This window comes from Vidua chalybeata, chromosome 13, assembly GCF_026979565.1.
Source record: "Vidua chalybeata isolate OUT-0048 chromosome 13, bVidCha1 merged haplotype, whole genome shotgun sequence".
Classification (NCBI taxonomy): domain Eukaryota; kingdom Metazoa; phylum Chordata; class Aves; order Passeriformes; family Viduidae; genus Vidua; species Vidua chalybeata.
The window spans coordinates 9,977,213-10,265,570 of NC_071542.1; the positions used below are offsets into that span (position 1 = coordinate 9,977,213).

The 288,358-nt window shown below is 39.7% G+C and overlaps 7 protein-coding genes and 2 long non-coding RNA genes across 16 annotated transcripts; 5 read left to right on the forward strand and 4 right to left on the reverse strand.

The window, feature by feature from the left end:
• Positions 1-12,188: 12,188 nt before the first annotated feature.
• SLC24A5 (solute carrier family 24 member 5) lies at positions 12,189-26,675 on the forward strand. Of its 4 annotated transcripts, XM_053954480.1 has the most exons (10): positions 12,903-13,281; positions 14,583-14,666; positions 14,756-14,859; positions 15,164-15,264; positions 16,016-16,299; positions 17,253-17,459; positions 20,207-20,308; positions 22,219-22,348; positions 26,479-26,523; positions 26,603-26,675. In XM_053954480.1, exons 1-10 carry the CDS (start codon positions 13,215-13,217, stop codon positions 26,631-26,633), a joined length of 1,155 nt encoding a protein of 384 aa, XP_053810455.1. In that variant the 5' UTR covers positions 12,903-13,214; the 3' UTR covers positions 26,634-26,675. The 4 variants fall into 4 exon arrangements, with proteins under 4 accessions (XP_053810457.1, XP_053810454.1, XP_053810455.1 ...); XM_053954482.1 differs by lacking the exons at positions 22,219-22,348; positions 26,479-26,523; positions 26,603-26,675 and adding exons at positions 12,189-12,401; positions 20,856-21,269 and having other exon boundaries at positions 13,102-13,281; XM_053954479.1 differs by lacking the exons at positions 22,219-22,348; positions 26,479-26,523; positions 26,603-26,675 and adding exons at positions 12,763-12,856; positions 20,856-21,269 and having other exon boundaries at positions 13,102-13,281.
• MYEF2 (myelin expression factor 2) lies at positions 21,533-42,839 on the reverse strand. Of its 2 annotated transcripts, XM_053954486.1 has the most exons (17): positions 38,664-42,839; positions 33,910-34,139; positions 32,648-32,700; positions 31,372-31,379; positions 31,167-31,260; positions 30,111-30,302; positions 29,317-29,470; positions 28,861-28,910; positions 28,711-28,774; positions 28,459-28,560; positions 28,204-28,254; positions 28,061-28,129; positions 27,664-27,762; positions 25,394-25,465; positions 23,970-24,172; positions 23,805-23,856; positions 21,533-22,065 (listed from the first exon to the last, which is right to left on the reverse strand). In XM_053954486.1, exons 1-17 carry the CDS (start codon positions 39,011-39,013, stop codon positions 21,902-21,904), a joined length of 2,007 nt encoding a protein of 668 aa, XP_053810461.1. In that variant the 5' UTR covers positions 39,014-42,839; the 3' UTR covers positions 21,533-21,901. The 2 variants fall into 2 exon arrangements, with proteins under 2 accessions (XP_053810461.1, XP_053810462.1); XM_053954487.1 differs by lacking the exon at positions 25,394-25,465.
• Positions 42,840-47,056: 4,217 nt separating this feature from the next.
• CTXN2 (cortexin 2) lies at positions 47,057-52,335 on the forward strand. Of its 2 annotated transcripts, XM_053954484.1 has the most exons (3): positions 47,057-47,289; positions 50,051-50,106; positions 51,910-52,335. In XM_053954484.1, exon 3 carries the CDS (start codon positions 51,964-51,966, stop codon positions 52,210-52,212), a length of 249 nt encoding a protein of 82 aa, XP_053810459.1. In that variant the 5' UTR covers positions 47,057-47,289; positions 50,051-50,106; positions 51,910-51,963; the 3' UTR covers positions 52,213-52,335. The 2 variants fall into 2 exon arrangements, with proteins under 2 accessions (XP_053810459.1, XP_053810458.1); XM_053954483.1 differs by lacking the exon at positions 50,051-50,106 and having other exon boundaries at positions 47,060-47,289.
• LOC128794522 (uncharacterized) lies at positions 50,651-64,351 on the reverse strand. 2 transcript variants are annotated; one of them, XR_008433163.1, is made up of 8 exons: positions 64,202-64,351; positions 61,077-61,284; positions 59,293-59,373; positions 57,587-57,703; positions 56,964-57,006; positions 52,834-52,980; positions 50,837-50,902; positions 50,651-50,737 (listed from the first exon to the last, which is right to left on the reverse strand). It is a non-coding gene; the product is annotated as an uncharacterized LOC128794522 (long non-coding RNA). The 2 variants fall into 2 exon arrangements; XR_008433164.1 differs by lacking the exons at positions 50,651-50,737; positions 50,837-50,902 and adding an exon at positions 52,453-52,530.
• On the forward strand, positions 56,425-101,522 carry SLC12A1 (solute carrier family 12 member 1). 2 transcript variants are annotated; one of them, XM_053954477.1, is made up of 26 exons: positions 56,425-56,835; positions 61,230-61,364; positions 61,562-61,637; positions 66,128-66,223; positions 67,544-67,683; positions 68,138-68,248; positions 69,193-69,304; positions 69,793-69,920; positions 72,437-72,521; positions 74,485-74,636; positions 76,197-76,304; positions 77,064-77,187; positions 78,097-78,198; positions 80,053-80,208; positions 81,895-81,994; positions 82,079-82,190; positions 84,563-84,703; positions 86,543-86,649; positions 87,490-87,572; positions 89,994-90,137; positions 92,035-92,166; positions 92,399-92,510; positions 94,886-94,972; positions 97,140-97,275; positions 99,225-99,292; positions 100,041-101,522. In XM_053954477.1, exons 1-26 carry the CDS (start codon positions 56,425-56,427, stop codon positions 100,174-100,176), a joined length of 3,294 nt encoding a protein of 1,097 aa, XP_053810452.1. In that variant the 3' UTR covers positions 100,177-101,522. The 2 variants fall into 2 exon arrangements, with proteins under 2 accessions (XP_053810452.1, XP_053810453.1); XM_053954478.1 differs by lacking the exon at positions 66,128-66,223 and adding an exon at positions 66,860-66,955.
• Positions 66,518-73,683, reverse strand: LOC128794524 (uncharacterized). The gene is made up of 5 exons (XR_008433168.1): positions 73,614-73,683; positions 70,319-70,393; positions 69,728-69,914; positions 68,070-68,225; positions 66,518-66,769 (listed from the first exon to the last, which is right to left on the reverse strand). It is a non-coding gene; the product is annotated as an uncharacterized LOC128794524 (long non-coding RNA).
• Positions 101,523-106,299: 4,777 nt separating the features above from the next.
• Positions 106,300-112,051, forward strand: DUT (deoxyuridine triphosphatase). The gene is made up of 7 exons (XM_053954485.1): positions 106,300-106,414; positions 106,984-107,146; positions 107,623-107,714; positions 108,780-108,824; positions 110,212-110,286; positions 111,212-111,282; positions 111,707-112,051. The coding sequence occupies exons 2-7, from the start codon at positions 106,986-106,988 to the stop codon at positions 111,761-111,763; spliced, it is 501 nt and encodes a 166-aa protein (XP_053810460.1). The 5' UTR covers positions 106,300-106,414; positions 106,984-106,985; the 3' UTR covers positions 111,764-112,051.
• Positions 112,052-137,083: 25,032 nt separating this feature from the next.
• FBN1 (fibrillin 1) lies at positions 137,084-282,837 on the reverse strand. Its single transcript, XM_053954527.1, has 65 exons — positions 282,671-282,837; positions 269,105-269,187; positions 268,104-268,202; positions 261,424-261,519; positions 259,820-259,915; positions 231,768-231,965; positions 228,402-228,527; positions 223,857-223,982; positions 219,965-220,123; positions 216,933-217,091; positions 215,456-215,596; positions 214,566-214,685; positions 211,032-211,157; positions 208,778-208,900; positions 202,312-202,434; positions 201,260-201,412; positions 199,985-200,038; positions 198,995-199,120; positions 197,047-197,172; positions 196,391-196,510; positions 195,321-195,458; positions 194,275-194,325; positions 191,629-191,754; positions 190,585-190,809; positions 189,299-189,424; positions 189,078-189,206; positions 188,522-188,647; positions 188,268-188,393; positions 187,404-187,526; positions 183,587-183,712; positions 182,659-182,784; positions 174,360-174,482; positions 173,692-173,814; positions 171,792-171,917; positions 170,048-170,170; positions 169,367-169,489; positions 168,328-168,492; positions 167,867-167,935; positions 167,625-167,750; positions 166,225-166,347; positions 165,956-166,114; positions 165,010-165,081; positions 162,630-162,755; positions 161,748-161,870; positions 158,817-158,942; positions 157,983-158,099; positions 157,511-157,639; positions 157,124-157,243; positions 156,549-156,674; positions 154,417-154,566; positions 152,963-153,028; positions 152,142-152,258; positions 151,663-151,782; positions 149,687-149,809; positions 149,131-149,262; positions 148,402-148,527; positions 147,623-147,829; positions 146,916-147,041; positions 146,581-146,703; positions 145,549-145,665; positions 144,698-144,826; positions 143,760-143,879; positions 140,281-140,512; positions 139,084-139,258; positions 137,084-138,362 (listed from the first exon to the last, which is right to left on the reverse strand). Exons 1-65 carry the CDS (start codon positions 282,835-282,837, stop codon positions 137,973-137,975), a joined length of 8,595 nt encoding a protein of 2,864 aa, XP_053810502.1. The 3' UTR covers positions 137,084-137,972.
• Positions 282,838-282,935: 98 nt separating this feature from the next.
• LOC128794770 (putative HTLV-1-related endogenous sequence) lies at positions 282,936-283,424 on the forward strand. The gene has a single exon (XM_053954971.1). It carries the CDS (start codon positions 282,936-282,938, stop codon positions 283,422-283,424), a length of 489 nt encoding a protein of 162 aa, XP_053810946.1.
• Positions 283,425-288,358: the final 4,934 nt, after the last annotated feature.

Below are 288,358 nucleotides of genomic sequence, written 5' to 3' on the forward strand. Positions count from 1 at the left end.
GTTTCACATGGGTCCAACACTTCACAAGATGTGACAAAGTGGGAAATAGCTTCATCACTTCATGAACATTTTGCATAGCTCAGCTTAACTGTTTGAGACAGATAGGTTTCTGTAGGCAAAAATCAAAGAGGAGTGTAGGAGGAATCTGACAGGAAAGAAAAACTATGAGCTAAAGCAGGAGCAACCCAACAAACATTCAAACTACGAGAGAGAAGCTATTAGCTGTGAAGAGACAATCTGCCTGCAGCCAGCAGTTACGTGCTTTTCCCAGGGCTAAGGGAAGAGATACAAGATAAATAAGTAAACAAACACATTGGTCCACTGAAGAAAGGGATGAGCAGGGCCAAGACATTGACACTTTCAGAGGATGCTGCCGTCAGCAACCAATCCAACATGTCAGACCTGGAGTCAGCTAGCAAGAGGCACCACAAAGAACGGTCAACAAAGCAGTAAATGCAGAAAGGCCCTTCTTCTTTACTATTGGGTGAAGAAATAAATTAACATTCTAGGCGCTGCATAGATAAATCCTACTGGGCAAAACTGCTCCATCCACCTAGGCAGATGAGAGAGATAGTCTGAGACATGCAAGAGCATATCAGCACTACAGGCAGCATCATAACAGAACATCAGCAAGCAGGCTTGAGAGCCAGAGGCAGCCCAGCCATGCAGAGCAGAGTTCAGGTACAGCCAGCCCATGTGAAATATCACCCTCCTGCCAGCCCAAGCCACAGTACATCTCATGAGCTGGTCAGGAAACAAACCAGGGTCAGAGGCACACAGCTGTGTAGCTCTCTCCATATGGCCCATGAGAAACATTAATCTCATTTCTCACTGATTTCCAAGGAGGTACAAGAAGAAGCATACAGGTGTAAACTACACTCTTCCCTGCTTGCCTTAAACAATGAAAATCACTTAATGCAACAACCACTTCATGCCTCCCTTAGCACAAAAGCAACATGATGATTTCTACCTTACACACAGGATCAGCCAAACCCATTTTAGAAACCCCTGCAATTCTTCTCAGTGCAATGCAGGTTAATGATGTTCAGGGTGGTCAAATATTTAGCCAATTTTATTTGTATTCAAGCTTTCATAATACAAATTTTGTAAAATAAAGTGTTATTTTCTCACAAAATATATAAAGTTCTATTGGAATACACTTCCTTGCCATGTGCCTCATTTACCATGCTCTTTGCTGCTGGGCCAAATGCCAGAATTGTTCTGTTTTCCAGATTCCAATCTTGGTTTTCTCTGGATGAATACTGGAAGGATCAGACTGACAAAGGACAATGAAGTTAAACCCTCTTTAAAAGAAACAAAGGTCAAAACATGGCATGGCAGCAGGTTTCCTGCTCCACCAGCAGTAGTAGGAAGTCTATAACATGTTCTGCATAGGTAGCAGTTGCAGTTTATATCCACACACACATTTGCAACCACTGTCCCAGTAATATGATGAACAGGACATGCAGTTCCTCTCAGTGAGCTACGCTTTGCAAGTTGTCTTCTCTGAACAGCTGGAGGAATGCTGCTCTCCCATTCCTCAAACAGGCCATGAAACAAAAGACTTACTGACAGCCTGGAAGAAGCTCTGTTGCAGTACTACACAACAGAGCCAGTTTCTTACAAGCCATTTCCAGTTCCATGTTGCAGGAGATTTTTATGCTGTCAACTTAATAATGCAATAAAAGGCAGAGGAGAGCTTTAGTTATAAGACCCAAAATATAAAATTCTACCACAGATAGTGCTGGGAAGATAAAGTCTCTTCTCACAGACTAGAAGTGACAGCTTTGCATTAGAAAGCAGCAGTAGATATTCAAAAGCTCCAGGAAAACCTGTAGTAAAGGCACCAAAAATCAAAGTGCAGCTGCTCTTTTTACTGTTTAAATCATTATATATTAGCAACAAATCTTGTTGTTGGCCAACACTCAGAAATGGCATATGGCCAATAAAAGGTTCAGTGGAGTTTTCCATCTGTCACTGGAATCAGCTATGGCTCCAGCTCATACATAGTAAGTTTAGTGTCATAATTATTTGTGTACTAGATGTCAGCCACTCAGTCTAACATAATCATTTGACTACACAATTTGCTAAATATACTGCCCGAGCAAAACACGCCACAACCACGGAACTGCAGCCCAAGAGAGTCATTTACAGGGTGTAAGGCCAGAACTAACCAGAAATAAGCCTGCATGCAGGGGGGGGTTGGCCTGTCACAATGGGCTATGCAAATCCAAACACACCAATGGATCCTCTTGTTGCGTATCAGAGACAGTAAGAAGCACCATGCTATTACTAAAATCAAAAGTCAAACACCAGAAAGCTACCAAATCAGTGAGTGGATGAGTGAAAGTGGACACTACATGCTTTTTTGTAGCTCTGCTTGCTCCTTACAGATTCTAAACATATGGATTTACTTTGCTCTCTTCACAGTCCTGCCAGCACAAGAAGGCTGACAGACTAAGCTTTAAACTATTTTGTTTCAGTGTAGGTTCAGGAAATACCTTAGTAAGAGTATTGTCTGAGGTTTTTTAAATTCCTTTTACAGCATTTTCCATTCGTTTTCAACAGCTATGGAATGACATTTTTTTCTCCCTCCCCCCACAGCACTCCAATGCTATGGATCCTGCATTGATAGGTCTTTAGGGTTGTATTTAGAGCTGGATTTTCCAGACACTGGGATTTGTATTTCCATCAGCCAAGAGTCACAGTCTGCTTGTTCCCAGATCTGGGTGCAGGCACAGGCAGATTTCTATTTTTTCAGTTCAGACAGAAAAATCTGTAGTACTCCCAAATGCAAAGCTTTAACAAAGTGGGGGATGTGGGAGCAGGGAGAGAGGGGGAAGTGTTCTAAGCTGTGCTGGAAGTCAAATGCAAGAACATTTTTGTTTGTGCAAGTTTGCAACTGTACTCTCTCTTCCCTAAGCTCTACATCTGCTCCAAGAGGACTGCCAAAGTACTTTAGAGCTACTGGATCTGACCTGTGGCTGGCTTTTAACATTTAGAATCTGGGAAGGTGGGGGCATGGTAAAGAGAGATTCACTGAAACCATTTAGAATATTTAATAATCCCTTTGCAGGTTGGTCAGAATTGGCACAACTTCACAGCAGTAAGCTGATTGCACAGACATGGCCTCATGGATCTAACAGATGCTAACAGCTCACAAGAACAATTTTCTGCTGCAAACAAGGTCCTATCCATAGTGTTGTTTTGCTCTAAATAGGGTGGAAAGTAGAAACAGATTATTAAAAAAAACCCAAAACACCTCAAATAATGAGAATAACTTAAATGCTCAACTCAGTTGCTGAAACATTAGTTACCTTCATCAGAAGGGGAACCTTAGAGTAACCAAGACACTCGGTGAAGCCAGCAGCCATAGCAGGACCTATTTCAGAGCAGCAGGGGGAAAGCTGAGGATACTCTTGACCATCCAAAGGTCAAATACTCACAATTATGGAACCAGACTGGCGTTTATAACATTTTCAAATTCTTGGACAGTAGAAAATCCCACTAAGCAGATTCAGTATTCAATATCTCAGGGATGATTAAATGGAATATTTTAAAAGACTGTTTATGTTTGCATCATTTTCTTTATTGCTTCAACATTGAAAGAATATTTAAATTAGAAAGCGCTTGAAAAAATGTTTTCAAGAAGAGATTTTAAAAGCCTTAAGTCCTCTATTGCCAATTGTTTCTCCTGTCTTAAAGTTTACAGATTGTGCTAGGTATCTTACCAAGAGCATCAACTCATTAGACAGGACATAAATAAATGAGAATTTGGAAAAAAAAAATCAGTTTCCTCTAACTAGAAAATGACCAGTTTTGATTCCAAGACCAGTTCACAGGAAAATCCAAGAGTCCATCTAAAGCCATTCCTTGTCCCAAGTGATTTTGACCTGGCTTCAGTGGGCATAAACACCAGAAAAGTACAATGAGAGGCTTCACACAGTCTTAACCCAACCCACGTTTGTCAAAAACTAAAACAATCAAGATGTATTTCCAACCGAAAGTGTGGAGACAGTTCACAAAGCTGAAGCTCTCATGACTGCTCCTCTTCAAAGAAATAAAAAAAAAAGGGAAAAAATCGTCCATTTACCTACAAATTTCTCAGCATGGCAGGTGAAATCCAGCAGCAACAGACTCAAGAAAGCAAAGTATTAACTCAACATTTATGAAAACCTCTGAGCCAGCTGTTCTCATTCAAATTGAGAGTGAAGAGGGTCAAAGGTGGGCATAATGGATAAGAGCCAAAGCATAGGTCCACTGGATTCACCATTCTGCAGTTGTAACCATTCTGCAGAGTAACAACGGAGTATTCCATTTCTAGCCGATTTGCTTATATCCCCACTATTTTTTAATCCCAGTTGGTGGCTTTCAGCCTGTTATGCTGAATCAGCTATTCATTCAGGCAAACTCTAGCTGAGAAATCTTTGCAATGGATGGGAACATCCAAAAATCAGCCAGGAAAAGGTAAGTCATAGTTGTTTGTAAAAACTTACTATGAGTAAACTAGTCAGTACTGAAACAGCTTACTTGGAGAGCAGAAAGAGAACACCAGCAGGAGACCTGGCTGCCATTTCCATCCCTTGCTTACAGGAAAAATGGTCCATGAAAGAAGTTATATAAACTTGCATATACTATGCACATTGTTTCCATGGTCACTGATTATGTTTATCAGTGACAAATTACTACAATGAAATAATGCTTCTAGTGGCCAGGGAACAGATGCATAAGCTAGAAGCTTTTAGATTTTGTGATATGTGAGACTATGAGATTTCCGTTTTAGCAACAGAAGGATATAATAATTGTTGTATCCTGAGGGAAAAAGTTTCAGCTCTATCACATCAGTTCTTCTGTCAGAAGAACATGATTCTTGTGAAAGATACAGTATTATCTATATATTCTGTGCTAGCAATTAAGGCATCAATATGTTCATTTTTTAAGGTCTGATAGAAACTTAAAAGTTGCCTTAGAATACTGAAAACATTATGTTCCAACATATACAGCAATGACAGAATTACTATTAAATGCATGAGGTTTTAAATATTCTCCATTTCATAGTGGAGCTTTTTAAAGCTAGCATTGTGAAGGAATCAGTAGTAACTCAGAAGTAGTTCATGTCAGGTTTAGAGACACTCAGTCCTTTGACAAAACACAAACTGCATTTCTGGTGATATCTCCTAAGGAAGCAGAATAGGGGTTGCACCAAAGCTCTCTAAAGAGACACACTGAGAGATTGCAATTATTCTATCTTTTAGTTGTCTGCACTGCTCAGTTTGAGCAGTAATAGTTCTGTAATCTCCTCTGCATAAGCACAGAATTGATTTTGTTCCTTTGTCCTCATGTAAAGATTACAGTATTTCCAGAGGAAAGGCAGACATCTGCACATATGCAAAACTTTATATTAGTCAGGATATAATTTGCATGAACCTTACCCAAAATATAAACTGGGAGAACTGATTTACCAAGAAGTTCCAGGTGAATTTCAGCCAGTTTTCAAAAACTCCAGGTTCACAGAGCTATCTATCTAGACTACCTTTTTGCCATACAGCTGTTCATTTATGTTTTAGCAGAAGGTTGTTCTCTTCAGTTTGATGCCCCAAACACCCCCCTTCATTGCAGAATGGGCTCATGCTCCGCTGTCCAGCCAGGTTGCAAAGACCTCTGCCCTGAGAAAACTGCTCTCCACTCTTATTTTCTCCTCCTCAGCAAAAGCACATCCAAAAAGCAACCAAGCTGATTTTTTCTCTGTCAGCCTCACCCCTAAGGCTGCACAGGAGTGAAGGGAGGAAGAAAAAATTTACATGAACATCTCACAACACACACAAAATAACAAAGCTTTAGCACCACAGTTACTGCACCAAAAACTGAAGGTGCTTTACAAGGAAAGAAGTCTCTTTTAGACTGAGACAGTAACATAACCCAACACACGCAAGTAGAATTTTGCAACACACTGCCTTGTAGCAATCCATTTCTAAACAGAGAAACAGCCTCAAATCAACAACATCTATTACATTGTAAATAATGTTAGTACATGCTGATGTTACCTGGTGAAACAACTTGGTAGCCTATAAGATAGAATTGAATGTGTCCCCTTCCTAGTATGTCAATAATAATTATTTTTCTAATGCTTGTTCAGTTATAGGAATACATGAAAAGAAGCAATTGTGTTGAAGAAAACATGATTTGATGTTGTTTATACAGACACTTATGTACTGAGAGTTTATTTTATCTCCTGAGATATCACTGAGATTACAGAACTTGCAGGCAATAACCATAAGAATGATATTTTTAATCATAAGAATAATAATTTCCATTTTATATATGTAGAATATAAATTCCTAAGTATTTGCAAATTCAAGGTCAGCTGAAAGTTGCCAGAGCAGCTAGATTATTTCATTAGAAGTGCCATAAAAACCAGCAAAACTTCAACAAACTCAGCAGATGCACTGAGACCACAGAGGCTGTGAGACACAGCCTTCAACACACATCTTGCTCTCCAAAATGCTTCAAGAGAGGTACACTGAAAGGACAGCAGGTAGCAGATGAAGCCAAGCCTCAAGACAGCCAGAGCAAGAACTGAATTAAAAAAAAATTTCAGAGCAAACACAGGCTTCAAAGAGTGGAAAAAACAAGCTTATACTCCAGTGTATGTAGAAGCACAACAACTGGTTGAAGTGTTTGTGCCAACAGGAAGAGGAAAGAAAGCAAGTAGAAGCAAAGTCACTGAGAGACCAGAACTCCTTGGTACACACAACTGGCAGAAAACAGAAGCTTAGAAATTGCAGGCAAGGAAGGAGTTTTCTGCTCTGTTTTTCTTTTGTCCACAGAAACAAGACTTTGAATAGTTGAGGGAAGGGAGGAAAATAAAACACCAATCAAGAAAAAACCCACCCAAGATGTTAGCAAAGAAATCCATCACTCACTCATTGCCAGTATCTACTCCCATTTACGTGTTGTGGTGTATTTACCTGACCCCCTGGCATAACAGTGTAGAAATAGAAGTGAATGCGTATTTGGGCTGTTCATAAATTCCTGGAGGGATAGAACAGAGCAACCTGAAGTGATCATGGTGCAATATTACTATTAATCATAGGATGCCCCTCACAAGCCTCATCGTTTTGCTCCATTCTTTGGCCATCCTGCGTTCAAACACCTGACTTAAGTGCTTGAAGCAGGCTGGCTCTATTTGAAATCTTTTTAGACTGTGTGCAATCTTTCGAGCCTCACAGCCTTAAGATGTTCTAAAGGCACTATTGAGACACAAACCGAGAGCTATATAAAGAAGCTTCTCTACAGCATTATTACTGGCTAGCAATACCCCTACTCTCTTGGCAAACATAGGTATTTATATATAAGTGTAGCAATTCTTTGTGGCAAGATTTTCTGTTGTGATCAAGCTAGTTAACCATCATCAATTTCATGATGAAACCATTCAGTTTCATGATATCACAAACACTGACAGTCACAATACATTCCAATTGTCTTAATAAGAACTTGTAACCAAAGGAAAACAGTTAACATGGAGGAGCACTCAAATAATACTGGAGAAATTCTAACATAAATCTCAAAAACATTTAATCTGAGACATGTTTCCTTTTCGGTTTGAGAGATTCCTTCCATGTCCTAAATGGATGAACAAACCACCTGGTGAGGAAGCTAAGACCATGAGAACTGCTGTAGAACTTTACCACACCAGCAGCAGATGGAGTGATAGAGGTCTTTGGGCCTCAAGATGGAAGGTGCAATTTTGTACACTTGAATTGCTGGAAAAAATAGAAATCCCCAGGCACTAAAATGAACAGATTCAATTTTCAACTAAAAATAGTACACCCTCCTTTAAGCAGGCATTCCCTTGAACTTGAATTCACTTGAGAACCAACAAGCAAAAACATTCTGCTAAGGAGTTTTTAGCTTTTTTGACATTGTGGGTACCCATAAAATACACCTTTATCTGGCTATGAGCCACACTGTCCCAGGTGATGCCTGTGTACTCCACAGCACGCATGAAAAATACTCCACAACTGCAATCCCCACAGAAAAACAGTCTCAACAGCTCCCCACCCTCACCTACCTCCCTTAATTATGTCATCTGAATGCTTCCATGGGCCACATGCCAAAAATATCCATGTTGCTCACATTCTTCAGAAAGCAGGTAGACAGCACTACTGGAAAGCTGGAAGCTCCCTGCATTTAGCTCACATATAATTAACACAGTAGTCTAATTATGGACCATCTAAAAACATGCAGTGTCCACAACTTCACAGCTTAGAGTCAACAAAAACTATTCATCACATGTACAAGGTCAGAACACAAAGGCAAGGAGACCTAGAATAAATTTGATGCACACCAGCCACCACAACACATTCCTCAGCTCAGCAGCTTTCCTGGTTGTCACCAGGGATTGCAGTTGAGTTGTATCTTCCAGTGGTCTTGAGATATTCCCAGCAAGAGCATTTGGATCTCGGAGCTAAGGGTCAGAAATCAAATCCTTCCCTTGGACGTTGTTCTAAAACCATGAATGAACCTATCACCCTTTTCTTAAGTCATGAGATTAGCTTGAAAATAGTTATTGTCATGTGCTGATTTGCCTCCAGCATTAGATGCTCAGATTCCCATTTTCAAGCTTTCTTTACAACTACTCGTTTGAAAAAAAGAGAAAGGAATGATTCTTTTGTGGCTAATGTACATCAAGCTGATGCTTTAAGAAAAACAGCAACCATCATGAGAGTTGGCAACTCTCAAATTGGTGGTTATGAAGGAAAGAATATTAAACAGCTATCATCAATCTATCTAGACCCAGGAAGTGAGCCATGAAATGCTGACAAAGGGGGATATCTGATCTGACAATGACGGTATATTTATCTTTTAAATGAAGAGTAATGGAGTTACACTGAAGAGACTCATTTTAACTTTGCAATAGTATTTATCTTATCACCTTAGGGCGGTATCTGAGTACCTCAGGGTCAGAGAATTTATTCTATCAGCTCTTTTAAAGGACACCATTTTATACTCCAGAGATGCCAGAGGAGCTACACAAACAGAAGAAAGGAGTGTAGAAACTGACCTTCTGAACAGCCCTAGTGCAGCCTCCCATCAGCAGCAGTGGGCCAGGCAGTCAGTGCCCTGCTCATCCTCAACTTCTTTTCTGCCAAATGGGGATACCACCAGTTTCTCACAACCATACTGGGGTTTGGGGTATGTTTTGAGGATGAAAACATCTTCACTTACTTTGTTTCCCAGCACATTAGGCTTTGTGACTGGGAGCATAGGTGGTGTGTACATGCACAGGCTGTCACACAAGAAAAGCACAGCTGTGCACAGGCTCTACATCCTGGGGCAGAAGCCAGAACACTGAGGGACAGCTAACATCAAGCTGCCTTCATATCAGCCCTGGGGCTGTCTGAGCACCCTCATCCAAACTCAGACCAGAGTATTCTTATACAGACTTCTACCAAAAAAAAAAAAAAAAAAAAAAAAAAAAAAAACACAACCCCAAACAAATCTCAAAAACCAAACAAGGCAAGGATGATAAGGATGATGCAGACACTGATCTGTTTAAATCACTGTGATTAAAACAGTAGGTTGCAGCTTGAGTTACAGGAAACACGAAAAGACTGGAAGTGTGTTTATAATTAAGGAAGCCAGAGAAACTCAGGATTCCTACACAGGTATGATCCCCTATACCTAAGTTAACCACAGATTCCTTACAAGGATCTATACCACCCTTTCCTTCTCCCAAAAAGACTGGACCCCACACCACACAATAATACCTTTTTGTTGTTATTTTAAGCTAGCCATGAATTCATCATGCCATCCCTTATCCCTTTTATCTAAGGACTGATCCTACCAACAAGGACTAATGCTTTCCTTAAGTTCTGAGAAACTCACCTGCTTTTTTCCCCTCACTATCCATAGTCTGTCTGCTCAAATTGGGAAAAAAAGTAGAAGAAAAAACTTCCAAACAATCCTAAGCAAGCTCCCTGCTTATAGAAAAGCTCCTTAGTCCCATTCTCCTCATAAGAAAATGAGCACCTGTTCTGTGGAGCTGTAACAGCTGATCCCAATTAACATTTTCACAGGTGGGAACCTGTGCCCTAAATTGCACCATAATAACATTTGTGACTCAGCTGAAGTCACAGCTCTAGACAGCCCAGCCTCCTTTTGCTTTGTTGGGCAGCAAACCAGCTCCCTGTCCTCAGCTGTGTGGGACGTTCAGATGCATTGTAGCCAGTTCACATCAGATTATGATCACTGGGAAAGGAGCTGCAGCTGCTGTAGTTTGATGCTCCCTTACCCTTTCTGAGGCCTGTGCTCAGGCAGCCATAGAAGTCTTTCAGCACGTCTCTGGTGGAGCATTACTCTGTGTTCAAGCTCTAGCAGTCACCCATCTCTCTCCTTCAGAAGCTCTGAAAAATTTATTCATTATTTTTACTACCAGAGAGTAAAAATATACCTTAATAGCAGCCAAAAAATGCAGAAGCACACATCAAACCTGCACTAATATCTGACCAACCTCAGCTTCACAGAATGCTCTCTCACACTGCAATAGCTGTGACCTGGCAGCCAGCAATGCTGAGCCAAAGCCTCCTCTGGCTGCCTCTGTTTCTGTGCTGGGTCAAGCACGCAGACAGGCAGCACGTGGTTCCTCACGCTGGGACAGCGGGGCGGGGGGTTCTGTTTGTTGCTCTCTCCAGGGGCGTTCTTGGCAAGGAGGGTGCGAGTGCAGCACCCTCACTCAATAACTTCTCTAGCAAAGTAAAGTAAAATCAAAGTAAAATCAAAGCTCCATCTTTGCTTCAGCTATGCATGGAGAAGGGGTGACTATAGAAAGGAATTAGAGCTTGAACACAGAGTAAAAGCAGAGCAGAGCAAAACCTTCAAATCCTGAAATCGCATGACTGAGCTTTCCTAACCATGCAGCAAACGTGTTGCTGCACCACAGATCTCATTCCCATCAGAATGGCAGGCTTATAAGTACTCTAAAGCAATTTAAAAAAAAAAAAAAAAAGAAAAAAAAAAAGGCACACCAGCAAAAAATAACTACTTTGAAATGAAGCAGCTGATATTAAAAAAGTGTGCTGGAGTTTTAAGAGTAAGCCAATGATACATTTCAAGGATGAGAAGCAGTGGCAAGGAAGCCACTTACCTTGATAACAAAACCCTTTCTATTGACCTGCGTAAGGAAAGAGCCACCAGTAATTTAGACAGGGAATTTTGTACTGTTTTCTCTGGTGGAAAGTGGGGTTCAGAAGAAAATCCTGAAATCTTTCCAGACCAAAATGATCTATTTTTTCCTGTACAGCAGGAGAAGCAGCATCTTCTCTGCAGCAGTCTGATTTTCAGAGAGCACACAGAACCCATTTGTGAAAGTCAGGTGACACCCCTAAAAATCTTGACTATTAAAATCATTCTTGGCTGCAGAGGGATCAGAAATGGGCAACAGCAATTGCTGCAGAATTTGTTGTTCTAGGCAATTATTTTCATTGTTCATGCTATAATAGTGGTTGTATGATTATGTTTGATTCAATACAAAGGGAAAATACACATTTTTTCACCTTATCTCTGGTATCGTATAGTGGAGTTGATCACATATTAGCCAAACCATGGATGCAAGGAACTTGAGGAGTTTAAAGGGATTAGATGCAATGAAGCAAAACGATCTGTTCCCGTTTGCACTTCTTGCTCACAAATGTGAGCATCAGCCCTGCATCAGCACCTCACAAATAAGTAATAAAACAGACATCCCAGAACTCCATTTGGTATCACGAGGTTGCGGACGTTTCTGGGGACATGTCTGCAAGTGATACAAGGGAAACAGCTCTCTTCCTGAGAAACCAGTGACTGCAGAAGGGGGCAGGGGTGATGACTTTACTAAACTTAAAGACTGCATTTTACTCTTTAATCTTCGGTTATACACATGACTTCATTGTGGAAAGGTCACCAAACAAAGGAGTTCAGTGAACTTGGTCTGAAGGGAGGAACTGTGTGTGGATCTCAGCTTTGCTCTTGCAAACCATTCATGTAACTGGCATGGCCATCTGCCCCGGTGAAGGGCGAGCCCGGTGCTCACACAGCCTGGCACAGAAATCCTGGGAATCAGTGGGAATAAGCAGAAATTGTCACAGCAGAAAAAAAAAGGTATTGAGGAGTAAGCTTAAATTCACCTTCTGCGTCCCCAGACATCACAAAGCACCTGGGTATCGCAGTCAGCACCTTGCACCAAGGCCGAACACGCCATGGCCAAAACCTTCGCTCTCCCCCAAACACGAGGCAGGACGGGGCGAGGGCTGGAGCGCGGCTCCCTGTGGGCCCCGCGGACGCGGCTCGGGCTCGGAGGCGCTGCCCGCAGACCCCCGGGCCCCTCGCCGCCGGCGGCGAGCGGCGCAGCGCGGAGAGGGGCGGTGGGAGCTCTGCGGGACGGGGCGAGCCCCTGAGGGGGGCGGTGGAATTTGGGGGGCGGTGGGACCTCTGCGGGACGGGGCGAGCCCCTGAGGGGGGCGGTGGAATCTGGGGGGCGGTGGGACCTCTGCGGGACGGGGCGAGCCCCTGAGGGGGGCGGTGGAATCTGGGGGGCGGTGGGACCTCTGCGGGACGGGGCGAGCCCCTGAGGGGGGCGGTGGAATTTGGGGGGCGGTGGGACCTCTGCGGGACGGGGCGAGCCCCTGAGGGGCGGGGGGGGGCGCGGCCCCACGTGACGCTCGCGCCCGGGCCGGCGCTCGCGCTGGAGCCGCTCGCGCTGGAGCGGCCCGCGCAGTCCGGGCGATGCGGGCGGGCGCGCGGCGGCGCGCGGCGCTGGTGCTGCTGGCGGCGCTCGCGGCCTGGGGAGCGCGGGCGCAGCGCCCCGGGGACCCCGCGGGTACGGGGGGACCGTGAGGGGACCGCGGGGGGGCCGGGGACACCGGGATCCGCTCGAGCGCTGCACAGCCCGTCCCGCGGGCGCCTCTGCCCCGCCGCAGGTGTTTGGCGCTCTGGTGCCATCGCTGCAGCGGTCCTTGCTGTGCTAAAGAGAGAAATCCACCGGAGCTCGAATCCGCAGACGTCCCGGGGCCCGAAGAATGGGAAGATATCAGGATGTGTAACACTTTTGCACTCAATTTTCAGAGAACGGGACGCGTTGCATCCTCTCGTCTTCATCGGAGTTTCCTGAAGGATTTTTCACACCGCAGGAGAGGAAGGATGGAGGAATCGTTATCTACTTCATAATTATACTGTACATGTTTTTGGCCGTGTCCATTGTATGCGATGATTACTTCCTACCTTCCCTAGAGATCATCAGTGAATGTAAGTCACATCCTGATCTTTTTCCTGTAAAACTGAGAAGCCTGGCATAAAACTTTCTCTTTTAAAAAGCTTCTAAGTTAGAGTGCTCTGAAAGAAAACTGAACAAGTTTCACTTTCCATGCACAGATGTGTCCATACAATATTTAATTTGATACACAGGATCAATATTTTACTGAAAAAATCTAGTGATTACACTGCACATGTATTCATTTAATATTTGCTTTCTTTCTACCTGGAGGAAAATCTTAAGATTCCTCAGTATTAACTAAACTGACAATTTAACTTTGAGTTGCACAGTACTATGTCCAGATAACTACTAGTAAAAAAAAAAAAAATTAAGAGGGATGGTGATGTGTGAAACCAAAACTCTTCCTAGGGTTTGTTTCTCTTTAAAAGTAGTGATGAGCTACTGCTAACATATTAAAGGTATGACACAGGAGGGACAGGAATTCTATGGTTACCACGGTCCTAAGAAATCTAATCAACCTGCAACAATTCCCCTGGCTTCAGCAGACCACTGAAGTAAAGAGATGGTCTTGGCAGGGAGTTCAAATTTTTGCTGCCAAGAATTAACAAAATTCCCTAGGGAAACTCATCTCTGAACTAGAAAACCCCCTCCAAATCAGAACACTTACAGCAAATGTAAGCTTATACACTGCCATAAGAGCTGGTGTTTTATTTATTGATTATAAACAAGCATTTGTCAGACTTTTGCCGTGGTCAGTCATACATCCCTGTACTTGGTGTCCAGGACTCGATCCACAGAGTGAATTACATTCCAGAAAGTCCATTTGCGAGAACAAAAATCTCATTTCTCTTAAGCAACACACAGGCTCTTATACTGTCCATACAAAATGAAAATTTTGTATGCAAAAGATCACAGCACTGGTCTGAATCTAACTAATGTTTCTGGTATGTGAAGACACAGTAGTACAGATTTCCCTGGAAGATAGACAGATTTGATATGGATCATATAACAATATCACACTACAGTCCATGGAATTTCCCCACAATTATTACCAATAGGAAATACAGTTAAATCCTGCATACAAATGCTGATTTTACAAGAGATTTAAACTTATAATTTCTGTAATGAAATTAGAAATAAACTAGCCCAACAGATCAGGCTAATTTTCAATATATTACTTTATGAATCTCATATAAATGCATTGACTGTATGAAAATAAACTTTAATCTACTAAATTGTAGTAGTAGCTAACATTATGTACTAGTGAGAGTAAAGGGTATAGGCTACTGAAGTATCAATTTTTTTAAAGCAATTATTTTTGTTCTGTCCTCAGGCCTTGGCCTCTCACAGGATGTAGCTGGAGCAACTTTTATGGCTGCTGGAAGCTCTGCTCCAGAGCTTGTCACTGCTTTTCTAGGTAAGAGATGTGTTTTGACTCCTTATAACTTAGAATTTTTTTACTTGCATGCCAAACTGAAACATACCAGAGAGTCATTTTCCTTACAGGAGCTTTTGTGACAAAGGGAGATATTGGCGTCAGCACCATCCTTGGATCAGCAATATATAATCTTCTTGGTATTTCTGCAGCTTGTGGGCTGTTTTCCAGTGTGGTATGTATCAGCTTTGATAGTTCTGCTCCTAAGAGCCAAATGGTTATCCAACAAAAGCCAAGAGAGACTTACTATGACAACTGCCAAGTTTATTATTTAGTAGCAAAACCAGCATGTAATCAGTTTTAAGATAAGTTGCTATGAAAGTTTTTAAAAACACTAACTTGTTAAATATCATACTTAAGTCATTCCTAAGAATCTTTAATTTTTACATAATATAGAAACGACATATTGATGCAGCATTTACAGCACTTAGTGAAAGTATTACAGAGAGGTTTAAGAAAAGTACATGACTGATCTGCAGGTTTCGAGGCTATCCTGTTGGCCGCTGTTCAGAGACTGTCTGGCATATACCATCAGTGCAGCAGCGGTCCTTGCGATGATATCTGACAACAGAATTTACTGGTAAGAGCACAAGTAGTGTTGAATTCCTGTTGACTGGAGATTTGTGAGACAGTGTTTTGAAAAACAAATGAAAATCCCCAAGCCCCAAACTTCAAGTAGCCTGACAGAAATATACATCCTGTTTGCTTTAAAAAACTTAAAAAGTCACAATGCTTGTAAAGATTATTACCTAAACATTCAAACTCTGCATATTTATGAAGTTTGACCTGCATAGGTTCGTCTGTACAGACTTCACAATTTCTATCACAACTGTTCTGACACAGCAATTAGTGTTCAGCATTTATTCCTTTTGAGCTTTTCCTTTCATAGCAGCATTGTTCAGAAGAACATTTGTCTGCTAGAAGGAGATAATGAGTTTCTGATGTTTTAACTCTTCCATCAACACTGAAACTCCTGTTACCTCAACAAGACAGTCAGGTCCAGCATTAAGTCTCTTGAAGTTTATAATTTAAGCATCACGTGAAGACTCAATTTTGCAAATATCAGGAAAATGTTCGATCAGTAAGATGTCCTGAAAAAACATGCAGCTATACAATATACAAAGAAGATTCTGCAGGGGAGGGGAGTTAATCAAACTGCTGAAAGACATAGGGACACTCACAAACGTCCATGACATTAGCCATACAATTGCAAATAGATGCTTTTGTGTGTTCTCCTTTTGCTATTCATGCAAATTTTCTCTCTCTCTTCTTATGCCAACAATTGGGTTCTTTTATACTACATGTTATATAAAACTTGTTTTTCATTCTAGGTATGAAAGTGCATCCCTATTACTGATATATGGGTGTTATGTTCTAGTACTGTGTTTTGACATTAAAATCAACCAATACCTCATGAAAAAGTTCAGTCCCTGCTGTACGTGTTTTACAAAAGCTATGGAAGAGAATGTGGAGCAGCAGCCACTGGTTGGATGGAGGGATGAGAGTGGACCTCTAATTCGTCAACAGTCAAGAACAGACAGTGGAATTTTTCAAGATGAGCTGGACTACTCTCAGCTTTCAACAAGCTTACACGGGCTCAATGAAATCTCTGAAGGTACAGGTATTACTACAGGTGTCTCTAGCACTCCACATGCCTGTCTACATCAGTTCTGATCAAAAGCAAATTCTCAGATAGTATTAAGATTTTGCTCACGAAAGAACTCCAGCCTAGTATTTAAGTAGATCATTATTCTAACTTGGAATATAACATTGAGCAAAATCAGAGTGATGGTTTTCACATGAAGTTAGTTGCTAGAGGAATGGAAGGATAGTTGCTCATTTGTGTCATAGCAAAACTTTTGTCTTTGCTGTGTGTATTTGAGACTTCTCAGCAACACTGCTTGTAAAATGCACTATCACCTGAAAGCCACACAGATACTGTAGCAATACACACTGTTTCCTTATGATGGTGTCAGGTTCATAGCCCAAAATATGCATAATATCAAAAGTAAAGGGATAGCTGTGATGTGGTCACAGGTCATTTTTCCTATTAGGCAAAAAACAACAGTTGGTACTTACTTCATTGGTAAATGCTATGAGCAAACCCTTATAAAGAAATTCATTTTTCATCCACCTTAGTTCTCCCCGGTGATGTAATTAAAAACATTTTAATCACAGAATACTAGGTTAGAAAGGGATCTCAAGTACCATCTGGTCCAACCTTTCCTGGCAAAAGCATTGTCTCAGATGGGCCAGCACCAATTCAGGTGAATCTTAGAACTGTCCAACACTGGGGAATCATCACTTCCTGGGGAGATTATTTTCTGGTGATTATTCTCATTGTGAAAAAATGTTTTTCTTGTGTACGAGCAGAATCTCCCCAGAAATAACTTGATTTCAGAATTTTGTCCAGGGAGATGTAGGTACTGGGTAATACTACAGCTGAAATTTGAGGAAGAAGTATTTTTCACCTTTTTTCATATTCTCACAAGTAGAGGACAGTTATATACAGTATGCTATGGATTCAAATGTAATGCTACAATTTAAAAGTTACTTTTTCTTCAACAGATCATCCAAATGTCTTCACCATGCCTGAAGCAGATATGAAGAGAATTTTGTGGGTGTTATCCCTTCCTATCATCACACTACTCTATTTAACTATACCAGATTGCAGAAAACAGTTTTGGAGAAACTGGTTCATGGTGACATTTTTAATTTCAGCAGCATGGATTTCTGCAATAACTTATGTTCTTGTATGGATGGTAACAATAGCAGGTAGGTACCTAAAGTGGTGTTACTATACCAGTCAAGAATCACTGAAAAAGTTGTATGGTTTCCCTGTGAGGTTTCCCTTTAATAGACTGTGCTGTAAAAAAAACACAAGAAAAACAACAGAAAATTTTATTTGACTGCTTAGTTTGCCACACTCTTCTATTTAATGATGGAATATTTTAGAGTTTAGCTGCTTCCCACTGCTTACCATTACATGAATGAGAACTCGATGCAGCTACAAAAACCCTGTCTACTTTTAGAAACAGAGTTTCACTAAACTGCTTCATTAAGCAAAACAATTAGACACACAGCAATAAACTTGTCATGCTGAAGGCTGACAAACATGAAATCCCCTAAGACTGGAATTAGAGGTCAAAGTTTTTGGAAAAAAATCTGTAATTTTTATACCTGTTTTTCATAAACGTTATAGTAAGAGATTTGGCACTAAATTAACTGCCAAAAAGGTCTCAAATATGTTTATTTAACATTCTCAGAGTGTGTATATGTGGACCTCTTACAAATCTGCATCATAAAGTGGGGCAGTACAAGGATTGCTTTAAAGTGAGAGAAGGGATACAAACTTATATGTAAAAACCATCTCCTAAAAGTACTTCGAGGTATTGAAGGTCTCCTCATTTCATTGTTTCTTTCACCAGTCAGCTTGAAAGACATCCAGTTTTAATATTTAAGAACAAGCAGAAAACCAAACTAAAACTCTATAGAAATTTTTCAAAGCTTGCCATTTTCACATTATAGCTCACTAATCCTACTCAAGCATTCTACTAGTTCAGTTATTAATAACTCCTTGTTCAGTGCAGAAGCAGACCTACACATTCAGTAAACCTCTGAAAAATTACTAGTAGATCGCTGGACATTATACCCACCACGTTAACCCCTTGGTTAAATAATTTTCCACTTGTACCCAAAGAGCAAGGTTTCACTGTCTGGATGCTAGAAGCCTTTGAAACAGGATTCAAGTCAACATTATTGCTGTTCTACAAGACAAAGCATTAATTTATATCAAAGTAGGTATGGTGGAGATTCAGAGAGTGTATTAGTTCATTTTTGAGAGTCATCACAAGTAGTACTGGGGTCTTTGGCCCACTACTTCTAGGTAAATTATATTCTATTTACATGTTAAAACACTACAAGTTAAACACACAATATATTCAAGTCCAGGCTCTCATGAAGGTTTAGAACTCAAAGGTTCTATCATTGCATAATCGGCCTATCAGAATGTCACAAAAGTATCATAGCTGGGCACTAAACTGGGATGGTCAAGAACAAACCTAATTTAGTATATCTTTCTGTTGCTGGCAAAGAAAATTCAACTACTTATAGCAACACATTGCTACTGATACACAAAATTAACAAAAGCCTAGAAAAATAAGACTTTTCTGTCATAATGGTCAGTTGCCAGAAAATAAACCACTACACATTAAATAGAAGATAAATGTATTTAATAAAATGAAAAATTAGCTTCTCCTGAGTTTATATTCTGCCTTATAACCTTCAGAGGGATAGAAACTGTTGGGTACATAAGGCTGGTTCATTCATGTCACCTTGGTTTGAACCATTATCTTCCAGCCTGGAGGGTTTATAAAAGCTGATTTGTTGGTCCCTCATCCTACAAATCTATTAGAAGTGATGGAAGGATAAAGAGAGTACAAATTCTACAGTAGGATCATGTTAGTTCCTCTGAAATCAACACTTTCAAACATAAATGTACTGGGCTGCTCTAGACTAAGCTGGTAAGTAATAGACAAGCATAGTCAATAAGCACTTACCTAGCTTAGTGTACTGCCTCTTATTTAAATAAAACTGCTCTTATTAAATATGTCAAAATATTTCATGTAAGAACTCAGATTTCAACAATAAAAATATTAAGATACTTTTTAGTGAACAAAAATGTTTAAGAAAAATTAATTACTTCGTAGCTTTACTACAGCTATCAAATACTTCAGCATATTGATGCTTCTGAGTGGTACAACTGCTAAAACAGTTTTGAAGAATCCTTGTATTTTAAGTTAGAAATTAATATGGTTACAGGACATTTGGGGCTAAGAAAACCAGAGATTAGGGAAAAACAAGCTGCCCTTCTAATAAGAGTTTAAAACTTTTCTTTTAATTTAAACGACTATTTCCCTTAAGGAACTCACTCTTCTAAGGGGTTACTTGTACTTACAAGTCATATAAAAATTCTGCACTTTGATTCTTCCAAATCACTTTCTAATTGGAGTGAAATGGTAAAGGCATGTAGTTGAGACAGTATTCTCATAATATCTTAATGACTATCCTCCCCAGGAAAATTCATGTGCTTTTTCCCCACCCCCTGAGGGGATTAAAAAGAATAAGAGTTATTGCTTCATGAGACTTTTGAACACTAACAAGGAGATGTCCAAAATTGTAATAGACTATAGTATTTTCTAGAAGTGGAGGGGGGAAAAAAAGGAGTAGTAATTTGTCAGATATTTAAACTTCTACTTTATCTGTAAGAAAAAATCATAATTGCTACTGTTTTGACCACTGCAGACCAGAAGAACAAGGAAAGGATATTTGTTGTTACTCTTTGTTTTAACTGCTTTGTGGTTCAGTCACCTCACATGTAGTTAAGCTAGCTGATACATTCCATATGAAATTACTGTATGATTACTGATTCTTTCTCCAGCAAATAAAGTGCAAAGCACTTTCAGTGGATGAACCCTAACTAAAACCGCACTTGCATTTCTACCCTTATTTCTCAACTGCAGGTGAAACGCTGGGAATCCCAGAGTCAGTCATGGGTCTCACATTACTTGCAGCAGGAACAAGTGTACCAGATACAGTTGCAAGTGTGCTGGTGGCTCGAAAAGGTAATGATTTCAGTATTTAGGCTCATGCCAATGGATGTGTTTAAAGGTACTACAAAAAGAAAGGATTCTAGTCAACATTTTGATAAATTCTAGGAGTAACCTCAAAATCTGTGCTCCAGATTCCAGAGCTTAAGTTTACTAAAAATAAATAAATAGCTTACCTGAAAAAGCTGTGTCTCAGACATTTAAAGACTTCTCAGAGTATCTCAGAGAAGTATTCTAGATTGGTTTATTTGTTGTTGATTACGTATTACAGTTTTACTGCAGAACACAACTGTAGGTCTCAGCATTTTAAACATAACTGGACTTTCTAATAGCCTGTCTAGCTTGATTTTAAGTGCAACTGTGCAGATGCTGGTGATTTAGGGAGACTTTTTATGGTTGTGGTATCCATGTTCTGTAGAATCATGACTATAGTTCTTCCAATGCAAAATCTGAAAAGGGTGCTCTGTGAGAAACTGAGGGCTGGCAGTCTGTTCCTCCAAAACAGTTTGGCAATTTCATGCAATACAATTAAGACAACTTATTTGTATTTCTTCTTTTACAGGAAATGGAGATATGGCTATGTCTAACATTGTAGGATCCAATGTATTTGACATGCTCTGTTTGGGAATACCCTGGTTTATAAAAACTGCCTTCATAAATACACCAGGACCCATAGAAGTGAACAGCAGTGGTCTGACATACACAGCCATTTCTCTTATCTGTTCTGTTGGTTTTATTTTTCTGGCAGTTCACCTGAATGGCTGGAAAATAGATAAAAAATTGGGAATAATTTGTCTTGTCCTGTACTTAGTATTTACTGTATTATCAATTTTATATGAACTTGGCATCATAGGAAACAATCCTACAAGGGTCTGTGGTAACTAGTTTTAATCAGTGATTATGCTGATGAAAAAAATAAAAGCAGGAGAAAAAGATCAGTTTCTTCATTTAGTCAAAATAAAATTTAAAAAACCAACTCCAAACTCCCACTGGGCTCTAAATCTTATATACAGAACTAAGTCATGTCATTAAAGTAATATTAAGTAGAACAAAAACATCACAGCCTAATTGGAGCCCTTTCTTTTAGAGTCAAGAATTACAGTATGACTACAACGCACATATAAAACCAAAATTCTGAAAAAGACATCTACTTCTTACATTACGATGTTGATACACACATTTGGCGGGGAAAAAAAAGATCAGAAAACACTAAATAAATCCCACTATGCAATCTGGAGATTAACAGAGAAAATGGCTTATTTTATTAAAAACAGTATAACCATTCATTTAAACTGAATGACTAGAGACACTTGGCCTAATTTTCCAAAGGCACTGAGCATCCAAAGCATCCCTAGTCTATAGGGACCTGCAGGTGCTCAGCGCCTCTAAAAAAACAACAAAAATCAGGCGAATTGTCTTTAAAAACCAAACATAGTAAGATTCAGTTAACAAGTATCACAGTATATTAAACACTATACTGTTAAAGGCTGGTGGGATTTAAAAGTTCCTTTTTACAGCTTTTGTAAGCATACAATGTTACTAAAAATGACTTACTAAGACAGAGAAGCTAAACAGACATAGGAATGTTCCTGAACACAAAGTTTTAAATTATGCATTGCGATCCAAGCGGACATCAATTTCTCTGCCACTGATTTTTATGCCGTTCATTATCCTACAGGCCTTTTCAGCAGATTCTGGTGAGTCAAATCTGACTGTTCCACAGCCCTTGGATTTTCCATTCTCCATTTTTATTTCTGCAAACATTACATGACCTGAATAAATAAGTTAAACAGCAGTTATTTCAAGTCCTCAGTGTACTAACAACTTAAAGAACTCAGAAGTAATAAAAAAAACAGTTTTAAGTATAATTTAGGGGAACATATGGAATTAGCGCTTTCAGACTAATGGCACATTCACTCATTCAGGCAAGGTGACACAGGACAAAAGAACAGGAAAGAATCCAAATCCAGATCTGCTATCTCCAGTCTTTCCTCAAGTATGCCTGTATTTGACCTCAAGTTTTGAAACCAAGTGCCCTACAAGACTCAGGGAAAGGTTTGTGTTTCATACTGACAGAAGTGTGAGTATTGATATGCATTAACCGAACTGTAGCTTAATCCAGTCCACCATGTTCATCACAAAAACATACCAAGCAATAGTCACAACCAAGCCATTTTGGTAAGAAGCTGCAGAGCAAAATTAAAGCCTTTAAAGCAATAAAGTCACCAGGCTGGGAGAGGTGGAAAAGTAGCATGCACTATCCAATTCCTGCTGAGTTTCCTTGAGGTTGGACACTCAACTCATAGGGAAATATTTTTATAAAGATGTACCTCTGAGAGTGTTCAGTTCCCTGGAGCTAATGAGTTTTTGCTTATGGTATGTTGTAGCACATCCCTCCTGAGCCCCTGAATGTCACTAGGAGGAAAAACTTTTCCCTGAAATATAAAGCCTTTTATTTTTAAATATCATGTAAGACTGTCCTTCCGCTGAAAGAAATCGAACACTGGGGAACAGTCTTTGCATTTCCTTATGATACTGACATGAACACAACCTGTTGCTTTTAATTCTTAAAAGCAACTGAACATAATTACTACATCTATTAGCTGACAGAGATAATGAAAAAAAAAAAAATTCTGAACTATCTGAAAGTTGCCCAGGAGGTTAAGACTTAAAAAAAAGAAAGAACCTGTTGTGCTATATCCTCCATCTACAAAGAAAACATCAACACCTTGTAATTTTTCATAATTAAACTGCAAGGTCTTATTTATATCACATCTGTAAACAGCTGTATGATGGCTTTCTTAGGCGTCAGTAGTATGTTTTAAATTATTTATCTTTTCTGTCTATCCAAAATCAGAAGTCATCCTGTAACTAAAGCTCTCCATTCTGAAAATGTGTTTTCAAAACATGTCATGTATTTTGACACCCAAGCTTTATTTTTCACTTATTTCTGTGAAAAGACCAACTTTTCTGAATTAGATAAAATCAATTATTGAATATTTGCAGCAAACCTTTATTTCTTCAGATAAAGGGGAAATATGCAAATATGTTAATCAGGATGATCTATATGTATAAAACCTGTAATGCTACACTGGCAAAATTACTAACTCTGATTTGATGCAGCACCATTTCTAAAGTAATGCATGACCTGGACAGATCCAGGATCCTGCACATTTAACTCATAGGAAACACTACATTATATACTTTTACTGGCCAGGGAATATGTCAGAAAAAGAAAAAATTCAAAGAGTAATTTTATTAAAGGAGTAGGTTAAAGTTTATAGCAAGTGAGCACTCAGAGCCAACACAGCCCATACTGTATCTTGGTCTTGTGTTCTGTCAAGCCTAAAAATTATTTATATAACTCAAGAAAGCTGGTTGAAACAAGAAAAATTAAGCCAGCCAGACTCTTCTTCGGAGTCAGACAACAGTCTTCCTGTTGTTATCTAATAAACACCACATAACACATGAAGTCCATAGAGATGAACAGGGGTAAGGTTCATATACATACCACATTGACTGAATTTCTCCTTTAGCTTCTGCCAGGTCAAGTCAAACGGAAGCTAAAATAAAAAAAAAGTATTATTGATAACAAAATATTACAATGAGAATAAGAGCATGCAATCAAATATACACACAAAATAAGCTTGTGGTTTCTATATATTTAATTGCTTACATTTCTCACAAATATCTGGTTGCCTTTAGAGCCTAATCTCTCTCTCATGCCACCTCCCATGGGGCCAGGCACAAATCCTCGATCGATGTCCATGTTCCTGTCCAGGCCTCCACCCATGGCTGGTCCCATTCGATCAAAACCAGAACCCATCCGATCCATTCCCATTCCTCCTGCCATATTGTTCATACCACCCATTCCACCACCTACACAGAGAAAGAAATGGAGGATAAAATAAAATCTCCTTTTAGTAATAAACACACAAGTATTTGGTATAAAATAAAGCTGTTGTGTCAGGAGAAGAATAACTTTATTAAAACTGCTGTAATATAAACCATAACTTTTATACATGCACAGTGATTTACTGAAGAGCATGGCTAGTATTTCAAGACAAAGTATTACACAAGATATAGAGTGTCAGTTCTAAAATAGTAAAACCAAACCTGCATCAAGCTATTAGTCACACCATCAATGTAGCAAAATGTTGAACACAAGAATTCAAAGTCTGTCTTGTTTACTTTAAAAAAATGATACCCATTACCAAAAAGATCAAATAAATAACTGTGGTAATACTTAGATACAGATAATTTGACCAGCTATACTATCGTTTATTTGGCTTCCTGCACTTATATTCAGTTTAACTTAATGCAGCCATACCCACACCTAATTACAAAATCTAGAGAAAGTTTTTTTTTTGCCTAGAACAGAACTTACTGCAAGTACTGTAAAGAGCATTAACTTTATTATGTGTCATGGTTTAAACCCCAATAAAAAGTATATACATGGAATAAAATGTATTAATTTATTTATATAAGTAACTAAGAGCAATAGCATTCAAATACTATAATATTTCTGGATTCATAATTAAAAATAAATGTACAGTAAAATGATCAAGATCATTCATGAGGGACCCTCTCTTTAAGCCTTACATCTTCCAAGATTGGCACTAACAAGATTTTAGTTTCTCATCTGCTCTAGACTGAGGAACTCAGAGTTGCTGCAATACAAACTCAGTACTGGAGCTTTGCACAAAATTAAAATGGGGGATAATCTGAAATTCAAGGCTGATTTTTTATTTCAATGGTGACAAATTACTGAGGTCCAGCTTCACAAAGTTTACTCAAATAACTCTGCCTATCTTTTTTTCTGAAACACAAGTTTACTTTAATCACTTCTCCCTCCAAACTAGAAGTTGAAACCATTCCAAATCTAAGATTAAGGTAAAGACTGTTTTAGCTAGTTTTCCTCTGAACTTTTACCTCAACAAAACAGCTTTGAAAATTGTTAGACTTGTCACATGCAACAGAGTTCTACTTCCCTCAACAGCAAGAGACTATGCTACAGCAAATTCCTCTGATACAAGTATGTGTACACTGTATTGTTACATTGCCTATGCATTTATGTTCTATTGAAACAAGTTAACCTACTCATTCCAGATCTTACTGGGCCCATGCTAGGTGCTCCCATTCCTCCTGCAAAAACACCAATCATTGCACCACCTAAACAGAGAAAAATAATGAAGTGACATACACTGAAACCACCAGTTAGTGAAAAAAACAAAGTACACACTAATGAAGTGCACTGTTCTCAATGTTACATGGCAATATTTTTCTATAAGGGCACTTTAACGTGTGCCTTTACTATACAAACTGAATAGGAACACCTTTAAGTAAAGTTAGTTTCTCCCTTTCTACTACAGGATTTAAGCTGCTCTTATTTCTTTCTAGCTTCTCTCCCCTCTAACAGCCTGCCAGCAGCACAAACATGGTAAAACTAAATGGGCCATTTCCCACATCAGGAAAAACAACCTCAAAATTCAAGGCTTCATCTTATATGAACTTGATAGTATAAAAAATCAACAATTCTGCTGCAAATTAAACATCCTCAATTCCACTCTGATACTATAGCCCAGTCAAAGACGCCTTCCTTGATTTCAAGGTTACTAAAAGCAAATGCCTTCACAGTATTTGTTTTTAAGATACCATTAACCTAAATACTCTAACAGGAGTACATCAGAGCCTTCTCTGATCAAACACAGCATCTATTAAAAGTCCCTACAGTTTCCTTCCATTATTTAAGGTTAAGCTGGCAATCTCTAATCTTGGTTCTCAGGACACTATTCAAATGGGCAGATCTGATAGACTGTAAATTGAAGCTTGCTGGATCTACTGAATGAAAGACACCCACATCAGTTTCTCACAGTTGTTCATAAATTATTAAACCAACATGTTACCAGAAGACTCAGAAGCCTACTGCTTGCAGAAACATTTATAACTAAGTGGCCTTGCATTTTCACTCAGGAAACAGATGTTTATGCAAGTAGCCAGAGCAAAAGCATACACTTGATTTCTAAGACATTCATTCCAAGGCATTAAGACTAGCTCAAAGGACAAGCTTATTATGTTCTTACCACTTCTACACAATTATCAGTATTGAAGAGAAGCACACAACAGTTACCTTTTGCTATGACTTGCCTCTACTAATATTTTTTTTTTTTTAAATCAACTTTTAGACCAGATGAACCTTATGCTCTTAGGAGTTCTTCTCTTTCAAGAAGGTGAATTAAGGGAAGGGAAAAGTACAAGAAATAGGGAAGAGGAAGAACAGCTGTCTCCTATAATGCAATTTGTGTTCAGTTTCAGGCCCCTTACAACAAGAAAGACATAGAGGTGCTGGAATGTGTCCAGAAAGGGCAACACTGCTGATCAAGGCTCTGGAGCACAAGCCTTTTGAAGAATGGCTGAGGGAGCTAGGGTGCTCAGCCTGGAGAGGAAGAGACTCAGGGAGGACCTTTCTGCTCTCTGTAACTATCTGAAAGGAGGTTGCAGAGACATGGAGTCAGTCTCTTCTACCAAGTAATAAAGCAATAGAACAAGAGGAAACAGCCTCAAGTTAAACCAGGGAGGTTTAGATTGGATACTGGGAAAACATGCTTCACAGGAAGAATTGTCAATCATACAAACAGGCTGACCAATGAAGTGGTGGTGTCACCATCCCTGAAGGGATTTAAAAGACGTGTACATGTGGCTCTTGGTAAGCTGGTTTAGTGGTGGACTTGTCAGTGCTGGGTTAAAGGTGATCTTTTCCAGCCTAAGAGATTCTGTGATTCATCCAGGTAACAGAATAGTAACAAAGGACAAGAAGGCTCTATTTTTGAGCTCTTCCACACCTCTGAAGATGGAAGGAGGGAGCCCCACTGCCAACAAGACATCATCTATAAACAAAATAATGCTGGCTCAGAAGAGACCAATACCATTCTGAGCTATAGGAGCTCAGAAGGCAGGACAAAAACTGAGGACACCCAAATTCAACACTCCTGTCCAATACTACCTGATCTGCAGTAGAGACAATATTAGACCATGCATTTGCCAAACAGGCTCATGAAAGCTACAAAGGCTGTACGTGGACACCTTGTCAGGATTATCAGAAGCATATACTTCAACACCCCAAAGATTTAATACCCTACAAAATATACAGTATGAAGGTAAATGCTTTCCTCAAACAGCTTTCCATTCATATTTTACAGAGGGGAAAAAACCCTCTAAACCTGAACCCCTGTAATGAACATTCAGATTACATCCTTACAGTAATGACTGGGGGAGAAGAAATAGAAGATGACCAGATGAAACCTCTTCTCCTCTTCTTCTAGCAAAATTCTTCCAATACTATGTCACAGAAAATTTAACAGTTACCATACCCATTCTTCCAAAAGACTCTCCAAAACCACGGTTCAATGCCATGTCACCACGACCAAATTCTCTTTCCATGTTTGCTCCCATTCCACCACGGAACATTTCTGTAAAGAACAAAGCAAAAACCAGGAATATTCTGTTATTTACAGAATATTTCTCACATTTGATGCTCCTACAACACTTGTTTCACAGCTGCTTGTTTACATAGAAGTGAGTCTAATGCACAAGTCAGAGGCACCTATTACACACTCAACTCTCCTGCCAGTTCCTAGGCCTCCACTCATGCAACTACTTCCTTTGAACTCATGTATACTACCCCTAGATAGAGAGCTTTTAATAAATACATATTTTAATAAATAATATCAGCAAACTAGTAGGTGTACAGGAACGGTGTTCAACTACCTCCCATTCGGTTGACTCCAAATCCTCCCATGTTAGGCATTCCTTCCATTCCACGAAATCCAGGAAGTCCTGCAAAATAAGGAAAAGTGTTTTCTATACAGTATTAAAGAAATATTTAATGCAAAAAACTTCATTGCACGTACCGCCTCCCATTCTACTCATTCCACCAAATCCTGGGCCGTCTATTCCCATACCTTTAAATCAAAAAGATAAACAACACTTAGTACGCCCTAATGGATTTTTAAAAAGTCAGACAGAGTTAAAATCTCTAAAGCACATTACACAAAGCTTGCTTTGTCAAAAGTCTGTCATTTTTGCAAAAATAGAAATGACAATTTTAAACTTTAAAAATGTTAAACTATCTCTGTATAACTTAAAAATAAAGAATATGGATTTACCTCCTGGACCCATGCTCCCCATTCCACCACCCATGCTCAGCTGTGTTGCACTGATGGGCTGTCCACCTGGTCCAAGTCCCATACCAATGCCACCAAGACCACCTCAAAAACAAAAAAAAGTAAGTATGATCAGAAGAGAGACTTTCCTCTGTATCACAGAGACCATAGTAAGCAAAAGTATTACTAAACTGTGTGAGAACATTGATCACCATATACTAAGTGCAAGGAGTAGAAAACTGAGCAGGCACTCACGAGGCAATTGTGAGCTTTTGCTGTCCACAACACGGAAGTCTTCATGAGGAACTGATTTGTCATCCTGATAAAAAACAAGGATGTTATGCTATGATCCTTTTAGTGTTTTGGCAGAGACATATAAAATAGAAAGAAATGAAAGCAACTTACCATTTTTACATGCATGGGTCTATCAAACAGGAATTGTCCATTGAACATAGCTGAAGAAATTTAAGTCAAGGAATCTTAAGGCAATTTAACTGTTTCTGAAGAATCAATGTAATAACTTACTATATTTCTGTACAATTACTGTGAGTCTTGTCTTTCTCTACCTTATCTTTAGAAACCCAATTCAAGGGCCAGAAGATGCAATACAAGCTGTTCAGTACATTAAAGTTAGTTTCACAACTGTCACGCTGCCAGGTATTTTAATTTTGTTCAACATCATGAGGAACTTTTAGAACTTAGTAGTAAATTCAGGCATTACAAATGTAATCCGCACAGTATTACACTCTAGTCCCCATATCGTAGCTACAAGGCAAATAAGCCCCATTTGTAAAACTATGCTGTCAGAACCATTAAAGACTAATCAATATATGATTAATTATTTTTCAAAACCAAGGATACATATTGCTTGAACAGCTTCAATTGCTTGTTCAAAGGTAACTGTCCCCATTCCTCGACTCTTGCCATCTTTATCTTCTTTGATGTCTGCACGCTTCACAGTTCCAGCAATGCTGAATACCTCCTTCAGTTTCTTCCAGCCAACTTTGAAGTCAAGCTTAAACACAGAAATACATCCGTGACTTCAGTGCACATCTCTGTTCTGCTATTACATTTGGAAGAGATTTTCTGCATTACTCATTGACAAAATGCTTGATAATTTTAAGTAGCTGAGATTTTGTAATATACACACACAGTGTCGAAGTCCAAAAAGTCACCAATTGTACATGTATGTAGAATACGTACACATATTTTACTTTAATGAATACACTACCATTGGGCTGGTTCTTGAGAAGAGCAGCTGTAATTCTGCAAGACCTCAAATAAATACAGTAGTCTTTTGTGCTAATAAAGAACTTGAACCACTGCATTTGTTGGAACTTTATTGTGTTAGTCTAAAGTAACTAGCAGGATAAACTGAAGTAAACTGATGTATATATTTAATAAAAAAGAAATGCAATTGTAAATAGTGAAAAGATGCATAAAATATTTTTGAATCAACAGACGACTGCAATAATTAGAAGTGCACGTCAGTCTCAAAAGTTCAATGTATCTTTCCATGTCCAAAATCTGAACACAAACCAAACATTTCCAACTGAATATTCTAACTGTGAACTATTTGCAACCTCCTCTTTATATGAAATCTCAACTACACGAAGATCAAACATTAAAGTTATAAAATTCTGTTTTAAGCTTACATTGGCAACAAAAATCGTGGATCCAAGCCTGCCTGCTTGCAAATTACTGATAACCTCAGGAGGAATGTTTGGATTATTGAGAATAGAAGGTGGTAAATTCATCATTCCAGGTGCCGCATCAGGTCCATGTCCTCCTGGAAACTGCCCTCCTCCCCGCTGCAGTGCCCTACGAGCATGTTCCCCCTCAGGATCCTGAAACATGGGCACAAACAAAGCCACTTAACCATCAACAACTGGACTGGTAACAAACAAAATGGTACTACTTGAAATTCTGCATAAACCCATGAAAATTATCAACTAACAAATACGCTTGTCCATGTCAGAGGGATCATGAACCGAATTAGCATGGAGACCTAATTCCCTCACCTCTAGAGGTGGGTCCTTTCAGATGAGGGTTGAGGCATATTGGCAAAGCACTTGTTGAGGAAGCGTGCACTGCCACTTCACATGCTGTACCTAGCCTATGGACAAGTAGAAAAGATTTCAAGCTAAAGGACTGTCAGTCTAGGACTTTCTTCCAAGAACTGGATGAATTTAATTAGGTGGTGGTTTTGTATTATTTACTAATGCCATTATTAAAATTGTAACAGGACAGGAAGAACTGCATCAGATACCATCATATACTACAGTACTACAATAGAAGTGTTGACATTATTTCACTTTCCAGACATCATAACTTCTCTATTTCCAGCCCCATTTTTGCACATATGTAGTGGCCTAATAATTAGCTCATTCTGTGTCATATTTTGAAGCAGATAAACAGTGTAAACATAGATTACCTAGGTTGGAAAAAACCTAAGGTAAGAATATGAAGTAAAGTTGTTTTAACAAAAAACAGCATTAGATTATTTTGATTTTAGGACATGCTTTTTGTCAGTTTACTCGGCATTGTATCCAACCTTTTGCAAGCCAACAGGCAGTTCAGCCCATTAAGAAAAGTTCACATAAAATGAAACTGGAAATTGCACATCTAAGATTCTCAAAACCCTGTATGGTCATCTCAGTAGCTTTAGTATCTTCATTATTTCAAATTGAAAACAGCAGCAATAAACATACCTCTTTAATATTCAGGGGTCTTCCACTAAGATCATATTTGTTCATAGTGTCTAATGCCTTCTTAACAAATTCTTCATCTTTGAATTCAACCACACTTAGAAAGAGATCAAAATATTTAGAGTATTAAAATAAAGTTTAACATGCCAAAACTAATAGAATGTTTGGATAGCAGTGTGCTTCTACACACATAAAAAAAGAAACTTACCCACAACCCTATATCCAGGAGATTTGTCATCATATGTAAAGAGAAAACAAGCAAGAAAAAAAAGAAGTCAGTCAGCACATATGACAGAGCAATGAAGATTCCAGTTAAAGATCCCAGTTCACTGTTAAGTAACTATACAAGTTATTTTCAGCTTCAAAATCCATAATATATGCTCTTTAGTGGTAGCCAATCTGAATTTCTCCTACTTTCTCAGCATACATACCGTTCAAATGCAAGAGAATACATTGAGTATGCTCTTTGAGTCAAACCAGAATTGGAAAAATGCCACACAGATCCATATAAGGACAACTGGGAAGAGGAGGTGGGAGGAAAGGGTGGAAAGAAAATAACCCCAAAACATAACCAAAAACCAATCAAGACACTCATCATTAAAAGTTGTCCACTAACTACAAAATTAAAATCTACCTACATCAAGTACACCACTAACTACAATGAAAAAGCAGTCTGCATACCTCTTCAGTACTACAACATAATTGAGAAATTACCTTATAAGAAAATACCCTTATTGACTGCACCAGCATCCTTCTAATCAAGCAAAGAGATGAGGATTTCTTAAAGCATAGCAAAGCTGACAGTATGTTTTAGTTTTAGCAAGTATTAAAGAAAGTAATTTACAACAATTGATACAACCTCAGTTAAGACTCAAACCTGCATTTCTCACGCTCTCACTGCAGGCTTGGAGCTGCTATTGGCCAAACTTTTGACTATTATTAACATGACAGAGGAGCTTTAACAATCACTATTAGTGCCTCATTGCAGGCACTCTGTTGGCTACCAACCATCTCCATCCATTTAGTTTTAAAAAAGTAAATACATTAAGCCAGTGTTTAAAAGTACCAATCCTGTAAAGCTGTGAAATCAGGCACTTCACACAGTATATTCTTAGCTAACATTTTATACTTATTGGCCCCAAGAAGAGCATACTACACTAAAAAAATTTAAATAAAATTATTGGTTTATTGAACATCCTTAATATGAAACAGATTTGTACCAAAACAAAGGTGTTGGCTAAAAAGAAGAATTAAGTAAAAGCCATTTGTTAATTTTTACAGAAATACTTTGTCCCTTACAACCAACTAGTGTGAGTTGCATGAAGGTGTCAGACTACTTCTAATACAGAATCCTCAAGGCTACCTTAATGAAAATCAGTGTAAAAATGAAACTTACTTTCCAATAACTGGTACAGGTATTATACAAAAATAAAACTGCTGAGGAACTTTTAAACCTCTAGCAGATTGTTGCCCACGGCACTTACCCTTGATTTTCCTTCAGCATCCTTAAACAGCTCCACGTATGTAACCTCACCAACTACATAAGACATACAAAGGGAAAATACCAAGAGACAATGCATTTAAACACCAGTATCTTTCTTTACTGTGCCCCTGTGCACAAGTCTACAGAGAATCACCTATTATTCACCAACAATCAAAACCAGACCAACCATACCTCCTGTCAATGGCTATATAATTTAGCTAGTTTTCAGAAATATGCAGCAGCCACATTCTCAAAAGCTAAAAACAAACAACTATATTTAACCTAATTCATACTGCAGATCACATTTTGGCCAGTATGATATAGTTGGTGAACAAATTCAGATATACACAGTCCCTTAACCTAACAAATGAAACGTCAACGTTCACTGAAAAGTGTTACATTTATCATCCTACTCACAACACCTGTTTTAAGGTGACTTTCTACCTGAATATCTTCAATCAAAAGTTTGCCTTCAATAATAACCAAATTTACACATCAAATATTTCACAGCAAGCGACTCACTTTCTAAAGTAGGAAGTTTAAGTAAATAAACCAATCAAATAGTCACGTCACCTTACAACAGATAAGCCAGCAGTTACAGAAGGGGGGTCTGGCATTTTTCACAGCCTAAAAGCCAAGTGTGCTTTGCATTACTTTTGAAGAATCAATTTTTCAAGGAAAACACAGAACTAACTTTTTACAAAATCCATATATTATCATTATTTTACCCCAAATGTAAAACAAAACTTTTGGGGTAGTCAGGTTTCTCTATCAGAACTGCAACAATAGGAACAAGCTTTTAATACAAAGCTCCAGACAAACAGTCATGGCAGTAATGACAATGCAGACAAAGTTAATGCCACAGCCAGATTCCACCAAAGAAATACAAAACAACTTTTGAAAGACATCCCTTATTATTCAGGTTAACACACTTCATGTGTTGCTTAAATACAAAAGCCCTTAGAGAAAAATAAATCTACAAGAACTACAACTAGACAAACACAATCTCTTTAAGAACTCATGAGGTCATGCATATACTCTCTACTATCACACCAGAATGGCAGAAGATTGTGAGCACTTCATTTACCCAGCCTACCCTGCAATGCAATTGTCTCGGATGAAAGAGGGGGAAGGGAGATAGATGTACCAAGTACAGGCCAGAACAAAAAAAGTCAAATCAAATCTGTGTGGCTCAAAGGACACATCAGTTGCATTTAAGCCGTACTGGTTTCTGTGTGAAGTGTATTACAAGGAGTGAGTTACCTTTCTCTCTCATCAGGTCTTTAATAGCTTGCCATTTCATGTCATATGGGATGTTGCTAATAAAAACTCTGTTGCGATTAACAGCCTTCTTGTCTCCAGAGCCTGCATTCTTCTCCTTCACATAGGGATGGAATTTATTCTTGTTTCCAAGAGAAGGGATTGCCTTTGCTTTTGCAACAAACTTTTCTTTCACAGGTGCTTTCCCTTCTTTTGCTGTCTCATCATTATCCCTACATTAAAAAACAAAAATCCAAACAAAAACACTGTTAGTCTTGTGTTGGATCATTAGACTACCCACTTCCAACCTATATAACTGAATATTTCCTATGCTCCTATATGTTCCTGTTGGAACTCCCAGGATGTCAAATGCTGCTTTTCAAATTAGGGAAAATAAATTCATGCTATCAGAGTAATTCCAAAATACACTGCTTTATCAAGAACAAAAAATTGTTCCAATACTAAGTAAAGAAAGTACATCTTACTAATTCACTTACATTCTGTTTCACAGAATCACAGCATCCTAAAATGGTTTGGGTGGCAAGGGACCTTAAAGATCATTTAGTGCCATGGGCAGGGACACCTTTTACTAGATCACCTTACTCAGGGCTCCATCCAACTTTTAACACTTCCAGGGATGGGGCATCCACAACTCTGGGCAACATGTGCCAGCACATCCTCTCTGTCCAGCCTCAGAAAGATGGAACTATGAAACTACTACAAAGACCAAAACAGAAAGAGTAAAAAATGACCTCTAGTACCCATGCCTTGGTGCTTTGGTAATTTTCACACCTCACTTGAACAAGTTACAGTATATTGAGTAGAAACAGTCTAAGCTTGAGAGTTGAAACAGCTCAGGATGCTTAATTAAATGGAATCACAATATATCAAAATCAATTCCAATAGGTTTTATATCAAATTATGTTTTATCTACCCCATAAATTATCTTTATTCACCATTTGTGCCAGACTACTCTTAGACAGAAATTAAAATTCAACTAAGAACAAGAAATATTTTTTCAGTTTCACTGCTTAACACTACTAGAATTTGAAAACTTGCTAAATGCATAGGAAACAGCTGTATTAAGCCATGCCATGAATCTAAGACCAATTAAGTAACTAGGTATTATCCACTAAAAACAACAAAGCAGACACCTGGCCCTCAGTCTTTCAAAACTTCACCAATAGCACTGAAATCCTCCTTTTAAAATATTTTTATTTTTAGATGAAAATGCAAGAAAATTGGCTGCTTTTCTTTTACAGCAGTCCAAATCTCAACTTCAGTAAGACCATACATTTTCAACAGAATTAGAAGTATCTGTAACTCTTCAGCACTCCTGATATTGTTATTATCACAAGGTCATTTAGCATGCTAACAGAGGCTCAAAGAGCCTTAATTGTTACTTTTAAAAAGGAGAACTGCTGAACTGAAAGAATCCACTGAATGAAGCCACACAAATGTGATCCACTAAACAGATGCTACTTAGCATCTTTAACTACACATCACTATCTATTTAAAGAGAAACTTTAAAAGTACTTCTACAGAAACACGTATTTTAAAAAGCCAGAATTAGCATCTTGAGTTAGAACAATTAGAAGGTGATGTCCTACAGGACTGACAGAAGTGAATGATCGTGAACACTCCTTCTTAAATTACATCACTATCTTTACTGTATTTCCCACATTTCAGAAGGTTTAGTTTTTATCTCACTGAGACACTTTGGAAGGTTTCAAGCATTTCAGTTTTACAACCACAACATATGGCAAAACCAGTGATTTTGATTAACTGACAAATTTTCAGCTCTCTGCACAGTTAACAAACAGTGAGTAAGTGGCAGTCCTGCACTCAAAAGCACATGCAAGGAGCTTTTCATGATGCTAAATGTATTATCCACTCAAGCCAGGGCACTTTTCAGGGAGGAGTACATTCAAATACATCTATATTTCTCCCCTGACTTTTTCCCCAATTTTGAAATACTCACATGGTATTAACTTCACAGCCCTTGTGTTTATATATGGATTAAGAGTGGATTAGCAACTGGGAAATGCATGGATACTCCCCTGGGGCAAGTATTTGTAAAATTTAAAACATCTCAAGTCAACAATACGTTATCTGGTTCAAGCTTTCTCCAACGTCCCTCTGCATCATCCCTCCTCCACACCATCCTGTCTGTGTGACAACATAATTCTTGTGTGGCTGTGTAGTGAAGTGAAATGAAGGGAACAATGCAGGAACTGGAGGGATTCAAGGGAGGAGGCAAAGAGCACAGTATCAAGTCTTCAGTCAGATCAGTTCCTTCCAATCCAACCCCACCTGCAAATGCAAAACTCTTGCCCAACAAGACTCCTAGTAAAAATCTGAGTTCTTCCTTAAGTTTTAGGATTAGAGCAATGGATTCTCTTCAGCCTTTTAAGCTCTTTCCTGCTTAAAGGATTATGAAACAGCCCCTTGGTGCTCAGTGTAGTGCACAGGATGAGACAGGTCTCCAAATATGGAATCCAGAGGCTCTGCAAGACCTGGCTGTACAAATCAGTAGAGAGCACAGAAAATATAAACCTGGCATAAACTCCTAAATCTGGGAAACAAAGTGACACTGCACTTGGTCTGGGAATCACAGTCAGGCTGCTGAAAATAGAGGATTAATTAAAGAAACAATCCTTCTTGCAAAACCCATCTGCCAAAACCAACACAGGCCAGTGACCAGGCCAGAGACAGAAATCCTTTTACAATTCTTACCCTCCTCCTTGAATATTAACAATAATTTCAATCATAAATACATTCAACACAATATCACATTACTCACCTACAGACCACAGAAAAGACTCAGAAATTATAAACTGACATTTTCATGGGGGAAAAACAATAATAATTTCTCATCTTTACCTTTTGTATGAGCTACATATTTCATACATTAAATTAATATTTGCCTGTGAAATCACAGACCATCACCGTTCCTAGGACTGGAAAAAAGATGTCTACAATTAGTTCTTAAAAAAAAAAAAGTGCATATTCTCATTGATTTGAAAGACCAATTATATCTTTTGGGAAAAAAAAAAGCTTTTGAACATTCCATAAAGTTCTGAAGACAAAAGACAAGCTTTCCATATGCAAGACTAGAAGCCTATAAATAAAAAGAACAAGATACATCAACATAAAACTTGAATTTTTAAAAGAAACTTCTATTCCTCCTCACAAGTGTCCATAACAAGATAAGCAGACAGAAATGGAAGAAGTTCACAACATGTGATTTCAAACCACATGGATCACTTTAGCTTTGTTATGCTGAACAGTTCCACTGCCCATGATAAAAAACTTAGGGAAGTGTGCAAACTGAGTCAGGATTCCTCTCCAGTTTAATGAATGCTAAGCAAACCAGGTTACTAAAATCCTTTTTTTTTAAGTAATACATTTCACCCACAGACTGACAGCTTAATCCTTCTGTACACCCGTTTGGGGGAAGATTAGAAACTATATGTGAAAGAATAAGATTTGAATCTCTGCTACCAAGAACCCTCCATTACTTTCAAACTTCAAGTTGTGACTTCTACCAGGCAGAATGACTGGGATTTTTCATTTGCTTGTGAGGTTTTGGAGGGAAAAGAAGATACTGTTGACAGGAGGGATACAGAGAAAATACTTCATTTCAACAGTAGAAACCTCAAAAGGCAATAAAATTTATACGCTTAAAAAGGGCAAAAAGGGTGACAATCATCCTGTGAAAATTCAATTCCAGTCTTTGCAGTTTGGAAGCTGAGGACCAGATTAGGAAAAAAAAAAAAAATCCAAAAATTCCATGTTACAGTAAAGTGGAATTTATAGCTTGTAAACTGAACTAAATTTCACAGGGAGTCAAGTAAAGGCATGAAGTACATATTTATTCCTCCAGCTTTATACTGAAGATGATCCCACATGCATTTTTTTAAATACAACAGTATCAGAGCAGGGCTGCTTAGAACATGTCAAAACTTCACAGATGCCAGCAGCTTTGATGTACTGTAAAAGTAAGTCTACTGTAAATGTACTTTCCCTCCAAGATCTGAATGAGATTGGAAGAGATATTGAAATTCCAACCATCTGAGGCCAAAATCTAGTTCAGGAGAAGAGTGACAACCCTCCAAGCCTGACATCAAGAACGACCACGCACACAAAGTTATTAATGGTATTGTTCCAGAGAGCTGGTATTTCCAGCTCCCTTATACTAAGTTCCTTTCAGACCTACTATACAAGGCACAATTTTACATACTCCGTGCATGAAAATGTTACCGTTTCCAAGAAAGCTCCATGTATGCATGTGCGGGGGTTGCTTTTAGAAAGTAAATTACTATAGGGCTGTCATACCATTCTCACGTAAACAAAGACTAGTTCAACGGCTTTACAAATAAAATCGTTTTGGCAAGAAGTGGAAACGTAAACGGCACCAGAAGCGATGCGGAACACTCCTGGACGGGTATCCCGTGGGAACCGGTCCGCCAGGTACCAGAGCCCGGGGCTCGGAGCCCAGCCCTGCCCTGCCCTGCCCTGCGGGGCGGCCTCGCACCGCCCAGCCCTCAGCGGCCGCTGACCAGAGCCGCCACCTGCCCCGTGCCCAGGCCGCGGCCTCCCCGAGCTCCCGGGGCGGGAGGGCCCCGGCCCCGGCCCCAGCCGTGCCCCGACTCTGCGGAGGAGGAGCCATGGGGACGGGGGGGTCCGACCACCTCCTCCCGCCGCCCGCCCGGCCGCGCTGCCCCCGCCGCCCTCCCGGCCCTGCCCTCACACACATTTTGACGCCATTTGCGCTGCCCGCGCCGCCAACGGGTGCCGCGGCCGCCGCCGCCGCCTCCTCATCCTGCGGCGGCTGTTGCGGCGTCTGTTGTTGCGGTGCCGGCTGCTGCTGTTGCTGCGGCGGTGGCTGTGGCGCCTGGCCGGCCGTCTCCTCGGCTCGGCGCGGCGCGGCCGCCTCCGCCTTGTCGCTCTCCGCCATCTCGCGCCGGGCCGCGGCCCAGCGACCGCCGGTTTGAAACGGGCCCCGACCGCCTCGGCCTCGCCGCGCCGCGCCGCACCAAGTCTCGCGAGAGCGCCGCGCGCGGCCGGGGGAGGGCACGCGCGCCGAGGCTTTGTGCGTTGCCATGGCGACGCGCGGTCGGGCTGCGCCTCACGCCAGCCTCCCTCACTGAGTCACTGAATCACTCCGCCGCAGAAACAATTCGGTGGGGAAAGACCTCTGAGATCTTCAAGTCCACCCTTTAATATAGCACTGCTAAGTACACCACTAAGCCAAGTACCCAAGTGGCACATCTTAACGTCTTTTAAATCCCTCCTGCAATGGTGACTCCACCACTTCCCCGTGCAGCCTGTGCCAGTGATGGACAACCCGTTCCGTGAAGAAATTTTTCCTAATATCCAACCTAAACTTCCTCTGGTGCAAGTTCAGGCCATTTCCTATCACCCTATCACTTGTTTCATGGAAGAAGAGACCAACTCCCACCTGGCTACATCCTCCATTCAGGCAGTCGAAAGCAATAATGTCCCTCCTGAGCCTCCTTTTCTGAGCCTCCTTTTCTCCAGGCTGAACACTCCTTCAAATGCTCCTTACAAGATTTATGCTCCAGACCCTTGATCAGCTGCCCTTCTCTGGACACGCTTCTGCACCTCAATGTCCTTCTCGCTGTGAAGGGCCCAAATCTGAACACAGGATTCATTGTGCAACCTCACCAGTGTGAGTAGAGGGGGAAGATCACTATTCTAGTCCTGCTGGCCACACCATTTCTGATTTAAAATATCTTGCGTGGTCTTTTTCCAAACACTTCAGTACCCCTCTACATTAATAAGATCCCCACATTCATCATGAACTGAAGGCTCCCAAATTCTGAAGGATTTGGACACAAATCAACCCTAAATCTGTGTTGAGACAGCTCAGCCCAAATATAGACTCACAGAATACGCTGAGTGGGAAGGGACTTACCAGGATCATCCAGTCCAACTCCTGGCCCTGCACAAAACACCCCAAGAGTCACACCGTGTGCCCAAGAACATTGTCCAAACACTTCTGGAACTTTTTCAGGCTTGGTGCTGTGACCACTTCCCCAGGGAGGGTGTTTCAGTGCTTAATCACCCTCTGGGTGAAAAACCTTCTCCTGATCCAACCTAAAGCTCTCCTGACTCAGCTTTGTGTTGTTTCCTCCAGTCCTGTCACTGGTCACCAGAGAGAAGAGATCAGTAGCTGTGCTTCTGCCTCCCCTTGTGACAATGTTGAATATCCCAATGAGGTGTCCCCTCTGTCTCCTCCAGGCTGGCCAAGTGACCTCAGTCACTTCTCCAGACACTCCACCATCTTTGTTGCCTCCTTTGGACACTCTCTAATAAGCAATATTATTAAAAGAAGAAAAAAGCATTTATCATTTGGACAAAGTTTAATAATTTTACTAACAACAAGTACAAAAGCCTTTCTAAAGAGGTAACTAAATATTATATAAATATCTATTATATAAGGAAAGCCATTCAGTCCTCTGCAATGAATTCACATCGGTGGCTTATGGTTGCTAACCCACAGACCTGTACTAATGTGGCTTTTGGAAGTAATCTCCTTATGAGCTGCTGGGACGCTCTTTTTATCTGTCCTCATGACTGTCATAGCAGGTGTTGGTAACGTGAGATTTTGGAGGAAGCACTCAAAGCTACTGCAAAATACCCCAGTAACCTCCATTCCAGATGAAGGTAGAAAAGCATGTCCAGAGGTCTGATAAGGGATGTAATTCTGTTCACACATTAACCATAATTAGATAAATATCTTGGTGTTTGCGATAATAATCACTGCTAGAATAGTTAATGTTTACTTGATATTGCTGTCATTACATTTTACAGCTCTCACTTCTTCAGGATGAAGGGGAGTAATTCCCATGTTCAGGTTACCAGACCCTCTGTTTGATTGTGCTTTGCACAGAGCATCTCAAGTGTTGGAATCCTGTACTCCCTAAAGCAGTATTATGGCACCAAGCAGCTGACACTGAATTCCTGTGCTGATGGGCCTGTGGATAAAACAGGAGTTGCTGACTTTCTTACACACAGTTTGCCTACTTGTTCTGAGTAATCTACTGGCTGTGTCAATTGCTGCCTCCCCATGTTTGTGTGCCTTTAGGGCCCGTGGGTCTGGCTGAGGTGAAGTCAGTTTTCCCCAGAGCAGCCCTCAGTGCTGTGCTCTGTACTGGTAGCTGGAAAGGAGTTGGTAACACGTTGGTGTTTGCTGGGACAGCATCACAGCTGTATCTCCAACATTCCCCTCTCACCAGTAGGCTGAAGGTGGGCAAGATCTTGGGACAGGACATAGCCAGGGCAGCTGACCCCAACTACCCAAAGGGATATTCCACATCATATGACATCTGCACAGCAATAAAAGCCAAGAAAAAGGAGAGGAAAAGGTGAGGAGAGAGGGCATTTGTTATTACATTTGTCTTGCAGAGCAACTGCTATGTGCACTGCTTCCCAGGAAGTGCCTGGACATTGCCTACTGATGGGAAACAGAGAGTAAATCTGTTTTCCTTGGCTTCCATACACAGTCTTTGCTTTATTCAACTGACTTTATGTTGATCCATGAATTTTTTCCATCTTGTTTTCTCCCACCCCATTCTGCTGAAGAGTGCTAGAGCAACTTGGTGGGTACCTGATGGCCAGCCAAGATCCACCCACCACAGTCCAGTGTACACAGTTTTATACCACTAAACTCCGCTGTCACAGGATGGGTTTTGCAATAAATACTCAGAACTGCACAATCCATACACATCCAAAGATGAAAAGGTGTTTCGTATTAAAGCTGCACTGGGGCATAATCTGGCTAAAAGCCCGGAGGAGTTACGGTAGCTTTGCCCTGTCTCCCTCACACCACAACTCCAATTTAGAGCATTCTGTTCAGCTCAGTTGCCCGTGTCAGGATTTTTATGGGAGTCTTGCCTCCTATTCTCTAAGTCTCATATACAACCACTCAGTATTTCTGTCTTCAAAGAACAATAATAAAAATGGGAGAGTAATGCCACAAAGAGCTGTTAGGGACCTGACAGGGGTGAATTGGAATTAAAAAGTAGAATATCTTTGGTGTACAAAACTGTGTTGAAAAATGTTTAAGTTTTTCCCTAGGAAGACTCTTGAGTATAAAATGATTGATTTTTTTTTTTCTTAAATCTACTTACTACAGTTAAGTGAAAAAAAGGAAACCATTGTCTTTCCATGCCATTTCCTGTGCTGGGAAAGTCTCCTTTGTTACACACTACTGGGCCCTCCTGAGAATATTTGAAAATTATATTTTGATATACGGGCTTCCAACATCTCTTCTGCCTCTGTTCATATTCTTACAGAAGACAGAAAAGATTTCTGAGGAATGTTCCTTTTAAAAGGGGGATCCTTCATTTAGTACAATACTGTTACAAGTGTTCTTGATCTGCTGTCCTAACAAATTCCTCTTATTATTCTCTAACATAAATAGTGTTTCACAGTTATAGGTAGAGTGTATGGCATAATGACTGTACAGTCTAGGCAAGCACAGAGTTGACAGCACTAATTTACACGCAGAGTTGAGGATAATGGAATATTATTAATGTTCTTGCATATATGTGTAAACATAAGCAACTGTAAAGGAACTACTATTGAAAGTGTCTTGTACAAGTATTTTACTGAGGTAAAATAATTATGTCTATTTGAAGTATCAGCATTCTTTTCAAAACAGTAACTCTCCAGTAAATTCAAGTCTCAAGTCCTCAGTGACAAACAAGGTATAGCTCCCAATATGCTAATGAACAGATATGCATCATCATCCTTTTAGAAGGGACCACTTTAATTCATCTTTTGTTTGTCTCAATATTTTTTTTAATTTTGTGTCTGGTGAAGTCATGATCAAAAGCAGTTCATCAATACTTTTATCAGGTGGAACTTGTGAAAAAAATTCTGTGTTCCTGAAAGTCAGTTTGTACGGAACTTCATAAAATGGAAACTTTGATCCTCATTGCTTTTAAATCCATTTGACCTTTCTTTTGTAAATGACTGGTTTCAGTTCTCACCTGTATGATGCCTGCATGGTGGATGTGTCACATATAATTCTTCTTCTTTTGTTTGCCATGGTACCTAAATGTGCTTAGCATTTTTAGACCCTGTCCCTTCTCCAGGAAGGCCTAAGTACAGCTGGAGAAGGGTTCCTTTAGCAATATATTTGCTTTGTAAATATTTTGTACTTTCATACCTTATTTAAAGATTCCTTTTTGCACAGACACAAGTATTTTCAGACCAGTCTGCACTGTCAAAGCCTGGACCCAACCTGCACTGCTTTACTTTGTGCTAAAAACAATTAAATTAACTCTATTCTGCAACTCTTTTGCATGCTTAGAGTGGACCTATAGTAAAGCAAATACTATCTTCCCCAAAGGGTCTCTTTGCATTTAAGCATTATCTTACTGGGCTGAGAAACAACATGGTATCAGTCAAATAGGAGACCTGCTCTACTCGATCTGCAGGGACCTACTTCTTTGTCCCCCATGGCAGGCTTACATCTCCCTGAGTCTCATAAAATTTGTTTTCATTGTTGTGCAACCCTTGACCAGAGCTTGAGTCTCAGTCTTAATCACCTATACCCCTAAAAGGCTGCGTAAGACCAGACTTTTGGTAGCACTTTTACTGGTCCTAGATGGGAACAATTCACATTATCCCTCTTCCCCCAGACATTACTCTAGCTGCTGAATTACAAAGGAAAAAACTGAGCAACCTGCTTTTTTGTTGGTCCTTCTTCCATTGTCAGGCTGAGTGCCCCTACCGTACCCACCACCTCTGCCTTTCAAGTGAGGCAGCAAACACCTCCCTCCTGCAGGTCTAAGGGGAGCTCATCCTTCCCTTTGCCCTCTCACTAGCTGGCCGAGGGCTCGCCCCAATGCTGGGGTGGAAGAGCTGGAGATGCACCGGGCTCCATTTGCCTCCTCATGGACGAACTCTCCCGTCCCACCCACACAAGGTGGCACTGTTGGTTTTCACTGTATTCATGCACTCTTCCACCTTCCCCAACACTGACACTGATTGAACTTAAATGGGGTGATTTTCAACCTTCTTCAGTCTCTGAATCCCTACACTTTTCCTAATTGAAGAGTGGGACTAGTCAGACATTTAACACGGGGAGACTGCTTTGTAGGTCTTGTTTTTCTACCTCATTCCCAAAGTTACCAAAGCAGTGCCCTACAGACCCACAGGGCTGTAGACTCTATGATGCTGGTAAAGTCAGTGTCTACTAAAAGCACAGCCTTTGAACAAGCACAAATAGAACTGCAGATATTTTAAGACTATGTAAAAAAAAACATGGTAGAATAGAAATATTTATTCTTTTAAAAATGCTAAATACCTTGAATCAAATTACATAAAATAATTCCAAGTTGCAACTGTGATCAATACATAAATTTATATATAATCCACCCCCTTTTGCGATGCGCCTCTGTTACTGCTTTTATCTTCCCTATATACTATTGCTTTCTGATTATGCATATTCTCAAAAAACTTGCTTAAATTTGCTTAGGAGGGGAGTTTCAACTTGATCTGTTTCTTCTGTGCACAATATTCTTCACTGACTCTCACACTTCAGCCCATTTAAAATTTCTAGCAATTGAAGGGAGAGTTTGCTTGCAAAGGAACATGCAAAGAGCTGTTTAAAGCTAAGCTGAAAAGCAAGTTACAAGGGAGCTAATTATCCCTCAAAACAGTTACATTTTCTTGACACCTATACCACTCAAGTGATCTTTAAACATTAAAAGTATTGACCAGCTAATAGTTCTAAGACTTCCACATTGCCTTTCACTCACTGGCACCCACTTGGCTTTAAGTGTCTTGTCCAACCTTAAATTAGGCCAGTTGAATTTGCCAACTCAACATAACAAATTACTAGATGATTCTAAAATCTCTATTTGTGATCAAGGGCTCTCCTTTGAGGAAACACAGCACTCCCTAAATAAGGATCAAATCAACAGCAAATATGATTGAAGTCAGATGAAAGTGATAGTAACTGTTAATTGAACACAAAAGATGGATCCTGATAAAGAAATTGAAAGCAAAGAGTAGCGAATGCTCCCTTGGTCCATATATCCAGAATGAGTCACATACACTGCTTCTTATTTGCCTTACCAAAAAATCACTTTTCCCATGCAAAAGAAAAACTTGTGAATTTCAAGAGAAAAAAAAACAAAATGCAGAAAAATATTGTTATTCCGTCACTTTTCCATTTTAAAATATACCATCTTGACCAGAAAAACATTGCTACTTGTCTGCTGACAAGTGGTAGATGAAGAAGGAGACTCATTCCCTATTACAGGCTGTCAGTTTCTTTTCCAGTTTCAATTCCAGAAAAATGGATCTTCAATACATAAAGTCAGAAGTCTTCGGAATAGAATATGAGTGTCAGATTCTTAGAAATAAACACACAATTTCAGCAACTTCTACCATGCCAGAGTACAAGACGAACAATTATTTCAGTGTTAAAAAAAAATTCTTTCAGTTCAATCCTCTAAGAATAAAAAGACAAAAAGATAACGTATCTATAAGGAGTAATATCCCACAAGTAAACCTTTTCCAGGAAAATGGTAGTGAAAGGCCCCGCATCCATGCCTAGAATCTGGCAGAAGAGGAAAGATGCATCCCCTCAGAATGTGTTTCTATTGTCAGGGCTGTCCCTCGCTCCCAGCCACAGCAGTCAGAGTGGTCCTGGCTACTTCCCAAGTCATATTTCCAATAAGGTTCTCCAAGTATCGCAATGCTCAGCAATTATTAGAAATCCCTGGATTTCTGTCACTCTCCCTTAACAATTATGCTAGGTTGATGAGGCACTCTGAAATTCTGAGAACTCCCAAAATTTCAAACTACAGCTTTCTGTCTAGTGAGAGACCTTCATGGGGCCCCCAAGTAAATCAGGAACAGGGCTAAAAAAGAAAACTAGGGCTCCTTAGGAACAGTAGGGGTTCTATATACATATTCTGAAAACACAGTCTTATACTATTTAAAACTATCTATTTATAAAGTCTTCATGGATCTTTAAATATGAGAGGCACTTCAAAAATTAGCTTGATTTACAGACATTGTTTGTCACATGACTAATCAGGCAGCATTAGGAAATCAAACCAATAACCATTAGCAAGTACATAGTTAACCATCAGTTTAACCATTAGTTTTAACAGCGGGAGAAAGCTGTATTTTGACTCAGTGCTTGGAAGTTCACTGCAGTCACAGCAGAGGAATCAGGCATTAAAATGGCAGGCAAGACAAAACCCTTTTTTTCCCCAGATCATTTCAGGAAGGGTTAACCTATCATAGTGTTATTGCATGTAGCAAGAAACATGAGAACAAAATCTGTTAGTAGGTCTACAGCAGTCTCATAAGTCTCGTGATGCATGACAGTGTGATACAGTCCTGTTCCACTGACCCACGTCCATCCCTGCAGATGATTTACAAATATGGAATCACTATCATTTGAAACAGATCTGTGATTTATTAATGCAATATATACAGATCCAGCTTTGGGAAAATGAATCTTCTTTCCTAATCCAACTTAAACACCTGCTGTTGTGGCAAATAGAAACCTCACTAATATACAACCAGCATCAGCTAAACGCAGCTAATGAAAGGATATAAAGCGAGGTCTATGCTTTAATCGTTATTACTATTAGAGCTGCTGGGAGGACCCGAGGCCACTCTGCGGGCACAGCCTAAGAGGCTTTCGTCTCAGCACGCCCCACTGAGACGAGCGTGTGAAACCCTGCCCGCTGTTTCACGGCGAGCAGCGGCCCCGCCGCACCCAGCGCGGCTCCACAGGTCCTGCTCGGCGCCGGCGGCGGGGTCGCGCCTCTCGGCGGTACCGAGGCCCGGGAGGGATGCAGCCCCTCCTGCGGGTACCGCAGCCCCGTCCTCCATCACTGCAGAGACCACCCGGCCTTCGAGGCCCCGGTACCCGGCCTGGGCAGCGGTAGCGGACCGGAGGAGGGAGGGCTGCTCCCGCCCCGCTCCGCAGCGGCCCCGGCCCGGCCCTTACCGATGCACCGCACGTAGTGTTTTGCAGGAAGTTTCCACGCTCCTGGGTTTAATCCGCGAAAAGCGGGGCTGGAGAAGAGCGCGGCTGAATAGTGATGGAAAGGGGCGGGCGAAGAGGTGGAGGAGGAGGCGGTAGCAGCAGCGGCCGTGTTTAATTTTTTAATTAGGGCGGTTTGAGCATCTCCCGGCGGGGTTGCATCGCCGGGCGGCGAGGGGAGCCCGGGCGAGCTGCCCCCGCCGCCCGGGACCACCCCGTGCCCCGAGCCGTCAGGACTCCAACCTGGCCTTTCGACAGCTGGCGCGGCGGGCCGGAGGCACGGAGAGCTCCGCGCTCCGCCACCATGGGCAGCGCGGACGCGGAGGACAAGGGTTCGTAGCGCGGGCGGCGCGGCGGGGCCGGCGGGCGGGGCGCGGGGCTGACCTTGCGGCGCCGCCCGGCCCGGCCCGGCCGCACTCCGGCGAGGGCAGGGAGGGACGGAGGCACCCGGGGCGGCGGAGGGAGCAGGGCAGGGTAAGCGCCTAAATCTGCCTTCCCCGGGATAGCGGGGCCGGTGAAAGCGAAGGCTGGGCGCGCCATCCTACAGCAACAATTGCTTTGCAGGTGCTCGGTCTCTCTCAGCCTCCATACCCTGGGAAGCAGGCAACACTTTTCCACATTGCCAAGTTAAGGATGATGCTAGTAAACGTTTTATTTTCCTGCATCCCTATATCATCCAAATCTAGACCACGTATATGAATTCACAACACAGAAGCTCTTGTACTCCAGGCTCATATATTTGCTACAGATAAAATCTTATTTTGCAATTCATTCCCTGTTGGAGGGCTGGAAGTGTCACAGCTCGGCTGCTGCTTCTTTGCAGGGGAATGCTGTTTATGTGGAAAAGTGTTGCTTGCATCCTGAGTTACCATGCTGCAAAAACATTGTGTGGGGCTCTCTTTGCAGAGCTGTAAGCCATGCCTTCATTTGCTGAGCATCCATGTCCTGGCCATCCTACCTTCATCTCCCTAAATGTCTTAGAACCCATACCCTAAAGATACAGTGTTCTCCCCAGCAATTTAGAGAATACAGGCACGCAGTGAACACATGAGTATGACAAGTCGGCTGTGTGGTCACAGTGCTCCTTTTGCAGCATTTCTGGCCCTGTGTTACTAACTCAGGTAGCTCAGACTCTTCAGAGAATTCCATATTCATGCTGATTTCTATTTCTAGTCTATTTTATAGGACTTCTCCATTGTTAATCTTTTCATCTTGCCACCTTCTATTACCAATTTCTATAACAGCATTTCTGGAATACAGTTTTGTTTCCCTGAACAGATTGTTAAGGGCAAATGAGGTGCTTCCAATGCTCCCAGAGGATGCCTGTTTATATGTCCCTTTCCAAGTCAGGTTCGCTGTTACTCAAGCACAAGCTCTGGACTGAAGCTATTCAAAGTACTTTCAGAATAACCACATCCATGAACCAGCAGCTGGGCTGTAGACATCCAAGAAGAGAACAGATGGCCACTAACATGGTCAATTTTGTTACAAACTCTCATTTAGGAAGTGAGTTTTTATGCATCTGAGGCTTAGTCATGCCAAGAGGATGAATGCTCCCAGCTTGAGATCCTGTAAAGATACTAGTTTCCTGAGTACTGAGCCACTAGAAAAAAAATCCTGTAGGGGGTTCTGTGAGAGAAGGACTGAAAGCCAGAACCCCAGGAAGATCCTGCTTACTTTCTTGACCTTCTTAAATCTCTGTAAACCTGAGAATAAAGGCTAGGTCCAAAAAAAAAAAAAAAAAAAAAGACACCCTGTCACCCCAAACCACCAAATAGCTGAGGCTGGGATCTTCAATCCACACCAAACACTGGCAGAGTTGCGCTGGTGATTCTGCTAGAGAATAAGAATCTTGACATCTTCCTTCCAGCTGCCTCACTATACCTAGTGCCCATGGTGTTCCCCTTCATCCTCCCATAGGTGCAGCCAGCATCCCCAGCTCATACCTCCATTTTTCTTAGCTCAGAATTAAGCTGTTTTCCTCATTCCTATTTTCTTGAGGACTCTGATTGTTTCTTCTGGCCTCAGAAGGACTTCCAGTGGCCTTCTTTTATTTCATAACAAGATGTTAAGGAGCCTTTCTTTTTGCCAGTGTTTATATGGGTAATGAGTCAAAGGAGGAGAAGAATCCTCACCTGTAAAAAAAAGATCGAGCTCTGTCTGGGGCTAGCCCCCACAAAATGGCTCTGCAGATTATAAATTATACAATGCCTGTCCCATGATGCTGTCCTAAAGGCTATCTTTGAGGATTTTGGGATCCAGGCCAGGTTAGTTAGCATTCAGAGTCTTCTGACTCAGGACGTTGATAGATACACTGCAGCAAATGAAAAGGTGTCTGACTAAAAGGGAGAGGACATCCAACCTGTGAGCAGCACTAAAATGTGAAACCAATAAAAGGTACTCAAAATACCATGGGTTTGGGGATACATAATTAGAACAAAATTTCCTGTGAACTTTAAGGCTTCAATTACAGCTTCTAAAATTCAGGACAAGGAACAGAAGAACACAAAGCTGCACATTAGAATTTCCCAGAACCAATCCCACCCCAGGCAAAATACAGTTTTCTCCTGCAGTTTTTTCAGGCAAACTTTTGTTAAGTAAGTCTAAGATATCAATTTCTCCACGTTTCAGCATCAATCAAGCTTTGCACAGAGATTTGTCCCATAATGTCTCCTGACAAGCACATAATGTACAAACAAATCTCATCTAATTCCAGTGTGTAAGCTGCAAAATTACCAAGACTGGAAGTCATATTCTTGGAAAATTACTCTGTGGTGAAGAAATGTTATGTCAAACACAAACCTATTTGTCTGGACTCAGCTCAAATTCAGGGTTCTCTATGGCCAGCCTACCCCTAACATTCTTATCAATGTCTTTCAAGAGAGCAACTTTTGGGATTTTTGGGTCTGGTTTTTCCAGGTAGTGACTATGTGTCATTTTCCTGTATAAGCCTTGCTTTTAATTTTTATAACCCAGTATCCTAGGACTTTTTGAAAGTACTTTTTTTTTCCTTGACTGGCTTTTGCTCAAATCAACTGACTTTTAACAGAAATTTGTGATATTGAACTTTCTGTAATTTTTTTTTTCCTACAGAAGGTAAAACTTAATAGAAAAATTGGAAGTATGCCCAATGAAAATCCATATAGCAGGTGGGCTTTACTTATGATGTCTTTTCAGAAAATAAATATGGCTTGTTGTTGACATTATTTCTAATTCCTATAGGCTGTATCTGGATCTTTCTTCCAGCTTAGAAGGAATTAAAACAGCATGACCCAAAGAGCAGAATATATTTCAAAACAAGGAAAGATCTCATACACAGGTCTATAGAATAAACAGAAGATTGGTTGCTATGCTCTGGTTAAGGTGTAAAGACTAACAGGAAACATTATATAATATCTACTGTACTGAGCTTTATTGCAAAAAAAAGGACATGCTTGTGTTTTGCCCTTTTGCTCCTTGCTCTAAAATTTTTGTTCTTTAGGATAATAGTCAAAAACACCACAAATTTTGAAGCGAGAAAGGAGATACCAAACAAGATAAAAGTTCTGTCCATTTCTGTCAGCTTGGGAATACCAAAAGTTATTTCTACTTTTTCTGCTGTTTTTACTTGTAGGCCGACTCAGAGTGTGGCTCCTCTCAGCCATGGCTGCAGTAGAGATACTGGAACTCCCTTTAACCTGGCTGAGCAGTGCAGGTACCTGAAGCAGTGTAGCCATGGCAGCACAGAGCTCTGAGCGGCCTAATTACTCTGCCAAGAAATAAATGGATACTGGCAATTCCCTGGGGAAAAAGAGGTTGAATTGTTAACAAAAAGAGTTTCCCCTGAGGCACATTCATTAAATAGGTGTTAGCAAGAGCCAGAAAACCTCAAGTTCTAACCTTAGAATAAAAATGTCCTTGTCCTTTGGCACTTTTGATGTCCCAGCCTTCCAATTCTCCCACTGTCTATAGATACAAAAGAAAGATGTGATTCCAATATTTGATGGAAAACCTAACATAAAGCAAATGATCCCCACCCCCAACTAAAATCTATAGGTAAGATCTCCTTAAAAAGACAAATACAAGAAGTTTCTCCTTTCTGGAAGCATGCAGAGCTCTCCTGGTGGCAGCAGTGAGGTGGAGCTGCTTGAGCATCCTGCTTCCCTAGGCCACACGTCAGGGTCAGTCCCCGAGCAACGTGAGGAGCACGGGCAGATCTCCTGTTTACTGTGCCTGTGAAAATGGCAGGGTTTGTATGGGGAAGACCAAAGAGAAGAAAGAAATGAGAGCAAGATTTATGGGAAAGGAATTTAATTCTGTTATCTCTTCGTCCACCAATCTTTGCTCATACACAAGGGTGGACGAGTACAGAGCAAGGTGAAGGGTTTTTAGCAATCTGCTCACTTTCTTACAAGCTCAAAATGCACCCAACATTTTTTTCTGAAAATGGAGCCCAAGACTTCAGTAAAATTGCACACAGAGTCTTTTATTTTACAGGTTGGATCTATTTATGTAGACTCTGAGCTAAATCAAATTAGTAAAATCCACATTATTTAGCTGAAATTGCCTTTGAGGTCAATGCAAGTTTAACTAGTTTAAGCACAGAGATGTAAAGCCATTTCAGGAAACATACCAGGTTTCTGCATGTTAAGAACATAGAGAGTATTGCCAAATCACAGTCTGTAGACTTGTGCCCAGTTTGACAAAATGCTGTTTGTAACAACTGAAATTTCTGTTTTGAAAAGACAGAAAGCCAGAAAATTGTGAGTCTGCTGTCTCAAAACAGAGGCCAGTAAGTGAATGGCGCATAGAGGCTAATAGTTGCAATTTTATCACATTAATTTAAATGTGAAAAAACAACAGGACACTTCTAAAATCCAAGCTGGTTTTCATTTTCAAATGTTCATATGTTGCAGCTCAGATATATGCACCCCATTTAGAGCTAACCACACTGATTTGACATTTCTATGCAGGCAAAGAAGCAACAGAGGTGAAAATCCCTCAGAGCCACCAGGATGTGATGCCCAATGATGAGCAGTAATTACTGCAGCAACACTTCAGCCAGTATGAGTGTCAACGAAATGTCTGCCTTCCCTCTGACTTTAGAGCAAAAAACTGGCTTTGCCTTTGTGGGGATTTTGTGTGTTTTCTTGGGACTTCTAATTATCAGATGCTTCAAAATCTTGCTAGACCCCTACAGCAGTATGCCTTCTTCCACGTGGGAAGATGAAGTTGAGGGGTTGGATAAAGGAACATTTGAATATGCTCTTGCATGAAAACTCACAGAATATCCTGCCTTAAATTTGATGTTGATTTCATTTTGGAAACCAACTGTTGTTACATTTGTTATACATACCTGCATTTTGGAGATATGTTGGTGGCATCCATTTTGTTAAATACATATTTATTGCAAACTCAAAAGGTACTTCGTGTTGCTTTTATTTGATGAACAGCAGAATGGTAGATAAGAAATGGCTAACAGCAAACAAATACACAAAAAATCACTAGAAAGTTACCATGGCCAGTATTTTAAGGATCAGATGATATCTGGCTCTTCAGAGGAGGATCTCGTGTCTACTGTGTCTCATGACAGGCTGAAGAAAAAGACAGGCTCATGATGGTGAATGTTTAAGTGGTAGCCCCCTGCCCTCCTCATCCAACACAATTTTCTGAAACTCAGTGTCTGTACTTGTACACTGAGGATAAAAAAGTGGAGGACAACAAATGGTTGTGGCTTAGAGGAGGTGCCTGCAGGAGGTGTGTGTCCATGTTTTTATTCCACTTGGTTACAGGAGATGATTCACTTTGAAGTGGAACTTAAACCGTCTGGTTAACAGCTCCCATCAGTAATTACACCAGCCTGGCAAGGCCACAGCAGACACAATCATGCTGCTTACCCATTTTTACCCAGCCCTCAAGGAGGGATGGGGTCCAGAGCTCTGTACACTCCAGCACGCTCCACAGCTGGTTCTTCTGCTTGTGCTCCTGCAGTTGTGCACAGTGTATGATCTGGACTGTCACTGATGAACTGGTCATGGGAGATCCTATCAAAGCAGAAGTGGAAGAGCAAAAGCAGAGATTCAAGTCTGGATATTCAAGGTCACCCTCATACACACAGCTGTTTAGCAAGTGTGACAGTACTTGACAGAAATTCAATTCCATTTTTAAGAAGGCTGGCATTAGAATTTTAGGCACTGTCACTTTTGCTAAACAGATCTGTTTGCAGTGAGGAGCTAAGACAAGGAGATCAGTTACAGCAGTTGTTTTCTTTTTCCTGTATTCTGAAAAATACATGTTATTCCTTTTGCCCTATATACTAGGCAGAGGCAGACAGTGGAACAGCAGACCACAAGTAAAATACTCAATTGTACAGAGAAGAACATTAATCTCCTGTCTGAAAAATACAAGAGATGAACAGCCAATATTAATCTACACTGGTCCATTTAAATTATAAAACATAAAAAATGTTGTGAATGTAAGGGCTTTCAACTGCTTCAGATTATACATAAGAAAAAAATTCCAGACCCTCAGTGATTCAGTATATTGCATTTATCCTAGTTAATTTAGCCATAAAATACAAGATAGATATCAGTACAATGATTCATGTGATCTGTTATTGCTGGATGGGATCATCCACTGCAGAGACCCGACACTGCCATTTTTTTTAATGTACATCTAATCAGCACAGCTGAGCTCTGCGCTGTCAAGTTAGAGTGCTGAAGGTACTTATGTTATCTGGGTTAAATATAGTTATCTCTAAACTACACTGCAAACATATCCAAAGAATCCCAATATTGTCTTATTATTTTTGGTTTTGACCTAATCTATTGCTGGAAGCAAATGATCTAATTCTCTTCTAATTACAAAGCTTCATCATTTCCGGCCTGCTCTTTTCTTCATCACAAAAAGACTAGGAAGTCAGCCTTCCCAGAAACAATACAGAGAACATAAGTTTTCAAAGGCTTCTTAAATATACAGAGTAAAACTTTAAATAGGGTCAGGAGTAAATGGTTTAAAACTGCATGTAGGACAAGAGGACCCCCCAAAGAATGATCCCACTGACTTCACTGAATCTTCCGCATAAAATGCACTGAGCAGATCCTGTCCTGAACTCTTGTTATCTGCATGACTATATAGGCAGAACTGAAAGATAGAGAGAGTATGATCTGTGCAGAATCAGGCATAGCAGGGAGGGAAATGGAGATAACAAAAGTATTTTCAGGCCCCCTTAGAAATTTCGCAATGCCATAAACCCAGTAATTGTAATGGATAGGTACATTTGCTGGTTAAAAGTTAACGAGCTAGAATGCCTTTCTAAATCACCATCTAGAAATGTTTTGAAAGAGAGGGATTGGATGGTCTACTCAGTATATTAAACAGGAGAAAAATCTGGCCAATAAGGCAAAGTCTGTAATGCCTCAAAGAGAGGGTCACACTAAATGCGTGAATAAAAGAGGCAGATTGTCCTTCCCTAAAAACACAGGATTGAATGGTAAGTTAAATTACCCTGAATAAGGTAGACTTGATTATATATGCATAATGCTGGAAAACTAAATACAAAGTTAATGGCAAATAACAGAGATCTCTGGAAATAAATACACTATGAAAACCTAAGTATTATTTTCAAGAACAGCAGAAAGGTAAGAGATTTTACTTTTCCTAGCAAAACACTAATATGGAAATAAGACAGTGAAACGACAGAATCATTTTACTTGGCAGCAAACATTTCATTGTCATTAAAGAATCAGGATTTCATTCAGTCATGGAGGTGGAAACAAACATAGTTTCACTGACCTCAATGACAGAAGATTTGTCTTTGCTCCTTCATGCCTGAAGATGAAACAACTTTAAAAGGCTGAAGGAAGCAGAATACTATGATCATAAATGTGTAATAATAATAATAACAATAATAATAACAATACAAAGCCAGTAGAAGTAAAATAAACTAAATAAATGTAATATGTTGCTGTGAGGCTTATATAACATTAAGCAAGAAAACTAACATAAATATGCAGAGTGATAAAGAGGTGTCTTAGCAGAGAGGTGACAGCAGAATATTACCTATAGCTGATGGAAGAAATAAGAAAATATGCTTCAGCTTCATACTGAAGATTGAAGGTATCTGATTACCAGCTCTTCAAGTTATAATTTGGATATGTGATTTTAGAGAAAATTTACATTGCTGAGCTATAAATATTGATGCCATATTTTATCTTTCAGTGCCAAAGGGACGAAGAATTGAGAAATTTAAATTGAAAAAATCTTAGGGGTTCATTTAGTCCAACCTCTTGCAAAAATATGGAACTTTAAAAAAATGTCTGTAATGGGCTTATTTTTCCAAATTTTCAGGTCATATATTTGTTTATAAGATACGTTTTGTTTCTAAAGCTTTCTGCTTTTACAAATGCTTGCAGAGTTTCAATGTCTAAGCATGCTCTGGTTTAGTGCCTTTGAACAAGTTGGGCTCCTACTGAATTATACAAGTCTATAAACCACACTCCCTAATCTCCTTAGAAATATGTTTCAAGAGAAAAGATTGCCATCATTTCAATAGCTCATTTCAGGGCTTTCTAAGCCATACTTTAAATTGCTGCAGAGGTACTTAGCCTACTAAAGGCCTTAAATAAACATACCCCTCTTCTCTTGGCATTTTTGTTTGCTTGTGTGTTTTCTTTGAGGAGATCAGTGTGGAAAAGAGGAGGTGAGAAGCAGATTATACAGCTGAGTGTTCACCTCTCTATGGGCTGCCACTCAGGGGGACCTAGACAGGCCAGAGGAACGGGCCAGCAGGAATCTCATTACATTCAACAAGGACAAATACAAATCCTGTACCTCAAACAGATTTAACATCTGCACTGTACAGGGAGCAACTCTCCTGGAAGGGATTGGAGGAGCAGGCTACAGAGGAGTGAGCTCCATGCTATCCATGTGTTAATTGCACGATCATGTTCCAAGCTTGTGTACATGGATGCTCACCACGTCGCCCTGATCTTCTGGGGGTTTTCATAAAACAGATTGAAACTAGAGGAGTTCTTGGCCCATTTAACAGCTCAGGCCTTAACTTCCTCTGGAGCTTGTACCAAAATACTGCTGCTTTGGTTAGAGGGTCAAGTGCCTCAATCACAGATGGAACATCTCCACAAGCTCTTGTCTTTTCTTCAACTATGTTTTTACTCAACAAGTCATAGGATGACAGTCTCATGGATACTTGGCGAGGCAGGGGAGAGGGGAGAGCTTGTGGTGGAAAACTTATCTAACCATGCAAGATAATAGAAGTAGTTTAATTATATCTTTTATAGCAGTAAACCAGCAGCCAACATCAGGAAGACTGCTTAGAGATTCAAGAGAAAATTATCAGCCCTTCGTTACTTGAGAAGCAAAGATCTGATATGCAACAGCACTAAACCCTTTGCTGTATCTGCAAGTGTGTGGCTGCAGCCACAGAAGAGTACACGGATCAGTGACCTAAGTCTGTAGCATCCCTGAAGATGTCAATGAACAATGCACCAAATGTATTCTTGGATCCAAATGCAAATCGGTTTCAAGTTAACATAATTAATGAAGACCATGACAACAATGAAACAACCCAAGAGGATGTGGGCTCTGACCCACCACATTATGAAGAAACATCTTTCACTGATGAAACACATAACAGACTACGAATCAGTTATAGACCGGGAAAAAGAGAATTATATGACAATTTCCGGCAAAATGGGGAGAAAACAGAAGCTAGCTTACATCCCTATGATACTCACAGTAAAATGTATTATCTACAAACTTTTGGCCACAACACAATGGACCCAGTTCCCAAAATTGATTATTATAGAAACACTGGCAGCGTCAGTGGGAATAAGCTCAGCAGACCAAGCTTATTAGAAATTCATGAACAACTGGCAAAGGTAAGTGAAAAAGAAAGATATAATTTTTCTCTATTCCATTTCCAGACTGTTAATTCTGTTTATTAATAAGAGAAAGTCCTTAAGTTCACGGACCTTGCCCAAGAGAAGAAGTACAAGTAACTACTTACCATATTTCCTTTGGTAGCTGCAGTTTGTTCTCTGCTCTGTACCCTGCTCAAAGAAAATATTTTTATTAAAAGGTAATTTCAATGTACTTGATAAGCAGAAAAGCATAGCTTAATCTTGTCTAAAAGTATGGATCTACCAAATCTCTTCTGTTTCACATAAGAGTTGGGATGGCAGATGGTGAATGTCAATTCATACTTTAACCAAGCTACACAGTTCACACTTATTCTGAACTTGAATTTTACATCAATGCATACTAATTTTGACAGATTCCTCCATTCTACTCATTAACCAATATAAGTATTATAAAAAAAATTATGTGAAACAAATGCAATTTCAGTTAATCAGATATCCAGAGCACTACCTGTTTATTGCTGTAACAAACCCAAACAGCAAGAAAGAATCAAGAAAGAGGGTGTTGAGGGATAGCAGACAGCACTTCGCAGGTGCTGATTCAGTGAACAAATTTGAGGTTAATATGCACTTATCAGGGCAGGGCTGGAAAGAGAAATATCATTGCTATAGTTAAATTGAGACTAAAAGTGTCAATATCCAGCAAAACATGTTATTTTGTTGAGTTAGTCAATTGTGAAATGAGAAAACTTGAGAGAAAACAAGCTCTCACCTCCATTCTGCTCAGTTCTTCCTACTTCTGAGGCCTGAATAATTTGGACAAGCTTCTGATTTTTGAATGCTTGTCCAGATCTTGTTCAGACTTCTGTTCTCTGGCAATTCCTCTTTCCTATGGAGGGTTAATATAAAGTAATGAAATCAAGAAAAAATATAGCCATTAGTAAATTAGGACCTGATTCTTTAGGATCCTATTAGGGCAGCTTCCTAGTTTTGGCCTTTTATTAAGCTTTATTTAAATTAAGCTTTCCATACGCCTGTGTAAAATGGCTTAAAAGGACAAACATTTCCAAAGATGAAAACAAAGCAGATACGAAAAGGGAAACATACTAATTTTGTATCCCTACTCATTTGTAGATGTACAAACTGCCACTCAAAGGACTAAACACATTTCCATGCTCAGAAAAAATATCATCTTATAGAAATAATTTACTTCAGTAGTGGCCAGAAAGGAGTAAAACTGTATCTTGGCTTTGAACATAATGCTGAATGAACATGTACTGAACATCAGCACATTAAAGGATTTTCAGTTTTGATGGTAACCAGAAAATTCTGGGTTTTTTACTGTTGTATCTCTCAATGGTTTGTATATTTTAAACAAAATAAAATTTTTTAGGTTGCTTTTTTAAGGCTTTCACTTAAAGCTGATTAAAAAGGCAGATTATATCACAGAGTAAAATGAAGAGAAAATTGTTTCACATGTTGGGACCGTTAGAAAAAAGAGAAAAAAGCATAATCTAACCTAGAGATTTCCAGACTTTTTCCTGTATCCATCTTATAGAAAGATAATCTTATGCCTTTCAAAATAGGAAGGTGAATGTCATAGGTAATGGGATTTTTGTTACACTGGCAACCTGCTGTGCCCTTTTGTGGGTTGTGGCCCTGGTCTGGGAGCACAACCACAGCTCTGGAACAAATGATGCCCCATTAGCATGGCTGGAGCCCATTCCTGCCTGTCCCATGATCTCACTTGCTGACCTTGGACAAATCACTTCTGTCTGCAGAGCTTTTGCTGAAGAATAAATAAACACGAGGTCACCAAATAGGAGCTTAGTAGGAAAGGGAATGGAGATGTCTGAGAAGGCAGAGCTCTCTCAGGAGGCACAGGCTGTGCGTGCGCTGGATGGGGCCCCAGCCCCTGGCAAAGAGGGGGGGAGAAGCCACACTGAGCGTGGACAGGAGTCACAGTAACAGCCCAAGGTGCACTTGTGAAGCAGATGCTTTATTCTTTTTTTACTTAACCACTAAAATCTGGGTTTACCACACCATACCCCAAGGCAATCCCACCCCCCCTTGCCCCGGCTTTGAAACTCAAGTTTCTGTTCTGTCAGAGCCCATTGCAAGATTCTGATAAGAAGTGGCATTATGTTTGACTTCAGATTGCTAAACATCACATAAGCACATTCCCATTGTGCTTTGATGCTGGGCTTAACATCAGAAGATTAATATTAATATTTAATAAATTTTTTAATATGTAATTTTTCAAATGTCAGAATGTAAGACAGGCTGAAAGGAACTTCAAATATCTAGTTTCCACACTGCTGGAGTCAAACGTGTGTCATCTTTTAGCAAGACGTGTCAGTTTTTGCACACATTAAGCCAATTAAATCCCTAAAAAATAGTCTAAGTGCTATTTCACAGCTGATGGCTGGTGATAATTACTTGGGCTTAATATTTACCCTACATAAGAAATAATCTAACCTTTCTTCCTCTTGGCTATTCTCCACACTTGTTATGAAGATCTGATGAGCTCATCATCTTTAGCCCCAGGAGAGATGAAGACTAAGCCATCCAACAAGAAAATGAAAATGTTTGGGTTAGGTTTTTGGGGGGGTTTTAAAGCAGCTAAGTTTTTATTTTAGTAGCTTTTCAAAATGTTCTGTCACTTTTATTCCACATCCTTAATGCATGAGTAGCACAGGTATAGCTGCTTGGTAAATAACCAATCATTCACTAAAGCACACCAATTTAAAATGCATTTATGGAAGGTTTAAGGCCATAATTTATGATAATGGCATAGAGAGGACAAATTAATTCAAACTACAGAGGAAACAACTTGTTTCAAGTACAAAGACCAAGCCCTTTTAATTTTTTGTCTTTGAAATTCTAACTACTGTAGCAAAAGCCTGTCATATTATTCTGCTAATCTTCCTTCATTGACTTCAATCATTTACTGTATTTTGAGCAAACACAGACATTATTATTTCAGGGCCAGAATTATCAAAATTATCTAAGTATCTCAAAGGAGCTCAAAGTCACAGGCTTTCAACAGATCTTGTATTCCCACTTTTATTAGGGCCAGCAGGGAAATAGGCACCAAGTTTAGCCCATGTTAAAACATATTATCCAGTCATTTATTTTTCAATTGTGAGCACAGTCCGGGATTTACCGTGTCAAAGGCATTCTAAAACCTTACATCATTTTGGCTAGAGCCCCCATCCTTGAGGGACAACTCCAAACAGTTGTATAAGAGGCATATACACCTGGTCTTTATGTCTGTTTTGGGTTTGTGTGTTGGCTGTTTTTAAATTTATGGACAAAATATAGAAACAACCTTAAAGTTAACCAAGACTTAAAATCTCATGTTTCACAGAATCACAGATGTCTTTCCTCTTTGACCTGCGAAATTAATCTGGAAATATCTTCATCACCTTCTAAAGCCTAAAAGCATCTTGATTCCTCTCCAGGAGTGGTACCCACTCCTGACTCTCTGCCAGACTATGGCAACGTGCAGGGTCCTTCCTGAAGGCCTTTGAGAAGGACCCAGAAAAAACAGGCAATTGCTAACCTAATGCCAATTCCTCACAGAAACAGTGAGAGCTCCAAATGAAGAAAAATTACAATTAAAAGACAATTACAATGAGTACAAATCTCAGCACCATGAGTAATTCCTATTCAAGCCACAAGAAACACATCATGGGGCTAAATTGCCTCAAAGATTCTGGGACAAGAGAGCTGAAGAGATAAAATACACATTTATGTCTGTAACTGATGTGAACAATCTAAAATTCTGGGCTACTTATTCTGGCTGCACCATAAATATGGCAATTCCTAATCCTATCTACTATGGTAACACCAGTTGTGCCTAAGCCACAGAAAAGATTATTAAATTTCTACATTTCACTGGTGTTTCTCTAATTGTTTTCAGGACTATGTTACCCATCTGCTGCTGCAGTTATGTTTGTACTTCATTCAATAGGAAACACTAGATTTCATCACAGAATTTAACCATGCTGCACTCAGTTAGGTCTCTTTTCATTGTTTGTAATTATCCCCATTTCTACACTTAATGTTATTCATAAATTGTTGCAAGAGCATGCAGAGGCCAACCACAAGACCCTCATTATATCAGACGCTCTACTAACATGTCAAAACAACATATATGTGGAATAGCTGACAATAAAAACAGGGTAGTGTCAGATCAGGTAATTTATTTACTCTGCTTAAGTGATTCTTTCATCTCCTCCCCTTGTTAGCAAGCCCACCTGCTGATGTCTGATGTGAGCAGAATATTGCTCTCTACTCCAGTGACTGTAAAACATGATCTTTGCAATTCTTTTCTATTATGTCTCCCTTATGCAGCCAGGTGTCCTCTGCCTGGCCCACAAAATGTATTTGTTTTCTGTGTGATCCTCCAGAACATTGCTGTGAGCACCGGCTCAGTCGAGAGGGTGGCAAATGGAGAAAGCACGGCTGGAGATGAGACAGCGGGCAGCAAGGACGAAGAGAACAAAACAGGATTTGTCAAGTTCGGATGGGTGAAGGGTGTGCTGGTGAGAAACCTACCTGCATTTCTAAAAAAATAATTAAAAGAAAATAAAATCAGTTCTGTTACATTTAAGTCTTTGAAGAATTAAGAGAGGGACCAGAATTCAGGGATGTTTGGGGTGAAATGCATTTTATCACCCTTCTGGTTTTAAATATTACTTTCCACCTTGAACTAATGCAGTAATTTTTCTTTAAAACCTAGGTAAGATGCATGCTTAATATTTGGGGAGTGATGCTCTTTATTCGACTTTCCTGGATTGTAGGTCAAGCAGGAATCGGTATGTATCTTATTCAATATCATTTTCAACAGTGAAAGGGATAAAGAGGATAAACTATACATGATCATGATTAATATATAATCTTAGATGTGCATTTGCATGTTGAACTAAATAATGTTTTCAAACGCTTGCCAGGGTAAAAGACATTAATCCTCCAAACTATTGGAATTTTCCAGACTCACAGCCAAATTACTGCTTAGAGGCATAGATCTGTTAACTATGCATATGATCATCACATTTGAATATTTCTGAGCTTTAGTGAAATTTGTATTTAGATCCTGTAACAGATGTAAACTTTATGACTCGGGCCAATATCTAGTATGTGCATACAGAGTTAACCTTTAAGAGTTCACACTTTGCTTATCTGTGAAACCAAAACCTTGTATCTACATATTATAAACAACACTTCTTCACACTTCTCTGCTAAGATGAAAACAGAACTGGAAGGAGGTCTCATCTCATCAGGATTTCGTTATTTTTAACAGCGCTTGATACTAGGGTGCTACGAAATACTAAGTTTTAAAAACTCTGCTACAGCTTTCATATAAGTGAAATAAGTACATTTCATTGTGTGCTGTATCTTTGCTTCGTCATTGTGCAATTTAATTAATCCAAATTCCAGATCCCAGATCCCTGGGAGACTGGGCTCCGAGGCCTCCATCCAGTATACTGCAGAGTGTTCAGTGAAACCCGTGAGAGAGGGAAATGCTGCAAGAGCAGCTCAGGTGCAGTGTCCCACAGCCAGGTGCTACAACTCCCTTTTCAGAGCTACTGCTCTGGGGAAGCACAGAAACCTGAGCTGCCATGGCAGTGTCCCTCTGTGATTCCTGATCATACAATTAGACCAATGGGACCCTGATCTTTGACTGGCACCCAGATGTTATAAAAAACAGCAAAGGCAGGATGGCAAGTAGTCCAGTTTGGATGTTCACAGAATGGAAATATTCAGTTATATTAAGGGGTGTCAGCTCTGATGGACTTGAATAAAAGTCAGTGCTCAAAATCAGATTGAATATAGCTATCATTTATGTCCTTGTCAATTGAAGTGAAATGAAACCTCTCCAAAATTTTGCATGGTTGAAGTCTCATTTCCAATAAAAAGTAGTAACCTCATAGAAGTTCACTTAAGCAAAACTGAGCTTTTAATAAAAAATAACAAATGGAACACTTATTAAGAAAATATCACAAACTTACAGAGACACAAATAGGAAAAGAAAAAACAGCCCAACAATAAAAGATCTAGAACTAAGCGGAAGAACTTAACTACTTCTGCAGTGCTCCATGCATGGCTCCAGCACTGTGCCTGACAAAAGGGTGCTTTCTGATTTTATGATGCATACCAAATGAGCACATACAGCCCAGGGCACTCATAACTATATGCCTTGCCATGAAAATTCTGCATCTTAATATTGCCAAGACTTTGCTCTAGGGTTTCATGCAAAATTAGTTTTTAAGGGCAGTTTAGTAACTTATTGAGATCATCAAGAAGTATTACTTTGTTTTGAGGTGTGAGAATAGCCATAGGCAAGAGTAATTCATTTTGGAACAACTTACTTAGGAGCCATATGCCTGGTTTTCAATCTAAACTTTAATCAGATTTTAACATTAATTTGCACAAACATCAGTTACAACTTTTCTGCTTTCAGTTTTAATTTTACCATTTTAACTCATTGATAAGAAGGCTCTTCTTTCTTACAGTTTATTGCTCTGCTCTCGCTTTTTAAAATTGCATGTGCTATGCAAGGGGGTTACTTTTACTTTTGAAAATGAGACGTCAAATTCCATTTGAATAATTTCTCAATGCATTTTTGGAATGCCTTATAAGCAATAAGCTTTAAGTCCCCAGCCAAGCTGCTTAAGGAGAACAGTGATGGAAGCTCATCATCACCAAGGCTCAGGGATTTCACCGGGTACTGCTCCTAACATGGAAATTAAATGAGACAGTTAAACCACCATCTGGGCACCATTTACATCCCCATCATTAGAGGGCCAAAGAGAGATAACCCAATTATTTCCATACTCTGATAGGCTGTCTTGGGCAAAAGCTCCTACAGGGGAAAAAATAGGATTCTGCAAGGTTCTCTGGCTATCATCAGCTAGGAAAAAAAAAGGGACAGTATGGTTCTGACAAGATTCCAGGTCCAAAACTAGTCTGCTATTTCCACCTAATATCTTGGGACTCTCTGAAATCTGTATTTGTGCCTGTACATGGAATGGTTAAACAAAGGCAGGGAAAACCAACTTTATGCTACCTGCAAATCTGGCCCCAAATATTAAAATTATGTTGCGTCACATTATATTACAATGATGTTTTGGTTGAGACACTTCATTTTATGCACTTTTCTTCTTAAATGCTAAAATATTGTTTTTTAAATTATCATTAAAGCCTTCCCATGAAGATGTTACATCAGATTAGCAAAATATCTGACCGTATCTATCACATACATGTTAACAATATGAATTGTGAAATGCAATAGAACATCCCTGAAAAGTATCCTTAGGATGCTTACATACACTTAGCAAATAGTTTTAAAACTGCTTTGAGAATTATGTGTCTAACTTACTCGATTTAAGAGTTAACAGCTCTTGAAGTCTGTCCACTTCTCAGACAAAAAATTTGCATGGTTGAACAATATCCTTCAAAGCCCATCCTGCTCAATGGTAGCTGATCAAAAGGAACGACCATTTGGAATTTTTTTATACAGACCTGCACATAAAACACTTGCATGACTAGTTTTAGTAAGAGTTCAGAAATCAGTAAGATAAACATGATTTATTAGAGGCTCAAATCACTTTAAATATCCCACACTATGTTATATATCATTTATGGCTCACACATTACATTGCTTTATCTTAAAGGATTGTGATAACATGGCTATAATTTAAGCAGCAAAGAACATTAATTCAGGGACTAGATGTCTATAACCAGCCAGTATGAACTGAACTCAGGAATCTGATCTGTAAGTCAGATGGTAGAAATACAGCAGATAAATCAATAAGTTTGTAGCACTTCTAGCTCAATGTCAATTGTAGGAGCTAAGTTTCAATTTGGATGAGCCCTGGCCAATAAATACAGCTACAAGCAATGTATATTCTCCAGTTCCACACTGAATGTCTATGTACCCTATGGAAACAAGACATTTATTGCATAAGCCTTAGCAAGTTCAGACAAAACTAAGAACTGCTTCCATGCCTGGCACCAAACTGTAATTCTTTTTTTTTTCCCCTGGTCTTCTCCCTCCCTTCTCATCGATAGAAATCAGAATAAAAGCAATAAAGTTGAGAGAAAAACATTATATATTATTTCTTTACCTGACTTGAAACAAAAAGGAAATCTGGAACTACAGAGTCAAACTCCTCTAGATAGTGCCATAAATGTAACAGCAATGGCTGTAATTGTACCTTGGGAGGTGCAGGTTGGACATATTTTATTGGGCAGATAGTCTAGCCCTAGAACATGTAAGCCAAAGAGGCTGTGGGATCTTTATCCGTGGAGGTTTTCAAGGGCCAGCTATCCAAGGTCATCACTGATTTAATCCTGTGTTGGCAGTAGTTCTGCTATGACTGGGAGGATGAGCTACAGACCTTCCGAAATCATTTCAAACCAAAGCTTCTATGACTCTAACTCATACAACAAAGCACACCCTGCTCATATCATTTCTAGCAGTTTTACAAAGTTGAAAGAAACCCAGCCATTTAGCCAAAGACTGGAAACATTCTCAGATTTCAGTCTTACACTGAAACCCAGTTACCTATAACTAATCACCTATCACTGATATTCTGTTTTTGATTATCATTGTGATATCAGCTAAAAAAAGAAAAATATTCTAAGTTCTCTATGACTATACATTACAGGTCACCTGTTAAAGTAAATGACATCCAAAAAGCAGTATTTCCATTTTCAAGTGTTTGCTCTGTGTTAGAGTAAAACTACTTTTTGCAGGGAAAGAGTCAGAGAGCAGGAAAGCCCAGCATTTGATAATTTTAACAAGTGAGGCTGTAGAAGGCTCCCACTCAGGTCTTGTCCCTCTGCCTGACAGACTCTTTGTCCTCATGCACTGCAAATCTATACAGTCAGTCTTCCTCTGATTCAACATTTAATTAACTGATGAAGCACAACAGCATTATTACAAGAGCTCTGGTTCACGTGCCTATCTCTTCATTTAAACATCCAGGATGTGTGTTAAAGGTAGATATAAGCATTCATGTCAAGGGATGCCTGTTTGTTTACTTCCTCCATCCTTTGGAAATCATAAGAATTCCTGGAGAGGATACTCCTATCAGAAAGAATCACTGCTTGAAGACTGATGGGAATAATTTACTATCGTGACATGGACCTCATGAAAATGTTCTGCAAGCTGCAAGTGGTCAACAAACCATCTTTTCAGTTTATTGCTCTGATTCTGGCCTGAAAATTCAATTTAAAGAAAGAATGATTTGTAGGAAACATGGAACATGAGTAAAATATTTTATCTTCTTATTACTGACAGGTCTTGGAGTAATCATAATTCTTCTCGCCACGATGGTAACCTCAATTACTGGGTTGTCAACTTCTGCAATAGCAACTAATGGGTTTGTCCGTGGAGGTAAAAATCTTAGGGTCACTAATGCTTTCAAGCCCCAGAAGGTATCTATGTATTATTTTCCTATGAGACAAACCAGAGGGACCGTAAACCAAAGGGCACATCTAGTGGAACTGGAAGGTAACAATTCTAGCCACCTCTCATCACAATTTCAGGCGTGTTTGAGCTGTCACTTCTAATAAAGCACGGATTTCAGTTCAGTCTGAGAAGTACATTTCAGATGTTCCTGCCAACTGCTGAGCAAGGGATGGTTCTGGCTTTTCATGGAGCTCTTTCACCTTTCAGCTGGTCTTTCCTATTCAGAGCATTTCAGGTTGGACATTCTTCAACAAACTGAGCATGAGACATCTCTTCCTGTCATTTTGAAGACTGATGCAGATGAGTGGATATCTTCAGTTTAATGCCTTCTTTTTAACACTCCTTAAATTTCAGCCTCTCCTTGGAAGACAGGCAAATAATTTGGCTGTAAAACTCCATATCAGGTATTTTGTGAAACAAAGTTTTGGTGCATTTCAGAGCCTTTCAGTTTTAACTGGTCTGGTCTAAGCCCTGTGGAAAATGGAAAGTTCTTACTACGTCCCTAAAGCAGAACAGGTACTGGAACACACTTGCATATACTTTCTTTTTCGGATCTTTCAGGTCTTGGAATCATAGTTATTGCTCTGAGTGTAGTAGTAACAACATTGACAGGTATCTCCATGTCTGCCATTTGCACTAATGGAGTAGTAAGAGGAGGTAAGTGAATATGATTTCATGAAAAATACAAAAATCTGTAGATTTTCATTAGAAAAATAAGTGGAATTGAGATAACTGTCTTATAAGCAAAGAAGTAATATGTGTATTTGCAGTAATTTCTCCCAGTGGATCAACAGCAAACTGAAATGTGTATAGATTAATTGCAAAAAACATTAAAGATTCACTGCATCACTATGATTCAGGAACTTAAACAATGTACCACAGAACATGACCTTTCATGTTAACATTGGGACAGATCCATGTAAGTTGGAACCTTTTTGGAAGTGAAGTTCTCTCTTCCTTTGTGTTACTATATCATGCGTCATGAATAATTATAACAAGGACCACTTTTGCATGCTAATATGCATTAAAAAGATTTCTGGAATAGAAAGGCATACTGAAAAGCCTGAAGGCAGAACCAGTATAAAGCACATTGCTTTTTTGCAGTGTCCCCTATTAACGTAGGGCAAAGATTGATTATATTTGTGAGATTAAAAGCACAGATTTCTCCAGTATCAGTTATGTGGGGGGGGGAAAGAAAGCAAAAGCTGAGTATTTAGTTGTGCTGAAATAATAATTTGTCTGCAGGTGGAGCATATTATCTTATCTCAAGAAGTCTGGGCCCAGAGTTTGGTGGATCTATAGGACTTATCTTTGCATTTGCGAATGCAGTGGCAGTTGCCATGTATGTAGTTGGATTTGCTGAAACAGTTGTGGAACTTCTTAAGGTAAATACAGATGTTTCATGTATATTATGAGATTGGCTTGGTTTTGTTTTGTGTGGCTTTTCTTTTTTTGGGGGAGTGGTGATGGTGGTGTTTGTTTTATATAATGTATTTGCATAAGTAGTGATATGATTTTGTTAAGGCTTGAGGGGCATCTTTAGCAGGGAAGAAGCTGGTCTGTCTAAATATGCCACAGAGTGCTTCTTCATTACTACTACCTTTTGAATATATTTCATACATTTCTTGACAAGAATCTCAAAATCAGAATAGGAACAGACATCCTATTAGCCAAATAACCCCAACTGCAAAAAGCCAGCTGGAACATGACATTCAAACACTTGGTCTCACAAAGCTCTGAAACTTTGACAGCTTACTGCTTTCTATTTCACCTTGTTACTTGATCCCACCAGCAGAGCAGAGAAAGGCTGGTTCTCATAACATTTCTAACCACTTTCAGGAGAGTGATACACTGATGGTAGATGAGTCCAACGACATCAGAATCATAGGGACCATCACTGTGGTGTGTCTTCTTGGCATCTCTGTTGCTGGCATGGAATGGGAAGCAAAGGTAAACTTTTAAAAGAACATAAAACCAAGCAGTATATTAACCTGCTTTACAGTATTAGTGTGTTAGGAATGCTATTCAACAGATGGAATTTTCAGAAGCACTCAGTTTCAGTTTATGCTTAATCTTTCTAAAAGCAATAGCAGTTTAATCATTACACTCAATGAAAGCAAAATTACTCTAAACTCTTCCTTGAACATAGATTTAAAAGCAAAGAGAAAGTTTGGGTTTTGCAGACAACTCAGTTATATTCATTTTTATAATTCATGGCATCATTTAGAGCCTTGGCTGTGTACCCCTTTTGTCCTTATTTTTGATGCAGCTTGATAGAATAAACAGTAGCAAAAAAAATATGGTGTTATCACTGTACTCTCTCAAGCCCTACTCAGCAGAAGAGCTCTATTTGTTACCCATTCTTTAATCTCTAATGATTTCTACTATTCCTTCACCTGTAAAAAAGGTCAGAATGCAAATTCAAATGGAAATACTTTAGAGAGTGGAATATTGAAATCAGGTCAAGAAATCAGGTTCAACAGTACCCTTGTTGTTGCTGTGATGGAGACTAGAACAACTTGTAAAAGAGATCAGAAAACAATTTGATATTATAAGCTTTGAAGTGACAACCCCCTACAACCAAAAAAAGTATATATATAATAATATAAAAATGTCTTATGCTTGATACTAATGCATTAGCTGTTCGATTTTGCCTTTTCTTGTAAGGAAGCTAACCTAAAATTAAATTATAACTCTGTATTTCATTACTCCCTTAGTAAAAAGCATCTGCTGTTGTCATTAGCTGATTCAGCTATCTTGACTCCTGGTGTTTTCAAAAACTATAGAAATGAATAACCTGTTATAGGGAACAGATACAAATAACTTACTATATAGCCATCTCCACAGCAACAAAGTTAAAAACAACAGGATGATCTCTTTGTTTCTATTAATAGGCTCAAGTTATTCTTCTAATTGTTCTCCTTGTTGCCATTGCAAATTTCTTTATTGGGACAGTCATTCCTACCAACACTGAGAAGAAGGCAAGAGGCTTTTTTAATTATCAAGGTAAGCAACCTTGCTGTCTATCATAAAATTATGTCTGCATTCTTTTGACTAAATAGTAAGCTAAGGATTCCACTGAAAAATGTCACAAGATCAGAATCTTCTGCCCAAGTTTAAGTGAGCTTGCAAACAAAGGGAATGGATTTAATCTCTAATTTTGAATCTGTCTCTGCTGCTGCAGCTGACAGCACAGTAAGATGTAGCTTGAGTCATTTATACATCAATAGAGCACAGGCAAACTTTAACACAGAGCTAAGAGCAAGTGCTGCAGTGACACTTCTGTCACTTCAACATGGATCTGTAGCTCTGAGATGCAGACAAGCACATCCTTCTGGGAAGCAGACTAAGGAAATCAAATTCACTTTGCTTGTGATGTGAGACAGATTCAAACCCAGTTGTACAGATCTGAAAGACTGGCTTACTCACCTCCTTCATTAAGTAACTTTGGAATCAAATCCTGTTGTTATATTTCATTCTTACTCTATTTTCAGCATCAATATTTGCAGAAAACTTTGGACCAGATTTCAGAAGTGGAGAAGGATTTTTTTCGGTGTTTGCCATTTTTTTCCCAGCTGCCACTGGCATTCTTGCAGGAGCCAATATCTCAGGAGATCTGAAAGTATGTATTTCATGAACTTCATAATATTAGCCACAGGTTGGAAAAATAACAAGAAAACCAATCATGAATCAACACTCTATTCAGTTTTAAATCATGTCTTAATTTGGGAAGCAAAGCTCCCTCTTTTAAGTACCTGCTTTATTGTTTAAAAACATCAATTCACAAATCCTCTTGTAATGCATTATGGGTATTTACAGAAATTACTGTAGCTAGATTTGGGTTGCTATATAATTTAAAAGCATGTTTCAATAACCTGTAATAATATATCATTAAGAGTCCATTAGCAGCACATGCTACAAGAGAAATTACATGTGTATCTCTTGGAGCTCATCTTTTGTAAACATCAGTCCAAACATCATCCCAAAAAGCATACCTGGAAAGCTCATGTTTGTACTCACAAGAATCAGTGGAGATGTCAGTTCTCCATTCTCCTCTTGCAGTGTAGCAGTTATAGGAGATGGAATTTCCAGTATCTAAACATACAGATAAATTAAAGGCAGGAATTTAGTTTTGAATGCTCTCTAGTTTTCATGACGAAAACACTCAAAAAACCAACCAAAATAAAAAAATAAATAAAAGTCACCAAGACATGGCTCACAGCTTGATGACTCCACCATGTCAAATGAAGTTATTTGGCCTTATCCTATAAATCCATTGCCTTGCAGACCTTAAAGGATTCAACCAAAGGTCTTCTATTTCTGTACTGGCACAGCAGTCACAAGTTCACCAGATCCCACCACCCCTGAGAGCCAATTCTCTTTCTCTTCCTCACCCTGAGCTGCATGCCTCAGCTCCTTTGTTTTCAGAGGACTGCTTTTCAAGCCAAGCACAGAGAAAATACGTAGAAACCGAGCCACTGATAGCGTCAATGACATTCCATTTTTAATTAAAAAAACAAAAACCATTGTACTTCTGCCCAGTGAGACTGCACCAGCCTCACACAACCTCCATCCTTTTATCAAACAAAAATAATTCTTTTGCCATATATGGTGCTCTGTCTGCATGGCAGACTCCCAAAGCAGCAGCATTTCTTTCATCAGCTGTTTGAAACAGTCCGAGCAGACCTAGGGAAGCAGTTCCCCTGTTGGATCTCTGCAGTCGTTTCAGTCTCACAATAAGTGGACTTCTGTAATCAAGTCCTCCAGGCAGCAGATTCCCCACTGAGCATGTTTAGATGCATGAGACAAGTCTAATTAAATTAACCAGCCTCTCCAGAATCTAAAATACAAGCTAAGGAGTGTTTAAAAAGTGTAAAATTTACCAAACTTTAGAATTTGTTGCAAACACCTTTGTCCGTGCTCCTGCAGCCACTACACACTCAAGTTGTGTCCTACTCCAGAGCCTACTTATAGGGACAGCAGCCTAGCAACTTCCTACTGACTTCAGTGGGGTTTAGCCCCTAAAGTGCTAACAGCATAGTAAATATGGGTTTAAACCTTAAAAACATAAAACATGAAAGTTGTTAAGTTGTAAGAAGCTTTAACTTCTGTAACGTTACAGAGTTTAAGATAACCACAAGATTCTACAAAAACAATTACCTAAAACATGTACATCAGAACTGCATAAAGTCACCGTGGTCTGAGTGCAAAGCCTCTTATGCAGCAGAAGTAACTCCACAATTATTTTTCAGCTCCATAAATCCTTACCTTGTTTAAAAATTATATTAATTACTAATCCAGTTACGCAATTCATGTATGCTTCACAATAAACTCCAAATTTGTATTTGGTGTTTTACCCTGCAACAAGAGTCTGTGACTTCAAATGCATTCAACAAACCTTTGATTTAAAAAAAAAAACATGCTAAACCAACTTAAGAAGAAAATTCATAAAAAAATTCCTCCTAGCATAAACAAACAGACTAAATTGTAAGATTACCGAGCATTAAAAATCCCTTTAAAATGTACACTACAGATCTTTGGACTCTTACTTACAGTTGCATTATCAAAGCTGATACTGTTGTGAGCCAGTCTGTAAGCATTATAATGCAGCCTCATTAAATTACCTAAATTAAGTCAATACAGTAAAAGAAAGCAGCTGTTTTGAAGACCCAACTAACAATTACTGGTTGCAAAGCACAGAAGTACCGGATTCTGTACAGGGTGACTACACCTGTCTTACCAATTAACCAAAAATGGTCCCATCTTGTCATCCACAAGGGTCTGATAGTTCAGTAACAATTTACCCACTACATCATTAAACATTAAAATAAAGACAATTGCAATGTAAAGAGAGTTTGGAGCTCAAGAAACGCAGACCTCAGGACACTTCTTTTGCTATAAACGTGAGCTCTGCTCCTGCAGAATATCCTTCCTATGTGCAGGGTAGGAGTGCTGCATCATGGGAGCACTGCTGTGCCTGCATGCTGGGACCAGAAATGTTGGCTCAGGTCAGAGTGATAAAAATCTGCTCTCTGGGATATCTTCATACCACAGTGTGGCAGAACTCCCAGCATGCAAATGTAATCAGGCTGCAGCACACAAACTCACAGTGTTTCTCCTGTCACTGCTTTGTTTAAGGACCCACAAAGTGCCATACCCCAGGGAACAATGCTGGCCATTCTGATCACCACAATTGCTTACATTGCTGTTGCAATATGTGCAGGTAAGTACAGAACCTCTGCTCCACTTGTATAGTTAAGTTTGAAAGCTTGGCATGCAAATGAATTATTAGCCTCACTGCTTTTTCATGCCACGAGTTTATTACGTAGAGAGACAGTAGTTTTGGTTTTACTCTATGTCAAAACACTGGTTTAAAAAAAGCAGCAATAACTGGAAACAAAGTCCCCATTTGGCAGCTGGACCTTCAGGTAACTTGTATGGTTATTTTTGCATAAGTGACAAAGTGACAAAGACCACCAGCATATAGTATCCATAAGCATAGTAAAAATCAAAGGAACCTCCGATCAATCTGCTGATCTTTTGTTCCTGGTTCACATTGAAATTTCACCTGGCTTCTGCATGCCTTCTTACTGAACACTCATGAGAATCACAGGAACAGGGTAACACACACATTTTGTACATTATAAGTCCAAGACAGAAATTAGTTGCCTGTCTCAAAGGAACTACACAACTACATGTTCTACAGCAGTGGGCCGTGAGGTAACAAAATGGGCATGAGTGAAAAAGAGGCCTGTACTGAAGCCATGAACTCTGTTGGAGGATTATGCAGTTAAATTCTCATTACAAGCATAAAATAAATCTCTAGTCAAAAAAAAATCCATTTCTATTTAATAGTATTGTAAGAAAGAGTTATAAGCAACAGACTTATGAGTAAATACCTCAATATCACAAGAAAGCCCTGCAGAGAACTCCCTTTTCTGGGAGAGGACTCTCAGGTCTTCTTAACTTCTGTGGTTCTTGAACTTTATGCATAAGGCAGAATACTTGACTCAAGCCTCAGCTCAAGTTATTGCACTATTTGGATCAAATTTCACCCTGCAATTAAAACTGAAGTAGACATTCTTCACTTTCTTTTATAAATTCACTTTACATTATAAATTGTTGTTATTTGAGAACATTGCTCTGCTTTCACAAGCAGTAGCTGTATTTCAGCTTCAGAGCTCTGCATTTCTTAGTGTAATATTTCTTTTTTATTTCTTTTTTCCACATTTGCATGTTAGTTTCCTAAACAGCCAATGGGTATTTTGGGACTCTTAATGTTTTGGACAAATTTAAAGATACAATATAAACTTACATTTTGGCCACTGAAGATATTGATATCAATGCTCCAGCTTCATATGTTTCTTCTCACTTCTGTTGGTGTCCTGGTTTAGGGCAAATTTGGGAGGAAACTTCCAAAGGGGTCCCTCCAGAACACAGATTTAAGTGGCCCCTCCCCCAGCTGGTTTGGGAAATGATTTCCTTGGAGAAAACTGGAAAAAAAACCCCATTAATTTAACAAGCAAAGTATTCACAGGCATAAAAAGTGAATAATATTAAACAATAAAACTTCATGGGGTGTAGCTCAGCTCGCTCAGTCTCTTATCAGTCCCTCCTGTGCTGTAAATGCCACGTCCCAGGCTCCCATGGGCCACAGGTGTGAGCTCCTGGTGTTTTTCTGGGTTTTCAGTCCAGAGCAGGTTTGAACAGTTCCAAGAAAAAGAAAAGCCACAGTCCGGGAACTTCTCTGCTTCAGCTATCTAAAAACTAACTAAAAGCAAAGGAGAGCTCTGTCCTGCTGTCCATGCTGCAGACAACACGGTCTGTGAGAAGGAATGCGGGGGAGCAAGTGCAGCTTCCAAAAAGAAACTCTGTGCTTCTTCTCTCCCCCTTCACTCTCAGAGCCAGTCTTGAAGGTGCAGAACTTAATATTCAGCATAAACAGAAGAGATGATTGAGGATACAAAGTCAGCCCAGGACATAAGCAAATAAAAAAGACAACACCATGAGAAACTCAGTCATAGTACACAAAAGTAAATCCCTGCCCAACACGAAATGTTGCTCTTTGGGATGAGCCTAAGGCAGCAGTTGTGCAAAAAGCACGCAATTTAGGAGTCAAAGTGTGGCAACAACATTCTTTCAATGTAACAAGGAGGCAAAATAACAATATATCATTTTTTCCACAGCCTCCTGTGTTGTAAGAGATGCTACTGGGAACGTCAATGATACAATTGTACCTGGAATGAGCTGCAATGGATCATCTGCCTGTGGCCTCGGCTATGATTTTTCCAGATGTGCAAGTCAGCCATGTGATTATGGGCTGATGAATAATTTTCAGGTTTTAGTGAGATAATATGTATTAGCATATTTTAGCATAATAAGCAATACCTGAAAACATAAGTACAAACATCAAAACTGTTATTTGCAGAAAACTACAACAGGACAACCACTTTTATCTAAAAACGTAAACTATAGGAATGATGACAGACAAAAATCCCCTGCATTGCACATTTACCTTCACACTGCCCATCACTAGCCTTCCTAACACCCTGGTAAGGCCTTTATCTCCTCTTTTAACTAGTACCATGCAGCAGAATATGTTGTAACATCTTCAACCTGAAAGCCCAGACTTAAGAGAGACCTCAGGAACTCCTGTTAGATGAGGAACTCCCCTCACTGCTCTTGACACATGGATGTGATTTTACCTCAGGGGTGCTGTGGTCACAGTTAAAGGGTTGTGTCACAGTACAAAAACCAGAGTTCTGACTTCTTTAAAAAAGTATCCAAAAATAGTAGAGCAAAAAATCAAGTGGGAAGTAATGGATTCTTTCTCCTAGGCCAGAGACTGTCTGCCATTTTTATTCTTCAAAATAAAGCTTAGGCTAAGCATCAAAGTAAAGCAGTTCTGCAGCCTGACAACCACAGGTCCCAGATCTCTGATCAGCCCCTGTGCTTCATGGCCAGTGAGAAGAATTCACCACCCACCTGCACGCGCTTTTCAACAAGTCATTTGTAGCTTTTAAAGTCCCTCGCTTTTTTCCCAGCTGGCTCTGCTAAATGACAGGGCTGGGTAACCACCTTGAAAGGGATATGCTGTCCCTTTCATAGACTACTTTCCCTTCCTTCCTTGATCATTTACCATCCTTACTCCCACCTCAGTTCAGCTGCCCACACTCAGGGCACCCCTAAAAACCAGTGACCTCCCTACAGCAGCCAAACTTTCATTTCTTACATTTACCCCTGTCAGACTAGAGCCATAAAACGGTATGACTGCATCTGACAAATCTTCAGGATTCACCAGTTTCTTTTCCTGAATCACTGCCCACACACCACCATCACATCCATATATATTTTAGTTTCCTTGTCTGGTGCTTCTCAACAACCCTTTCCCTTCAGTAGTCCCTGAGGCCAGCCCAGTGCTCCTGGCCTGACAGTGACCATCACTACTGTTTGCAGCACTGCAGTTATGTCAGCACCATCAGGCATTTTCTCTCATTTTTAGCCATATTAAATAGTCAAGGGAAAAAAAACCCCAAACAAAGTACTTCCAACCACATTTCATACATTGGTGCTTTTTCCTGTCATTTCCATTTTCTTGTCTGCTACAAGCTGACTATTTACTCATCAAGTAGAGGTTGTTACTTACAGCAATCAGATAGTAACGCAGTGAGGAAATCTCAGAGTACTCATCTGCCCCAGGACACAGCTGCATATTTGAATAAAAATTTGGCTTTGCCTCCATTGCTTTTAACTAAACCAGAAATAATAGTATAGTTTGTAGCAGATTAAATTTTGAACCATGAAAAGCAGAGACACCTAGAGCACTTGAATGGGTTTGTCATTAAAAAGTGCATCCAAATGCAAGCCTATTCTTTTTACCTTCATTTTTTTCCTAAAGGTGATGAGCATGGTGTCTGGCTTTGGTCCTCTCATCACAGCTGGCATCTTTTCAGCTACTCTGTCATCAGCTCTAGCATCTCTTGTCAGCGCACCCAAAGTTTTCCAGGTAAAATTAAAGTAACCATTTCCTTATACTTGGTTTTACTTCAGAGACAAAGTTGAACAGTGTGGAAAATGTAATGTATATTTAAGTGACACTGACACTGTGGCAGGAAGAGGCAGGGAAAACAATATGTAGAATGTTTTTCAGCAGAAAAAGACAGGTCTTATCAACATACAAGGCTGATAATGTTCCTTTGGTCAGAGCTCAGCTCTGCTGCAGGAGCAGGGGATACTCATGTGCCTGTCATAAATAGCTTCAAGGGTACTTTCAGGACCACTTCTGTCTTCTTACAAAAAGCTACCCTGTAAGCACAGGAGCAACAGGAGCCCTCAGGTCCATAAGATTCAGGTGCTGTCAGGTGTACTCTTAAGCTGTCCAGAAGCTGTCTGGGCAGCAGCAACGTGGACAGACTGGGAGCAGAGGGCATGAGAGAGATAAGCTGTACAAATTACATCAAGCCACTGACTTATGCTTCAGCTTCTCCCAATGTAGACTCTATTTAGCTATTTAATTACCTTTTTCATTTAAAGCACTGAATAAGCATTAAATGCCTGCGAGTCTATTTCCCATGATACAATATCATAGTAGCACATTGTCATATTACCTTGTTTAAAAGTTCACATGCCACAACAGTTGATGTACTTGAAGGACTAAGATTTAACTTCTGTTTAGCAAAAGTCTAGCATGCTGCCACTCACAGACAGTGACTTCTGGTGCAAGGAAGTGCTGATTAATAGAGTTATGTGCTGATTTTCTTACCAGGCTCTTTGCAAGGACAACGTCTACAAAGGGCTAGAATTCTTTGCCAAAGGATACGGAAAAAACAACGAGCCTATCAGGGGATATGTCCTCACTTTTGTGATCGCCATGGCCTTCATTTTGATTGGTTTGTATAACGTTACACAGCTGCTATAGTGTCATGTTCTGAAATTATACAACTGATACTATAATACAATTAGTAGCTGTGGTTTGGAAAATTCCCAGTGGGGTAAGCTCTGACATAAGCATACTCCAAGTCCTAGTAGCAATTCCACTATTCCTAATGAAGGCAAAAAAGAAACTAGCAGGGACTCCAGTGACGTACCACCACCACAGCCTCACTTTCCAAGATGCAGAGTAGCTGCAATTCCTGTTCACTCTGCTGGAAGACAGCAGTGCTTAGAACTCTGTCAGATAAGGCAAAGTCACAATCTTTGAAAATTATTTTCCAGTTTATACTGCACATAGCTCTGAGGTAATTTTGATATAATTAGAAAGCCTATTCTGCCCAAGCCTTTCTCACAGTCAGCTCCAAAGCAAATCCCAGTTTACCAGCACTGGTGAAAGAAAACCCCAGCTACCACATTTAGGGGTGCAGGGATTATTATCAACTTTTCCAAGATTTGAAATTCAAACTGTCTTACACTAAGTAAATAGGATGTCTAGTAGAGAATTCAGATTCCGACTAAGTGGTAACCACAAGTATTTTTTTTAAATGCATCCATCCTGTCAATTATGTATTTAAAATTCTGAACTTTACATCAGATCCACAGCATTAAGAGACAGTATGCTGAATCACAGTATCAAGTATAACACTGCACAGCACATAATGCTATTAAAATCAGGATTAACAGACATAATTCATATGAGTGAAGGTAGTTCAAGGTGGCCTTAAATTAGTAAGACAGGAAAATACCCAAACTCTCCCTGGATGATAAATGCAGACAATGTTCAGATTTAATGCATCACTAGGAAACAGCTAGCCAACAATTCAGGAAACTGGTGCCTCTGTCTGACTTGTGTATGTGTCTTGCAGCTGAACTGAATACCATTGCTCCCATCATCTCCAATTTCTTCCTGGCTTCATATGCTTTGATTAATTTCTCCTGCTTTCATGCCTCATATGCAAAATCTCCAGGTGAGTCTGCACTCAGCAGTGATTTAAATATGGGCTTTATAGTCTGATCCCTGGAAGACTTAGATGGTATATCAGAGAAAATTGCATTATGTGTAAAGTATCTTAAGTTATATGATCTGATGTCTTATTGAATATGATGGCATTTTATTTATCTCCAAAAGATACAAATAATGGCTCTAAATCCTTACAATGCCTACAGTTGTATAGGATGAGAAAAGCTTTGGTGCATCCCACTGGAAGAAAAAAAATTCTCCTCAGGGTGGTATTTTTTCCCCTCACATGTGGGGGGAAAACATGTGGGTAAAAAGCTTATGCCAACTCTGGCCAATGAAGCAAGAAAGGTACAGTGGGGAGTCTTCACTCTCTTCTCCAAACCTACAGCAAAATGCACAGGGAGATTCCTAAGCATAGTAACAGTGCTACAAGAGATGCTGCCTGGAGGGGAACAAGCAGAGCAAGAGCAGGTCCATCAAACAGCACCAGCACAGCTCTGCAGTGCCTAGGAGCAGAATTGTAAAGCACAATTATGAAGCACAATGAGGTCCTGTTCAGGGGTAACTTGGGATCCTCCCTCTACATTTGCAGCAAAGGAACATTCTGGCTGTCAGATTCATGCATTGCCACAGCAGAATGATTCTCACCATCTCATGAATGAAGGGGTGACAACTTCAGGAATAAAGTCAATCAGCTGAACAACACTGGTTTGGCACAGGAAAGACAATTTCCTGCTTTATGAATTAATTATTCAACTCAAGGAGCAAGAAATACATTTTTGATTTCCAGTGTGAAGAAACTGCAGTAGTGACATAAATGCATCAACTTCCTTCCTATAGATCTGCACAGTGCCATTGGTTTAGAGGGCAGAAAAGATGAGCACTTCTGCTAATTACCTGCACAGCTGAACAAATGCAGATCTGCTCCATGCAGCCTTGGCACTGAGTGACAATTACCTCTACAGATTCCATCTGCCTACATCTGACTCTACTCTGCCACTACTTAACATTTCAGACAGAACTGTAGCCATTTTTCTTTTCTCATTTCCTCCAGTTAATTTCTGCCAATTCACAATGATAGATTATAATAATTGCAAGGCTGCGGGACAGAAAATTTCTTCCCAGCAGGTCCTTCCCATTCCCTCATTATAAAGATGATCCAAGATAGGGTTGCTCAGCCTCTTGTATCTTCTGTGTTTTTTCCCTCTCCAAAGTCTGCTCTGTAGAACACCTGGCAGAGACCTGCAAACCATGAAGGCTCAGTGCTTGCCTCATCATTTTAATTGGTAGCACGGGATGGAATCAGTACTGCAGCTGAAAAGCAGCAGGAATAATATCGTTTTAAAGTCAATTGCAGATTACTTTATTTTTCTGCCACAAGGCCAGGCAATTTCCAAGTTTAAGACAGGTGCACTTACAGTATTGGGATAAACACTCCTCTCAGCAAGTGTCCAGCTACCAATAATAAGTTCTGTGTATATGCATCAGAAGTACACAATCATCAATTACCTGGAGTTACAGGTAATCACCTTCTGATGTTCTGAAATATCCTGAACCAATAAACTTGAATTTCATAAAAATACATATAAACAGAATAGCTACTTAAAGCCAGGCTGAACAAAGCAGTAGGAATGATAGAAGTAGAATACCTGTAAGACCAGTATTCTATAAATTTAAACCTACATCAGCCAACACCTCAAAGTATCTGTACATACAGTGCCTAAGAATTTACAGATGTCTCTCCCAACCCTTCTGACAAACTGAACAAACTGCACATGGGATTTTATCAAAAAAAATAATGGATCACCATTTCATCAATATATTTTATGCTCTTCCAATTTCCTCAATTCTCTTTAAACAGGTTGGAGACCTGCATTCAGATATTATAACATGTGGGTGTCACTTTTTGGAGCCCTGCTGTGCTGTGGAGTGATGTTTGTCATCAACTGGTGGGCAGCTCTCATCACTTATGCTATTGAGCTCTTCCTATATATTTATGTAACATATAAGAAGCCAGGTAAGGCCAAACCCCACTATTATTACATGTACATATTGTGCTGCTAGACTGGATTTTAAAGGAATTAATTCTGCTGACTGAACTAGAAATTATTTTTCTGTGCCATCTTTATTTGTAGGGAAGTCTGAAGCATCCCGTTAAACTCCACTTTATATAATACAGATTAAGTTGTTAGTCTGGTGACTGCCTGTTTAACAAGCAGCTCAAGTGTGGTTCAGGGTTTTCTGTAAACATTCCAGCAGACTGGTTTATTCCCACCACATCTTTATGACATTTGGGCTTCTACTTGAGTAGCACTCCTAATTTTTTTCCACCCACTCACAAAACCTTACCTGAATTTTGCAGTGCTCTTAAGCTGACTCATGCAGGGTCCTCACTCAAAATGTAAACCTGCTGCCCATTATACAACAAAAATGCAAGTTGAATTACTTATGAACTGATCATCCTCCAGCACCTCCCTACAGTTCCCCCGTAAATCAAGACAGATGGGCCCACTTTACTGCTGGAAAAAACCACTTAGTAGCTCAGCAAATCATAGGAGCTGTCCTCAAAAACCTGTGTGCTGTAAAAGCCAGACAGTCTGGCTATTCATATCCAGGACAAAACTAACCCAGGTCCAGATTTAGGTGCTAACCACCTGAATTACTTCTGCAGCAGAAAACATAAAACAAAACCAACAAAAAAAAAAAAAAAAAAAAAGGCATGGTTCCCAGCAACAGATGTTATCTTGGGACAGCAACACCTCGTCTGAGACTATGTTATTGTTTCTATTGCTGTTGTCTGTCCTCCCTATCTGTGCTCTCTCACACCCACTGGGATGGTCTGTGCTTCTGTCCCTGTAAATGTACCATAAGCTGCAGGAAAGCACACCCATCTCCAGACAGTTGTCAAAAACATTTCAGGATTTCTGCCCTTCCCTTAAACATTGCCAGTGTCCCTGATGCAAAATAGCACCTTAAAGCTTAGTTAAATTCACTGAAGCCGCTGTACAAAAGCCCTCTGTCTCCTGCTAAGAGAGTGACTTTTGTTCAGCAGTAATTTACCAGCAACTGGAGTGTTCAGAAAAAACTAATACTCCTGAGAAAAGGTGACTTAACACAGACCTCCACTTAGTTGCACTTAATATTGGCTTTGTATCTTGGCATAACAGGACTTGATCTGCATTCATGTAGATCTCAAAGTGTAGAAATACATTTCTTATATGTCTGCACTGACCAAACAGCTGTACAAATAAGAAAAGATGTATATGCCAAAATGGGGTTTGGAGACCAATTTTGGCCTATACAACAGAACAGAGCAAACAGGCACTAGCAGTGCTCCTTCCTACTAGTTTCATTTGCACCTCCTGAAATTCCACACCACATACATGACTCAGGGCTGTCCATTTTCTAAATGGGAGAAGGACACAAAGTTAATGTATTAAATAATAGTTTTTAAGCAGGGGAAGAACATTCCCTACAATATTTAAATAAAGAATAAAACTATTTGCTTGCATGGGGTTTTCTGCATCACACAAGCAAAACCAATTCCTTCTATTATGAAGCACAAAGATCAACAGATCTATATCTATAAAGCACAAGAGAATATACTCTGCTCCTCATAGAGAGCACCATTGCTCATTTTTGCAACAGAATGTAGGGAGAAGCCTGTGGTTTAATATGCATTATTTATCTTTATTATATGCAGAGGTAAACTGGGGCTCCTCTACGCAGGCTCTGTACTTTGTAAATGCCTTAGACAGCGCTCTGGCATTAACGACAGTGGAAGACCACGTTAAAAACTTCAGGTAAGATTTCTAGTGAACAGTAGAATGGCTTGTCCTGAATCTGTACATCAGCCAATTATATACAACCTCTTTTTTCCCCATCAGACCCCAGTGCCTAGCATTAACAGGAGCTCCTATGGTCAGGCCTGCTCTGCTGGACATCACCCACGCCTTCACGAAGAACAACGGGCTGTGTATCTGCTGTGAAGTGTACACGGTAAGGGAGCTCACCCCAATCTGCACACCCAGCACCAGTGGGGGTGCAGGTCTCCATTACACATTCCACTCTCACCCCGCACACGGTGTTCCCACTGGTGCTGACTGCCAGCTGTGCACACCACAAGAGATTTGCACTGAGAATGAATTTCGTCATAATTCTTGACATGAAAGCTATTGACTGATACAAAGCCTGCTGGTAAATGCCTCACTGAGATGCATTTTAAAGTTCATAGTAGGTGAACAAAAAAATGTTTTGGAGGAAAAAAAAATATTACAAGGAAAGATTTTAGGCTTAGAAACAGAAAACTCCCAAACCACACAAAACAAAATCTGAAGTTTGAGTTAGGGTTTGGCAAGTAATTCAGCTCTCTTTGCAGTGGTTCCTCCAAAACTGTTACAATGCTAATTTTGAGGATAAACATGCTCTTCTGAGATTTAAAGAGAGGAGCAAAGCGAATTTCTAGATATAAATACACAGCAAATGATGTATCTTAGAGGATGAAAATCTAGTCTCTCATTAGGACAGAAGAAAAATAGATAGGTTTGTAATGTAGGGAGAAAATGTATTTTACATATTACAGTCCCCTTTTAATTTTGAGAGGGGAAAAAAACCCAAAACAGCTCATGGCACTAAATGGGGCTGCAGAATCTAGAAAATAGTCAGTCCAGCCAATATAATGTATTTCTCTACAGCAGTAAAGGAATAATTCATTTGACACTACCACATTGCAGAAACAGAGTACGGAAGATGCACATGTGATTCTTCCAAATCAAATGAATCTATAAAAAAGGAACGGTCCTAATTCTTCCCTGCTATAATTATTGTTAGATTTCCCACTGCATTCAGTAAGCATAGAACCAATCACAACAAGATCCTGAGACTATGCAGCTTCCTAAAGTTAAGTTTCAGCTAGTTTTCTGAATTCTTAAGCATGTTTCTCTAATATTAGTACTTTCTATGGAAAACTGAGATTTCATTCCTGTCTATACAAAAAAAACCCCAAACGCTCTTTTGTTAATATAAGCTTTGCAATTGTTATGGGGGGGCTTTCTAATTATTTCTTCAGCAACTTAAATGAAATTTAATTCCCTTGGTAATAAAAGCATAACAAAATGAACCTTTAAGAACTACAAAATTGTGGTAAAAAGCAGATGATAAAATTCACAATCACATTGAAGAGCAGCCTGTAATAAATATCACAACAAATACAGCAAGACTATTCAGCCATAAATGTAACACCAAGCACATTCTGCCAAAAAGCTGACATGCTGTTAGCAATGCATAAAGTTTTGAAACACCATGCCAGAGAGAACATCTTCCATTCTTTTCTTCCAAAAGGCAGCAAGAAACTTTCCAGGAACATGGTGATACATAGCTCAGAAATGGACAAAATAAAGATCTCAACAGAGCATAAAGATGATTCAAGTTTACTTGTCTCTTGGGTTATGGCTGCATGTTGGCTTGAACAGCCTGAGCTTCTAGTAAAAGGGACTATTTCTGCTTTTACTCGCTGCCTTCATGTAAAATACTTTTTCAAGGTTAGTCCTCAGTCTGCAAATTCTTGACTCCTTGTACAATTGCACAAACATTCTACAGGTGCAAAGGAGGAGCAGGGGAGGACACAGGCAGGCTGGCACCTGGGAGAGGGGTGGGTCTGGCCCCTTGGCCAGCAGAAATCTATTGTGCAAGCCAGTTGCAAAATCACGTTCAGGTGCTTTCCTTTGAGAGACAGGGAGGAAGGGCAAAGCTTGTTTTTTTGCCCTCCTTAGTCACAATGAAACTTCAAGCTTATTGTTCAAGTTATTATTCCCAGCTCTTCACACATCCAGCATCAAATCCTTCTTAAGTTAATCGATGTTTTGCAACTTGGATATGCACATGGATTTTTTTCCCATTAAATTACCAGATGACCACTGAAAGAAAACTGGCAACAAAGTAATTTGCATCTTTAATTGCATTACATCAACTCTTTTCTCTTATGTCAGTAGACAGGAACTTAACCATGTATACTTAGATCTGCTGAGACTCTTCTACAGAGTCAAGCCAGGTAGGGACTTTATTCACTCTTGAGATGCTTTATCATACCTTAGATGTTTTTTTTAAGATGTTACAATCCACACAGTACTCGTTCCTTCTGTCAGAATCACTGCATTTAAGTAGCATTAACAGCCTCAGCCCTCTCAAACAGAATGTGAATAACATTTGCAGCACAGATATTTTCAAAGGCGTGAATCTCTGTGGACCCTTTTTGGAAAGGTATTTTTCTGACTCTCTCCATTTGCTCCACAGCAGACTAGGTAGCTCCTTCAAAATCACTGTGTGATGTACAATACAAAGCCTTTATAATAATATTTTACTGTATCATGCAGGGACCACGCAAGCTGTGTGTTAAGGAGATGAACAGTGGCATGGAAAAAAAGCAGGCCTGGCTCACAAAGAACAAAAGAAAAGCCTTTTATGCAGCAGTGGCAGCTGACAGCTTCAGAGATGGAGTCAAAAGTCTACTTCAAGTAAGCTTTTTGTTTACAGAACCCACAGGAGAGTGTACATCAAAGCATCCTTTTATGTGAGACATCACTATTAGTTTGTGAAGAAGCTCTACATATATATGGGTAATGTTATAGACAGAAGGGGCATTCTAGGAGTCCATGTAAATTATATTACAGATTATTTCATAAAGATCTAGTTCTGGGCTATGGAACTATGAGACAAGGCAGACTGATTCTCTCCTAAATGAACAAGACACTATTATGAAAAAAAAGAGAAGCATCTGCAGGGCAACATATGAATGTCGATGCAGCTGACACTTGATACACTTCAAATCAATTCTACCGTTTGGTATTATACAGCATATTAAATATCTGAGAATGCTTTGGCAATAAATGAAAACTGAAAATGTGCAATATACATTTTCTGCAAATAGCAAGAATATCATTTAAATAAAAGTCTGCAATATTTTTCTATTACTCTAAGAATGCAGGAGGTAATTTCCAACAGTCCATTTAAAATGGCCATAATGAAGGCACAGACACACTGTTTTTATTTTTCCATCTCCTTTCCTCTCTCACATATATGAATATTTAAACATATAGGTACTGAGGCAAAACGTAGAGAAAATTCATATCCTTTGCACAAAATACACTGCTGAAAAGACACCAGTGTCAACTGAGACAGTAGGGAGCCAACTAAAATACTCCGGGTAAGTCACCCACTGGTGTCCTACCAGGGCTCTTTGTACACTTGCTGAATGGACAGTGCAATTGAGCATGATGAAATGCTATTAATAAAGATCCCTTTGTTCTGTAAAAGCCTCACAAAGACACTTCATCTTATACATTGTCTCAGTAGGAGATCTTTCTGATGTTTTTGAGAACTGCTACAGTCTGATGATCTCTTCCTTTCCATTACTACTTAAGCACTATTGACAAAGTCAACTACTGGACCCCAAATAATTCTCTTCCAGCAAACAGAAGGATAACCATATCATCATTATTGCAACCTAAGGACATCAGCAACAACTGCTGATTTCAACACAAACAGTGCTACTCAAAAAACCCACCAAGGTTGCAAGAGTTTTTACCTATTTTCTGTTTGCTAGTAGTAAAAAGTGGGCAAGTGTAACAACTTTACAAGCTGGTGTTTTGTGCGCCTCCACCTAAAGGTTCCCAATACACTGAATATTTAAATTTCTATAAACACTAGGTTAGGTGAATCTAGATCTGACTTCCCTTACTTGTTGAGATTTTAGCATCCAGAACCAGTTTTGAAGGCAAACTAGTATCTCGACAAAGCATTTCTTTTCCCTGTTTATAAACCATAATTTTATCTACAAAGTATGCTCAGTTGATTTTGGATAATTTTTTGAAAAGAACACAGCAAATGAAACAGCAACAGTTTCCAAATTGAAGGCAGAAAAATAGTCTTAGGAGCCTATGCCTTCTCCGTGTATCTGAGATGTTTTAAGAGACTACAGACCCATTTCATCTACTGAGTATTCCAAAGCTGATAAAAGCTTTATGACATTATATTAGAATGAACATACAAACAGTTCTTGAACTCCCTCTTGATTCCAAGTTATTGAACCATTTTAATGAGAGCATGTCAGAAGAAATGCAAATGAATGCTAATTTAGCAAAACTACATTTCTGTCATCTAAAATAATTTATAGTTGGAATGATTTAAAGCTAATCTTTCTGCTTTCTGCATGGGTATGAGCATGAAAGGCATTTATGAAATGCAATCTAGTTGTGTCTCCAGAACATTACTTCAGTTATCTTTTGCCATTACTTTTCATTTACAGTTAAAGCACGTATGTGTACCTCTCTCAAGCAGTGTTTTAATATTGGCAGGCCTCGGGCTTGGGTAGAATGAAGCCAAACACCCTGGTGATCGGATTTAAGAAGGACTGGAGAAGTGCACCTGCCACTCAAGTTGAGAACTATGTGGGCATTATACAGTAAGCCAGCTCAGTACCTCCTTTTTCACTCCTCTTAGACTAGATTAATGTAGCATTTGCATAGAGAATCTGACGAGTAGAAACAATGCAAGGACATAGGTACAAACCTGGGCTCACACATCCTAGCTCTGTGGCTGAAGTTATTGCCCATCAAAAAAGGCTCATGGGCTTCCCATACCTTGCAGGATCTGTTTAGCAAACACCTGGCACCATCAGAGCTGATGTGGCTTGACAATGCTAAAGAAGCTGCACTGCTGTCAGCAGTGCTTTTGCATTTTCCCATTTTTAGTGGGCAGGAGCTCAGAGAAAAACAACTCTAATGTACATACTAAGGGAATAAGAGAACATCATGGAATTCTTCTTTTAAGCCTATGAGGCAGACGAAGAGCTTTGCTTCAAATCTCATGTGTGCCTAAGGTTCAGCAGCTCTGTGGGTTGGGATTTAGCTAGGAAAGTCATTTTAGAACAGGCTTCTCATAGATGCTTGCTCAAAATTCACTTGTAAAGCTGAAGCAAGTGACAGAGCAACAAAACCCACCTCAGCTTTGTTATTTCCTCAGAGAAGGGAGGAAAAAAAAATACCCTATAGCAACCTAGTTCCTAAAAAAGTGCTGTCTGAAAGACCCATTTCAGGAATAGCTGATCTGTTCCCATGTCCAATCAAACCTTTTTTTAAATGAGGGAAGGTAAGTACTACAAATGTATGTGGGACAATTCCTTCTGCAATTTTACCTAGTCTGTCCTCTCTGTGAACACTTTAACTGATGTTTTCAAAATAGCTTTCCTCATCAACATGCACAATGTAAAATCATGTTTACTCTTCTTTTTCTTTCTTTCCAGTGATGCCTTTGATTTTGAGCTCGGCGTAATTATTATCAGAATTAGCCAAGGATTTGATATATCTCAGGTTCTTCAGGTTCAAGGTATGTAGTGACTCAACAGCTGAATATCTCTGCTGGTTAGATGCACAGCATAAGGAGGACTCTGACACTCATAAGGGTCACCATCTGCTTTCTAGAATAGTTCCTACACTCAGAACTTCCACAGTTTGTCCTTGCTTGTGCAGTTTAAATCCTGCCTGAAATCCTTGCTGATCACTGGCAGTGACAGGAGTCCAAGCCCGACACCTTACGGGGCCTTGCACACCAGAGAACTCAACTCCCAAAGCAGTTCCAGCACAGGCACAGACTAAAGCAATAAAATCATATTGTGCCACAGCCACCAGTTACCCTGCTGCATGTTTTCTTCCTGGTCTTGGCACACCTTCCTCCATCTGCCTACCTGATATCTCCGGGACAGACAGGAAATGGGAAGCTGCACTTTTGGTACCATCTCCCACAGAGTTCCCACCCATACAAAAATCTGAAATCCACAGGAAACGCCAGTTCTCTCCCCCGCTTTTTGTTCATTCTTCCTTAGCTTAGCAGTGCATTCCTCAGGGGGAGAGGGCAACCCTTCCTCCATACCACCACCATTTCGGGAGACACGCCTTTGGGTGGCAAAGGCGGAACGACTCCCCGGCTTTCCTGCCTCCCCAGCTTTCCAGCAGGACAGCTCTCCCCGGCTTTCCTGCCTCCCCAGCTTTCCAGCAGGACAGCTCTCCCCAGCTTTCCAGCAGGACAGCTCTCCCCGGCTTTCCTGCCTCCCCAGCTTTCCAGCAGGACAGCTCTCCCCGGCTTTCCTGCCTCCCCAGCTTTCCAGCAGGACAGCTCTCCCGCCGGCCCGGTTTGCCCCGGAGCAGCCGGGCCCGCGGCTCTCTGCTGCCGCCTGCTGCCCGCCCGCCGCCATGGCGGGATCAGGTGGAGCGGCGAACGCCCCGAAGGGAATCGCCCCGAAGGGAATCGCCCCGAAGGGAATCGCCCCGAAGGGAATCGCCCCGAAGGGAATCGCCCCGAAGGGAATCGCCCCGAAGGGAATCGCCCCGCAGGACGGAAAGGCGCCAGAGACTTCTTTAGGAACGAGGGTAGATGAACATTCAACTCTGCACCGGCAGCTTGATGTGCTTGGAGACCCCACGGGGCAAAACTACGGGGACTCAGAAAAGATTCCAAAATAATCAACCTTTTCTTCACCCCCTGGTGATTTCTGAGAGGTATCTGCCTGTCTCTGCTTGATGCGAGTCAGAAACTGAGTGCTCAAAATATACAGTCATTGGAACACCTGTAAAAATACAGTGAAAAACAACTCTGCGATCTTACAAATGAGCAAATGTTCTCCAAGTGTTATGACACAAGGAGTCAGAAAGAATTAAGGGAGGGAACCTCAAATACAAAGAAATGTTTTGAAGCAGATACAGAGTCATTGTAGTGGAAAACAATTATCATTGTGTTCTCTTACACTTGGTATAGCATTCTGTTCAACAGAAAAACTGAAATTTTAGTTTTGAGTAACCATTAAGCTTGTAGCTATCACCATGTCTATTAATCACAAGTATATGACTGTCATTGGTTAAAAAGTAAAAGAAAGTATAATTTTCTGTTGGCAACAGAGTGCTAACAGAGCTAATAGTACCTAGCTAGCGAGGGTTTATTCTACTTTTTTACCACAATGTCTTAAATGAACTTACCTGATATTTAGTTAATGTATTACTCAAACAGAAGATCTCCTTATGAAAAAAACTTTTCTGCAGGCAAATGCCTGGATCATCTTAATTACTGCCTCACCATAATATATTCCATAATAACACATGGTACCCTTTTTCTCAAAAAAGCCTAATATTGCTAAGATTAAATTTTTCTTGTGTACTACTAAGTTTACAGAATTGATTAGCTAAATCTTACATCTTTGCAACTAATGCTTTAAAAAAACCATGAAAAATACTTCTGCATTGAGAATGTTTGTATATTCAGAATCCTTATATATTTCTGAGAATCTCAAAGTACAAACCATGAGACTTTGTTCTAAGAAAAGAGACCCACAGACTAGAACTAAATACCTCTGCTTCCTCAGTATAGGAAAACAGCTTTCCTAATGTCTTTTCAAATTCTTGGCTAAAGAAACCAACTAAGCATCCACAAACATAACTCAATAAATAATATCTCATGCAACTATAAAATGTCATAACAATGAATTTGATTTAGAAGAGGCAACCTGAGAGCACCTGGCACACCACAGTGCTGTAGGCACAGGCACTCCAAGCTAGGGTTTCCAGAGGTGAACTCAGCTTCCTTCTCCCTACTGGTTCACAAAGAAAAAGCATTTTAAAAGAAATTTTTATACCAGGAGCTTTACATTGACTACAAAGTACCACAACACAAATTGCATCATCACCATTAGCTCAGTAATGGATTTAATTTAAAAGACAGAAGTGCATTACCAGTTCTCTTACTTTTTCTAATATACAGAGGAATTAGAGAAGCTGGAGCAGGAGAGATTGGCACTTGAAGCCACCATTAAAGAAAATGATTTTGAAGAAGGAAAAAGGGGCATCTGTGGATTCTTCAAAAAAGCCAGCACACTGAATATCTCAAAACACGAAACAAAGAAGGGTAAGTTCCAAAATGACAACTTATCTCCAACTCTTCAATGCATCACACTTTTATCAATATGCAAACTGGAATTTGCTCCAATCCAAAAACTCCTGAGCCACACAGGAGCCCCTGGAGCAGAATCTCCCTTGTGCAAACCGTGGTGGCCACAGCCCTGTAACGCAGCACAGTGACAGCCTCTGCTCACAGGACATGCTGTCTACAGCACAACCACTGCCCCTCATTTGCTGATAAACTTCTCAGCTCAGCTTATGTTCACTTCTACCTGACAAGAACAGAACATGGTTATTAAAGTTTGAGGAATTCAGATCAAGTTTGTTCAGGGGTTTTGGAGTTGTTTTTGTCTTTTTAACAGTGCTTTAAGCCTTTAAACAGAGGCCTTTTTTCCTCCTCTCTAAAGAAAATAGGAACATATGCACAATATGCAGGGAACAAGCATTCTTACTTTACTTAACAAACACACACACTCAGTACACAGCTGAAAACCAGGTAAAAATAGCACAACTGCTCTACAGTCTAAGTGTGATTTCATAAAAATGCACAAGTGAAGGTGGTAAAAGTACTGAAAGAACATATACGGCATATTGTCAACTGACACATTAATGTGTAGGTGATGAAGTCAATATTGCATTTCAGATATAGTGAAATGATACAGACCCAATTTAAGGTCTCATTTCACAATTGCTAGGCTGTAATGATAATGACCCACCTGAAGCCATGCTTGTACACAGACATGTATTTTGAGAGTTTTTACCTGCAGAGACAATTACATCTGGCTGTGCATGCAACTCCCTCAGGTGCCAGGAAAATCTACAGACTGGGAACATAAAATGCCATTGTTCTTCAGCTGGCAGGCTTCAGTTGATTTTGTTTCAGTAGAACATGTTTTTATGAAAAGTCCACCAAGACTGTGTACCCGTTTCAACTTCCCCTTTTGATTTAGTTGAGAAATGCATGAAGTAAATACATATTACACATTTTGGCTCTCTGTATTAGATAGATGATGTTAATAAATAGCCCCATCTCTCTGTTTTGTTTTTACATTCATACTCCCTAGAGTTGTTCCATCTCCCAACAGAGATGCTAGAACTCTAGAGGAAAGCCAGTAACTGCTTTGAAACTATCCTGTACACACTCCAGAAACACAGGAAAACCAAACAAAGCATTTTCAGAACCTAGCAGATCAGAGTCAAACCTCTAAAGAAGCCTGTTTGTTCCACTTAGAATACTGCTCTGACACCATCTCTTTGAAATCGTTGAAAGAGAAGCAGTAATAAAGCCAGAGGCCTCAAAAGGTGGAATGAGAGAAGGTATTGTTAGTACAGAGTCAAGACTGTGTCTTCTACAGCCAGCCAAGCAAACAGCAAGAACCAAAATTTATTTCCAATTAACAGTGACCATATCAGCATAGAGAAACAGCCACGTGTGCTTGTGTTTTCTAACTTACAGCTTCACCTATGCTACCCCTGCACCCCATCAGCTCATTTCATCCACTCTGACTGTACCTTTCAGGGAGCTCTGTATTTTACAAGACAGCTGAGCTTGTAAATGATGTAAAATGACACATTTACTTCTAAAATCTATCAGGTATTTCCCAGTTGCTTTTCAAGGCCCCAGTGAATTTTACATTAACTAAAAAGAGACAGAACAAATAATCAGGTAACCTTTTTCAAAATGTTATAGTCTGACAATATGTTACACAAGCTTTGGTTCGTGTGTATGAGAAAATTAGAAGTCCAAAGCATCTATTCTGTACCTTCTTTTTCAGATTTAAAGGGTAGAAATTATGTCAGATACAGTTCATTTTCCTGAAGCTTTCCTTCCATTTGTCTCCCTAAAGCTACTTATTGCCTCACTTATCAGACATCCTTCCACATTTTTTTCTTTCTCATTACAGAAAGCACCATTAACACCATGCAGTCAATGCATGTGGGTGAATTCAATCAGAGGCTGCTAGAGGCCAGCACTCAATTTAAAAAGAAGCAAGGAAAAGGTACAATTGACATTTGGTGGCTGTTCGATGATGGAGGTAAGGAATTTGAGTAAGAATCACAGGGAGAGAGAGCTTTCTGTTACCAAATACAAAAACAGACTTGGGAAGTTGCATAAAACTGTTTTTTATTAAGCTCACATAATCAACTTTATGTCAGGCTTCAATGTTTTAAAATTAACTTACATCCAATGCTGCTGAAGTCAAAGATGGTATTTTTACCATACAATGCACTAATTTGATATTCTTCCAATTTTCTCTGTTCTTCCAGGTCTAACAATCCTAATTCCTTACATTCTAACTATCAGGAAGAAGTGGAAGAATTGTAAATTAAGGATCTTCACTGGAGGAAAAGTCAATAGGATTGAAGAAGAAAAACTAGTGTAAATATAACTTTATTTGTCTCACTTGTTTAAAGAATTAGACTTGATGCTGAATATGCATATACAGCAGAAAGGTGGGAAATTTTCAGCACAACTGGTTTGTTGTCCTGTGGGCAGCATGAAAAAAACTGTACTTGATTGAAAGGTGTTAAGCTTATGGCATAGCCCTTAAGCTTCTGCAAATGGTGATTACCAAAGGAAACTCGCATCCAGCACTTTTTCACATTAATAGTTCATATTCCCTTCTCTGAGAAGAGCAGTCTGCACTCTGTAATGAGAATATAATTACTTTTATGGGATTTACATTGCCCAGGTAACAGGAAGTGAAATTGCACATGAAGCTCTCACATGCAAATGGCATAGACAGATAACTCACATAAATGTGATTAACTGTGGTAAAATATAAAGAAGTTAAAGAGCAAGTTAATCAACTCTAAGGCCAAGTTGATTTTACTCAGTGTTTTAAAGAAAGTCTAGATTTCATAATCATCATTTGCCTTTGAGCAAATGAAAGGTACTAATACAAATTTATTTTTATCACCACTGGATGTAGGACCTTTCCTTCCTAAGCACTTTACCACATTACAGGCACAGCCATTTCAGCACCAGTGGAAGCAGCTCAATTTGGGATAAAAGTCAGTGACTGCTTAACAAAGAGCAGAAGCACCATGCAGAGAGTTAAAAACATCTCCAGCCAAAACTCCAGAAGCCAGCAAGTGAGAGAGGTGCAAAGACAGGAGTTAGAATCACCAGCTTCACTAGCACTACAACACAGTGCCTTGGAAAGGCAGCTGCCACAGGATGCTCCCTTAAAGAAAAGGGAACACATAGAGCAAACTTCACTGTGGCTCCATCCATTTTAAACAGTACCCCAAAGTTAATGTACCTCTGCAGAACAGATTCACAAGTGTTTGTACAAACTACCCTTATAATTAGGTAAAAAAGCCCTAGAGCTGCTCAAGGACCTGCTGGGAAGTGTTCTCTGCCCCCTGTCCAGAGTCTGCCCAGTCTTGGCTGCTCAGGACTGCAAACAGGCTCCTGAACCTGAACCCTCTAGCCACCTGATTTTGCTGGAAGTAGGAAGCTTTGACACCAACTGGGATTTGTCAGAACATGACAGTTTCCACAGAGGCAGTTCTGACACCTGCATACACTGCTTGTCCCACACAGGCCTGAGTAAACAGCATGGCCAGGACAGCTGACAAAGACCCAGCTTGTCCCCAAGAAAACAGTATGTGTCTGTATTGCTACCTAAACACCAGCCTTCCTCAAAACAGGGCCTATCTGCCACATGCAAAAGCCTTCAAAGAGACAAATCTGGGCTGGGTGGTTCCTCCATTCCCTGGGTAGATCCAATACAAAATCATCCAAGTACAATTTCAGACATGTATTTTGAATTCAGAAGTCAAATTTAACTGGATTTTCACTAGCATGTAAATTCCCCAAATATTAAAACCTTTTCATAGAAGTTGAGATTTTGCTCTTTATCGTGTTCAAAACAGGGATTGTCACCAGGGACATCCAGATTTATACAAGCTGTATGTTATTTTTATATAAATACATTAAAAAGAAAGAGTAAACTCTCAGGTCATAAACAAATATGTATTTCTACTGTGGTTTGCTCCTAGGAACTCTCTGACCTTTTCAAAAATCCAAAGCTTACATGCCAAAATAGGAACAAAGAAGGAAGTGGGAGAAGGAGGTGTGGATAAGAACCACAAGATCCCAACCATGGTTTAAACAAGGGCAAAACTGACCTAATTAAACCTCTCTATCCTCAGCACAAACACACAAAAAACCTATAAACTATCCCTTCTGCCAAGTGGGGCAGAAAAGCAAACTATTTTTTTATGAACATGTGTAAAGACAACATTTGAGTGGATCAGTATAAACTCATAAATGAAAAAGATTATGATTCTTTAAGTATTGGACCTTCTGGACCAAATTTTCACCAACACATGCACTACCAGTATTATAAAACTCCATCCACAGCATTCTGACAGTAACAGAGTAACAGAAGCCTTCTGTAAATATTGGAGAATTCTGACCTACTGTATATTGTATATTGTATATTCCTTTATAACTCAAGCCTTTGGGAATACTTAAACTACCATTGTTTTTCCAAAATGTAAACATCCTGCCCTCCATCTGCTATTAATTTCTTTTTATTTTGTGATTTTCATCAATCATCAGTTAAATGAATTATGCTACAACAATCACATTAATCCAGTTCTGTAATTGGAAATTGAAACACTAAAGCATTTAAAGCAATTTGTCATGTAGATATAAAATGCAGTTGTCTAACTCATTTACAAGTGTTCTTTGATATAAGGCACTCCTAAGTACAGTGATAAAACATTCTCTTTTGTTTTCAGGATGGCTTCACTCCTAAGCAAATTCAGAATAAAATTTGCTGATATTAATATCATTTGTGATATCAATATAAAGCCCAACAAAGAGAGGTAAGAAGCATTATTAAAATCCACTATTTAGCAGCCAACCTTTATCTAGAGCTTATTTCTTTCATGTTGAAAATTAAAAGGAAAAAAAAAAACAACAAAGCACAACACAGAAAATAACACTGACACTTCATTGTAATAATTTTCTAAGTACCAAGAGCAGGAAAAAGAAAAGAACCTTTTAACAATCACAGATTAAAGGGTCAAAACCATATGTAGTCTTTATGTTGTAAAGACACCATACTTATGAGCCACTAAATTTAACAGACATTTTATGACGACTTCTCATATTTATTTAGACTGCAATAGACTCCAGTCAGTCACAATTCTCTTGTAAATTTGCCATGACTGTCAACTCAGCCTTCTGGGTTTTACAATAAATTCATAACAGTTTTCTGGTCAAACACAAGCATACTTCCTCTCTCCCATTAGGTCAATATTATAATGCTCCCCTATCACTCAGATCTAATGAGGGCTTAATAGTTTTAAAAATTAACTCATCTACATAATTAATGCTCTTAGGCAGAGGTTGGGAAGTTGGTAAAACAATGCTCAAAAAGCTCCACCTCCAACTGTGTTAGCTAAATTTAAAAAACAAACCAAAAAAGTCCTTGCTTTCTTAAACATATCTCCATAATCTGTTTGTTCTGCTTATGTAGAAAAAAGTATACAGCAGGCTGTACAGGGGATAACTGAATCCTAAATTCAATTCACAGTATTGCGATTAGTCTTAAAACTCTGAGTATGTGCCCACCTTACCATACTCTCTGCCATCCCATCCCTTACTCCAACCAATGTCTTTCCTCTGGGTTCAAGTGCAACCCCAGATTAGGCTCTTCATCATTCTGTTTCATTCTCTTCATCATGTCCTGTTTCTACACACGCACAGAACTTTGCAAAAACAATATAGGATTCAGCAGAGTTTCTATGGAGCACTGGAGATTTTGACTGAAGAAATGCAGCTAAAGAATATAAAGGTTTTCTAACTAGATAACCTAAAGTCCCCTTTTAGTGCCCTCTTGATCTCTCGGGTAAAATGTTTTAATCATATAAAGAACTGTGCAATACATATCTTGTTTTTCCTCCAGTACAATGCAGTGATTTTACATAAATAAAAGCTATCAAAAATAATTAATATCTGGCATTAACATAAAAAAACCACAGATATTTGCTGCATCAGCACTATCTGAACTGAACAACTGAGTTATATGCCAGACACTTCCTAGACAGACCACTGGATCTCTCTTCCAGCTGGCACCCCATCTATTTCATTAATAATAAGAGGATTATCACTATTTTATATACTGAAACAGACAGTAAGGATGTTGACAAACTCTGACAACTTAGCAACAGCAACACTAAATGCTGCATATCACAGCCTTTAACCCATCTTTTGGCTTCCTGGCCATACAGCCAAGGCCAGCCTGTGCCCAGTCTGCCACTTCACAACGAGGCCTGTCAGCACCAAGTGCTCAGGGAAATACACTCACATCCATACAAAAGAAACTCCCTGAGGTCTCTGTGGCATAGTAGAAATTTTCAACAATGGGCAAGCAAGGAAGTACTAAAGGACAATAAGGTTCTCCAGATGAAAACATTCAAAATTTCAAGAAACAACTTGAAATTTAGAGAAAATCTGAACACAATTCTGAGTCCACATACAGCAAAAAAACCTACAATGTTTCCTTCTGCCCCTTGTCACAGGAATTTGTATCACCTGTTTATCCATTGCATTAAAACCATCAGTAAACAGTAAAACCATTTCAGTGAGGTGATTGGTCCAGCTAGTGCTGAAACAATAATAAAATGTTCTGTATTCACGAGGAGACCCATATTCATTGTTAATATTAGTAACCAATATACTGCAGTTTGCAGTTACTGTAAAACTCATTTCAGTATTTTTGCCAGAACCAGAACAACACAGAAAATTCTCTGCTAAATGCAGTGTTTAATTATCCTCAAATAACCTTTTAATTCTTCTCAAATAACCCAAACACACAGAAGTGGCACAGATATAACTTGGGGCACAATGTAGCAAAGAATAGTTAAAGATTTTGCATGTTTTTCAGCTATAATTATTATCAGTGAGGCCCGTCATACACAGTGACTGTGAAATAAGTTAGTGAGTTCATACCCTGCAGCAAGGCCTCCTTTGTAATTCCTGTTTCAGCTGGAAATTCTTTGAAGAGATGATTGAACCATATCGCCTCCACGAAAGCTGCAAAGATATAACAACTGCTGAGAAATTAAAGCGAGAGGCTCCATGGAAAATTACAGATGCAGAGCTGGAAGCATTCAAGGAGAAGGTAAAGCCTTGCCTACCTCTTTACATATGCACCTTTTCTTACCCTCCAGCTGTTTGAAGCGATTAGTAAGAAAAAGTGAAATACCAGATATGGCATTAGAAACATGATATGTACAAACCTGTATTTGGTATTTACAGATTGGATTTATATTGTAAACACTGCAGAGGTGTGTTATGATTGCATTATTGAGCTCTCTCAGACCTTGGCATGTCTACACAATATTTTTTAGGCTGATGAGAAGCTCTGCCCACATCAAAGCAGCCAGATGAAAACCACCTCTGAACCAGAAGCCACAGTTATTGCACTGAGCCTGAGCTAATTGGGTCTGCTGAGGTTTATTAAATGGCTGCACTGTTTTGGAGCTTGAATCTCTTAAAGGGTGCAGTTCCAAATATTCACCACTTTGGGCAATTTAGAACTGCATCCAGACACTTCAACTAAACTAGAAATTTCTCCAAAGGTAGGGTTGAGCATGAATTCTTACTTCAGTGGCAGAGTGAAGACTAAACCAGTCTACCATCCAGAAGCTCTCCTGCAGTTCAGAGGAACTTCAAGGCTGATGCTGGCTGATCCACTGGGTGAACTGCAGCCCAGTCTGCTCTTTATATTTGTTGGAAAAAAACCTTTTCCCCAATGAACCACCGGGCTTCATCAGGCCAGTGACAAAAGGATGCAAACTCTTTCACCCTTAAGAGACAAGTTCTCCTGTAACTCACAGAGAATTAATCTAGCACTTTTAGTTATGGTTCCTGTGGAATTACCCTGAGTACACTGGGAGTTTAATTATCTCCACTTTATGGTGCTGGTAACTTCCTCAACAGAGCAAGAATGAGCTCAGAGCTGCCAGAAGTCACAGCCTGACATATTAACATAAGCAGAAATCAATAATGATTTAAGATAACATACAGCACTACTGACTGCAGCAGCTGGGAAGCAGACTGACTGCTCACTGTACTACCCTCGTCATGGAGCTGATAATCAGCATAAGGTTATATTGTCAGCTATGGGCAGAAAACCTTAGAATTATTCTCACCTTAAATTATCAGAGCCCTTAAAACACCTCAGTGTACCTCAGTATAAAAGACAACAGGAATATAATCACAGACACTTGCATGCAGAACTAGTGAGGATACAACAGAAAAAAAAAAAAGTGATTAAGCTTGGTCTTGTCTAGGTCACTAATTAAGGAACCAGAAAAATTCCTCAAAAGTAGAAGAGAGACAGCAATATGAAAATGCCAAATTACTCTGTAAAACAAGAACAAAATTTTAGCTTACACATCTGGAAAGACATGCCCCTTACCTTCAGAAGTAGGGCAGTTCTGGGAATTTTAGAGAGGACATTAGAACACATTTACAATTCAACAGATAAAAAACGTGGCAGCACAGATAAAGGGTGACATTATAGGATGATTCTCATGAGGTAACAGCTGGTTACATTATGAGGGTTCTTACCTATATAACATGTGCAACGGTGACATTTCCATAAAGAAGGAAAATTTAAGATCTGAGTGGAGAAAAATCTGCTTTTTACTTTCTCCAGGGAAAGAGGAAAAAAAATTTACAAAATCAGTTAAAATATGTCTATCTTACATAAACCTGCCCTGGTCTCTTGTTCCCTATGACTTGTGGTTAAGCCATAAAACTATTGAGGGCTTGAGCTCAATCATAAAGTAAGTTCAGTACAAAAACAATTCCTATCCCCAGGAAACCTTACATGGGGTGAACCATTAGAGGGGCCCTAATATAACTACACCAATCAAAAAGTGTGGCTTAGCCTCATATTTTGCCATGGCTGAGACTCTGGACCCCAGAGCAGACCTGGCTTCCAGTGCTGCCAAAGCAACAGCAGAAAATCTTGCGGGCAAGGGTGAGTGTAAAAGTCCATAAGGCACCAGAGCTGAGGATCACTGACCTGATATTTTTCTTTTCCTGTTGTGTTTTAATCAGAGTTATCGCCAAGTCCGTCTGAATGAACTCTTACAAGAGCACTCGAGAGCAGCCAACCTCATTGTCCTGTGAGTTGCAAGATTTTTGATTCTAAGAATAATGTGTAATGGGATTCTGAACTGGAGCTACAGAAACCCTTGTGTTAATTCACTGAGCACAAAGTAATCTTTTAAGTACCTTCTGGAGGACTTGCATCTGGACTGATGCTTCTCTGGAACTGCATTGAGTATGAATCTTTCCTTGTGATGAAGCAATTGTATAAAGGAAAAGAGGCCACCAATAAAATTACCCAAAAAAAAAGCCCTTTCCAGAATCTATTTTTATTTACAGACACATTTTTATACACAGCTTCAATAAATTAGCTTGCACTTGTGATGCACAGATAAACCTCTACAGTTCTACTAATTCAGTCTCAAAAAAAAAAGGATGGTCATATAGTGCTTACCGTAAATTGACCCAAATTTTAAAACTCCCATCTCACAGCATCTGCAGATCAGAAAATAGGCTGATGGTCTGAAAAACTGTGCATGTGTTGCCTTTTTATCCTCTTTAAAAAAATCATACTATGTGTGAATTTTATGACCCCAAAAATATTCTTTACCAGTTTAATTCTACAACCAAAAGCAATTCATATCCAGTACAGTCAGGTGAGCAAGGGTTTGCAAATTAAGGCCTAATGATATGAAAACAGTCTTGTAGAGTAATTATATCAGAATTGTATATGAACAGTGATGTTTTCTGCTTAGTATTTAATGAGAAGCCTGGGCTACCCCTGCCTTCATAATGACAATTTTATTTTTCCCTCTGCCCAAACAGGAGCCTCCCTGTGGCAAGAAAAGGAGCAGTGTCTGATTACCTGTACATGGCTTGGCTAGAAATTCTCTCCAAGAACCTTCCTCCAATCTTAATGGTCAGAGGCAACCACAAAAATGTACTGACTTTCTATTCTTAGAAAAATATCAGTGCCTGGAATATGCCTTGCTTGATTCCAATAGCTATGTTTTTAATGGCAATGGTTCATCAAAGACACACTCATTTAATGCAAATCTAAAATTTTAATAATTCACAGATTTTTTTTCAAAAATCCAAAGCAAAGAATTAGAAAAAAAATGTAAATGGTCCCTGCTGGTGTTACACCAGAAGGAATATCTACCTATATGTCATATGAGACAGCAAATATTTTGAGCACACAAAGAAGAAATTCTTCTGATTTTATAAAGTATTAAAAGGTTTTTGATATTTATCCTAGTAAGCAAAAATTAACTGTGATAAAACAGAAAGAATTAAATCTCTAGATATTTTTTTCAAACTGCACTATCATAGTTGCTAATGGGCACACAGTAGGATTAAAATGAAATGCACCAGCTTGTGAGACAAAAACCTGTATGGCATCCATCAGGTGTAACTCCTGAACTGACAGAATGCAAGTAGAACACATGCAATGATTTTTGATTGTAATATTGTCAAATTAAGACCTATGCATACAGCGGATGCTGTTACCTAAAATGTTCTGCTAATTTAAATTAATTCAAACGCTTCTAATTTAGTCACAAAAAAATTAGATATATAAAAATATGGACTTTTATTACAAGACTTGATAATGCATTTTCAAATTCTGACATGCAATGGAACATGTGATTGAAATAATCAAATGTTTTAAGTAAATTTCACAAAAAAATTAGTAAAACATTAAATATTCTGACAATTTTTGCTATGAATGTTAGGTTAATACAATCTAACATTATACATTAGGATAAGTACAGTGATTTATGTGATTAGAAAACAAAAACCCATTAGCCGAGTTGAATGCCTTACTTTTGATTTATAGAAAAGATTTCTCTCTTTTTTGACTTCCTAAATAATATTAATTATCCACTAACTTAAAATAAAGGCAATTCATTAAGTTGTGTAATTTTTCTATTTTCTACTCTGCAATGTTATGGTACTTTATAATTTCAGCTGTCAAGAAAAACAGCTTCTCTTTTTAATGGGTAAAGCTATATCCTTTGTGTAAGCACTATTTAAATTAAAGACCATCAAGGAACATTTATTTATTTTCTGTAGTCCTGCAACTCCTTTGCAGAGATCAACCAATATGAAAGTCTCATGAAAGCCAGGGAACCCTGAATTTCACTAAACGTATATTTTAAAGCAAGCCTCAGCTTCCGTCTTGATTGAATTATTAGAATTTAACTTGTAGTGGATTTAGTACTCCATCTCCAAAAATGACAAATATTTGATATTCATATTTTTTCTGAGTTCAACAGCAGCAATTCAGCAGAACATGGTAATGTAGCCAGTAATCCATGCTTTATTTTCTCTATCAATTAAAGGCAGGATATTAAATATTGATATTTTCTCATAATGTTCTTCCTTTGCTTCTCACGTATTTACAATCAGGCTGAAGGAACAGTCTACAATCTAGCTGCATTACACAGAAGTTTTCCTCCATATACCAGACTTCCTGCACAACTCTGAGCAAACCAAAGCTCACATTCTGCACCTGCAAAACAAGATTATTCTCATCCTTCACAATGATGTCAGCAGTGATACAGGAGCTTGCTGCATGCTGCCAGGTCCTTGCAGCTCCTTGTAGAATTGTAATGGTCACCATGCTCTCCACCTCACACAGATACAATCTGAATGGCACCCAGCCAAAGCCAAGCTTTTAGGGAGGCTCCACTTAGGCTTTGTGGGTTTCATATCACAACCTACACAAAGACCTGGAGGGATTCTACACCTCTGTTAAGCCCTTTAATTATGCATATGACTGGGGATTGTTTCTTAGATATTCCCAAGTACTGTAATTCTCAACCTGTAGGGAACATTGACCCTAACTGTTCTGGGGGACCCTAAGCAGATCCAAAAAGAGAATGAGCACAAAATGAACCAGCAATGGCACTTTCAATACTACTTACACTTCTCTCTCACAAACACACTTCTGTGGGCATTGCAAAAATAAAGCCCAAGAGATACCTTTCTAAATAAATAGTCATCAAAAAACGAAGTACTAACATACACATTTCTATAAAATTTCCTGCTTGCACTACAGTGACTAATTAGAAGCTGTACCCACACAACACTGTAATAGGATAAACTCAGGATGCAACAGCACTTAACTACCTGAAGGTGTTATTTCCACAAATTCACAAGTAATTTTAACAAAGTATTTTCCTAGCAGCTTCTACTCTGTTCCTCACCATGACTTCTGAATGCTTGTGGACCGATTTGGAGAGTGTATTAATTATGAACTATCTCAGATTGCACCTTAGATGACAAAGTTTTGTTAGTTCACCTACCTCATTTCCAGCTCTGTTAGAGACAATTCTGTTGCAGTTCAGACAGCCACAACACACAGAGCAACACCATACCACTTCAGAGGGCTGCAAGCATCAGCCCTTCTCCTTCTTCAGCCCAACCTTTCATACCCCCATGGTTCTTGCATTGCACCTGTGTGCCCTCTGTTCCCTTTGTGGTTGGTCAGTGCCCCTGGGCACTCCATGGCTCATTGCTGTCAGTGCTGCTCACCTGCTTCTCACAGCTGTGCCCACTGGGGATGAGGCTCAGCCACAGCCCCACTCCAATCCCCACAAACTGTGCCACAACACAGCCCCACTGCCAATCCCCACAAACTGTGTGCCTCACAGTTCTTTATATAAGTTATGCATAAAACAACTGCTGAATTTTAATCATCAAGTTAGTAACTAAATTAATTACATGTCTGACATCTCTAGGAAAAAATACAGCTCTAATGCTGTGTAGCACATTTTTAGATTATATCACACTACCAATTCTACAAGTTTATATAGTTTAGGCTGGATTTGGTCAGTCACGACAAAAGCAAGCATGGGTAAAGTGACATTAAGTGACACATTTAAGTGTGAAAATACCATTGCTATGAAGCAAAGACAAAGAATATTTTGAATTTTGTTCAAAAGCCTAGGCATCCTGCACAGCTAAGCTTGTGCCTAAGGGCCTGTTAAAATGATCCACTATTGTTCCTCTCATCAATGAATCTTACCTTTCCCTCCTAATGTTAGTGGAGCTCCAACAGGTACCACAGAAGGCATTTCATCATAGAGACTACACTTTCCTTACATCTTTTTACAATCACTGGCAAGTTGCCCATCTTGATCACATACCCCTAAAGCACAGTCCAGATTATGCTGTCCAGAACAGTATTCTTCCAATGTGTTTTTCACTAGATCACAACAGAGATGCTTTTTGAGGGGATTGTTTCTTTATTTTATTTTTAAATCAGCTACCCAACAGTGCAAGTAGAAAAGCTACCTAACCAAAAAGGCATTGCATTGTGAGGATTAACAACTGTAACTACACTGCAAAAAGCAAGTTGTTATCCTACTTCACACTCGAAGGAGTTTCCACTCAATCTTCATCATCACAAAGCTCCAGCATAGGAAATTTCATCAAGTCTTAAACCTCAGCAATTTTCATTACATCTTTGAAATGTCCTACCAAAAGCCTTCCTGACTAAGCAATACTAATCCTCAGAAAACCTAGACATTTGTCATTTTTTTTTCTCTTTTTCTCTAATTCAATATGGGATTTCAAGATCTTTTTGGCAAAAGCAGTTTCAGCACCTGAACAGTAGTTTACAAGCCAGAGACATCAACAGGTAAAGGAATCTGCACTGCAGTTGTACATATGGGGCAAACAGCTACAAGCAGTCTTAGCTACTACTGACTCATTTAACTCCCCTTAGCTGTTTGTCACCTCCCCTCAGACAGAGGTCCTGACCTGTCAGTAAAGCTGGGGGAACAGAATGTGAGTAACCCTCAGTATTTTCAGCTTGTATTTCAGGGGTCTCCCTCAAACTTCTTCTTCTGGTGGTTTGGTGTCATTGGACTTCAAGGAAGTGAGTGTGGATCACTCTAAGATCCTGCTCTGTCTCCCTTGTTACCTCTCCAACTCTTGGCAGCAGAACAAAAACCTTCAGTACTGCAGCTCTTTGCTAAATGAGTGACTCATCACTCAAGTTACAGATGAGGAAAGTCAAGGTTTTGCAAGTGTTGTGCTTCAGCAGAGGTCAGGCCACTGTTCAAACATCTGTTCATGCTGGTACCTAGGGCACAGCCCCCTGGCAGCTGTGTGGGCCATCGAGACCCTGTGGCCAGCACTGCTGAGGGAACACCTCACACTGGCCTTGGCTCTGCAAGGAAAAATGGAAACAAACAAATACAGCAAGTTGCAGCTCACATTCTCCACAAACAAGTGCGATATCCCACAGTCGTACCATTGGCTGGAATTTCATCAGAGGAAATTAAGTTTCAAACAAAATCAAACACACTAAGGTTGTCTGGAACAGAGTAAAAAGCAATGGCAAAATTCCACAACCCCCATGCTGTGCTGCAAACATGCAATCAAAAATAGAGTTTCATTATAAACAGACAACATCATAACAGCTTTTTTAAATTACAAACCTTAATCACTGTGAAAGAGACAGCTGTGCTAAGTAAGAATGAGGTGGGAAGTAGCTGTTTTAAAGCCAGGGTTTTCTTCTAACAAAAATCCTCATTTTAACACCAAAACTTCAATGGGGAGAATTTTGTGGCTATTACCCTGAAAGAGGCTCTGTTTCTTTCTGTGTACAACAAAGCAGCCTCCACTCCTGCTCTCAGTCCAGGCAAAAAGGCAGATGATTTCAGTTTATCTCAGTATTGTTTTTCAAAGTCAGGAGGAAATGGCCAGTGGAGAGCAGCACTAATCAGCGATCAGGAATGCTGGAAGGTTTACTGACTCTACAGAGCAAGCAACACACTCCCAGAACCAAGGTAAACTTGGGTTTAGACTTCCAGCATAAGGTTGGGGGCGTTCCCCTTGTAAAGATCTGGAAAAAAACAGGTGTCACTCAGCTGAGTCCTTTCTCCTTAATAATATTTTTGGATGAGTCCTCCTCTCCATTATTCATGGGCTTCCAGGCTACCTCAAGCAGAGTTTAGAACCCAACCTGCCTCACCAAGTCTGGCCAGTCATAAAATTGGTCCTTTTCTATGCTCTAATGCAGGATGCAGTTGTAAACACCATAAAGTCCTGCTTGTATAAATAAACATTTACAATTAGATATTAGTTTGATACAACTTCAATTCCTATTAACTTCAATTTTTGGATAGCTTACATCAGAAGCCATAAAATATTTTCAGTAGTTTTTTCACATGGGTCTGTGTTACACATATCCTTCAAACAGTTCATACTATTTAGACTGAAAATACTGAACAGGAATAAAAGAAAGACAAAACTGGGACATTTTTAAAAATACCTTTTGCAACTGAACTGCAATGTGTAGTAAAGGTTTCACTGCCATCTGGCTGCATTTAGAAAACATAACCCAACAAGGACACAATCCCATACACTTATGAGTTTAAAACTAAAATCACAAAGACTAGTTGTTTGACAAAATCTAGACCAGCAAAAAGTCTGTAGCTATTATGCAGAGTCAAATAACTCCATTAGCCTCACCAGGGAGTTTTGAAACTATGAATCCAATGGATAGTGTTTTCAGCCCATAGCAGAGCCATGGAGCAATTCAGGAAATTCCCTACTTATAGGGTTACAGGTATGTCCTGTAGAATATATCCATATATAGAGAGATATGTAGTGAGAAAGACATAGATATAGGAAAAATAGGGGGGAAATTACATCATAAATCAAATGGCAAGATGGCTGAGTGTATTAAAGACAATGAAATAATCTTCTGCTTCAAGACAGAAGAACAGGGCAGGCCTAGCATTGAGAGATTTTCCCATCCACCTCATCATCAAGAACTGTTCTCCTCTCGTAAGGCCACTTCTGCCGTGGCCTGACCATTTCTGAAGGGATCTCTTTCTGCTTCTACTCTGTGCAACGTGCTCTAAGAAGATCTGCTTTAACAGCAGGATTAGACTGGATGTCCTCCAGAGGTCCGTCTCAGCCCCAACCACCCCGCGACTGTTGAGGACAGCGGTTGTTTGCCAGCCTGGCTGTGCGGGGCGGGCAGACGGGCAGCGCCGGGGCTGCCCCGAGAGCGCCACGACCGCCCGCGCCGGGCCCGGCCCCGCCCGCCCGTGCAGCCGCAATCGCGTCCCCCGGCAACGCCGCGCGGCCCGCGGGGTCCGCCCGCCAGCCTGAGGCAGCGCCGCCGCCGCATCCCGAGGGGCGCCGCGGGCCGGACTGCTGCCCGAGGGGTAGAGCAGGTAGAGCCCGGGCAGGGGGAGAACGGGGCGCCGGCGCCTCCGCCCGCGCCCCATGAACCGTGCGGACCGCGGCGGGGAGCGCCGGGCGAGCGGTCCATGGCGCGCTTCCCACACGGCAGCGGCGGCACTATGTTGGCCCGGTGCCTCCGGTGGCTCCGGCACGCCTGCGGGCGTTGTAAGGAGGGCTGGGGGAGTTGCGGGGCAGCACACACTGCCCAACCCGCAGCCCTCGGGGGCTTTGGGGGATACACGCTCCCCAGCCGCACCACGGGCCCGCTCTGCTCCCCTCGGTGCCCGCCCGGCTGCGGCGCAGTGGCCGCGGTTTGGGGCGATGGGCGAGCTCCGCCTGAGACACGGGGCGGGACCCTCGGCGCGGGCGCGGGGTGCCCAGGAGGAGCTGGGCGAGGCCATTCTCACCGAGGGGGGAATTGGGTTGCGCCGCGCGCGGAGAGGCCGCGGACGGGCCGGTTTCCCCCCCCCTGCTCCCGCCCCCATGGGCCGCGCCGGGCTGTGGCGGGTTTTTGGCGCGCGGGTGGCCGTCCCTCACAGCGTCTCTCCCGGTCCCTCAGCCATGCCCGCCTCCGAGGCCGTGCCGCAGCCGTCTCCCAGCAAGAGGCAGAAGGGCTCGGGGCCTGGAGAGGTCTCCGCACGGCTGCGCTTCACCAAGCTGTCCGAGAACGCCTTCGCCCCCTCCAGGGGCTCCGCGCGGGCTGCGGGCTACGATCTGTACAGGTGAGGGAGGGTGAGGGTACGGCACCCGCGGCGGGAGCCCGCGCTCGGTGCCGCCCCGCTCGGCGAGCCCTCGGCAGGGGGCTCCGGCGGCTGAGAGGGCCCTCGTGGCCTCTTGCCGAGCTGAGCCCCCGAACAGTTTCGCTAGCCATGCAGGAGAGGAGGCCAGAGCTGATCTAGTCATAGCTTCCTTGCTCCTCCATCCCGGATCCTTTTCGGGTATCTGTAGTCCAGCAGGAGTATGCTGTTCAAATGACACTTCTGGAATCTTGCCATCTGATGGATGTTGCCATCAGAACGGCAACATCTTGTGTTTTAGGATCTGCATTAAATTTCACAAATCTGTAAGTATTTGCTGTTTAAATTTCATGGTATAAATTCCCTGGCAGATTAATTCTGGGTAATTTTGTACCTTAAGTTACAGTAAAGAAACTTTAAAAACTATTCTATAGAAACTAGTGTTTCTTTCTTTAATGCAGTGCCTATGACTGTGTGATACCACCCATGGAAAAGGCTGTGGTGAAAACAGACATTCAAATAGCACTTCCTTCTGGATGCTATGGCCGAGTAGGTGAGTACACAGCTGTCAAAAGGCTGCAGAGTCATTCTAGAACAGGTTTGACACCGTCTTCACATTTAGATTCTGCCTAAAGCTTTCAGAATTAGTCAACACAAAAAAGAGATGCCACGTGGCTGTGTGATTTACAAAATCTTGTAGTATTTTCCTGTTACCTGTTGTCAGATACATTTGAGGTTTGGTGTATGTCGGGTGACCAAAGGATGATCAGCAAAAATGCCTGTACTCTACGTACAGCTTTATAGGCTCCACAGTAGTTCATTATTTGTATGCAGTTTCAGAATTCAAATCACAAAGAATAATAGGTATTGGGCATAGAGAAAATGCATCCCTGGTTGTTTAAAAATTAACCCCAGAGCACCAGTGTAGTAGAATTTGATTACATAGTGTGATAGAATAGTTGAGAGAACCTGTACAATATATTCTGTTTATTTTGTGCATTCTTTATCTGAATTATGTATAAATTCTTAAATTAAAAAAGCAATAGCCACTCCAGTGGAAGAAAATTATCAGAATTTGCCATGTCCTTTTATGTAAAAGAACACATGCATTTCTCTTATTAAAAAAAAAAAAATTTAAAGATAATATCATTTTTAGTTCCTCATCCCAGTAGACTAAGGTAAGTAAAAACCCAAATCCCCACATATAATTTATCTGTGTATAAGACTGCTTAGGAAATTCCTTGCCAGGTGTTGTTTGCCTACATAACTTAAATAGATTGACCTAATATTCTTCTGAGATGATGCTGAACCAGTGGTAGTCACCAAAAATCAAGATTAGACAGTCTGTCTGCTCCAGTTGCCTCCCTTGGAGAAACCTACTCTGCAATTGCGGGTCAAATAAAGATACGTTTCAATTACTTAGAAATTGCAATTTTATTGCAGCTGTTATTCTGTTTAATATATATGTAAACTCGTACAGTAATTCCTGTAATATGTTTATTTTAAAAAGACTGTGGAAACAATTGTCATTGCCAAGACTGTGCAAACACACTGTATAACCTATAAATACTGTCTTTTTAAAGAAATAAATTGTAATACTTGAGAAATTCTTTTCTAGCACCACGTTCTGGTTTAGCTGCAAAACACTTCATAGATGTTGGAGGTAAGCTTTTTGTTCTTTTTATTAAGACTTGGTAAGTATTGCTCACAGAAGTGCCTTAGTTTCAAACTGTAATGTGCAAATAAATGATGGTTTCTTGGCAAGTCTGGCAAAAGGAGATACCTGGCTAACACCTGAGAGAGACAGATCATCATAATTATGTTAAAACTTTCTTAATTATAAAAAAATATTACTGATTTTTTAAAAAATAATAACTGTATCATACTTCTGTAGGCAGTACCTGCCATACTTTGTGGCTTAGGCATTACAGATGCTTCTTACATGCTGGTTTCTCAATTTTTTAAACCAGCAAGTTAACTTGAGAATTGCAGGTTTTTCTAAATTTTCAAAACTCAGGAGAAACTCCCAGTGTTGCAAGCACCTTAAGTAGGAAGCTGTTCAGAATGCCATTGGATTAACCCAAAACATAAGAGAGCTGTGTAAATACCTTTTCCATGCTGGAACTAGTGCAGAGATTGCAGGGTAACTAAGGGGTCATTTGCACTACAATTTTTTCAAAAGCTGAAGGAACTACTTTTAAAAATAGGTTTTTATTCTTAAATGTGCATTTTGTGGTTCAACATTAAACTTGGAGGTACACTCATACTACAGTTTCCTCTGGTGTTAGGAATCTCTAATTACATTGTATAAGCTGGGGACTGTCTCGGAATGGCATTTAATTTTAGTATTTAAATTATTTCTGCAAGTAGACTACAAAATGCATATTTGGGACCACAGGGAGGCCCAAACTCATGTTTTCTACTGGCAATACATTTCCTCTATCTGAGAGAAAAACTCTAAAGAAGTAGAATATAATTGCTTTAATGTAACAAATCTTCTGAACTGGTAGCCAATCTTCTGAGCTATGTAGTTAATACAGTGATACAAAATACAAGAGTAAGCTAGTTTTATAGTCTTGGTACTAGAATATAGCTGTATGACAGTCATTTCCTTACAGCTCTGATTCTGTTACCTTGCCAGAGGCACAGGATTTGGATCTGTGCAAATCCATAGCTCTCAAATGAAATGTTAAGAGTTAAGAACAGATTTTTGCTTGACACTGAACAAGCTGAAGTTAACAGAACAAATGGAGCCTGAATTTAGTCCAGCTGTCTTGATTTCAGAAAAGGTATTACTACTAAAATTAGTAGTATAGTGATAAAGCACTTCCTGACATGTGATGGTGTTTTTCAGTTCCTTTTGCAAGACTGATTAGCATTTTTAGATGTCTCAGTATTGGCATATATATTTTTAGTAGTGCATCAGAAGTATAAAAGATGTCATTATAAGTTACTGTAATCATTTATTAATCTAAACCTTTTATTATCTAGTTATCTCATACACTGACATTTACTAACTGGGCATCTCTTAAAATTCTTTCTCGTGACAGCTGGTGTTATTGATGAGGATTACAGGGGAAATGTTGGCGTGGTACTGTTCAACTTTGGCAAGGAGACATTTGAAGGTAAGTGTTAAGCCTGGCAGAGCCTATTTTCAGCCATCTGACTGGGAACAAGAAACTAATTTTTTTTTTTAAGTTTATGCAGAGGTAGAACTAGCTGGGAACATTTTTCTTCTCTCAGTTAACAAAAACATAGGTATTTCAAAATGTCCTCAAGGGAACATGTCAAGATTCTACTCATAGCTAATTAAGCAGCATGCAGAAAAACTGCTCCCAAAACCACCACACCACCACAAAAGCAAACCAAAACATCCCTACTTAGCTAAGCGTTAGATTCACAAGCTGTACTGAAATGCAACTTATTAAGTTACTACCTCTCTCTGAAAAAAAAAAAATTAGCTGAGCAATTTGAGAGAAACCTTCTCCAGAATCTGGAAAACATGAGTAACAAAGACAGGATTTTCCCTTTATTACACTGTCTTTCTGCAAAAAGTCAGTTTTAAGTTTCAGTGCCCAGTTGCAAGAGATGTGCTTTTGTGGCCTCTTCTGCATCTCCACATCACAAGCTGCTTATGGAAGTTCTGTGAGCCAGATTAGTTATTAGTGAGAAACTCGGTTTTCCTTTCATCAGTTTGCCTTTTCCCCCCCAGATTCCTGGGTCTAGTTCATAAAAGGAGCTACATTATTCATACAGCTGTCTCTCCCTCTCTGCAGTACTTACACATAATGAACTTAAGATGCCAGAGAATGACAGCAGAATGAATGGAAAGGCCTTGAGCTGGTACAGCTGCTGACAGTCTCCATAGAAGGGCCAAACAAAAGTTTATCTTAGCCTGTATTTTTCTGGGTCTGTTAACATCTGTTTAGATAGGTTTCTAATAAGTGTTTTCAGTTTTAGTATATTCTGATATTCTTTAAAGGAGATTGTCTAAAGTCTATATTCATTGTTCACTTTTTTGAAGGAACTAATAATTTAACTTCTCTGCAGTTAAAAAAGGGGATAGAATTGCCCAGCTCATCTGTGAACGCATTTATTATCCTGAGCTAGAAGAAGTTGAAGTAAGTTGCCAAAAGAAAATATTTCTGCTTTTCCAAAGATTATTACTTTAAGATACTTGTATATAAGATGAAATTCATTATAGAGATAAATACTTGGCTAAAATTACTTTCAGTGGTAAAATTGCATAGTAGCAGTACTACCTGAATGAAAATCTTGATGCTTTGTACATAGTTGCATAGATTTTTTTTCTTTTTTGGTAAGTTTTCAGAGTTTTTGAGGAACAGTTCAGTATATACTAGAAATTGTTGTCTCACAAGCATTTGTTTAAGCTTGTACAAAGATATTCTAAAGAGTCTTGCATACATTTTTTTTGTTTCTTAATTATAGCTCTTGTTACAAGTAAATGATAGACAATATATCTTGTATAGAAACAAAAGGCAAGTTAAGGCACTAAACCAGCTTATCATAATCGATGTCTTTCAGGCTCTGGATGATACAGAACGTGGCGAAGGTGGCTTTGGCTCTACTGGAAAGAACTGAAAGTTACTTGAATACGCTTTCTGTTTTTGTTTTTTTGTTATACTATTTCTAAATTTTCATCTGAATTAGAAGTAGGGTTTTTGGAGTACATAAAAATATTTCAAGTTTTATTGAGACTTCTCCCTATCTATCCTCCAGTGAATTTGTCTGCATAATGAGGAAATATGCATGACTGGCTTGACATACTAGTTGAAGTATTATTTTCTCTTTCAAGATGTTTGGTCCTCAGCAATAAGGACGCATTGTTTATGTGGCAATTATACTGTAATAAATGAAAAAATAACTTAATGATGTACTTTATTTTACCTAAACTACAACAGCCAATTGTTCCCTTCCCAGATTTTTTAGACTTCTGAAAGCTATCTTCAACATGGTTCAGGATTTCATACTGAGATCCTATTTCATACAGCATCAATGACAGCATCGATAGGACTTCCCACTCTGACACCAAAATCAGAATAAGACAAAGATATTTAATATTGCATCCTCTACAACCTGTCCAAATACTTGTGTTTCTGTTCAAAGCTAAAGTTCTGAGTTTGATCTTTAGCTCATCTTCAAGTGACAAATTTTTCAGCTCTCTTACATTAAAAGAAAAAGCAATACAGTATTTGAGTTAAATAACACAACTCATCTGGAAATAACTTCTATGTAGTAACTAAGACTGAATTACACTTTTGGAATATTTGTTACAAATTTATCCATATGTTACTATATGGAAGAAAAGATCTGAATTATTGAAGCAGTGCACAGTTTGTTTTTTTAAGTTCACTTTTGTCCAGTTAACAGAGAATTTTTTTTTAATCTATCCTAAACCTGATCCAGTAAGTGTGTGGAATTTCTTAAATGGCTCTCTAACTTTTAGGTGAAAGAACATGCAAAGAGAAGAAACAAAAAAGGAAAGAAAAGTGACTATTCTTCCACTTTACATAAAAGAATTAGAAAAGGCTCTGAAGCTCTCAAACACTTTTTCCTGCAGCTGTCTGTACTTTTAAGATTTTCTTATCTGGAAGATCACAGGTAGGAAACACCGTGCTTTAAGTTTTAGCAGTGGAAAGGTGTGCCCTTTGTAGGCTGATGTTCATACTGCTCTTCTGCTAGGTAGTTTCAGCTCAGGATAATCCTGTTGATATTAATTTCATGTTCTTGTCTAGGACTATTTTTAGTGAAGTAGGCCCAAAATACTACATTTTATATATTTTATCCTGCCCACCCATGCAAGGAGCTGGAAAATAACTGTATGTAACAGCATTCAAATCCCTTCAGCCATGGGATAGGCATTACACTGGCTTGGCAGTGCTGAAACAAGTAGATTCACCTTTGTCTAGGGTAGAAGCCTTTTCCTCTAAGTGCATGATATGCTGATCAGTTGGTTTGCTGTTGAGCCTTATCCCCCATCACAGCACTGTACTTGGATCTGTACACCCAGACAGGAACAGGCACACCCTGCAAAAGGCAACTGTAAGCAAGGAGCACATCATACCAATGCAGTCTAAATGAACTGGGAAAGCTGAGCTTGACACTAATTTTATTCAGTTCTGTAACCTGCCAAAAAGGAACTTAAAGGCTGTTTAAAGGTGTTAAAATCTATGATCCTTTTGTGAAAAGCTGTTTCATCTTCCTGGACTGTAAGTCAAGAGAAAGTTTTGCTGCAATTTTTAGTTTCCACCTCCCAAAGCAAAAACCCACCTCGCAGCAAAAACAGGACATGCAAGTCCTTTTTTAAAAAAGATGCTACAACAGACCTCACTTGGAACAGCAACCTACAAGGAAGAAGGTGGAGTTCAGGTGATACTCATTATTTGTTGTACCTGATGGAAACTGATCTGATTTCCATTTTTGAAAATAATGCTAATACTACAGATTTTGAGATAAGTATTTGCTTAAAAAAAAGCACAATCTCCGGAGCTATCTCAGACATAGAGGAAAAATGAAATTTAAATATGCATGCCTGCAGTAACTTGTCAACATTAAAACCATTATCTGTCATTACCAGAAAAGGCTCACTTGTTTTGAAAATCCATGTGGTGGAGTTTCTTTTCATTGTTTTTCACTACTTCTCTAGAGAAGCATGTCATGAGTTTTAGATTGCTGCAAGGCCCTTCCTAGTAAGGACCTTGGGAATGTTTATCTGAAAGGAGAAATGCTTTCAAACTTACCTCTACACTGAGCTCCTCTGTGTGCACCAAGCCAGTGCACATGGGTAAGGAATTCTGGTAATTCCTGTTAGAGTATTAGGGTTTGCTTTTCTTCAATAGAAGTAGCAAATCTATGAAAGACAAATATTTCTACCCAGGCATCAGGAGTTACCAATGTACTGAAAGTTCTAGAGTTGATACTGCTACTGCAGATCAAGGCCTGCATTAGAGGCTTCTTAAAATGGCATTTGCTACTCTATGGTTCAAACCAAGCTGTCTGCATATTTTTTATTTATAGTCCCGTAATTTCGTTAATATAAAAAACAATACCCCCCCAATTATTTTCATGTTCCCTTTTTCCTATAATATCTACATTACAAAAGTGTATTATCTTGGTATCTGGCAAGAGAGAGGGGACCAGGAAACAATCTTTTTCATTACTTTATCCGACACCTGTCCTACCTACATTACCTAGTTGTAAATTAGTTTTGTAATTCAATGGCAAACTGCCTAAGTGTGTCATTGAGTGCACATGCTTCAGCTCGGGCAAGTAACTTCAGAAGTTACCCAACAGTGTGCACAGGGCTCACTTCTTTGTAGACAGATTCATGTCTCCAGAGCCTGCCACTGGGGTATGATCCCCAGGGCTCACTGCTGGTATGAAACTCAAGAGATGTAAAGCTATTTCCAAAAATCCCCAGGGCTCACTGCTGGTATGAAACTCAAGAGATGTAAAGCTATTTCCAAAGTAGCAAAATGAAAATCACTTTAAGTAAAAATTACATTGGGCTGTTCTCCACGATCACTGACCAGATCCAAGCAAAGCTACTCTAATTCAGCTACTCACATTGGCGAGAGGAGTTACCTAAAGCTTGAAGAACAATATTTTGGAACATCCTCTGTGTAAATGAAGCATGAAGCCTTTATAAATTAAAAGTAATTTGTTGGGAATTCTTATCTATAGCAGAAAAGAACATTTTCCTGCAAGGAAAGGAGAAGGACATTACTGACTAACAATCTACTTCCTTTTTTTTTTAGAAATGGATTTGACTTGTTACAGGGATAGAGAAAATCTGGCCTTTCGCCCCAGGTGAATTTGGAAGAAAGTTGAGATGCTTAGCCCCAGATTCACCTCCATGGTTTGAGTTCTGTTATGAGATCTGAGATATAGTTTTGATTTCAGCTGCAATATTTACGATAATGTCTATGTCCTTAGAGAGGCAGAGGATCATAAACTGATGAGGGTTTTGAAGGAACATGGGATTCCTATACAATTCCTACCACTTGAACTCTCCAGTTTTGGACAAAAATCTTAAAACAAAAATTATGGCAGTAATACCACTGCTACCATTGATCTTCGGTTCTTTCTTTCCCCCAGAGTGTTAACCTGGTGTTTAGTAGTTGAGAATTTAGGCACTGCTTCTTCAGCTCAGCTACTGTTATATTACTCTATGGCATGGTAGGCTTTTTTTTTTAATCTACATAATGTTTTCTAGATCAGCCACTAGATGGCACTTAAAGTTTGCTTTCTTTTACACTTCTTTTTCAGAGGTATTTTTCAAAGCTCTCTTCATCTATAATTAAGAGTTGATGACTCCCACTGGGACTATGTTGGTGGAAAGAAAGATGCAGCAATATTTGAGTGAAAGCAGGCAAAAGTATAACCATTAAAGGGGGAACAATGACAATAATTTAAATAAGATTTGGGTGGTTGCAGTGTTTGCATAATCCCTCCTGGCATGCAAGAGCAGTAGAGAAGCCTGTGGCTTTTCTCTCCTGCTGCGTTTCAACAAAAATGGAAAATTGTAATGAACAGCAACATTTTTCCTATCTTTAGTATTCACTGAGTTCTTACTCTCTCTTCCTCCATTCCTTTAAGTGGAATGCAGACTACTTAAGGATTGCATTGTAATGAAAGTAATGTATAGCCTAGTAAACTCAGTTTGGATTTTCCAAATCAGATGCCTCTGGCTGCAAGTTCAGGACATAAATTAAAACTTAATTAATACAAGTTAACTCACTAAGGATGAGTGATATGTAGTAACCTGAATTACTTAAATTAAGGATCCCTAGTTTCTGTATTGATTGCTGCTCCTGTAATAACACTGTTTGGAGTCTTGTATTTGTCTTCCTCCTAGCCTTCTAATTTTTTTTTTTTTTAATAACTATCATTATATTTTGGCTTAAAGATAGTTAAGTAAGTTTTGGTATAAAGTAAACTTCTATGACCCTGCCTATTTCCTGTCCTGTCAAACCTTTCCTTGTAAGAATAACAGTGTCCTTTTATTTGGTGGAGTGTAGCATGATGTTTTTGGCAGGCCTAACATTTTTGACTTGCATAAATTTGTGACCTCAAGTGCAAGAAAAGTGAATGCTTGCTTCAGTACCTCATGGTTTTTGCCTAAAAAGAAAAGTGTCCACATGGCTAACCATTACAATTTCTGAAGGAAAATTATCAGCACACTTATTCCACCTGATTGCACATGACTGCACTTCCAAAGAAAAGAACCAGAAATAAAAATAAGTATTTTGCACCTAGTTATGTAAGTTATTGAAAGCCTGAAAATATAGGGCAGACTGTACTGCCTTACTGGTTTCTAGAATTGGCACACATGGCATTTCCCTCACTAACAGCTATTTGGCAGTCTCTACCTCAGTAAGGATGTGATTCTGCAAAGTGTATATTCGGGTCTGCTGCTGGGCAAAGAATGTCATTGCATGGTTAAAGGTTGCAGGATCAGGTCTGAAGTGAATTTACGTAATATTTTCCTAAACTTTCCCTCCATTAACTGTGTGGTTATTTAGCTCTTTACCCCTGAAGTGATGCTTTTCCCCTACTCAGAACACAGCAAGAAAGCCTTTTACCCTGCCAAGTCTGAAAACCCAACAGATTAATTTTATAATTCAAGAGCTTTCATCCAGAAGGTAACTACTGTATTTTAACATGTAAAGTATGTTTAAACAAACACATGTGAGCTGTGTATGCCTACTTACTTGTTTCTCCTTAGATTTTAATGTTTTTTTTTTTAATTGTCACAAAAATTTTATATTAACCTTCTGTGTTTTAGAGAACATTTGTATAGTATAATTCGTAACAAGAATTTTGTATCAATCAGTACTGCTCATAGCCTTGAACTGAAGAAAGTTACCTTTTGTCTACTATTGTTTGTAGCAAAGGAATTAGTTTGCTTTCATTTTGTAAAAGGAAAATGAAAAACAGACATGAATGTAGCATCCTTGGCCAGATTCTTTTAACATGACTATTTTTGTTTATGAATTCCTACTGTGAAAGGTTGTCTCTAAATGTCCAAGACAAAATAACTATGTGTCCTTGTTGGAAGGAAACATCTTTCCTTTGCAGCTAAACTAATTGTGCCATGTCTGGCAAGCATGGTAGTCATCCAGTGCTGTCTTGCTAACACACCTCAGTCCTGATGACAGCCTTCCCACCTGCTTAGCTTACACTCTGTTCACTGCCAAATTCCAGGGACCCTTCCTTAGCGTGCAGGAGAGCATCAAGGAATCCCACTTGTCAGGTTTTCCCAGCAGCAAACACAAAAACACCAGTCTCACTATTCCACGTAGGAGTTACTGCTGGCAGCAAGCCAAGCTGATCAACATTACAGGTAATTCAAGCCATTTAAACTCTGCAAGAGTGTTGTACCACACAGAGTATTTTTCTTTTATCCTATATATGATGCTGTATCTTAGCAACATATATAGGCTAGAGCAGCCATAAAAAGTAGGTGTTTTGTTAGGGGAGAAAGTATATTTCAGTCCTGTTCTTATCTTTCTTCTCAACTTGCATTTAAGTCGTTAGTAACGTGAGAAAACTGAAAAAGGAGCTGTGACAACAACAGGATATCATGGATTCATTGAGAACTCATTGCTCTCCCTGGATATGAAGAGCAGGTGACTGAGAGCTCCACTCATCTTGGTGAGGGTTATTTTGTTTGGGATGGGATTTTTTGCCTGGTTAGTTGGGTTTTAGTACTAATCATATCAATTAAGCTACTAAAAGTTCTCCAGGAAAAACGGGATAGAACTCACTGCCTGGAAGACTGCCACGAGATGTAAAGCCAAACTGCTGCACCAGGGAGGCAGCAAGGTACTGGATTTTTTTGTCGAAAATCTTTCTTTATTGTACACTTTGTTATCAGTTTATAGCCAAGAAAGGCTTTAAGAGTGGCTTTTAAGAGGGCCTCATATTTCTGAAAGCCTGACAGATGTTGTGTCCTGCCCTAGGTCACCTGCAAAGAGCCCCCAGACTGCTGTTCATAACTTTCCCAAATGGCAGCTGAGTAAGACTGACTAATAGTCAAAACAGGCAAGCTTTCACTATTGTATCTTGAGCAGGCTGGAGGTCTGCTGTGTGGGAGAAAGAAGCCTCTGTTTGCATTTACTTTTTATTTGGATGACCTTTGAGATGCTTAGCATTTATGGGACAGCCTAGACTGAGCAGAAAAACACTCAGGCACTTCCAGGTAGTTTGGATCCTACAACAGGATTTTTAATTTTTCAATTCTGTCTGCTCCTGGCCACCTGCTTGCCAACAGAACCTGCCTATTTATTTTTACATCATTATTTTCTGCTAATAAAGTTGATTTTAAAACTATGAGAACCTAAACTAATAGCAATAATAACAAATTGGACTCTACCCCCTCCTCCTGAAGTTTGCTATTCAAATGTACAGAACTAATGTCCAAGGCATGGCTGGATATTTATTACAGCATGCAAATGATCACTGATTCCAGAGCTGCATACAACCTAAATGAGAAATTATTACTCATTTGCAATTATTCCAGGAAATCTTGAGTAGCTGCCAAAATAATAGAACAGCTGGATGAGAAGAGGGATAGGATCAGTTTAAGCTGGCACTCAGGCTAAAGAAACTCATGCAAAGTCACAGCCATGGGTGTCTGGAAGACGCAGCTTTATCCCACCGTGGAGCTGCTGCACAACAACGTGCATTGTTACGTGCTAGCAATATCTGCCCAGAAAATGGACTACTCCTCCAGTCTCCATTGGAGAACACCAAGTGCCTCTAGAGCCACGGATCAGCAAAACCAACACTGCATCAAAATCAGAACTGTGATAGGTTTGTTAATCAAGACAGTCTTGTTGATACTAACCCAGGTTAGAAATTATATAAGTGGAGTTTATTACAAATACTGTGACTGCACAAATAGAGTAGATGTGGAGAAAGCTAAGGCTAAAGTCTTATTTTATGATTCCTTAGGATCTCCCTGGATAAATCCTTTTCTCCTCATGCTGTTGCTCATCGATCTCTACTGTCTGGACTACCAAACTTTCATCTCCAGGTGTGCTATCAGCTAGCAGGCAATGGTAGGAATGATTAAATAAGAGGTTGAAAAATTCATGTGAAACTTGCTCACTTCTAATGAACAATAGAGAAATAACTTTAGCTGTATTTATCTGGTACAAAAGAAAAGTGCTTATAAGGTAGGCATTAGAATCAAAAATTACACCTAAGAGCAAAGCTCCTGGCTTAGCACTATAAAGCACATGCCAATAGTCCAGGGAAAACTCTTTTCTTAAACTCCATCATAGGTCCATTAAAAGTTGCCTCTTCTGCTGATAAAAGTGCATTCCATGGTCTCACTGGTCTGTGCATATTCCCAAAATCTGGTGCTGTTGCTGGCAAAGCTTTATTATATTCCTACATTACATAGAGCACTGTGCAAATGCTAAACAAAAGAAAATAACGTCCAACTGCTAACAAAGACTTACCCTTTCCCACAGCCAAAGTGGCAGTCAGACAAAGGCTTCCTCTGAATCCTTGCTCATTGTGTGAAGCACAATTCAAACAATCACCAAATGGTATTAATCACAGCCTTCCACAGCTCTATAACTAATATCTTTAAAGTTATCCTCCATGGTAAATATAATTTTCAGCAGCTGAGAACTGTGAAACCAATACAGCCCTCATCAGAATGCTAAGAGTATTGGCATTGCTTTAAAACTATCTCCATACTCAAACAGTTTCTATGCACAGACATCTTCAAGAAAAGTCAGAGGACTGTGTGTTTTAATAGCTATGGAAGTACGTTATTCCCTCTGAAAAAACTATTTGGGTTCATGTTTATTAATGTCCAATACTCAAGATCAAAAAGAGCATTCATATATTTGAGAAGCATTGCTTTGCATGAGATCAAGATGACAGAAGGTTATACTTGATCAACAGTAGGTGCCCAAGGGATTTGAATGAAAACATTTGGAGGTATTAAATCAATAGCTGTCAAGATTCCTCTATCTATAAATACAGTTGGTTTTAGTAAACATGTGTTGAATGGTTTTAATTCACCTAAGGAAAATATGTTGGAATTATGGGTTTTTATGTGTTTCTGGGACATGAGCTCACAAATTACCAAAGAACTTTGGCACAATTAAAAGGAGCGAGAGTCAGACAGACACTTCAAACACTAATGAGGGCAAATTTTGAATGTTTGCCAAGTGAAATGCAATTAATCAGGGTCTCTGTACTATTTACTACTGAGAGATGACAAAAATCTGTCTAAGGAATAATTACTGAAAGAGACAACTGTGGGGTGGGACACAGCATTGGTCTCATATGATCTGCATACTAGAAGTCATTAATATAGAATTACATCTGAGATACAGTATAGTCATAAGACTGAAGGACCTTCTTTCAGAGTTCCTTTTCTCCATCAAAATGAAACATAGAATGCTTCTATTATTCCAGAGGTTCAGAGATCTTCCTAAGGGCAAGAACTAGTCAGCTGTGTCATACTCTCCCTAGGAATGCTGTGGAAACCCCTCTAGCTTGATCCACATAAAGAAAGGAAAAAAGCATAGCACCAAGGACAGCCCAGCATTGGCTGGTAGGTTGAGTAGATGACTTGACAGGTCTTTTCCATCTATAATTTTCTTCTGTGGCTTTGATACTGAAGGCCCTGTGGACATCCACAGTGCTCTTGCTTTCCTGGAAGCCTTAATAAGATCTGGTTTATAACTCAGAAATACAACTAATACCACTGAGCATATTATTCTAGTGTGGGGTGAGAGGCAAAAAGAATGCCAGTGGGAACATGCCCCATCACGCTAGTTGGGTTTATTCTGGCTTTTAACACCAGGATTCCCAGATACACTTGCATCAATGCATTCTAATAGCAATGGTTGTCAGCATGCTGCTTACTTCAGTGCAGAAAAACCCTGGTACATAACCAGTTATTGTTCTGTTTACCCAAGATAGCATTTGGATTTATAAGCTCACATGTCTGGCCTGGTCCCGAGACTTTGGTTCATTAGGAGATGCAGAAACTAATCTAGATAGCCTCACTCAGCAACAAACGTGTCAGTATTTCTTCTCTTCACCTAGTCTGTGCCTACCAGAAGCCTCTTCTCTATAGCACATCCACTTGTAAAGTTGGTGCAAGCTCACAAAAGCCTCTTTATCAGGTTTATTCATCAGTCTGAAGACCAGACTTTCTACTTTACCCTGCTGCCACTGGAATTACTTAAGGGGAAAACACAGTTCCAGTTCTGCCTCAGAGTACAGCAGGAAGATTCGCAATCTCTCTTGTCACCCAAAACCTGGTCACTTGCTTCTCCACGGCAGGTACACCATAAGCCCCTAAGCCAGAACCAGTTTGTGAGCAGTTTCTGTTGGTGCCTGAAGCCGAGTTCCTCAGCCAGCAGTCAGATTTTCAACAGTTTGCAAAGCCGAAAGATATTTTGCCAATATCTTAACTAGATGAAATAGGGTAGCATATAGCCTACAGCAACCCAGATCTGAATCTAGAAATCTGGCCTTTGGAGGACTGGTGGAACCAGAGGAATATTCTGACTCAGCTGGAGCAGCTTCTCAGATCTGAAGGAAACTTTGCCCAGTGGGAACTCACAGCAGGTCACAGCTCAGTTTCTCATGAGATTGGCCACATCTGTTCTCTTTTATGCAAGAGAAACACTTCATTAGGGCCCTATGTAACCTTCTGTTGGGCAATACTGGGCACTCCTGGTTTCATCAAAAGATGAATCAGTGGGTTCCATTATTGCTTCATACCTCAACAGTAAAGTTTTGGGTGGGTTCTTGGACAAGAATCTTGGCTCTGAGAGACATGTTTGATATTGTAGCCTTGGACACAACCATATAATAATTCAAGCACTTCTTACAAAGTGCATGTGTTTACTTACATCAATAAGCATAAAATGAAAGCCAACATTTTTGCTATTGTATAAAATAGGATACCGCAACACTATTGTATCTCTTGGAGTTCAGGGGGACCTACACAGAAAAACATACCCCTGCTATGTGACTTAGGAAAATATCTTAACATCCAGACCTTTTCATGTGCTGCAGAATGACCCTGTGGAAAAACCTCTTCCAGAATTGAAAGCTGACTGTAAGGTCTACCACAGGCCAGTATCCCTGATATTCAGTGAATCATACTGCACACATATGGAAGGCAGAACAGAATCTGGCACTTAGTAACATTTAAGTTGCTCATTTTAAAGGCCATGTTGGTATCTTTTTGAATGTTTCTTATGAATTTAACAGTTTATTTCTTGGCTCTATCACAATCCAGTTTACTCTACAGAGTAAATTGGAAGTCTGAATACAGCAGCATTCTATTACCAATCAGTCTCTCACTACAGAGAAAAGTTCTTGGTGCTGAAATAGTTTTATTTGTTCCCATTCTTACCCTAATGTAATATTGCTGCTATATGTTGTGTTCCAGAAAGCTGAAACACCAGAGACTGTGGCTTCGCAGCTCTCTCTTTCCGCTAAATGTCTCACACAGATGACACACCCTAGCAGTGCTGGGCCTGAGCTTGGGAACATCTGCCTGTTCCAAAACCCAGAGTTCCCACATAACTACATAATTCGCTGCTATCGAGTTACTGGGCTAGCCACAAATTGACTAATGCAATAGTCATCAAGGATCAGGAGGTTGGAGCATGAGTGCTTAAATTTCAAGGGAGGGTGATTTTGTCCTTTAGTATCACAAACACTTTATCAACACACAAATGAGGAAAATTCCCCATCTGCCAGCCATGAACAGTACAAAAAGAAAAGAGAATCTACATACAGCCTTTCATTTGCAGTGATGTACCCTAGACAGGGCCTTTCAAAATCTCCAGCTGTGGGGAGAGCACCTGGGCCTTGGCACTGGACAGCTTTGCTTGCTTTACTGTGACTGAGGAATATCATTCTCACAATGGATATCACTCTCTCTCCCTTAGTCTTTTCAGCATACAAACTAAACAGCAACAGCAGTCAAGAGCAATTAATTTTTCCCCCACATACCTGACTGATAAAATAAAACTTTCCTGAAAAATCCTCTTGCGGAGTGGGTTTTCGCTCTCCCCGGCTGCACACGGCTCTTGGGAGCCCGGCTGTGGCGTAGCTTCCACGTGCTGCCAGGGTTTGCTGCCGCGGGTTCCCGGACACGGCTCCGTGTCTCGGGCGCGTGGGCTGGCCAGCCTCTGTTACCGTGCGCTAGGGATCCGGTAAAGAGGTAAGGAATTTGTCCATTGACTCCGCGCTCGGCAGGAACGGTTTATCGGTCACGTGGCGCGGATCGATGGAAGGACGCGACCGCTCCTGGCACTTGCATGGGAGAAAATGGCGCCTGGGTGCCGGTGGGGTAGGATTTTATGGAGGGGCGGGGCAAGAGGATCCACGGCCTGCCGGCCAATAGGGGTGGCTGCCCTGGCTGTGACATCAGCAACAGCGACCAACCAGAGAACCCCGCAGGGGCGGGCACCGAGCCTCGGGCTGAGTGGGATCGTGTGGATTGGGGTGGCAGGCACGGGGTTTCCCAGGGCCGGACGGGCGGGTGGTTACAGGAGCGGCAGAGGGGGAAGACCCGGCAGCATGGGGCCAGAAACCGCGGGGGAGGAAACAACACGGGGGAAGCGCGGGGGTACACAGGACTCGACTAGCTAACACAAATAAGAACCCCTAAAACCCAATCCCAGGATGCAGCATCCTCTCAGTCTTAACAAACCAAATTAGTCTTTTTCTAAGCTAGAAAGATCTTCTGAGTTGCTCCTTAAACTTAAGCTTCACATGACTCTTTGTTTATTTCTCATAGTCTTTTAGCAACCCAACCAGCCCATAACCCACAAAGAGAGACTATAACAACAGGTTAGATTAAATGAAAACTGAACTTACTACTTCAGTAGTTTAAAATACTGAACACTCTGATCATGTTCTCTTCACTAACCCAGCAATGCTACAAACACTCAGGAAGCAGGCAATGAGAAGAGTCTGTAATTATTGGCTGCAGCTGTCTGCACCAGCCAGTCTCCTCTCTTTAACTGCCAGTGTCACAGAATCATAGAATGCTTTGGGTTAGAAAGAACCTAAATATTACCTAGTTCAAACCCCCTACCATGGGCAAAGACACCTTCCACTAGACCAAGTTGTTCAGTGCCTCGTCCAGAACTCCTCTGGGCAATGGTATATACACCAGCATGAGTATCTGGTGATGATCTGCAAATGACTGCAGAATAAAAGACAGTCTGAATTCATTGATGGGAAACTAATAGGGAAGGTTCATTCAAAGTCCGCCTGTGCTCTACTAGAGCTGCTATCTACTCTCTAGTAATCTGTTTTATGAAAAGAGTTTTCTAAATGTTAAACCACAATATCTAAGCTAGAAAGTTATTTTACAATAGATCTTCCTTCTCTGGATATCCCAATACCAGCAATCATTCATATAATTTGATTTGCATAGTAATCAGTGAGGAATGTAGTCCTAGAACTTTTTTTTCTCCAGCTAGCTGTTGCATTCACTACATTATTTTATCTTTTTCATATGAAAATGCTTATGATTTAATCTAGAATGAATTTATTGAATCTGTAACCAAAACTCATCTTAGTGGTATATATAAAAAAATTAATTTTGGAAGAGGCAATTATTTAACAGCATTGGACTGCCACTCTCTGGGACAGAGAGGTTTTTATTGCTTAAGGTGAGCAAATAAACACATTAAGCTTCCCAAATAAGGCAGAGACAATAGGACTACAAAGGTTTCATGTACTTACTGTGGACTTCATAGAATATGTTTCTTTCTTTTTAATCCCTCACTGTATTACAGTTTGACATTACCTCTTCTGATCTACCACGAAGACACATTTCATATGCATGCTTATAAACCATTTAGTTATTTGAGCTTCTCAAGCTCCCAGTGCCATAAGCACAGCTCACCTTTTCCCACCCATGTATATATCCACCAATGTTAACTGTTCTGTCTTAATATCTTGAAGAGAAGTTGAAACAAGAAAGTCAAACCAAGTCCTAGAATAGGTTGTAGACAGTCTCCTTCTGCCAGCTCTGCAAAAGAGAATAAGCAAGTGCTATTTGTTTTGTGCAATATGCACTGAATATGCAGTACAGAATTAATAGATCAGTTTCTATTCCTATAATTCCTGAAAAGAAAATTGTCTTCATGCCACCTGCTTCTCCTGACATGAAGGAACCAGGTCCTGAGGAAAAGTGTGAAGGAATTCAAATGCTAAGCTGAGTGGCATAGTTTTGGGAACTGTTTCATTCTTTAGAGCACTGATTCTTGTGCCATATACTGTCAGCAATCACAGAAACTACTGTAAAAATCAGAAGGAAAATCTGTAGTCAAAGGAGCAAAGGGGAAAATAAAAATAATGGACTGATTTTCAGAATCCAACCTGATATGTATTTGGCTCTAAGTAAAAACCTCTGTGATATCACACCACAAAGTGGTTGAAGGATTTTTTTTAAAGAGACATTTACAGCATTTTAGAGGGGGAAAATAAGTAAGAAACAATTTTTCTAATTAGCTTCTATAAAGAAAGAGAGGAGTAGAAAGGAACCCCTCGTATAGCATTGAGATTAAAATTGTGTCAAGTCCTTGTTCCACTGTAGAACTTTTTCCACAGTGACTATAAGCCATGAGCTAACCTTAATACTCACTTTTGCTTTCTCTGTATATGTACTTAAATGTCTTCCAGTAAAAGTGCAAAGCCCAAAGTCACTGGTCAGCATCAGCCAGACTGAAGCAAGAGCTAAATGTTAACCAGCTGCTGAGCTCATAAATACCTTTCAGGAAAGAAGGCAGAGAAGGAGAGGCTGCATTAGTTGCCACCCAAATGAAAACAAGTAGGATAAGCTTCACCTGTATTAGACTGCAGCAAATAGGAAGGAGCTGCTACTGAATGTCCTTGTGGGGACTAGACCTGACTGAATCTTGGCTCTTCCTAGACATAGAAGTCTTGCCTTTAGGGTGCCAGACTGCTCTTATTTCAGATTTGAACTGCCACCCCAATATTAGTGTTGAAAGAGTTCCATATATCAGAAATCCCACAGCACAGTTTAGAGATGAGCTCACCTGTGATCAGTGGGAGGGCAACTCTAAAGCAGCTGTCAAAGAAAATATTGTTTAAATCAAAAATTTGGGAAAACCTTTCAGTCAGCTTAGCAAATAGTAAGGTATGGGAGAGTTGGCAACACCAGAAACCAATGGAATAGTTCTTATATAACAGCAATTAACTTCTTCAGTTGATCTTGTTAATTTACTCAGATAGATGGTAAAATATTGTCACTAGAGGTTGTATGCAGGGGTGAAAGTGTAAGAGCAGGAGGCAGTTAAATGGTTGTAAAAGTGGTGGGCAAAATATGACACAATGCCAAGTCCAGCTAATGAAACTGCCAGAATTTATAGCTGGATAAACTATTTTAAGTTATGGGTCATTTGAGTTCTCAAGTGACAGGTCAGATCTGTGGAGTGGCAAGCACAGCAGAATTATTGAAATAAGCATTAGCAAACTTGTCTGCCCTTGTGTTTAATAACATTTAATTTTATAAGCAGTTCTAGATGATAGCAAGTGGCTGTTCAGTCAATTAAATGCACACAAAGTGACTCTGGAGGCTGCATTATGGCACCGGCTTGAGGCATTATTGGGTGGGTGGGACATCTCTCCATCTCCATACATAAAATTTTTATTTGTGTGTTACTTATGCTCTGACCCTCAGGGAGCTGAGAGCAGAACTCCAGTGACCTATGAAATTCTGCTTCTGAGCCAAAGTATCTGCACAGCACCTATCTCACACCCAGGCCTGTCAGTACTGCCAAAGTGATATTCTCATATCTATCTAAGCACATCCATCTGAGCAGGACACAGGCTCAGCTAAGGAAGCACCAGAGCTATTCTCTGCTCTTTGTCTTCCTTTCCTCTGCTGGAGCTGAGGATGGCTGTGTCAAACATGGGTGAGATCTCAGGGGCACTTTGAGGATTCAGGGTAAAATCTTGTTCCAGAGAAATCAATGGGAGTTTTGCCATTGACTTTGGTGGGGCCGGACTTCATTCATAAAGTGTTGACTGTTTTAATAGATTTACCAGCCCTCCAGGCAGCCCATGCAGAAGTGTAATAGATCTTGCACTCTTGCTTCAAGAAATGAATCCCCTGGCTCAGGCCAAGGTCTGCAGAGAGCAGCTTCCCTGTGCCAAGACTTTCATCTGGGAAACCTACCAAGCCAGTATTGCACTATAAGTTTGCAGCTCAGTGGGACCGACTTGTGCCTCCACCACAGAAGCATAGCCATACGTGCTGCCCAGCTCTGAGAAAAGCCAAAAGTCCCATGGAGATGTAGCCCAGGTGGTTCTGCCTCTCAGTGGGCTGGGCCCTCAAGCAATAGCAGCAAGGGTGGACTTTGCCAGTTTGCACCATGGCCAAGCTGGCCCTCAGCAGCCTCAGCACAAAGCTGGCCGAAGCCACCACCCAAGCCAGCAGCTGCACTAGCAAAGGGATGGAGCCTGGCTCGTTATAGGGCCAGGCCCCTGCTGCAGTAGCCAGCAGTGACCCTGTGCTAAAGCTGCAGAGAGGACTGTGGTCTGAGTGCTGCCTGCCATGCGTACTGCCCTGGCACAATGGTCATTTTTTAAAAAAAGAAAAAAAGGAGAGAGGGACTCCTGCTCCATTGTCCTACTGCAAGTGGAAAAGGGCTGAACTAATTCAAACCAAACTCCAAACAGAAACTCCTCCCAGGCGGAGACATTTTTCTGTCAAGTTTCAGCCCTGGGAGAATTTTTACAGCTGAGCAATAAATTCTTGAAACAGAGGTTAAGGCCCTCAATAGCTCCAGGCTTTTAATACAAGGAGCAGCACAGAGCAATGGGTACTCAATGTGTAGGAATGTGTCAGACTGAAGGGAGGCTGGATGTACTGGGGAAAGGAGGGGGTTAATTACCATAATTGCCCAACAAACCTTTCCTAATATTGTCACTTTTTACCCAGAAGTTACAATTTCTGTTACTATAGAAGCAAGATGTTGATACTGGATTCATTTTCTGGGTTTTATTCCTTTTTGTCATTTTTCCCATGAACTAATAAGCCACAGTGGATTTGAAAGTATGAGCAAATGTGAACACTATACAAAGCACTTTTATGTTCTATTGACATTTTCTTCCCACCCTAATAATTTAGAGCTGTTAACATAAAAAAAAAAAAAATTAAGATGATCATACTTCCCATCACTTTCATTTCCCATGTTTATAAAGGAAGAATTGTGAGTAATTTCCCATAGTTATTGTTTGCAGCACAACACATGGTCTCAATTACTGGGATAAAAATCACAGAGAGGGTATTGGTGAGGATAAAAGATTTATCTGTGCATTTCATTCAAAATTCATTTTCCATGCCATAGTTTATATTACTTTGATCAATATCATCTTTCTTGTTTGACTTTATAAACATAATTCAACTATCCTGAGCAGGACCCTGGGTCACGAGAGATCAGTTTGCTGACATATTTCTGAAGCAGTGAAGCATAAGCAGAGTGATCCTCCACCAAACCTACTTTCTGATAAAGGTATCTACCCAAGGGCAGATCTGGACAACTCTAGAGTACAGAAACATAAAATAACCCCTGGATTTGACTTTTGTTCTCATTCCCAAGTAAACAAAAAGGGACAACAGCTAGTGTCAGGATCTGTCCCCACATAGAACATAATTCCATGTATTAATATGTATTTTCCTTCTGGCACTTGGGGGTCCTTCACACGCTTTTGCACTACTGCCTTGAAAATGCCTTTTCTGCATTAATGACCTGAGTGGTTGCAGGCCCATGGCTGAAGTCTCTGCATGGGGGAGCTCTCCAGGCAGCTCTGTGACAGCCCTGGGGCACCTGGCTCCTGCTGCTCAAGGAGAGACAGGTACCATTGACATGTGACTGTGCTGAACCAGCACATGCTATAAAGAGGCAGCTTTAGCACAGATCACAGCAGCTCAGATGTGGCAGAATAAGTGGATTTATCATCCAGGGGTTGACTGTTGCAGCAGATTTGAAGAGTGTGTCTGGTGCAGACGGGCAGGTGGCACTGCTGACACTGGCAGCAAATGATGTTTGGTTAATTGCAGATTTTGCAGGGTGGGGGTTCAGCTGACACCAAAGACAGCATTATTTTCTTATGTTTTTACCCCGCCTTCCCAGCTGGTGTTCAAGGCAATGTTCAGCTGCTTCTTTTGTAGGACTGCTCTTTGTTAGACATCGTGCAGGACATGAGATATTTAATGCTTAGGGGGTTGATGGGGAGGTGCCCCTGCATAAATCCTTTACCAATTCTCTATTTTTTAAATAAATTGCAGGCTGGTCTGTGGGGAACTCAAGACTGTGCTGTTTGTTAGCACAAATGAGCCCAACACAAATAGTTGGTCTTTTTGACCAGAAGGTTGTGCAACTTGCTGGACTTGGCCTTCAACCCAGGCCTGGCAGCCACACTGGGACCCACAATTTCCTCCCATGGTTTTATCTGTGCTGCAGAAAACACTTTTGTTCCCAGGATATTGTGGGATACAGGAGTGTGGAGTTTGCCTGTGTATGGGTCACAGCATGATCTGTAGTAAATTCAGTCTCCTAAATGACATAATCATATTATAGGGTAAATGTATAACAGACAAATTCACAGAGCTGGCTTTGTTGAAGAGTGAACTTCTGAATTACAGTTCTGGTTCCTTACCCTTGCTCTGAGCACATGTGTAGTGGATTTTCTCAGCCTTTTTTTCTCCCTTCCATTTCTGGGTGCTGCTTTCAGTCTTAAACCATAAAACACAGAGATGATACATGGTTTAAAGATAAAGATCAGGTCTCTTCAGGACCTCCAGCCATCCTTCACTGAAACTTTTCCATGGCATACAGCAGCTCTCATGACCCGAGAATCCACCTGGGATTCTTCAGAACTGGCCTCAGTTGTGTCATGCCAGAGTTGTACCCCAACAGTAGAAACTGTTGCTGGTCTAAGACAGCAGCATCTCACTTCTGTGGAGCTTTGATGTAAGAGTTCTACTAACAGAGGATCTCTGAGCTTTCCATCCTTTGTTGTTGCTACTTCTCCCCAGTGCTGTGAGGACACAGATCTTGAAAAGCTACTGGGATGTCTTTCTGGAAGCATATTTGAAAAATGGAGGCAAAAACATAGCAAAAAGCTTTCTGTGAAGGAGGTTCATGCCTTTGTAAATACAATTTAAACATATGGAGTGGGAAATCTGTTAAATTCTGTCTTGATCACTTACCTTTTTGTTTTCAATTCAGTAAATAAGGAATTATCTTTAAGGGCTTATTAATCTGCACACAATACCTGCTAAAGTCTCATTATGATTTGGACCTGATGAGCCTTCCTGGGGTTTTTGGTAATTTCTTACCAGCCAAAGACGTGCATACTGCTTTGCAGTCATTCCTAAAGTGCTGGTTGGTTCAGGAGCATCAGCCCCAGGGAAGGCTTTGCATTAAGGCTGGCAGCCTTGTGCAGTTGAATAGCACAAAAGCAGAAGGCTGGTGATGCATGTCAGAAAGTCTTCTGAGCAGCTGCCCTGCAGAGCCAGTGCTACTGTGTTGTTCATTCCCCTCCTCCTTTCTTCCAGTTTCCTGTTTCAGCTTTGCACTGATGTGAATACAGTCTGGTCCCTTCATATTCCTTGTCTGCTCTGCACTGACATCTTCCTCCTCTCTTCCTGCCCATCCTTTCTATCACAGGTTTCTCAAAGCAGCACCAACTTGTGCTACCACCTTCTTCACTGGGCCCACCACTTACATTCCCAGTTCATATTCTGCCTGACTGACTCCAGATCCTCGTCAAATATTTTCCATCTACAGTTTATGTTTGATGCAAAACAAATCTTGTGATAAAGGGATTTAATGATGATTTTTTTTTTATTTAAAAAGGCAACTTTGTATCAGAAGAGTCCTTCAAAATTACTGAATGAAACTAAAGAAATCTGCATTGACAAGTGCTTTTAGCTCTTTTCCATCTTTAAGGTATCTGTGCTATGGCAGAACTGGCAGCACTGAGAAGCTGAGACCCACAATCATGTTGGGCACCTCTCAACCAAGATAACTGGTACCACATTACTGTGAATCTCAGCATTTCAGGTAGGAAGTCCATTTTCCCACTATATGCCTGAATGAGAGCTATGTTTAAATGCAATGTGAGGATAAGGACCACTGGTGTTATCTCCTGAACTTACTTGTTAATTCCTTTGTTAGCTGAATTTACCCCTCAAAATGCAAACAGACATTATGGATTGGATCTTTGTTGCATAAGCCAAACTCAAAGTCAGCACACTCCAGGCTTGGAAATTGCACATGCAACTTCAAATTAAGAATCTGGGGAAGGCTTAATTATTTGGATGGTTTGGTGGAGCAGCACAACCCAAACCAGATTATGCACAGCATCACCTGCAGCGGGAGAACAGATCTCAGTGCTGGTACTCAGTGCAGTGCAGGGCTTTGGGCTCCCACACTGCAAACCAGTTTCTGCATGATTTGTCTTGAGACTCACCTCTTTGCTCTGGTTGGTTTATTTTTATGGTCTAAACTCAAAGCCAAAGTGAAACTCAGCCAAAGTGCCAAGATTTCCTGGTTACAGGTTGAAACCAAGCAAAAAGTCCATCATTGATATGGTTTCAACCTAAAACCATAAATCATTTTTATTCACCTAAAGTTCACTCCAAATTTACTCAAAACTTGGCCTAGATTTGCCTGAAACTTGGTCTATTATTGCTTGAAACTGAGCCCAGCTTCAAAGAGGTTCATGAACCTTCATAAACCTGGCCCAAGTCTTGAGTTTGTAATGAAACCCAAAACCAGGGAAGTTTCACCTGATTTGGATTGGGTTATAGACATTTCTCACGGCTCTAGTATTTATTATGATTATAATAACAACACATTTATACAGAGCTGCAAGCACACAGAGGAGTCCAGACAGCTTTCCTACCAGTCCAAGCTCACCAGCTCAATCATGTGCTGAACTGGAGCTACAGTCAGACTCAGCCCCAGATGAGCTGATTAAAAACATAATTTCTCCTGGGTTGTCAAAGACCAAAATAAAAAAAAAAAAAAAAATCACCCTGAAGCACTTCACACAGAAATTACAAGGATAAAGAATCAACGCCCAAAGAAAACTAAGCAGTAGCCCTGTTTTCTGGGCAGCCTGAGAGATATGCCAGGCAGGCTGGCAGAGCCCAGGTCCTGCTCACCAGCAGTGTCACTTTTGATTATCTCCATGCAGCCTGCTGGCCTTACCCAGAATCTTTTTTTGTAGTAAATTACCAACAACTGACACTGTTTTGCTTGTTTGTTTGTTTTTTTTTTTTTTTTAACTGGTGCAGCTGCACCTGCAGTGGCAGCATCCTGGGTGGGGTACGTATGGGAAGAGACTCTCCAGGGGCTCTGTGCTAGGGCATAGGGTCATGCTCCTGGCTTTCTGAAGAGTGTGGGGAATGGCCAGGGCTCCAGCAGGCTCCATCTGAGATGCATTTTAGTGAAGAGGGGCAGTTCCCATGGCTTTATGCCAGCTGGGGCTGTCATGGCTGATGAGCCCTGTGGCTTTGTCCTCCTCTCCAGGGACACCTCAGGACTTTGGAGATACTCCTGGCAGAATGGCCATTGCCTGTGAGCTCTCCCAAACCAAAACATCTGGTTGTCAGTTCCTGTCCTGTAAAACGAGGATGACAAACACATCCCAACCTCACAAGGGTGTAGCAAGGAACATCCTACAGCCCTGGGAGCCATAGAGAAGCTCATAAACAAACAAACCTGCAGATGTGAGAGCCAAGCCAGGGAGAGGCTGAGCCGGCGCTGCTGCCACGCGCAAGGAAAAGGTCCAGCCCAAGAAAGGGGGAAAGCCCTTCCTCATACTTAACAAAGACTTATCACAGTGTGGCTTTGGCCTGGAAGCACCGAGATGCAGTATCTGTCCAGACTCTTCAGACAAAACCACCTACATTTCTATGAGCACATATGGGCACGTGTCTGAGCAGGCTGAGGACTCAGCTGTGCACCAACAAGCAGCAATGGCACACTGGACTGGCTGGCACCAGCACAGGGCTGCAGCCCAGCTTTGCCAGCACACTCCCACTGGTCAGGCAGCCTGGGCCTCCACAGACACTTCCTGTCACACGGCACAGTAGAAATAGAAAGGAGAGCCCAAAATACAAAAATAAACACTTTGTTGACATCTCTGGCCCCAGGGTTCCTCTCCTGAACTCAGTGGAAAGCTCATAACTGAGAAATTGGCTTGGGCGTGATATTCCTCAAAAGCATTTGTTAGGAGGGTGTGAAATATTTGGCAAGTTTTAAGGACAACCGACGTAGATTGTTGGAATTTGTCAGAGCTGAAGTCATTGATATGTTCAACATTTTTGCTGCACAGAAAGAGGGTCTCATCTTCAGGCAAACAAGAGCATACAGCCCACTCCAGAGGGATTGGATTTCGAAGTCTCCAAGAGCAGCACCAGCCTTGGTGAAGTGCTCACTGAACAGGGCTGCAAAGAGAACCCTGCTGCCGAGCATCTCCACCAGCCTGGCACCAGCAGTGCCTCTGCCCGCTCTGAGAGCAGCCTGGGCATGTCCTGCTCTGTGAGGACAGCTGCTGGTCCTTGCAGCACCTGCCTGGGGACCTGCAAGGGACAACTCAGAAGCACAAAGCACCAGGGTTTGTGCAGGACCAGAACATGTGAGTGAAGCAGAACATGCATTGGGAGTGCTTTGGGCCACTGAATTACTGCAGCATTCCACCCTCTCCTTATTTCTTTCCCTCTTGTTCCTACTGCAACCTCTACAATCATTCACATTTTCATAGGTGTAAATGATGGCATATTTTGCCCCAAATCACACCTGTCTGCTTGCCCTGTCTTAAGTTTTCACAGCATCCTGAACCAGCACAATCCTGCAGGTTAATGTGACATCCCAGACCCGTTGTGCCAATGGGGTTTGCAGACAGAGCCCTCCAGGCAGCTCTGTGTAACCACAGGAGCTCACACAGGGGCTGCACAGGTCTCTGCAGGCATCCAACATACTCAGGCCACAGACAACAACTAGAAGCTCTGGGGTTTTCTGAACACAAGGGTTTCAGCCAAGTGCTAGTCTGCCAAGATTGTGATAACATGAGGGCTTACTCTGGGCAACTACTCTGGTAGGACATTGCCAACCCAGATTTACTGGATTAATCTGGTGTACATCATATCTTGGCCTTAGCTTCTGGCCACTCCTGCAAGCAGAAAAGCTGCAAGATTTGCTCTGCGGACAGACTGAAGCAGACAAGATCCTGGGTTCAGATGTCCCAGTTTTTTGAAGCTAGTGTGTCCCATTAGCTCCTGTCCTACCTGGCACAGGGCAGCTGGGGGGGCACTGAGAGGGGTGCATAGCTCCTGCAGCTCCAGCCTCATCCAATGCTGAACTCTGGCTTTCCTTCTGTAACTGAAAAGACAAGATTTTCTCATCACAGTGAAGTAAGAGGAGCTCTCTCCTCTTCATCTGGTGCCTAATCAGAAAGTAGCAGCACAATGTGAGCTGTTATCCTCGCAAATTTGGGCAGAGACCATCAGATCCACAAGAGTACTGTGAGGCTTTAATGGTTCAAGTGGCCATTCCTTCACAGCCAACATCAATTTTTAAAAGTGGTGAGAAAGCTTTTACAATGCCAGCGCCACCACCTCCAGCTTGGCCTAGAGCAGCAGGTTTGGTGCCTTGTGATGCACTTACCTGTTGTGGTGCTGCTGGCAGAGACTGGCAGTGCCAAACCTGGGCCCAGGAAGGTACAGGCAGAGCTGGACACGAACCGTGGCACCTTGCTCTCCAAATAGCTCAGGCCTGTCTGTGCTGAGGAGTCTTGAGCTGATCAGCTCTTCCAAAGCTGAACTTGAATCACAGCATTGATTCAATATGCTTTAATATTGAGCATGCAATATTCTAAGATTCAATATTTATCTTAGAGAAAACCTGAGTATGACCCTTCAAGACCTGCCATAAGAAAGCAAATATTGGGGTTCTTTGAAAGTCAGCTTAGAAGAGAGACTGTGGAAACAGTGGTGTTCTGCCAAAATACACGTGGGCTGACAAGTTTACAAGGTACTGTTACAACACACAATAAGAGAATGATTTGCTGTGTACAGTAACAAACCATCTTTGTTAAAATCTGTTAACCAACAATTATATTTATTATCCATGCAATCACCTATGCAGAGTCATATGCACAATCACAGTGGAGGGAAGCCACACTTATTTCAAATAATTAAGCATTTTACTATTTCCTTGAATTTGGAAAATGTCCTTTAATTGCAAAAGGATACACATTTAGAAAGACCTCTACTTCAGTCTGTCTAGTGCTTAGAGTCATTTTGGGGTCCCACTATCAAATGAAATACAGCAGATTATTTCAAAATCACACTGCAAGTTACAAACCACTTTTTAATTGCAGGTTGCATGCAATGTTATTTTGCAACCTTTGTGCTTCACTGAGACACCAAGGAAGCTGCAGAAATTCAAACTAATGGAAATAATCATACACATACAGCAACTGAAACCAAGAAACAAAAATTATATATCAGTTAAAGGACATTATTGCAAAGAGACAGATTAATAATGTACAAAAAGTGGATTTTTATGTGCAGATTGGTACAGCACAACTTTGTTTTACATTTTAAAATGACTAAAAGAGCTACTGTCAAGATTTCTTGTTTCTGAAGCATAGCAAAGGCAGTTTGCAGAATGGTGCGAACACTGGAGCTGCTGGAACACAGTCAAAGAACCTTTGGCATCATAAGGTGTTACATGGAGCTGAAATGTAAACCAACTCTACTGGACAGACTCCTGACAGGTCTTTCTGAAATTGTCCTCAGTTCATCTCAGTGTTTAGGGGCTGAGAAAAAATACTTAAATGGTACACTTACCTATAAACTATACAATCATGCACACTGGCACTAAAACTCATTCCCAACCTGCTGATATAGGAGTGCCATTTACAATTTTAAAGTTCTGATTATATCTCACCATAGTTACGCAACATATGGAAAAAATACACTGTTCAACATTTTGGCACTCTAATAAATAAAATCCAGACATGGTCTACTAAAAATATCAAAGTAATCCTGTGCACAAGCTTCTTTTTTATATAGTTATATTTGTTATGCAGAAGAAATCACAGAGAGCAATAATACAATTTGGGGTGAATTATAGGAGTACATTTCCCTTCCAAAGCTATTATAGCTCAATATATGTTCCCTCTATCAACTACAGTGCTGTCCCAGCAGCAGTTTCAGCACTTCTTTCTTCCAGATTTTATAGCATCACACCTCAGTACAAAGTTCTGCCACTGCTGCTAAAAGATACACCATGGCATTTGCATATACAAGAACATCCACATCACTGAATAATTCACTTGATATTAAAACCCATCTAAAGCTTGTGATGGTTTCTGGTATTGGATTATTCCTCTTTTATCAGTCTTGGGTTATATAACAGTAGCTGTTGAAGTGGGGGTAAAAGAAAGGAATATCTTAAGGCAGTTTTAGCAAACAGTAGTGGTTTTTTTTTTTTTTTCACACTTAACTGTGTTTTCTGTATAATGATTTAACATCCACTTCTGCATGTTTTGGCTATCAGATTACTTTTTGACCAGACTACTCAGGTGAAGTCATTGGAAATGTTCTCGCTTCCTTTCTGGAACCACAGAGTAACTTGAGAGAGGTCCACTGCTATTAAGATTTGTGAAGGTTTCTGTACTTCTTCTGTTCTTTCTTTGCATGAAGAATGAACAGCAGCAGCTCCCTCAAGGAGGAATCACCTGGACACATAGACAGATACAAAGACAACCCTACTGACAACTCCTGAAGTATAAGAATGCAGTTTATCACACTTTTAGCAAAAACACAAGGCCACAGAATAAACTAAAAAAAAAAACTGTTTTATTGTGACATTTATGACATTGAACCCTTGTTGATATGAATGACTATGGGTACTCTTGACATGTTACAATATGTCATGGTGTAGGATGGCACTGATTGTCATCTGACTTTTGAGAATGTTTAATGGTCCCTACTGACCTCAGTGCATTTTGGCAAGTCACAGAAACTTTATCATCAGGTTTGTGTATACAGTTAACAAGTAGTTGGTCTTATAAGCACCATTACAAACCCTCACATTAAGGGTATTATTAATCTAGTTTACAAATGCTTCATTGATAAAAATAGCATGATTACAGTATACACACACTTAATTTACATGTAATGTATTATAGGCATAACTGAGATAAACTACTGAGCTAACTTTGGTTGATTGAAGTATTTAGACTGAATAATGGCAATTTTGGCTTCTAAGTTGTGTAAATATTACAGTGCATTTATAAATCTAGGTTGAAAATTTACTAGCACCAAATGGATATCATAAATGGCTGACCTAGTAAGTTGTAGTTGGAGAAGCGAAGTTTAAGAATTACAAAAATAGAGCTGTCCATCAGTTGAAAGCACATTCTTGTACCTCTGCTGAAATGATGACGTGTCTCAGCATCAGTGGCCAACTTCCAATGATAAAAGTCCCAGTTTTCAAGATTCAACATATCAAGGTAGTTCAGCTACACGTAAAAGCCTGAGAAAGTGGTAGTTTTGAGCTCATGTATTCATCCTGTACCTTGTTTATGCAATAATATGATAGTGCTTGTTCATACAAATGTAGTCATGTAAGATTGTACCTATGATATGGAGAATCTGATTGGGAGGAATATTCAGTCCTACCTATCTATCTTTGGTTTAATTATTTGGTCTTTGGTTGATGAATTAATGAAGCAATATCTGAATTTTCATTTTCAGGTTATCTCCCAGCTCACCACTGAGGTAGTCTTTGTCGTGTTTTGCTTCAAGCTGGTTAAGTTCCTTCTTTTTATAGAGTGGAATACTACTGATTTGTAATGAATAATTTCCAGGCACTGGCTTCTTCTTTGTGAAATGAAGGTAACTTATTCCGTCCTTCTTATTGATTCTAAAGAAACCATCTTCATTTCCGGAGTCAATTAAATATCGGTTATGGTTTGTCAGTGTTGTGAGGGCAGGGAGCAGCTCCAGGATGCGATCTTTGTTACTGAGATCCGAGATGTTGATGGAGAAGACCGCTGCTTTCTCAATATCCCAGCTGGCGAGACTGATTGGCGGCTCCAGCTCTTGCTGATCCTGCATAAGAACAAAGGATGTCAGCTGGCTTTGTCAGAGAGCATTTCACATGTGCCTGTGTGTGTTTCTTGCCCAGGTCATTCATTACTAATTAGACAATTTTAAAAAGGAGGTTCTGTAACATCATCTGTCAAATCCACTCTTATGGGCCTAGAACTCCTCAGGATGAAGTACAGAGCTTGTCACCACTGCTGTGTGGGTTAGAGGAGCCTGAGACACGTGCTGGAAGTTTCTGTGCACGCGCCTTGCTGCCTGACAGGTGAAGCCCCTCCGTGCTGGGAGCCTGTGACCAGCCTCCTGCAAAGAGAGCAAACAAGGCACTCTCCTCCTCTCTGCCAGGGTAGCCACAGGCTGAGAGAACAGCTGTGAAGGAGAGCAGGGTCTGTGAGAGAGCCACAGCATTTCAATGGAGATTTTCTGCTTTGCAAGATTCGTTTGGGTTAAGCATGGAGCCAGGGCAGCCTGCAGGTGCAGCAGAGTGCTGGAAAAGCACCCTCACCCTTCACCTCAGACAGCAGCAGAAGATGTAACATTTTCATTTGGAAAGCAAGGGAAGCTCTACATCACTTCTGAGACAAAAACACTACCTGACATCCAAAACCAGCTTTGGTCTACTTTAGGGTGTAGATTTTTCCTAAGGGATTGTCTCTTGGCAAACATCCTTCTGAGTCCAGCTCACAAGACAGCCACAAACACTTTCCCCCCAGAAAGGGTCAATTACCTCTGCTTCACTTGCAGTTTCATTAGTGCTCCTGCGCTTCCTTCCTCTCTTGGGATAGCCATTGATTTTACATTCATAACAAGCTTCTGGAGAGAGGGAATTGTCATCTACTTCTCCACCGAGTGAAAGCTCTTGTCCTTGACCTCTGCCTAGCCCCACTCCAGAAACACAGTGTCTGAGGAAGGAAGAAATTCAAAATTAACTCCAGTGAGACACAGATCTTATCAAAAGCTGCATTTGGGGGACTGTAAGTACAAATAATTAAGCAATTATGTTGCATTCATTTCCTAGGAAGAATTTCTGCTAAAGTCAACAGACAAAATTCTCACTGAATCACAATGAGGCCACTCTTTATTTCAAGAATCTGCTTTCATGGGTTTTTGCCCAAGAGAGACCTGCCAATATTTAACAGTCTTAAAAACAAAGGCTTAAGCTTTGAGTTGTTGTTAGCAATTTCTGTTATCCAGCCTGGAACACATTTAAAGAGACCAATTTTCAACAACTGCTGAAAAATCTGGAGAGTGAGGTCTTTCATAATGCATCCCAAAGCTTTTAGTCACTTAAAAACTTTAAACCACAATCTTCCTGATTTCCATTTGGGTTGTTTGGTCCTATATGTTGTACAGCCCAAACATGCCCACTGGGGCAAGGGAAATTGGTTTTCTTGATAAAGCATACATTTATTTTAAAAAATACTAATTTGAAACACAGAAGAATATAGAACATACAAGAACCTAAGAGCATGCAGAGCTGTTATTTCAACCAGCAGGTGAAACTTCTTGTATAATGTAGTTTCTTTTTGCAGCTGGTAGGGGGTGTTATTATTAATGTTTGTTTTATTCCTCTTTAAGGAGACAAGTGAATCACAGCAAGGAGTGTGAGATCAGAGGACTTGGCAGACTGCTGGGGTGTGCAGGAGAGGTGAAAGCAGTAGCTTAAAATAGAGGATTGAACCTGGAAGCCCTGACCAAATTTCAGTTCCAAGCATTAGACCCCTCCCTTTCCATGGTTAACTTTCCCCACCCCACCCTCCCCTCCCCCCTCCAATCTCCAAAATCAGTAGATGCATCCAACTCTTGAGCACCTTCCCAATCCTATCCCTCTTTAATTGCTGACAATCCCCCTGCTCCCCACTGCTAAGAAAGGAGTAGACTATATCCCACTGGTATCTGTTAGTTTAAAATGAGAATCCCTTACCCTTGTCCTATTCTGAAGTAACCAGGTGGACATCCACAGACATAGCCACCTTCAGTGTTTGAACAACCATAACTGCACGGGGCTTGTGCAGAACCGCATTCATTGATATCTTGGCAACCTCCACTAAACTGCTCATACTGAAATCCAGTAGGGCACATACATTTATAGCTTCCCAAAGTATTGTGGCAGGATGCTCCTCCACAAATGTGTGCACTGAGACATTCGTTTTCATCTGGAAAAGAAGCAGAATATACCAGGTTAACTTTTACCCAGGTACAGCCCAGCCTTGTACAGGTGGTGCTTGGCTGAATGTGCTGCCACCTCCGATGGACATGGACAACTGGGCTTGTCCTCCCCCTTGCCTGGGGCAGTGGTCCTTGGGAGATGACTACAACCACACAACAGCAACACTGGGGCTACTCTACAGAAGATGTTTCATGCCATGTCAGGTCATGCCCTGGAAAGCAGCAAAACAGAGAAGATAGCTTTTTTTTCCTAGAAATAACTGAGAAGAATAAAACATTGTACAGCCTGGTCAAGTAATCCCTTGTTCATAGTGCTATTCAACATTAAAGGAAAAAGAGTAAGGAATCAAGTTCTGACACTCTTTCCAGGCATTGAAAATACCTCCCTACGCACTTACATTTAAATATTAGACATAGGTAAAATATGGGAAGTAGTAAAGTAAAAATAAAAGCAGCTGTAGTACAAAAGACTGCTATATTCTGAACCAGTTCTTTTCCAAACTTCCTAAGGGTGGCACTGTAGGAGTTTCAGGTCAGTTCAGGCTTATTTACTGAAAAGGATTACTTTTTGAAATTAAGCTGGTCTGATTTTTGATGTCTGATGTGGCAAATTGCTTCAAAAAGTTCCAAATGTTATTGTTCCCCATTTTCTGTGATAAATGTATATGTACATTGTGGGGGTGTGCACACATAAGAAACTCCATTTGGGAAGTACAGAGCAGCATCTCTGACCTCAACATCCAGGTTACAGGAGAATAAGTAATAAGTCACAGCATTACTGTCTTTTTCCAAACAATGTGGCTCTTTGTTCTTTATTTAAAAGCAATGTCTTTTCTTCTTGCAGCCTGATTCACAGTGTGGTGTACTGTGGAAGTGCCTGGGCAGGGGATGCAGTCACAGACAGCACAAGACATGGGAGGAACCAAAGCATTCTTCAGTGATTATCTAAATGTGTTGCAGCAACATAAAAAATCCCTGAACGATTCATTAAATAGGCTAAAAAAGACACAAACTGTTTGCAAAGTTGGGATTGCCAAAGAATATGAAGGAATTGTCACGGAAAAACCCAGTACATGGATTCTTCCCCTGTGGTACACCCAGGAGATCCAGATAAGTATCTTAAGAATATACAGCTATAGACAGTACAACGTGAATATGTGGAGACCACAAGGTATTAAAACCTGGCGCTGAATCCTGTGTTCCCAGAGCCTGTAAGGGTTTGCCATTAACTCAGAGAGATATTTCAGTGTTTCTCACACCTCAGAGCAACTATACCAACATCATAAATGCTTTTTTGGGCCACAGGAAGTTACTGCACCAAGAGCAGATATGCTCACTTCACCATGCTCCACAGTGGCAAGAAAGGGGACATTAGTGAGATTAATTCCCATATTTTGGGTGAGTGTTGGAAGAAAAAAAATATGAAGAAAAAGAAAAAAATTTTGGGACCCTCAGACTGCACAAGCTGCGCTGTCAGGCACCGGCCTTGCTCTCCTGTGCTCTGTAACACACAGCTCTGTCATGCTCAGCTTCAGCAGGAAGGAGAAATGCCATGAGGACACAGGGGCCCAAACCTCCTTTCCTGCAGCTTTGGATTTCTGCCTGGACTGCCACATGTCCAAGAAGGTGGAAGTACTGGCTGAGTCTTGCACCAGGTGTGGCCCTCAAGAAATTTCCCTTGGTGAATTTTCTAGTGGATCAGTATTTTTGGTGCCAAGGCTGGCACCTTTCTTTCAGTGGGGCAAATACTCAGTGCTTGTGAATTTTGAAACTGGTATTCCCTGTATACATCTAAACAGTAGTCAATGGCCTCAAAAGCTGGAGTATCAGTGTACACCTGGTTTGGAAATACACTTAGTTAAATGTTTTCACCCAGGAAGATCTGGAAACAGCCATGATGTTTCACAAAACTCAACACTGTACTTTTTCAGATTCTGCAATGTTCTCCAGCAGCCAGACATGACAGTACTGGTTTCTTGGGGGATTTTTATCCTCCTGCAGATAAAATTTGAATGTAACCCTAAACTCTGCTAATTGAATTAACATTCAAACCCATATGTTTGTGTTCCCTCCTTGTTCCTTGTATGTTACAGGCATAGAGTGCTAGACCAAAACAAACATCACAGCAAGGAGTGCGTATAATGTCAGGAGGTTTGGTAAGCACAATTAAAACCAGAGACCTCCCTGGAGCACCACAGTGGTAACAAGGCAAGGCTTTACTATCTTTTTGAGAGCAAAGAAAGCCAAACAAAAAGTTATAAAGCTCTTTTTTCTCAAAGAGGTCATCAGACACATGTCTGGGTATCCACACAAGACCAGCTTGCATGAAGGCCATTAAATGTGATGGAAACTGCACATAACTGCCTCTAGAGGAAAAATTCTTCCTGTTTCTCTTGTTTGAATATGCTGCATACTACACTGCTGAAACAGAGGCTTTTCCCATGACTGCTGCACAGGCAGCCCCATCTATGAGGGCTCAGAGACTTGGTATCGCTACAAAGTTTAGATAGGGAAGAAAGAGGCATTTCATTCACCAGTGTATTTACTTATTAACATAAACTTATGAGCACTAGCATTTGTTAATTATAACCAGAATTGTCCTGTTAAGCACTCACTCTAAACTGTATCCTAAAGCTTCAAGGAAGAACCTCTAGACAGACAGCTGCAGGTTTGCTCAAATATAACAAATTGTTAATCCTGTAAAAATTACAGAAGAGGAGGGACTTAATCACAGCAGCCTTCCTGTAGGTGTTTTAAAAATGACAAAAGCACAGATCAAGTAGTATTTTAATGGAATTTGAGATTGTTGGAGCTAGAAGTTGAATTTTATGATGTAATAATTCAAAGTTGTAGTTCTGAGAGTGCCAGGCTCAAACCACCATCCACTCTTAGGCAGGACCTTTGTCCAAGCAGAGACCATTGCAGAGCTGAGTAAGATTTCCTTTTCAGACCACAAAATACATGAGCAACACAAGTTTCCTCAAAGTCAATACAACCTCTAGCACCATCAAGGAGAGCTTTGTGCTTAATACTTCTTGAACCAGGACATGGGTTACTGTGTGTTTCATATCCACTCTGCCTTCACAGGAGACCACACTTGTAATGAAACTCTGCTGAACTTAGCAAATTATAATCAGAAAAGAAAGTATAGCAAACTGCACCATTGCCCTTCACTTCTTGCTGCTAACTAAAGTAACATGCATTTTAATGTATGAATTTACAAAAGTGACTTGCCAACACATTGGTTCCACTGGTAATGCTGGAGATATCCTTGTGGGCAGCTGCACCTGTATCCTCCAATTATATTTTGGCAGCCATGCTGACACCGGTGGTTGCCATCACATTCATCAACATCTAAAAGGGTGAAACACACTCTTGAGTTTTGGGAGAGAAGCCCAAATTATGCTGTATTTGGAAAACATGTTACAAATAATCACATATATTCATTTATCATACATAAATAATATATTTCAGGTTCTTCCAAAAACCTGACCACTATGGGCCTTTCGGGTTTGGATTTGTGGCTCCACAGCAAGTAATATAGGGCTGAAAACCATGGAAAGCTCTGATATTCAGCAAAAATTTTCAGTTTTTGCATTCTGCTGTGGAGCAGACAGAAGAAAGCCATTTGTATATGGGATCCCTAATGCCTTCCTAAGGGTCCCAGCTCCCCAGCAGACAGACCCTTGCTTTTACCTGGGCATCCAACCCAAAAATCCCAGGATACCACTTTTCAAAACAACCCAAACTCTGTCCAAGGAAAAGGCTCTAAGGACCCAGAGGAATAAGTCTGCAGCCCTTGAACTCTCTCTTTAGCAGGTCACCTTGGAGAGGCAAGACTTTCTGTCCTTGAATCCCTCAGAAATCCATGCAGGATTCAAAAGAGGTTCACTGAACTTACAACACTTAAACTAAAACATTCCAGGCTATGTTGCCTCAGAAAATATCTGTCCAGCTCTTTAGAATCCCACAACACATCCATTTTTTTCTGGCCCATGGACAGAAATACTGCCTTGTTGCTAAATTTCTGTACTCCCCCCTCGCTTCAACCTACATATGCTTGCTTCTGCAGATTTTAGTGCTTACTCCATAGGTCCTTCCTTGGGTGACAATATGAAAGAAGATTAAGGAAGCAAGAGAAGGCCAAATTAAATGCACTGTGTTGTACCCACCTTCACAGCTCTGCCCAGTTTGATCAAGTGAGAAGCCACGTTGACACTCACAAACAAAACTTCCTGGTGTATTTTGGCAAATGCCCTTTGCCCCACAAAGATTGATCTCAGTAGCACACTCGTTGTTGTCTGAGGGAAAGCAAAGCTCAGTGTTAGTTTGTAGTTATCATTTCAAAGCTGATGTTTTGTAACACAGGTGTCCCACTGCCTTCCCAGGTTCTCACTTTGCATTACAGGACAGTTTACACTGCCTTCTTTTGAATTTGGAAACACAAAAGTAATAGGAAGGGAAACTTGCTTTTCTTCACCAAAAATCCGAAGTTTGATATTTTGGTCTCCCAACACCTCCAAATTCACACCAATACCACAGGATCATCAAACTGACACAGAAACAGGATCTAGCTTGCAGAGCAGAAAGTGTGGTTTGCAGGAGGAAGCAGTTTAGCTTAACATTTCCATGTACCCAATGGGTATGTGATCAGAGGAAACTGCAGAAATGTATATTTCACAGCTGTTTCAAGAAGCCTTGACATGATCTCAATGAGCTACAAAAAGAAAAATATAACTATTTTTTGCTCAATGCTGAAGAAAGGGTAAGGCAAGAGTTAAAAAGTGGTGTTTGTACTGGCTGGTTCTTGAAAGTGCAAACCTCAAAGACAGATTATGAAAGCAAGGGAAAGTAGGAGGAAGGGGCCTCTTTGCAGCCCTCTCTGGTGGGATTAGGATCAGAATCCGGCCTATGTTTCCATTTGGTTCCTCAGGAAGATGATTTTACCTCCTTGCTACTTTGCTTCTGGAGTAAGGGTCAATAATAAATCCCAAATCAATGTTTACCTTCCCACGTTACCTACCAATGCAGGCTGTATGGTGCTGAGTGAATCCAGGAGGACATTTGCAAGTGAATCCCCCAATAGTGTTGACACAAAGGAACTGGCAGTTGTGCTGCTTTGTTGCACATTCATCAAGATCTAAAAAAAACCAAAAAAACATCTTTCAGTTATATTCCCTAGACTCAGAAATAAGTGAATGCAAATAAATAACAGCAGATAAAGCCTTTTGAATTTACATATCACTTTACACACTGGTTCCCAGTTCCTCTTACATGAAGTCCCACATTTAATGAATGGGACTTTGGAGCTCCAGAGTGTCCATGCTAACACTGAATTGCAGACACCACTCTCATTTGTCTGAAAGTTTCTCTGATGTAATAAATGTCTGCTCAGCCAATAAATGGGAAGTCATCATCTTCATTAGATCTGACAGACTGGAAAATGGCCTTGCACTGAAGCACACTATTACTCCAAAATAAATATTTAAATGCTAACAACAAAGTACACTGTCATTCTGCATGCCAAATTTGGAATTGCTGCTCTAATATGTGTGGTTTTAATAAAAGCTTAGTTACCAAGACACATAAATGTATGGAATTCTAAAGAATATTCCAAAACCTCTCCTGCACTGCTGTGTCTTATCCAGTATGCTGCAAAAGCAGTAGGTAAAAATTCTGTTGATGTTGGGGAATGCACTGCAAACCACAGTCACCTTTGAATCCAGTAAGATTCATTTATCATTGAATGATACGGCTTAAACCATTATATGGCTTCAACAAGCTTACCAAAATAAGAACAATCATATATATTATTAATTACAAAATCTTTTAAGATCAGCTGCCATCAACCTGCAAAAATTCCTGTTGATCTGTTGTTCATCCAAATTTACAAGGAATTAACTGAAATACCAGCTCCATCCTGTGCAGGCCATTTCCACTGTCTTTAGTGGAAATACTCATATGAATCAAGGCGACAGATTTGCATAATTTAAATGTCCTTGCAATTATTTCTGTCTGTGAAACACAGTTTCTGCAGTAAATTCTTGATTTTTACCTTTGCAGCTTCTCCCATCTTCTTGCAGGATGTATCCTTTTGGACATGAACATTGGTAGCTCCCCTCTGTGTTTTTGCAGATGAAATTGCAAGGTTTTGGAGACTCATTGCATTCATCCAGATCTACAAGAAGCAAAACCATATACCTCAGTGCTAATCAAGATTTGTGATAATGTTTTACAAAATGTTCAGGTTAGATCAGAATGAAATCCAAATCCCCAAAGCATTAACAAGTGACATTTTATTTTCTCATTTTTCAAAGTATTTCTATTTCTTTCTTCAAGTCCTCTCTTAGTAATAGACTTCATATACAAACACCACAATGTAAAACCTACCAATGCAAAGAGTGCCAGTGACATCTGTAGTATAGCCCAGATTGCAAAGACAATGGTAAGTTCCCCTCTCATTGATGCACTCCCCGTTGCGGCAGACGTCATGAATAACCTTGCATTCATCAATATCTGCAATTAAACAAGGGTTAGTTTCAATGGAACAAAACTGATTTTGTACAGCTTCAATAGATTCTTGTGACCTGACACAGAGAAACCCACACTATACATAAAATAATTACATAAAATAGTGGAACATTGCAGAGATTTAAAGATAAAAAGTGGAAAAATACGGAATGGAGCATTAATCTTTCTTATGCAATGAACAAGCTGTAAGTGGAAGGGAACAACTGAAGCTGATCATGTATCAGCCTCCACAAATCAAACATCCCTTTGTCTTCATGTACACAAATAGCCCTCAACATGTGCCTGCAACACACTCAAATGTGAGATGCAAATTCCCATTTGAGTGCATGTCAGTCAACCAGGACATAAAGCAAGTATCTGCCAAGATGGGATGGATGCCTCATCATCCAGGGCCTTTGGCCGTGCACCTTCTTCCCAAAGGACTTGGTCAACATGAAAAATCTCAGAAAATTTCAGCTGATATCCAAAACATGTAGGACATGACAGTGTTCAAGTATGGAAAAAAGAGAGTTTATAATTTATCACCTAATTTGGCATTGTCTAAGAGATCATTTAATGAAAAGTACCTGCTCCACTGGATGTGTATCCTCGGCCATGAGGGCAAAGCTTCTTGAAGGCCACGGTGCCTGGGAAGGGACAGACCTCACAGTTCTGCCCCCAGCCTCGGCCACCGTCACAGCAGCACTCAGACTTGGTGACAGCGTTCCTGTTGCTCGATCCGATTTGGCACATACTTTGTAAGACTTCAGTGAAACAGTAGCCCTCCCTGTTGTCTGGAAGACAAATTGTGCATCACAGAGAATCCTGATGGTGAATTCCAGAGGGTCGTGAGATGTTGGGAATTTAGTCAGAAATATAACAGAAAGGGCATACTTCACCCTGAGACTGTGGAACTGAGAGTGAAAGACTACCAGCAGTAAGAACGAAAGAATGACATCTAAGGGAAACAAAGACAAGAAATTTAGCAAAAGGCGGAAGACAAGAAGCTTCAATATGCTTATAAAAATGCATGTTGCTGTTTGAACCTAGAGAAAAAGGACTGGCTGAAAATCAGGACCGGCTGAAAATCAGGACCAAAGAAATGTCCGAGCAGTTCCTGGCTGACTGAAACCATGGAACAGTCAGCTTTCACAGCAAGTCACCCCAGCTGGACTGACTGAGGCAGGGATACGGTGAGCATGGGAAGAAGGAACTTGCAGGAGGACACCTACATACGAGGGCCCCTTCCTAAAGGCATCATGTAAATTCAAGAGTGTGTTTTCTCACCATACATTTCTAAGTTTAATTTCAGCCCTCATTGCTGCTATGCAAGTGACAGCTCATTCAGGTGTAAACTGGGACTTACCAAGGCACTCGTCCTGGGTGTCGCTGACCGTGAATCCCTCGTTGCACTCACACCTGTAACTCCCCACTGTGTTCACACAACGGCCGTTCTCACAGAGCCCAGGTTTGGTCTGACATTCATTCTCATCTGCATTTTTGAAATGTTATAATAAAAATCAAGTCCATTATTAGATTAATGCAGGTAAGAGGTTGGTACAGAACTTTTATGCTGTGCATTTGGCCTGGTTAAACTTCAATTTTTTCTTTTTCTTATATTTTAAAGTTTATTTTTTTCAATTTTCAGAGGAAAGATGGCCATCTAGCTCACAACTGTTATATATATTATATCTGCAGTACATTCCTCACTGGTTTTCAAAATTTTTCATAGTTACAGCTGCAATTCTGAATGCCATCCAAGGTTTAAAAAAATTCAGATCTACTCTCATTCATGCTAGCAGAGATAAACAAGCCTACAGCAACCAACCGAAATCCTCACCTTCTTCCCTCAGAGCATTCAGCAGCAGCAGTACAAACTGATTATAAAGACACCCACACCCAGATTTTCTACTTACTACCCACAGATGTGTACATCTGAACAGCAAAACCAAGTGTGTACAGCACCAATAGATCAATTACACAAGAAGTTGTGCAATTCTACCGCTGAGTTTCTTAACACTTCGTTAAATCCACAATTTTAATCCTGCTGAGGAACTGTGTATTTCAAGAGCTTCAACACTTCAGCGTCACTTACCTATACAGCCTTCCCCGTCTGGTCTGCGCTGATAACCAGGCCCACAGATACACATATAGGTGCCAATTAGGTTTTTGCATTCCATCTGCTTTGAGTCACAGTCATGAATTCCTTCTTCACACTCATTCTGATCTAAAACACAAGGTTTAGACTTCATTATATAGAGACATGATCCTGGAAATTCACAATAGTAAATTCTGACTTTGGAATCTCTATCATAATCAAACCCTACCCATACATTTATTGTTCTAAACCAACCATAAATATACTAGCCTTGAGCAAACTGATTTCTCCCAAATGCCCATTTTTAGGGCAAGACAAAACCATATCATCTGATATGACCTCACTTTAGGCAGATGTATAAATTTACTGGCAGGACAGGCCTAGTACAATCAAGTGCATAATGCAAATCATAGAATTTCATCCCAAATTCTTTCTGACTCAGTTACTTCCTGGGATTAAAACTCTGGCCCAATAGTGCAGTGAGTCAGAGCCCTGCCCCTGCAGGAACTGAAATCATTATCTCATAACTGTGAGAGCCTGGCAGGAGCTTTACCTCTGCACATTCTCCGGTCCTCCCGCAGAACGTAGCCCCCGGGGCACTTGCACTCGTAGGATCCAAAGGTGTTCACACAGCGGAAAGCACAGAGCAGAGGGTTCTGAATGCACTCGTTCACATCTGGATTTGGGGCGACAAAGACCATGGGGGGAGGGAAACACTTGTGTAAAACTCAGCAGACTTGAGTGCACAGGCTTTAGGTACAGGCAATACCACAGATCCCAGTTTACTGAGGACTAGATTTTAATAGCTGGGGACCCTTGGTTCTACTCTTCATGGATTTCTGTAGAGAAGCAGGCACCAGACACGCCAGGATGTTTGCACAGCTACCTGAAGTTTTAATAAGTTCAACAGCAAGCAGCCAATGGAAATAATTTCCAGATCCATGCTGCCAAAATACTTGCTCAGTTAAAACTAGATCTTTTCCACACCTAGGTTCGTTTTTTTCTGATTGGTTATTTAAATTCTACATGCACTAATTCAGTTTCTTCATAAACATAAAACAATATCCTTACTAGAAACATTATTTTGAAGTGCATTTACATACAAAATGCCTGGACTACTTGAGTAATTACTGCTATATAGTGACGTTTATGCACTCAGCTAGCTCCACCTCTGCAATTTGAGCTTTTACCCAAATTCCACAGAGAAGCAAATGAAGCTCTAACTGTATGTAAAAATAATGCGATCTGATGCAAAAATAGAAGCATTCTTTTGCATGGGCTTGCAAAGAAATAGATTGTGGTAGATAATTTAGGAACAGCTGTGTCAAGTCAGAGGACAGTGTCAGAACGTCCTAGGACATTCTCCTCTCCGTGGTTGTAACAGGAGATGAATATTAAAAACCTCGTACCATGTATGCAGAGATCTTTCCCCTGACACAGCCTCTCAGTTTAAGGACTTCCACAGCCAAAAGCCACAACCAAACTATCAAGCTTAATTTCCACTGATGGATTCCCCCACAAATTTGTATAATCTCTTTCTGGGTCAATTTATACTTGTGGCCTTGCTAATATTCTGTAGCAAAGGATTCCACAACTTAAATAAGTACCATGCATATTAAAACATTTGCTTTGGTTTGTCTAGCATGGTCCCTCTATTTTTGGTACCTTTACCACTTGTGGCTTTATAAAATCATATCTCTTCAACCACATTTTCCACACTGAAAAATTTGAATTTATTTTTATTCTATACCGCTGATCTTCCGTACTTCTCTTCATGCATTTTCAAATTTTAATTTTTGAAATGAGATGCCAAAGCAGGAAAAATATTCAACCTAGGTGTACCATGGTAATTGTTGAGTACTGTATTTGTATTTTCTCGTTTGTTCCCTGTTTCTTCCCTAACTCACTCAAGCAGCCCATTTCCTATCTTCATCATGCACAGTGAGTCTCTTCACTCGAAATAGGCAAAAACCACACACACACTGTATTTTTTTATGCCCTGCTATTTTTGCAAGTCAGTCACATTGATAAGATTGCAAATTTACATTTTCTTAATAACAAAATTCAGATGCAGATCCAGTTTACCTGTTTGGGGTTTTAATTAGATGTCGTGTTTATGGCACCTCTTTCTATACCTATTTACAATTAGAAGAATTCCATTTTTGTCTTGTAGGAATTGCTACTCAGAGCCTATCAAGGACCTACTTGCTGCTCTCCACTTTCTGTATGTGAGCAGAAACTCACAAACAGCACTTCTGGGAACTGTTCTGAAGAGACTGCACCCCAACATGCTCCTCTCTGGGCAGTCCCTTAGTAGATACCACCTGAAAGTCTGTCCACCCCAGCTCCAGTCAGAAAATATACTACAGTTTAAGGTGGATATGGGAAGAAGCCCATTTTCCCATTTCAGATAGAGGTATTGTTCCAAGTGTCCATATTTTATTTTTAAAGCTGCTTTACTCCCCTCAGCTGTTTTCAAAATCAGGGAACACAATTACAACAACAGTCCTTAGCACACAGGAGTCTCACCTTCACAGGTCATCATTGGCCCAGGCTCAAATCCTTCTACACAGGTGCATTCAAAGCCTCCTATCACATTCCTGCAAGTTCCATTTCCACATGGGTTTCCAACAGCACATTCATCAGTATCTGCAAGTAGTTACACCAAAGCAAGAATACATGGTTATACTCAACCAAAATGATAAAAAAAGCATGTTGTTGATGTACAACCAGAAAAATAGAAAATGCAAGAACTCACTTAAAGTACTGAATTAGAACCACAGACTCCTAAAATAATTTGGGATTGGTAGAGGCTATCTGGGTTAAACACTCAGCCAGAGCAGGGCCAACTTGGAGCAGACTGCTCAGGCCCTGCACTGGCAGGTTTTAAGCACAAGCAGAAATGAAGACTCCAAAATATTAGAATAAAACAAGCCAACTGCTCCTTAATGCCATACTTAGAAACTCAGGAGAATCTTTAAAATGGAAGCTGGAACAGCTGTACTTACCCACACATTCTGCTCCTTGTAGGATGTAACCATATGGACATTCACAGCGGAAAGACCCATCTGTGTTGATACACTGCCCAAATTTACAGTTATCAGGATCAAGGCACTCATCCACATCTTAACCAGAAATACAAACAACACAGTAAGTGCAACTGGCTTCATGTGCTTTTAGACTTCTCTCAAAGAAGAAGTGTTCTGGCAAGAAATATTTCTGAGATCACAAGAAATACTAATATTTAAATTCTGACATACTAGGAAATAGGGCACAGAATTTGTTTTGTAGGCCAGCTTTCAGAATGCAGAAAAGAAACTGATTCTAAATGTCAGATATAAACCTCTCTGACTGGGGCTACAGGGAAAGCAGCAGATATGAAAAGCAGTAGTCATTCAGTGCTCCTTAAATGCAAACTTTTGCCAATAAGGCTGAAGTGCTGTTTGTCTTGGGAGAGAACAGAATGTACTGAAGGGATCTGGGAAACTGTGGTTTGCACTTCTGGAGGATTAAAACCATTTACTGTAAACAGGCTACGCATATTGTGTAAGAAAAGACAAGTATGCTACGTGACACTAGATCCATTCTCTAGATCCTACATATGTTTCTTAGCTCTAAAAGAAGTTTAATTTCTGATATTTGAGATAGCCAAGCTGGAATTTGAAATCAGTATAAAAAACTGGGAAAGACAAAAGGTATAGAAGTTTCCACAGTTCATGGCTTTGGGAAATAGTTGCAGAGGTGTTATTCTCAATTGAAATGGAGAATGGCTTCTGGGTGGTAAAGGGACACTGATGTAGAAGTGGCACCGTGCAGTTCAGGCACTTACCCAGCCTTGCGTCACCAGGTCCAACAAGGATGCCAATTCCAAATGGACAAATCTGTCTGAATGCCTCTGAAAAAAAAACCATAAAAATCAAACCATATGTTAAATTCTATCTAGGCAATCAACATTCTGCACAAACTACCTGTAACCACTGCCACCAGTTCATCCTCCTCATGTTCAGGTCCAGAAAAAAAGTATGTTAATATATAAACTTATCATCTTATATTCATGCAAAAACTGTATGTTTGCTTTACATTTCATCTGATCTCCTGTATGCATATGTACAAAATCCTGTGAATAATTAGCAATATTTAACTTCCTTAAAAAACAAACTAATGCAGTATTTCTATTTTAGAACTATCAGTAGTAGTGACTGCATTTTTTCTTTTGTGAAAATATTTTTACAAAATATTATAAACAAAAATTCCTTTATTTTCTGAAGAAGGAATAATTTAATCCAGACTCAGCTATCTTAAAGCTATTTCTTTTTTACAAGATGAGAAAAAGGGCTTTGATATCCTTTGGGAAAATTTGGACTCTGAAAAATACATATGCTGACATTTCAAGGAAATGCTGCAACATAAGCTGTGCCTTTCAACTGACTTTGGTTCACATGGTCCTTGTCAATGGAATGAAACATGCACAGGCAATAGGCCTAGGAGGAACATTGCAACTGGCACTTCTAATTCTCTTTTCTAACCTCAGCTTTTGTGAGGATTTTCTGCAAGGAATCTACATGACTAATGAATGAACTGCAATCATGTATTGCTGAAGCCAGTAATGCTGTTAACCGCATTTGTCAGCACAAATTACAGTCCGTTCAGCAAATTGCACCACGATGCTACAGAGGCCTGTTGAGTTGCTTGATGTCGAGTTACTCAGTCTTAAAAAGGATACTAACAAAGGAAGTAGTTGTTTCTTTAGCAATGGTCCAGGCAGGCTTTCCTTCCTCAAGGCCTGTATTTTTTTATGCCCTGCTATTTTTGCAAGTCGGTCACATTGATAAGTTTGCAAATTTACATTTTCTTAATAACAAAATTCAGATGCAGATCCAGTTTAACTGTTTGGGGTTTTAATTAGATTTCATGTTTATGGCACCTCTTTCTATACCTATTTACAATTAGAAGAATTCCAATTTTGTCTTGTAGGAATTGCGACTCAGAGCCCATCAAGGACCTACTTGCTGCTCTCCACTTTCTGTATGTGATACCTCCATAGCAAAATACCCAGCACCTAAACAATGTAACAAATCTATAAGCAAAGAAGGAATATGCTTGATATCTGACTATTCAAGGGACATGATTTTTTAGACTGCAATGGCATCTACTTTACAGAGACCTATAACACTTACTGGGTTAAACACTTTTAGAAAACTATTTTTCAAAATTCCTTCTAATAAGAATCCCAATCTCCTTTCCACTCAGAGAGCAAGTATGGTAAGCTAGTCAATAACCCACCATCTGCTTCCTCTGGGCAGAGCTCACAGGGATCTCCCCATCCCTGCCCCTTTAAGGCACAGCAACACTCTTGTTTGGAGTGGTTTCGGGACTTCGGCACAGAACACTTCCCATCTTCAAACTTGGTAAAGCAGTAGCTCACTCTCAGATCTGCATAGAGAAAAAAACTTGTTATGAGCAGTTAGAGTAACCTCGGCACAATTTTCACTTAGAGGTGTTAACTGCAAAATTGCAGGATACACACCACCAAAACACCCAACTTCCATCTAGCTCTGTTAATAGGGACCATCATTGTCTCTGACTTGAAGATTTGGATAAGATTGTCTCTGGAAGATTTGAATACGGAGGGAAGCTCCCTACCTCAGTAAAGAAAAGCTATGGAACAGTTTCCTACTTCAGTCATGGAAAAGCAAGGGTTTTCTCTTTGGTCCAGCAGAAACAGAAGGGCTGTACTGTCCTCTTATCCTCACTCCTCTTTGAAAAAATGGAATATTGCCTCATGAATTTATATTCTATTACTGGTAAGAATCACTTAAGTCAAGAGATTTTCATCAACTTGCAATGACAATATTGTGTAGTGCTAAAATGAGAGGCAATTTTCAACAGCCTTTTCCTTCCTCATTCTTCTGGAGGTACACACAAACAAAGCAAATTCTCCCTGTGGCACCACATTTTATTCCCTGAAGCTGGGTAACCAGGATGCTGGACAGAACTGAGATCACAGACCACAAGCATCCAGCAGGCAGGGAGCTGGCAGCTCTCTGTGCTGGCAGGGAGACAGCAGTAGGGCAGTTCTGGAAGCAGCTGCTCATCCAGTTTTCCGGCTGCAGCATCAATGCCGGGCAATGTCCAGGTTTTAACAAAGTCCTAGGTAATGGGAAGTTTTAAACAAAACTTTGCTCGGCCTGAGATATTTGAAAAAAGAACAGTCCTCTTTTAGGGCATAGAGAGAAGCCCTTTTGAAATTCATACACAAGTGTGCACTTTCCTCTAACATCATGTGGAACAGTGGCCTATGTTAAAAAAATAGAAGATTGGGCCGCATTCTTTTTTAGGATTTTGTTTCTTGGTGGGTTTTTGTGACTTTTTTTCTTCTTACCTGAAGAAAAGAAAACCCTCAGACTGAAGAAACTTAATTTATACGAGCTACATAAACACAGCTAAAACATGTCTTCTTGATGATGAGTGAAGTAACCGTGCCAAACTGCATGGTGGTTTGAAGACTTGGATGAATGTTTACTGCAGGTTGGATTCATTTTTACCAAAACCACAATTTCATTTAGCCCACTGTGAAGGGAAGAACTCGCTATGGTGTCAACAAGCATCAGTGCTCTGTGCCAAGCAAAACTACAGAGGTCCTTATAAAGGTCTTACTCATCAGTGGTTCCCACTGTGCACAGTGTATAAGACATTTAATGCTGTATCTATTTAATCATTTCCAAAGCCTTTAAAGTAACTCACTCCCTAATTTTTTTGTTGTGGTTCTTTATCCACAAAATAAACTAACCTGTGGCTTTTAATTACTAGATATTCAGCTTTTAGCATCTCATCTGCTTAGGCTCTGAACTGTGTATGCAGTAATCTGGAAGCCAAATCACACTTCAGATTTCCCTAAGCAGATGGGTACTTATTGTCCACACAACATTGTTTGCAAATTTTTTCCAACAATCTTTTTTTCCACCCACGTTTGCAGAGAGGATCAGCATATAACAAGTGTTATGGTGAGTACGGTAAGTGCTAAGGAGAGCCTTAAAACTGGAAATATGTCCTTGAGTCTCCCGCCTGTATTCATACTCCATCTCTGCATCTTGTTGCTGCCTACAAAGAGTCCAGGTAGCCCCAACATTTCTTCTAGGGGTACAAGAAAGGATTTCAGGACAACATAATTTCTTTGCTTAACCTGGTGCATTTAACATTAACTTCACCCCTTTTATTGCAATGTTCTGTTTAATGAAAAACAGATGTTAGGGCAAGACAGAACCTGGCCCCAGCTACAGAATTATCATGTTTTCCCTATGAAAAACAGTGTTTGAGTCCAGAGCTTTCTTGCTGTATTAGAAACAGGTCTCTAAAAAGGCTTTTATGAAACAGCAAACAAATTTTGAAATGACAGAAAATAGGAATGAACTTACCTTGGCATCGCCTTCCTGTGGAAGACAATACAAAGCCTTCTGGACACAGACATTTGAAACTGCCTGGAGTGTTGCTGCATGTGCCCAGGGCACAAATTTCTGGCTGTTCCACACACTCATCAATGTCTGTAAGAAAAGTAATTGAAGAGATGAAAAATAATAATATTTACATTGGCAGCTGTACTACATAAAGGGCAATTTTACATCATCACTGATATCTATCATATTTGACAAACAAAAAAAGCCCCAAAAAAGAACAGAAAGAGGAAGCAGTAACCCAAGTGCAAAATCCACAGTTAGTTTTCAAATCCTCAGGCAGTGGGCAAACTTCAGCAATGTACCACCAAGGAAATAGCCTGGGATTACATTTTTCTAGGGTTCAGAGCAAGTACTTCTGTTTCTAACAAGTGTTGGTGAGACCCTTTCTAGGAAATGAGAGACTTACTAGTGGCTACAGTTCAGACCTGTACACTGCCACAAAAGACTAAACATTACTCACATTTAAATGAAAAAGAAATAGGTAACAATTGTGAGCAGCTAAGAAAGAGACAAAAGAAGGATTGTTCTGTACACACCTTCACATTTGTCATTCTGCAGGATGTATCCAGGAGGACAGATACATCTGAATGAGCCATCCAGGTTCTGGCATGTGCCTGGTGAGCATTTTCCTGGCTCCAGTGCACACTCATTGATATCTAGAAGAAAAGAAAGACAATTTATTAGAGGTAATTGCTGTTATCTCAATAAATCTCTGACTGATGCCACTTTAATTTTGATTCAATCAAACTGAAGGAGGAACTTTCCAGGAGCAAGAGGAGTCATCTTCTTGTCCTCTTGTCATTGTTTCCTTCTGCTAGGTACAATGATGGCAGTGTGACAGATCTCTCTGACCCTACTGTTTCACTAAGCATATCTGCTCAAGCTTTGCTGCACTTTTTTCAACCCTAAAAGAAAGCACTCACCAACACAAGTCCTTCCATCCAGAGCCACCTCATAGCCATCATTGCAAAGACACTGGAAGGACCCAATGGTGTTCACACACTGACCATTTCTGCAGAGCATTCCATTTCCACTTGCACACTCATCCACATCTAGGACAAATAATATTGAAAGATGTCAGAAACATCAGCAACAATGGAAACTGGGTAAGTGAGATCTCTGTTTCCACTATATCAACAAAGTAACTGATAACACAATCCTGTTTCAAAAGCAAGTGAGAGGAAATTTCTATATTATAAAATTGTCAGAGCAGGAGTAGAACCCAAATGTTCCTGTATCTTGGGCCAACATTCAAGCAGCTCTAGAAAAGTGAGCAGTGCATAATCAAAGAGGCCTTTTGAGACTGACAAAACAGGGTTAATTAATGGTACTTATGGTACTTTTATTAGAAGTAGAAAGCCTCAGGAACACATGCCTGTGCTCAGCACTCCCTACCTATGCAGTCATTGTTGTGTGAGAGGATGAAGCCCAGGTTGCAGCGGCAGTTGAAGGAGCCAATGGTGTTCCTGCAGGTTCCGTTGCCACAGGCATCTCTCTCGCACTCATTAATATCTACAAAGGAACAGGAGAGAAATAACCCACTGCCAACACACTGAACTGAAGGGAAAAGGATTGTCATATCTCTCAAAAAGAAGATTTTACATACATTTACACATTTGAAATTAATATCTACAAAAATAATCAAGGGTCCAACAGTCATTTACTTTACTTTGGCTCCTATATCACTCTTCCCAAAGCAAGTGTAAGCTATTTTTAACTGTAAGCATTCTGAAATCTCAATTTGTTCATACAACACACTGACAGCTGTGAACAGGTTAAATACAAAATTTCCTTGTTAATGAAGATGACTGCTTCTGAAAAAGGTTTTTTTCTGGCAAAAAGTCTACCCTTCATTCACTCTATTAACAAGTAGGCCATATATAACTGCTGCATTGCAATATTAATCTATTAAATTTCTTGCCTAAAGGAATAAAATGAGATGAGATGCTCCAGAAAATTCTAAGATGAATGAAATATTTTTTTCAAAAATGAAAGCATTAGCAGTTCATTAGACAGAATATGTAATTTCAAAGGTTCACTCTACTTTAATGAGATGGTTTTCATTCTGTATCAGCTTTTTATCACCTCTAATAACCATTTTTGCACCTTTGTCTGGTGGTAAATGGCTCACAATCTCAGATATTGTAATGCAACTCCTTATTACAGAGAGGATAGACTTAGTAACTATTTTAATGGGAGCCTAGGTTCAGTTTAATTTGATATACTTGCCTATACACATTGTCCTGTCATCATTGGTTTTGAATCCATTGTGACAAATGCAGTAGAAACTTCCAACAGTGTCAATACACTGCCCATGGCTGCAGATATTGGGAATTTCTTGGCATTCATTCCGATCTGAAAACAAAGAGGTGCAGTGAAAGTTAAGGCTTCTAAAAGACAAGGCTGGAAAGATGCATTAGCAGCAACCAAGACAGCATTCAGTGCATGGCCTAACTTAAAATAGTATTTTTAATTTATTAATGACAAAAACATTACCAAGTAAATCCCAGAAAAGGGGCTTATTTGCATGTAAATTACCTCTTCCAGTATTTGTGGACCTGAAAAAAATTTAGCATAAAAATTATATTTAGCAACCTCAAATTCTTGCTGGAGGTAAAGCATACCACCATGGCTTTGAAAAGCAGAATTAATGACACAAGACTGGAAAGGGTCTGAGTCTGAGGGCTCTATATTGACTGCAGGAGATATGAAAGAGGCATATGAAATACAGTTTGCATTCTTCTCATGAAAGCAGCTACTTGCATTTAGCCACGTTTGATTGTAGCACACACTGCGTGATCAACTCACGGAAATCAACAGAACAGAAAGAGGAATGAACACCACATTTTCTCACTAGGATTAGAGAGAGATAAAGGCACTGGATTTATCAACTCATCATGCAGAGAGAAAACAGGCACACATACACATGCTGTAGCATCATGAAATGTGGTGATCCTATAAACTGGACAGAGCTCAAACAGCAAGAGGAGGTACTGCTATATGGAGTTGGGATATGTTGTATAACTCTGCAGAGAAGGAGGAGAGCTCTCCTGCCAGCATGTGATTGCTGCCTTACAAAAGCAGGGCATCTCTTATACTTTTTCAATAGCCAACTGCTTCCTGCTACTCTCCTTAGAAATGCTTTCAGGCAGATCCCAGGATTCTATCAATAGTAAATGAAATATAACATTAACAAACAAATGTTTGCTCTCTGGCATAGTTTTTTCTGTGACAAATCAGAAACATCAAATGAGGTGTTTCTGTTGACCTCATCTGTTGACCTCATCACCACCAAGAGCTGGTTTGATTCAATATACTTTCTTTCCTTCCTATGCTGCAGCTCCAAAATATGAGAACTGAGGTGCTGCCATGAGCTTGTATTAAAATTGATTAGGCTCTAGTGCTCAGTAATTTTATTTTCTATGCAATCTAAGCCAAGCAGACACAGTTTCTCAGCAAACCATCCCCAGGTCCTTGCAAAAGTAAGAGTCAAGTTGTTCCTAATTGCAAAGAACATCATGTACTAAAACTCATTTCCTGCCTCTCTTCTGCACTGTACTTGGCACAGGGACAATCATGGACAATCCCAACAGCCCCATCCCCAGGACCTCTGTACATCCCATGGGGCCATGAGTAACTCTGATGGGTGCGCACTGAGGACCAAGCTCTCCCAATGCTATTGATGATAGCAATACTGATTACAGTTTGAAGGAGGCAGAAGGAAAGACAACGCTGTCTTAAGAACTCCCAATCTTCAGCTCAGGAGAGCAGAGACAAAAGAAAATCTATGACTCTGGTGCTTTGTGGGCAAATGAATAGTCATGTGAAAAACTAATTTATAAGAAAAACTATTTAGTTTACCACAATAGAGAGCACCAGAAGAATGCTGTCTTGAAGGTAAGATAAATGCAGTACTCCTAGTACTAGTGGCTGTGATATGTTGGGTCTGACTCAATAGCACATAAACTACAGGGGTGCGATAGTTTTCCATGCAGTAGCACGGCTGATCCAATACTGCAAGGTTCTTACCCCTCTCTGCTCCCAGCAGAGTGGTTGGGAATTTCCTTCCTTTGCTGGATCATGTACTTTATCAACCACTTTTATTTTTACTCTAATTGTGTAACTTTATTTTCACCACATATAAAATAAAGGCAAAATACAGGGAAGTCTTACTATTTGTACCAATTCATCTTTGGAATTGTAACCCATATCAGAACCTTCCCTTGCTCTTCCTGTACTCCTGTACTGAACCCTTAACAACAACAATTACATTAGGAACATATTGAATATTTACATGTGCCACTGCATAGCTTAACAAAGCAAAGTTTTAGTTCTCATAGTAGTGTTCTGATTTCCTCTACACCCTTTTCCCACATGGGTCACATGAAACAATGAAGAACTGCACTGCAGGGAAAAGTGCACTTCCTAAAACTCAAGTACTGAGAAGCAAAAACCCAAGGATAATGTTACTAGCTTCCGTTGTAATTCTTATTTTGTTCAGAAATGTATATAGTATATAATATTTACAGCAGCTTGTCCCACTGCAGTCTTTAAAATCTCAGCAATTCTTCAAGTAAGTAAGGTAATTTGAATGCCTCTCTGGACTAAGATATTTTAAGAAAAAGCAAATAGGAAACTTCAGTCCCACTCAGTGAGTATTTAAAAATAATGTTATGGGCCCTGTTTAAATCTGTATCAAAGTTAGGAAATTCAACAATAAGCTTTTCAAGTTAGTTACTGGATACAGGCAAGCAGATAAGTCTACCTTAACAACAGAGGCTCCAGCAGCAAGCAGGGAATTATTTGTAAAAATACAAGTGGAAAATAAATTGCTAAAACACATATAGAAAATCATAATGAAAATCAGAAAATACAGAAAGGTATTGCATCAAATGGTCTTCCCTTCCTACACGTGACAAGGGCTAAAGAAAAATGCTTGCATTTGGTGTGATAAAGTGAAAGACAAACACCTACTTAGGTTCTTAACTCCCACTTACACATCCATGGGATGGGCCTGGAAGTACCTCAATGTTTATGGGATGCCCTAAAAGACTTTAAGAGTCTCAGATCATCTCCTGAAATACCAACTTTCTGGAGAGGAGAGATGTTTTTTCAAGCCCTTAAAACCCCCTCATGCCTGCAGCCCTCCCGGGCACTCACCAGTGCAGCGCCCCGTGGACGTGAACCTGTAGCCAGGTTTGCAGTCGCAGCGGTAGCTCCCAGCTGTGTTCACACACTCTGCGTTTTGCTGGCAAACTGGTCCATTCTGGCATTCATCAATATCTATCAAGACAAAGAGGAATTTGAGTTTTATAGTAAGCTGGCAGTGGAAAGATGCCAAAACCATATTTTTTTAGCATACAGGTAATTAGTAGCTTTCAATGTAAACATCATCATAAAGCTTTAGGCAAAAAAATTTTGATCAACTTTCCTTACTTTAGGTGCTGAAAAAGGAGAACTTAAATCTTCCCAGAAATGTAATTGGTTTTCACTTAGAAGCAACACACAGAAGAAGCTTTTACTCAAAACTCTCAGTGCCTTGGCTGCAGCACCCATTCTTGTCAGCATTCATAACACACAGCAGAGAATGACAGCAACTCATATGCTACCTTCAGTTTCTTCATTAAACTGACTAATAAAATGTTAGGGAATGTTTAAAATAGAAATAAACAACCATCTGTTTATAATTTTTACAAAAATATTTGTTCCATTAGAAAAAAAATATTCTGGAACTTAAAAAAAATTGTGCACATGATCTGACTCAATACTACTATTTTTTTTCTTGGCTTTACTGTCAAATGTGAAAAAAAAAAATTATTTCCCAGGACTGCTGACTCATGTGCCTTCAAGGCCTTAGATGTCTGACAGAAAATGTGATTATTTTCTATGCAAAAGAATTCAAAATGTCTGAAGTAACACAGAGTTATTACACTGACAGAAGTATTTTCTCCTCATTAAGGATGATTTCAAGGCTCTGATTCGGCAGTGTCTGAGTTGCCAGCTGGTGAAACACTATTCCTCTGAATGAGAGGAGCACTCTACCTTCACAGATCAGGAGCTTGTCATTGTAGAAGAAGCCCACAGGACACTCGCATCGGAAGCTGCCAACCATGTTTATACAGATCCCATTTTCACACACTCCAGGAATCTCTCTGCATTCATCAATATCTGCAAGAATAATAATTTATTTTTTTTTTAATACTTGTACTGAGAACTTCATGGAATCTTCTGCTACACAGCATGTCCTTATGCATTTACCCTTTAAGATAATTATCCAGCATATAATGCAAGCATCAGAATGTTCCCAACTGAACAGTGAGCAAGTCATTCCAAACTGTGGAAATTTAGGCATTTCCTGTTTTCTTGGGTTCTGACACTTCTCTGTACTGAAGGTATATTCTGCTACAGAGGAATACAGAGGAAGACACGTCCTTCCTCATGTCTCCCACCCACAGCCCTGATGAACCTCATCACCTTCCCAAGTGCCACAGTGGGGTTGTTGGGAAGAGCCAAACAGAGAGACAATGGAACTGTCTTTGGTTTAATACAAGAGAGCATGACTGAATGCAAACACACATCAGAATTACTTTTGCACTGTTTTACCCTAGTTAATCTGAAAATACTTTCAGGGTCTTATGTAACAGTTTGAAAGTGCCAATGACAGGTAACATCTGAAGTGCTGCCAACATGCTATTAATTAGATTGATTAAGCCAGGCAGCCAGGGCTTGCCAATGCTTTACATACACCCCACTTAAGTAACTGATTTTGGCAGGAAAAAACCCAGCTGCTATTACAATTATATGTCTTGCCTATTGGGTCCTTACACACCTTAATATTCTGACATGAGAGAGTTCAGAGACTCCTCCAAAGCCTCTACCTTCAGTAAAGATTGACATATGCACTGAGGTACAGAGTCATAGAATATAGTGGGGAAATTGTAGGCTGATAGGAGTTTCCATCAGATAATGTGGTTTTGTTTGTTTTGGTTTTTGGTGGGTTTTTGTTTGTTTGTTCTGTTTTGCTGCTAGATCCAACCCCTAATTTTCTACATTAGATTCTGTAATTTTGAGTCCTCTCATATACAGGATGAGTAAAAACAGAACTATTTCTGTTTCTGGAGTAACTATATAGAACTTTAATCCAAACAGAGAGTAACATCATTGGACCGCAGGCAAATATTAGAGGGTACAAGAGCACTGCCCCTGCAGAGGGCTCTCCCTTGATGCTGTGCCTGCAGGTGTATGGGACATGAGGAACCCCTGTGCAAAGCAGCAGGCTGAGTGCTCCAGCCTCCATCCCAAAGCAGCAGGGAGAGCTGTGATTTGCACAGCTGCGAGAAGCTGTGTGTGCATCAGTCTCAGCACAGGCTGCACACACTGGCTGTGCTGCTGGGCTCTGTGGGACAGCCCTTCTGTTTCCATTGGCTCCTGCCCTGCACAGCTCCGTGCTGTGGCAGCACACACATGGCAGCCTGCAACACCCCTGCACACGTGTCAAACACTGCAGCTGCAGCTTCTACCTGTGCATGTTAGCAACACCCAGGGGCTCCCTGCTGATGCTGATGACGGGCCCAATTAGCTGAGCAGGCTCTGCAACAATCTGGACTAATGCTAATAGCTAGAAGGGGAAACTTTGCTTCCAAGAAATGACCTTGTAAATAGTAAGTGTTGTGCATTTCTGCAGCCTCTTTAAAAATTACATTCCCCATTTTACTAGAAATATTTTCATCTAACTAGCTAAACACTGTACCACAGCAACAGTTTCATGCTAAAGCATCTGATTACTGCCTATAGGCCATCTCTGTTTGTAACAGGGTACATTATCTGCTTTTCATTTGCATTTAAGTGTAAATGAAAACAAAAGGGAGTCCCATTAGGGATTTACTCAATTCCTTGTCCTAAAATTCCTCCTCTCTCCCTCTTTTTGTTTTGCAATTTGTTACTAACGATTCAAATGTAACACACAATAACATATGTGAGAAATATTCCAGCTGAGCAGAAAAAAGGATTTTTGTGTCAAACCAATACCCAGGGGGACTGATGTGAAATGTCAGACTAAATCTTGCTTTAGTTTGAAGGAAAGACTCCCAGTTCCTCTCAGAACAAATGCTGGTTGGCCTTACTCCCAGACCTCTCATTCCCAGTATCTGTGCCCTTCTCATGTAGCCCTGATTACAGTTTCTTTGGAGCTCTGTGTTGCCTTGATTACAAGCAGCAACTGTCACTGCTGCCAGCTAGGAGTAGCCAGTTTGCACTTAAGTTGGAGTTAAACAGAGGGCTGAACTCCATTACACTGTTTAATTGCTATTTCTCACATGAAAAAAAAAAAAAAAAAAAAAAACAAAACTGGGAAAACAAACCTCCCCTCTTCCCTGGGCAGAGATAGCATGGAATTTAGTTCAAAACATAAATTATAGCTCACCAACTGGTAATCCTGTATAAATGTCAATGAAGAAGCCAGGCCTTTGACTTCCACAGAGTGTGGAGAATTCATCTGCAACAGGAAAGCAAAGCAGTGATTGAAGTATTTGGAATTAATCAACAGTTAAAAATTCATCTTATGCTCTGGCCTAGAAAGTTCTTCTTCTACTCTTTCAGAACCTGCAGGGCACACAGAGATAGGCAGCCCCTTTCCCAAACTCACCATGTGGGTTCCCTTGTGTTCTCATTCAGTTGGGATCACATGCTTATTTTGCTCTGCTTATGCCTATCCTTGTGCATTACAGTGTTTGCATACCATTTCAGATCTGCCTCATAAAAACCTGAACTACAAGTTGGAAGAATCAAGTGTCTAGGAAGTTGCTCTAGAAGCAAACCACCTCAAACCAGAGTGGGATGTCCTGCAGTCTTACCCAGTGTGGAAGAGTCATGTATGCCCATGCAATTAGCAGAGACACTCCTACATCTTACATTTGGCTCTCGACACAGATCATTCTCAGGACACACCAAGAAATCTCTGCAAGCCCCTGGCCTGCACAAAGGCTCTTCATGGCAAACAGCAATCGAGGCAGAGCAGACCAGACCCCGTATTTGTTGGAGCAATACCCATAAAGTCTTGGTCAGTGCCTCAACACTGGATCAACAAGCACTTGCAAAGAGATGGATTAACTAATAAAGAACATGAAGTCCCTGAGACAGTGAAACTGGCACATGGTAGGCACAACCCAGCAGCAGGGACACAAACCACTCCACATATGCCTTCATCATGACTGGGGCTGGTCATCTCCAGGACAAAGAGGCAACTAATCCCTTCATTTTAGACACATAAGAGTAGAAAAAGACATAGCATCTCTAATGGTGTTACACTCACTAACAGTAATTATTATGTTACCAAGGCCTCCAGATAGCTTTGCAATGCAAAAATGTACCTGTGCTTGGGATAGGACACTGTTCACAAGGCTTATTCCATGCACGTCCAATGTTGTAGGAACAGCAGCACATTTTCTTGGTCATATTGAAGAGCAGCTCACCATCACAGGTTTGATTGTCAGCATAGTAATTTCTATAACACAGACTTCTTCTCATATCTGTGAAAATCAAGAAAACCTCAGGCCAATGCAGTAGGCAACTCTTAGGGAAGATGATCTCCCTGGCCCAATGCACTAAGATAAAGCTTTAGAGAAACCCCAGCACATACCCATGCAGTTGTTTCCTCCATTGACCTGCATGTAATCGGGAGGGCAGATGCAGGTGTAGTTCCCAACAGTATTGTAACACGTGCCAGGCCCACAAATGCCAGGTGTCTCACACTCATTCACATCTAGAAGAGAACAAACAGGCAGAGAGTGAGTGGCCACAGAAGCTTTCTTGTTGTGCTTTTGAGAACAAAAATGTCTCAGTAATGTCTGAGGTAGGAAGGTACTGGTGGAAAAGAGCTGAAGGGGCTCTGAGGAAGGTCATGGCTGAGTGAAGCCACACAGAAAAGGAAGTGGCAGCACAGGTGGCCATGGAAAGGCCAGCTGTGAAGCAAAGATGGGAACTCTGATATGTCTGGAAAGCTCAGAAACAGCAATTTGGCTTTTGCTTCTGTTGCACAAAAATAGTATTTGAGGATCTCCTCCATTCTGGACTCTTAGATCTGGAAAAGAACCAAAGTGTTTCCCTGTGGAGTTCTGACTGAGCATTGCCTGACTGGGGAAAGTGAGCCACTTTCCCAACACAAGATGTCATATTTACTTCATCCAGACATGAAGTTTTGTTTAAAAAAAATCTAACCAAAACCAACACAACACCATCTCCAAAACACCTCAGTTCCCAAAAGTTCAAAAATATTTCCCTAGCCTTAAAATTTTAGAGTATCTTTGACACACCACTCAGCATCTGTCCATCTGTCAGGCTGCATAAGCATAATGTGGATGAAGCACTTTGGTTCAGCCTTAATTTAGGGCCTGAATGTTTGTTATTTCTGCAGTGTTTTGCAGCTCGTAGGCACTACATTAACATTATTAACAATCTGAAGACCAAAGGACAGCCTGGACAACAGGAAATGTTAGAACTTGATGGGTTGATTAAGATTTTATATCCAGTAAACCTTGAGAGGGGCACATAATGAGACACATACTTCTGATTGTGCTGTGGAAAGGAAAACGTTTTGCAGTACAAACAATATTTTCAGTTGATGACTGGATCAGCAGGAGTGAAAAAAGCAGTGGAAAAATACATGGACACATCAGTCCACCAGATTCATGGGGAAAGTTTGTTCTTTTATCTGACTGCTTATTCATTGCCCATTACCAAACAGCTATTTTTTTATAGCAAGTTACCAAATGATGTCTCACTTATAGAAAAAATTGTTGGGTTTTCAGGTTTTCATCAAAATATGATAATTAAAAAAACCCTTGCATATATTTCAGCATGGTCAAGAAGGAATCTTCACACTCTTAAAACAAGATTTCAAGTTGTTCAATTTTCCCATCCTATAGCTTTACACTGCTTAGTCTGGTTGTGCTCCTTTTCAAGAAAAAGATTAATTCTCTGCATATTGATCTGTCATTATTTCTAAAGAAAAAAGAAGAAGACTAGTTAAAAGCTCCATACCATCACACACTCGAGTCTCTTCATTCAAGTAGTACCCTGATGGACACTGACATTGGAAGCTACCAAATGTATTAATACATTTTCCTCCTTGGCAAAGTCCAGGCAGTTCTTGACATTCATCAATATCTGTCCAAACAAACACATAAACATTTTATTAATGCTTTTGATGAAAAAAAAAAAAGACCCTCACTACAGAGTTTCATAATTTCAGACATGTAAATATAGGAAATTTTAAACATTACCTTCTAATATAACTGTAATAGGGTTTGGTCTGAATCCTTCCCCTCCAGGGCAAAGAACCTTATATTCAGCTGAAAACAAAACAGATTTATGAGCATATGATAGTGGAAACATTTTCAGCACAATTGTTTTTGAAAATGGATCAGATTATTACAGACAATTTAAATGTAAGTTTACAAACTAACCACCTAGAGATGTTAGATTTTACTCTGTAACATTATCTGTCATCCCATTTCATAAATAGTTCAGTACTTTTCAGTGCAATAGCAAACTTTTTCAGAAGAGATAATAATATTCTGACTAAATAATCTTTCTGAAAGACTAGTGAAGTTTTTTGTGAAGACCAATGGAAGCCCTTGCATGTCCACAATAAATGCACACCCAGTATTTCAGCTATCTGGCTAAATCAGGAAAAAACCCACCAAACACATTGCTGTGTTTAAGCCAGGAAATGCAGACTTACTTGTGTTCACCAGTGGGCAGTGCTCACAGGGAACTCCCCAGGCTTTGCCCAGGGAGCAGCAACAGGAGGCCTTGGAAACACCCACTCCAATCTCATTGCTGCAGAAGGTGCCACCGTTGTCTCCCCGAGTTTTGATGTCCAGGTAACAGTTGCCAGATCGTGTATCTAATCACAATGCACATGACAAACACATCTTAGGAGAGAGCAGAACACAGCACATCCTCTCAGGGTGAGGGACACCTACAGATGGCTCCCATTTCTTGCAGGACACCCAAGCAAGTAAGTTGTGTTACTCAGGGGGACCCAGCATCTCCCACTTAGGTAGGTTGCTGGTGCCCCATTCCTTGGCTTTTTTGGACTTTTCACAAAGTAGGAAATTTACTTATCGAGTCCAAGGGCATGTCAGCCAGCCTTTTTCTCATCTTCACTCACATTTTCCCTCACATTTGTATATCTTTCCAGTTCCAGATATCCACTGCTTTCTCCTCTACTCAGGGTTTATGAGCAGGAAAGCATTTACTAAATGTTAGGAATTTCAAACACACTAAAATTTGAGAAGCATCCCTACACCCTCTTAAACAAACAAAATCAAAAAAATATTAGGATTACTAAGCAGCTGGAGCCTAATACATTAACATTTCCATTGGTCATGGAGCTGCACCTAGCCAAGTGCACTCAATGCTCCAAAAGCACGGGTGGCTTCATGCCACAGCTTCATTTGCCTGCCATCTTGGGGCCAGCTGGATGTGGACTTAAGTTTGTTGAATTTTAAAATTTTCTCCTGTTTGCTGTAAATTGTGGACAGCTCTAACAAGCCCCAGGGGGTTGGTTCTGGCAGCGGGGCACTGCTGGCATGCTGCATCAACTCTGGACATGCTCCTGCTGCCCTATTACAGCTTCTAAGCCAGGGGCAGAGAGATGGGAATTGAAGAGCCTGATCAAGCCCTTTCCCATGACCTGGGACTTTATTCCTAAGCAGTCAGCTTGGAGCCCCTCTGTGGAACTTCCCTTGTAAAAAGCACAGGGAGTGATCCCTTACCAACACATCCAACGCGGGTGGGATTCAGCTCGAAATCAGGAGGGCACTCACAGGTGTAACTACCAGCAGTGTTGATACACGTGCCACTAATGCAGGTTGTAGGGTCTGCACATTCATTAACATCTGCAAGAAAAACACAGCACGTGGTAAGCAAATACTCAAGGACATTCAAAACTGTTGATACATCAGGTACCATATGCTGACCATCACAAATCCATTAGTTAGGAGATAGTGGTCTCCAGAAAGCTCTAAAAAATAAACAGGCATTTTAGAAGAACAGCAGTCTGAGATGAATTCATCATTTCATAGCAAAAAGAAAAAATGCATTTTTCCTGAAAAAAAAAATCAATCTATGAACAAGATTCACATAAAGTAGTAAAAAAATCCCTAAGGGAAAAATACAAGACAAGGCCATAGCTTACCATCCAGTACTGTAAAAGTCACAATACATGTCTGCCAGAGGGATTCTCTGATCTGTTTTTCCCCTTAAGGGGATATCAGAGGTGGACAAAGAAAGTAAAGAAGAGCATAAAAAAGATATGGTGAATCCTGTGTAATACAGGAGGGAAGTCTGTATTTTCCTATATCCAGTTTGATTTGTATAGCTTCTTAAAAGAATTTCCTAAGGAGCTGACTATGGCACTGACAGAAGATTAAAAGGCATGTTGTTCAAATTTTTACCTGTGCAGTTACCACCACTTCTGTCCAACTCGTAGCCCAATTCACACTCGCATCTGAAGAGTCCAGGGAGGTTATGACAAGTACCGTAGACACAGATGTTAGGAAGTGAGCACTCATCAATATCTGATTAAGGAACAGGAGGGGAAAAATATGAGGTTTCCTGATCTTCTTGAGACACAGAGAACTGCAAACATTTTCAGCAGCATGGATCTGGAAGACAACAGTTTCTGCACATCGTGTAAGACAAGAAAAAGTAACATGGAAGATTTATGTTGGAGCCTAAGGAATCTAATCCATAACAATTTTTTTGAGAAAAAGGCTCCTTCCAATATCTCTGGAAGCTATGCCAGAAACTATCCTAGCTTATTAGTGGGCTAATCCGACAAGTAGCAATATTAAACATAGCAGAAGATAAGCCTTAATAAAATGAAGTTTATTATAAATCATCAGTCATCTGCAGGAAGCTGGACACCAGCAAGAGAAAAGTCTGTGCCCAAAGGTGAACTTCATGATCATTTTTGGGTTTCTGCATTTGACAGATCTAAAGTCTGGCAAGCAGACACTTCTGTGTCTTTTCCCCAAATCACTGACTCTGAACCAGTATTTACTGAATGCCACATGCACTGCACAAAGAACAACTAATTTGATACAATAAAAAAGCATGTGTTTACAAAGGACCTTAAAATACTGCACTTAGTGTACTCATCTGAGACATGAAGGCAAGTCTGTTTTAGCAACAGGAACTAGCCTCTTAGAAAGCTATTTAAACTCAGCTAAAAGGTTTGAAAGTAAATTGTTTCATGAAACATTATGAAACCTAATATTGGTTTCATTTAAAAAAAAACTCATTCTCAAAATATTTCACTCAGTAGATTTCTAAAAAATACACAGAACACTTTTTAAGGGGAAAAATCCTTTTTAAAGTGATGTACTTATTAACTCCATTAAATATGAGTTGTCATGAGTTATTACTATGTCAGATGATAGGGCTGCATCTTCTTGACTGATTAACTGATCAGTGTTATCACAAATGAAGATTTCAAATGTTCAAATCAAATATATGACCTTAATCACATTGGTAACATGTTTATTATTTGATTATTATATAATATAAAATATATATATTCTATAACATATATAATACATATAATATATATTATATTATTGTTTTGAATCTTTGCATATGCAAAGCTCTTATGAATGAGTTGTAAACTGTTAACTGACAGCTCACTTTTGAAACTGAACAAATAGTCATACAGAATTTTTTTTTTTTGGTGTTGTCATACAGATTTTCTGCAAGGCTTCTGCACTCTGCTTCTGCACCTCACAGAAGCCCTTAAAGCATATGCATTATATTGGCTACCAAATCACTGCTTTTCAGCTTCATACATACCAATGTGAAGTAACAACTTTTTCTGTTTAATTGTTTTGAATAAAATGAAGAACTGGACATCAACAATCAAGAAGAAATGGCAGCTGTCAGTGCCATTTGGATCACCAATCGGACCCCAAAATAATATATCATAAGATAGACTTTGAAAAGCTGTTCTCTTTATATACAGCAGGTAGATGAACATCTAGAGGTCCATAATAAATGTATGAAGTGCAAAAAAGCAAATACTATTAAAAAAAATCATGCAGTTCTCAGTAGAATCACAACAGCAAACAATTGTAAAAAATTGGAACATAAAATAGTATTAAGGCAGAATCTGTTGACTGTTGTTTAAAGCTTACAAAGAATTACCTTCACATGCTTTCCCATCTACACTTGGCAAAAATCCCATATCACATTCACAGCGATACCCTCCAGGGGCATTGAGGCACTGCCCATTTTCACAAAGATTCAAGTTTTCTGAGCATTCATCGAGGTCTGTAAAAGGAAGGGATATTGCAAGTTAGCAGTAAAGATGGTTTTCTCACCAACATTTGAGCTGAAGCATTTAGTGTTCCAAGCATTTTAATTATTCTACCTGAACATGTGCAGAAGAAACTGCAATCTAGTTCTGTGCAGAGGTTACTACATGTAACAGGCTCTGTATATTCCCGACATGCTGCAAATACAATTTCTAACCAGAAAAAGGAAAATCAGAAAGGCATAGACTCTTAGAGTAGCTCCAGTTAACAACTGGAGGCAGTCACAGGGTCATATTTAGACTCAGAATGAGCACGTGAAATTTATTATAGTTATTCTTTCTATTACAGCGAAGCCTAGAGGCAGTAATTGGAAAAAAAAGAAGTTTACTATGCAGTGAACAAACAAATGGTAATAGGCAGTTCTCCATGCCAAACATCAAAACACTGACAAAAAGTGGCATGAAAAGAACTTCATCAAAACTGAACTGTAGGTTAACTGCTGATGAGAGAAAGAGCCTTCCAACTGGACTACGCTCACCTTCAGATAGATCATGGCTCTTACACTCTAGCTGAAATGTTACACATCACAAAAAGACCTCTTTTTTACAACAGAGTCTGGCTGGCAGCATGAGTTTTGAGAAGTCCATGGCTGGTAAATCAAAAATCACCTACCAGGGAGAATGCTGCACACTGCACACTTGGCAGAGGGCTTACAGAACATCTGAGTGCTCTAGTTTGAGTCCCAGACACCTTTTGAATTCACAAACAATAAAGTATCCAAATAGAAACAAAGTTCTACTGAATGCAGAAATTCTGTAAGCACTCCATCTGAAGGGTGTAGCTTACAGACTCCTGGAAATCATCATACAGCAAATTAACAGAGTACTGGGTTAGGAAGGCCACTGAGGAAGCTGAATCAGATTCAAGATGAAATTATACTGAGAGAATTAAACAGAATTCCAAGGTCTGATTAGAATTTGGAATTATTCAAATCCAGCCTTAAACCTGATAATCCAGATTCTCAGATGCTCTAAAAAACTGCTGCAGTTGATGGAGTGCTGCTGATTTGCACCAGCTGAAAACCTGGCCCACCAGCTCTGTCACGTGGCTCTGCTCCAAACAGCGAGCATCCCCAGCCACACTGCAAGAGCAGGGCTCCTCATGACTAAGCACACATGAGCTAATCAAAGCAGAAGACTGAAGTGTGGGTGGGAAACATCTCTCTAGCAAAGTTTTATTGTCTCATTTACAGTTTATAAAATGAGGTTTCAGAAGCAGCTACTTCTTTCATTCTACTTGCCAGCACTGCACCCTGACACCAGCTCTCAGGATGATGGAGTGAAGCAGACAGACACCACACACTCACTTGTGGAAAAGACAAACATTTTTAGGCAATTTTGTGAAGTAATGTTGATGTATATGCCCTATTATTTAAGTATTAAGGTGAGTAGCCAATGGACTAGTTTACTAACTCGCCAAATTACATAATCAAGCCTAGTTTTAATAATTTTGTCACTCATTTAAACTAACAAGAAAAGCTCAAGGAAAAATTGCATTTTATCAAGGGAAAAAAGTTATTGAGTTAGACTATGTATAATATATAATATTTCTTTTAAGCTATGGCAACCTAGGTGAAGGAGAAGACAATTAATGATGACATATTAATGAAAATTTCAAATGTTTAAAAGCTGTTTCTGTGTATTGGATCACAGACTAACTTAGGTTGCACAGTACCACTGGAGCTCATCCCTTCTCTCCTCAGACAGCTCTGAGTATTCTGAATACTGTACCTGTACAAGTGAAACCATCCCCAGTGTAACCTTCTTTACACAGGCAGCGGTAAGAGCCCATCGTATTCTTGCAGTCAGCATGTGGGCTGCACATGTGGGTTCCATTGGAGCACTCATCCAGATCTTTAAAATAATAAAAAAGGGAAAAAAATCAGTTAAAAACCAATACACTAATACAAAGTTTAAATAGTGTATGGCACACAGAAGCTCTACTTTAAATAATCTTCCATAATAAAACCTATACATATGTGTGGTCGTCTGACTGAAAAAGTGGGGAACAGCTTATTTGCAGCCCATCAAAGAAGTCTGACAATTTAACTGTGACTGAGGAAGCTCCAGGGCACTCAGTACTAAGGCCTGTACCTTGTTTTCAAGGGGAGCACCAGGAGGCCCCTCACTGCCTCCCATCAGCTGCCCTCAAGCACAAATCATCTCTCTCCATGGTCCAGTCTGTTCTCATCATTTCATAAGCCAAACATGAGATAATGCTTATTTCACAGATACCATGGTGGAGAACTTGTCTTCCAACAGATCATGTCAAATCAACCTTAAAAGTTCAATAGCCATTTGCCTTCTCATTTTATAGGTGTGGTATTACTTTTTTTCAGAATTGCCAGAACCCCACTGTGGTCAGACCTTACAAATAAGTACAAATGCGTAAGACTCACCTGTGCACTTGATACCATCTCCAATCCAACCAGGGCTGCAGCTACATTTGAAGCTTCCAGCTGTGTTTGTACATATGGCGTGTCTGTCACAGTTATGGGCTCCAATTTCACACTCATTGATATCTGTGAACAGAGATGTTTGAGGAGCTCATGGAACACACTTTCTCAAATCCAGATAACTGACACTACAATTTCTCAAGAAAGGCAAGGTGAATGTGAAAGCAAGTCTGCATTCTTTACAACATGACATTTAAAAAGAAATGTGAAGACAAAATCACAACAAAGAAAAGCAAAGGAAAGCAAAGGAGCATGTAGCACATTTCAAACGCGGTGCCCCACTACCTGTTCTTCTGACAGGCACATAAAGCAGTGCTGCTGCAGCTCACTCCGAAGTATATTTGATAAGGAAGACAGTACCTCAGAAGACAGCCTTCCCAGAGTGCCCATCCTGCAGAGATGGGCAGAGTCTGCAGAGAAGGACTACGCTGGTGGCTCCACATTGCAGACATTGCTAAAAACTGTCAAAGGAAACTCTGCTGCCCAGGGACCCCTGGAATGCAGCACTCCCACAGTCCCCACATATCCACAGAGATGCTGATGAATGCCAGCCAGGCACCACCAGCTGGCTGCCCCTAGGATTGTCCCCAGGCAGGGAATGAAGCAGGTTCTGCTTGGCCAGAGGCTGTGTGCAAGGTGGGAGGCAGGTTGTACCACTGTATTTACCAAGACAGCTGAGGAGCTCATCAGGCAAGCAGTTTATTAGGAACTCAGGAAACCTAACACAGTGGGAAGAAGTCAGCATCCTTGGAGACATCAGGCAGCAAGTCATCCAATCTTCAACATACATGGTCATGCTAGCACATTCTATTTCAGTACTTGCTATTTTCACCTTATTTTCATTTTTGGGCATTCTCTGGCAATGTCAAAATGTATAGACTGCAAAACCCAAATTGAACTCCATTCTTCCTTCTCTTCTCACAAAGCATTATTAACGCTCCATATAAGTAGTTGGAGAATGTATAAACTAAAAGGCGAAGTTTCCAGAAATTACTACTGGTAACTGAAACAAAACTGGCAGGAATTTTCTTGCCTATCTGAGCTTTGGATTTTCCAATATTTTCTGTAACTGAGCTATTGAATTGCACTTTACCTCCCATGCAGGATGTAACCTAACCAGAGTTCACATCAAGCCACTTAAAACTGATACCCATTTTTTAGCCCTCCCAGGTGTCTTTGGTGTCTTTGATGTTGCTGTAAGCCAAATCATCTCCCTCTGTAAAACAGCTGATGGAAATGGAAAACAAGCTCACAACTCTACATGATTCTACAGCCAAAAACCCAGCTCAGACCCTTCTCAAGAAGATGATTAATAAAAGGCATCAGCCATCAAATATGTAACAACCTTTGGGATTTCCAGCCCCAAAATCACAGACTTGAACTTCCCTATAATTTTACCTGCAAACAATTAGCTCTTTAAAGAAGGTGAGGTTGTGGAGCTAATGCAGAAAGTGTCCAGGTATCACCTTAACCATTTCCTCCTTTACGACACTTTCTTAGGTTTGTCTGTTCACACTTCTCTAGACAAAAGGCCTTGTCCTTTCACTGTGCCTTGTACACATATATTGCCTTTTCACAAAGGCAACACATGACTTCAAAAAGAAGACAACTTCTGTCTATTATCCTAAAATTAAATACTCAAGGCCAGAAAACACCCAAAACAACTGCTGGCTGGGAGAGACAGGATGTTTGTTTGGTGAGTTTTGTGCTTGATGGGGTTTTTTGTTGTTGAGATTTTGGGATTTCTTTTTGTGATTTGCTTTTTGGGGTTTTTGTTTTGTTTGTTTGGTTGTTTTTTTTGTTTTTTTTTGTTTTTTTTTTTTTTTTTTTTTTTTTTTTTTTTTTTTTTTTGTTTTGTTTTTTTTTTTGTGGGGTGGCTTTTAATGCTTTGGAGTTTTTTAGTCTGTTGAAGTGTAATTTAATCCAATCTTACTTTTCTAAGTCTCTTTCTAAGCAAGGCATTGCTTTGACTCAAAACCCCAGACATGAGAATTCCCATAATCTGAATGCTGACATCTAGATATGAATCTAAATCCGTCAGCTGGAATCTACCATTAATGAATGTTAACTCCACCAACAGGCCTGAAAACATGCAAATGGACACTTACTTTTTAAAACTTAAAAAAAGGGTCAGGAGCGAATAATCTCAGAGCAGTTTTGCCTTTAGCATGTGCAGAAACTCATGAAGATAACATCACCCTAAACAGGAAACTCGCGTCTGTCAAAAAATCTTAAGGGTGGCCTGAAAAAAATGCAACTCATTTTGGCTTGGGGAAAGACTGGAAGGAATTTAGAGAGGTCAGCTACAGTATACACTGACATAAAAAAGCTGAGGCAAACACTCTATTTTTTAACCTTTACTTGATTTTAAACCCCAAACTGTTAAACCACTGCTCACATTAAAACTCCACTATATTTGATTATTTGATGCTTTGAAACATACTATCACAAGTTTCCTTATACCCTGCAGAGCACAACAAAACACAAAAAAAAAACCCATCACCAGTAGAGAAGTTTCTGCCAAGAATTTTTTTAAACCACCAGCAAACACAAACAGAAACTTGCATGCAACAGCTACACCACAATGAAGTCATGCTCAGGCTCAAATTTAAGAAAAGTCAAGCCAAACTTTCCACTCTACATAAAGTGACTGTGGACTCCATCCCACCACGCAGTGACCCACTGACACACTGTACATGAGAACCCCCATTAGCACCTCCCAGCAGAACAGCAGCACCACAACACTGGGGCCCTTGCAGTGGACATTTGTTCCCCATCAGCTGTTCGACACACACTCTAAAAAGCTTAGAATCTTCTTTGGAATGAAAACTGCAAGTATAAATCTATACCCAAATATGGGTATTTATAATGGGATCAACTTTCTCAGGCATCAGCCACTGAAATGTCATTTCACTTGCTTAGAATAAAAAAAAAACAACTTTTCTCCAGTAAAAATTTTCAATAGATTTCAATACATTTTGCCTGGGTAAAGATCAAATAGAGAATGCAAATTGTATTCTCTAATACCATCTTTAAAGGGACATTGCCGGGCTTATATCCATGATTCATGGAAAGTTTTTTCAGATACTTAAAAGAAAGCTGATTGAGGCATGTACAATACCATCACTGGCTTCATCCCAGATTTTACTTCTTTTCCCCTGTGTTTAACTCAGATGTTGTTTTGCTATAATCCCTATTCTCTCCTTTCATTGCACAGCTGAGTTGTAAGTCTACATTTATTACATTGCAATTATTTCCAAGGCAAAAGAGATCTCAGACCAAGCACGGTTCTGTGTAAATGGTGCACTGAAATCAATGGAATTTATGCCTTCTTATACTGGAGCTTAATATGGATTTATGTTGCCATAAGTATTGAATTATGGCTTCACAGAATGAAACAGAAAGAAGTTGAGCTCTGTAGGGGAAAAATTAACTCAATATCTTTAATAAAAGCATGAGTCCAGCCTGTTCTGTCTGCATGGCAGTACAAACAGTACTATACTCTTCAAATACTCCAGCTATTTTCATTTAATTGTCTGAAGACAAAGGCATTACTCGCTCTGAGTAAAGATATCGTGACCCAAGGAGGACCCACGAGGACACTACTGAAGTCAGGGTTTCACACAATGATGGCCTATTCCCACTGACTTCATGGGGATTTTCACTAAAGAGTAAAGGAGTGAGTCACTGATTTGTATCAACCTTCTCCTTCTGCCTCCAGCATGAGTCCGTGACAAGCCAAGGAAAATAAAGACATTCCAGTCGGAGACTGACACTGCATCCTCAGCCGGTCCCACTGTGCCCCAGTCCTGCTGCACACATGTTCTCAGCTTTGCAATTGCACAACTCCCATTTATACTAAGAGAGTTGTCTGCCTACAACAGATGAGAATACGCACAATAAATAACATGCAGGTCTGACATCATAACAATCCTAAGCACTCTGGGGAAAAAAAACCTGCCAGTCACCCTATTTTGTTGGCTCCTTCAGTTCTCTTCTTTGGACAAGTATTTTTTTCTGTCAAGCCTTTGGCAGTTAATAAAGTGTCTCTCCCATTAATCACAGTGGCACAAATTTTTAGGGCTCTCAATGTATGTGCAGCAAAAATACACATCATATGTACCCTGTCACCCTTTGACCTATGCTTGCAAAATGTGGCAACCAAAGGAAAGAAACAGCTAGCCAATATCTGCACAACACATCCTTACCCAGTCTGGAAGTGGATCATTGAAGTTGGCCAGAGAGGAGGATGGGAATAAGTCACTGTTTCCTCACCTATACTCTAGAAACATTCCTTTGCATTTGAACAGAATGAGAGTGCACATTAACTGAAGAAAATTCACGTGTTCGTTGCTGGGCATGAAATCCTCTAGGTACTCTGTGTACCATTTTCTGTTAGGTTTCATTGGGCTTCAATGGTCTATAATGGTCTATCCTTAGCAAACTGTAAATTTAATTCAGACTCCACCTATAAATCAGTACTGTTTGTCAGGAATTATGCAAATCCCTTAAGCATTTTCTGACTTTTACATTTTTTTGGCAGTCTCTGCATATCTGTGCATTTTATTGCACTGACGTTTCACTGGTATTTCGAGCCTGGGTCCAGTTCCCCAAGGACCAGTTGTCTGGTGGAAGTCACAAGGCATTTCCTCCTCCTGGGTTGCTGCCCATGTAATCAGGTAGGAAAAACAAAGGCTTTTCAGAGGGAAAAGACTGTGAATTTCAACTTGGTGCTCATAATAGTATAAAAATATATGGAAAAATTCCCCTATTCTGATCTTCCTATATGCAAAACTGTTTTCTCTTTTGGAATCACTCTCAGATTTTATTCAGCATACTGTACTCTTGGAGTTTCACATGGGACAGTTCAGTCTTTGCCTGCTATCCATCCTTACATCATCTGCACACTGATGATGTACAGCACAGCATGTTATTGCTGGACAGATGCCTATTGCCAGTACACTCCTCCTGTAATACCCCCCTTTGGTGGGCAGGATTTCATTATCATCTTCTGGTATTTGGCCTGACACAGCCAGCTCCCAGATTCATGATGGCAAACATATGCTTCACTGGTACCAGAACTCTCTTGTGCCATCAAGCCTGAAACACAATGTATTATTAATGGCCAGAAGCCACTAATAATGGAGAGGAAAGTACATTATACAAGTCACAAAATATTATGGCTCTATTTCTGAGGGTAAATGACAGGCTCACCTCTTCCTTTCCCTGTCTCAGATGTCTGACCTCTCTAGAACCAAGTTCCTGTCAGCCATGCAGGTATGCAGCGTGCACTTACTCCTCCTGTATCCACTAATGCCATCATCACTGGAAGACATTCAACACCAAACTCTCCAAGCTCACAGCCCACACCAAGGCTGCAGCTGAATACCTTCCACTAGCCTTCCTCCACATGGCAACAGCATGGCCCTTGAAGAGTCAGAGCCTGGTCTCAGCCTTCCAACTCCCTAAGCCTGCTGTGGAGAAACCCAGCTGACTTGCAACATATTTATTTTTGATCTGTTGGCTATGTTGGGAAATTACTGCTCAAGTTCACCTCTTTCAGTTTGACTCTGTGAAGAGCACCCTAAGCATGTCCAAGCCCCCCTCCACCAAGAACGACCAGGGGGGCTGTGCACACAGCTATAACTGCAAGGGTGGATGGGAGAGAGTCAGAGAAGAATTTGTTTCTCTGTGAAAATATTTGAGCAAGTTTAAGACTCTACATCAACAGTGAAACACTGCAGATTTACGGGCAGAAATTCAGAGTGGTGATGAGTCACAAAATACAAATGCAAGTTCCAAAGCAGGATTTCATTTCTGCACAAGTACACATATACTTTATTGACAGAAGAAGTAGAGACAAGGTATTTGTCACAAAGCTGGGTGATCTGGAACTGGGATAGGGGAAAACACAGCAATCTTCTCTCTAGTGGCTGCATACCATTGCCTGCCTAGGAAAATCTAAAATGAACAGTTCTAAGCCTGTATCATCACAGTTTGCCTTGTGAATGGAAATTAAACCATTCACAGTACTTGATGTTGGAAAGCTGCATCTACAACCTGTATTCTTGCATAGTATTTTAAAAAACATATTTTTGTTACTAAACTCTGTCCAGATTCTTACTGAGAACCACAGAGAGGGGACAACTAGAGCAACTTACATCTGTGTGGGATGGGAATGTAAGTCAGTAGGTGGATTCTGAATACTGTTAAATGACTGGGGAGAAAAAAACAAGTTTATTTGTTAAAATGGAATTACTCAGTAATGACAAGGGAGCTGAAATATTTAGACAAAACTGGAATAGAACCCAAAGGACATGATTTAGTTGTTCTCATAAAACTGAGGATCTCCCATTCAAAGTGCTGTACATGTTTTCAAAACTTTTTTTTCCATGGGAATTCCTAAAAACTGTGGATGCTTTTGATCTGTCTGTAAGACAAGAACTGAATTCTGGAGTCAAGGTGCCGTTGGCAAGGTCCTTACAGAAGAAATACTGAAGGATGCTCTCATGGTCTGCAGTACCTGAGCCTGAGAACTTCAACTCTGCTCTAATACTGTGCAAACAAGAAATGGAGAATTCAAAGTTCTCCAGCAGTACATCAGACATTTTAAAAAACAGAATGTGAGAACCTGCACAATGTAATTACTATGGGATCTGTATCCACAGCTTTTTCATTATGAAACCAATCTAGAAATTTTCTGTTCTGCTTCCTGCTTATTTAAATTTAAAAAAAATTAATTATTTGAGTATGATCCCATCGCAGTTGTATCAGCAATACTGATACTTCACCTTTTCATCTTGGACCACTGGGCTCTTTCAAATCATTGAGCCCCTCTATAGTATCTGTTGGAATTAAGGTGTTCTGGTGTTTTTCCTCATAAGTGCCAGCCTCTCTGAAATAATGGCATGCAGACAAAAGCAGCAGGAAAGGTTAAAAATGTGTAAGGAGGTGGGAAGAGCCATCATGACAGACAATGTCCATCCACAGGTCAGGGCTTGGCTGGGACCAGGACAGAGGGATTTCCTGGCATCTCCTTTAACAAAAAAATATCACCTGGGACATTTGTCACTACCTTGAACCAAGTGATGCCAAAATGGTGGCTATTTCCAGGCACTTCTCCAGAAGCCATACCTCGGATTCCTCCCCTGCCTCCATGACCTTTCTCTGTCTTTTGCCTACAACTCACTGTTTCATCTTCCCTGCCTGCTCCTTAGGCTGGGACTGATAGCAGCACCATGTGTAACTGATCAGCGTGAGGGTTTTCAGGTCTAGAGTTCTGAAAATCTTCATATACTTTAGCACAGAAACAAAGAACACAGAAATGTTGGTCTACAGAGTACAATTAGGGATTTCTTGGATTTATATCAGTTCCTATGTACGTCAAAGGCAGCTGTTACTAATGCAAAATTATTCATCCATAGCCCAATATGCAAAATACAACTCCAGCTCTCAAACTTTTCTGTGAGAGCTGTAAAAAAACAGCTTTATCTATTTGGGGCACTTAAAAAAATATATTATTAAATCTGTACAATAAGGGCAGACTAAGAATAAAAGTGTGTCTCAAAGACATTGCCAGAAATGTGTTTACCCTAAGTCTACATTAAAAATTATATTAAACATATGTTTGCATTCGTATTTGGGCAAAGCCTAAGATCTCAACACCTTGGCTTGAGACACCAGCACTTGGATTATTAATATCATGCCCTCTGAGCCTGTATATTTGAATCTCATTTATGTTTGCTGGCAATACATGAAATAAAGCAAATTCTGATTCAGCTGATAGAATGTAGTTGTATAACTGTATTGTCGACACTTTGCAAAAACTGAAAATATATTTTAGCACATATTTCAAGCCATCTGTGTTTGCCAAATAATACTTTGAACAGATACGTGTTATTTGCTTGCATAGTATACAATTAACAAATCCAAATGCACTGAGCTCCTCAGGAGTTTGTCAAGCTACAGACAATGGCATTTGCTGTGCTCTTAGATGAACAACTGTGCAGTAACACGTCCAGTTTTGATCCCAAGCTTTGCTCCACTCATTTCAGCAGAAGCAGCATCAGGCTGAATGCTATACCACTGAAGTTTAGCAGAACACAAGTTCAGCAAATTTGGATGAGAGGTGAAATAAGAGCACAAGTAAATGAAAAGAAGCACAGTGAGAGGAGGTTCTAAACACCAGAAAAGCAGACTCATGAGTATATGTAAAAATTAATAATTAAGCTTTAAAACTTACCTGTGCAACCAGTTGTGCCTTTCTTGCCCGAATATCCCATATCACAGTGACAGATAAATGAGCCTTTTGTATTCTCACAGGTTCCACTCAGACAGATGTTTGGATGCAGATCACACTCATTAACATCTAAAAAACCCCATGAATTAAGATTTATTAAATACAATTCTTAGAAAGTAACTGGAAAAATCTCTTCAGATATGAATTCTGATAGAAACACAGGTCTAGATATGCAAAGAAAAAGATGCTTATAGTAGTTATTCCTTACCTAGCATACATTTTGAGATCTGGGGTAACAGTGTTATATTACCATATCTGCATTAACATACCTTTAATGCCAGCTGTTCCTAAACATAGGCACTAAGGTGCAGTACATTATCCAAAGAATGACTATGATTTTTGGTAATTCCTACATATATGTGATGTATACATTTATATATGCATGCATTGTCTAGTTTTGTCAGACATTTCTCTCGAAATACACTCAAGATATAAAATTAAAATGTGAAAATGTGGTTTTGCAGATATGCTGTTTCACAACTCCATTCTACCAAGGTACAACACTTCCACATAATTTTTTTCTCAGAGACAAGTTTAAATCAGCACTGGTGATTTATCTTGCTAGAAATTTTCCACAGCATCATCCACTTGCTTTCTGCAGGCACTCTTTTATCTAAGTTGCATAAAAACCTCACTGGAAGAGGACCCAAAGATGCAATGCTATAGATCATGTTTGCACCCCAATTTACAGGGATATACAGATTACATTGGCACTTGTGCAATAGGGCTGGTTCTATGGTCAGGTGACCAAAATTAGGAAATAAGAGCAATACTCCTCAAATATCATTGTCTGTCTACTTGGAAAGAGCACCTTAGTAGATTTTTTTTTTCAGTGTTTAATGCAGATTGGAATATATGTACTTTCACTTACCTATGCAAGTCTTCATGTCTTCAGATGCCATGAATCCATCATAGCAAAGACACCTGTATTCTCCTGGGATGTTTGTACACTGGCCTCCATCACAGATGTTAGGATTGTCCTCACACTCATCAATATCTACAGGGGAAAATCAGATTAAAATATGTTACCTTTATCCAATGCAATGAACCATCATCATGGCAAGTAAACATTTTAATGCTTTGATAAACATGGTGAAGATTGAATCCTTGTAAATAACTGAGCAGTACATTGCAAAATTGTCCTGATGAGTAAGCTCCTTGTCTCCAGCTAAAGTCAGTGGTAAAACATTCCCTTCTGACTCAAGTGGGAGGAACAGGAACCAACTTTTCCTTCAGAAAAAAGAGCTCCAGCAGAACCTTTGTCACACCACAAGGCCATATATAATTGGGCATTCTTAGATACAATCCATCATTGTTGAAATCAATGGAAGCTCTGAAGTCAAATTCAGTGACAAAAATATCAAGCTTTACAGATCTTAAAAAAGGCATCATATATGCAAAGTACCTCTACAGATCTCAAGGGTGGTGACAAACTGGAAACAGTTCAATTTGTGATGGAAATGATTACAGTACATACATTTATTTCACTACAAGATTTTTATGGTCTTATTTAGTATTTCAACTGACTGGCCAGGCCAGCCATATAGTTATATCCTCTAGGATGAAAAGCTGTTTACTCAATTGATAACTGATAAAATTGCCATCCCTGATTGGAGCCAAGCTGCAGAAGCAGATACTTTATTATATTAAGGCAACCATGCTAAGTTCTGGAATCTTTCAGAGCCCCTGGGGTTATGCTAGTGTTCTTGTAAAAATCCCTACAATCTTCCTGTGTCAGCACCGACACAGACCAGCAAGAGCAAAAATCAGAATCTCTGCCTAGTGATACCATGGGAAAAAAATCAGCACAAAAAGGACAAGATTCAGGAATCTTCTCCAAGAGAAAGGGTGTAACTCATTATCAGAGCAGTCTATTGTGGATTGCAGTAATTATGCAGCTGCAGAAAACGAACTCACATTAATTTAAAATATTATGTTCATTATTCTGCTGTACTTCTAGCAGCTAGTGCTTGTATGGATACACAACTTCTGCAAGGAAGAAGGCTGACCAGTCCCTGTTTATCTTAACAAGCAAATAATGTTGACATGGACATTAGCCTGAAAATGTTAATTTGGAATGGAATTTGAATTAACATGCAAATTTAAGCTCTAGAAATGGGAATAATAATGACAGAAATAAAGAACTTTATTTACAAACCCGCCACTGTACCGATTTCACAGTTGGGGGAAAATCAGCTGACAAAGAACCTATTGTTTCTCCTAATTGAGCTCATTATTTATGCATAACCTCACCAATTCAAACGTGACCTACTACTGAACTGCAGAGCATTCTTACCAGGTCAATTATCAGCAAATATATTCTGTGATGGCTTCCAGCTTTGTGTGATGTTAAAGATAAAAGACATGTTCACAAACAGAGAAAATGTAAAATAGGTGTTTCACAATTGAAGGTCACAGTCCTATTTTATCTTGTACCATGCAAAAACATCTAACAGTGTAAAACCAGGTATTTAGTGTCATGAAAGCAAAGTCACAAATTATTTTTATTCTTCTTAGTTTAGGTAGAGGCAAAACTTTAGTATGTGGATTTTGAATATGCACCAGATGTTTACATATGTAAATAATATCTTTTCAAGAGAAGGAAGCAGTGTTTTCAATAATGACAGGGTAGTGAAGGTGACCCCTCACATCTCTGGATATTTTCTTAGATTTGACTTGACATCCAAAGATGTCTGGTGTTTCTGCTATTTAAACCTTTTTATGTGTGGCTATTGCACTCAAGTCCTTATTAGAAGGGAGTATGAAAATGAATAGCTAATAGTTATTACAGCTGGTCTGTGAAGGAAATTCTATTTTTCAGAGTAAAGGCTGGATATCTAGAAATAGATATGTAGAAATTCACAACTAAAGTAAGATCTGACTACAAACTTCTATGGATGTGTTCAGGGTCAGGTTAATGTGTGGACAAACCACAGAGAATCCATCCCCTCCCCACAGCAAAGGCAGATCCTTGCATTTTGACTTTGAGAACAGAAAGATGATAGCTTCCTATTCCAAGGTTTTTAGTTTAATATGCAGGAAGGTGCTGTAAATGATCTGTTCTGGTTTTGGGTTTAGAGATGTGTTTGGGTGGCAAAGGATAAGGGGGAGTAAAGACAGAACTGTTTCTAGCTAGCAGACTTGAGATCTCAAAGACTGTCCAAGTGCACACTTGGGTCATTTGGTCCAAGGCAAATAAAGAAGATGAAAACAGAAAAGTGGCTCAGAGACTCTGCTCCCCCTGCTCCTCCCTTCCCTCTCATGTCACTTTAATCCTCTCACTGGGTTTAGATTCTGGCTGAGGCACAATTTCGATCAACCGGTTTTATTTTTGCATTTAAAAAGTGCCCCAAACACCAATGTTTGGGCAAGTTTTTGTAAAAGCTTGCCTTTTCTAGAAACTTGAGCTAAAGCAAACTACTTCTAATCTAAATATTTTAGGTTTTCAGGGTCAATCAATCTGCACTTTTTCTAGTTGAATTCTTTCTTTGACTAAGGGTCTGATACTTGCTGAAGGCTGGCTACTTTACATCTTTCTGACAGAGCAAGCCACAGTGTGGGGGAAAATTACATTTTGCTGTGCTTTAGGGCTCTTTTATCTTCTGGAATGGTAGTGAGTGGCCTCAGGGTAATTGAGATCCTGGTTCAAGGTCTATAAATATTTACAAATTCTAAATGTGAGCTCTCTAATAATCCAGTATAGAAAACTCTCCATGTGTTCAACTATAAAGGCAATTCTATTCCAAGGGATTAACCCTGTTGTAATTCTCATGCTCTTCAAGGAGCTCTTGGATGGAATTGGCAAACAGCTGGCAAATATTCACATGCCTCATCAGGCCAGTGGCTGTGAAGCAAGAAGTAAGAGAAAAGTAGGGTAGAATCATCTTTCCAGTAACCTATGTGGAAATCACCAAGTACAATTCACTTCCTGGGATTATGACTCCCAGACTCCCAAAGGAGAACACCCAGCCATAAAAGAGCTCTGAAAATTTTCTCACAAACTCTTCTAAGAGTGCAAAAAACCTGTTTCATAAGAAAGATTCATATTATTCAGACTTCATTTTCTCTGCAAGTCATTCAGCTCTGAATTAATGCAGCATACTTGCACTTGAATAAACAAGTAATTAAAAATAGGAATTTTCTTGCTTGCTTAAGAGCAGATACCACAAAATGACAGAACAGAGCAATCAACTTCTCTTCTAGCATCTCTGTCTATCCTCTCAACAATATAACCATACAATACACATGCACAGCATCTTGGCTTCTGTTAGTGATAATTTTTTTAATGGTCTTCAAACTTGTTTTGGATTTGGATCTACTACAATACCTTAAGGGGAAAAATTTATCTCCTACTCAAAAAAGTAGAGATTTTTGTTATTAATATCAGAATCAACTGCTCTCATCTCCATCCATCCCAACCATCCTACCCACCATCGCTCCTATAATCAACTGGTACACTTTCTGAAATCATCAAGAACCAATTCCCTTCAAAGCACTTCTTTCTGCAGTTGCCCAATTCTGATACTTGGAGCTACTTCTTTTTCTTTTAGAAAAAGAACTTCATTTTCCATTTATTTTCTTTTTTTAATGGTGTATTTGTTACAATAGCTGTAACCTTAAAAAGAAGTTTTGTTTCAAGCTATTGAAATAAGCCCTTTAAGCAGAAAAGTTCCCAAAATCTCCCTTACCAGTGCATGTCCTGTGGTCTGGCATGAGTGCAAAGCCTTGTTTACAGCTACATTCATAGCTGCCCTCCGAGTTTGTACAGAAGTCCTCACAGCCACCATTCATTATTTTGCACTCATCAATATCTAAAAAGGAGAAAATTACAGTTAAAATCCACAATACCTTTTACTTTAAAGCACATTTCAAGGACACAAAGTCAGCTTTCCAGTACACCATCAGTCCAGAATCTACACTTTGTGTGTGCACACTAACATTCAAGTGTTTGCAAAGGCAGGCACTGGGAAGGATTCAGGCAATCCAGGGATGGAAAGACTGCATATACAAACACTTCTGTGCTTCTCCTTCTACATACAGAAATAGCACTGAGTTACCACAGGATCATGAGGGCAACAAAGTTTTTGTAAGATTCAAGGTAAAAAATTACTTGGCAGAATTAAAGCCAGTGGATTTTTCCATGGCACAGCAGAAGGAATGTATGCAAATGAACCACATGATTCTATTTCATGGTCTAGCAGAAATGATGATTTTTAATTAAATATATAACTAATCTAACAAGTTACTCACTCTTAATCATCAAAGTCTGAAGTCTTGGGGCATTTAAAATAGTATGTGATTTTATGCTTCATGATTGATTTACTAGAGAAAATAATCTGTTACTCAGCTAAGTGTAGCACTGCCATAACTTCATTCAATTCTCTCAAAAACAGATGTGCATGATTTGGAGATTTTGCATACTATTTTGACAAACTGTAATGGATTTTTTCATTCATGGTTAAAAATTACTTTATCTATCTACTAAACTGAAACAACTCTGTGTGTTTTATCTTCCCTGTTTGCTAGCGCTCCCGTGCAGATTTTGTCCTTACCGATACAGTATAGCTTGTCTTGTGTGGACTGATATCCAGGGTTGCAAGCACACTGATACTTTCCAATCAGGTTGACACAACGGCCATTTCGGCACAGGTTGGTGCTCAGCTCACATTCATTAATGTCTGTTGCAAACGAAAAAGAGGAACACATTTTCATGCTGAAAATGGTACTAAAGCAAACGCTGTAAATGCACAGCACAAGAGAGGTACAAAATGCTGTGCACAATCTTGATTTTGCCTGCATGTCTCACCTACACATGCAGAGATATTTGGTGATATCTGATGGCCTGGAGGGCAATCACACCGAAAACTTCCCTCTGTGTTGATGCAGGTGCCACCTCGGCAGAGAAGGGGATTGCGCTGACACTCATCAATATCTGTGGGGAGAAAGGAGGCACATGAGTGCAGGGCCAGCACATCCCTCACCACAGCCCCTCACCTATCACAGCATTATCAGCCTGTCCTAGAGCCAGTCATCCCTTGCACCATAACGTGGTTAAAAAAAGAAAATAAACTCAAAAATACTTCTAAATTTTCATTTACCTTAACTTCAAAGTTCAGGATGGTGTTCCACTTAGCAGGATGGGGATTGTGGGGATAAATTTAGCATCCTAAAATCCTGCCCCTTGCTTATATATGCTTTGACAACTTGCAGAAGCAGCAAGTTAGCTTTAGTTAGGCTCACAAAATAAGAGAGACCTAAACCCAAGCACAATTAAACCTTAAAAAAAAAAACCCAAAGAAACCATGCACAGCATACTAGCACATCACATACTATTGCACATCTAAGGTCTATAAAAAACATACCCATGCAGTTTTTCATCATCATAAATCCACTTTCATAGCCTTCAAAACATTCACACTTGAAGTCTCCCGGAGTATTGACACACATGCCTTGGCCACAAAGATCAGGAGAGATGCGGCATTCATCGATATCTGTAAGACAAAACACATTCACAGGGTTTTCAAAGGAGTTCAGTTTTCCCTTTTCAATTCACAGCTATGAGAGAGACATCCATACAATTTACCTGTGCAGTTCCTCTCTTCAGAATCGAGGGCAAATCCACTGTCACATCTACACTTAAAACTGCCAATGGTATTTCTGCATTTTCCATGGGTACAAAGGCTAGGGAACATCTTGCATTCATTGATGTCTGAAAATGAGATAGTGTGGACATATGATGTTACCACTGCATACAAAAACAGTGCACAAAAAAGCAATGATGACATCAGAGCTCATCCTTTTTCATGGCAGGGACCCCTCCTTGTGGGAAAATTAGACCACACTACATAAACTGATATTGACTTCCCCTTAACCAACAGTGTAGACAGATACTTTGTGCTGGAATTTCCAAAACCACTTTCTGCTACAGAACAGTATTAGTCTCCCCTTTGTCCTGCAGCTCAGGAAGATTTCAGCGGATAGAGGATGATGGCAAAGACAGCTTTCAAAAAAAGCACTCTGTCTTCTGATTTCTGAGAAAAAAATGTGACTTCCATGAGTCACAGAAAAAATAATGAGCATAAGTAAAAGCACATGTCACTTTCTTTATGGTTAATTAATGGCTTAGTAACTGTTTATAAAACAAGGCTGAAACTAACAACAGCAATTGTCATAAATATATATATATATATTCCCCTCATTTCAGACTTCATAATGTTTAGTTTTTGGGTAACTTCTGACATTGTCCGGCTTAACCTCACTGGTAATCCTGGAAAGACAGCTTTCAGCACATGATGCTGGGGTGTCACTGTGTGATTCCCATTTAATGCTGGAAGTTTACCAACAAGAGTCATAACACAACTACGTTTACTGTAAATAAAATTTTCTGATTTGAGCCATCATCCTGGAAGCTATTTCCTCTACTTCTCCAAGTAGTTTCACAAGAAATTCCCAAAATTATTCACCATTTCTTTATTGCTTCACATTAGAATTAAAGTTATTGCACCCTTCACACGTAAGGATTGCTCTTTCATTACATCCAAAGCTGACTGCCCAGTTTGTTCCAGTTCTTGTACTATGAGATGCCAGGAGGCAAAATCAGGCATAATTTAACCTCTCTAGTGACACAAATTCTGTGTTCTGAGGCTGCAGTATTATATGGTATTTAATGGTCTCTAACACAAACTAAATTCTCCTGTATTTTATTTAGACTTCAGTTGCCATGAACACTAACTGGATTTTCAAATGTGCCTTAGGGTGAGTGAAGTGCCTATCACCGGAATTTTCAAACCCAGAGGAGGTGTCTGATGGAAGAGTAAATGTAGCAGCCATCGGGATTTGCGGGCAATTAACCACAAATGGATCACATACCTTTAGAGAAAGGCTTCCCACTTATTTCTATTTTCGTAGAGAAGCCAGGTCCCCTTGGGCAAAGAGCTTCAAACTCAGGAGTTCCCCTGAGAGGACACTCCTCACACTCGTAGCCCCAGGCTGCCCCCACGGAGCAGCAGCAGGCGTCCATGCGGTGCCGGCCTGGGATCTGGGACGTGCACTGCTCGTCCTCGTGCTGCAGGTAGCAACTCTCCAAGCGAATGTCTGTTGGGCAATTTAACAACATGTTGAGAAAGAAAGAGAAAATTTACTTCACTGTAGAGGAATTTTTTTTTCCAAAATCCCTTCACAGGACAGCTCACTCCACGTTTTTGTGGACTCGGAGGAGCATACCAAGCTCACTGCATAATTCCCAACAGCAAAATATTAACGCTAAACTCAGAAATTAACAGTTGAAGTAAGTTTAAAGCACCATTTTGAAAAATGGTGTTCAGCACGTGAAGTAAATTTTGGCTCAGAAAAGGATTTTAAACATTCCAACTTGCCATACTTATATAAAGCCTTTTAATTACTACAAGCTATATACAAGCCTTTTTATTACATACAAGCTATTTGCCTTGTTCAGAGGCAAATCTTGGGCATTATTGTCACAAATGGACAAAGGTGCTTTGGGTGGACAGCATACAAACTTGGATATTCTGCTGCACACTGCATCAAGGTGCATGGTATGGCCAAGTCCCAACCCACAATGGTGCAGCCTCCACTATTCCAGCCTTCGTGGAAAGTGGTTTCAGTGGGGCTGCAGATGAAAGTGCTAAGAGCACGGATGATTTGTAGGGATTTGTCAGATGAAAAATCTGGAACTAAATCACAGCTATTCATTAGCTATCAGATGGGGATGGGCTACTACCATTGGAACCTGTTCTTATTCCAGATGAACTAAGTTCATGTCCCTGACTAATTCAGTTTGAAAAATGGGCAAAAATAATTTTCCTTTCTTGTTAGAAAACATGCAGTGCAACCACGAGTCACTGCATAGATCTGCTTTTCACTAGTAGACCTGTCCATGGAATTAACACCTACCAAGACAAGTCCGTCCAGAAGCATCTAAAGTCATTCCATTGGGGCACTGGCAAACAAATGATCCCAAGGTATTGACACACTGCCCATTTGTACAGACTCCAGGAAACACCTCACATTCATTAACATCTATTAGAGAAAAAAAGCAAGTGAGTAAGAGTAATCACTAGCATGCTAAACATGAACAAATTAGCAAAAATTTAAAAAATAATAACATTGTAATGTTTTTTTGATAAAATAAAAAATGACAGCAGTCTACATGGCCTGAAAAAATTCAAAACATTTACAACTCCCAAAGTAAGTCAGCCAGATCCAATTAATTACAGGAAACTGCTGATGATCAGAAATAATACATGTTGATATTAGCTATTCCTACATATATTGAAATTAAATTCAAAAGTAACAGAAAAGGGAGGGGTGTTTAAAAACTATATCCATTTTCATACTCACTGTGGGCCAGATATTTGAAGCAAATGGACAAAGAGACCAAAATAAGTGCAAAATTACATTATGCATTATTCCAACTAGATTCAGTATTTTTTTTAGATTTTTGAATATTTTCTCTATCTGCACGTCTGGAAATTACAACACCATTTGAAATTTGGCTGTATGGCCTTGTCAGCAATTAACTTTATATATATTAAAATAATCTCCTTACAACTATACACAGAGTTTAACTTTGTTAAGTAAAAACTGTATTTCTATATTTAAAAGGCAAATTTAGTACTTTTTGGTAAGGAAAAACTGATTATATGCATTAGCTTGGCTTGAGCTTAAATAAATGTTTAGTAATCTAAGTGTGAGGTCCTCCCAGCCATGTCCTTTGTGGAAAGCATATGCTTCACAACTGCCTTTGGGAAAAAGCTTCCAGGATTAAACATGCTCCAAGATGAAGCGTGACAATTTTTAGGACAGGAGAGGATAAGAACAAGAAATGGAAAAAGAATGACTGGCAATCTGCAGATGAATACTCATGTATAGAGTAACCAAGAAGCAGGAAGGTTGGGCTGGTTAGGCCTCCAGACAAAACTCCTGGTGTAGAAACTGCATCTCTCAAACCTCACAGAGCATGATGGAGGATAAATGCTGGGGGGCAAATCAGTGGCCTCTGCCCTTGAACAGATACTGTAAATTGACTGGAAGGTATGAAGTAAAGCCAGTGGATTATTAGAAACCACTGAAACACTGCTCACAGCCTGCGAGCAATAGTGCAGCTGACAACTCCAGGGCTCACCCGTAAACGAGAGGAATGCTGCCAATTTAGTTTGCTTATTTCCTTGCACAAGATCTATTACTCATTTTACATAGGCTGTGTATGGGAGAGCTGACTATCACCTTTTGGGAACTAAACTTACTCCTGTCTCTAACTTGCCAGTAAATTTCCTAGAGACCTTTCCCTGTCTTGAAAAATGCTTACATTGGTTGAAAACCAAGTAAGGTTTCAGTAAGGTTACAAGGAAGAAAAACTACTCTGAAAAACCTGGGGCTATCCAGGTCCCATAGAAACGAGAAAGATTAAAGCATGTAATAAATGTAATCCGATGCGCTGGTAAAGGAAATGCTGAAAACAGTTATGTCTGTATCTTGGAAGGATAAACTTTCCATCCCAGCACTGTTGAAAATGTTCTAAGACTTTCCTTGTGAAGAGAGATAGGTGGGCCCACTTTTTTTTTTCCTCTTCTTTCACTTACACACTCCACAAGTGTTGCTGAGGTCAGATAAGTTATGTACAGTGGGTCTGCAGCACAGACGTGCCAAGGCATTCAGTCATCATTTGGAAAGCAAAGAGTATGTGTGAGGGTGTTCCTCTTTTCTTTTTTTTTTTTTTTAAGGGAAAAAAAAACAATGTTTCTTTATGGAAGCTACATATGGGAGTAATTTTTAAAAAATATTTTAACTGCAGTGTCATGTCAGATGTTGTCAGTCAGGATGACCCACAGCAGTTTGAGACTCTCTGAGCTTCTGCGTATTATGTAAATATGCAGTACTTTTCCAGGGGTTCAAATCAATTCAAATAGAGATGAAATAGGGTGGGACCTTCAATTCTCACAGAATAGTATAGAGTCATCTCATACCAAGCAAAAAACTACACATTTAAAATATTAACCTTTTCTTTAACCCAAGTATAACTGTGTCCTGATGTTCTTTGTTTGTTGATTTTAGGACAGCAAAAATATGCTATGGAATGTGTAAGATTTCATATAATGTCATATGGGAGAAAGCCGAGGTTTGGTGAAAAAGAAAAAGAAAACTAATGTGAACTACAGTCTTTGAGCATTCTTTTGCTAAAGCATAGTAATGGCTTATCATACCACGGTATTACTTATGCCATGTTTTGTAGTATGTATGAGACACATAATTTGTAAAAACAGGTTACTCAGTTAACAGCATTTGAAGAGAGAGAGCCACCTCCTTATCCTGGTTGACATTTTATTTGCAAGCATGTAGTTTGAGATAAAGTGTGAGTATGCAGGAATGTTAAACAAACTGAAACCAAATTCATCCCTGACATAACTCTAATGAAGCTAATAGAACAACACAAGGTAAGAACTTAGCATAGTGTTCCTCTATGATAAATTAAGCACTTAAATCAAAACACTGGCATTTTTTAATTCAAGCTCTGATTTATGTTAAGGCAACAATAAATACCTTCACACAATGTTCCTCTTATTCTTGAATATCCCTTTTGACATATTGGGTCTGTAAAACAAACAGAAGTGAAGTTTCAGAATACTACAGTCCAAAACTCCCCATTAATTTATTGTGCAAAACTGATCATGTGAAACATTATCTAGTTTACTGCTATGAGAAGTCTGAGTGCTGAGACAGTATCCCAGTATTTTCTGAAATAATAAAGAGATAAGATGGGGCAACTACATAAACTATATAGAGTGTCAGCCTTTATCCTCTTTTGCTTCCCATGTGTCTCAGCTAGCTAGCCTAAAAGTGGTTATGATTTCTGTTTCATTTGAACCAATTAATTCATTTCACTCGATCACAGCACATTACAGCCCTATTTACCACGGATGAATGAGGATGAATTCTGTTAAGATACACAGAATGAAATTAACCAAAGATTTGAGCAAAGTAGCAGCTTTCAGGGTATAGAAATAACAACCCACACACATTTCTGCATTCATCAGCTCATCCCTGGGTTCCCAGCTCATCCCACAGTTCAGTAAAATTATCAAATGAATATGCAGCGACCTCAACCCATTTTTTCACCAACTGTATGATTCTCCAGGTCATCAGTTAATCTACAGAGTACAATAACAAGGGCTACTCCCTCTCCTCCCTTCATTACCACACCAAAGATCCATTTGTTGCGAACATTTCCTTGGGATCTCTGGGGAACATGCATTTATTGCTACATCATTAGGAACTCCAGATCACTAATTATGACAAACCATGCTAAAGTAAGCCTGCCAGTTACAGACTGTAGGTGTGGTCCCTTCCCTTCAGCACTTAAACTTGTAAAATATGTACTGTAAAATCCAGTTAGAACCTTCTATAGCTACATGCTTCCTCTCAAATATTAAGACTTCTCTTTTCTGGGACTGAATAAGGAATGACTGCTTGATAACAGAACAAATAAAGTTATTTGTCTAGTCTGTGCCCAACTTCTAGGACAATAATCTTGACCAACTTCAGAGGAAGAAAAATCCAAGGTTCCTGAGGAAAATTAACAACATTACCTCGTTCACATGGTGTACATGGGCTTCCCCAAGCAGCACCTAGTGAGGAACAGCACTGGGACTTCAGAGTTGCTCCATTGATATTTATTTCACACCTTCCATTGACTATGTTCTGCCAACAGGTACCCTTGACAGTTTCTGTTTGGAAAAAAACAATATATTTTCATGCAGATTCTCTAGAATTATGCATTACAGTATTTAGAAACACATGTGCATTTAACCATGAAAAAGAATAATCTTTTCATTATAATTTACCACATCAGAGCTAAATTTATTTTAAAATCTCTTAATTTAACCTTCTCTATGCTGGACTATAGCCTGAAATAATCCCAGCACAAAGTTCTTGCAAATCCTTGTTTATGCTTACTGTCCTTAACAGGGAATATGTCAATACCATTCAACATCCGAGTCCCTGTATTGATTATGACTCAGATTAGGGGCACATGCAGAAGAACAGAGTAGATATGAACCCTTGCTACATCTTCCATTACTTTACTAGATCCCCCAGTCTGGGGGATACAGGGGAGCAGCAGGAGATAGCTAAGGATCGGACAGCTGTAGTCCTACAGTTTTCCTCACTGATCAGAAAACAGCTATAAATTACTGTCCCAACAAAACAGGCAAGAAAGGAAATTACGAGCCCACAGAGTATCTGAGTCACAGCATTGTCCATGGATGCCCTTGAGCTGGCTTGGACTGTGCGTAACTTTTTCATGCTCCATCTCAAATACAAAATTCTTTTCAGAGAGCAGATCCTAATTAGAACATGTTCACTTTATTACAGGAGAAATTAAGGAGGTGAGCACAGACCTGAAGTACTGATCATAGAATTTCTGTGTTGGTTAAAAAAATTTTCATCTCTCTTTCAAATTTGACATGGAAGCAAGCTCCCAAGTGCACTTTATGCCCCCATAGTACTGGTGAAAAAAAGCACTTTTTAACATTTTTTCTGTTATGTTTCCCACTAAATTAATCTACACAAGTTATTTTAAAGCATTTTCTTAACCTGGTGTACAATGTTTGCACATCACTGGACATTTTTAACCAGCAAACATAAAAGGAATAAATACCTATGCAGATGGTTCTGGTTGGATCCAAAGTACTTTCAGGAGAACATTCACAAACAAAAGAACCTGGTGTGTTTTTGCACACTCCATTAACACAGGGGTTAGATTCGCATTCATCAATATCTAGAAAAGAAGCACACTGCTATTAGTGCCAGAAAACATTAACAAAAATACATACGGCTCTTTTCAGTTTAGGAAAAAGGGGGTGAAGCTTTCCTCATGACCAATCTTGCTGATATTACCCTCTTCTGTTATGAAACCCCTCACAACAGACTAGCAATGCATGTGTCCCAAAGACACACTAACGCATTAGAACTGTCTGTGGCTCAAAAAGGGTTCAAACTAGGGGCCCTTTGGCTCTGTTCCTCACACAACAGATTTGTAAAGCTTGGTGCTTCTCACCCTTGGCACAGTGTGGGCTCACTGGTAGTAGTAAATAGTGAGAGTAAATGCAGGCTATTCCTTGAGATTATCTAATAATTTCATTTTGGCTTGTCCCTCCCTCCTCATTCTCCTACTTTCCCACTGAATTTATTTATTGTGATTTTTTTTTTTAGTTTTACACATTATACCTTCATGAAGGTTCAAAGTATTTCTGGCACAATCTGAGAACAATCCATATGAATAAAACTAGGAATAAATGGTGCATTACCAATTACCTTCACACGTTTTTAGATCAGGAGTGTATACAAATCCTTTTGGACAGGTGCAGGTGAAACTTCCAGGGGTATTTCTGCATTGCCCATTGTCACAAAGCAGCATGTTCAGTGCACATTCATCAATATCTACAATGAAAATAAAGAACTTTTTAAGAAATAAAACATTTCTGGAATAGAAGTCAGGACAGAAATTCACTCCCAACAGCCACTTTTAAGAAGAGAAAAATAGGGCAGGGGGATGTGGAATATGAATACTGGATTCTTTTTGTAGACAAGAGGTTTGCACTAAGAGCTTGTACTCTCTTTCCTCACATATTCATGGTATGTGACAGCCACAGCACAGTTCAAAATAAAGCTGGGATTCACACTTTCATCCTGCTTTATTGTGGATTAGGTCTATGCAGTCTCTGAGTCACTGCACAGCAGCACCCACAGTCAAGAAAGAAAAAAGGAGAGGATTGGTTTGAAAAGGTTTGCTGAGAATCTTGGTCTTTAAATCACCATTTTTTCCAAGCTGGCTCTGAACTTAGATGTTATAGTTAACAAGCTAATGTAAGTCTACACTTGCTTCAGAGATGAAAAATTTAAATAGACTTGCTAGTGCTAAATTTAAGAAACCTGAGGAAATCTTTGGAAGAACTGCGGTCATTAGAAGAAGTTGCAAGAAGGCGGCAATGGGCCATGAATAGCAGGTGAAGACCAAGAGAGACCCAAAGAGCAGACAGGAACCATTGGCTACGTCAGAGAGGCCTAGAAAGTGTTGAGAGAAGTTGGGAAGTTTCAGAGGGTCAGCGCAGCAGCTGGGAACAGCAAAAGTGCTAGGGAAAGAAGGGAGACTTGCAGAATAAAACAGACCATGTGGGAAGCTTCACAGGAGTTCAGAAAAATTGAGAGAGGGCCAGGTGGAACATTACGGGAGAATGGGAAACAGCTGTGATGGAGCATGAATGTGGGCTCAACAGGGTGGGCTGGGGAGCATCTGGAAAACTCACAGATGGATTGGGAGAAGAGAAGAGATGCCATCAGCTACAAGCAAACACTGGAATAGGACATGGATAATTAAAGCCAAAGAAGCAAAAGGGAAAATGGGATGAATTACAGTGTGATTTTTATCTAAGAAAGAGCAACTCTTTTTTTTTTTTTCTTAAAGATAATGGATAGTTTAGACTGGGATAACACCCATGACTTAAGCTATTTAGGTTTAAGTAGAGAATACAGAACCCAAATAAAACTATTATGTAAGCTGGAGATAATAGAAAGGAATTTAAGAATTTTAAGGTGGGTCCAGAGCTGGATGAAGGAGAGATTACAGTAGGATATATTAAAAAAGAGAATAATCACAATGAAGCGAGGATATTAGAAATGCTTTCAGGGATCAGACTTGGGACTGATCCTATAAAATATTCATTTTAATGCAGAAGTAAAAAATTAATTGAATTGTGGACAACACTAAGCTGGAAGCTATTACCAATACAGAGAATCAGGCAAAGCTAAATTAATCTTGACAACATGAACAAGAAAAATAAGATGAAATATAATCACCAACATTCAAAACTTTGCAATTAGGGACCAGTAACAATAACATGCTAGAAACCAGAACTCATCAGCTGAAGGCTAGTGAGCAAACTCTGGATGTAAGTCTCAATTAGAGGTTGACTTTGATCCCACAGTATAACATGTATTTGAGAAAAGACTAATGCACACTAGAATCAGTTTAGGCAGGATATTCCAAGGGGAAATGGAAAATTTCTGGCACAACTATACAAGGCACCAGTCAGACTTCATCAGAACACTATACACTGGTCAGATCAGTCATATTCAAGAGAGGGCTGCAGCCTCTATTTTTATGAAAAGAATGGAAGTATAGATTTGGATAGTTTAGCTGACAGAGTCTGAGAAAGGATATGATGATTCTTTATAAATACTTTGAGGATAAGGCATTTCATACCAATGCAGTTTTTCCCAGTTGAGTCTACTTCATATCCAGGGTCACAATAACATTTGTATGTTCCATGCAGGTTCTCGCACCTTCCATTTGGACAGAGATCAGGATCCAATAAGCACTCATTAATATCTACATAAAGGTAAAAAACCCAAACATCAGAGCAGTAGTTGTTGATTCTCCAAACTAGAAACAGACAGTTTCAGTATCATTTAACATTGGCAACTCCATATTTATAATTATGTAGATCTGATTGGGAAATTCACACCTAAATATTCACACTCAAGAGAAAAAAACATCTCTTTATCATTAATTTATCTCTAGCCCATGGGCATTAGGAAACTTTCAACTGTAGGGAAGAACTGGGATATTAAACTGGGGATCAGAGCTTAGATTTAGAGAGGCCCATGTACTAACACTCCCTGTATCTCCCGATTCATAGCATTTCCAGATGGCATCACTTGCCAAAGCATTAATATCCCTCCTTTCTGAGTGCTTTTCCCTATCTACTGCCAGCAAATCTACTAGTGAGCACTGGCTGATTTAAGAGTTTGCAGTTTCACAGTTCTGTGACTACAAAGCTTTCATTGTAATGATTTCCTTCTTCTCTGCAGTTAAACAAACCCTGGCCTATTTCGACAGATGAAGACATGAGTAAACTCAATGTTCAATATGGCTTTATTCTTCAGGATGATTTCACCTGAAATATGCAAATATGAGTTACATATAAAGTCATGTAGGTAATGACACTTCTCATAAATTTGTCATTATTTTATAATGACACTTACATATACTCCATGATGTGAACCAGAGAGGCTCCACTGGTGAAATGGTATGATCCTGAAACTCCATGCTCCATTCATTTCACCCTAAGCCTGTCTCCCATTCTCTTCTGTCACCATCCCCACCAGCATGGCTAACAAATTAAGGATATCAAGGTAACACTTTCAGACAAAAGTGCTATGTATAAATTTGAATTACATTAGGTGATCTTACCATTTCCTCCTGCAGTCATGCCAGTTCCACTGCTACAAAGAGCCTGATATTCAGCTGGAAAAAATATTAAAAAACTTACTGGAATATTTTTTCTCAGCTCATTGCTTTCAGCATCACCATTTACAGTATGGTAATTAATTATTTGAAAGAAATAACATGCCTCCCAATTCTTCTGAAAACATTAATAACCTCACAGTATTCTGAACCTGTGAAGCATTTTAGCAGATTCAGGGTCTGAATCTGCTTATGAAGATGGATGAGTAAAAACTTCACATGTTGAACTGTGGCATTTAAGGACAGACATAAACTTCATGCTGGTCCTCCTACACAAATGAACCATAACATATTCACAGCAAAATTCTCCAGAACTTTATGCCCAAGTCCTTGCCCAAGGTGCATGTTCAAAGAGACCAGGAAACAGAATATTTTTTCCTATAAATCTGCCCCATATTTAACTCCATTTAGCAGGACTGTCTTCATGAGTTCACAGGACATCAAGGATATCTTACAAAATGGTATACTTTGTTTATGTGCAACAACAAATTTGCTTACATAATAAATTGAGATTTCAAACCAGCTCCCTGCAGTCAGACACCTCCATGAAACCAAGGTCTTTTTAATTTACTGGCTTCACAGCAAGGACTGTGTCAGCAGAGTCTTGTTGGAAGAATTTTCCTAAAACACTTCTGCCCACTGAAATGATTAGGATTGCTTTCTTGCCAGAGAGAAGTTCACTTGGTGAACAGACAACTTCACTTGGTGGTGATTTCAGTGACAGACTCAAGTATTTGCAAGAAACTGAAGTTGACATTTGTCTGTGCATGGACTACCCAAGGTGGTGAATAAACTACTTCAGATAACTTGAAGGATATAGGAGTCATGCAGCAAACACGTGACTGGCAGGTATACCTTATGGATTTGGATCTATGAATTAGCCAATTTTTTTCCATTAATAGCTTGGGTTAAAATTTATATTTTTTGTTATCTACATCTACCAAAATATGGTTTGTTGTCTGAAAATGTCCTGTTTGTTTTTAATGTGCATTACAAATCTGGGGCCAGATATTGTAATTTACTGTTGCTTTAAAAAATTATCTCCTGTAGTCTTAAAACATACAAAAATAAAAGATTGCTCAAAATATGTAACATATTATAGAACAATGTAATCTCCTGATTTAAGTTGTGAAGTTAATATAAAACTTTCTTCTACCTTTCTCAAAATAGTAGATGAACAGAATTCATAAATTAGAAGATTTACCAGTGAACATGCCATACCTGAGTTTTGTGCTGGGCAGGGCTGGCAAGGCTCTCCAAAGGCATAGTCAGTGCTGGCACAGCAGCATTCTGACTTTGTAACTGCACCCGTTAATGGTCTCACACATTGTCCTCTCTTGTAGCCACCATAGCATGTGCTTCGCATATGTGTATCTGGGGGAAGAAATCTCTCTTAATCCTGCCATAGCCAACTATCCTGCCATAAATTATAACAAGCATTAAATGTAGCTCGGGTGTCATAAACACCATAAAATAGCTGTCAAAACAAAGTCTCTTTCACTATTTCCCTCTGCTTTCCAGACACCTATACACACCACCTACTAGGGACAAGAAATTTTTCTTCCTCACGCTCTCAAGAATTAAGGCATACAATTAAGTCATTATATTTAATGACTTAACATGCATTGGTGAACCACTAGGCAAACAATCAATTCTTAACTTTGAACTAGTGAGAAGCTGTGGGGAAAATGGACAAAGTCTTTGCTCCTTTTTTTTGCTTGTAAAAAGCCCAAGGAAAAGTCATTAGTGCTATTCTGGTACATAAGACTTCTTATGTTTATGTTTTCAGGTCCAGGGGTGATTTTTCTCTTTCTTTAAGAACTACCCCATAAATAGCTTTCACGCATATTAGTATTTTATAATCAAACACTTGTACAGAAATGGGCAGAAAACTGGGTACATCCCATGTTAAAAAGACATGACAGAGTAATTACATCTTTAAGCTTAGTGACAAATGACGAATTTTACATTGACAGAAACAGGGCAAATTCTCACCTACTCAGAACTGATGCAGCACTAGTCACTTCTACTCTGTATAGTCTACCTGACCTTGTGATTTGACCCACACTTTTTTCCTCTTTAAATAAAAAGGAAATGAAAACAGAGCAAAATGGGCTATTACAGTAAACATTACAAAGTTATTATTATCCACTATAACTACTACCCACCATTCCATGAAAAAATGGTAAATTCTACATTCAGACTTGATCTGTCCATCAGACTAGCACTAATACCTTAACTTTGGTTAACTGTGACTCCATTAAGTTTCTTACCAACACAGACACGTCCATCCAGTCCTACTGCAAGGCCAGGGAAGCATTCACATCTGAAAGAGCCATCAGTGTTCACACAGCGCCCGTTCATGCATATTCCATCTGTCTCACACTCATTGATGTCTGTTGGAGAACAGAATGAGCTTTATTAGAAGTTAAAATACATAGTGTTCGATGCCTGGCTGACACTTGTATTTGTGCAGCTAATTTTCAATATATCCTATAGAAAAATATCAAGGGTAAATGGAAAGCAGTTCAAGTAAAGATTTTGTTAGGAATAATGATGAATTCATTCTTTGAAATAGAATAAGAAAATGCCAAATTCAGGAAAAATAAACAGAATAAAATTATTTTGCTCTTCTTGGAGAATAAAAGGGACTACATTTTCCTTACTTGTTCCCAGACGTACATGTTCCAATTTAAGGGTCATTCAGGTAAAATCATAATTGGAGGAAGGAGGAAACTGTGGCTGCTAAGACAAAGGACTTGTGTAGGATATAACAGGACATTCCCTTTCCATATTAACAGTTCATGCTGCAAGAAATCAGTCCAAATAGCAAATTGAATCTTTCACCCCTTCACAAGGTGCCTTCACATGGCCACCAAAGAATTTCCTCTCATCCTGCTGCACATCTGAATCTCCCCAGTCAGCCCCTGCCTGCAGCCCCTGTGTCTCTGGTGATCTGCATGACAATTGGGTTTTCCTATCAGATGCTCATTACAGCCCATTTTATAAACTTTCAATGAACAGAGTGCACTCCTTGAAAGGAATTCATTAATGATTTGAGCCCTGAGCAACTGCCCGGCACAAGCCACCATCTCTGCCCAATAATGGCACATTGGACAATAAGGCCCATGGCAATGAAATAGAGGAATGAAAATTTATAATATTAAACTATCACACAGAGATGTTAAACTAGTAAAAAACCTATATAGGCTATGTATCCTGATAATAGTAAGATCATTCTCTAGATGTAGAGAGCACACTATCATTTTAGAAATGACAAAGAGAAGGAGTGTTATAAATATTGTTTGGAAGTATGTATAACCTTTATAAAATAATCACTTCATAACAATTCTCCATGCTATATACAAGAGACAGTGTGTGTGACAATTTCCTTTTTTCTGACCTTAAAAGGGCAAATTGAGAGTGAAACACCTCTGTGTTTTACTTAGTTTGTGTTGTTTGGCATAAAAAACGGCTTGTATGATCCAAGATTCCTTCTTCAAACTGCATTTTAAAATAAAAGCTATATTTAAGTACATGGGCTCAACTAATTTTTACTTCATCCTACAATCTTTTGTTCTGTTTCAGACAAATTTTAGATGTTTTCCCACTTTAAATTTAGTCCTTACTCAGTGCAGGTAAAAACGGAGCTGGGATTCAAAATGAGCCCATGCTATTTAATGGTGTAGACCGTTATTTTGGTGAACAACACTGAACTCCTATAACAGATTCTCCTACAAGCAAAAAAAAAAAAAAAAAAAAAAAAAAGCCGCTTTCCTTTTTAAAGGTTATTTCTAGAAACAGAAAGGCAAAATTACTTCTTTCCCATTTCCTGTAGTTCATTTTTTAAAAAAGGTTTTGTAACCTAGTAAAGGGAGAAATGTGTCATCTATTTTCTTTTGTACTGATTTACGAATGTGTTGGAAATACCACTACAGAATTTTTAAAGGTAAAGTGGGTCACTTAAAATGGTGTAAGTCAGCTGAAAACCTGGTTCCTGTAAAGATGGGTAAAAAGCCTCTGCTTTTACCAGACCTGAGATTCCACAGAGTAAATCAACTTCACCCACAGGAATAAAGTCCAAATTTCTAACCTTGAGAATGCTCCGCTGTCTTCTGTGGTAAAAGTCACCATTTGGACGACTTAAAATATATTCAGCCTGGTTCTGGAAAGCCAACTAATGGATTCATTCTCCATGTTCAATGAGTTTTGCCTTTTCTGCTTAGCTTGCTTAGTAGTGCTAGCTGGGTACACAAAGTCCTCTAATTTTAAGCAAGAAAAATTTACTCAGACTACTAAACTACCATTTTCAATTGCCTTGCAATGACTTTTAATTTGGGGAATTCCTGTTGATCTAAAGATGAACAGAAATAATGCTTCAAATTTCTGCATACCTGATATGTGTTTCTGAAAAATCATAATTGAAAGAAGCTAATGGTGAATAAATTTAGCATGTCTTGTATTTCAGGGAATATACAAGACTATGGTGTAACATTATTTTTTGGCATGTTATTTCAGAAAGTCTAAGTGGAATTTTTTACCAGACAGCCAAGCATATGCCCTGTACTTGTACTTAAATTCCAGTTTTATGGAACTAAGTGTTAATTACATTAGCCCCATCTTTGGATTAGAAGACCTTCCTAACAGTTGAAAACTCAGCTTGGAGGACATCAAACAAGACAGTTATAGAAGCAATGAGTTGCACTTTTCCATTCCTTTGTCAATCCCCTAGTTCTGCAAAAACACACGTGCAATTCCCTATCAAAACCACTCAGGCAGGAAACGAATTTGCTGCAGAAATGTCCGTTTGTGTAAACACTCCCTGTACATCCAAGCATGACCTTAGAGTTTTCTAGCAATGGGGAACAAAGATAACAGACCTCCTTCTTGCTTGCTCCAAAGAGTATCACTTATTGCAACAAACCAAGCCTTTTTATGCTCTAAACTTCACCCAAACAGGCACGCGCTGGCTGCCTGCCACTGTGGTGCGGCTGTTCACGTGTCCTTTTACCAAACCAGCTCTCTGATCCCATAGTGCCCAACCAACCACTCTCACCAACCAACCACTGCCCAACGCACAGGGTGACCACACACCAGCCCTGGAACCCAGTCTCTGGTTATATGACCTGTTCTTTACCTCGCTGTTAGCTGAACCTTTCCCAGAGTGCTTTCTATTGCTTACCAGAAGTGAACAGAATTTCTTATCTTCCACACCTTCCCCTTCTTTATTCAATCAATAAAAGCACAGCAAAAACAACTATGCCACTGACAAAGAGACACACAGCATAGGAAAACAAAAAGACAGCATCCAATATCCCCTGGAAGAGAGTTGCTTTTTCTGCATTTGGAAATAAATGGCTACTGTTCCAAAGTTCACATGGCCTGGGCTCGGGGGTGTGCTGTTCAGGCAGGAGGGAGTCCATTGGCTGGAAATGCTGACTTTGACGCTTCTGAATGTATTTCTGGAATCATGGAGCAGGGAATAACTGAAGAAAGTAAGCAGGAACATAACGATATGATGGTGAGTGCAGTGAGACACAAGGCCTCTATTGGCAGGCTGCCTCTGCAAGCTTTCAGGCACAGCCATGTTCCTGGCAGCCCTACCCTGCTCCTGCTTTGGCCACAAGGGCTGGATGGTGATTAGGTCATTTTTCCTCTCACTGGCATTTGTCTCAGAGGCGATCAACGTTTGTCTAGATGAGCAGGTAACCACTTTGTACCTGCTGGTGATAGAACACATGCATATCTCTCCCCTAGGTTAGTAAATCAGCTGGGCCTTGCCATTGCACACCCAATTGTGGATCCCTAAATAAAACTTTTGGAAATTGGTTCTGCACACAGATCTTCAGAGCAGTATCGCTCTGCCAGGGATCAAAATTGATGATCTGCATTCATAAAATTTAGTGTAAACTTGCATTACCTAAATGTTCTTGAGGAGCTGTATTCCTCTTTTTTGTTTTTGATAACATGCACTTCTCTGACTATGAACAGTAAAACAACGCCTCTAATAAAACAAAAAGTGCACACCAAGCAAAAATAAGCAAGGTAATACATCATCAACTGCCTAAATACCCAGGGTCTGCAATCACTGAGGAGCCTCATTTCACAGTGAGCACATGAAGGACCTTGCCCAGGAAAGGTTTCCAAGTTTACCTCGAAAAGGGGGTCCAGCTTTTATAAGACCATATCAGCAAGTCAAAGTGACTTGATAACATTTTTAGTGCAGAAACACCTGGGTCTGTTGGTATACTTCCCGACCAGCCAGGACCAGGGCTTGGCCAGAGCCTAGGCCTTGACAGGAAGGGTTTCCCTAAAATATCCTTTAAGCAAACCTCTATCTATATCAGTTGGGAATGTTTCTTAAAATTATACATTTCTTGCAGACAAGTAGCTAAATAATCAATGGTAACATGAACAACCTACGAACAACTGAAGGAATGCATAAATCCCTTTAAAAAACTCTATGTATTAACATTATGGTATATGGAATCACTAATCATATTAACTGCTTCTTGTGTAAAACTCTCCAAAGCCAACACTGCTGCACAAAGTCCACCCTGCTGAGTGGAACCACCTGCCTGAGTCATTGCATATATCCATTTATGATCTTCCTGTCACCTATTTCCATCCATGATCCTCTTGCCCTCACTGCACAATCCATCAAAAAAAAAAAAAATTACATGCATCAAAATAAGGCTGTAGCACACAAGAGTTTGTTGGTGTTAAAGGCAAGCAAACAACACTTCTGCAACAACTTGTCCGAAGGCAAAAAGAAAAAAAAAAATCTCTGTCACAAAATCTGCCAACACTGCATGAAAAGCATCTGAATTCTGCCAAGAGACAACAGCCTGGCACACAGACAAACACAAATTACAACTCCCATCCATGATATCCGAAAGAGACATCATCAACTACAAGGTAAATTATTTTATCTAGACAACAAATGTACTGAACAAGCTCTCTGATCCCGTGGTGTCCATGCGTCTCGCCAACAAATCACTGCCTCATGCACTAGGCAACCACACACCAGCCATACAATTTGTTCTCTGGTTATATGAGCTGGTCTTTACCTCACTATTAGCTGAACATTTCCCAGAGTGTTTTCTGTTGCTCACCAGAAGTGAACAGGATTTCTTATCTTGCACAGAGTTTTAGCTTGTGTAAGATTTTAATGTATGCATTTGACAAACAAATTCGGGATATGCAGTGTCAACAATGAGTGTTTCACAGACTTGCAGTTCTGTAGGACACAAGTTATTTACTTTGCACATTTGGCATGTCAAAGGACTCAATAAAGACAAACATTAAAATATACAGAAGACATTATTAAAGATCAAACTTTTAAAAATTTAGTAACATGACTGGAGAGAGCTGTGCTCCTCTAACTGCTGAAGACCTGGCAATTGTTTCATGATACTTTGGGCAAATGGAAGAAAGGAGACAAATATGAAGAAGATAAAAAGTGTAATTTGTGTGTCCAGGTTTCAAAATCTGGTTTGATTTTGATCCAGTAACAATTTTAACACATAATAAATGTTTGCATGCTCATTCATAAAGAACAAGGCTTAGTGTAAGTGCGAAAAGCAGTAGGAGAAATCCTTCTTTTTACTGAAAGATTTGTTTCAACTTTCAGCAGGAATCAGTTGAAGTTCTCTGCAATTTCAGATAATTATTCAAATATTCCTCCTTTGATGCAGAGAAGTAACCTTTCTCTAGAGCCAGAAACCTCTTTTTGACAGTATCCAAACTCCTAGTCAGGAGGAGGCTGAACATCGTAACAGAGGTTGAACACCCTTGTGTTTTAAGTAGTCAGAGTTACCATCTTTTTGGGTGGTATTTCAGGGCACAGATTGATGTAATTTTAGATTTTTTTTTTTTTAATACCAAAAGATACTCAAGGCAAAAATCAAGAGAAGCATTTGGTCTCATCTGAGCTTGCATCCATGAGCCAAATCCTTGTTAATGACACAGAGAGCAGCCAGTGATCTCTGGGAACACAACTGGCTGATGTGCCATGACCTGATGGGCATTGAAGTCTCACTGACATCCCCCACACAGACCAGCTGGAAAACAAGCTTTGGTAAAGCACTCACATCCCACATGGAAATCAGGTAAGAATTGAAATAAATGCCATTGCTCTAAGTGTGTGAAGGCTGCAGCCAACACAGCCAGCAGCTGTTAGGCTAAGGAGACATTTGCGTGGTAATGCACAATAGCTCATTTGCATCCATGCAGCAAATGGAAAAGACAATCTTGCTGTGGTGCTCATGTCTGCATCTTGGTCACACCAAGTGTGGGGCACTCCTCAGAGATGCTGTATTGTCTAGGAGCACCCAGACAGGAATGGGAGAAAAGCCCAAAAAAGGCAATAAGCCAGGATGTTTGGGTGGCTGAAGGCAGAATACTTTCAAAAGCCAAACACAAAATGTGAGATATACTGGAACCATCTACAGAAGACACCATAGGCAAAAAACCCAGAGTTTAACTAGGTCAGATTATGCAGTCCTTGTTCAAAGAATATTTCCCACTGGCTGGTTGGGGTGGTTGCTCAACAGTGTGGAGAAGACTGAGTACTGTCTTGCACAATGACAAATAATTCCAGCTGATTAAAAAAGCGTATCTGCTGAGAACTCTGCCCCATACCTCTTGTTCCCAAGAATCACAAATAAGGTTATTCTTGAAGCTACCCAGAGAGACATGACTCCCAAGTTTTGAGAACCTATAATTTATTGTGCTTACCCGTGCAATAGCGTCCATCAGATGCTAACTGGAACCCTGGTTTACAAATGCATTTAAAACTGCCATCTTCATTGATGCACATCCCATTGAGGCAAATGTTCCTGATGCTGCATTCATCCATATCTGAAAATGTACACGATAGGCATAATGCTCATAATGTTTAAGCATAAGAACTGTTACTGGTTATATCCAAAAGATAAACCTTAATTTTTTTCTAAGTGTCAGAGCTATAATGATAATGAGAAACATATGATGGGACATACTGCACTGTCCTAGAGGATGTGTCAAAGCAATGACTCCATTTTTCATAACGAATCATTAACATAAAAAGGAATGAATCCAAAAAAAGCAAAGAGAACAAAAACGGATGAGAAACTGGACAGCTTAAGAACTTCCAGTTGGTAAAAGTCATCAAAAAGTCATCAAAAAGAGAATGGATGTAATTAAAGAGGGTTTGACATCTTAATCTAAATAGAAGTTAGGTTAGAAGCAGCCTCCTGTTTGGAATGTAAATACAATTTTATGTTACTAAGAAGACCTGAAGGGAGAGGAGCGAACATTTGGGTTTGGAGTGAAAACTTTTATAACCTCCACTGGACAAGTCTAAGATTTATGATATGGGAGAATTCCCAGCACTGTGCTCAAGCATAAATTCTGTGGGCACTGCCATCCTCAACTTCCATTTAAAATAAAACCTGTCCTTTCCTTTATTCAGCATGACAGGCCATACAAAAGGGTACTTACTAATTACAGCTTCATTAAAGCATTATTCAACCTCTGAGCTAATGGGATATCATGGAGGATTCAAATAGGAAAAGGTGGAGGTCTCAGACACTGTTATTCTGAACTCTGCACAGTTACTCACAAAATGGGAAAGGAAAAAAAAAAAGGCAAGTACAGAGAATTCTGTTCTTGATTTGAGTAAGCTTTTATATCCTCTCAGTCTTTACTTCGTCCTGGCGCAGATGAAATCAGTTTCGGATGTTACATCCAAAAAAAAATCAGTAGTATTTACCAGTTTCATCTAAAGAGCTACACACAGTTACATTAAGGTATGGCACAAGGCCATGGTCTTTACTGATTAGTGTATGTGCATACAACTCAATGCATTACAACGCCAGAGATGAAACTGTTTCATAAGTGGATGCAACAGACATTCTGGCAGCACATGCAATGGAATTAAAAATGTTTTACCAGACTGCCGATGTCCTGGTTTTTATTACTATTAGCACATGGTATTTGGTGGGAAAGGAAGAAATCAGAATACAGAGTTTTTTCCTGAATAGTCTTATTTCCAAATATATTTAGTCAATGTACTTCCATAATAAGATATTTTAAAAGCAGCTTATGGTGGTAAACTATATCAAAAAAAAGAGTCAGGAAAAATAGAGTCTTAAAATGTCTGTCTCTACCAAGGATTAACAGCATCACTACTAGCACATAAAATCACTGGATCATAATGACATTACAATATATTCAGAATCGTGCTATTTTCCTTAATATTGCAGCTGTCTTGGACAGAAATTACACTTCTAGACATAGTGTGTTTTCTTTTTACTTACAGGCTAAGTCAGACAAAAATAATTTATGATTTAAAAAAAAAATCATGTATCTATCCCAACCAGGAATTTTGGCATAAAGTCTTTGAGCTGAATCACTGAGATAATATTCTGCCAAAAATGTTTCTAAGAACAGTGCTTGAAATTCTTTTAACGTATGAATAGATCATTGGGAACCCTCCCAAGGACCTTGGGAAGCATGATAAAGAACATTCTTCTTTTTTCCCCTTTACTAAAGGTCTGGGAGGTAGGAACACATCAATTATGTTTACAAATTTTTGTTAAAACAATTTTTATAGGTCAGACCAGCCTGCATCTACATAAACCACATTGCTAGTCACCCAGTAAGATCCCATAAAGCATGCTGTTAAGCACACAGTAAAATCAGGCAGCATGTGACTTGTGCTATGTTTTAAAATGTACCACTCCCATCAAAGCAACTGCATTTTGTGATAGTGGTATGTGCTATTTCTCTTGCTGGACAGACATCCCGTTGAGGATTGCCAAACCAAGGCTCCAGAACTGGCTGCAAAAGACATTTTATTTGCCCTCCCAGATACAGCAAAAGGTATTTGGATATCTGACTCGTTGCTCCTTTCCTTCCCTCCCACCAGGGGTCCTTTTCTTTTTCATTTATGTGAATAACCTCTTGCAACTGTAATTACTGATAGGGAATAACTTCAGAAAAGTCTTACCTTCACAGTTTTTCCCATCAGCTGCCACTTGAAAGCCAGCATTACACACACAGTGAAAACTGCCATCTGTATTTATGCATCGTCCATTATTACAGATACGACCATTCTGTAAGCATTCATCGATGTCTGAAAGCCAACCAGAAAGAAAAATAACATTTTGGGAGATTCCTTTTTAATACTCAAGAGGAATTTTCCCCATTTGCCCTTCCCGCAGGTTTTTAAACCTCCATGGAAACTGTATTACCTGAAAAATTATTGAAATTTTGATTTTCATAACTGAACTTTATGGGGGTGGAAAATGTTTGTCAGCTTGAAATTTCAAGTTGCTGTGAAAGAATTTCAGTGAACACTACCCTGCAGCTTTCTCAAACAATAATCACAATTTCTGCGGGTTTTTTTTCTGCTCATCATTAAAATATTTTTACTGAACTTTAATTTAACAGTACCTAACTACTTAAGGAAAGATGTGGTAAAGTGTGTCTTTTGCTGCTGCTTTGTAAGATAACAGGAATGTTCAAGACTTTCCCACCTCAGAAGAATTTCTCCTGCTTACTTTGTATTTGAAACATCAGATCCTCATTCCCCTCTCTCTGCAGGAGGTGCTTGGCAAATGCTTTGGAGGACCTGAAGAGTGATATCACACGAGGCTGGCAGCTCTCCCTCTCCTCCAAAGGAGGGGAGAGGAGATGCTGAGACAGACTGTCTAGACATTTTTCAGATTGCTCAGTATTCTCCATCAAGGCCTGGACCATCTCCCAGAGATTCCTGCACACAGGGGACTCTGCTCACAGAGATCACAACCAGCCCATGCAGACCTGTCTATTATGCACCCACGCTTCCCAAATACCCTGGGGGTGCCCTTCCCTGAGCCCTGTCTGTGGAAATGCATTACTGCACTTCAGGAAGAAGTGGAGCACAGGGTGTCCTCCCAAATGCCCCTGCTCTCTGGACACTTAGGCCAGGGGAGCTGATACTTCTTGGCATTGTGAACCTATACTTGCCTTCTTAGCAGCATGCTAGTTCTGTGAAGAGTCTAAGAAATCCCTGAAAATCACTGTTTTGCAAGCAAGCAACCATGCCAGCAGAGGCACGAGCTGCTCAGTGACCACTCACAGCAGCAGCAGCTTGCAGCCCTCCACCAAAAGTGTACAGGCTTGATAAACCTCATTTGATAAACAAGCATCATCAAGCAGCAATGCATATATGTGAGTTTCCTCTCTGCTCAGTCCCTTTTCACCCCACTTTTCTGACCCTTGATTGTATCCGTGTCTGGCTTCAGCTACTCCACCAGCTTTCTTCCTTAGGACAGACAGAAATGCTACAGCATCTCAAGGCCTTTTAATTTTTAGAGCTTATTTGGTTTTGTATTTTTATGCATCTGATGCCATTTAAATGTGTTGAAAATTAATACTGAACCTCATTGTTCTTTACATGCACACAGCTAATCAGAGTCCCACTACTAGTCCAACATATTTCTAATTTTCAAATGAAATAACATCACCATTTTTCCTCCTCAGAGAAACTTGCAAAACATCAAAGTCCCCTCTCTTAATGAAATATCCAAAACTGCTGTCATCTCCCTGTAAGACCTGACCTCCTCTCATCAGAAATGTTGAGCAGATTATAGTAAGCATTTAGCTGTTAAAGCACACAGTTATAGCTAATAATCATAAAATTTCACCTTTTTTGAGGTCCATTTCATATCCTTTCTTCTGCAATTGAGAAGCATTTTTGTTCAAATCATTAATCATAATATGACTTTATTCACCTATGTCTCCAATTAAGATATTAATTCAGCCAAGCTCATACTAGAATTTTAAGGAATCCTAAGAATGGATGCATCAGTAGCTTGCAATACAGATTGCAATGTTTAGTCACCAATCAGTCACCATGCAGAAGAAACCCTCCCATGGAACCTCAGAGCAAGGAATAAACAAACATCTGGTCATTATGAAGATTTTTTCAAGAGCTTGAGAGACTTTGTAAGGAACACATTTCCAAAAGCACATCAGCACAGATATATCTGTGCATGCAAAAAAATAAAATCTCAACATCCAATTCTACAGCAAATGCTGATTTAGCAGGCACCAGTGCTATATGTACATTTTGCCAAATGCACCCCACTAGCCTTTTTCTTTTTCCTATACTGGCCCTAAAAATTCCTTTAGAAAACAAAGATTCTGCACATCGCAGCATTTTCTGCTCTGTCTGTCAAGCAGGCACAGCTCCCATAGACTGCAAAGGAACTGCTAAGTGACCACACTTAAATGCCATTAAGCTACTGGGCTTCTGACAACCATGTGTTTGTGTAATGAATCAGTCAAATTAAAAGTGTGTGACAAAAATGACTCATGAGTAAATTCATCACAGCTGAGACTCCCCTTCAGCACTCCCTCACCACCAGTCAGCTGAACTATGAAGATGCTTCTGCAACACGGCTGCTTGGCAGCAATTAGGTCAAATACTCCCCAGCAACAGGCAGCAGTGGTGCTGGCTCTGCATGTCTTCCTGGACCAGAGAGCGAGCTTCTGTACCACAAACACCTTTCTGATTCACAAAAGGAAGGAAAGAAATGCACACTAATACAGGTAACTTTCTTCTGGCTTTTTAGAAACTTTCTGCTTTAGACTGAGTGCACGCTCTGCACCCTGCACCCAGTGCAGGAAGCAAAATATGAAGACAAGCTGTGATTCTGAATATTCAAACATCCTGTTTCATTTAGATGCTTCATTTCTTATGGCATATCAAAGCAATCATTTATTCTTCTGCCAGAAATCTCTCATCATGCCTTAATTATAAAGGATTGCATCCATCTACCTTTACAGTTGAATCCCTACCCCAGTTTGGGAGTCACAAAACTCTGAGAGGGTTGTTGACCACTGAGGAGCTATGTGGTCCCACTCCCGTAGGAAGACAGGATGAAGACCATCAGGACTAGAGTTGAGTCAGATCTTCAGAATAACTATAATGAGGATTCTGAGGCTTCCCCATCTAGACTTTCCCTACTTTTTTTTTTTTTTTTCACTACTTTTCCATATCTAAGTTTTCATTGCTGTAATTTATGTTTAGCTGTTTCTCTGGCAGTGAGCAGAGACAACACACAGGCAGTGTAACCTTATATTTACCCACTGGAAGTTTTATCTTTCCCCCCAGCTTCCTTAGTCTTTTATATACAAAGTGTTTCTCCAGTGAAGGGATGCTTAATTGTCCTTTAGATCTTCAACCAGCAAAAGAAAATAGTCTTAATATTAAAAAAAAAAAAACCAAAAATACCTCAGAAAACCAAGAAAATATGTATCTTCTATTTCAAAGCCAAAAATAGTGCCAAGATCCTTTTAGCACAAGACAAAATGCCTTTTCTCGTAACCCAGTCAGTGAACAGCCAGCTCCAGCAGGTCAATCATTTTTACTGCCATATCTGAATTTATTTTTTTTTTTAAACTCCCATATTTGACCCATCTGTTAAATTTTGCTTGAAAACTATTTTCCCTCCTGATACTTAGACAATAGCAGATGTGGCTGTATGCCCGTTACCTCGGCACTCTGTTCTGGTGGCCGTGCTCTGATACCCAACACGACACTGGCAGATGTAGGATCCTTGTGTGTTCACACAGTCTCCACCAACGCATGGATTCCTTTCACATTCATCTATATCTGTAGAACATGGACAATACAATTTTATTACCACACTGGCTGACAGTTATTTTTGCCTGCAGGGGTATTTTGTCATTTTGTACTTGGAGAAATAGTGCCCTTCAATCCCTAAGAAAAGGGGACATCACCGAGATCCCAACAAAAGACCCCATGTTTTAAGATAAACAGGATCTGGGAAAAATGTAATTTTCAGTAAAATACTGCATGTGTGAGAGGTAGAGGCCTTAATCCTGCATGTCCACATTCCCAGCTCCACTGAAGATTTTGACAGAACCAAAATCTTGCCTATAAGAGACAGTTAATCCTTGCTTCTATCGTTGAGCTCTTGCTGAGTTCCAAGCTTAAATGTCTCAAGAGCCCAACAAGATACTACTCATGAGCTTAAAAAGGACTTGTAAATTCTACTAAGCCTAAGTTTATGATTTTTTTTAACAATAGGTCATTGCATATTCAAAAAGCTGGTAGCATTATAGAGAGAGCATTTTCAATAACTAATAAACACATTATAGTCGTGGGTTAGTAAAATAAGAAATCCTTGCTTCTGTATAATTTTGTTACAGGATTTGTTAAATACTGTTTTAAAGGCAAAATTGTTGTAAAAATAAGTTTGCCATTGAAATCAATCCGTTTGTCAAAGTCTCTTTACTGGGGTTTTTTTTGGAGGTGGGGCTCTTCTATTTAAGAACTCAGTTATTACATTGTGTGGAGAAGAATGTTTATTTCTCTAAAATGAAATTCCCCTCTGTGATTTACAGCAGCAAACCACATACCAAGGCATTCCTCTCTACCATGCAGTTGGAATCCTTTGTTGCACTCGCAGCGGTAGCTCCCAGGAGTGGGAATACAACGTCCATTTCGGCAGAGATGTCGGAATGCTTGGCAATAGTCAGTTAAGTTCACCGGCAGGATTGCTGAAATAACAACAGTTGGAACAATATTTTAATAGTTCATCATAATAGCTTCTGATAATCTACAACTTGAGCAGGATTTTCCATTAAAAATCAGCATTTACCTTCCATTGTGATGTGAATTACATAGTGGAATAGGAGAGAGAAAATGGCACTTTGACTCTTAGAGATTTGTTTGAAAACAGCTAACAACCACAGAAATTTTCACTGAGGCAAGTCTGGTTGTGTTTTCATCTTTTGTCCTGTCAAAGAGGAACATTGTCTGCTCATACCTAGAGGTAAAGTGGGTGTGTGGCACTGCAGGGACTCTCCTAAGAGCCTGGAGTAGCAAAGAGCAGGCAGACTGGTTCATTATTTTCACTTTGCCAGATAGCAGTGAGGAGGGCAGGGATAACCCTGGGAATATGCCTATACTGTCTTTGGCAGGCAGGCGTGAGCTGGCTCTGTCCCTACTACCAGCTGACCAGAAGCTGTGCAGCTACGTCAGTGCAGTGTCAGCCTGAGCTAAAATACTTTGCCTCTTAGGCTTATTAGCTCAGCTTGGTGCTGAACCAAGACTAAATAGTTTCAGCTGGTGCCAGTGCAAGCAGAGACTGCTTGCATCTGCACAGAGCATGGGCAAAATCAGCTTACGTTTACTTGCAAAAGAGTATGTGGCTATGCCAAATGATTTCAGGTGGCACATGCCTACTCCAGACCACATGGGCATGTAGTAAATTCTCTGAGCAAAGACAGAAAAAGGGCTATATTAAATTGGTATGTTACTCTATATTGGTAGTCTGCTCTGCCTTCCTTCTTACTTTAGGGAAAACTAACTCATCTATGTGTATCACTAAAATAGCTCTTTCTGTGCACTGGGTTAGTCTCCAGTGTCCAGCAGAGTTTTGATCAGTACATTTCCTACCTGGCCAAGTGCAAGTGAGGAAAACAACCTGAAAGAAGTTGCTTTCTCTCAGACAAGCTCTTAAATGTAAATATCTTTCACAACCTAGTCAAAGAGCTATTCAAACTCTGCAGTGCTGACATGCAGCAAAGTTCACAACAGCCTTAAAATAACAGTAATGTAACTACTACAATACAGGAGCCACAGTACAGACAATGAGAATGTAATTTTTGAAACCTGTCTTATCAGGGAGAACACTACTAATGAGGTAGGTATCTTGCCACAAGGTACACGGTAGGCAGGATCTGATTAAAAGGATATCCAGAGCCTCATGTCCACATACAGTATGTAAAAGACACTAACAGCTGGAGTGAGCACACTGCTCTTGAGAAAGGCGTGTTTTTAAAGAAGCTAAATGCACATGGTGCAAGGAAAGGTTATTTCTTTCTCTCTTACGATGAACTGGTGGAACCCGAGATGGATAGATGATTTCTGGATGTGGAGGAGGGTAAACATCAGGAATGAGTGGCGGAGGGATGATGTCAGGACGGGCTGGAGGAAGGTCAGGTCTTGCTGGCAGCATAGCAGCTACTGTGCACAATTTACGATACTCGTCTGAAACAAGAAAACATGAATGCTGTTTTAGACTCTTGCAGCCTGTTCCATTTAATCCAACACTCCCCCTTTTTGCAGTGTTTCAGATTAGCAAGAACAAATCTTAAATAATCTGGAAAATGTGAGCCTATATGTTTTCTTCATAGCACCAAGCTTTGCTCTCTGAATTGAGTCATTAATCCACAGAATCTCAACACTACTTGTCAGAAGACTGCCAGTAAAAAGGTAACAGAACTGACATTCTGGACATGAAATTGAACAGTGAGGCAGGGACCTGATCCTAATCTACTTAGTCTTCTTTCAAGCAAAAATCTTTGGTGAACTCAGTGTGAAGTTTAACTAAAGAAGGACTTTTGGATTTGATCCCAAGTTAATTTAATCGAAAGCTTGCCACAGAGTTAGAAAAATACTGAACAGGGAAAAAAGCCCAGCTTCAACTGGGTTTCTTAAAAGGTAGCCTCCTAAAACAAAGAAATACAAATATAAGCAATGAGGCAAAACCAATTAGAGAATGAATATACTAACACTATTTCCCTGGGAAAATTAAGTTTGCCAACAAAAGCAGAAACCAAATAAGGTGCAGTCTAAGCAGTGTAGCCAAAGAGAAACCAAGTCAGATCCACAGAAAGTCATCCTTTTCCAGGTGATGGGAAAATGATCTATTTTGCTGTAAGCACAGTCTATGGTGAGTGTGTTGCATTCTCCTATTCTTTAGCTCTAATAGTGGCATCTCCCCTACTGCCCCACTTTTCCTCTTGCCCATGACTCTTTTGTCTTCGGGAAGTCTGGGTTTGGAACTTGCAATCCAAAAAATGCACACAGAGTATCACAATTAAAGACCACATTCCAGCTGACCTAATTCATGTTCACAATTTGTGTGCACACAAGTAATTATTTGTGCAGTATCTTTGAACTTCAAAATTTAAAGTCTGTGGAACAACAGGGAAGAGAAATTACATAATGGGGGAAAAAATCTAGAGATTAATGAATTCCTGAAACAATATGAAAAATGAGAACAGAAAAATAAAGTAAATGTTGGGAGAACTAAGCTGGATATTTCAGCCTTCAACACTTTCATCATATTTGTTTCCACCTGTAAAACACATTAGAAGCTCTTCCTGAATCACTGAGAATTTGTTGAACAAACGTCATAGCCTAAAGTTCTGCTTTTCCTGGTTATGATGTTTGCATTTATTTAATGCTGTTGGGTGATCAGTTTGTTTCATGTGTCACTGCATTTCACTCTATTGTTCCTTTTAGTCTTTAAATAGTGTCAATGGTAAAACCTGTTACACCACTTAAACAATTCCTGCCATATTATAAAAAATTACAGTTCAAGCCTTTTTTATTACAACTTTAATTTCCATGTGTAATTTCCAGCAATTCTGTAGCTACTATTTTGTAGTAGCAACTGGGTCTGCTGCCCACATTTAAAATGCAACTATTAGGTTACATTATGCAGCTAGTGCTCCCCTTTATATTGCAGTAAATTTCCATTTCAGAGTTAAAGATGCTTTGGGCCACTGGCAGCTCTAAATTCCTTGTCTTGCTTTCTCAGGATACACTAAGTAAGGAATATCTGAACTTGATTAAATAATGACAGCAATACCTTAAATGCATGTAAAGCTTTTCAAATCATTTCAAAGCACTTTTAAAAAGAGTAATTTATAGTCTCAATTTATATCTCAGGTCAGAAGCAAAACCAAAAAAGAAGTGGCATGTAACCATGATCTGGAAGACCTTGCATGGATTTATGAGTCAGGAAGTCCTGGGTTCTAGCTCCTTCTCCATGACGTCTCAGTCTGCAGCTTTGGCCAAATTACTTTACTTTTCCACCAAGTTTACTCACCAGTTAGATATGAATAATTAGAAAGTATTTGAAGAAAGCAAGAACTGTGTTAAGACTGAAAAATTTTTCCTTGTCTTCCTATTTCAGATGGTTATCAATAGAGTGCACTATGTTTTTAGCAATGTTCTAGCCAGTTTTCAAGTTTTAACATGCTAAAATGTTATTAATGAGACAGTGACAGAAACAGAAAGTCTTCCAACAATTCTGATTGTAGATTTCTGCTCCAGTATTACGCAGTTTCACTCAAAGGATTAAAAACAAGAATAATAAAATCTCCCATATATGAACTCTGACAATTTCTTCAGAGTTACACTGCTATAGTGTTACAATCCCATTCCTCCATAAACTCTGCACCTCCCTCAACTTCCTCTCCCATGAATTCTTAAATTTCTTGTATTCTCCTTTTCTAAAGGACTTTATTAGGTCTCCAGTCCTAAACAATCTCAAAATCAGCTTCCCTCCAGTCCCTCATAATTAGTTTAACAATCTTCACCATCACCATCTTCTCTCAATTCAAGTGATACATTATCTGAGGATCTCAATACACAAGGAGGCAATAAAGAATTTTGGTAGCAGAGAGAAATCATCTTCTGTGTCAAATTTCAGGAAATATATGGCACCTCAGAAAGCTTGTCATGAGGAAGGAAATCCCGGTTTCCCAATGATAATGAAAATGCAGAGGGAATAGGGGTGTATTAGAAGGGTCTAGAAGAAGTAACTTGATCTTGAAAAGGATGTTGAAAACAAATCTGAAGCAGGTAAGGTCAGAGTAACTTGACTACAAAACACTGATTAGCAACAAATAATTCTTTGTCTGCTTGCCCTCCTGGAGGTCCTGAGCACTCATAGGGGGCTTTGCTTGAGCAGAGGACTTGGACTAAACAATCTGCCAAGGTGCCCTTCAGCCTTATAACCATTCTGTGTAGTTCTTTAATGAAAACACTACAGATAAAAACCAAACAAAAAGAAATCACTGCTAATTCAGTGTTCAGCCATGCTGACGAGAGCTCAGGTGGGTCCATACCGGTGGATCGGATGGGGCACATTTCTGGAGCGGTGGCAGGAGCGGACGCCCAGCAGCGGCCGCTGTCACAGCAGCACTGCATCTTGGACAGGGGCTGCGGCAGCTGATTGCCACAGCGCCCGTTGCTCAGCGTGGAGAAGCAGAATCCAGGGCGCACGTCTGCCAAGAGAAGGAAACAGATGGGTGACTGTCAGTTCAATGGGGAACGTGGCTTTCACAAAAGGGAAAGGTCCCATTTTTCTGGAGTGATTTGCATTATCAATGGCATAGCCCTTGCAACATTACAAGAATCAGAAAAAGAAAAAAATCTAGACAATATTTGGGCTGCTTTGGACTCAAGTGTAACCTGTGAGAAAGCTGCAGTGAAATATGGAGCGGCAATGCATTAACGGATGCAAAAATGCAGTAAAAACATATATTCAGTATATAACAACATATGCTTCCATGGCCCTAAAAAAATAACTGCAGTGTCATCTTTATTAAAGGTAGAACCAGATCAATTAAGTCTTGATTTGAAAGCACTGATGCACGGCAATAAATTCACAGCCTTGCAATTCACAAAGCATTAGTTAATTTTTCATTAGTCATGGCTTCCCCAGCTGAAGTATGTAGTGATTTGACAAGATATAGTCTTGCAGGCAAGAAAGTGCAACACAGTTTTAACTGGTGCAATCACACTGTTTATGGAGATCTGTTGGCTTCCTGTCTGAAAAGGATCGGCATGTATCGTACAAAGAATGTCCTGTACACTGATTTTATATACTCAGCTCTGTGCAATGTTGTTAGAGATAAGTCAGCTTAGAGAAGGACAAGAAAATGTGGATGGGACTAAAAAAAAATCATAAAAAATAATCTTGTGATAGCAGTGAAGCTTTAAGGAATTGTTTGACAATACGTCACATCATGCCAAACTCAATATAAGCTGTAATGTGATTTGATGCTGCATGATAAACCAGACCAAGTTGGTTTCTAAAATATACAAATAGTTGCTGTCAAAATGTAGTGGAAAAAGTTGCAGTTCTAGTCTTAAAACAGAAAACATCATTCCCTAAAGAAACAGTACTTCAATTATCCAGGGCATGGTGGATTCATGTCTAGTACCAGTGCTTTCCAGAATTCACTAGCTACACAAGTGCATATAAAAAAAAACAGGGGAGTTTTTTACTATTTTGAGGAAATTGACATATAATGATATGTTGTGAGAATCTGTGACAGTTCTGCCTTTGATTAGCTGGAACCCTAAACATGGATATTACTGACAATACAGCAAAAAGAGTCAGTTGGCCTTTATCTCCAAACTTTATTTATATCACTCATACTATCATATGATGGAAACCTGAAACAGAGAACAAAAAAATCAGGTTTCAGTTCTAATACTGGTTCTCCATTTTCTCCTGGTGCCCAGCTAAACTGCTACACATATTTACTCCTTCATCTACCCTCTTAAAAATCAAATAGAACTCCTTGGAGTTGAAACTGTTCTCCAGTACCCCTGGAGAGATACTCAGTTGTTTGGTGTGATGGTGGGGTGGATGGGAAGAAGGAAGTAATCTAACTGACCTAATCATCATCTTTTGTAATTCATCCTTCTCCATTTTAGTCACTACCAAGTTTTGAAACATTTAAGGGCAGTAATGGAAAGTGGAAAAGGAATCTACATGGGATCTGTGCAAGTACACAATGTGCCATGAAGAGATAAGCACACAGCAAACACTACAATTTTAAGAGTATGTCCAATAGCCACATAATTTTCAGAAAAAAAAGCCAGTAATTTTATGAGAAAAATACCAAATCTTTCCATATTTCTAATCAGAAGGTATTATTTTTACTTTCCCCTGCCTTTCTTTTTCTGTTCCAAATGGTAAGAACACACAAACCAGGACAAGAACAGCAGGAAATTACTTTTATCTGTTTCAGTTTTTAGTATTTATTGTTTTTACTAAAAATTATAGTCTTCTGAAATGGCAAAAAATCACCACAAGAATAAATTTCAATAAAAACGTGTCTCTCAAAAAGAAAAAATGTAAAAAGAGGCCATCAGAAGGTAACACAGACCAAACAAATTTATGTCAGCTGGAAGTATGGGCTAGCAACTTTCTTCATTGCACTCTTCATGCATTTGGGATGAGATGCCCTGCTCTTGTTTCTGTTCTTCAGCTCTAGGAGATAATATCTTTGCTTTGTCTATTCTTATTTTTAAGATTTGTAATAATGGAGCTCCTGGTGCATCCTTTGGATATCTGGCCCCAGTGCTGCTGAGCTGGAGTCTCCTAAGGGATACATTTCTCAGAAGCATTTCCTCCTCTCTAACAGAACAGACACGTTCAGCTAACACTTTTCACTAAAGACAGGCATGTTATAATTAAATCAAGAGTACATGTTTTGCCCAGCACTAACACAGATCTGGGCTCTGTCCCTGTGAATATGGCAAGTATGAGTCTGCAAATTAGAAAGAATCCAAAATATTTGCAGACAATTGATAGTGCTTCCCATTTAGCACATTTTACCTTGAAGACAAAGCCAAAATTTCAATGATGGCTCATAGTCTGACATATTATTTATTATACCTTGTCAGCATTTAAAACTCCAATTCTTTAACTGAATTACTTCAGCCTACAAATACAGGGGGTAAAAATGCTGAGAAACTGCAGGAATATGACATGGGTGTGAATGTTGGGCAGCCCTGGCAGAGCAGTGACTATAAAAAGTAAAAAGCAAATGCAAGTTGTGCATCTCTAGAAAATTTCTTTTACGGAAAGTTAAATCTTGCTCATAAATATTACGTACAGGCAGCAATCAATGGTTTAATGATCCATAGCAATTTAGAAGCTATTAATCTGAAGCAAAAAAGCAACTTAAGTGTACAGTATGGATCAAATCTACAGAAAAGTTATTCTTGGTGATGGAAGGATAGCAGTTTATTTCTTACAGCCTACAGAAATTGAATGGCACCATTCAAAATTAACCATAACCCAAACTACTTGCAGGTCTCTTGGGAAAGTTAGTATTATTTGGTACTGATCTCTACGAACTTTGGGATTCTTTCAATTTTTTTTCCAAAATTATTCCCTACCAAAAGTACTAAACAGGATGTTGTCTTGGTTCCTAGTGCTGGCACTGTGTAAGAACCTTTAAATAAATATGCTAAAACTGAGGAAATAAACCTTTCATTTGATTTTTGCTCAAAATTCAGCACTGGCACTGAAAAAATAAATTACTGCACAAAAATGAGAAAAAAACCCATTAATTAACTACTAGACCTGCCTCAGAGCAGGCTGTATACTTCCCAGAAGCATTAACTTCTAACATTGTTCTTTCAGAGCTTTGGTCCTGCAGTGGCAATCATTTCATTCACAAAGCTCTCTGGTTCCCAGTCCAGCCTTTGGAAGATGGGCTGTGCTCTACTACAGTGAAAGCCAGAGAGAACAGTTCTGCCAAATCATCAACGTCATAAAAGCACATAAAAATATCCCATACTTGGTTTATCACATTAGTTCCTTTAATTACAAAGGCCTGCATTAGGGTTTTAACAGTTGGAATGCAAATTTGCTTTTCCAAATGAGTGCTGAATATAAACCAGACTAAATTAAAGACAAGCATGAGTGCAACAATACCAAGGGGACCTTTAAACAAGTTCTAAAGCAACAAATATGACATAACAGAAAAGCTACAGTAAAAAAATAAAAGAGGTCTCAAAGAGCATAAAAAGAACTATCCTGCAAATGGAAAACTCATTTCAGAATACATACACAGGCATGTGATATACTTCTACATAAAAGAAGGATTTCAAGTTCACAAGTTGAAATATGTTTCTGACACATTGTTACCCAGTCTTGATATTAATGAATTTTTGTAACACCTACTGTCCTATTGTTCACAGGATTCTACTCACCTATGCATTTTAAGCCATCAGGAGCTGTATAAAACCCTGGAGGACACTTGCAGAAGTAACTGCTAACTGTGTTTGAACACTCTCCTCCATCACAAATTCCAGGAATGGTGCTACATTCATCAATATCTTTAAGACAAAAAGAGATGCAGAGGCAGGTTAGCTAAATTAGTTTTGGCACAAGAAAAGGTATTTTATAATTAGTAGTAATAATTAAATTCAAGGCATAATCAGTAGTTCTGAATTAGCATCTTTCATTAGGCATCTTATAAACAGAAATGAAACAGAATCTAAAAAAATATTGCATCTGCAAATTGAAAATACAGTATCTTTAAACTGCAAAAGTTTTACTGCTTAATATGCATGGATGAACATCTTAAAACTGCAGAAATTTACTAACTCTAAGGAAACTGTAACTCATCCAGTCTGAATTCTGCATACTAGAATTAAGAAAACTGTTTTGGGACCAGAGTGCTAATGTTGTAATGACCACAGTGATCAGGAGCTTAACCATTATCTCCAGCAGCACAGCCTCTCCTGGTACCACACTGAGGCAGTGGCTCAGTACAGACTCACAGGGACATGTACCACCTACTGAAGTGCCTGTCCTTCTTACTGCACTCGGGTTTGCCTTGGAAATACCCCACTCAAAAGCACTGAGCAGCTGGGTACTGTTCAACTAATGCAATCTGACAGGATTACAGCTCAGACCAGGATGACTGCAGGCAACAAAAATTATCTTCTCTGACTTTCTCCACTAAATCAATGTTCAGAAGTTTCAACAGGTTTCTAGAGTGTAACCAAAATATCTACTGCAGAAGCCAGGCAGTGTCCATAATTCTCCCTACATTTTGTCAGTGATTTTAAAATAAAGTTTCCATATCATGATTGTCTTCACTAACAAATCTCAATCCATATACTAAATCATAGACACAATGTAGAAAAATTTTCAAAGTCTACAGGAAAAAAACCTCACAAATTCTTACAACTCATCATAACTGCACAGAGGGAACTTGAAGGGTTTCTTCCACAGCTAGTTTGTATAATCTACAGCTATATGAATAATGACCTATGTCAGCCTCAAGTGTTCCTTAATTACCACCAGTAGCCTGCCTGTGATGTGTAGTTACTTGGCCCTTGGTTTCCAGTGACTGTCTTAACAATGCAGCTGTATCTAATTAGCACTGCCCTCATCTCCTAGGAACCTGGAGTTCTGCTGAGCTTAAAAACAGCTCACTCTCTTCCATGGTACCTGCAAGAGGAATCAGCCAAACAGAGCAGAAAAGGAGGTTATTCTCTAGACTGCTCAATGACATCTGCTTGTCACAACCATCTACAATCACCCGCTTTCTCTCCTGACAGGGAGCATCCAGTTAGAAATAATGGCATCACAGGACTCTACCCAATCTCTCCTCCAGAGATCTATGAAAACACAGACACATGACTGTAATAATGATTTCACCAACCACAAAAATTTCTGAGATGAAATACTGCAACACCACCCAACACACCAAGGCAAGGAGTGAATAATACCGTAGTCATTAAAAAGGACTGCAAGAGTTTAATGTGACGCCTAAATTGGAATTTGGCCCCAACAGATGGGGGAACACCCAAAGTCCCACAGGACCATTGATGAGCATTTTAGCAAGCAGAAAGGATCTCAGTTCTATTTCTTATGTGAAGACAGTAATATAAAAACTAACAACTCCTGGTCTCCTAGGTAAAGCATGGGATGCTGTAATATTTTTGTGGCCCCTTGCCTTTGCAGGAAAGTAGTGGAGGGACTGGGAAGGCACACAGACAGCCCAAGTTTGCAGACTCAGCCATCCTAAGTGGAGTGGGGCCCTGGGTCCCCTGTGCATACATTCTTCCACAGCATCTTGCTAGTTGTCCTGATGTGGGTCACATTCCTCACTTGGGTGTGTGAGAGGGGTGTGACCTTTTTTTCACTGCTACTTCGAGGATGTTGCCAAAGACTCAAGTCCCAGTGCCCTGGGAGCACTGCTAAGAGACTTCTGGCTTCTGCTACAAGATTATACACCACAGGAGTCCCACAAGTCTCAGTGACAAAAAATGTGGAAATTGAATTTTGGTCTGAATAAAGCCCTTAATTAACAGAGAAAAATGCAATCGTAAATGGATCAGATTCAAGCATTTTCTGACTCAAATTCACCAATGTTTATCTTAAAGTCAGTGTTGCCACTGTTTATATAGAGTCCGACCTTTTTAAAAGCAAAATCATCACTCTTTATTTTAGGGTTGAGCCTAACCCAAACAGTATTTCACTATTTATATTAGTGTTGACATCCATATAAGCAACATTGTCGGTGTTAAGTATGCAAGTTTTACAAAGGTAAGTATATTTGATGTAGTTGTAGACTTAAATGTCACTCCAGGAAAAATTACTCCCCCAGTCACCACAAAAAAATAGAATTTACCTCAGCATTAGTGCAAATGGAAAATAAATGGTTATATCAAACAGTGAAATAGTGTAAATACAGATTTCCACAAGTTATGCTAACAAACAGAACTTTGGCCAACCCCCTCTTTTCCCATCTTGTTGATTCTCTACCTGTCCTTGACGATTGCTATTATGATCTTACTTTAATGGAGACCCCCTGGAAAAAACAGTACTGTAATTCAGCAGGTAGCTCCCAACCGAACTAAATCAATGACCAAGGCCATGTTACAGCTGCTAGAAGTCCTACTTGCTAAATACAAAGCTAATCCAAGCAATCAGATGTTATTCATTATGTATCAGAATTAACTATAGTTAATTACTGTAAACCAAACAATTTGTCTTACATTGTCTTATAAAATTCAAAAGATAATTTAGAAAGAACAGGATGGATAGGCTGCTGTTGCATGACCATGCTTTTAAATGTTGTGTCTTTATCTTATTTCATGCCACTGGTATAAAGGTGGTACTTTTCATTCTTTGAATTGTATTAATACCTACACAGCTTTAACTAAAATTGCTTGGTACATATAATATGAAGATGTACTGAAAGTAACTCTCTGTCTGCAGAGATTCAAATATCAATAGGTATGAATTTGAAGAAGGAAAAATTCATCTGATCTTTGCAGCCAGGTGATCACTGAAAAGGGATTTCACAAATGGGGCGGTAAATTTGTGGCAGGATTTGGGAACTCGGCAACCTACACGAGGTTCTTGAGCCCAGTTCCTTGACTGTTAGCAAGTGCAGGCTCTTAGGGTGGTCGTTATTTGGGGTTTTTTTGTTATTTGGTTGTTGGTTGGGGTTTGTTTTTAAAATTATTCAGCAATTGAAAAATACCATCAAAATGTTTATGAGATGCAGCCTACAGCTCTCAGCTTTTCATGTACTAATACTTAACAAGGCACATGTTCAGTCTCTCCTATTCACCACATTCTTGGTACTTCATCCACAGAAGGAAACACTTGCAATGTTGTTCTACTCTAAATGAAGGTTACATTCTGCCAAAATCATTGGCAGGCAATATGTAAACCATGCTGTGTACAACCTCTTCTGAAATTGCTCTCCCTAACCTGCAAATAAATTATAAAGTTTTGCCTACAATAGTGATTTTTCTTTTGAAAGAGTAATTCATAATTCTTCTAAAGTGACTAAAAAGTTTTGAGTGCTTCTTAAAGGGCAATTGATGCAAGAAAGGATGGTAAATGCACACCTTTCTTTCACAAATATTTTATTGTACTGAAAAAGTTGGCATTTCAAAATCACTAGCCACTTATGAAACTTATCTACTCAAGTTAATTTTAGTCTAACGACTGAAAGTAGAATCAGTTGCAAGAGTTTAAACATTATCTGGACTTCATTGTAAATATGCAACTAACACATTTTAGTACTAAGTCCTTATCTACTTAAAATTCTCTTAAAGCAAAGGTGACATCTATGCTTGATTATTATATTAGAAAGAAAAAAATCCTATCAAATCACAGTAAAAAAATACCACGATTCCATAATCACATATTGCAAATTTCCACACCAATATCTAGCACCTGCTACCCACTAATATCTAGCACCTACCCCCAGTTTAGGATGACTAGTAAGTGAAGATAAAATGTTTGTCCTTCTGTAACATACGCAACTGTAAGGCTGAATTTAGAACATAATCCAGCAGTCTTCACACAGCAGTGTCAAACTCTCATTTATCTTAAATACACTTCACCTGAGAAGTGTATTTAACATAAGTGCAGTCATATACACTTTTTGGTCAAAAGATCCACAAAGAAACACGTGCCTCAGGCATTTCTAAAGCAACATATCAGCTAGAAAGTATTTTTAATGTTTTAATGTTTAATGGTAGATGTACATTCGAGTATGAAATATTACGTGAATGAAAAGGCTGTAAAAGTTGCAGGGCCAATATTTAACATTCTCTGGTTTGGGAGAAAGCACCCCTACTTCTATTTGTTGTGAATAATGCTACCTGCATGCTCAAGGCAAAAGAGACAGTAAGTTTGTTACAAACTGTTAAACAAAGTTGGTCCCTCAAAAGAAGACACTCCCCCTTCTACTTTCAGAAGAAAGTTCTAGAAGTTCTTACCGTCACATTTTTGTGTTACTTCATTAAACTTGTGTCCAGCTGGGCATTTGCACTCAAAAGATCCAACAGTATTAATGCAATTTCCCCCTTGACAGATCCCAGGGATGGCTTGGCATTCATCCACATCTGCAATATAAAAAAGGAAAAAACACCCACTTTTATTTCATTTCTCAAGAACAGCCATAATAATTTGTCTACACAGAAATGAAATATGCCTAAATCCGTTCTTCACCCATCATAATATTATGATACTTGCTTGCAAAGGCAGACACTAATTTTGTAATTACTCTATGCAAAGTATGATTAAGTACAGTACTCTAAATATTTTCTGCAAGAAATCACATGGTTATTATTGTTACAGACATTAAATATCTAACTGCTATTGCTTTGTTTTTCCAAAACATCTGGGGAATGGTGTGCAGAAAACACAGCCTGCCAGACTCAAATTTCTTTGAAGTGTCTAAAGCTGGTCACCCAAAATCACTTGCCCCCTTGAAAGTCTTGGCAACTCCATACAGTGCTTAGGCCACCAGCATAGAGGAGCAGTTGCAGTGCGCATGGAGGGGCCCTCATGGAGAGGCACAGTAACTGCAGAGTCATTTCTGATGGAAGTTATTAACTTGACACTCCAGCAAGATCAGCACCCATGACATTAGACTGTGGCTAGGATTTGACTCAAGAAGTTTCATAGCCATAATTAATGTCTCAGGAGGAATTATTAATGACCTGCTTAGACATACATAAATTTGAGGGGTTTTTCCCTATTATTTTTCTTTCTTTGCTTTTCATTTTTTCAGCGAGGAAAATGAAACAACAAAGATGATATCACAGGCTAGGTAGTAAGCTCAAGACAAACATTTTCAAGAGGCCCCAGTTTGTGGCCTCACAATTATTTTAGCACAGCAACATGTGTGTCGTCACTTAGCTGCAGAAGTGTTGCTATGGCTTAATAACAGCTACAGAAAGGCTAAAGGAGGCGGAGGAGTGGCATTGCAATAGGACACTGGGGAAGTCTGGCTCACAGTCCCCAGGGGCTGCCCTGTCTCTGCTACTCAGGAATTCCTTCAGGAGCACAGAGCACTCCGCTCTCTGATTCGCCCATCTCCTCAGGAGAACCAGCTGCTACTGCTAAAAACTGGTTGCATGAGTTCTTGGGCTTCACACTAACACAGGTTTCGATGCAGGGACACAAGCTGAAGGAGATGATGCCTTCAAATCTCTCTCTGTAAATCCCACAGAGACCGCTGCAATGTGTCTGAAAAAGCAAAGTATTATGTCTGTACAAAAGGCTAAGAGGCAATTTTCCTGGAAGCCACAAGTAAGAAGTCTCAGGAACGCCAAGGAGCATAACTGCACCACATGGCAAAGAGCTCTGTAAAGATCCCTGGGTGAAGCAGTCCAGGGCCGGGGGGCAGCAGCAGCGGCAGAGCAGAGCCGTCCCTGAGGGAACCGCTGTGCTGGGAGGTCACAGAACGAGCACAGCCTCAGCAGCCTCGACTCAGCCGCAGAGCTGCTGGGAGCCGAGCTACAGCAATGGGCTGTGCTTTAGCAACAGCAATCAGCCAGACTTCATGGCACTGTACTGACTTTAAAAACCTCAAAAACTAAAGAAACAGAAGTCATGCCTCTGAGTCATGATGTCTGTTTCAAAATCCCACCTTTTGGTTTTATTTTTCTTCTTTGTATCTTTAAAAATCTCAGCTGTGATATTAATTTAAGTTTCAGCCGAAGTCAAACTTTGGGCTGTAATATTCTACTTACTTTTGAAAATAACCTTGCCCGCCCTCATTATTTCTTTACTTTTTTTTTACTTCTCCACACAATAATAATGATTTCTTTTTCTCTTCAGAGAACCTGGATTTTATTTAACTTGTTTTCCTTTATTTAGATTGACTATGGATGTGAAATCCCTGAAATATCTTCAGTCTGAATGGATGTTATCTGATTCCGAAAGAATTTAGTACAATTGTATGAAAAATAAAGTTAATATGTGATTCCATAAAAGATCTGTTGAAATTACAAACACAAACTTAAGAAGGAAAAATTGGAAAATACAAGTCAAACATACTGGGCCAAAACTGTGTTGGCACCACATACAGATCAGCATCAATGTAGCTGCTTGCTAAGAAATGTGCAGTAAGCAGAAGTATCTTTATTCCAAACTGCACAAACCCATTGGAGAGTTCATTGCAGCTTTCCCATGACACAAACAAGAGGGATATAACTAGGTGTGGCATAACTTCAGGGGTGTGGGCCACATATTTATGTACATAAGCTTTCAAAAGTGTCCAGAACCTCGGTTCACAGATTCCTGCACAATTTAGTCCTGACCTTTACAGTGAGAGGGGGAGCAGAATCACTGAGGTCAAAATATGGGCACTTCATGCAGTGCACACAACCATGTTGTCTATCTGGAAGTTTATCATGTCTGTCTGCAGGCACCAGCCATGACTTGGCCTGTGACAGAGGCTATCTACATTTTTAATGCAACGAAATGCCTTGAAGTCCCTTCATAGGAATTTCATGATTAAAGATTTATAATCTTTATCTTCCCTATCTTCAAAAATATTGTAACTTATTAGAAAATGTTAGACAGATTGAAATAAATTGGCCCCAAAGATATGGTGCTGGGAATGTATAATCCACATCAGTTTAATACACAGTTGCCCTTGTTAACTTTCTCCTGTTTCCTGTCAGACATCCAGACAATAAAAGAATTTATACAGCTGGAAGTATTAGAATAAAAGCCAAAAGCAGTGTAAGGACTTTCTATGGTAATGCATGTTCTGAAAGAAGTAAGCAACATCTGGGTGGATTTTATTATTTGAAACAAATGCAAATTCATTTCCAAAATTATATAAAATATATAATAAGGCATTACAAATGGCACGGCAGGCACTTTTTTCCAGGTCAAAGCAGTGGAGCTCAAGAGATAAGACATCCAAGGTGAATCCAAGTTACACAACTTTTAGCTAAAAAATCTCACACCAGGTAACTGAGGCATTATTGCCACAGACTGATGTTTGCATGTTTTGAGTGCTCTCTGAAACAGAACAAAGTCCTCCACAGAATGATCGAGTGGTACACTCAGAAAAACACCATTACAGAACCAAGGGAAAGCACTGCTGGCAGTAAGAAATTCATTAAGATGCTGGCTGCTCTCACATGACCTGAGTTACTAATGTACTCACTTGAACATCAGGCACTCAGTGAATCATGAAGTAATGCATCTGACAGTGTTTTTCCATTCTTCACACATATAGCTGAGAATGGCTTAGGACAGGTTATTCACAGCAGTGTAACTCAATTAAGATTAATCCAGTAACAATTTCAGCAGCTTTTGGGGAAGCTTTGCTGGTAACTTACCTTGACAGGCCCCAGTTCGAATGTTTGGAATGAAGCCTCGGCGGCAGGGATGCGGCTGGGCAGGACACATTTCACAGGGATGGCCCCATGCTCTCCCAACAGTTGCACAGCACAGGGTTTTTGTGCAGACAATTCCACTGAGCTGGCCCTGGCACATCTGGTTGGTTACCAAAGTGAAGCAAGGGCCGGTCCTGTAATCTGTGCCAAAAACAGGAAACCTGATCAGCACCACAATAGAAATGCACAACAAAACTCTGAATAAAGCAAAAAAACAGCACATTTAGGCACACAAATTTTTCACATTTTTCACACAAATTGCCCACCAACCCAACAATTTATCTTAGAAGTGTTCTACAGAGGATTTTTTCTCTCTCTTTAATTCAAATCCACTGAAAACAAACTGTGACTATTTTATTAGGAATATTATATGTGTAGGTACCCTTTGCTGCTTCGTTTAATCACTCATAATATTCTTCCAAGGGTCTTTTCATCCATTTCTTTTAAATATTCAGTGCATTATTTAAAAGAATACTGATAAAAGAGTTAGGGTATGTTTATTTCCACAAGCTGGATGGTTGTTCTCTAATGAGGCTCAAGGGAAGTGAATACAGACTACAGGAAGTTTTCTGAGGACAGTTTTCACTGCTATTCAGGCATATGCTGCACCAGATAAGTGGTCAAGCCTTGCCTACAGCTGAATGGAGGGCATGTGGAACATATCTGCTTTGATTTGTTTATGGTAGGACAGGCCACAGCCAACAGACAGAATCAAACTAAGATGCTAATAAAAAACCAGTAGGCTTCATTTTGTTCCACCCTCCAAGGGCAAAAACCAAACAGTGGTAGTGCCAGCTCCTGCTGTCTCCTGTACATCCGGGGTGCGCACTCCAGTTAATTCTGCGCAACCAACTCTAAAATGCTTTTTTTGTTATGGTGCACCAGGACAGAGTCCAGCCTCCTGTAAGCAAAGCCAGCAAATTATGAACCTGTTGTTTCTTTGTACTGAAGTAGTTACCAGATCCCTCAGGCAAAGTCACTAAGTAATCCACACTGCCTTAGAGTCATGTCATAATAAATTCCTCCAATTTTCATGCCACATCCAAACTTTGTTAACAAAAATATGTTTTCACTAAACCATTGTTAAAAAGTGTTAAATAGGGCAGAAATGAGAATGGATGTCTTTCCCATCTGCTCCGTCTCCCTACACGAGATGCACCCTGAAGCCTATCATTTAATAAATCTTCCTGCCAACCAGAGATAGTGTGTCCAATGGCTGTAATTCTGATAATTCATCAAGCCATTTTCATACAATTAATAAAATGGCTTACAGAAATCCTGTAAGGCAAACAATAATGCTATATTGCTACTGTTATCATCATCAATTAATATGATGGTATCAGAAAGGATATTGAGTTAGATCAAAGGACCTTTCTCTGCTGAACTTGTACTAAGTGACACTAAATACTATTTATTCTTCATTAACTATGTATCACTCCAATAACTGCCATTCTATCTTTTGTCTGTTTCACACACCTATCTCTTCCTTCGAAAATACTGGATCAACAAAAATTTTCTTTCAGCCTCTGGAAATTTGTCTTGTATTTCCAGCTCTATGGAGAATTAACCTGTGAGAACCCACTAGCTATTTTCAGGCTCCCTGGTTAGCTGGACTAGCTGTATAAAAATACGTAAATCCAATTCCTGCTATTTAATTTCAGTCTTAAAGGCTATCAGATTTCAAGTATAAAATTCCTGTCCTATCCCCTCTAAACAGTACAGCTACATTTACCAAACACTTCTCCCACCCTTCTCTAGCAATTCCATCAGTCTCATCATGAAATGAGTCAGAATCTCTGATATCTCTCTTGCCCTTGATTAATTAATTCCTTATTATCATCTTAACTTTCTTTGGCTTGGTATTTCTTATTGCATCCCTTCATTCCCCATATGACTTTTCCACACTACAGCTTCTATTAAGTTTTTCCTTAAATTAATAGAAATAAATAATGATCAATTATACCTATCAAATTAAAAAAATATTTCCCAGATTGATTTTTCATCCTTGATCAAAACAAGAATATGTGCTTTCATCTATGCAAAACTCCCAATGTTGTAACTCCAAATATTAAAACAAGAGACAACAATTTCTTTAGAAATGCCATAGTTTTGTGTTGGCAACAGGAAATCTTCTGAGTACCTCCCCAGAATAAAATCCCCCATTGTAGATTGTCCCTCTGCTGTTTATATATAGATGGGTTAAAAAGGAGTCATTTTGTTCTCCGTTGCAGTGGGAGCACGCGTCAGACAGTAGTGAATAACTCATCTTGTGTTTTATGGTAGGATATGAATGGATCAGCATTTACAATTGTTTGCTTTCAAGCTATAAATGACTTAGCAGTGGCTAATTTGTCTTAGAAATATGGTGAACCCAAAGAAGTTAACTTCATAATCATGCAAATCTTTCCACAAGGTCCCAGTAACAAGACATGGGTTGAATATGTACTCAAAACCAAGCAAGTCCAGCTCCTATTTGTTATTAATCAAATTCATAACACTTCGGTATGGAGAATTACAGACTCAATTTTCACCAAATACTTTGCCTTGATAAATTCTATTCCTAATAGTTTTCTTCTAAATACAGCTTCCCTTCTATTTTCTCAAATACAGTCTTCCACATTTTCACAACTAAGATTTTTTTCTTCTCTATTCTTAAAAGAAAATTCTAAAGGTCAGAAAATCCATGTGAGAAAGATCATTTGAATGTACACACCAGCGTAAGGCCACAGAGAAATCCCCAGATCAATTCATTTTTTCATACAAAGGTCAAATAAAAAAAACTTTAAAACAGAAGTGTTTTAAACAGTGAGTTTAAGATTTTTTTACTCATTACAAGATGAAGTCTTACGAGAAGAAATTGAGATTCTACTAACACAATGACAAAATGAAAAGAGGATATGAGCTTAAAACCCCTATCTTTATTTTGTAGCATCAAAATGTTTATACATTCATGTCATTTGTGATTATTCAAACTACTTCAATAAGTAAAGCTCAAACACAAGGTACCAGTGAGCAGGCAGGAGCTGGAAAGAGAGAAAGAAGGAAAATATACTCAGAAAAGCTATTACACAATTTGTATGGGGTTTGGTTTTTTTTTTTTTTCCCAAGGATAACTTCAACTTACCTGAAAAATGTTGAGGCTTGAAATTATTTTAGTATTATAGATTTAAGATATGTGACTGGTAATTCAAATCTTTTGAGTCACTTCTAATGCAAATTTCAGCATGTGCAAGCAGCCCTCAGTAAGGCAGTAGCCACCATTATCTAACAATTTTATCTCCTTCTTTACATAATTCTTAGCTATTTTGATAAGGAATAATTCCACAGGGAGCTTCAGACAACTCAGAAGATGGTAGAAACTGTAAAACCGCATTAAGTTCATCTAGTGGCAAGAAGAGCAAGAGGGCAATAGAATGACACTGGTTTATACCACGCAGCAATTCAGCTCATTAATTCCACAGGAAAGAATCAAGTTGCATTTTGATCTAGAGCTCATTCCTGTTTCAGTCAGAACCATCAAATAATTTTAGTTATCTTCTCAAAAGATCCTTCATATTCCTAAAAGCAGCAGAGAGGCTGCTCAAATATGTAGTCCAGGCAGGCAGGCTTTGATCAAAACCAAGCACAGCAATAAGTAATGATAATTGTTCCAAGTAATTCTGGACAGCACCAAAGAGACTAAAAGCACCAGGATAGTGCAAGGCTTCTGACACTAGACACACATCTTAAGCTCCTAGTTCACAATAACTTCTGCTTAGTTTCAAGCACAATAGTTTTTAATGTAAAAATAAAGTTCAAAAACGTTGAGAACTAATGGAACCAGGATTAAACAAATATGCTACTGCAAGGAGACTGGATAAAATTTGGTCCCTCTATCCGCTAGGATTCACTATAAATATTCTAAAAAGAGTTCTTGATGTTTTAAATTAACAGCCTGATTTTTAAAACTGATAACCACCTGTCAAGGGAGGTTGACAGACTCCTTCACCTCTCTTAAAATAAATGAAAATTGAGTAAGTGCAAAGGTCAAAGCAAGAGACTGTAGCAAGCCAACATTTATCCGACCACGATCAAGATCTCATTACAGAAAACAGGAAAATGCCACCTGTTGCCATCATAGAAAAATGGCTAATGATAAAATGAGTGGTGTTTTTCCAGCTCTCCACACACAGCATGCACAGTTCACACAGCACCTCGAGCTGCAGCACTGCCTGAGCAGCAAATCCAGCTCCCCCAAGCTGCTAGCACCTCACAGGGGAGAATTCAGCATGAACCCCCGAACACAGCCAAGACTGCTGTGTAACTGAAACTCCCCTCGGCAACACAAACCAGCAACTTCCCTTTCTTGAGTACAGGGAGAAAGGGAAAGGAAAAGAAAGGAATATTCCATTATCATACAAATAATGAAAGAAAGGTCAGAAAGGGCTCTAAGGCAAGTGAAGTACCTTAAAGCCGATCATTAGTACAACTTATTTTCCTGCCTAGCAGCACTTTTGTTTCTGCTGTTTGAAGGCTTGTTTGGGTTTTTTCACCAGCTGGGAATAAAAGAGGGATATTGGAAGAGAGACTGCACAGGGCAGAAACACCATCTCATCTCTTCACAGTGGCTCAGCACTGCCCAGGTGTGATCCACTGCACTTAGCAGCCTGTTCCACTGCTCAGTCCCATGTCAGGAAAGGGAGTCACAGTCACTTGTACCTGAGAATGTTCCTTTGGAACCTGATCCCACACAGCCAGAAAATACACAAACAGCTAGACTGTCCATGGAAAAACACAGTGTCCATCACTGTACGTTTCACCGTACTTCAGTCATTTCACTCTCTTCAGAGAAGGTAGCAAAACACTTGAAGATGATGGAGAAAACCACAGTGTGCCTCATTTCTGAAGGCAGGATGTGCTGCGTCTGAAATGAGAACTTTTGCAGTAAAATCCGAAGAATTGCAGAGAGTCTTGGCACTGACAAGAAAACGGCATGACCAAGCTGACTGTAGCAGTGAGCATCACCATAGCACAGTTACAGAATACAAAGGTTTAGCACTTCAGGCTTAATTTCAAAATCAAATTGATTCTAGGTGTTTTCAGCCATACTAAAATCTCCTGATTTTAGAGGACAGAGAGAACAAACAAAAGGCTCTACATACATGAACCTCATCAAAAATGAATGCAAACCTCTGTGTGTCACAGTACAAAGAAAATAGGGAAGAGCAATAAGCTTGTAACTCCATCTTGACTTGCAAAATTTTCCTGTCAGTCGCTTCTAGACTTGAAATTATATTGATCATGAAATGATGCTTTGCATACAAGATCTTACGACTTTTAACTTCTGATCAGAAAAGTGAATGGGACCACGGGATAACTATCATTTACTTCCATCTTTTCTAATAGGGGACAGCCTCACATCTCAATTCACAGACCAATCAAGACCAGAGCCTGACACATTCCCAAGTTAGTTCAATAAACTGACTTCCAACTACTTAAAAACTCAGACACAATAATGCTCTGTCCACAGGTGACACTGAAAGGCCGGTTGATAAATGCATCCAATCACAACACACTTTTCTTTCCACACAGACCATTTCCTTAAATAATTACTCACTGTTAAGCACTCCCTGTCCTCTCCTCCCCCCAGCCAGACACCATTACTCACCCCAGTCAGATCCCAATGTGTCATCATTGGAAAGTACATGGCAAAGATATCAGAGGGTGTTCAGAAGGAAAGAAAACAAAACTCTGTAAGTATTTAAAAACTTATTTCCTATGATGTCTGACACTTCTTACCAATGAGGTTTGGTAGGTTTGGACATGGTATGTGAAGAAATTATCACATGCCACTTCTGTCTGCTCCCTTCCAGTGCCAGAGATGGTTTCACATACAAGCAAGACCATTTCCCAGCTGCTTCAGTGCACAGCGCAGCACTGAGCTCAAATAGCTGAGATTTAACACTGGCTAGTGCTAAGATGTCACTGGAACTAGGGGCTCGGAGTGCAACCATTCAGGCACTGTTTCTGGCAGGGATATAAACCTGGCAGCAGAAATGTCTCAAACTACTACAGCTGTGCTGTGGACAGATCACAGCTCCAAGCTGCTTCTCATTATTTTCACAAGAGTAAAAAACATCCAAGGAAGCATATCTAACACTGGTACCATAACTCTTTATTCTGTATTAGGCAGCCAAAAACTTAGTTACTGCCTCATACAACCCAACTTCAGGAATATTACCCTTTAATTCCTGAATCTGATGACCCCATTTCTTCATGTGTTCCTCACCTTTGCTTGTTGCAAATTGTTCTCATATATTGACTTGCTGGCACACTTCAGCTTAAATTTATTTTCCATTCCGTAAGCTGCTTCACAAATCCATTTCTGCGCAGATGATCTGTTTAACACGTCTATCTAGCAAATATTATCTAGTCTTCCTACGATACTGGGTAAAGAACAGGAATTTGAATTAATAGCTCACTAATAATATGAGACGAACATTATCACTTACATTTGATGCACAGAAAAATTCAGGCTGACTATTTTATAAAGTATGTTGGCAATCTATTTTCCAGAACAAATATACAATTATTTTTATGCCAATTTTGTTCTTGCAACTGACCCAGTTCTCAAAGCCTGTAGCTGAAAAGTAATAACATTACAGTAATAAAATAAAAAAATAGTGTTCAAAAATTATTATTACAGAATTGGAGTGATTTGTTGCACACATTTTAATCCAACATGCAGACTAAGCATTTCACCAAAATCAAAGCCTTAGCTCTGTTGTTCCCAATTATGTGCAGCAGCAGTCCAAATACAGAAAATTGTTACCACATTTTATTCTTTTCCATGATGAAGAAAACAGTAAGCAATACAGCTAAATGTAGAATAACTTCTCGTTTATGAAGTCAGTTACCTGACAAACTCTAGCCTACCCTACTTTGCTGTATAAGCTGCAAAGGACCATGTTTTTGCAGATTTTCATTTTTCCAATTTCTTTCACAGGCTAACAACAATTAAATAAAATCCTGACTTGATTTTCATCTCCATTTCTGCTAAAAAGTAACTAGCTTTGGTGACATATTTATTGTCAAGACCAGATGATTATTAAGGAGAATGAATTCTACTACAGAGCTTCGCATGTTTCACTTAAAAAGAACAAGCTGGCTGAAGTTTATCACTATTTTTTCAGAAGTGTTCTTAGGAGTGCCACGTTATAGAAACTCTCTTTACATACCACTAAGTATTAACTATTAACTAGCATGGTAAAGACAAAGCTAGTAGATGAGCTCTGGGTATTTTTTTTTCTCTCTGGTTTCAAAAGACACTAAAGTAACTAAGACTATCCAAACGTAGTGCAAACTGTTTAAGAAAAATACATCCTAACGACTTACAGAATATTAGACAAAGCGGCATCCAAAGAGAGGGAAAATGCTTTCAGACAATGCAATGTATAATTTAAAGAGATACTGCTCACATTTACAAAGGAGATGGAGTGTTACAATACACTAGACCTAACCTTTTATTTTCTAAAATCTAAATGGCCCTCTGCAGTGCCATGAAACAAAATGCAATTGCAGAGCACTAGAATGGAACTCAGTCCAGAACTGAAAACTGATTATAAATAAAAAGGGGAGATGAGAGGGAGAGAGGGAACTGATTTTCAATGCTCAAGCTCAGTGAAACACAACAGGAGTAAACATACAGCAGGAATGGAGACAAGTCGACTTTCTTTCAGTGTAGGAAGGCAGTAAATGCAATAATGATGGGTTGAGTGTTGCAATGATATGTTAACTTACTGATGCATACACAAATAGCTTTTTTGGTCCTAACAGAACTCTGAACTTCTGGCAGCTCTTCAACAAGGTGATTAGAACAATCAGTATCTTTTACTTCTTTTTAACAGGAATCATCAAACTTGCCTGAAGCAAGTTCCCTCTTTCCCATAATCCAAGGAGACCAGCACTCCTGAGAAATTATAACGGTGGAAACCTTCCACTGAATGAAAGGAAGGGGCAAACAGATTGTATCCTTGTAAGACTCTTCTCCACATGGCAGGCAGCTCCCTGGCCAAACTTCTTCAACCAGTCACTCACTCAGTTTTTGTATTCTCATATATATGTATTTTTGTGATATGATCTTAGTGATGACAGACTTGATATGATGTAAATTTTTTTTTACTAGCCTAAAGACTTTGGAGTAACTAATACTATTCTTCTTGCATAAGGCTGTAACAGAGTTTTATATTTTATACAGCCAGCTAAAAAGACATGAAAATATTTGGAAAACAGTGAAAACACAGAGGATTTTATTTTCACAGAAATATTTTAACAATTATTTCACTTCATGGTTGCACAATAACCCACAAAAAAAATCTCAGGAAGCATTAAAATGTAAGTCAATAACATGCAAAAATTACTTCAGACACTAATACCTCACCTCTAACTCTATGGTGAAACACATCAAGTACCTAATTGAAATACCATGCAACCCTCTGTGTTACAGGATCAGATTCCTTACTCAATGAAACTGTGGCATCACTCTGCGTGTACACCAGTGTGATCATGACCAGAATCTGGATCATTTTGCATAACCACATATATGGGATTTGCATTAAGACTGTGGTCCAAAAATAAACACAGCAATAACATGCACTATTTAACTCTGAATAAGCCTCAGGTGTCTCTGTTGAAATGTTACAGAATACATACCATAACTCTAGAATTGTCACATGTATTCAATTTCTGTTACTAGAAGTAAAAAAACCAAGAAGGTAAATGATCCAATCCTGATTCACCAGTTTTCAACTAAGCAAGTGTAATTTTATTAAATATATATTACACCCATCAATATGAAGTACATGAGATGCTAATACATGTGCTTCATTACTCATTGTTTAAGGCCTTCTATCATTCCTGTCTTCATTGACCACTTGGTTGAAGGAGCCTTCTCTTTGCTGAGCACTAATGGGTGGATGTCCCCCAGCATCAGTAAAGGACCAGCCTCAAGTGACTGAGGACACTCACATCTTTAAGACTACAGAAAATATTTATTACAATTGTCAGTTAAACTCTTTGTAAAACCACATCCAAAGTCTGATTTTCCCAAGCAGTGAGACAGTACAGAATAAGATCTTAAAATGGGAAGGATGGGGAGGAAAAGGGATATTAATCCACAGACAATTCTCAACCTGAGGGTCGAGCTCTCTTCTTACTTGCATGCAGGTAAGAGAAGAGCAAAAGGTCTTTACTGACTCCTGTTAGAAATGTCATGAAGAGCACTTTTTGGTTCTTTAACTTAAGTTAGTAATTAATCGAGGAGAACTGCAAGTTTTTCTAAAAGACTTGGAATTACCATGAATACTCTAGATAAATATTGGAAAGGTTTCATACGTTTACTGAAAGTGTAAGCAACTCCACATTCTTAGCGTATTGTTTAACACTTTTTAAAGCTTTTAATAGCAGCTGTGCTGATGCCTTTGGCCTTTTCTCACTCATCACACTTGCTCTGTATATACTATTTTAGTCTAACAGATATTGCAAATCTATTTTTACCTCAGCACTGGAAACTGGCATCTCTTCTACTTGTTGAATGTCAGGTCCTAAGTTTTCATTTGCCTCTACATGTAAGACAAATCATTACAACTTGGAAACAGTCACCAGCCTGGGTGTCTTCAACAGGAACATTCAAGATCTAGGACTACAATCCTAGCAGGTTTTTTTTTCCTCTCTGTTAGACAGAACCACTTGGTTTTGTGGGTGCCCAGACATGACATCCAGCATGAAGCCCAGGTCCCAGTTACAAGGGAAAGGTTAGACTGACTGACTTTGATGAGAGAACAATCATTCAGTGGGGGAATCCCATTGCCTTTGACTGCATGAACACTCCCTCACATAGAAAACAGCCAGTGTTTGGGGGGGTGTTGGGGAAGAGAGACCCACCCAGCTTCAGAGGTCTCTTGCCAATAGCTGGGCCACAGTGGTTCAACCAAAAGTGACACACTGCAGTTGTATTTTAGTAATTATGTACTTACAGGGAATAGCATCACAATCCTGGAAACTGCCATAGGTACTGAATGGTCCATTACACTGATCACCATTTTTAATAATTTCTCATTTATTTTAGAAAACAAGGTTTCTCTCACCTTCATACCACATAAACCCCATCAAAGCTGATGGGTTTTTTCCCATAACAATCACTGAAATTTATCTCAGTAAATGCGCACAAATCTGGAATTAATGGTTTCAAATAATGGAGGTCAAGAAGTGGTCCAGAATATATGAGAGCCAGTGAGAACTAGATAAGTAACTTTTATTTGGGGGATGTGGGAGAAAGGAATCGGAGGTTCAGTAAACAAGCCAGGTGTCTGTGAATAACTAAGTAGTGTACTGAGGGGAACAAACACACTCTGGCCTGTTCTTTGTAGACTAACACACACTAATGCTGATTTCATGCCCAAAATGGGAGATCCCAGTTGAAGAAGGGGGATGGTTACATATGTACATATATTCACTCTTACTTGCACTTCTTTCATCCTCCTCCATTCAGGGTACAGATTCAAGCTGAAGTTTTGTTACACTCCAGCTACACAGAGATCCTCCAAAAGATAAGCAAATACTCAACATAATAGGAATCACTCAGATTTAGGTCAGCAAACTGCAAGCCTCACTAACTCTCAACACAGGAATACTTAACCTTTGCATAACACTGGAGCGTTAGCCTGTCATACGACCCGAGCCTCCCTCTCTGAGCTTACACCGCATGGTGCAGCGCCCTGCACAGCCTGGCAGAGCTACACATCACTGCTAATGCATCATGATGGATGCGTAGCACCAGAATGTAAAACATGAAAATCAGAGAGCCACAGACAACAGAAGTCCTTTAAACACATTTTCCATTCTTAAAAAAGAAACATTAAAATGCATTGAACTTAAGTAGAGTCTTTATCAATTTAACTATGTTATTTATTGATGAAATAATAATTTATGTAAATTTTACAAAGCCCTTACAGGCTTTGCTTCTGTTTACAGATAAAAGCATCCACAGAAACTGCTGCTGATCCAGATGCCTGTCTAATACATAATACTTCACAGCCTTACAAAATGCTGTGTATTAAAGGTTGGAAACTGCTTTTTGGCCTACTTTCTACACTGACATACTGAAAATGAGGGAGAGTCTTGTGGTTGAGACACTTGGCTGGGACTGAGATGACCTGGGTTCAGTTTCAGACTCTGCTGCAGACTCCCAGTACATCTTTACACAAGTGACTTAATCTCCCTGTATTTTAGCTCCCCACATGGAACTTGGGGCTGCCAATATTTCTGGCTGCTGGTGGGGCTTTTTCCTATTTAGACTACACAGGCTCTGGGATGCAGACTTGTATGTTTTCTGAATGGTAAAGGGAGCCTCAAGCTGCATTCAGGCCTCTTGGCATTCCTCTAATAAAATGAGAAAAAATCTTTAATGTAAAGTTTTTTGTGTCATGATTCTTCAAGGTTTTATGTTGGTTGGGTTCGGGGTTTTTTCTTTTTTGGAGAAGGGACGGTTGTGGTGTTTTATGGAGGTTTTTAACATTCAATTAATTGTCAGTTTCTAGTAAAAGATGAGAGGAATTTGCTCATTAGATTTCCTGTACTGGGCGAGTGCAACAGCAGCAGAACACATTCCACAGAGGAACTCATGCACAATCAATTAGGTCGTCTAATTAATTTTCCAACTCAATACATGCTATGAACTTTTTTTTCTTCAGAAATATATCTACACACATGTGTAAAAGCAACTCAAAAACTTTTAAAAGGAGAGAAGGACTGATGATATACACTTGAAGGGAAGGGAGCAATGGGAGCAATGTCCTCTCACATGAAATTCGTATTTCTGTCATGAAGGGAGAAAACACATATGGGGGGGGGGCATAAGAGTATTTTCCCATTGACAAGGATGTGTAGTTACCATTAGGGACTGACTTGTTAATCAGTATTTAGAGTAATTTACGATATCAGGTTACCCCATAACTAGGCAGAATAAAAACATGTGGAGAGAAAAAGACACATTTAAAAAATAGGTTTGAATCAAATAGGGACAAAAAATGTAGATATTTACAGGGGGTTTAACCACATATTACGTCAGATGTGCTACAGCATCTAACAGGTATCTGTTTCTCTAGTCCTAACTCAGATAAAACTTCAATCAGCATCACTGTACCTGAATAAGGACTCTAGATCAAAGATTGAAAGAAGCAGGAGAAGAATGGCCAGGCCAATTTTTTGCCTTCTCTCACAGGGTTTTACAGCAGCAAATTTTCAACTGCCATGAATTTTCTCTGCACTTCCTTTCCCATCATTGTGATCACCCACAAGTCCTTATTCCACACTAACATAATGAAGTGTTTGTGGGACCAGAGTTATAATTATGATGTCTGGATTAAAACAGTGAGTTGTGACATTTCTAAGAGTCCTAAGGGAGATGACAGTGAGTTATAGAGAATACACAGACACTTGATAATTCACAATTATGGGAAAAAAGGCACAGAAGCACAATAAAGTGCTTCAGTTGGGCTTTTACTATGGGTGTTTCTATGGAAGCATAGACTAGATTGATAAAGAACTTATAAAAATATCCATAGTAAATAAAAAGTGATAAACATTACAGTTTCTCCAACCTGTAACATGAAACAGTGTTCTGTTAGTAATTGTTTCAAACAATGTGGCTGCTAGGTCAGATGAACAGACAGGGGAGAGACAGCAAGGTCTGGAAAAGATACATATTGCTTGTAGGTAGGGAAAGCCAGAGCAAAAAGCCTTCAGGGAACAAGTGTGAAGGAAACAAGGATACAAAGAAGCAAAACAGCAAAAGAGCAGAGGGACGAAAAACAGGAAGGCAGCAAAGACGGGATGGATCAAAGCAAATCTAAGAAATGAGTGGGAGGCACAGAGACAAGGAGAGATAAACAGTGGGAGCCAGCAGACACCATGTGTGAGGAGGGGAGAAAAGGAAAGCGAAGGGAAGGAAAAGGCTGGCCAGCTCGAGAGCTTCACCAGCTGACCAGGAGAGGGAGGTTTGCCAGGACAGGCCGGCCAACTACCTAGGCAAAAATGAGGGCCAGAGACCCAACTAGCAGCCAGGCAGCCAAAGCCATCCAGGAGAGGAATCCCCGTATGGAGCAGGGTGGGCACAATCCCAGCTGCACCTGGGTGATCCGCAGCAAGCACCAAACGTGGCAGGGGAATGGGCAGGAGCAGCACCCAGCCCTGTGCTCCAAGACCAGCAGTGAGCAAGAAGCAAAATGATGCCTGAGAACATCCCAGAGATAGAGTGAACATCTGACTGACACATTTGGCTATGCACTCTGAAATACTATCCACTAGGATCATTGGGTGGCCAAATAAACAATGACTACACAAATTGCAGCTATTAACCATCCTTTTTCCCAAAAGGCATTTTCCTCACATTTGTAGAGCTGATATCCACATTTGTTTTCTACTTTGATACTTCCAAGATGACAAAGTACAAATTATGTACTCAGATATCATTTATATAGTTAAATGTCATAATCCTAAATCAAGAAAAACAAACACCAGGCCAGTGATAAATAAGAATACGAGATAAAAAAGGCGTTACAAACCACATGAAGAATGGCCTAATCTAGGAGTGACCACATACTGCTTATCTGTTCAATTAGGCAGCTCCTATCTATCCATCTCATAAAATTAACTATATTGAACAAGAAAAACATTGGACGCTGTTACTAAAGGATTTCTACTAGATAGCAAAAACTTGTGCTATCTTCTGAAATATTTTTACACTAGAAGAACAATAATTGAACAATTGAGTGGATTAGAATAAACCATGACAAGATCCGTGTTCCTATCTTCAGAGTTAGAATTTATTTTTTAAAAAAAAGCAGTAAGGTGTATGTGTGTGCCTGTGTATATATATATATATATATGAAAATTATTTCTGAGAAGACCAAGCTTCATTTTACAGACTGTTAAGTGCATCCTGATCATTTTTTTCCTCCCCAACAGTTTTCCTGGTGTAACTCAGCATCATACAAAGCAAGTACTTAAATTAATGGGTGATCCTGTCAAGGAATCAGGACTCAGAGAAAGAACAGAAGTGAAGTAATCCAAGTGTAGGCAGTGTCTCAATGTTTACCTTACCTTTCTGGATATAGGACCTACTCCACACCACCAAAAATCCTGAGTATGTTTTTCCTTTTAACTTCACTGGGCTTCGAATGAAGTATCAAGCCATCAGGAAGCCAGTGATTCATTAAACTCCCTTACCCTCGAACCAAAAGAGATTCACAGCTGAGACAGATGATATTTTAGGTATTAAAAGTCAAATTCTGCTTGGGACCAAGTACAAGAGAGCAGTACATGCCAGGCAGCACCTTGGGGTTCCCACAACTGGTAAGAGGAGGGAGGGGGAGGGAAGAGGGAGCACCCTTCTACTGCTGGGGAGCAGTGAGGAGTTATGAGGGGGAAGCATACAGAATGCAACATAACACAGTTTAAAGTTCCTCTGTGGGAGCTCTGGGATCTGCCTAAGCTGCAAGGTTTAGCAATTGCAGTGCCAATTTAAATTTGTGCCTAAAAACATAGGAAATATTTTCTTTTTAATTTTTAGTAGAATGGGTACATCCAGGTGGTCATCAATACGTATGTGATTCACTTCCAGCAACATTAGTGGAACAACAGACTGTTCTGTGTGGTGTCTAAAGTTTCAGCTGCTTGTAAGCCAGCACTGTGGGAAAACTTTTAGATGGCTTTAAAAAAATTCTTGTAAAACAGTAGAAAGCTCATAATTTAAGACACTTCAGGGGAAGAGAAAACTTCCTCCTGATTGTCAGAAATATTTTGCACTACATCCAAAACACAAGTAGGACTTCCTCCAGGAATAATGTCTTTTATCCACATCATTATTATCAGGAAAGTGTCTGAATATCTGTTTTAATTATTAAGTTTCAGGTTTCAACTACACTTGTGATAAATAACATTCACAGGAGAAAAATGTTTTTAGAGCATCAAATAGTTTAGTCTTATGAGATAAAATAAGCTTGTTGTGGTTAAACTACCCTTATATAATATTTTATTAGTGTGTGAATATACTATGAGCTTAAATTATAAAGATATTTAGCCCACACATTTGAAATTAGATAACCACTGGATTGGAACTCTTGCCTGGCAGCATGCTGATCTCTTTCTTCCTCCCATTTTATTTAATTAGCAACTTGAAATTGGATCAGCAACTTTTAAACAGCTGATTAAAAGCCCTGTTCACAAAAGTGACCTTGGTTATTTTTCACATGAGCATCGGGCTGCCCCTCTGTAGGGCAGTAATTCTGCTGTGATCTCTTTCCGCTTTGGAAGAGGTGTGGAGAATCACTGGCATTTTGGGTACTGCATCTGTATCAACATCCCCCACTGCAAAGCACACACAACACTGACTACTTGAATAAAAACAACAAACAAACAAAAAAACAACAAACAAAAAAAAAGACACAAGGACATCATCTCAGAAAAAAAGGAAGGTCCAAAACTCTTCCACATCTGCTCAAATTTGAGCATAACCTAAATCCTACTAAAATGTAAACATCTTCTTCAGATTTAAAAGGGCTACTTATGCTTCATCAGAGGCTATTGGAAGACACATATACAAATTTGTCTAGGTGTTAATCAATGTTCATTAACATACTTGCATTCTAAAAGTGCTTTAGAAATGAAAATACCACATGAAAGACTCTGCATGTGGCATGTAAGCCCAAAAGGAAAAGAACAATATATTATAAAACTGAAAGAGGCTGTACTGATTTTCTTTGCTATTTACTCTACCAGAGTATTTCTCACTCATCATCTTGAAATCCCTAGCTGCAGTTAAATAAATACCATTCCATATAATGGTATTTGCTATCCACTATAACCACAATTCTCACTAAAACATATTCCTATTTGTGGCTTATGCATTTAAACATTTTCAACTTTTATCCAAAATTACTGATTGATAGTATTGTGTGGTAGCACAGCACAGGTCTAATTGCTTTCTCAATAACCTTATTGAAATCTGGCTGACAAGATTTGATCAGGTCTCTCTGCCTCCTGATTCCAAGTCCACTTAGGTCTTTGGGCATCCTTTTATTTTATGTGAGTAGGTTTTGGATCACTTCAAGAGTGACCCTGAACTTTCATCCAGGCTTCACCTCTCTGAACAATGTTAACGCTTCTACCTTTAGGTTTAAAGTACTGCCTGAATGTCTGAATATAAAACTAATACATAGGCACAAGTGTGTGTGTGCCTAATCTACCCTCTGGGCATAGCAAAACAGGCTGTAGAATAAACACAAGCCAGTCCCTGCAGAGTTTTGGCAATAGTTTACACTAAGTGGCAAATCATTACTGCTTTAGATATTTCTTGACATGCCAGTCATTTTGAACTCTTCTGGTATTTCCTGGGATGCAATGAGCAGTTGCCTAGAAATTTTGTATGTGGCGTTTGATGCCGAATCACTGCTTAACATTTTATAAGATTACCTAAATATTTATGAACAAAGAATAAAAGTTATATATGCATATGCACAAACCCCATCTAATTTGTTTAAATAATTTCAGACACTAAAAAACTCAATTCTCATGTCAAGAATTCCTTCAGCAGACAAACATGAAGCAATCTCTCAGCAGTGGGAGATGTTAAAAGGAGCTCCTGTAAGCTGTACTCCAGGCAACTCCCACTGAAGTGTCAAAAGTCTTCTCAGTAAGTCTCTCCTCCATTATGCTGAATTCAAAGGAAGTATATTTATTTGTTAATTTATTTCAAAGAGGACCAGGATACCAGTCCTAATATGTTTGGGGGATAGTCGAATCATAGATGCAAAGGCTTGCTGCTGCTGCAGAGTAACAAAGAGAAATTCCTCCCAGCTTGAACTGAAACGGACATCAACAACGTAGGCTGCAGGAAGTTGTTATTTCTACTCAAAATTCTAAACAGCTGTTTTCAAGGCAGATTAAAAGATTTTTCAATGTTTGGATTCAACTCAAGAGCTTTATCTAATGCATACTTTGTATTTGAGTATTTGTTGAATTAGAAATTTAATAGAGCAGCTGAGTATTTTAAAATCTTTTGGAAGATGTGAAAAAGGGATGTGAACTCTAGCACACCCTGTAAAACATAAATTTCTTACCAAAAGAATATGTTATTCATGTGCTCTGTACATTAGGTCAATTATTACTCACTTTCTTTGGAGAACCACCAAGTGCCTCCACCCTTTATAACAGAGCACTGTAATCAACTGTAGTAAGAATAGCAGAATTATTTTAATACACACCGGTGTCTCAGGCCTGAGCTTAAGAAGGCTTGAACAGTAAGAGACTAAGAAGGATTTGCCATCATCTTTTCAAGAGGGAAAGAAATTAATGTTTCCTTGTATACCTTTGTAAATAATTTCAATTGCACATAAATAGGGAACACTTTATAAAAAGGAATGCTTTAAATTTGGCCTCCAATTTAAACACTTCTGTTATTTAATGACAAATTCCATAAACAATCTGATACTAAAACTTCTTCCACAGCACGTCTTTCATTTCCGCTAACCCAATTTAACCTCTCATCTTCCTTGCACTCAGCAGCTGTACAAAGCACTTTTTTTGTACTGACATCAGCAAGTGACTGAAGTGTTAGTGCTAGATTTAAAATGCCTTCTAAAACCACGACTTTTGTATTGAATTTGGAACCAAGTTTGATACAACTTGTACTGTTATTTTAATATAGTATCACCTTTCATTAAACCATATCTTTTTGGGTTCCTGCTGGGACCCGAGAACTGAAATAGCACAAGGTTTAATGCATGGCACTTCATTTTGTCCAGCCTGGCTCAGGCCAAGAGAAGCATTTCAAATTATTTAGATAACCACACAGATTAAATACCCAGCAAGATAGCTTGCTAAGTCATTCATCATTTGCCATTCCTGGCCTGTGCTTGTGTCTAGCAATGTTTTCACTAGAAAAGCCATTCAGATGAATGGAATGCACATCTCCACTGAGTCTCCCCTGCCCAAGCAGCAGTCTAAAAACGTCTCAACCTGCCTCCAATGCTCTTTTCCCCAGATATGTGAAAACTGGTTAGATCCTCTCTGTCATCATCTTCTTGCCTATCTTCCCTTCTCACCTGTATCGCTTGCTTTTGCTTTATGAGCCCTATAATGCTACCAAATTTCAGTGTATTAAAATATTACCGTCTCCTTACTTCAATCCCTCAAAAAGTTCACAAATCGTCCTCTTATCACTCTTTAACCCCTCAACTCAAGAACCAAGTAGCTGGAATTAGTTCACACCACGGGATGTAATTCAATTTCAAACATAGTATCTGCATCATTAAGCTATATCTTACCTTAAAGGTTATTGGAGCCCAAGTAACTTAACATCCACTCTCCTTTCACAGAGGTGGATCACTCACCTCTTTTCTCACTGCAGATCTTTTGGCCTTTGAAGCCTGTGGTTTGTAAGTAATTTTTTACCCTGTGGCTTCTTCTGAAGTCTGTATTAATCCAACTGTAAAGCTGCCATACTTGCATTTTACAAACCTCTCCAAGTTACCACCCATAGTGTCCCACCAGGACATGGAGATTCTCATAAAGGCTTTCATCATATCCCAGGAGGACAATTATACTTCACTGGTTTTACTATTACCTCTTTTAAACATTTCAAGTCCAAGTAGTGTTCTGTCACTGTACTGCTCAACTGAGCTAAGACATCTGGACAATCCAGACAAGAAACCAGTCCAATGACCCTTGAAGAAACAGTTCAGGTGTGTCTCACTTTAAGAGTCACCTTAATTGCACTTTAAAGACAGCACACTCTTTCCACTGTATGTTTATCACTTTTTCTTGCTGTAGTTCTCAGAAACATAAGCAAGCAGGAGCTGTTGAGGTCCTAAAATCTCCCATCACTGAGGTACCCAGCTGCTTCCTAAATCAGGTGAATTATCAAGTACCTAATAGGTTCTCCCCATCTTCTTGTATTAAGTGACAAGCAGGTAACTACAATTAGTGTCAAGTGCAAACAGGAAAACTCTCCTGACAGTGTGTCTGTAGTTATTAGTATTACTTGGATTTAAAAACATTCCCTATTCCTCACCCCATGAACCACTGTAGTTTTGTCAGCTTATTCTTTATTTTTAAACTAACTGTTCCATTTTTAAAATTTTATTAGGCAAGTACATTAGATGTCATCAGCATAACATGTGCTTTCATTTCACAGCACTCAATCAATCACTGCCACAGGAAAAACACTCTCTGGATAACAGAACACACAAATAAGAAAATAACGTAGAAGATCTGGAATTATGAGCACTTGGACAATGTTAGCACTGGACCTTCATTAAATAGCTAGTAGGTCTGAATGGTACAGCTGGAGGTGTTACAAAACACAGACTAACACATATTTCAGCACATTTTCCACAGTCCTGGACAATCTGCTCCAACTGATCCTGTTTGAGCAGGGGAATTGGACTAGGTGATCTAAAGAGGTCCCTTCCACCCTAAGCAATTCTGTAAGCTGAAATACAGTTAGAAATTACCCTCTCACCTTGTAAATCTTAGAGTTCTGTTTTTTAAAAGAATGTAAATGCATTGTTTGATAGGCAGGAGTTACCCCACTAACTAGTAGATACACGTTTTGGTGTGCTGCCTGTTTTTGCCAGAGATAAACTGATTTTCCAAACCTTGCTGAAAATTCAGCTATCAATAGATTCAATGGACCAATTGTAAGTAATGGGACTGAGATAAAATGACCTAGAGCAAAAGCTGAGGGCTTAACCTTGAGACCAAAGAGTACTGTGAGGTCCCTGTGCATACAGAAATAAGGAAAATGGTAAGTCTTGTAAAATACCACTTATGACCACTGCAATGCCAGCAAGGACGGCTCTGGCTTTGTCCCGTGGTGTGTGCAGTGGTGCAGGATGAAAGCATGAGCCACCACTTCCCCAAGGAGGCAACAACTGTGAGCATACAGGTTTCTCCTCAGCTCCTGCTTCCCTATGACTGTCAACACCTCTGGGTCAGAAGAAAAAGCCCTAGAGGGTCACAGAAGACCATTCATTCCAAGGAGTAAGGAGCAAATGGGGACAGTACTGAACACCTGGCAATCACTGGGTAAACTTTGCAAAAAACATAAACACTGAGGACAGGACCATTATAAAACATGACTGAGATCACTCGGTGAGCCAGGCTTACTTGAGGTAAATACTTTTTAAAAACTGGGGCACACACTAAGTTAAACATTCAGGGACAAGTATAACAGTGCAGAGACCACTCTTTCAGAATGGGAGACCTATAATCTGAATTACACCACCACAGAAAGAAATGAAGGCTATGACACAGCAGACTCAGTTCCATTAACCTAGCTGTGCTAGTTTAGCTTGGGTAAGACCTGCAACAGATACAAAGTAAATGTATAGCACCACAATCAAAACTCAGGTGCTTAAAAAGGTTTACATTTCTTAAAATATAAACCCACGTATATGTATATGTAAACACACATGCACTTTTAATAATTTTCATGCTTTTTTAAAATTACGTATCCATACCCTTTGCACATCTTCCTACAGAGAAGGGAAACACTGAATCTTGGTTTCTTTATGTAGAAAAATTTCACCTTTTTTTCCAAAAGAAGTTTCTTGTGGATAAAGAGTGCAAAGCTGGGCTCTGTTTTACAGCATAGCAGAATTTGGAGAGTAATATTTCTCTCAGGGCTCCTTTCTTTTCAGACCTTATTTAGGCCTCTTTTCTTTTCCTACAGCATTTCTCTAAAGTGCCAAACTGTACAAGCTATCAAGAAAAAAAAATAAAAACTACTCAGTCATTATTCATGAACCTCTGAAGGGCAACTGGAAGTGAGAATGTGCCTGTTCTTACAACTGCTCTTAGGTAGTTGTTTCCCACAATTTTATGCAGCTTTTATGCTGATACAGGGTAGATCTCTTCCTAAATCTAACAGCTTACTTTAGAAAAGTTTTGTTTTTACAGAGATTTCAACAGCTGTATTACAAATAGGTAGCAAAAAAACTTACATGTTGTCTGAACAGTTACACTGACCACTTTGAGCATCTCTCTTTTAAGATGCATTTTCATTAGCATTTTGCAGCTGGCCTACATAAAAGAATTGTTTTACTTGGAAATGCCTTCATCAGTTTATCCTTTCATTAGGTTAGATCTATGTTTTAAAAGAGGTTTCTTTTCTTTGTTCGAACTGGACATCAAGAAAGTTTTAGATCACTTGAAAAACAAAGAAAATAAAGTAAGTCACAAACTCAACTGAGGCATCATGCATACTGATGCTTGCTTCTGTGGTAACTCTAACAAAAATTCTCAGCTTACCAGTTCAAGAAGAAAAAAAGCTATGAATGGGTGATTCACAAGGAAAACATTTGTTTTCACTGTAACAAATGAGAGGATTTCAGGTAGCGGTGCTTTCTTATATCAAAATATATTGCAGCCCAGAGAAGGAGTAATTTTCTCCATAAACAGCTAAATAGGCATTGTTAGGTAAGTTCTCAGCTGCATTTACTCATTCTCTATACTGTGTCTGACTCTGGGAGTCACCATTTCAAAGGCATCTTTTCTTTGGAAATTTCCATGAGAAATCAGTTGTGGCCAGCTATTTTATTTTTTACAAGTTTTGGCTGAAATTAGAAAAATGGGCCTGATAAAATGGTACTAAGAGGGGAACACCAGCCCTAAGATACACATTCTGAAGGCCTCAAACGTAACACCATGCTGCAATGACAACCAATATCAATATAAGCTGATTCAATCTTTCAGCACACATACACAAAAAAAAATTATTCTTGTGATACAACACGTGAGAGGGATTCTTTCCAATTCTCCCTGGAATACTGCAGAGCACAGATCTGGCAGTGCAGGCCAGTCAGGGAAGCTACAGCTTTCAGCTGTCAGCACTGTGTATATAGAAGTTATAGCTGTACGATCTGCATGTAACATCCCATAATCTCTCCGTGTAGGTAAATTCTATAAAGCCTCTCCTCCACAGGCCTCCACTCTTCCTTTCTCAAGACACTACAAGGCAGACAGCAAGAACCACATGCAGGCAAAGCCAGCACAAGGTCCAGCCTGGCTGCAGTGAGAGCTGAACCCAATTTTTTGCACAGCAAACAGGAGCCATAAGCTGCCAGCAAAGCTGGAGGTAGGAGTCGAGTTCAACAACAAAGCTGTTTGCAGTACCAGAAGAATGATCTAGTGACTTTCCTGTGAGTCCTTTCAATGTCCTACATACAAGAACCAACTCTTACAGATTAGAACAATGTAACTATTTCATTCAAATGTTTTTATGCTTAATTTGTGATTAAATTTGTATGCATCTCCACTGCTACAACTAAAATTAAAACAATGCAAAATCCAAACAATACTGCACATCTAAAGGTCAGTGTCCTTAGCAGCCAATCAAGAAAGCATGGAAATATAAAAACGTCTGCCAAATAGCTGAATGAAAACTTTATATTTGTTTGAGTGAAATCAAAACTCAATTTGGAACAAAATGTAAATGTTCGGCTTTGTGTACAAAAGTTGGAGCCCTCACATCTCACAAGAGACCTAAGCCATATGTACTTAATCATTTATGGATCTTGACTAAGCTTATAAGCATATATCTGAAGAAACATTTCAAGACTGGCTATATGATATTTTAAGACACACAAAGCATAGAGCAAGCAACACAGGACCAGTTATCGGGTGAACATGCAAGGACCAGAACAATGGATAAAAGCCTTCCTATACGTAAGATCCCTAAAGTGCTTTTTGGCATCAAATAACAGACTGAGTCCTGAGTTCTGATCCAGAGATCTATTGATTATATTGCTAAGTATTACAAGCCACCTAAATCACACACAGTCATTCTGTAGAGGCTGACTTCTCAATCATAAAGTTGCAGCTTCAATTTTAAAAATTAAAAAACTCATTGAGGTATCTCAGCCTCTTTTTTAGAAAAGATAACCCAAAGGAATTTTTATTCTAAATCTGAAAGACATCAAAGGTGACAACATATACTGAAATTATTTTAAAGTCAGTAAAACATCATTCTGTGATTAAATATATTGTTCTTCAGTCTGAAGCCATTTTTCATAACTTTTCAGGGGGGGGAAATGTGTGCAAGAGTCCTTATTGCAGGCCTTCAAGTTTAGCTATCCTTCAGTTTGCTGCTATAACATTGTACATGCATGCATTCATGTTACAGGGCTGCAGAAATTACATGTCTATGTCAACAGATGTGTTTCTTGGAAGAAAGCAACAGAAATCAAGTTTATTCAAATGTTTGCCAGCTACCATATGCTGCAATACTACTTTAAATGCAACATAAGGCTTTGGGAACATACTTTTACTGCTATCTACACTTTGTTATTTACTTTCCATTTAGACTAAATACCAGAGACGGGGCACACTAAGGGGCGCAGTGTCCTCTTTGTAAAAACATTTTACCCGTTGTAGTATTTAGAAAGAAAAAAAAATATACAGAGTGCTGCATTACTCTTGACCACTTTCAGCGGCTGCACTTTCATAGGGAGGCTCCAGGAAAGATATTTTTACATATGGCATTAATTCTGGGAACTTTTAATAATGGCCAAATATAATTAAAAATTATGCAAAAATTCCTGCCATGAAGAGAGCAGTACAGTAACGACTCTGTTTGAAGAAAAAGCAATCGTTTGCTCATATTCTGAGTCCATAAAAAAACAAAACATACATGGTACGTTTTTAATATTTGAACTACATCAGGCCCAATTCTGCTCCTATGCGAAGGGAGTGGCAAAACTCCAGAATGCAGCAGGATTGAGCCCCTGATGTTGTCACAAGCATTCAAATAAACAAACAGGTCTGTAACACATTCTAAGCTTCCACTGTGTTCCTCTAAATGAATCCAGACAGAAAAAGAAAAGCACATTTCATTGCATTTCGGCAATACAAGGATAACAACAATGTACAACCTTCTATTATACAGAAGTCACCCTCTTCAAGTATTATCACCCAAATGTCTAAAGAGAAACAGTTTAAAAGAGTCATGAAAACCTTTGTGCACAAATTTGTAGACAGCTCTACCAAATCTGGTTTTTTATCTTCCTGAGCTCCTAACATGAATTTTTCTCTGGACTTTCATAAAGTGCAAGATACAGGGATGTTTTCACATGACCCAAACGTGGGCATCTCCCACAGCCAGCTAAATCCCCTAGGCTCTTTTACAGACAATAGAAAGAGCTGTCAATGTTCTGAATCATCCTCAGGGGAACATAAGCTAAGTCTCTGCTCTCAATCTCTTCAGCAACTCTAAAAGAAACTGCAGAATTTGTAACTCACTCAAGTTATTCAGCATTAACAGCAAAATGGCATAAGGATGACATCCAGTTTTTAACCAGTGGGAGAAATTTTGCTTTGTCCACATCTTCATTTTCTGCTATCTGTGATTTCATCAATAATATAACTGATAAACTAAAAGCTGAATGCATCTCTCAGATCTTAACTAACTCTGAAAGCTTGGGCCAAAATCCAGCAAGGCCCTTAAGCACTTGCATAATTGTAAGCATCTTGGGTTTGAACTTAAAAGCATGTCAAAGCCCATCACTGGACCACTGCCAGAGAACTCAGCACCTTCCTAAAAGAAGTCCCTGAAGTTCAATTTTTAACTGGGGCAATATCTGTGAAATACTTCCCCTCATGGGCTATGTATTTTAAATGTGTCTTAAATGTCTGTAGGAAGATTCCCAACTCCACTACACTTTTACTGTTGAGTTTATGTCAAGTCCACCTTTTTGAACACTATTCCACAGAAAAGCCAGGTCTGTTGTTTTATGACGCAGCTGTATATACTTGACAGTATGTCTAGGCAGCTTCTCCTGCTCTGGAAAGGAGCCAAACACCACACACAACAGCTCAGGAGTTAATGATACATGTGCACCAGGATAAAGTTATCGATCCAGCTCTGGTGAAGCCTGTCTCATCAGTGACATGGGATACACTCCCAGGACATGAAGAGGAACTCCACTGATAAAAGTGAATCTCAGAATTCCTTATGCTCATGTTTATAGTGTTTTACACTAAGATTAAGACTTCTAAGACATACAAAAAAGTGATTTGTGTGCCAAAACGGTCCAAGGCCAGCTGCTACCCTCTCCAAGAATGACTGAATAAATACACAGAAATACTTATGCCACAAATTTGATAGTTTTTGATACACTTTGAAAGCAGTGGATCTTTAATGAGATAAAGCCCTTGACCTACTCAGAAGTCTTGCAGATCTTCATTAACAATCACATGGTCGACATTTACTGAGGTAATGTATGGAAAAACTACTTAAAACAGTAGATACTGTTTTAGAACAGAACTACACAATTTGTCTCTGTAGCTAAGAAACTGGATCTAATTTTGTTCCAACCACCTGCAACATTTTAAATGTTTTTCCTATCAGATTATTAGAAGAACCCCACATGTTTGGTTGCCTCAACATTTTATTCAAGTCAGTTCTGAGTTATGACATACGCAGCAAAGGCTGGAATATTCTTTGGTGTGTGACATATGTGCCACAAACACTCTTTGACTGTTACTGTTAGTTGATGCTTGTAGAGAAAAGCACTGGGTGATACACAGCAGTAAATTACTTCCATAACTGTTAGTTTGTGGGATGGCATAACCTAGAAGTCAAATCACAGCCAAACAGATGGAGAATGTGTATGCCACAAAACTGTATCACTTCACATTACATTTATATCCAGAAATGGTGTTTTCAAAACAATCTGCTTCTCTTGCTTCTGCCAGAAATGGCATAGTTTAAGACATTATTTCTCTTGAGTATTTTCCTTACCCCCCCCCCACTCCATGCACAGAGATGCTTTATTTTTGTTGTTTTGTTTCCTCCCCTCTTTCCTTTCTTTCTAATAAACACAGTATTTTACTCTACAAGGCATGAATCTTGTCGATTTACTGGCTAACATCCATTCACATGTACATCAGAAGCCCACCAGGGAGTGTCAAATCCACAGAACTTTCCAAAGCTAGGTTCAAAATGTGGACCTCTTACTTAGCTGACAGCTGTGTAAAATCATATGCAGCCAGACAACTCCCCAGTGACCACACAGGTGCATGTGCTGAACAAGGCAAGTTATTCTAAGACTAAGATTAGTTTATACTTGTAAAGTTATCTTCAGAAAAAGTTTTTCTCATGGCATAATGTGATTCTGAGACCAAAAACCACCACACCCTTTTTAGAGGAGGGGAACATATTAGCTCAGCTAGGTAGAGAGGCTGCAGGAAATCTGTGAAAGCAGCCAAATTTCAGAGGTTTTCTGGGAAGATATGACAATCATTTGGCCTCAACACAGCAAGCGAGCATTAACCAGGAATACTACAGCTCATTAATGTCTATTTTTTCTTTTATTGATAACTATAAAATCAAACACGTGTTCTAAGTAAAAAACTGCCTATAGACAAGGCATGTAAATTACAGATTTCCACCTCAATTGTGCTCAACAGCATGCCATGTAATTTCAGGACAGCTTGACTTGGCTCAATTGGCTCTGTGCCACCAGTTTCTCACTCCACCCACCACCAGGAAGGAGCCCTGAGGGACAGGACTGAAGCTGTTACCAGGATTCAGCCTAGAAACTTGCCCTAATGATGTGGAGTCAAACTGGTCTCAGATCAGGCAACACAGAAAAGTAGCACTGAACAATCTCCTTCTGAACTTATACTTTACACCTCCTCACCAGACTGAAGGCTCAAAAACTTCACCCATGAAGAACAAGCAGTAACTGCTTGTAATTTCAAGTCTTTGCAGTAATATTCCATGGATTCTCACCTATAAGCATTTATTCTCTTCAAACTTAGGAACTTGAACCTAACTGCCCATTCCTCTTACTCCTCTCCAGCAGTGACATCCCATGATTCAGAACTGAGCTACTTTTCAATCCTTGGAAAAATCTCACCATTGGTTTAAGCTACTTTTATAAAATCTGAGTGGACAACTGGCACAACTTCACACAGTGTCAACACAGCAATTTTATCTGCTGTGGGGAGTGTTGGAAATACCTGATTCATCAGTTTAAGCACAGGGAAAAAAAGTTTTGGTCCCCTCAGAGTTGTTGTTCTGTATCACCCACCTATGCTGCCACATAAAAAAGCCAACTGTTACTCCTCCAGGTGCAGCACTGACAGCAGAGATCATCTGACACATTCATTGACAGAAATTTCATGTGCTAAGCACATCCTCTACATGGAAGCCAAAATCAGATTATTAATGTCTATTCTGTCCCAGGTTCACAGAGATGTAACACAACCTATTATATGAATAGAATGCATGAATTTCCAACTACACAGACCTATTGCTCTGACAAATGAAAATATTTTATTTGCATTTTTACAAAACTCAACAGGATTATACCTAAACATTGTCCACCGTACTGCTCACAAACAAAATGCTAAATTGGTTTAATAACCAGTTTAAAAAATGTATGTGGAAAAAAAATCCACATACCATATAAGGCAGTTGGTAACATCGTGTTTTCATTTGAAGATTATCACTATGGATATGCAACTAAAAAGCTAAATTAAAAACAATAAATCTGTACAAAGTGGAAAAGAGAAGTGAATAAACTCTGCAAAAGAAAACATAACAAAAACAGAGGCAAAATGCTACTTAGCACGTATATCAAATTCAAAGACCTTTTCTGATGACTTAGAAACTGAAGTTTGAGCAAAAGCACACAAACACTTTCATTTGCCACCTCTTCCACTAGAGTGTTTTCATCACAAAAAAAGTAAACAGTTACGTCTGTGTTTCATCCTGGCCTCTACCCTTATGAAGTTCACATACTTCTAAAAATGCTTATAATTTATTTTCTGCCTTGTGACCAACAAAAACAAACACAACCAATTCAGCTATAGAACACAATAGGTAATGGCCCAACAGCCCTACTGCTAGAGGTGTTGGAACATAATTATTCCCACTGATTTAGGGCACGTACCTCTCTCACACTGGGGTCCAGTAAAGCCATACGTGCAAGCACATCGGTTCGGAGCTACGCATCTCCCTCCATTTAGACATCCATTTTCACAGACAGCTGTATCAAAGGGAAGGCAAGAGTAATCTTTACTGAGCTGTTTTCAGAAAGAAATGAAGGTATGTACTTGGCCAATTTAGGTAAACTGGTAAAAATGGTAAACATACCAAACTCCTTTCCTAGAATCTACTTTACAACCTTTTACTTCTTCCTGGCCTCATCAGTACCATAATCTCATCTTTTCAAGGGAGCATAACACAAATACAGGAACAACCAGGAATAACCAAATACAGGAACAGCTTTTCTGACCTCTCAGAGCTTTTCTCTTTGGGATAGCTGGACAATCCCATAACTTCAAAATAGTATCTCTTTCAAACTTGTAACAAACAAACACTGATAGAGATTGTAGAGAGAAGATGCAGATGAATATTTCATCTCTAAATCCTCAAATGTATTTGTTCCTTCTGTAATAATCCAGTATTAAAAGGCTGTTTGCTGGTGTTAAATAAATAATGCTATTAACTAGGATAGCAAAATTTAATCAGTATCTATTCCATGTTAATTCAAGACACTCTTCCTCTGTATCATGTTGTCACTAACTTCAGAAGTCAATTTTTTAATAAATTCTTCTCAGAAATAATCAGAAAATACAACATGCACATGAAAAAGAAGATTTTAAATACAATTTGATGTTCATTGAGTAATGTTATTCTTTGTTCCGTTTCACATTCACTTCAGTAGAAAGAAGATTTCCATTTATCCTCTTTTATCCGCTTGATATTTCACAGTGAAGGCAGGAATACAATTCTTAATCCTTTCACCATGTGATCCTCCTCCAGTTTATTAGGGTAAATTCCTGGTCCCACTGAAGTTCATGTAAAGTGTGCCATTGATTTTGACAGAGCACAAAAGGTTTTCATTAAATGAGCTGAACACATTTTCTGTGTCAGACCAGTATTTCACTAGATAGCAATGTGACAGCCTTGGTTAAAAGCAGTGTCTACATCCTTATTTGAGTTACTTCACAGCATTCCAGCCAAGAAGAACAAGAGAGCACCAGAGTCAGTTTGGGAGTGATTTCAAGCAGAAGATCCAGGAATGCTTTTGACTAAGGACTGACTGTATATCAACTCTCATAAGAAAACATCAAAATTTCTCAAGCATACTAGCTAATTCTGATGCAAAAACTGAAATGAAAATGAGACTTTTTATTAAAAATCCTAATTTTGTCCAGAAAATGAAAACTGAATCCCATTTAAAATTTAGATATATGACCCACTGCTCTAGTGGGTGAGAAGTCCTGGAGGTTATAGGAATTATGGCAGTGTGAGAACTACAGGATCAAGTTATATCCAATTATTATGAAGTCACATGATGTTTATTTTCATAGTCTTGATCAGTAAGAATTCACTCAGCATTCATTACAAAGTCATGTATTTTTCTGCAAAATTTCACTGTATCCAATCAAAAACAAGCTCAACAGCAGCTGAAGTTTAGTGCTAAAGAGTGTCCAACCCACACGTCACAGAATCACTTAACAGCATCTACATTCCTAGCAGTGTACTTACGCTGTCCGCAGTGAGTTCCCGTGTATCCCTTCTGACAGAGGCAATGGTCATCACTGCAGCTACCTCCGTTCATGCACCGGATGTTACAGTGTTGGACTTGAAAGGAAAAAAGATTTTCCTCAGTTAAATCAAACCAGTCAGAAACACTTTACTGTTTGCTAAAGGTAAGCATTTACTTTTACGGTTTGTTTTTCGGGATTGATTCTGTGAACCAGAAAGTTTTAGAAGTCAACAATGCACATTTGAGGACAGATACAGAAAATGGCACTACAGAACACAATATAGAGTTCCTAAGGAATATAGGACATGGTGCATGATGCACCCTCTCATTCAAATGAAGTCAAAGGCATTTCATATGAGCATAAATCCTCAACATTTCTTTCCTAGTTTGCAATTATGAGAAAAAGCCTTCAATAAGAGAAAAATACTAAACTTCTGGCAGACAGCACCATTAGAAAGGGAGTCTTATCATCTGGGAAGTGGGGGAGGGAAGTATTGAAGGGAAGCATGTAAGGAAGCTCCTGAAGACAGCCCTGTTCTGCTAACACATGCAACACAACAAGCTGACCTGGCCAAGTAGGATTTCTCGCATAAAAAGGAGAAATAACAGAGTTATTTCTTTCTGTATGCCAACTGTGGGCTCACCCCACCAGTAGAGCTGCTGTGCTTGGGAGCTGCAGAGCTCACAGACAGCCCTTCCCCAGAACAAACAACCTTCCCCTCCCTAGGGCAGAGGCAGGGGAGCAGCAGCACTCTCTCCTCAGCTGCAGCCCCACCACTTATAATGCTTAACAGGCAGCTTAAGCCCCATGCCAGTAAAACATAATGTCTCTGAGTAATTTTTCTAGTAATAAGGGCAAATATATCTCTTAACTAGATGTTGGGAGCAACTAAAAGTATGTCAGGCTCTTCATAAGGCATACAGAAGTGGGCAGGTCTCCCAACAAAGCGAAGGCCTTCCTGCTGTCCAACACAGCTGTGAACTGGGGCCTGCACTCCAGTAAGCAGCTGGGAAATGGTTTTCCTCTTAACAGGAACCACATGAAAGGCTCCTCCCCAGATAGGATTACAGTCTGATCAGCAGTTCAGTAGATTGTTGATGGAGCACTGGATACCTACACCATGCTGTCTGAAATGCTCAGGACTGAAAAATGGAAATGGCACATCCCGTCAGAGCCTGCAGCTAACAGGTGCCATGCCAAACACCAAATTTTTCATCTCACACAAAACCCTTAGGCATCATTTGGCTTTTAACAGTTCAGAAGTATGTGAATATAATTTTTTTTTCAAGTAGAAATAATAATTTTAACTGTACTGCTTTCTATAACAGTATGATTCCACAAAACAAAGTAAAATATACAACTGGAGAAAGAATTTAAAGTAAGCTAGCATTTAAAACACTAGTAACCTTAATTCTTCAATTATAAAAGCAAAAACTGTGTGTTACATTTCTTATGTGTCTAATAGTTATTATACATCTTTGTTCTGCTTTGGATGTACTTCAGGATTTCAAGCAACAAAAATGCACCAACATTCCTCAATAAAACGTAAAATTGTCTGCAAATACAGAGTGAATATCTGGTGAAGATTTTTGACAATGTCCTAAGTAGGTCAGAAAAAGGTGTATAGTTACTTTAAAATGTGTAGTTCAACTAGCTTTATACAATCTTAGAAAAACAGAGGGGATTACAAAAAGCATAGGAAATGATATCATCTGTCAAGCAGGGAAGGAACTTAAAAACCACAAACTGATTTCAATTAGAGCAAGCTATGCCAAGAGCTAATTTCCATTCCCACATGAAGACCAAAGCCATTTAAGTAGTTTGAACTACATTTGAGATTAAAAGGTTAACAGTAGCTTAAATTATGATTTTCATATTATCTGTTCATGTATAAATAAAGTATATTTCCTTGTTTTGGGGTACACAAACAAAGTTTCCATAACTTGTCTTACTGCTTCTTAAAATAACTTTTCCAAGGTAAAATACTTCTTCCTCCTTTTAAAATTAAAATCGTTATGGGAGACTGCAGGGACACCCAGTCATCCTTACTTAAACAAGCCATTTAAATCAGTGAGCTTTCTCGCCTGTTACCAGGCAAGAGGATCACTGACATACAGTCAGTAAACTAATTACTTATTTTCTGCCCTCTTTTGTGGGAATGTTGGAAAGAGTACTTCCAAAATCATACAGACTACTCTGTAATATTATCCTTCCAAAAGTTTACAGAAAAACATTTAAAGGCTGTCTGGAGCTCAGATGATGATGTTAAAAATACATTTTTGAAAACTAGCATATTAATGCAGGTCCAGGTTCTCTTTTCTCAGCTATATCAACAATTCCATTAATGTCAGTGGAGATATTCCAGTAAGTGAAACAACCTGTTCCAAGATATCACACTGACAGAGACTCAAAGAAAAAGCACAGGAATTACTAAAAGGCTGGTAAATCAATGCACATAGCTTTGCCTTATCTTGGCATGCACAGGAAATGTTAACATTAATAAATGGTTGCTTTTAATCAATTATTGTTCTTTTTCACATCCAATTTGTAAACAGTCTGCACTGGAAATGTCTGAAGTCAAAACAGGAATAACTGCAGGAACACAACTTTATAAATCTGCAAAAGAGCCAGCAAGAGCGTACATATCCACACAGGCTTTGCGTGTGGGCGAAAGTTATGTTTTTTATCAAAGTGCTGCCCTCTTAAGCATAACAATTCCCAACTTTTAAATAAATACCCAGCAAAACTGAGTAAAGACTTCATCACACCCAGAGCACTACCACAAGCACAACCGCTCATGAAATGTGCAGGAGCTCACCAAGCAGACGAAAGGTAGCACACGTGCTGTCTACTCTGCGATCCCACACTAAGAAACGTGAGGTGGGAGGCTCTGCAGCCCTCAGGTGGGACAACCAGCGGCGCCGCTGGCCCGGCACCCGAGCGGCAGCGCAGCCAGCGGGCACCGCGGGAGAGGCCGGCTCTCGCCTCTGTGCCACTGCCGAGGAAACGCTCCCAGCCCCGGCCGTGCATGACGCAGGGCTTTGCCTGCCAGGAGCTGTAAACAAGGAATGACGGCCGCATCGCATCCCAGATGCTCAGCGTGCTTTCTCTGTCAAGTGACTGACTCAGGAGAGAGATGGCAGCTAGCGCCAAGGCGGGACACGAGCCTGCTGCCCCACAGCCCTGCACAAGGCACAGACACAATCCACAGTACCCTCGAAAACTCTGGGAACATTCGAAATTCAAGACCTTACAACACCACCTCTGACAGTAGCAGAGTATAAGGCATGGGGCTGAGCTCCAGGTTTTACTGCCATTGAGCAGACACCTCCCACAGCACCCGAGGAGTGGGGTCCCAGGGCACGGAGCCAAGGCCCAGGCTCAGCCCCACACCACGGGCACTCTCTGAGGAAGACTCTGGGCAGGAAGTCTCTGAGGAGGAGCTCAGTCCTCGGCTGTGCCTCTGATGCTGCTGGCAGGGGAGCAGAGCAGGCCCTGCTCTGGACATGGACACTCCATGTCTCCACAGCCATCACCCCGAGCACCCACCACAGCTGCCTCTGTCACAGCTCTCTTCTTTCTGGGACAGCCCCATCAGCAAATGCCTTCCCTGTTTCAGCCAGCCAAAACCATTCTGACTACAGAAGCAAAACCAGGGCCTCAGCTCAGAGACAGACCTGACCCATAACCCTGAGGGCAGCCTGACACCCTCCTCCTCGTTTGCCCCCTGCTCCCACAGGGGCAGAGCAGCAGCTCTAACACGTGGCAGGATCACAGAGCATGAATGCAGCAATAAGAAGGGCCAGGCTGCAGCAGCGACGGACACGGACGCAGCAGCCACAGCCCGGGTGCTGTGGGAGCAGCAGGGAAGCAGCTGCCAGCGCAGAGCTGGCAGAGCACGGAGCACAGGACATCTCCCACAGCACAGAGTGTTGCACATCCACACACAGGTGCGCCTGCAGTGTCAGAGCACCCGCACATCACAGCCAGCAGCAGGGAGGCCTCCACACTTGGCACTCTTATCTCCAAGCCTGCTATAAGCACGCCCAAAAATTCTCTAATTACACAGAAATAACCACTACTCAGCCAGTAAGTTTACTGATGTCACTAAAATCCCTGCCGAGAAAACCACTGGTTGATCTTTTCAACCACAAATCAGATTCCTAAAGCTGACTCTTAACCAGAAAAGTCCCAGCAACTGACCTGCATGAGAATCAAACTTGGAAGCTTTGTTTTGCTCTCAAATCCATATGCTTTCCAGTCCACATTAAGTATTTTATTTTGACAGACAACCAGAGTATAAGAGTCACTGCCAATTCAGTTTCTGTCTATGGATCTACCTGCTAGAAAATCCATGCCCACTACTGATTGTTTAAGTACTAAAGACACACATAGCTTAAAATATCCAAAGGACATCTCATGTATCAGAAGCTATACACTTAATTCTGAGAAATCATGGCATTTTCACTCATATTTGCTATTTTTATTTTGTATGTGACAAACATGTACCATTTATATTTGATTTTTAATTATTTAATTAATTTTTTCTTATTGTAAAAACATAATTAAAATAAGGTTTAATGAATGCATATTCTGACAAAATATTAACTGTTACCAAAGGTCGTTGACAGTAACCATTTGATGTCAAACAGTACTTTTTATGTTTACTTTGTTTTCTAATTGCAGATCTAAGTCATTGTGGCCTGTTGTGTAAATACATATTCATGGGTTTTGTCTACAGTGCCAACAGCACAAATGATTTACATAAAGTATGTTCTGTAAGTACTAATGATGTGGTAAATCATAAAAATATTACACATGAGTGCACAGAAGCAGTGGAGTCTCTTTTCTCTACAACTTACCAGACATTTGTGCTTTTAGAATTGGTATGTTTTAATAAATAAAGGGGATGAAACCACATACACAGAATGTATCTTACATTACTGCAGAAACTGAACAACTCCAATGAAGGCTAAAACTATGGAGATCAATGGTAGAATATTTCAGAAAAAGAACTACAAGAAGAATCAAAAACTTTAGCCTATTTTTCTTTTGAGTCTTGACTCATAAAAGACTCAAGTGGAGCCAAAGAAAAAAAATGAGGTAAGGCCCACTTGTTTCTGCCAAAGGTGCCAAAGCATGTAACAGATACAGAGATGTATGTCCCCTTCTGTGCCCCGAAGGGTACTTGGGAGAAGGTCATACCTTCCTTCACTGGCTTACAGGACTAAGCATAAGCACCTGGTAAAACAGTAGCTGCAAAGCCAGGCAGGAGCACACCACCACACACATTTGTGCAGCACTTTGCAAACCCTTCCCTCCCTCCAGTACTCTATGGGAACTCCAGAGCTCCACATCTTCCTCATGCTGCCCTCTCCCTAACATACATCAGAGAAGCATGAGATGGGATGAACTACAAAGAACAATGTTTACCATTTTAGTACATGCCATTCCATAACATTCTGCAATTGTTAATGCTTTTCCACTGTTATTGCATAAAAAGGATGCTAAAACCACAAAGTGAAATGGTCAGTTATGTGGGAAACTCTTATCAACCAGGAAAGCAAAAAAATGGCAAAGTAAAAAATAAGAAGCAAAGGAGACCACACACTGAGTCTCAAAAGATATTTAGTACTAAAAGGATAACCACTTTGCATAATATCAGAGAACTCTGCTGAGTGCATTCCCCACTGACTTCTGTTAATATGTTGTTCAGATAGTTACAGGCATTTGTGAGAACCAGTCTCCCCCAAAATTCTTTCCAGAAACTTCATGTCATAAAAAAATCTGGATCATGTACATTCTAAGAGACAGAACTATGTTCAAATGAGAATACAGAGTACTAAGCAGTTGGCATTTCAGATATGAATCCTACTCTATCTCAAACACTCAGCTCATGTTTAGCCATTGAGTTCTCTTTTTATTGAATGAATTCAATTTTACTCATTTTTCCCTGGCTCTGAGAAACCTTCCTTGAAATCTTGAAATACAAACATTTCTAGGAAAAGTCATCTGTCTGAAAAGTTTCATTTTCAAAGAATCTTTGTTTTTCTGATGAAAAGCTGTTCCACTTAAAAACTTGAGCAACTCTGTACCTCTAGTACCTACAGAAGTGTCACCTGAAGAAAGCAGTATTAGATTCAGAAGATATGTACTGAGCCTGGCAAGGAAATGCTCTAAAGCTTGTAGGCCTAGGTATTAGTATACAGCATACATAGTGTCTGGTTTATAATCTTTGAAATCTAAAGGAAATTCCAAAGCATGTCAAGATCAGCCAATTGTCAAGAGTTGTCTCTCTATCATTACAACTTTTGTCATATACATGCTCATGTCTACCAGTGAACGGAGATAAGGTATTTTCCAGAAAACAAGGAGAACTAGAATTAGTGTTACAAAGTGGCAAATTAAAATAGCTTCTAATAAGACTGATTTGGGTTTGATTTGGCAAAAAAGAGAAGCGTCTCCAAAAGCCCATCTCTGAGTCATTCTTCAGTTTCAGCATAGAAAGCTACACTTCCCTTCCTGTGGTAAAAGTATGTCTGGTGACTCAGAGGTTATTTGTCTTAAATACTGACCACTGAACTATTTTACATATCTTAGTAGCTTCACAATTTTACATATCTTAGTAGCTTCACAGATTCAAAAGAGTAATATCAGACACACAGAAGAAATACTTACTTGATTTTGAACCACAGGAGGGGGCTATCTGACCATTTGGGCATGTGCACATGTTTGGTCTAGAGCAAAATCCATCTCCACAGGAATGTCTGCAGATTGCTATTAAGAAAACATAAATGCCTTTAAAATACGTCTCAAAAACCTCAAACACATAAAAAAAACACCTGATAGAAAATTCAGTACCATAACATAAATACCCACAAACTCATTAAACCACATACAACAGATCCCAAAACTGTTCCTCCTGTTCATCTGCATCTTTACAGGGAGCAGCTAAGACCTAGACCTTCACCATCTGCTATGAAAAGCTCTGGGAACATGCCACAGGCCACACTAGATATGGGGAGATTTCCCTGGAAAAGTGAAACTGTTGTCCATTTTACCTTCTCAGAGGAAGGATGGCACTGAGGCAGCAACATAATGCTTCCTTTATTTCTGCACCACACACAGACAAGAGCAGTAATTCCCATCTGACAGCATGCTGCTGCAGGATCTCTGGAGAGAGTCTTATCAGCCTTGGGCAAAGTGCCTTTAGGAATTATTTCTGGTACATTGTTCTACTACGCATGAATATGCATACAGCACTATGATGTATGTATATATTTATATCCCTATATATTTCAGGAATATGGTCCAAAAAAGTGGAGAAAATGCATTTGCTGGGCTGATGCTGTTGCCTCCTTCCATTAACTTAAACAGATTAACATAGTCCACTCATTCCCAAAAGTTCACACACCCCTTGAAACCCTTTACTACAGACTTAAACAGAACATGTGGAGGAGATTAATCTTTTGTTAAATGTTGGTATCACATCATTGTGTTGTAGCCCATGAAACTTTGTATATTAGTTTAATATAGTTTAAATGGTAAAGCAATCGTGTACAGCTGCCTTTGAAAACATACAGAAATACATTTCAATTCTGGTATACAATTAAAACCACCCTGAGACACAGAAGGACAAAGACAAACATCAGTCATAACACATAACTAGATTAACTTACGGACTATGCATTGGTTTCCACCAGGTAACGTTTTCCATCCAGGGCAGCAGTAGGCATTGTAACGTGATCCACACACATTTGGTCTGGAAAAAAATAAAAAGGATAAGGATGAATACTTATTTTTTACTCAGAAATATGTTTTAGAAGTAGAGAATAAAATGGAAAAGGTAAATCACTGCAATATACATTTCAATAATTAAATTTAGAAGTGTTGTATGTTTTTGGCCTGTAGTTGTTGGGGTTTTTAGGTAACATACACTTCTATAAATTAAAGATTACATGACAAGCACAAAATCGAATCAGTAACATCTGAACAACGGGAATAGAATGGGGAAACCTTGTCTCACAACACTCCATATCTGAAGAAGTAACCATCCAGGTTTTTTGAGCAAAACTCATACTTAAATAAAAAATGAGCATCCAGCATCATTAATAACCACAAACTAAATCTAGTGCTCTTTGAGTGGGAATTTTTAATCTTCCTGTTGCTTCCTTTTCTTTACTCTAAAGCACTATTACTGTAGCCTATTTTTTCCATGAACAAAACTATGTATGTGTGAGTGAAACATGCCAACAAGAACATTAGCCAAATAAATGATTCAAAATACGTTAATTCTTCATTAGGAAAAATTGCTTACTACCAAAACTAATCAAGGATGTGGGTGTATGTAGTGGTAAGGTCCTATGAAATGAGTATGAGGGGCCTACTGCCCTCCTCAAATGATGTATCCACAGGAATTTTTCTTTCCAACCTATTCCTCTCATCCATATTAACCCTCTCAAATCACTTTGTTACTAGAGTTTATGACAACTGAAAGTTGACAGGACATGACACTATTCCTATCATGATTTTATTGATAAAAATAGAAAAGTTGAAATTATTCTATGTCCCTCATACATAGAAGGACAATGGATTTTTTTAATCTATCTCGTCCTATTTATTTGATGCCTCTATCCATGCAAATAAAGCTAGTAAGAATACTTTCAAAAACGGGAACATGTGCCTTCTTTTGTTTTACACTTAATAATCTTAGCAGAGGAAAATTTTACAATCTCTGTTAATATTGTGAGCAATTACTCAATAGATTAATGCAGCTAGAACCAGCTAGAAACTTCCTAGGAACTGCTATACTAAAATATTGTATACAGATTAAAGACAGATTTAAATGTTTACTGTTTTAAGAAGTGTTCTCTATTATTATTTTGTCCTTGGTCTTTCAGAAAGTTCTTCATTGCTAGTATTGCAATGTCTAAGTAAACAATAGTTACTTCATATGGTGAGGCCACTTAAGACAATCAATCTCAATATATACAAACATTTCTTTATGCATGTTTTCCAACTAAAAAAAAGTTACATACTCTATTTATTTAGGGATATGCAGTACTAATGCAATTTCAAGTATTCTGATTATACCAATTTCAGTGACACCTATTCTTTCCAACCATGGCCAGAAACTACTTAAGTCAAAGCAAGCACTACCATTACCTTCCACTGGTTCTGAATAATTACAAAGTAATAACCGAGATGAATGTGAGCAATACAATTGGACTTGTTGCAGGGTCCTTTTCCCTTCCTGCAACTGGTGTTACAGACTCAAAGTCTTATTCATTTAATTACAATGTATTCAGTTTTAGTAATGTCAGCTACTTCCCTGCAGGGCTATAACCATGTAACTTTCCTAGAGTTCCCTGTTCATCAATGCCAAATGTTGCTCCAGAATCATCTGCCAAGTAAGACTGGCAAGCAGACAAGTGAGATTGCTTTTTACCTTCCCCAGTCAGAAGAAATAATGGAACTTATTAAGACAGCTAGAATGGGTTTGTTGCTACCTGTTAGAACCTATGGGCATAAACCACCCATTTCCGCTTCCAGCTGCTGAGGCTTTATAGAAGGCTGACCATAAAGTGATGTTTATGTTGTCTGTCAAATTTCAGTCCCAGCAAGTATGTGTGGCTTTGGGGACCATCTGGTCCACGTTATGAGAAAGAAGCAGATTTCTGTGTCACAGAGAAACCTGGTTTTAAAAATCTTTTTCCAAAATGGGACTCTGGAAAACCTAGATGTGCCAGCAACCATGAAGTCAGAGACCCTGAGAGCCTTGAAGCTGTCCACAGGGTAGGCTAAGCCATACAACCAGGAGCCTCCAACCCCTGTGCAGTGTGCTTAGGTTTGAAAGAAAAAAAAAGTCATCAAACTGTACTTCCATGGAACAGTTTGAGCCTGACAAGTGCATTTTCCAGTGGAACACTTTTTCATCAGAAAGCTGCTGTCTAGCTTATAAAAGAAACCTATATTAAAGTCTGAATGTTGCTTCTTTGAGACAGAGGGAGTGTTCTTAAATTGTGCATATTTGTAAAATGACTTTGAAAATAATTAATTTTGAAGGTTAAATTAATTGATATTTATGAGGTGATCAGACACTATAGCAATAAATCCCCATAAATAAAGTATTCAAGGCAATAATAAATAATTTACCTCATGTAAAATCATGGAATCCATCAATCAAATTGTAAAGGCTCTATCATGGCATTTACTTTGAACAGTTACCCACTGTGTGTTAAATAGAGCATATTTTCCTGCTGATACTATAAGCTATGAATACTAAAGAAGTGTTTTATATTCTTATAAAACTATTTTCCTGAACAGCACTAGAAGAAGAATTCAGTTATAAAATCTGATTTGTAATGATAAAATAAGCAAAAACATATCTATATACCCTGAAACTACCTACAGCACCTTCCTTTCACTCCAAAGCCCAGCGAAGGAATAGAGAATCTCAGAACAAAGCTGTTACCATTGAAATTAAAAAAAAAAAAAAAAAAAAAAAAAAAAAAAAAAGTCCCCTGTTTTATTTTAGAGATACTGAATGAACTTGTGAAGTATAAAAGTATTTCTGTAATGGCATGGTGCTGAGAGACAGGATGGCTGATGCCCAGATTTTCATCAAAGATGTCCAAATTAAACAAGATATTATGTCTTTGATTAATGATATGCAAGTAGAAATTCAGTAGCAAAGTGAGCTGATTTATCAAAAGACATTAGACAAACTAGAAAAATCTTGGAACAGCAGAGAGAAAAAGGTTTATCTGGAAACTCTGATAACTAACACTTGAGAATGATAGGTTTGCACAGATATTGACAGCACCTGCATGCACCAAACTAGAAGATATTCTTTCCAGAAACAGCCACAGGGGCCCTACCCCCGTTCCAAGTAAAGCGTGCGGAGGGGGAATGAGCGGGCATCGGCTCCTTGAGATGCATCACCGCCTCCGGCTGGCACAGCCTCTCAAATAAAAGATCTCCTTTCTCCACAGGGCAATACGGATGTCACCCACGGAAAGGACAGACTGGATCTGTCCCTCCCGTGCTTCCAGAGCCCTGGCTCAGCAGGGATGTGTGGCTGCCCGGCTGCCCCCACCCGCAGCCATTACCCAGGCACTGCGGGTGGATTGGCGAGTGGGAACACAGAGGTAAAATAATGAGAAGCAAACCATGCTAAGCTTGGCAGAGTCTTCTTATCAGCTATAACCAGGCAGCAAGGGTACATGACAGTCAGAGAAATGAGGGAGATTTTCAAAAACCCTGTGTGAAGCCGGCAGCAGCGAACACCCAGGCCGGGAATGGCAGGGCCAGCTCTGGCATTGGGACTGTCCTCCCCGGGGTCCCGGCAGAGGCACCATCGGAGCCCCGTGCTGCAGCCTGCCAGGGGGGAGGACTCGTTCCCTACATCCCCAATCTGCCCTGCCTGTGACCCCTCGAGGAAATTACAGCCCTCTCCGGAAGAAAGCATTGCCCATCTGCAACTCCCATGGGAGGAAGAGTTTCTGGCACTGCTGTGAGCGAGGCTTCAGGCAGAAATTTTGTCAGCAGCACTGCCATGCACCGGCCAACGCTGGCGTAATCCGCGCTGAATCAAACCCAAAGCACGGGTCTCAAATAAATTAGACAGAGACCAGACAGAGTGGGAGAGAGCAGCTGAGAGAGCAAGAGAAACAGCTGACCACCAGTTAGAGAGCTGGGATGCAGGGATACTGGGAAGGGTTTCTCATGGCTCCCTCAACTCGTTTTTCCTCTCCCTAGGAAAACTCATAGGGATTCTTCCTTGCAAGAGAACGTTTCATGAACAACTTCTATTAACTATTTGGCTGCAGTGGTTAGCATATGACCCAGTTTTCTGGCAGAAAAATACAATTTAAAGCAATATCATCAGCCAGCAGTTGTTTTTAGCGAATGCTTTGCCTATTTTCCTTCTTATGTGGGTAACTCTGGTAGCTGCTAAAATTGTACCCAGAACTATTTGCTGATCATTTCCACATAAAATTGGAGTGATGTTTCCATGCTTGCACTGGGCAATTAAAAAGAATTACAAACTGCACCTGAAAAAATGGGAGGCTGGTCTTAAAAATCTGCTTGTTAAGGCTCCAGAATGTGATGATGATTAGCTTTTACTAGTAGGTTTCAAGAGACACAAAATCAGATCTATACTTCTTGCTGTAAACCAGCTTTATGTACCTACTAAACTTCCCAGTGTCTCTAAATACTAAATGCACAGACTGCAGCAGCTCGGCTGATTCCACTGGAGCTTTACTCAGCTTTCCCACAGAATCAAGAACTTCCATCGCCAGATATAGTCCAAACTTTAGTGGATGCAGCAGATTTAAGTTCACCCTGCTCTGAGTGGGGGTTGAACCACATGGCCTTCCAAGATCCCTCCTCACTTAAATGACACAAGCCAAGTATGCATAAATTAGAGGTCGGTATCTAAAGCACCTCCTTTAGCTGTGCTGGCACCTACCCCCTCCTCCAAGGAGCAGCGAGCAAAGCAGGACTGGGAAGGGAAGATCTGGTTCCTGAAGCTATTTATTTCAATCATATAAAAGGAAACCCTACAAAACTATGCTATACTCTTGAACAAACACAAAATTTAACTTCTATCATACTATAAAGAATAAGCATGCACTTTTAAGCAAAATATGGTTTTTACATAGAAAAGATTGCATCTGATGTACTCATTTTTACAGTGCAATAAGCAAGCCTGTGCCGTGCAGAGAGCCTAATATGATAACTATTTCTCACTCTGACAGTAAGGATACCGCTGTCCCAGAATCCTGGCTCAGTTCAACTAAAAAAATAACACGCTGAGCAGCTCTATGGGTATCTTTGGCTCTGGCCAGAAGTTCAAAATGACATGCAAGTTTCCTGCAGCAACACTGAACACTTTTCTAACCCTAACCTCCATCACACTGTGACAGCTAAATACAGCAATCCAAGAACAGCATTGACATTAAGAGAATTCTTCCGCAATTGCTCTGAAAATCCAACCCTGTCTTTTGCAGGGACACGCTCATCTAACCTGACAGCCAGGCATTGTTCTCATTCATAGCCAGGGACAGACGCGTTTCTGGCATGTATTCCTTCATTGTTCCACTTGAGAATGTCAGCGGGTCCAGTTCAAAACCCATCTACATGGCTGTATAAGACACGTAAAGTACATCACCACAAGAAACTATCTGCCAGGCCAGACAAGTGAGCAGATAAAGAGGAAGGATCCATCAGGTACTTCCTTAAAGCACACACAAAAAAAAAAAACTAACTAAAAAGATATATTCAGAGGACAAGAAGTCTTTTCTATCTGGTAGCACTAAAAACATCCCATGGGAAATGGATGTAACTGTGGGCTAAGGCAACACTTAGCAGTTCAGATGTCACTTCCAGGACAGGAGGGGAAAAGGGAGAAATCATTTCACACCTCCAGGTCTACTCCCCACACTCACCATGTACCCACTAATGGTTACTGAGGGGGAAAACCTCTAAGAGTTTCCCAAGGGAAAGCAGCCAGGGAGCTCAGGATTTCCACCAGCCCGTGCCCAGGCTGAGCAGCAGCACAAGGGCTGGTGTGGGGCACGCTGGCCAGACAAACCCAAGGCCAGCCAGCCCCTTGTGAAGCTTCCCTGGAGGCTGCAGGTTGTGCTGGTACCACCCACCATCCCCCATGGAGGACACCCAATCCTTTAGGATGTCTCCTATACCTGACACTTGCATCAATACTGTCAGAGAACGCCCTTAGGTGTTAAGCAATGCTATTAATTTGTGTAGTAAGTGCTATCCCTTAGGCTACTGAAGATTTATTTTAGGTAAGTTATCAGTATTTCTTCTCCTTTCACTACACACTATTCTACCCTTTGTCTCTCTCCTTGCTGGGACAGTGACTTCACATTTTCAAAAGGCCAATTACCTGCACATCTGCCATAAGGAAATAGGAAAACCCTGTTTTAGTTACATTGTCCCTAGCAGACACTGGTAATTTACTCTGTACACAAGGAAGAGAAAAAAGATGGAATATTAGTGGGAAAAACAAAGAAGAAAAGAGAGAGGAAAATAATGTTCCTGAAAGGAAACAAATTTTAGTTTGAAACCTCAGCTGAACATCACTGGATATTCTGATGTCCTCCAGCAAAATATGAGAGAGAGGGAAGCTTGAAAAAGAGGATGAAAATGATTATGACTGTAGACAAAAGAACTGTGGCTTTCATTTGGTATTTCTGAGGCTATAATGGTCATGAATCATTTCATAAAATGAGAAGTAGAAAGGAAAACAACAGATTCTCCAGCAAGTCAACATCAAAATTATTTTTCCAGATAAAAGCTAGACCTCCTTCATACTTCAGTGAAGATCTATAAGCAAAACCAGAAGGCAGAGGTTTTAATTTAACAGGCTATCTTTTACATCCCAATGTATCTTCCAAAGAAGAGCCCGACTTTACTGAACTGTCACAAAAACCCCAAATGATTGTCCTCATGCCTCTATCTGCACACTAGCCTTAGCATGAATGAGGCTGTTCAGTAGGTCTGAAGTACTTTTAAAAAGATTAAACAAATAAAACTAGGTGGGAAAGTCAGAATGGATGAGAAAACAACCATAGGAGAAATGTAAGATTGAAAAGCTACAAATGTATTTCCCAGCACAGTGCAATGGTTAATCAGAAACACTCCAGGCCACAATTGCTCCATTCTACAAATATATTTACTGAGTCTGGGGAGCAAGACCAAAGTGACAGACATGCCTCTATATCCTCTTCATCTTTAGGGTTGAGCAGGGAGATGAAGAAGGACATGGGAGTCACTCTCATTGCAAAACAAAAAAGTTAATGATTAATTTCTTAATTTCTTACCATTTTCATATGTGAACATTCAAAGATCTCAAGGTCTTAAAATCTTATTTAAATAGAGATGGCCTCCTGTTACCCAGTGTCTACCACATTTTTACCAAGAGGAAATTTTCCTAGTGATCTACATAGCTAAATGTCTGGGGTCTTTCATTTTGGGTAATACTATTCTAACAATCACAGGTTGCTCAGTCCATGAACATATTGAAAGAAATATATTGACCCTTGTCAAAAACTGTATTGAAGCTCATACACTAAACATTCAAGTTTGCAGCATGGAAGAGGAATGACAAAGACTGTCCTAAGTGAGCAGCAATGCTGAGCAACACACCACAGGAAAGGAAAACAAACATACAGGGAAACAGAAGCTGTGATCTTATTTGATAAGGACAACTGTAAGTGAAGCTGACAGAAGGACTGTTCCTGCCAAGCTCTGACCCAGAGATCCTCCCTTTGCTCCCATATCAACTGAGAGCAGCCCTATGCTTACTTCAAGTCTGCATCCTCAAGCCCAGCACAGCCCCAAAGGTTCAGACACCAGTGTGAAGCTGCACATAGAGCCGAACTTATCAAGTGACCAAGGGAAACAGACCCAGGTGATACAGAATCTGAGAACAACTTGTGGAACCACTACTGAACACAAAATGTATCCTGTGCTGGCTCACAGCAGGGGAGAAGTCTACTTTTATAAAACTTAAGTAGGCTCTTGACTGAGGAAAAGTGCAGCTATTGCTAGACAGAGTTTCTTCTGTCTCCTCGAAACAACTCTCTCAGGAAACCTGCACTGCAAACTGCACATTACTGCACCCTGCTCCAACAGGACACACTTCCTGCAGGTGCTGTTCTTTCCCCAACTCTTTATGCCTCCAGTTTCTAAAGACAGTACACCCCTGTCAATAAAAGTTCAATTAAACACTAACAAACTGAGATCAGAAAGTCACCACGACACATAAGATTAGACAACTGCATACCAAATCCACAGAAGAAAAGTATTACTTGGAACACAAAGAAATAAACAAAGTACTATCCATGACATCTTTTGTGTCTGAGTAAGGGCTGTGGGATTAATCTGTTTCTAACCTGCCAAGCAATTATGTCATAGCAACAATCAGCCTTAAAGGACCCCTCAGGATGTACCTTCTTGCAGTGGTTTTGTGGACACAAAGTGACAACCCTAATGTGAAATACACAAAGCCCACCACAGGCCAGCTGTAACGGGTCCTGCAGCATCTGGGGCAGTGTAGCAGGCCAGCGTGATACAGCCAAGAGCTAATCAGACAAAAATGAATAAATAGATAAATGAGGGGAAGAAATTAAAAGAATTACATCCAATCTTGCCTTCCTGATGTTCAACATGTCATCTTGGCAGAGTGATGCTGGGTGACAGGAAACCTGCTTCATCTTAGTCTCCCAGGCTGATTTAACAACATTTCCAAAACAATCTTGTTTCATACAGCACATCAAGAATGCTGCTACACTGTTGATTGTAGCCTTTTTCCTCTGCTTGCTCTATTTATGACCCACTACCATCAAATGGAAGAAAGTAATTATCTAATGTATTTTAGGAGAAGCACATGGCACTTCAAAACCATTTGTGTCCCACTACAATATAATATGAGAAAGTTCACAGAGAGGAAGACTGGCTAAGCTGTCAGAAACAGAATCACATGTGCCTCAGAGCCTCCCACTGAAAGGGAAACTACAATAGTATTCACCAAGAGTTTTAACCACAGGTTGCACTGGCATGCCCAAAATGAATAAAGTCCTAATTCTGCCTTACAAATTACACAGGCCTAGAAGTCTCTCCCCAAAACTGATAAACCAGAATTCGGATTAAGGCTGTGCCTTCTAAAGAGATGGTGTCCCAATAACACAATTCGGATATCTAAATGGAGACTACAAGGACTACAAAGCCCTGAAGATTATTTACTTTTTACTCTTTTTCTCCTGCTCCACGAAGTCACATGTACATCAAATCACAACACACCAAAACAGAGGAAACACATATATTAGGCACAATGCCAATATCTATGAACTCATTTCACCCCAGAACTAGATTTCCAAGGATCATGTAATAACAAAAGAACAGTACCACAACCATTGGCAAATATATTCAGAGAGGTGCAGAATATTAACACTACATGTAGTTGCCAAAGACTTCAGTTTCCACACAAGGACATGCAGGAATTGAAGTTCTTCATCCTCCATGTAAGCTTTACCCCACAGGCGCAGAGGACTGGAAGGAGGCCAGCCATGCCACCTGGAAGCCAGGTGAGTGCACCAGCACATGGGGTATTATAGCAACTTGCATGTATTTTTAATTAAGTCTTTTATTTCCAAGTATTCAGGCTGCCTCCCGCTTGCAGAGTGGCATTGACAAGGTGTGGCACCAGCAGCTGCCTAGAGGTGTGTAGGCCACAAGTGGCAAGAAAAATCTTTGAGGTTTTTCAGTATAAACAAGTATTTATCAGTACAGAAAGTCTGCTTTCCTTCAGAAGGCTTTTAGTGGTAAAGATTGGTTTAAAACGAAAACCAGAAGCCCTAATTATATAGCTGAGCACTAGAATTAAGTTATAGATTAATAAGATTATTCTATTTCAGGGAGCACTGATGCATAAAAACGGTCAACTCCAACCAAGTTTACTTAGGGAAGTGTATCAGAAAACCTGTGGTCTTCATTTGAGATACCCAAAAAAGCTCAATCCCCTGTTGAATACCTTTAATCCAAGACTTTTATGAATCCTTTTGGAGCCAACTATTCTGTTCTCCAATATTCGCTATCATTTCAACTTAATAAAAACAAAGAAATTAAATAATTCTTGCACAAATACATTTAATTAGTCTCCTAACTAGAAACATGTCAGAATTCAGCTATCTTGAAGAAATTTCAGTTCTTTCAAAATTCCTGCTATTTGTTAAGCAAATAATTGCTTTCTTTGGTCATTATATCATTACACAGAGAAGAGACTGATAAACAAGACAAACATTACTTAAAATGTTAAGAACTGAGTGATACTCATTAGTGTTTGAAGTCTTCTAGCATCATCAGAAAATGAGGAATCTTAATTAATTCTAAGATCTTTGGGTACAATAGTTCTTGTAATCAGACAAATACTACACAAAACACCAATAAATTATTTTTTGCTTTATATTTAAATGATTGAAACACATAGGAATGGTTGTCTTCAAGTATATATTGTTTAGAAAGTACTTCCTGTTCATGGCCAGTTTTGTAGAGTTTATTTCTTACAGAAGCTGACACTGCATTCCTGGGTGCTTAAAGGGTAGCAGGATAATAGTTTGATGCCTTATAGCTCAATACAGTAACATCTGTGATAAGTTCTGGGGATCTGGAGAAGTGTCTCACTAGCAGCTTATCATTTTAACTTACTGAATCACAATGGATTCCAGCAACACTTCCATGACCATAGAGTCTAGTTATATTTTTCAATAATTACTTTCTTTATTCTGATTACTTTCTGATCATTTGGAGGCATCAGGCACCAGCACATAAATATACATTGAATTAGGCCAAACACAGATGGCATTAAAAGGACTTTACCTTTAATGCCTCCAAAGCAGGATTGATTCAAACTATATAAGCAGCAAGTGCAACGTCTTAAAATGAGAACCTAAGAGGCACTTCCAAGTAATTTATAATTATTAAAATTAAAATATGCTTCTAGAATTACATTATACATTTGGACAGCTCATTGCCATAAACAATGAGGCAAAGGTCACACAGATGAAAGCAAACATCTCCTGCCAACAGCTTGCAGTAAAAAATGTTTAGTAGGAAAAATCATGAGAACTGAAACAGATCTTAAGCTTCTTCATTTTAACATGCAAGACCAGTATTCACACACAGATTAACCTCAATACTTTCAAATGCTATAAGACTTCCAATAGTCATTATAATCAAACACAAAAAATGACTGAAGAGTAAAAGAGTTTTCTTTAAAAATGTATCTCCATGTGCCTTACAATCAGAGCAAGAGTTCATTTCAAAATGAAAAGAAAGTCTTAGTCAACTGTAATAACATGAAAATAAAGTTTCCAAGCATCTGTTATGACTTGTATTACAATTAAGAGATTCCCAAATGTATTTGTACTGATGAACAAGTTAAAAAATACTATGTCTTCTTGTAAAATCATATTTTTAGTGGTTTAGTCCTCCAGTTACAATGAATAATGTATATACAGTTCCTATACATTCAAAATATGTTTTCCATCTGTCCTTCTAAATTTGTTCCAACCTTGTCTGTTAGAATGACAATTCTTTTTATTCACATTGTACAGTATAGTACCACACCTAAGAAACTGCTCACAACTTCTTAACTGGAAATATCCAGCAGGATTCACCCAACAATGATCAAAATTACTGTCCTCCAAGCAATTAGGGAACTCTATATTCTGCTTCAAATCAGGGTTACAAAAGAAGGTCTAACAAGAAACCAAGCTAATAATTTGTTTTGTCTTTTTCTCAGTTCATCTGGCAAATTATTACTTCCCTGTTAAGAATCTGCTTCCCAGGGGCATTCATTCACATTGGTAATATTCCAAAAACTGACCAAGATACAGAATAACTAAAATTTATGTTGGCACTATCTCTAGATTTGCAGATTACTAAGCAGATATATAACTCATAGATAACATAAGATAAAAGGAAGAATTATTGCAAAGGATATAAAAGATGGCAGGCTTCTGTTAAGTATAAGAATCAATTCTTAAGATTAAATACTTACCCTAACCCATTTTAGATTCCAAAAATAATTAACACTTGAAATATCATCCCTGGATGAACTATGTCTAAACAGCATAGTTTAAAGTGACAGTTACACACACCAAAGAAATTTTATCCTCAGCTAACATGCCTCTTAACTTCCACTAAGTCAGCACAGTGTGCTGGATGGCATATTCTGTGCCACAGAGCAAAAAATTGTGTTTATCAGTTTGATATTATCTCAGAATCCTATAACAACAAAGGTTATTAAAACACCCTAAAGAATACAGGCACTTTCTAATAAATGTTTTTTCTTATCATCTTTTATTGCTTGCAATTAGTCCCTCAAACTTTACTGTACATCTTTCTCACCTCCTAGATTTTGTCACATCTACTTTGGATCTGCTTTGTCCAAATATTTTTTTTGTGACAAGGTATAAGGAAATAAAGTCTGATCCTACAAAATCAGATCCATGAAAAATAATGCTGACAGCTTGCATCCATTTTTGCAGCATGCAAACCTAAAAATATAAACCTTTTTCAATCAGGCAAGCATTAAAAAAGCCAAGATTTTATATCCAAATATAGGTAAAAAGTACTATAGAACTATGAGGAAGTTAGTAAGAAATTAAAGCATATTCATCAAGGCCTCTAACAATAAAGTTGTAATAGCTCCTTTTTGAGAAAATGGGGGCAAAATAAGCAAATAGCTTGCATCCCTTACAGAAGCCTAACTATTTTAAATACGATTTTTGTTACACTTCTCTTCTGTCTCACAACAGAAAAAAAAATGGCTTTGTGCTGAAAAGGCACATTGGATCACCTGAGAAGGGAAACTTCTTTTTCATTACTTCATTACAAACTTTTCACCTTTAGTGAACTAGATTTTCAACTGCACATGCACGCAATGCCTTTCAGCTGACTTCACAACTATTTTAGCATTGGAAAGGTGTTCCATTAGAATGGGGAAAAGTTTGCCTGACAGAGATTTAGCCTTTAAAAAATCCTCTCTCCTAAGCACGTACCACAATGTTTCTTAAGAAATTAAACTCTTGTATGCTTGGGCTCACTCATACTAGTACTAGATAGTTAGATAGTCTATATGTGAGCAAGATGGCTATCACAAAAGGCTCAAGGTGAAGATGAGAGAGGACAGCTGATAAAACGGGCATGCTGTGGGCTCCAGGCATCACCGTTATTCTGCTTTTATGCAAAGCAGAAGGGCGGGATGCAGGAGGAATGCACAAGCCCGCAGTGTGCCTTTATCTAAGGCCTTCCTAGAAGATAAATTAGCAATCGCCGCGCTGCTGCGGCTCATCCTCACGAAGCATCGCCCACCCAGAGGTGAAGTACGGCTGCAGGTCGCCGAGGACCCAGCAGCCTGTCCGGCGGGGGGGCTGGCAGGGTGGCGGGGCTCCGCGCCCCGAGCCCTGGCGCTGCCCTGCGGTGCTGCAGGCGGCGTCCGGCGGCCCCCAGCCCAAACCGCTCCTCGTATGGGCAGCCCCAAGGGGGCTCGGGGAGCTCTCGCACACCAGGAGCTCCCACCGTCAAGAGGTTCTGGCTATGGATACACACGCGAACACACACACACACACACACACGCAGGCAGATGTGTGCCGGCTGCCCGGCCCGCGCCGCGGCACCCCGGGAGGGGCCGGGGCCGGCCCCGCACCTACCCTTTGAGCGCGTCGTGCCCGCCGCCGTGCCCTCTCCTCTTGGCCCGGCTGGACCGGCTCTCCTTGGCGCTCACCCCCTCGGTGTGCCCGGCGGCGGCGGCACCAGCCTGGGACACCCACAGCACGGCAACTCCCAGGGCGATCCCCAGCAGCCGCCCCCGCCACATCGCGTCCCCCGAGCCCCCGGGCTGCGAGCGGCCGCTGCCTCCTCTCCGCCGCCGAAGACTGCCGGTCCCCGCCGCCCTGTCTCCGACCAGCCTCTCCAATGCGAGCTGCGAGAGGAGAAATGAGGAGGAAGGGGAGTCAGGGACCAAGGAGAAAGCGGCCGCGGCCACCCCGCGCCCCCCGCCGCCTGCCCCCGCGCCGTCGGCCCCCGGCCAGCCCGGCGCTATCGCGCCCGGGAGAGGCGGCGGCCGCGGGGGACGGCGAGGGGCTGCCCGGCGCCGCGCGGGCTCTGCCTCCCCTTCAGCAGCATCCGCGGGGCTCCCGCTCCCGCCGCGGACAGACCGCGGCCGCCGCCACCGCTCCCGAAGCCGCTCCGGGGCTGGAAGCGTCCCCTGGGCACGAACCCTCCCGGCTCCCGAGCCGGGCACCGCTAGAGCCGCGGCGGCCGGAGCGCCGCGGGCAGCAGCCCCGCGCCCAGCCCGCCCGCCCCGGGAGAAGCCGCTGCGAGGGGCGCGCACCCGCTGGAGCCGCCGCCGCCGCCTGCCGTTCCCGCTGCTGTTCCAGCTGCGGCCGCTGCACCCGCCGCTAATCCAGCTGCGGTTCCAGCTGCCCCCTCCCTCCTCCTCCTCCTTTTTCCCCTCCTCTCCCCCCCTCCCTCCTCTTCAAGTATCGCCCGCCCAACCCTTTCTCGCGAGAGAGAGGGGAATAAAAATGTTCCCCCCACCCCCGAGCCGCCGACCCGGGGGCTCTCGGCGGTGCCCGGGCAGCTCCTGGCTAGCTGTGCCGTGGGTCACCTGCGGCCGGCCCGGGGCTGGCGGGATGCTCGGCCCCGAGAGGCTCCCCGGGAGCCGCGGGAAGGGTGCAGCGCTGCCCGGGAGGACGCGGCGCTGCCGCTCCCTCCGCTTCGGAGGCAGCTGCAGCCAGGCAGCGCTGCCAGCTCGGGTTACCCCGCTCACACGGCGGCAGAGGCATCAGCGCCTGGCGTAGCCTTAGTGCTGAGCCAAGTGTGTCAGACAGGAGTGGGGGGAACCGAAGGTAGTGCACGCCTCTGCCTCCATCTAAATGCATATAGATCTGTATATGTAGAGATATGTACTCCCTAGAGGTGCAGCATTTTGCATCTACAGCTTATGAAAAATAATATAAAGGTATCTGTTTCCCTTATAAGGAAAAATAGCATGGATGGTGGCTTTACCGGAGAAGCTGCTGCAGAATGAATAATGCGCTTTCTAGCAACTAACATGGCACAGACACCAAGGCACCGAACTACTCCTAAATCTCCACAGCCAGCTCCAGAACAAATGCCTGCCTCATCATTCTCAAGGAAAGAAAGCCCTGCAGTTTTTATTTATGGTTTAAATCAAAAAGAGCAAACCTGAACTACCAACACCTGAAAGGTAGAAAAGTTTTATACTGAAATAATTGAGCAGGGAACACAACACAGTTAACAGAGTTCAAGCCCAGATTCTATATGCTCCTATCAAGTAACCCTCTATACCAGGATTATCCCATTTCAACATAGACAGGAAATATAAAAACCAAACCAAACCAAACAAACAAACAAACATATTAGACTGAAAGTAAATTATACAGTCTGCTGCTGCTGCTCACATATAAATACTTTGGCAGAAATGTTGGATTTCCTAAATTTGAGGTATTTTCCCTTTTTGTTAGTTTCAGGTAGGTACTGATAGTTAGTGGTTCTGTATTATTGCATTGATGTTGCAAATCCTCAGCTGCACTGCAGTTTATTTGCTTATTTTATAAGCAAGCAGCTGACCAGGCACAGCAACTGCCAAACCACCCTACTCAAAGATAAATGCATGGTGTATTCTGCCACTAAAAGAGAATCAGAAAAAAAGGAAGTAGTGTGTGAGATTTCCTAGTACCAACCTGTTTACAGTTGAATTGTAATGGTGACACAAGGTATGACAGATGCTAGTTGAAATATACAGTTTGAATCGGTTTACAGTAGTTTATATATTACATATATAAATATCCATTTTCCTTCTAAACATACATAGAAGTATTTAAACTATGTACTAACCACAATAGCAGCTTTCTAATAATTTTGGCTGATTTTTATCATCAAGAGAAGCGTTAGATTCTTCAAATTACAAAACAGTCATTTGATATTGACCATTTCAATGCCACTGTTTAACAGTGTAGTGTTAAGACTTTCAGATGGAGAGTATAAGGTAAAATGTAGATAGGAATTTGATTTCTCAAAGTTTTTGTTTGTCTGACACATACAAGCATACAAGATTAAGATTTTTTTTTTATGGCTATGCTTGTTGAAGAGACAATGTAGCATTGCCTGAAGTATTTTGTATTTCTTTTGCAGAGTCAAATTAAATTTTGCTCAAAACCAAAAAGAGCTGAGGATAAAGGTGGTAGTAATTATCCCTTGTATTAAGAAATTCAGGACAAGCAGTACATTGATATACAGTTCTATTCCTTCACTATCATCTATGCATACAGCAAAATCTAAGCATTTACTTAGTTAGTATAGAGGTTAAACTGAACCTGCAAAAATGTCACTAGATATTTACTAATTATGTTCATAATGTGAAGATAGAATTTACCAGTAAACAAAAGTGAGTTATGAAAGGAATTCTTGGTTGCTATTTACTCCAGCATTCTTCTGGTTTCAACATTTTCTGTTTCAACCACTTTAATTTTGTGGTTGAGCTACTAGAAAAATATCTAGTCTGTGTCACAGGCTAATGGGGTGACTCTCTCATATCTTCTAGCACATTTTATGATGTATTTTTTGGTATCTTGCATGGTTGCAGAAATGTGGATTACACTATATGAAGTAATGTTACATGATATGTGGGCTGGAAGTTCATTAATCTAGTGAAACATGCAGCACATCATCAACTTCTGGTGTGTCATTTTAAAGAATATGCTTATACATTAGAAGTATTTACACTGTTGACAACTATAAAATGGTGCCCACCTGGGTTCTCAAACCACTAGACAAATACACTGTCACAAGCCAAAGACTTAACTTCTGCTCTCTGCTGCTGAACAGAGCAGACCCTACTAATAAGGGTCATCCACACTCTTTCCTCCAGCCACTTGAGTTTCTGCAAACATTTGGACTCTGAAAGAACATCTAGACAAACAGATTTCTATATGGTCTCCAAAACACTTGTCAGCCACTTGAAGTTTCACTTAAGGAAAAAAAAAAGAAAAACAAAGCAACTAAGGAGCAGTTCTGATGATCCAGTTGATCACCATTTCCTGTGACAAACAGAAAGATGAACTCTCAGATTAACCAAAATCGAGAAGCTCTGTGATATTTGATCAAACCATGGAATCAAATCCAAAAATAAGACACCAAGAACAAGACATATAACATCATTGCTACATGCACAGCAGAATTTTCCATAACATTTAAGCAACTTTTTTTCCACAATGGTCATTCTTCCGGGTGATTTTGAGGATCTTATAGGTGTATTTTGCAGGGTCTAGGTGGCATGGATTGTGGTGGCAGGGCCCAAAATCTGGACAGGGTAATTACAGGTAGATTGATTATAAGTAGGAATGATAAAAAAGACAAAAAACATGCTTTACAGTTGGCTATCACCTGGGAAACAATGACCCTAAATATTTACATAACTTTACACACACTTTATATCAAGTCCAGTATATTCCTCTAGTGAGACATCCTACTTGCTAACTAACCATGCCTCAGTGTACCTCCCTGTGCTTATCACCATCATGTACATAAATCATTTTACACAGTGCCCAAATTATTAACATGTAACTGATCCTCAGAGACATACTTACTTGTCCTGCTGTTTGGTTTACATAAAAAAACACTGAACTGAGATTTTCAGTGCTGGTGTTCTTCGTGCTCAGCAGCAGACATGCAAAGTACTGGTCTCCCTCCTTGCTGGCCTTTGGCTGGCCAGTCCTCTTCATCTTACTCAAACACTCCTTCCTCTCCTCCTGAAGGATGGTTAGCAGAATACTCATATTTCAGGCAAACTGTTTTGAACTGTTGCAAATAAAAAAATCTTATCACTAGAAGTACTATGATAAGTTGGGAGCTCATTTCAAAAAGCTTTTCTTTATTTCAATTTGTATGAACTTTTGCAATAATTGTTTTTTTTTTTTAATCTGTGAATTTACTCTAACCCAAGTGAGCAAAAAAAGTATGTCCATCTTACATATTTCTTTATTAAGAAGGCCTTTATTATGCCAATAAAAACAAATAGTGTGGGAAAGTTTTAGTGTGTGTATTTTTTTAAGTACATTAAAAGCACAAACAGTAATTACATCCAGACAACCAATTAATTGGTTTAAATCTAAAAAAAATAAAATAAAAAAATTAGGTAACTCAAATAAAATACATCAATTTTCCTTAATGCTGTTTGGTCAGACAAGCTGTGTTAAGTAGCTATGGAATCCATTATTAATAGATTAGGGGACCTATTTCACCCAAGACTTCTACTTCATTTTTACAAATGGCTTAATTGAAGTTTTTGTCTGTCAGCAGAGTTTACAGTGATGGAGAAGGAAATCCAACCTACATTAACATATAATTCCATAATTTGTGATACTGTGCAAAGTGTTGTTGTAATATTTCTGTAATATAAGAACTATGAGAGGAAATGAAAGAAGCTCTTTCTTGGCTTAGACATTAGGGGAGCCTATGCACTTCTGCAGAAATTACAATATTTTATCTCAGTTGCATCCTAAGTGAGCATAAACCTATTACATTTTATTACATTCAGAACACATCTCTCCTATTTATGCCTCTGTGGAACAGTTTAACACAGATAACAGTTTAACAGATCTTATGTTGTCCTAAACAAAATAACATCTTTAATTTACAAGAAGGCAAATTTTTATATCACCCCTCCAAAACCCATGCATTTCTCTTTACTAAGATCTGAATGAAACAGATGCTCTTTCTCCTCCAAAGCACCTGGATTCCCCAGTGTCAGTGACAAAGAAAGTACAAGGAAACTCAAGAGAGACCCTAATTCAAACATTCCCTTCTCAATATTTTTTTTAGGAAGGTTCTCTACTCCATTCATAGTTGGTTTTGTTTGTAAAGCTAGATCTCATTTTAAATCAATACTCACCCAGTAGGGTGAAACTTATCCTATGTCTCCATTTGCTGAAGGCAGATCCATTATCAAAGTTATTCTTTAGGGGGTCCTAAAGGAAACAATTAAACAGAAGAAATCTGAAGACTTCCATTCTATCTTCCAGGTAGGGGAAGCACAACCTATTTTTGTAAGGCTAGTGTTGAATAAAAATATAACTAAAATACAGTGGAATTTTATTTTTAATCCCAATCTAATATGCATAAAGTGATGTATTTTTTCTATGTGTACTGCTAGAAAACCTATCTTAACAATAGCAATTGCTTCTTTGATTTAAAAATAAGAATTTTAATCCTGCCCTAGTGCAAGAAAAGTAAATATATATACTACTACTTTCTGTCAGCTAATAACCCTGTCAAATTTAATGGGAATTTTGCCACAGTAACAGTTGCAAGCC

Coding starts and splice junctions, on each gene's coding strand:
- LOC128794770 (XM_053954971.1), top strand. CDS start 282,936: ATGCGAGCTGCGAGAGGAGAAATGAGGAGGAAGGGGAGTCAGGGACCA.
- CTXN2 (XM_053954484.1), top strand. CDS start 51,964: ATGATGAGCAGTAATTACTGCAGCAACACTTCAGCCAGTATGAGTGTC.
- SLC12A1 (XM_053954477.1), top strand. CDS start 56,425: ATGTCAATGAACAATGCACCAAATGTATTCTTGGATCCAAATGCAAAT. Junction 69,305..69,792: donor AGGCTTTTTTAATTATCAAG/GTAAGCAACCTT, acceptor CTCTATTTTCAG/CATCAATATTTGCAGAAAAC. Junction 92,167..92,398: donor GTGGCTGTTCGATGATGGAG/GTAAGGAATTTG, acceptor CTGTTCTTCCAG/GTCTAACAATCCTAATTCCT.
- SLC24A5 (XM_053954479.1), top strand. CDS start 12,763: ATGCGGGCGGGCGCGCGGCGGCGCGCGGCGCTGGTGCTGCTGGCGGCG. Junction 16,300..17,252: donor GCTCAATGAAATCTCTGAAG/GTACAGGTATTA, acceptor TTTCTTCAACAG/ATCATCCAAATGTCTTCACC. Junction 20,309..20,855: donor TGTGCTGGTGGCTCGAAAAG/GTAATGATTTCA, acceptor CTTCTTTTACAG/GAAATGGAGATATGGCTATG.
- MYEF2 (XM_053954486.1), bottom strand. CDS start 39,013: ATGGCAACGCACAAAGCCTCGGCGCGCGTGCCCTCCCCCGGCCGCGCG. Junction 32,701..33,909: donor AGACCTGATGAGAGAGAAAG/GTAACTCACTCC, acceptor TGTCTTATGTAG/TTGGTGAGGTTACATACGTG. Junction 22,066..23,804: donor GGAGAAATTCAGTCAATGTG/GTATGTATATGA, acceptor TTATTTATTCAG/GTCATGTAATGTTTGCAGAA.
- FBN1 (XM_053954527.1), bottom strand. CDS start 282,837: ATGTGGCGGGGGCGGCTGCTGGGGATCGCCCTGGGAGTTGCCGTGCTG. Junction 190,810..191,628: donor TTCTGGACGGACTTGTCTTG/GTAGGTGTTAAT, acceptor ATTGCCCAACAG/ACATTCGCTTGGAGAGTTGC. Junction 149,810..151,662: donor GCCAATGATGACCTGTGAAG/GTGAGACTCCTG, acceptor CCCCAAATCCAG/ATGTGAACGAGTGCATTCAG.
- DUT (XM_053954485.1), top strand. CDS start 106,986: ATGCCCGCCTCCGAGGCCGTGCCGCAGCCGTCTCCCAGCAAGAGGCAG. Junction 107,715..108,779: donor TGGATGCTATGGCCGAGTAG/GTGAGTACACAG, acceptor ATTCTTTTCTAG/CACCACGTTCTGGTTTAGCT. Junction 108,825..110,211: donor ACACTTCATAGATGTTGGAG/GTAAGCTTTTTG, acceptor TTCTCGTGACAG/CTGGTGTTATTGATGAGGAT.